Consider the following 288,358-nt stretch of genomic DNA (forward strand, 5'->3'; position numbering starts at 1 on the left):
GTACCTGAACCTCCTGGTCTGTGACCTCCTGGTCTGTGACCTCCTGGTCTGTTATGTACAGCAGACTCTACTGCTCATTAATATGTCGAGACTAACAAGGGACGCCTCCCAAGCCACCCCACGATATCACTCTCGCTGGTGTACCTCTTTCTACTGGCCTATGGTTCCCACTTCCGTAATAAAAGAGAAATCTTATATATACACACACTCTTACATTCGAACACTCTTATTTCTGTACAGAATTCCTTTCATTCAGTAATAGTCTAACCCAGAAGAATTGCAACAGAGAAAGTCTTTTTTTCTTTTAACTTTAAACTTTTGGATTTGAGATAGATTTGTGTTATTTTCGCGTTACTTCCTTATCGCCTATTAAAACAATACTATCGTGCGGTTTGTATTATGTGGGCGTATCCGTACGCTCCGTTGCGTGATATACGCTCCGTGCATCGACCCTTGCGTTGCGTACGCCCTGCCCTTGTAAGGACACATGTACGCAGACCAAGTACGTCGACAGTAACACACTACACGTTTATCATTGTGAATGATCTTTAACAGTAATCATTCACTGAACACCACCCAAATCTCCCTTGTATTTCTAGGCGAGACTGTGTGCGTGCCTTTTACAATTATTCCCTTAAATATTACTTTTTATCTTTTAACTATTAATAACAACAAATGTCTCAGCACGTTATCACTAGTGTGTGGCAATCAGGAGAATGAGGTACGGACAAATAATGCTAAACACGAAATACAGGTGTGTGTGCTTATGCGTACGTACGCAAAACAGAAACGAAACACTTTTTAAAAGACAATAACGTACTGTTCCTACCTTCCGGTTCCGGATTCCTTCAGCACTCCTTACTAAGCGAAGCAGACGCTTATCTGGTCAGCACTACGTGGAATATTCTGCTGAAATTACCTAGTGCAGATATGTGAAGAGCGGACGAGTCCCCAATTGATAAAGCCTATAATTTATCCTATTTAAAACACTCTAAAAGGTCAATGAACACAGTACGCAATTGGCGTATGGAATACCGTAAGAGTACGCACGTAGCGTAACAAACGCTTAGCCGTGGACGAGATGCACGAGCGGCACGTTCGCTCACGGCTTAAAGCGTAAAGGCAAGCATGCTATAGGCTGCCGATTAACGTAACGATACGCTATCAGCGTAGCGGACGCTCGAGACCACGAGGAGATCACAAGCAGCGCTGACGCTCACAGAGTTAAACCTTTGTAACAATATCATAAACAATGTACTTATATTGTAAACCTTTGTGCAGTGATAAAGTGTAAATGCAACACAGTGTAACTTTGTTAGTTTAAAAGCTGTATGAGTGACTCTTACGCTCTGAGAACCCTTTAGCAATATAATAAACACTCAAATACCGGTCTAAGGTTCTAACACCTTTTAAGGGAGAGAATGAACGTTCAATCGTAAAAGAATACACAATACAAGTTATACACTACCAAACTAACATAAAATACCTAACCGAGTTACTACACGTTAAAATACAACAAAGACACAATTACATTTAAGGGGGAAGGAGAGAGAGAATGGCTTATAACATTAACAAGAGACAAAATGGTTGCAGAGAACTTACGCACAAGGGGAAACAATCGCATGCGCCTTTCTGGATATCCAGCTCCCGATTATCAGTGATGAGAACCGTTGAGAAGAGTAGAGAGAGCTGGCCCAGATCGGCTTGTCTTTTTATACACTACACACAATACAGTACAATGGTCCCTACATTCTTATTGTTCATTGGACACAGGAATTTGTCTCCGCATTATAACAAAAGGTCATAGGTTGGTTCATACAGGTGGGCTGTGACTATTCCAAACTGCTCAGGTGGGAGGGAAACTGGGTTTCCCGCCGCATGGGTAATAAAGTGCAAATATAGTAAATGTCCATAAACTTCTTATGTCCATAACTATACGCACGAGCGAGTAATCCGCTTCAAACCAACACCGGAATATTGCTAATTATATTCTCTTCCGATGGATACTAAACACCACTGTGTAACCCCTGTCTGACCCTTCGTATCAAACATAGAGGAATCTCTTTGTCCCCGAACATGCTACATTAACTAAACTTTCAGATTCTATCAAAGGGACCATAATCTACAAAATACATTATATGACTAAAATATGTAACGATCGAGTCGCCCGCTAGACGCACACAAACTCTACCGTAAATGTGCATACCGTGCACCTGCGAGTGCACGCGACTGCGAGTATACGCACGCACGGGAGGGCTCATGCACGTGCAGCGGGCACACGCATGAGGTGCATATATGGCAATGTGCAGCGTGATATTTTTCTGACTTTGACAATAGTTTGGAGTAGGCCATCTTTCAGTCGTGTATCATGGAGCAAAGTCTCATTAAATTTCCATGTCCAAGGTTTTACAAAGATAGTAGGGAGACAAACGGAAGCAAATATAGGAGCATGATCCGACCAAGTAATCTGGCCTATCTGACTATCAGTGAAAAACGGCAATTTTTTATGATCCACTAAAAAAAAGTAAAGGCGAGAGTAAGAAGCATAAGGGGTAGAGTAAAAGGTGTAATCTTTGACTAATTGACTATCATGTAGAAGTTGATGTACCCTACAATGGTCCCTAGAGGAATGGTGCAAAGGCCTAGTAGAAGAGTCAAGTGCGGGGTCTAGGGTCCAATTAAAGTCTCCCCCTAGTATTCAACAACCCTCTCTCAAAGGTTCTAAGAGTCGCATAACCTTAGTCATGAATTTCCTTTGATGTTGATTGGGTGAGTAAACATTAACCAGGGTATATACCCGGTCAAAAATCTTACATTTTAAAACTTGGCATCTTCCAGCTACTAAAACATGATGAGAAGCATCCGAAATAACTAGGGGTGAGAGAGGAGTATAGCCACACCCAATGACTTACCGAAAGGGTTATCACTACAAAATCGGTGAGGGAAGTTACGGTTTCTAAGGGGAGGGGCAGCATCTTGTTTGAAATGTGTCTCCTGCACAAAAGCCACGTCAACCTTTTCTGAGTAAAGTTCTCTCAAAGGAGTAGAACGTTTTTCAGGGATATTTAAGCCTTTGACGATATCAGAACATAGGCCCTCATTCCGAGTTGTTCGCTCGCTGGCTGCTTTTAGCAGCATTGCAAACGCTAGGCCGCCGTCCTCTGGGAGTGTATCTTAGCTTAGCAGAATGGCAAACGAAAGAGTAGCAGAATTGCTACTAAATATTTTCTTGCAGTTTCTGAGTAGCTCCAGACCTACTCCTAGATTGCGATCAGCTCGGTCCGTTTAGTTCCTAGTTTGACGTCACAAACGCCCTGCGTTCGGCCAGCCACTCCCCTGTTTCCCCAGCCACGCCTGCGTTTTTCCCTGACACGCCTGCGTTTTTTTAGCACACTCCCGGAAAACGCTCAGTTACCACCCAGAAACGCCCCTTTCCTGTCAATCACTCACCGATCAGCAGTGCGACTGAAAAGCGCCGCAAAGACAACAGCAAAACTGCTAAGTTTTTAGTTAAACAACTAAGCGCATGCGCGCTGCGTACCATGCGCATGCGCATTTAGCAACAAATCGCAGCATAGCGAAAATCGGCAACGAGCGAACAACTCGGAATGACCACCATAGTTTCAATGTCCTCACTTTCAAAGAGGCCATGGTAATTTTGGGAGAGAATGCGGAAGATGTGCAGGAGAGCCCATTTGGAGATACATCAAGAGACAGAGAATCAACCTCACGAAGAGGCCACAACAAACAATCAAGCGTGAGAGGGGAAATGGGAAAATAGGGAAGGGAGAAAAATACAGATGAGTAGAAAGAATCGAAAAAAGTAGAATTCAAGAAAGCATACAAAAAACAACAATAATCAGAATAAATGGAAGAAACAAATGTCCGCTATTGGATAGCATAGGCAAAGCTTGTTCACCCATGAACCAATAAAAAAAAAGGCGGACCGACTCAACTGGGGCGGGGCATCTGCGGCCGCCACCCAGGGCCCCTTAATCTGTATTAGTAACAAATCAATACCATAACAGTAGCAAAATCCTGCAAATAAAGAATAGAACAAAACGTTCTGCTAAGGGTAAGCACATAAACAGTGGACGGTATGTGGATCATAGCCGTGTCTGCAGAAAAACAGTATCGCGATTAAGAAACAGTATAAAGTAAAAACAACATAGCAAAATCTAATCGCCTAGAACATAAAGAACACTTGCAGAATAAAGTCCAGAAGACACTTGGGTTAACAGCCTAGGCCGCAGTCCTAGCAATTAAGTCCCGTAACAAACAGTAAAAAGAAATCTAGAAACTCCATATGAGAAAGAGACGGCTATCAGGTACCGGAGGACTCTGGACGAGAGTGTAATGAGGCTTGGCTTTTCTTGTGAGGATGCACAGGCGTCCAAGGCGTACGCGTTGGAGGAGGCGTGGGAGGATCCAATCTAGCATATAGTTCTGTCCATTCTGGAAGCGATGGCGTGTCAATGGAGAGAGCAGAACAAAAGCGATCCAAGTCATCTGGAGATTGTAAACTAAGATTACGACCCTCATGAGACTTCCAATGAGTTTTGTCATTAATTCATAAATTAACCCAAACATGCTTTGTTCCTGGGTTTCCTTGCCAGTTGCAGAGTTGGGGCTGCAGCACAGTCCAAAATTCAAATAGGAAAGCCACACCAACTGCCAGAGAGTCCCAGCCACCAATGTTTGGCAGTGTTTGGGCTGGCAGTGTTTGGGGTGGCACCCCTATTTGGATTTTGGACTGCAGCCCAACCTCTGCAACTCCCACTGATAAGGATGTCCATGAGCAGAGCACCTAATGGAATGGGTCATGTTGAGGCTATCAGTGCTGGTTTAAACCCTGTGGAGGCCCTTAAGCAGTTGAAAACTCGGCACTCCCCTCGCAAATTACTTCCTAATTCATTTTTCATTTTACCAACCAACAGTCTATGATCTGGAAACTGTAATGTGAATCAGATGTCTATGGTTTATGTTCTTTAAGTTTTTAATGGGTACATTTCATAATACAGTATTTTCTCTATTGAGTCTTTACTGTAAAGTTTTTGTTTCTTTGAGTTGATTCATTTTTTTTTCTTTTGAAAACAATTTAAGAAAGCTTAATTGTGCTTTCAGAGTCAAATCAATATTATTTTGAGCTGTTGTCACAGGCACCCAAAAAGGTGTGGGGCACATATGCCGGTGCCTACTCTGCCTATTTGGCAAATCGGCACTAGAGGGTATGCATTCCTGGTGCTCCGATCTACAAACGGGCTAGTTACTCTCACTCTTCTCATATTGCTAAAAGATTTTCATTTACCGCCTGTTGCTATGGATAGAGGTTCTTGGCCCAGCTGAGGCTCTGACTCCAGGAACCTTTGTGGTGCTGTGAGCTGGTGAGAGATTTTCTTTCCTCAATAATAAATCAGAATTTTTGGATGAAATGTAAAATATATTTCATAAAAGAGAACTCCAATATCTGTATTGCATTTATGTTGCATATCTTGTATAGCCACAGGCTTTCACTGACTTAGCACTGATAGCAATGTGGTAAGGATTATGAATAAAGAAACTGAAAACATTAATGGGAGAAGTGACTGATGGTCATTGAACAGTGAGAATAGAAAGGGCGAATATGAGATTAAATGGAGTCTTGCTGGTGTAAACATACTTTTACATGAATAACACAGCAGTTATGGCTGTAAGTTGGGTACGCTCATTTTCTGCTATTTATGTTATGTACCGTGGGGTGGTCCCATAAAAGAATATTATTACCGCTTAAGGATTGGTGTTGTAGAGTAAAGATACCTTTATGGGAGGAATCCGCTCGATTTTGGAGTGAGTACAGTACGCCACATAAATTACACATTTGAAAGTAACAGGTGACAGAAGTACCAAATAGGACCTATCACCCCTACTAAAAAAGAAAAGAACTTGAGTCATACAATATTACACTAGTGCCCTCATTCCGAGTTGATCGCACGTAGCAACTTTTTGCTGCTCATGCGATCAACTTGACCCCGCCTATGGGGGAGTGTATTTTAGCATAGCAGGGCTGCGATCGCTTGTGCAGCCCTGCTATGCTAAAAAAGTTTCCTGCAATACAAGACCAGGGTAAGAGTTACTTACCCTGTGCGACGGATCCAGCGACGAAGGTCCCGGGATTGACGTCAGACATCCGCCCTCCAAACGCCTGGATCCCACCTGCGTTCACCTAACCACGCCTTGAAAATGGTCAGTTGCCACCCCGGAATGCCTCCCGCCTGTCAGTCTTCATGCGATTGCCGCTGCAATCACTTTCTGAGCTGGCATTGCGGGCGCAGCGCAGCCGCAGTCCCGACCGGTTCACACCGCAGCGAAGAACCGCTGCATGCGAACGGGTCGGAATGACCCCCTATATACGTTTCCTTCTACACTTTGTTTCTATTACATATACTTTGAGGATACCATCACGTGGGACTCTTTACCAATTAATTGGAGAAGAAAAAACAACCTGTTTGGTACCAAGTTACATCTTATGTACAAGTAAAAATCCACGCAGAGACTAATAGTAATAATTGTATTGACCCATGGTGACTTTATATGTTTTATTTAGTGAGCGCTACTACTGATTGTGCCCAAAGTTATCTTTTGAAAACATTAATGACTCCATACCTTTGCAATGGGTATTTATGGAAAAAGATCAGGCCTTTGCAAAGTACAGTATGTGCCATTGTGCAACGGCATATGCTGCACTATATAAGAAACTGTTAATAATACCTCTTTCGCACTGCCAATGCTGGATCCCACCTGGGAATTGGAAGTGGGTCCTTCTGTTAGGGTCTCCTGCCCTGTGCTGCCACGTCGTCATGGCAACCGGGAGACAAGTGCTAGCGGAGTAACCTGAGCGCAGCTGATACTCCGGTTCGGGTCTTTTGCTGTGCAGTGGTTATAGGCTCTGTGCACGGCAGGGGATCCGGTGCTGGTTTTTGTGCTCACAGTCTGTGAGGTCTGAGTGGGGCGTGGACAGCACCTGCTTTATAAGGCCTCTTCTCAGGGTAAGCAGATGCTGCTGAATCTTTGTTGGTTAGTCAGTTCATGAAAGTTAGCCAGTACTGTGTAGCTTTGTATTTGTTTGTTGCTTACTGCAAATAGACCTGGGGATTTGGTATTACACTCTGCCAATCCAGACCTAGCAGTAAGACTGGAGTCAGTCGTTTAGCTTGCTGGGGTTCTGTTACTACTCTGAACTTAGCAAGTTTGTGGCTGTATTCTAAGACTTGCCTGTCTAATCCTGTCTCACTGTGCTAGGTGTCAGGGGTCAGTTTAGTGGCAGTAAGCTGAACCTGTGCACTGCAAGTGAGAATTAGGATTGTGGAGACTCTCCTTGTGTCTATCATTCCATCTCTGACCAAGGAGTTTACTGCCACACCCGTTGGTAACCCTTTAGGGTTTTGCTGTTGCCCTTAGCAACAGCATTTCGGGTTCTCTACGTATTAAAACACAACATCTTGCTTTTCCCATCTGAGCAGTTCTAATACAAGGGAGATACCCAGTTCCTTAGCCTCTGGGCTTCTCTGTTCACTTTGTGTGTATTTTGTTACCCTATCACCTTCTGTGTACGTTATGTCATATTCCCCAGTCTGTCTGTAAGTCCATTTGTTTTGCATTACAGTTCAAACACCAGTACATTCCTGCAGGCACTGGAGTGCATAACAGTCCTGACACCAGTACTTTCCTGCAGGCACTGGTGTGCATAACACCTTCCCGGGTGGGATCCGTCATTGGCAGCTGCTGCAGGCTTTCCCGACCCGGCAATAAGCCGGGCGGGTTGCCATAGCAGCAGGGGGGGGGCGGAGGCTGCGCTGGAAGATGAGCTCATCTCCGTGCCGCCTTTCCCTATCTAGTAAACACATCGACCCGGGAGCCCGTTTACGCAGCCACTGACCCGGTATTCAACCCGGGTATAACACTGCTTTATACCAGGGTGGAATTGCCGGGTCAGGTGACCCGCAATTTCGCCAATGCCCCTTTCACACCGCACGCCGACGCGGGTTATTTGTGCGGTGTGAAAGGGGTATAAATAAATAAATTGTGCAGAGCTTACTGCAGCATAGCCCTCTCACAACAAGTCATATTACATAATAAATAACACGTGAAAGTTCCACAGAGTTAACTACAGTATTAACACTGGTAAACTGTAAATATAATCATATTGGTTATTCTTGCATGGCAGCATTGTGAGGTGCATCTGCCCGCAGCAAGCCCTACACCAGCACAACATCAGGCTTCCACCTTTGTGGAGGCCCAATTTCAACAGTGGATATTTCACAAAAGAAGGGGACTCCAGGCAAGGGATCCTCAATGTATAAGTAAAGGAAGTGGACAATGTATTTACTTTTATTTCAGTGACAAAGAGGAAATGTAATTTAGAGAGGAATATCAACTTAGCAGAAGCTACTATATGCACTTTTCTTTCAGTGTACCAGGGCCGGATTATAGATAGCATCAGAAACACAGTAGAAGACTGTTCCTCCGTTTATCTCATGTGCAAGGCAGTCAGATTCCTGTGTTACCTTGCTGTAATTAAGGGGGAGATGTATCAAACCTTCTAAAGAGGGCAGACAGAGATAATGACCATAGCCAAGGGCGTAGCTACCATAGGTGCAGACAGTGCAGCTGCTATGGGGCCCAGAGCTGAGAGGGGCCCACCTTCCCTGTCAAAGTACATGTATTATATACATTTTGTTGCCTTTGGGTAGTACGTAGGGGTCCTTACAAACTTTTTCCTTGTGGCCTGCAATATATATAGGTATGCCCCTGGACCTGCTCATTGTAGTGTGGGATAAAATGAACTGGAGGGCATTATAATGTTATATAATATGAACCGGGGCATTGTAATGAGGCACAATCTGAACAGGGAGCACTATATATAATAATGTGAATTGGGGATACTGTGCGGCATAATGTGTACTGGCAGCTCTGAAATGGGACATTGGGTGAACTTAAGCATTACTGCGATTCATGAAACTAGGGCACTACTATGGGGCATAACATTAAATAAGGTACTACAATGGTTCAGAAAATGAACTAGGGCACTATTATAGGGCATAAAATTAACAACTGCTGCAGAGAAGTGTCTCTCTAGAAGCATAAGGGACAGGGGCCCCTTCAAAATGTTGCTATGGGGCCCACAAATTTCTGGCTATGCCCCTGACCATAGCAACCAATACTAGCTATCACTTTATAGAATTAGTGCGGGTTAATGCGTAGGGGGACTTGTTGGACAAAAGCAGACAAGTAGAGAGGAATGTGATTTCCAGGATAATGAGCAGAGGATCATGTTGGGCACAGGCTGGTGAGAAGGTTGGCATGAATGTACAGTATACAGTTATAAAATAATGAGACATGACTATAAACTGAAAGTAAGATAGTTTTCAAGTTTTATTACAGAATTCTTGGTATTTTTTTATTTAAATGATGTAGTTGCATTATTGTAATTAATTAGAAATATTGAATAATAGATGTGAGAGAGCATGCCTTGTTTTCCTGTTTCTCGGAGAGAGCGGAGCTGGGAGAATGCCATGATAACAAGTGACTGTTGCCCAGTGTGCTCTGACAAGGCCAGGCAGCAGTAACTGCAAGACGTCAGTGCAGTGTGTTCCAGACCCATGTGGCCACTGGTTTCATTGTGACAATGCAGTACTAGGGACAGGGACCACAAGCAGTGTACTATAAATCAAAGATATATTTTACATTCTTTTTCTATAACCAGCACGTGGCATGTGTTCTGTTTCCCAGAGGGCTGTATAAAACTGACGTTACTTACATTATGCTCAACTATATTGCATAGATAATGTAGTTAAAGCAAAGAAAACTAAACTTTTTCTGAATTGATATCTTTTTGCACTTTTTAGTCAACTTGTCCAAGTCTGTACAGACAATATGTAGCCATGGTTACATCTGTTCATGCAAAAATCATTGAATTTAAACAGCCACGCTGTTTGGGATCCTGTCTGGAGACAAGTAGTAATATGGCAGCTTCTTGTTCTTGTTTCGGTTCTGGATGAAACTGCTGATCTCTTCAAGGTTCTTCCTGAACTTTGCCATCGCTTCCTTTACTGATTTTTCGACAAAATGCTCATCAGGGTAAAGTCCTAGAAATAACTACATATACAACATGCTGTGAGAATAAAGCAGGCTCAGCACCGGCATCTACACATTGGGTATCACATCATGAGTAGAATCATCCATGGAAAATTGATGTTTGGAGAGATCATTCTTCCCTTTCCCAAGATGATTCCCACCAGTGTTATGCAGGCGCCTCATGTATTGACTTTGGTAGGTAATTTGCTATATTGTTAACCAATGACCTAAAATAAATACTTGAGAGGAGACCATCTGGTCAGCGAAGACTGCACTGTTATGTGTCTACCAGGAATCTCTCTACCATCCAAGACTCTATGGAACCTCGGGGCAGATGTATTAAGCCTGGAGTGATAGAGCGATGATAAGTGCAAGGTGATAACTTACCAGCCAATCAGCTCCAGTATGTAAATTGTCAATTATGAGCTGATTGGCTGGTGCGTTTTCCCGTCTAACCCACTGAACGACTGGCTTTGTGACAGTGGACCTTCCATGTTTTTCGCTAAACTGGCCACAGATACAACCATTTCATTACTTGAGTTGAAAAGTAAGACTGTGAATAGGTTTAATTACAGCAGGATTGGTATTTTTTTTAGCTTTAAATGCTTAGAACTGTTGCCGTATCACTATTGTAAAGTATTTGAAATATTTAAAAAGTGTTTGAGGATGCATTTAGTACTGTAAGTTATCTTGTTTTGTTACTCTGGGGGCAGGACATGATGTTGAGCTGTGACTTACTGCACCTCAAGCCCTGGCTAGTGCAAACTACTGAGCCCACCTGTCACATGAAATCCGCCACCCCTTCAGAGTGACAGAGAAGGGCAGTTTTATACCCTGTGCCAGCCCCACTCTCGAACATGTAACATCATCACATCGAGGGGGCCAGGAAGTTGGCCCCAGGATGTGCAGTACTATCCGGAACGTCCTCAGGGTGCTTCTGCCGGATGTACAGGCTGCAGGGTGCATGCCTGCAACTCTGCAGCATCACTACAGGCTGCAGGCAAGGGCAGATTTAGGGTTGAGGGGCTCCTAGGCACAACAGTAACAGCTGCCTCCCTCCTTGCCTTATTTTTATTATTTTTATTTATTAGTTATAAGCCCTCATTTGATGATAGCCAATTAAGTAGAATAATTAAAAACCCAATAACTATGCTTACAGGGGCAGTATGTGCATATTCTATCCATCTACACTACATTCCAGATGGCATATGGTACAGTACAGCGGAAATATTTAGCAGTTACTGGTACATTTTGGGTTGACAATACCAACACAAGCATCCAAATGCCACTCCCAAACAAGTGCCGCCCCTAGGCATGTGCCTCACGTGCCTAATGGAAAATTCACCACTGGATGCAGGATGCCATTACAGGCACCTAGCAAGCCAAGAGCAGATGATGTGGGATAGTGAAGGTGCCGCCCCCCAGGGCCCTGCACTTTGGCTGACGAGACCGCTTTGCTTGCACACCACTAGTTACATCCCTGCCCCATTATTGTGCACCATGTGCTGTTTATGGGGAGATGTGCGCAGATCAGGTGCATTGGGTACTTCAAGGGCTAAAATTGAAAGCACACAGTAATCCAAAGCTGTAAGGTATCTTTTTGATAAATATAGGTAAAAGATATGATACAATAACTGAGCTTACAATATAATACACTATAGACACAGCTACAGTAACTTGGACAGCTGAATCCTGGAAGTCTCCTTCAGTGGATCTTCTTTAGGGTAATGCCTAGTCATTATGCTACTGCAGATGGCAAGGATTTTTTTTTTTTTTTTTTTACAAACTACCATAAGCATTTGTACATATGGAGAATGCTCTTTAAAGGACACATACAATAGATATGAGCATTGTTAGTTTGAAAGATAATTGCCAGTAATTAGTGTTTGCATCTATTAAATGAACTACCTACAGTACATTTTGTTCCCCGCAAAAAGTACAGCCTGTGACAGGTGACGCAGTGTGCCTCATCTAAGGCTCACCATTGGTTTGAGCAAAAATAAGATTTTACTTACCGGTAAATCTATTTATCGTAGTCCGTAGAGAATGCTGGGGACTCCGTAAGGACCATGGGGAGAGATGGGCTCCGCAGGAGACATGGGCACTTTAAGAAAGAATTTAGTTCCTGGGGGGCACTGGCTCCTCCCTCTCTACCCCTCCTCAAGACCTCAGTTAGAGAACTGTGCCCAAGGAGATGGACAGTACGAGGAAAGGATTTTTGTTAATCCAAGGGCAAGATTCATACCAGCCACACCAATCACACCGTATAACTTGTGATAACAATCCAGTAAACAGTATGACAATAACATAGCATCAGTTCACGCCCGATGCAACAATAACGTAACCCTCATTGAAGCAATAACTATATACAAGTATTGCAGAAGAAGTCCGCACTTGGGACGGGCGCCCAGCATCCTCTACGGACTACGAGAAATAGATTTACCGGTAAGTAAAATCTTATTTTCTCTAACGTCCTAGAGGATGCTGGGGACTCCGTAAGGACAATGGGGATTATACCAAAGCTCCCAAACGGGCGGGAGAGTGCGGATGACTCTGCAGCACCGATTGAGCAAACATGAGGTCCCCCTTAGCCAGGGTATCAAACTTATAGAATTTTGCAAAGGTGTTTGTACCCGACCAAGTAGCAGCTCGACACAGCTGTAGTGCCCGAGACCCCTCAGGCAGCCGCCCAAGAAGAGCCCACTTTCCTAGTGGAATGGGCCTTGACCGATTTAGGTAACGGCAATCCTGCCGTAGAATGCGCCTGCTGAATCGTGTTACAGATCCAGCGAGCAAGAGTCTGCTTGTTGGCTGCATACAGAACAAACAGTGCTTCTGTTTTTCGGACTCTAGCCGTCCTGGCTACATACATTTTCAAAGCCCTGACCACATCAAGGGACTCGGAATCCTCTAAATCCCGTGTAGCCACAGGCACCACAATAGGTTGGTTCATATGAAAGGATGAAACCACTTTTGGCAGGAACTGAGGACGCGTCCGCAATTCCGCTCTATCCATATGGAAAACCAGATAGGGGCTTTCATGTGATAAAGCCGCTATTTCCGACACTCGCCTAGCCGAAGCCAGGGCTAATAACATGACCACCTTCCAAGTGAGATATTTCAACTCCACCGTTTTCAGTGGTTCAAACCAGTGTGACTTTAGGAAGCCCAAGACCACTTTAAGGTCCCAAGGCGCCACCGGAGGCACAAACGAAGGCTGAATATGCAGTACTCCCTTAACAAAAGTCTGAACTTCTGGGAGAGAAGCCAATTCTTTTTGAAAGAAAATGGATAGGGCTGAAATCTGGACCTTAATGGAGCCTAATTTAAGGCCCAAATCCACTCCAGTTTGTAGGAAGTGAAGGAAACGGCCCAGATGGAATTCTTCCGTAGGAGCATTCCTGGCCTCACACCAAGAAACATATCTTCGCCATATACGGTGATAATGTTTTGCTGTTACTTCCTTCCTAGCCTTTATCAGCGTTGGGATAACCTCCACCAGAATACCTTTTTCCGCTAGGATCCGGCGTCCAACCGCCATGCCGTCAAACGCAGCCGTGGTAAGTCTTGGAACAGACAGGGACCCTGTTGCAACAGGTCCTGCCTTAGAGGAAGAGGCCACGGATCTTCCGTGAGCATTTCCTGCAGATCTGGATACCTGGTCCGTCGTGGCCAATCTGGAACAATGAGGATTGTTCTCACTCCTTTTCTTCTTACTATTCTCAACACCTTTGGTATGAGAGGAAGAGGAGGAAATACATAGACGGACCGGAACACCCACGGTGTCACGAGGGCGTCTACCGCTACTGCTTGAGGGTCTCTTGACCTGGCGCAATACCTCTGCAGCTTTTTGTTGAGGCGGGACGCCATCATGTCTATCTGTGGCAGTTCCTACCGACTCACAATCTGTGCGAAGACTTCTGGATGAAGTCCCCACTCTCCCGGGTGTAGGTCGTGTCTGCTGAGGAAGTCTGCTTCCCAGTTGTCCACTCCCGGAATGAACACTGCTGACAGTGCACTTACATGATTCTCCGCCCAGCGAAGAATCCTGGTGGCTTCCGCCATTGCCGCTCTGCTCCTTGTGCCGCCTTGGCGGTTCACATGAGCCACTGCGGTGATGTTGTCTGACTGGATCAGAACTGGTTGGTCGCGAAGTAAGGCCTCCGCTTGACGTAGGGCATTGTATATGGCCCTTAGTTCCAGGATGTTGATGTGTAGACAAGTCTCTTGACTTGACCAAAGACCCTGGAAATTTATTCTCTGTGTGACTGCTCCCCAACCTCGGAGGCTTGCGTCCGTGGTCACCAGGATCCAATCCTGAATGCCGAATCTGCAGCCCTTGAGAAGGTGAGCACTCTGCAGCCACCACAGGAGTGACACCCTGGCCCTGGGGGACAGGGTGATCAACCGATGCATCTGTAGATGTGATCTGGACCACTTGTCCAACAGATCCCATTGGAAAGTCCTCGCATGGAACCTGCCAAAGGGAATGGCCTCGTATGAGGCCACCATCTTTCCCAGGACTCGAGTGCAATGATGCACGGACACCTGTCTTGATTTCAAAAGGTTCCTGACCAGAGTCATAAGTTCCTGGGCTTTTTCTATCGGTAGATAAACCCTTTCTTGGTCGTGTCCAGAATCATGCCCAAGAAGGGCAGACGAGTCGTAGGAACCAACTGCGACTTTGGGATATTGAGAATCCAGCCGTGTTGTTGTAACACTTTCAGTGAAAGAGATACGCTGTTCAGCAACTGCTCTCTTGATCTCGCTTTTATGAGGAGATCGTCCAAGTACGGGATAATTGTGACACCCTGCTTGCGCAGGAGCACCATCATTTCCGCCATTACCTTGGTGAAAATCCTCGGAGCCGTTGAGAGACCAAACGGCAACGTCTGAAATTGGTAATGACAGTCCTGTACCGCAAATCTAAGGTACGCCTGATGAGGTGGATAGATGGGGACATGAAGGTACGCATCCTTTATGTCCAGTGACACCATAAAATCCCCCCCTTCCAGGCTGACGATGACCGCTCTTAGCGATTCCATCTTGAACTTGAACCTCTTCAAGTATAGGTTCAGAGATTTTAAATTCAATATGGGTCTGACCGAACCGTCCGGTTTCGGAACCACAAACATGGTCGAATAATACCCCCTTACCTATTGAAGGAGGGGAACCTCGACCACCACCTGCTGAAGATACAATTTTTGTATTGCATTTAATACTATCTCCCTCTCTAGGGGGGAAGACGGTAGGGCCGATTTGAAAAACCGGCGAGGAGGCACCTCTTCGAATTCCAGCTTGTAACCCTGAGACACAATTTCTATTGCCCAGGGATCCACCTGGGAGTGAACCCACATGTGGCTGAAATTCCGAAGACGCGCCCCCACTGGCCCCGACTCCGCCAGTGGAGCCCCACCGTCATGCGGTGGATTTTGCAGAGGCCGGGGAGGACTTCTGTTCCTGGGAACTAGCTGTATTGTGCAGCTTCTTTCCTCTGCCCCTCCCTCTGGCAAGAAAGGACGCACCTCGGACTTTCTTGTTTCTTTGTGAACGAAAGGACTGCGGGGGTCATTCTGAGTTGTTCGCTCGTTTATATTTTTCTCGCAACGGAGCGATTAGTCGCTAATGCGCATGCGCAATGTCCGCAGTGCGACTGCGCCAAGTAAATTTGCTATGCAGTTAGGTATTTTACTCACGGCATTACAAGGTTTTTTCTTCGTTCTGGTGATCGTAATGTGATTGACAGGAAGTGGGTGTTTCTGGGCGGAAACTGGCCGTTTTATGGGTGTGTGCGAAAAAACGCTACCGTTTCTGGGAAAAATGCGGGAGTGGCTGGAGAAATGGAGGAGTGTCTGGCTGAACGCTGGGAGTGTTTGTGACGTCAAACCAGGAACGAAACTGACTGAATTGATCGCAGTTGTCGAGTAAGTGTGGAGCTACTCAGAAACTGCTAAGAAGTGTCTATTCGCAATTTTGCTAATCTTTCGTTCGCAATTTTGATAAGCTAAGATTCACTCCCAGTAGGCGGCGGCTTAGCGTGTGCAAAGCTGCTAAAAGCAGCTTGCGAGCGAACAACTCGGAATGAGGGCCTGCATTTGATAATGCGGTGCTCTCTTAGGCTGTGAGGGAACATAAGGCAAAAAATTTGCCTTTCCAGCCGTAGCTGTGGAGACCAGCTCCGATAGACCTTCACCGAACAATTCCTCACCCCTGTAAGGTAAAACCTCCATATGCCGTTTTGAGTCGGCATCACCTGTCCATTGCCGAGTCCACAGGACCCTTCTGGCAAAAATCGACATAGCGTTTATTCTAGAACCCAGCAGACTAATGTCTCTTTGAGCATCTCTCATATAAAGGACAGCGTCTTTAATATGCCCCAGGGTCAATAAAACAGTATCCCTATCTAGGGTATCAAACTCCTCTGATAAGGTATCAGTCCATGCCGCTACTGCACTACAGACCCAGGCCGACGCAATTGCCGGTCTGAGCAAGGTACCTGAATGTGTATAAATGGACTTCAGGGTACCCTCCTGTTTGCGATCAGCAGCATCCTTGAGGGTAGCCGTATCCTGGGACGGCAGGGCTACCTTTTTGGATAAGCGAGTTAAAGCTTTGTCCACCCTAGGGGAGGATTCCCATCGTAACCTGTCCGTTGGCGGGAAAGGATACGCCATAAGAATCCGTTTGGAAATCTGCAGTTTTTTTTTTCTGGAGATTCCCAAGCTTTTTCACATAACTCATTCAGTTCGTGTGAGGGGGGAAAAGTTACCTCAGGTTTCTTTCCCTTATACATATAAACCCTTGTGTCAGGGACAGGGGTTTCCTCTGCGATGTGCAAAACCTCCTTAATTGCTATAATCATATATCGGAGTGATTTAGCCAACTTTCGCTGTAACTTTGCATCATCGTAATCGACACTGGAGTCAGAATCCATGTCGGTATCTGAGTCAACAATTTGGGATAGTGGGCGCTTATGAGACCCCGACGGTCCCTGCGACATAGGATCAGGCACGGGTTGAGACCCTGACTGTCCCAATGCATCAGCCTTGTCTAATCTTTTATGCAAAGAATTAACATTATCATTTAAAACCTTCCACATATCCATACAATCAGGTGTCGGCGCCAGCGGCGGAGACACCACATTCATTTGCTCCTGCTCCTCTCCCACATAGCCTTCCACATCAGACATGTCGACACAAGCGTACCGACACACCACACACACAGGGAATGTCCTTTCTGAAGACAGTTCCCCCATGTGGCCCTTTGGAGAGACAGAGTGAGAGTATGCCAGCACACACCCCAGCGCTATATAACCCAGGAATAACACAGTAACTTAATGTTAACCCAGTAGCTGCTGTTTATATACTTTTTTGCGCCTAATTATGTGCCCCCCCCCCCCCCCCCCTCTCTTTTCAACCCTCTTCTACCGTGTATCAGCAGGGGAGAGCCTGGGGAGCTTCCTCTCAGCGTGCTGTGGAGAAAAAATGGCGCTTGTGAGTGCTGAGGGAGAAGCCCCGCCCCCTCGGCGGCGGGCTTCTGTCCCACTTAAATTTTATTTGTTTGGCGGGGGCTCCTACATATATACAGTGCCCAGCTGTATATATGTGTTTACTTGCCAGAATGAGGTCCCAAATGCTGCCCAGGGCGCCCCCCCACTGCGCCCTGCACCCTAACAGTGACCGGAGTATGTGTAGGTGTGTGGAGCAATGGCGCACAGCTGCAGTGCTGTGCGTTACCTCCAGTGAAGATCACGAAGTCTTCTGCCGCCTGTGAAGTCTTCTTGCTTCTCATACTCACTCGGCTTCAGTCTTCCGGCTCTGCGAGGGGGACGGCGGCGCGGCTCTGGGACGGACGGCGAGGGTGAGATCCTGCATACCGATCCCTCTGGAGCTAATGGTGTCCAGTAGCCTAAGAAGCAGGACCTAGCTTCAGAGAGTAGGGCTGCTTCTCTCCCCTCAGTCCCACGATGCAGGGAGTCTGTTGCCAGCAGAGCTCCCTGAAAATAAAAAACCTAACAAAAAACTTTCTATCAGCAAACTCAAGAGAGCTCACTGAAAAGCACCCAGCTCCTCTGGGCACAGAATCAAACTGAGGTCTGGAGGAGGGGCATAGAGGGAGGAGCAAGTGCACACCAGGAACTAAATTCTTTCTTAAAGTGCCCATGTCTCCTGCGGAGCCCGTCTCTCCCCATGGTCCTTACGGAGTCCCCAGCATCCTCTAGGACGTTAGAGAAATATGCTCCAATATGAATCAACATAGGAGTTTATCATAGAATAACATGCATTTAAACTCTTACAACCCTGTTTAAGAAAACTTTACAAATCACTCATTATGGTATCTATAATTAATAGACAATAGACATTTGTATAGTTCCAAAATGGAGCTTATTGGAAGTTGCAAGTAGAGTAGATGTGCTGTATTTTTGATTATAAAATGTATTTGACCTCCTCCACTACATGCTGACACATAATATGTCATGATAAAGCAGGGTTTCTCAAAGCTCGGTCCTCAGTGAGCACAAACAGTCCTGGTTTAAAGTACAGTATAGTCACGCTTGTGCACAGACGGTATAATCAAATTGTCTGAGGTACAGATGTGTCCTATTACCATTCTGTTGCGCACCCTCCCATTACCAACATAGGAGGTCATTCCGAGTTGATCGCTCGCTAGCTACTTTTAGCAGCTGAGCAAATGCATAGTCGCCGCCCACGGGGGAGTGTATTTTCGCTTTGTAAGTGTGCGAACACATGTGCAGCCGAGCGGGACGAAAACATTTATTGCAGTTTCTGAGTAGCTCTGAACTTACTTAGCCCTTGCGATCACTTCAGTCTTTTTGGTCCTGGAATTGACGTGAGACACCCGCCCTACAATCGACTGGACATGCCTGCGTTTTTTCAAACACTCCCTGAAAACGGTCCGTTGACACCCATAAACACCCTCTTCCTGTCAATCTCCTTGCGATCGGCTGTGCGAATGGATTCTTTGTTAAATCCATTGCCCAGCAACGATTCGCTTTGTACCCGTATGACGCGCCTGCGCATTGTGGTGCATACGCATGCGCAGTGGTAACCTGTTCCCTGCTCTGCAAAAAATGGCAGTGAGCGATCAACTCGGAATGACCCCCATAGTCTAATGTGCTGGGGAAGCTGTAGCAAAGTGATGACATGTTAATAAATGTGGGTACTGGAAGCTTGTGCTCCTGCTACCTGTACATGGGTAGCCAGCACAGGGTTAATAAACGTAGGTAGTACATAAAGGGAGCTGGTACAGGGTTAACAAACATGGGTAGCGAGAGCTTGTGCTCCCACTTTCCGTACATGCTGTAAAGGGAGCCGCACAGGGTGCATAAAGGTGGGTAGCGGGAGCACCGTATATACTGGGGAGCCGACACGGGATTAATAAACGTGTGTAGAGGTCGCAGAAGCTTGTGTAGCAGGGAGGCAGCGGCAGCAGAGTGTGCGTATGGGTGCTTTCACTATCAATAGCAGGCTATGGAAAACAAAGCTGTGAGAGGCTGTGTTATGCACACAACAACACCAAGGTGTGCAGCCTCCCGCAGCAAGGATGTTAGACACATCTGTGCTTAAGCAGGGATATACTTAAAACTAGGACAGTCAGTGCTCCCTATGGACCGAGTCTGGGAACCCCTGTGTTAAAGGACTGTAGCAAATGAACAAATAACTTTTCTTTGATCTTCAGCTGAAAGACCTGCCTGGGCATTGCATGAAATAGCATTTATATTCCATGACAGTTTGACTTGTTTGACTCTATGGGATACATTTTCATCCAGATATGCTATGATCACAAAACCACAAAATCAACAGGATGATTGTGATCAGGGGTGTATCTTCCTATTGGCCAGGATGGCACTTGCCAGGGGCGCCAGTCGAGGAGGGGCGCCATCCAGAGGTGCCACCCGCGGGCAGTAGGTACTCTAGATTCACTTTTAGAGGCAGCAGCTATCCCCCCACCCCCATGTAGTTCCTCACCAGCATGGATGCCCAGTAACGATCACAGCATGCAGCAGCGGCTGCTGGGGGTTGTAGTTTACAGTATGTAGAGTTTCTTGTCTGTATTGTGGTGTGATGCTGGACTCCGGTGCCAATTACAGTGGCTGTTGCTGCATTCTTTGATCATTAATGGGGGTGGGGGGATAGCTGCCGCCTCTAAAAGTGAATCTACCGAAAAGTGCTGCCTTTAATAGTAAAATCAACATGGGGAATATGTGTGTCTGGCACTGTGGGGGCATGCGTGTATCTGGCACTGAGTGGGCATGCGTGTATCTGGCACTGTGGGGGCATACATGTATTTGGCACTGTGGGGGCATACATGTATCTGGCACTATGGGGGCATACGAGTGTCTGGTACTGGGGGAGCATACTGTATGTGTATCTGGCACAGTGGGGGCATATGTGTATTTGGCACTATACTCGGAGGCATTATGTGTATCTGGCACTGCACTACTGGGGTCATTATGTGTAACTGGCACTATACTGGGGGACATTATGTGCATCTGACACTATACACGGGACATTATGTGTAAGTAGAACTACTGTGGGTATTGTGTGTAAGGCTGCTAAATGTGTGTAGGGGGTGTGATTATATAGTTATAGTTTGATATCATAATATAAAATTGTGAGGCCATGCCTATTTTCCCAGGCGCATGCACACCTTCCCATATATATGTGCACTACTGTGTGACATAATGTGTATAAGGGGTAGTACTCAGTGGCGTATCTACAATGGGTGCAGTGTGTGCGATATACACGGACCCCTGAGTCCAGGGGGGCTCATACCGCACACACTGCACCCATTTCTCCTGTACTTACCTTTCCAGAGTCCATCGCTGACTGTGTGTGGGCCCCCTCCTCTCCTGTAGCCGTCACCACTGCTGCTGGCGAACTGAGCACTAGAGACTCTGGCACAGTGCCAGAGTCTACAGCGCTCAGAGCACTAGCAGCAGCGATGACGGCTACGAGAGAGGAGGGGGCCCAAACATGGAGTCTGCACACAGGTCCCACCCTCTTGAGAGATGCCCCTGGTACTACTGTGTAGCATAACGTGAATAATGTACTGTACATTACTGTGCTGTGTAATGTGAGTAAGGCACACTATTGTGGTGTAATTTGAATTGGGGTACTATTGAGTGTCCACGCCCTTTTTTTTGGCACACGTGCCTTTCCTATTTCAAATATGGGGGAGGGTGGGCGCACCAGTCCTTTACTTTGCCAGGGGCGCTCGGACCCCTAAATACACCCCTGATTGTGATGGCTTGGATTTTTCCCATCCGGGGAAAGCAGAGAACCCTCCATGGATATTGTACCTATCTCCTTCTAAACATAGATACATGCACAAATTGCAATTATGTTATGATTACTTACTTCATTATCTTGGAACTGACTCAACGCCCACACAGCTCCAAGATGCCAACATGATCGACCTCTATCCGGTAAGCTTTCAATAATATATTGTATTGTAACTACCCCCTTCTCGGTGGGTGGGGGACAGCGCATAGTGGGAGGAGAATTGGGGATCCAAGAACACCAATCATACTGTAGAGAATAACATCAATATATTAGTTATATGAAGTCACTATCCTGCAGTATGTTATATATAGCCATCACATTATTCTTCGCTTTACAACCACCCAAGATTGCATGTGCTAAAGCAGAAGATTCTATGATTAAACATAATGTGGTTGAAGTCATTTGCAGTCACTGAATTTTTATAGACTTTGTTAACACAGGCTATACCCCTCTCACATGACCCATTACAGAATTACTCCAGCCCCCTATCATTCGGATAGCTAAAATTTAGATTTTTATTTAAAAAAAACCCTAATATTAACTATTTCATTTATATATGTATATTATATATTTTTATATATTTATATATAGGCTGCAGAATGGTACCACATTCTAAGAAAATGTTTAGAAAATGTTGACATAACCAATGATCTATCTTTGCTGTAGCTGTTTTTCACCTATCCTTTTAATCTATTGTTTTCATCTGGATGAAATCATTATTTTATCTAGGGATTCAAGTAGAGACTATGTCCACCTTTGTAGATCTTTGTTCAGGTTAAAATATTCCACCTTTCTTATGTAAAATTCTTGAGTTATGGAACAAAGTTCAGGACTTGTAAATTGATAGGTGAATAAGACAGATATGTCTAACTGGTTTAATGTTACAAGTTGCAGAGTAAACTCTGAAAGTGACAATAGTGCGTCAGAAAAAGAATCAATATTGTATTGTGACCTTTTTTTTCTCTCATCACAAATCAAGTTATAATTCAATATTTGTCAGCTGGAACACAGTGATATCATGATATACTGTAACTGTATAAAAAGGTATTTTTGGAAACCTTTAAGCTTATAAGTTTAATTAACAAGAACCTTGCATAGCAGCCTGATCTCACTTGCGGGCCTATTTGTCAAATAATATTTGCGGGATATTCCCTGAAAACGGTCGTTCCCAAGGGATACCAGCATATATTAAGTATCCTCCGAATGTACCATGGAGGGACTGCAGCAGATATCTCTGACATCGACTGCAGTTCCTCCATTTCCAACAGCAGACACAACCGCGAGCATGTAGACAAGACCCAGGAAAGGGTTCGGTATGTGTGACCGGCGGACGTGATGCCGGCGGTCACATTACCAATGCCAGTATCGCGATCTTCAAAATTCGGACAGGGGCAAGATAAGCATGCTATCTCCTCTCCTCTACCCCCTAACGCTCGCTTCCCGCAGCCTAAACCTACAACCCCCGGGCCCGGCCCTAGCCTAAACCCACCCCGCCATTCTTACGGTTGGGATGCAGGCTGTCGGAATTCCGGCATCGGTCTCCTGACCCTGTCAAGATTCTGGCATCAGCATTCTGACAGACATCGGGATCCCGGTGTCGGTATTCTAATTGCTGGGATCCCGACAGCTGGTATCTTAACAGCATCCTCCAGGAAGCATTGTGGAATCTAAATAAAACTATAAGGTAATTAGTGATAACGTATCTATACTGTGTAAATCTGGCTGTGATACTAGCCAGTGCCTCCGCAGCCACTGACCTCACCGCACTTCACTGCCCGAATCTTACTAATCATATGATGACGCCAACGCAGCAAATAACTGAAATGTCCCTTTTTTTTGTTTTACAGTATTGTACATTATCAGGTTTGATCATTAGTAAAGAGCAGTGGCTTATTTAGATTGTTGTTTGCAATGGTGCGTGGGAGAGGAAATTCTCTATCACAAACAGGAAGTTACAGTAAGTGGAGAATATGTCATTTAGATTTATCATAGATAAACATGAAAACAATGGTTCTTAGTTGCTCTTTATGTGATATATTGACCTTACATTGTATTAATCATGCACCTACCTGACCAAAATTGACAGCAGCATGCTGCCCAGAAGCAGTGAAAATGACAAGGGTGAGATATTCCACTAAGTTTTCTTTGGTATTGATGGTTTTGGGAAATCCTGCAAACATGAACAGCAAAGGTCAGTTTCTTAGGTTGTCTTAAAGATATTGAACAGGACATTGCTTTATTAAAATCATTATAATACTTTTGATTATATAATGCTTTAAGAAGCTGCAATGATGTTTATGTATTTAATTATACTTTATCTGTCACTGCGTTGGTTCTGATGTAATGTTCCATTCAGTGGCAGTTCTAGGAGCAGGCTAGCAGGACAGCTGCCCGGGGAGTGCTGCTGCAATCACCCCGCGTAGCGTGGGCGGCGCTGGTGGAGCTCATGCTCCAGGAGACAGCCGCAGTCCCGACATTGCTGCACCCGACTGGTCATCTGGCAGGACCTGGATGGCAGGCACAGCAGTGTGGATTCGGACTGGAGCTGGGATGTCAGCGCACCTGCAGCTGCAGCCCAAGAGACAGCGCTGCAGTCATTAAAATCTGGCGTCGGACGCAAGCTAATCGGAGCTCATGGACCGGCAGTCAATCAACAGTATCTGCCGGTCTATGAGCTCTAATTGGATTGCTACTGGCTCCAGATTTGAATGACGGTAGCACTGTCTTTTGGGCTGCAGCTGCAGGTGCGCTGATGTCCCAGCTTCAGTCCAAAGCCACGCTGCTGATGGGACACAGTGGGAAGGAGAGAGGCTGCTGGAGGGACACATGGGGATGGTGAGATGCTTGGGGAATGGGGGTGCTAATGTATAAGGAGCATTACTGTGTAGAAAAATGTATAGGGGGTATTACTGTGTAGCAGTAGCGGATCTTGCCCCGGGCAAGCAGGACTTTTGCCCGGGGCGCCGCCTTCCGGAGGGCGCCGCACCAGGGCAAGATCCGCTGCTGCTGTACGCGTCTAGTTTCCCTTCGTGGAGAGGTCCTTTACTGTGCGCGATGACGTAATCGCGCACAGCACAGCAAAGGTCCTCTCCACGAAGGGAACTAGATGCTACGCGTCTAGTTCCCTTCGTGGAGAGGACCTTTGCTGTGCGGTGCGCGCTGATGTCATCGCGCACCGCACATCATTTCAGTCTGTATATCGGGTGTAAATGACCACGCCCCCTGTATGAAGCCACACACCCTATTGCCGCCCGGGGCGCACAGAGCGCCAGAATCGGCCCTGCTGTGTAGCATAATGTATAAGGGGCATTACTGTGTAGCATAATGTATAAAAGGGGATCTATGTGTATAAAAGGGGCTCTACCTGCCGTAATGTGTATAGGGGGCTCTACCTGCCGTAAATTGTATAAAAGGGGCTCTACCAGGCTTAATGTGTATAAGGGGCTCTACCTGGTGTAACATTTATAAAATAGGCTCTACCTGGTGTAATGTGTGTAAGAGGCTCTAACATGGCATAATGTGTATAATGGACACTACTGGGTGGTGTAATGTTACAGACGTACACTATTGTGCGGTGTAATGTGAATTGGTACTATTCTGTGGTCACGCCTCTCCCCCATGATGCCACACCCCTATATATTTGTATATTTTGCACACTGTCACTATTATGAATTTGGGGGGGCACCAAAAGAAGCTTTCGTCCTGGGCACCACAAAGTCTAGAACCGGCCTGGTCTCCAATACATGATCGCAACAGTAACACCTGTAGGCTGCAGAATGGTAACACGACAAAAGAATGTTTACACACATTGGCATAACTTTTTTATGATCTATTGCTGCCGTGCCTGTTTTGTGACCTATGCTTTCAGTGTATTGTTTTATTCAGGATAAAAAAGTTATTCCAACCTATGGATTCTGTTACAGATTAAGTCCACCTCTAACTTTTTTAGGGGTTAATATATTTGACTGAGACAGTAATTCAAAGTTTTATCCATACAAATACTCCAAGACAGATTTAGAATAAATTCTGTTGTTCCTTAAGGACCCAGGTTGAACTGTTAAAATGCAATATATACACAGTGTTACAAAGCTTTGTGTTCAGCATTCACAATATTTGCATATTTTACTAGAGTAGCTTGCCTTACCAGAAGCTTCATTGTCCCGAAGTCCATACACAAAAACGTCTTTCACGAAGGCTTGGAGCTCACTATCTTTGCACACAGCCTCGTCACTTTCATAATAAATGTCCACAACATCTCCCACAAAGCTGTGTAAAAACAGTAAATAATTGTGTGTAATGAAGAATAGACACACATTATACCTTGATATAATACAGTAATATACTGTTCCTATATGCATAGTTTCCTTGCTAATTTCATTATTACAGTCAGAAATCTTTACACTGAGATGTCTATTTTCCTTTATACATTACAACCATAGGTGTGCGCAGGGGGGGGTGCCTGGTGCGCACAGTCACCCCCTAATGTCTGGCACCCCGATCTCACATGCCTGATGCAGAGATCGCCGATCAGGCTGATTACTGTCCCCTCTGCGCTGCACCCTGTCAGGACTGCATTACTGACTAGACGCCTGGTTTAAATCAAGGATGCCACCGCCCACCCGTCACACCCGCCACATGCCCACCTCTCTCCTTCTATGCTATGCCAACTCCAGACACTGATGAGGATCAGCAGGCAGCCAGCGTTCCTCTTAGGAAGACAAATTCAATACTGGCAGGCGGCCGGCAGCAGCATTGACACGTCACTCGTTTTTCCAGCAGCAGCAGTACTAGTCTGCGACTGTCAGTGTCAGTGAGTGGCTGACTTGTAGTAAGCTGCTGCAGCTTGCAGGGGAAAGAGAGGGGCAGCCAGACCAGGCTGAGGAGGAGCAGTGCAATTGCAGCGAGTGCCATCATGGTTGTTTGTTTGGTGCACACCACAACATCTGACAATGTATCTGCTTTATTAGGATTGGCACAAGGGTGGATATTTTATATTGCGTTGACATCAATAGATGGTGCTAGACACGCCTAAAAGGCGGTGCTAGACACACCCCTCCAACAGTGCACCCCCTAATAAAATGTGCTGCGCACGCCTATGATTACAACAGATTATCAATAGGATGATTACTAGATATTTTGGCAGTGCCGAAACTAGGATTCTTGTCACCCGGGGTAAGACAGTAATATGGCGGTCGCCCCCCTACCCCCCCCAGCAAACCCAGATCTATTTACTCTGGGACATTTTACATATATAGATGCACTCGCTATAGTTATGCCCCCTATAGATGCTTTCCCTATATATATGCTCCCAATAGATGCACTCTTTAAAGGTACTCTGCAAAGATGTACTTCTTCTAGATTTACTCACGGTGTGTATTATTATTATTATTATTATTATTATCCTTTATTTATATGGCGCCACAAGGGTTCGCAGCGCCCAATTACAGAGTACATAAACAAATAATCAACCAGGAAAACAGCAACTTACAGTTGACTACAATATAGGACAAGTACAGGGTAAATAAACATAGCTACATCAGCAGATGACACTGGAATAAGTATCAGGTGGCAGAAGACTGCTGGATTTGGTGCAGCTGAAGATTATTAAAGTAAGAAAAGGGTAATCACATGAGGGAAGAGGGCCCTGCTCGTGAGAGCTTACATTCTAAAGGGGAGGGGTAGACAGACAGGGGTGAGACAGATGGGGTACATAGAGAGCGTGGAACAGAGGTTTAGGATGAGATTTGGCTGGGTTTGGTGAAGAAGTGGGTCTTGAGAGCCCGTTTGAAGTTTTGTAGAGAGGTGGAGAGTCTGAGGGAGAGAGGTAGGGAATTCCAGAGAAGTGGTGCAGCACGTGAAAAATCTTGGAGGTAGGAGTGGGAGGAAGTAATCCGTAGGCAGGAGAGTCGGCGAGCATTAGCAGAGCGAAGAGGACGGGTGGGAGTGTAAAGCGAGATAAGATCAGAGATGTAGATGGGAGAGGAGTGGGTGAGGGCTTTGTAAGCAAGTGTGAGAAGCTTGAAATGGATTCTGAAAGGGAAGGGGAGCCAGTGAAGGTCTAGTAAGAGAGGAGAGGTGGACGTAGTGCGTTTGGTGAGGAAAATGAGCCGGGCAGCAGCATTGAGGATAGATTGGAGTGGAGAGAGGTATTTGTCAGGAATGCCAGTCAGGAGGAGATTACAGTAGTCCAGTCTGGAGATGACCAGTGAGTGTATAAGAGTCTTAGTAGCATCCTGGGTCAGAAAGGGTCTGATCCTGGAAATATTTTTTAGATGAAAACGGCAGGTTTGTGAGAGGTGCTGAATGTGTGGTTTGAAGAAGAGGGAGAAGTCAAGGATTACTCCAAGACAGCGCACTTGGGGGGTAGAGGAGATAGTAGTGCCATCAATAGATAATGAGATTGTAGGAGGTGAGGTTATGCGGGAGGGAGGGAAGATGATCAGCTCGGTCTTAGACATGTTAAGTTTAAGAAAGCGCTGGGACATCCAGGAAGAGATAGCAGAGAGACAGTTGGAGATACGAGTGAGGAGAGTAGGGGAGAGGTCTGGAGAGGAAAGATAGATTTGAGTGTCATCAGCATAGAGATGATATTGGAAACCAAAAGAACTAATGAGCTTACCTAGTGAGGACGTATAGAGAGAGAAGAGAAGAGGACCAAGGACAGAACCTTGGGGTACCCCTACAGTTAGTGGAAGTGAGGGGGAGGTGGAGTCATGAGAGGAGACAGAGAATGAATGGTCAGAAAGGTAGGACGACAACCAAGAGAGGGCAGTGTCACGCAGACCAATGGAGTGAAGGATTTGCAGTAGGAGAGGATGGTCCACAGTGTCAAAAGCAGCAGAGAGATCAAGTAGAATAAGTAGAGAGTAGTGTCCCTTAGATTTAGCAGCATGGAGGTCATTGCATACTTTTGTAAGGGCAGTTTCAGTGGAGTGGAGAGGACGGAAGCCAGATTGGAATGGGTCAAGCAGTGAGTTTGAGGAAAGAAAGGAAGTAAGGCGGTTGTAGACAATACGCTCAAGGAGTTTGGAGGCAAAAGGGAGGAGAGAGATGGGTCGGTAGTTGGAGAGAGTGTTTGGATCAAGGGTAGGTTTTTTAAGAATAGGAGAGATGAGTGCGTGCTTGAAGGCAGAGGGGACAGTGCCTGATGAGAGGGAGAGATTGAGAAGGTGGGAAAGATGGGAACAAGCAGAAGAAGAGAGGTAGCGGAGGAGGCGGGAGGGGATAGGGTCAAGTGGGGAGGTGGTGAGGGGACAGGAACGAATGAGGGCCATGACTTCCTCTCCAGATGCATGGGAGAAAGATGACAGAGTTGGTGCGAGGGATAGGGAGGGTTGGTAAGGGATGGGAGAAGGCTGGTTACTGATGGTCTGGTGTGATGTGATGTCCTGACGTATGGAGTCAATTTTGGATGTGAAGTAAGTGGCAAAGTCAAGAGCAGAGAGTGAGGAAGGGAGACGAGGTGGAGGTGGGCAGAGGAGTGAGTTGAGAGTGGCAAAGAGGCGCCGGGGGTTGGAAGACTGGGAGGAGATGAGGTTCTTGAAGTATGACTGTTTAGCAAGAGAAAGGGCAGCGCTGAAGGATGAGAGCATAAGTTTGAAATGGAGGAAATCTGCCTTAGAGCGTGATTTCCTCCAGTGTCGCTCAGCAGTACGTGAGCATTTTTGCAGATATCTGGTGCATTTGGTGTGCCAGGGTTGTGGTGTTAATTTGCGAGGGTGAATAGTGGTTGGTGGAGCAACAGAGTCAAGAGCAGAAGTAAGGGAAGCATTGTATGTGGAAGTGGCTTGTTCAGGGCATGAGAGAGAGAGAAGTGAGTCAAACAGGGAGGAAAGGAATGTGGTGTCAATAGCTTTAATGTTACGCTTAGTGATGGTAGCCTTAGGAGGTAGAGATGTGGAAGTCGAGAGAGATAGGTTAAAGGAGAGCAGGTGGTGGTCAGAGAGGGGAAATGGGGAGTTGGAAAAATCAGAGATATCACAGCGGTGAGTGAAGACCAGATCCAGTGAGCTCCCATTCACATGGGAGGGTGAGGAGGTCCACTGGGAGAGACCAAGTGAGGAGGTGAGGTTAAGGAGTTTAGAGGCAGGGGATTGTGTGGGGATGTCAATAGGGATGTCGAAATCGCCTAGGATAATGGTGGGAATGTCAGAAGAGAGGAAGTGAGGAAGCCAGGAAGCAAAGTTGTCGATGAATTTGGAAGCAGTGCCAGGGGGGCGGTAAATGACAGCTACTCTAAGATGGACTGGTTGGAAGAGGCGTATGGTGTGGACCTCAAATGTAGAGAATATAAGGGATGGTTCTGGTGGTATGAGTTGGTAGAAGTAACTAGAAGGTAAAAGGACCCCGACACCACCCCCATGGCGACCCCCAGGTCGGGGTGTGTGTGTGAATGTGAGGCCCCCAGCAGAGAGAGCAGCAGCAGAAGTAGTGTCAGAGGGCGTAATCCAAGTTTCAGTAATGGCTAGTAGGTGTAGGGATTTGGAAATGAAAAGGTCATGAGTGGGGACCAGTTTGTTACAAACAGATCTGGCATTCCAGAGTGCACAGGATAGAGGGTATAAGTCTGTGGGAGAGATGTGAATGAGATTATCCGGGTTGCTGTAGCGATGAGGTGGGATTAACTTTGAGGGCAGGGATGATGAGAGAGTAGTGATGGTACGGGTGTCTGGGCTAGGAGGGGAAACTGCAGGAGGTGGGCAGGGAGGGAGGTCAGTGTGATGTGGATGGGGGTGTGGGGAGGTGACTCGGAAGGGAGAGAGGGAGCAGGGCTGAGTTGTGGGGTAGCAGGACCATGGGGCAGAGGTGAATGAAAGTGGGGTAACAGGAAAGGTGGGGGAAGGAAACAGAGGGATGGAGGGGAGACAGAGGAGGAGGTGTAGGAGACTAGGGGGTAAGGATAAAGATACATTATTAGGTAGACACTGAGTGATGTGGGGACTGGAGTATAGGAAAGCCTTGACATAGTGGCCCTCATTCCGAGTTGATCGGTCGCAAGGCGAATTTAGCAGAGTTACACACGCTAAGCCGCCGCCTACTGGGAGTGAATCTTAGCTTCTTAAAATTGCGACCGATGTATTCGCAATATTGCGATTACTAACTACTTAGCAGTTTCAGAGTAGCTCCAGACTTACTCTGCCTGTGCGATCAGTTCAGTGCTTGTCGTTCCTGGTTGACGTCACAAACACACCCAGCGTTCGCCCAGGCACTCCCACCGTTTCCCCGGCCACTCCTGCGTTTTTTCCGGAAACGGTAGCGTTTTCAGCCACACGCCCCTGAAACGCCGTGTTTCCGCCCAGTAACACCCATTTCCTGTCAATCACATTACGATCGCCGGAGCGAAGAAAAAGCCGTGAGTAAAAATACTTTCTTCATAGTAAAGTTACTTGGCGCAGTCGCAGTGCGAACATTGCGCATGCGTACTAAGCGGATTTTCACTGCGATGCGATGAAAAAGAACGAGCGAACAACTCGGAATGAGGGCCTGTGTTAAGTAGGTGAATAGGTTGAGGGAAAGTGGAAGTAGGAGAGGAGACTGTAAGGGAATCCGAGCAGAAGAATTGCAGAAATGCAGGTGACAAAAGCAGTGTAGGCTCACGCGGTGTAGATTTCGTATGAAATGAGTCAAAAGTGTAGATAAAGTGGGTGCAGAAATGTATTTGGAGTGTAAGAAATGAAAGGATTGTGAGAGGTTTAAGAAGCAATGGTAATTATGTTAGATTTTTTAAGTGTTTGCAGGTAAAATTGCATTGGTGCAGCTGTGCATAAAAAACAAAATTACAATAATACAGATACAAGCATTTGTAGGTGAAATGGTTGGTTTTTGAATTGTCCAAGTAGGGTTGTTCCGTGCTATTTCATCAGATGCAACAATCAGGAGGTGAGTGATCTGAGGAGTAAGTGACTCACATTTGTTTTTAGTTCTTCAGTTTTGTTTTTTGTTTTTTTTGATTGTTGTGCTTCTGTTTTCCTTCTTTTTCACTTCGATTGAACGCTGAATGAACGCTGCTGTTATCTGTCAATTTTATCACGCTTTGATAAAATGCACGCTTCGATAGAAAATGCACAGCCAAACGGCTTTGCACAGCCTACACCATTGGACTTAAGTAGAAGACTATTACAAGTGAAACCAATAATTGAAATCTGCAACCACACCCCACCCCCTCAAATGCCAGCCAATAAATTACCTTAAAAACAACAACCAGGCATTCCACAAAGATAAAACTGGGTCTATATCATTCAAAACTTTAAAAAGTACTTCAAAATCACATACTATGCAATAATGTTTCAATTTGCATTACCCAGCAGAATTAGCTTTGCATATATAGATATAGCGCAGCAGAATATGATGGTAGTTGTAGTCAATTGTAATTACCCAGCAGAATTATATTATATATATATATATTTTTTTTTTCTTTCTTTCTTTCTATAAATGCAATCCCTATGGATGGGCTCACTATAGATACTCCCACACACTTTAGTGGCTGTGATCTCCCATGCACAGAGATGGGCGCACTGGGGTCGGTGTGTGAGGGCATTGGGCTGCTGCTCTGATGATCCTCAGAGGAGCAGGGTGTGTGGTCAGTGCTGGAACTCAGCTGCTGCTGCCTCGATGTCTGTGTCTCTGTGTACACTCACAGCTAATGTCCAGATTGGATGAGAGCCATGGGGGGCCGGGCCATGCACAGCCCAGTACAGAAGTCCCAGGCCGCTGAATGGCTGGGACACTGCAAAACTTTCCCAAGGTTTCCCCAGCCTGGGAGAGACTGTGTGACAACACCCACAAAGGCTTCAGCAGCGACGCTGGGAGCGAGGCACATGGAGATAGCTGCTGTATGTATGCCGATGACTGGGAGAGGAGAAGTTGTGGCAGTGTTGGGGGTGGGGAGGGGGACAGCTTGCATCCCCTCAAATCCGGCGCCCGGGTGTGTGCCCTCTTAGCCCCCCCCCCCCTCAGTTATGGCCATGATATTGGTAAATATGGACAGATGTTGACTTGTGTCGACCTTTGGGTTCTGTAATCTGAACCCAAATTGCTCACCAATGTAACCAGATTGGACATAATGTGGGCAAATTGGACAAGAACTGTATAACTAATGTGTCGGACTAATGTGCATCATTAAATATTCTGCGTAAAGCTCCATGTAATATGATGGTACTATATAAATAAATTTCTCTAACATCCTAAGTGGATGCTGGGGACTCCGTAAGGACCATGGGGAATAGCGGCTCCGCAGGAGACTGGGCACATCTAAAGAAAGCTTTAGGACTATCTGGTGTGCACTGGCTCCTCCCCATATGACCCTCCTCCAAGCCTCAGTTAGATCTTTGTGCCCGAACGAGAAGGGTGCACACTAGGGGCTCTCCTGAGCTTCTTAGTGAAAGTTTTAGTTTAGGTTTTTTTATTTTCAGTGAGACCTGCTGGCAACAGGCTCACTGCATCGAGGGACTAAGGGGAGAAGAAGCAAACTCACCTGCGTGCAGAGTGGATTGGGCTTCTTAGGCTACTGGACATTAGCTCCAGAGGGACGATCACAGGCCCAGCCTGGATGGGTCCCAGAGCCGCGCCGCCGGCCCCCTTACAGAGCCAGAAGGCAGAAGAGGTCCGGAAAATCGGCGGCAGAAGACGTCCTGTCTTCAACAAGGTAGCGCACAGCACTGCAGCTGTGCGCCATTGCTCTCAGCACACTTCACACTCCGGTCACTGAGGGTGCAGGGCGCTGGGGGGGGGCGCCCTGAGACGCAATAAAAAACACCTTGGATGGCAAAAAAATGCATCACATATAGCTCCTGGGCTATATGGATGCATTTAACCCCTGCCAGAATACATAGAAAAACGGGAGATAAGGCCGCCGATAAGGGGGCGGAGCCTATCTCCTCAGCACACTGGCGCCATTTTCCCTCACAGCTCCGTTGGAGGGAAGCTCCCTGTCTCTCCCCTGCAGTCACTACACTACAGAAAGGGTTAAAAAAGAGAGGGGGGGCACTAATTACGCGCAGTATTAAAGATACAGCAGCTATAAGGGGAAAAACACTTATATAAGGTTATCCCTGTATATATATAGCGCTCTGGTGTGTGCTGGCAAACTCTCCCTCTGTCTCCCCAAAGGGCTAGTGGGGTCCTGTCCTCTATCAGAGCATTCCCTGTGTGTCTGCTGTATGTCGGTACGTTTGTGTCGACATGTATGAGGAGAAAAATGATGTGGAGACGGAGCAGATTGCCTGTAATAGTGATGTCACCCCCTAGGGGGTCGACACCTGAGTGGATGAACTGTTGGAAGGAATTACGTGACAGTGTCAGCTCTGTATAAAAGACAGTGGTTGACATGAGACAGCCGGCTACTCAGCTTGGGCCTGTCCAGACGTCTCATAGGCCGTCAGGGGCTCTAAAGCGCCCGTTACCTCAGATGGCAGATATAGACGCCGACACGGATACTGACTCCAGTGTCGACGGTGAAGAGACAAATGTGACTTCCAGTAGGGCCACACGTTACATGATTGAGGCAATGAAAAATGTTTTACACATTTCTGATAATACGAGTACCACCAAAAAGGGGTATTATGTTCGGTGAGGAAAAACTACCTGTAGTTTTCCTGAATCTGAGAAATTAAATGAGGTGTGTGATGATGCGTGGTTTCCCCCCGATAACAACTGATAATTTCTAAAATGTTATTGGCATTATATCCTTTCCCGCCAGAGGTTAGGGTGCGTTGGGAAACACCCCCTAGGGTGGATAAAGCGCTCACACGCTTGTAAGGGCTCTACCCTCTCCTGAGATGGCCGCCCTTAAGGATCCTGCTGATAGAAAGCAGGAGGGTATCCTAAAATGTATTTACACACATACTGGTGTTATACTGCGACCAGCAATCGCCTCAGCCTGGATGTGCAGTGCTGGGTTGGCGTGGTCGGATTCCCTGACTAAAAATATTGATACCCTAGATAGGGACAGTATATTTTTGCCTATAGAGCATTTAAAAGATGCATTTCTATATATGCGTGATGCACAGCGGAATATTTGCCGACTGGCATCAAGTCTAAGTGCGTTGTCCATTTCTACCAGTAGAAGGTTATGGACACGTCAGTGGTCAGGTGATGCGTATTCCAAACGGCATTTGGAAGTATTGCCTTATTAAAGGGAGGAGTTATTTGGGGTCGGTCTTTCAGACCTGGTGGCCACGGCAACAGCTGGAAAATCCACGTTTGTACCCCAGGTCGCCTCTCAACATGAGAAGACGCCGTATTATCAGGCGCAGTCTTTTCGTGGACAAGCGGGCAAAAGGTTCCTCATTTCTGCCCCGTGACAGAGGGAGAGGAAAAAGGCTGCAGAAATCAGCCAGTTCCCAGGAACAGAAACCCTCTCCCGCCTCTGCCAAGCCCTCAGTATGACGCTGGGGCTTTACAAGCAGAATCAGGCACGGTGGGGGGCCCGTCTCAATGAATTTCAGCGCGCAGTGGGCTCACTCGCAAGTAGACCCCTGGATCCTTCAGGTGATATCTCAGGGGTACAAATTAGAATTCGAGACGTCTCCCCCTCGCCGTTTCCTAAAGTCGGCTTTACCGATGTCTCCTTCTGACAGGGAGACAGTTTTGGAAGCCATTCACAAGCTGTATTCCCAGCAGGTGATAATCAAGGTACCCCTCCTGCAACAGGGAACGGGGTATTATTCCACACTGTTGTGGTACCGAAGCCGGACGGCTCGGTGAGACCGATTCTAAATCTAAAATCTTTGAACACTTACATACAGAGGTTCAAATTCAAGATTGAGTCACTCAGAGCAGTGATTGCGAACCTGGAAGAAGGGGACTACATGATGTCCCGGGACATCAAGGAAGCTTACCATCATGTCAAAATTTACCCTTCTCATCAAGGGTACCTCAGGTTTATGGTACAGAACTGTCACTATCAGTTCAGATGCTGCCGTATGGATGGTCCACGGCACCCCGGGTCTTTACCAAGGTAATGGTCGAAATGATGATATTCCTTCGAAGGAAGGGAATTTTAGTTATCCCTTACTTGGACGATTCCCTGATAAGGGTAAGATCCAGGGAACAGTTGGAGGTCGGTGTAGCACTATCTCAGGTAGTGTTGCGGCAGCACGATTGGATTCTCAATGTTCCAAAATCGCAGCTGGTTCCGACGACTTGTCTTCTGTTCCTAGGGATGATCCTGGACACAGTCCAGAAAAAGGTGTTTCTCCCGGAGGAGAAAGCCAGGGAGTTATCTGAGCTAGTCAGGAACCTTCTAAAACCGAGCCAAGTCTCAGTGCATCAATGCACAAGGGTTCTGGGTAAAATGGTGGCTTCCTACGAAGCAATCCCATTCGGCAGATTCCACGCAAGAACTTTCCAGTGGGACCTGCTGGACAAATGGTCCGGGTCGCATCTTCAGATGCATCAGCGGATAACCCTGTCACCAAGGACAAGGGTGTCCCTCCTGTGGTGGTTGCAGAGTGCTCATCTTTTAGAGGGCCGCAGATTCGGCATTCAGGACTGGGTCCTGGTGACCACGGATGCCAGCCTGCGAGGCTGGGGAGCAGTCACACAGGGAAGGAATATCCAGGGCTTATGGTCAAGCCTGGAGACATCACTTCACATAAATATCCTGAAGCTAAGGGCCATTTACAATGCTCTAAGCTTAGCAAGACCTCTGCTTCAAGGTCAGCCGGTGTTGATCCAGTCGGACAACATCACGGCAGTCACCCACGTAAACAGACAGGGTGGCACAAGAAGCAGGAGGGCAATGGCAGAAGCTGCAAGGATTCTTCGCTGGGCGAAAAATCATGTGATAGCACTGTCAGCAGTATTCATTCCGGGAGTGGACAACTGGGAAGCAGACTTCCTCAGCACGACCTCCACCCGGGAGAGTGGGGACTTCACCCAGAAGTCTTCCACATGATTATAAACCGTTGGGAAAAACTCGACAGGTATTGCGCCAGGTCAAGGGACCCTCAGGCAATAGCTGTAGACGCTCTGGTAACACCGTGGGTGTACCAGTCAGTGTATGTGTTCCCTCCTCTGCCTCTCATACCCAAGGTACTGAGATTGATAAGATGGAGAGGAGTAAGCACTATATTCGTGGCTCCGGATTGGCCAAGAAGGACTTGGTAACCGGAACTTCAAGAGATGCTCACGGAGGATCCGTGGCCTCTACCTCTAAGAAGGGACCTGCTCCAGCAAGGACCCTGTCTGTTCCAAGACTTACCGCGGCTGCGTTTGACGGCATGGCGGTTGAACGCCGGATCCTGAAGGAAAAAAGGCATTCCGGATGAAGTCATCCCTATCCTGATCAAAGCCAGGAAGGATGTAACCGCAAAACATTATCACCGCATTTGGCGAAAATATGTTGCGTGGTGCGAGGCCAGTAAGGCCCGACGGAGGAAATTCAACTGGGTCGATTCCTACATTTCCTGCAAACAGGAGTGTCTATGGGCCTGAAATTGGGGTCCATTAAGGTTCAAATTTCGGCCCTGTCAATTTTCTTCCAAAAAGAACTAGCTTCAGTCCCTGAAGTTCAGACGTTTGTAAAAGGGGTACTGCATATACAGCCTCCTTTTGTGCCTCCAGTGGCACTTTGGGATCTCAATGTAGTTTTTTGGGTTCCAAAAGTCACATTGGTTTGAACCACTTAAATCTGTGGAGTTAAAATATCTCACATGGAAAGTGGTCATGCTGTTGGCCCTGGCCTGGGCCAGGCGCGTGTCAGAATTGGCGGCTTTATCCTGTAAAAGCCCTTATCTGATTTTCCATTCGGACAGGGCGGAATTGAGGACTCGTCCTCAGTTTCTCCCTAAGGTGGTTTCAGCATTTCACCTGAACCAACCTATTGTGGTGCCTGCGGCTACTAGGGACTTGGAGGACTCCAAGTTGCTAGACGTTGTCAGGGCCCTGAAAATATATGTTTCCAGGACGGCTGGAGTCAGGAAAACTGACTCGCTTTTTATCCTGTATGCACCCAACAAGCTGGGTGCTCCTGCTTCTAAGCAGACTATTGCTCGTTGGATTTGTAGTACAATTCAGCTTGCACATTCTGTGGCAGGCCTGCCACAGCCAAAAATCTGTAAATGCCCACTCCACAAGGAAGGTGGGCTCATCTTGGGCGGCTGCCCGAGGGGTCTCGGCTTTACAACTTTGCCGAGCAGCTACTTGGTCAGGAGCAAATACGTTTGTAAAATTCTACAAAATTGATACCCTGGCTGAGGAGGACCTGGAGTTCTCTCATTTGGTGCTGCAGAGTCATCCGCACTCTCCCGCCCGTTTGGGAGCTTTGGTATAATCCCCATGGTCCTTACGGAGTCCCCAGCATCCACTTAGGACGTTAGAGAAAATAAGAATTTACTTACCGATAATTCTATTTCTCGTAGTCCGTAGTGGATGCTGGGCGCCCATCCCAAGTGCGGATTGTCTGCAATACTGGTACATAGTTATTGTTACCAAAAAATCGGGTTATTGCTGTAGTGAGCCATCTTTTCTAGAGGCTCCTCTGTTATCATGCTGTTAACTGGGTTCAGATCACAAGTTGTACGGTGTGATTGGTGTGGCTGGTATGAGTCTTACCCGGGATTCAAGATCCTTCCTTATTGTGTACGCTCGTCCGGGCACATTATCCTAACTGAGGCTTGGAGGAGGGTCATAGGGGGAGGAGCCAGTGCACACCAGATAGTCCTAAAGCTTTCTTTAGATGTGCCCAGTCTCCTGCGGAGCCGCTATTCCCCATGGTCCTTACGGAGTCCCCAGCATCCACTACGGACTACGAGAAATAGAATTATCGGTAAGTAAATTCTTATTATTATCATATTAAGAAGAAGAAGAAGAAATGTGTCTAGACAGCATTAGCATGAGATTGTATTGTTGACTATAGCAGATACAAACCAAATAATAAAATAAGTAAAATGAATGGATACTGTCATTTCCATGGGAAATTATCATCTAAAAATGTATGTATGTATGTGTATATATATATATATATATATATACACATACACACACACACACACACACACACGCACACACACACACAATATTTATATTTGTCACTTTTTCTCGTTTCCCTCTGTTCCCCTCTTTTTCTTCTCTTTTTTTTCTCTCTTCAATTTTTCCGTTTTTTCTCTCTTCAATTTTTCCTCTTTTTTCTTTACTTTCCTCAAGCTTTCTTCTTAGTCGGTTCCTACCTCCGTTTCATATATGGTACCAAGGGCATCCTTCCTTACACAAAGACTAGCATGTACATGATTTCATATAACTCTCGAGGACTCACACCCTTGGCTTCAGTATTTAGGGCGACAACGCTAGCCCACAAAAATCAAGTAAACATCTTTATATGATCTAGGAATTTCTCAGTCATTAGGACACTGAGTACCCTATAGCAATATGGCATTTAAAATGGGGTCACTTTTAGATGTATTTATGACCACCTGTTTTCATTGGGCCAATAATACGTTTATAAATATAGCGAACCCACTCTTCTTTATTTACACATACTCACGCATGATTATTCGACACTGCACCCAACGACAATCTGACCATCAATACACATCATCACTTTCACATAACCACGTCAAACCATCAACACCATTTACAGCCTATTAATAGTCTTTTCTCACACGTATAGTCACATTACAGTGTGGGTTCTGTTTTCTTTCTTAGCATTAACCCTGCGGGCACCCGTTCGGCGCCGGGTGTTCCCATGGCAACCCAACCACCGGGGGGGGGGGGGGGGGAGTGACATCACCTGCCGGGGACACAAGGGAGCTTTCCCAGAAGTCCTACGGAGCGGACACCGCGGGCGAAATGTCTTCACACTGGCGGGCTTCTCATCTATATAGGTAAGCTCTCATTCATTCACTTTTGTTCACACCACGCCTTGACAAAGGAGCTTCGCGGCTCCGAAACGTTGGAATCCATCCTGTATTTGTAGTGATATTATGATTTAATACACCCGTTTGAGTCACCAAGACCCAGGAGTGCCGCTGTTTTCTTTGCTCAGAGTATATATATATATATATATATATCCTATATAATAGGCCAGATCTGTGACTTTGTGCCTGTGTGTATAATGCATCTCTCATTGGGTTAGTGGCAGGTATATCACACCCAGTCCGCAGCTGTTGGGCGAGAAACGCCCTCCCACACAGGTTACATCCAATGGGAGGCTCTGCCCTTTGCCTGCTGTGTTTTCACAGGATTAGCAATGGGACTGATGGAGCTGCAGCTCCAGCCCCACACCCCAAAATAGGCCCACTGCATCTGCAGCAACATACCCTCCAACAATTTACACATAACAATTTATACAAATTAGAAAAGGGGGCGTGGCCACGGGTACACCCGCGTGGCCACGCCCCATTTCCTATACTTTCAATGGAAGCTTGGAGAGTCAAAAATCGTTTCAGACCATAAAAAAAAGGTACTGTACCTGCCAAAAAGGTCCAGCTGGAGGGTATGACACTGCATCTGCAGCAAGTCTCTGTGCTGCAGATAGGGGGAAAAAATCCTTTTACTGCAGCGTCCTATGTCCTCCTGCCAGTCTGCCTGCCCCCTCCGGCATCAACAATCCCCACTCCTTAGCGGTAGCGCATGTGGAACAAAAGCTGCTGCGGCCACCGGCATAGATGTGTATGATGTGATGCTCTCTGAGCCCCGGAGCCTCCTCTGCGCCCAGATCCCCAGAGGCCCTGACTCCGCAACACAGCACCTTGGCTACCAGCCTGGAAGCCCCGAGATGGCTAATGTAACGGATAGAGTGGGTGATATCGCGGAGGGTAATGTCTGGACGCTGAATCAATGTAAAAGGTGACAGTGCTGTGCAGTGCAGTGGGTGTGCAGTCTGGGCCTAGTGCTAGGGTGTTCGGCGCCCCCCTGCAAACTATAAATTTGCACCCTTGCATACTTTACAAAGGCACAGCGCACATAATACCCCCTGTAGTAGAGACACTTACACATGTAACGCCCCCTGTGCCAGTGACGCTTACACATGTAACGCCCCCCCTGTACCAGTGACCATACACAAGTAACACCCCCTGAAGCAGTGACGCTTACACATGTAACGCCCCCTGTACCAGTGACACTTACACAGGTAACGCCCCCTGTACCAGTGATGCTTACACACGTAACGCCCCCTGTACCAGTGACGCTTACACACTTAACACCCCCCTGTACCAGTGACGCTTACACATGTAACGCCCCCTGTACCAGTGATGCTTACACACGTAACGCCCCCTGTACCAGTGATGCTTACACATGTAATGCCCCCTGTACCAGTGACGCTTACACACGTAACGCTCCCCTGTACCAGTGACGCTTACACATGTAACGCCCCCTGTACCAGTGCCGCTTACACACGTAATGCCCCCTGTCCCAGTGCTGCTTAGACACGTAATGCCCCCTGTACCAGTGCCACTTACACACGTAATGCCCCCTGTAGCAATGCCGCTTACACACGTAATGCCCCCTGTACCAGTGCTGCTTACACACGTAATGCCCCCTGTACCAGTGCCGCCGCTTACACACGTAACGCCTACTGTACCAGTGATGCTTACACACATTATGCCGCAGTCACACATACACACACAACAGACACGCATATATATATATATATACACACACACACACACACACACACACACACACACACTGTACACGCATACACAGTCACACATATATACAATATACACAGACACTGTATACACACACACACACACACACACACACACACACACACACACACACACTCTTTCCAGACACTTAACCTAATGAAGTCTGGCTGGCTGAAGCTGTAGCAGCTCATCCTCCTGCTGCAGCATGGTCCCGTCTAGCATCTCCCCTTATTCCCATCTAGCTCCACCCCCTTTGGCTCCCGTCCGGCCACTGAATGTCACACAGGGGAACGGGGGGAGAGAGGAGGCTTTGTGCTGCCGGCGCCGAGGGGGAGAGAAGGTTTTGTGCTGCCGGCGTCGCTGCATGTGTGACAGCAGCCGGCAGCAGCAGCAGGGATAGCAGCAGCAGCTCAGCACAGGGATGCAGAGAAGGGAGAACGCCTCTCCTTCCTGGTGCCTCCCTGCACTGCATCCCTTTGCTGAGCGGCTAGCGCTGGTCCTGTGTGCAGTGTCACTGACACTGCACAGCACTCTCACCTTTTACATTGATTCAGCAAGTCACTCAGTTCTGCCAGCCAGTCAATATTGTTAGCATCAGTGTCCCAATGCGCCGCATTACAGGGAAGTAGACGCACTAAATAAACTACAGCTCCCAGCAGCCCTTAGCGCCGAAGCATTACGGCCCTTAGGGCTGCTGGGAGCTGTAGTTTATTGAGTGCATCTTCTTCCCTGTAATGCGGCGCGTTGGGACACCGGCGCTAACAATAGTGACTGGCTGCTGTGCGAGTCTCCTGGAGAGCCGCTGCCAAAGGGAGTAACATAGTAACATAGTATCTAAGGTTGAAAAAAGACAATTGTCCATCGGGTTCAACCTATTTGTGGTCTCCTATGCACGATTATTTTGTATAAAATTTTGACTGAAGTTGCTGACTGCCGTTCCGATTAACCCCTCTTTTTTATAATAACCATAGTGCGTGACTATGCCCCGTGACCCTGGATATCCTTATCCATTAGGAATTTATCTAACCCATTCTTAAAGGTGTTGACTGAGTTGGCTATTACAACTCCCTCAGGCAGGGAATTCCAAACAATCGGTCACAGACTACTTCCTCGCTTAAATAAGTACCTATCAGTGGGATATTCTCATTATTGAGATTATATGTTAGTCCCTGAATTGGGTCCTCTCTAGTAAATACTGTTGAAAAAAACTCATTTAGTGTGTCTGCTATGTCATTATCATTTTTGCTTAAGACTCCCAACTTGTCTTTTAAAGGGCCTATACTCTCCTTCTTTAATCTCTTGCTACAGGTTGAGTCTCCCTTATCCAAAATGCTTGGGACCAGAGGTATTTTGGATATGGGATTTTTACGTATTTTGGAATAATTGCATACCATAATGAGATATCATGGTGATGGGACCTAAATCTAAGCACAGAATGCATTTATGTTTCATATACACCTTGGCCCTCATTCCGAGTTGTTCGCTCGCAAGGCGAATGTAGCAGAGTTACACACGCTAAGCCGCCGCCTACTGGGAGTGAATCTTAGCTTCTTAAAATTGCGACCGACGTACGCGCAATATTGCGATTACAAACGAGTTAGCAGTTTCAGAGTAGCTCCAGACTTACTCTGCCTGTGCGATCATTTCAGTGCTTGTCGTTCCTGGTTGACGTCACAAACACACCCAGCGTTCGCCCAGGCACTCCCACCGTTTCCCCGGCCACTCCTGCGTTTTTTCCGGAAACGGTAGCGTTTTCAGCCACACGCCCCTGAAACGCCGTGTTTCCGCCCAGTAACACCCATTTCCTGTCAATCACATTACGATCGCCGGAGCGAAGAAAAAGCCGTGAGTAAAAATACTTTCTTCATAGTAAAGTTACTTGGCGCAGTCGCAGTGCGAACATTGCGCATGCGTACTAAGCGGATTTTCACTGCGATGCGATGAAAAATACCGAGCGAACAACTCGGAATGAGGGCCCTTATACACACAGCCTGAAGGTAATTTTAGCCAATATTTTTTATAACTTTGTGCATTAAACAAAGTGTGTCTACATTCACACAATTCATTTATGTTTCATATACACCTTATACACACAATATAACAGCGCCAGAGTGGAATACAACTTGTGTATATAGACCTTATACACACAGCCTGAAGAACATTTAATACAATATTTTTAATAACTTTGTGTATTAAACAAAGTTTGTGTACATTGAGCCATCAAAAAACAAAGGTTTCACTATCTCACTCTCACGCAAAAAAGTCCGTATTTCGGAATATTTGGATATGGGATACTCAACCTGTATTAATGTAGTTAAAGAATTTTTTGGGATTCGCTTTGCTTTCCTTTGCTACTAGTTTTTCAGTTTCTACTTTAGCCGCTCTTATTTCCTTTTTGCAAATTTTGTTACATTCCTTATAGTGCTGAAATGACTCTGCTTCCCCGTCAGATTTGTATTTTTTAAATGCTCGCCTTTTCTTGCCCATAAGTTCCTTAATCTTTTTGTTAAGCCACATCGGTTTATGATTTTTATTCCTTTTTTTGCTGCTCGTAGGAATAAATTTGAGTGTATTTTTAGCTAGCAGGAATTTTAGTACCTCCCATTTCTCCGTAGTATTTTTTCCTAAAAACAAACCTTCCCATTCAATATCCCTAAAAAATACCCTCATCTTATCAAAATTTGCTTTGCTAAAGTTTAGAGTCCTAGTTGAGCCAGTATAGGGCTGTTTATGGAAACTGATATTGAATGTGACCATATTGTGGTCGCTGTTTCCTATGGGTTCCCCTACTATAATACCTGATACCAAATCCCCATTGTTTGTTAATACCAGGTCTAAGATTGCATTGTACCTAGTTGGTTCCTCAATTAGTTGAACGAAGTAGTTATCATTAAGTGTGTTTAAAAACATATTGGCCCTCATTCCGAGTCGTTCGCTCGTTCTTTTTTTTCGCATCGCAGTGAAAATCAGCTTAGAGCGCATGCGCAATGTTCGCACTGCGACTGCGCTAAGTAATTCTGCTATGAAGAAAGGATTTTTACTCACGGCTTTTTGTTCGCACCGGCGAACGTAGTGTGATTGACAGGAAATGGGTGTTACTGGGCGGAAACACGGCGTTTTATGGGCGTGTGGCTGAAAACGCTACCGTTTCCGGAAAAAACGCAGGAGTGGCCGGAGAAACGGGGGAGTGTCTGGGCGAACGCTGGGAGTGTTTGTGACGTCAAACCAGGAACGACAAGCACTGAACTGATCGCACAGGCAGAGTAAGTCTGGAGCTACTCTAAGGCCCTCATTCCGAGTTGATCGGTCGCAAGGCGAATTTAGCAGAGTTACACACGCTTAGTCTACGCCTACTGGGAGTGTATCTTAGCATCTTAAAAGTGCGAACGAAGTTTACGCAATATTGCGAACAAAAAAAACAGCAGTTTTAGAGTAGCTCCAGACTTACTCTGCCTGTGCGATCAGTTCAGTGCTTGTCGTTTCTGGTTTGACGTCACAAACACTCCCAGCGTTCGCCCAGACACTCCCCCGTTTCTCCGGCCACTCCTGCGTTTTTTCCGGAAACGGTAGCGTTTTCAGCCACACGCCCATAAAACGCCGTGTTTCCGCCCAGTAACACCCATTTCCTGTCAATCACACTACGTTCGCCGGTGCGAACAAAAAGCTGTGAGTAAAAATCCTTTCTTCATAGCAGAATTACTTAGCGCAGTCGCAGTGCGAACATTGCGCATGCGCTCTAAGCTGATTTTCACTGCGATGCTAAAAAAAAGAACGAGCGAACGACTCGGAATGAGGGCATAAAACTGCTGTTTTTTTTGTTCGCAATATTGCGTAAACTTCGTTCGCACTTTTAAGATGCTAAGATACACTCCCAGTAGGCGTAGACTAAGCGTGTGTAAATCTGCTAAATTCGCCTTGCGACCGATCAACTCGGAATGAGGGCCATTGCCCCTAGCAGTATCACATGAATCGTTTTTCCAATTTATCTCTGGATAGTTAAAATCTCCCATCACTACTATGTCTCCTACTCCTGCTGCTCTTTCAATTTGCTTTAGTAACAATTCCTCATCAGATACGTTGATACCAGGTGGCCTATAGCATACACCCAATACTAACTTTTTTATTCCTTTTCCCCCGCATGCAATTTCTACCCATAATGTCTCGACAGTGTCTACAGTCCCCTCCTGAATATCTTCCCGTATATGAGGTTTTAAAAACGGCTTTACGTAAAGACACACCCCTCCACCCTTTTTATTTAGTCTGTCTCTCCTAAACACTGTATAGCCCTCTAGATTGTCTGTCCAATCATGAGATTCGTCCCACCAAGTTTCAGTAATGCCTATAATATCATACTGTTTGCTTGCTGCAAGTATTTCTAGTTCACCCTTTTTACCAGTAATGCTTCTGGCATTTACATATATACAACTAAGATAAGTATTTTCCCTTGCGTTAGGGACATCTTTCACCTTATGTAGCAATGATGACCTGTAATCGTCATTGGTTAGTGCTTTGGTAAAATCTCTTTTAGTACCCATGTTAGTTACCTTACCGCCTGCTCTTACCCTCCCCCCAACTTCTCCCCCATTTCATTTACTACCACCATCCCCACTATTCTCACTGCATGACCCGTAGTTTCTAGCTAAACCCTCCCCCCAGGCTCCTAGTTTAAAATCTCCTCCAACCTTCTAACCATCCTTCCCCCCAGCACCGCTGCCCCCTCCTCAGACAGGTGCAATCCATCACGACAAAAGAGATGGCGCCTGACTGAGAAGTCCGCCCAGTGTTCCAGGAACACAAACCCCTCTTTCCTGCACCAATCCCTAAGCCACACATTTACCTCCCTAATCTCCCTCTGCCTCCCTGGACTAGCGCGTGGCACGGGTAATAATTCAGAGAATATTACCTTAGATGTCCTTGCCTTCAGTTTCTTTCCTAAGTCCCTATAGTCTTTCTTAAGGACATCCCACCTTCCGCTAACATTGTCATTGGTGCCAACGTGCACCAAGACCGCCGGGTCTTTCCCAGCCCCTCCCAACAAACTATCTACCCGGTCCGCGATGTGCCGTACCCGAGCACCCGGGAGACAACAGACTGTACGGCGATCACGGTCCCGGTAGCAGATTGCCCTATCTGCCTTCCTGATGATAGAATCCCCTACCACCACCATCTGACTAGGTACCTCTCTATCTTTTATCCCAACCGCGCCAGAGGGACCGCTCCTCTGGATGCTAGAGGGAGCAGTCTCCTCCAGCATCGTCATTTCTTCACTATCATCCTCTGATTCCTCGTCCAGTCGGGCAAATTTGTTCGGGTTTGATAGTTCGGAGATGTCGAGCCTCCCCCTCTTTTTCTTCCTTCTAACTGTGACCCAGCTGGCTACCTGATCATCATCCTCTTCTACCAGTGACCCCTCCCTCAACTCCTCCACCGTTCTGTCTAAACTTCGCTCGAGATTGTGAATCTCCCTCAGTCGGGTAACAGTTTGCTCTAGATCAGTTACCTGGGCTTCCAGGGCAACCGTTCGCACACACCTCGTGCAGATGTAATCACACTGGGCCGGTAGCTCCAGGTGTGCATACATCTTGCACGACATGCACTGAGTGAGGTCCCCAATCACAGCCCCTTCCATATTGTTTGTAAGGTCTAACTCCCTGTTACTCTCACAGAAAAAGCAGCAAAAATAAAAAGTCGAAGACAAACAATCTCACTTATACAATAATTAACCTGGCTTATACTTATCTATCTTTGTGCGGTTCTTGGTCCTTCACTTTTATGCAGCCGTAGTACTCTCTCCTGCGGCACCTATACTCCACTTAGCAGTTGTTCCAGCTCACTGCACCTCCTTTTCACTCAGCTTCCAGCTCCTGCTTTTTCTGTTACCAACTCACACTTACAAATCCAAGCAGCACTTTAAAATACAAGCCCTTACAAAGAGCCCTTACAAAGGAGGACAGCAACTTAGCTGCTGACAGGAGGATAAGCATTACCTGCACCTCCCCCACTCACAGTACCTCCGGGCCCCATCCGCGGCACCCTCACACACCCCCTCCAGCAACCGCGGTAGCTCCGGACCCCCTCCCCCACCCGCAGCAACCCCGCACCCGCCCCTCCCCCGTCTGGTGCACCCCCGCAACTGCTCCTCCCCCACCGCAGTGGCACCACCGCACCAGCCCCTCCCCCATCTGCGGCACCACCGCAACCACCCCTCCCCCTCCCGCGGCACCCCCAGATCACATCCACGTCTTCCCCGCACCCGCCACTCCCCCAACCAAAGCACCTACTAGGTGATTCATCAGGCTCTGCGTGCGCTGTTCACCCCATTGCAAGGAGCTTCGACCCCTTAACCATTGCATGCCCTTTGTCCGTGCAATATTTAACCACTCACACAATTATGATTGGAGGTAATACTCCCATATAATAAAAATATTGCATGCCACAAGGGTGTGCAAGGGTTAAGGGGGCGTAGCCCCTTACAACGGTTTGAAGAGTGCCCGTAGGGCGTGATGAATCACCTAGTATATATATATATATATATATATATATATATGTGTATCACACTGGACCGGCACTCTCCCTTAAGACCCGGGAGTGCCGCTGTTTTCTTTGCTCAGTATATATATATATATATATATATATATATGTGTGTGTGTATACAGTAGCGGATCTTGCCACGGGCAAGCAGGACTTTTGCTCATGGCGCCGCCTTCCGGAGGGCCCCGGCACCATCCGGAGGGCGCTGCACCATGGCAAGATCCGCCACTGTGCCCCCCGCTGGTCCCCCTCTGTGAAGGGAACCAGATGCTACGCGTCTAGTTCCCCCCGTGGAGAGGACCTTTGCTGTGCGGTGCGCGATGACGTCATCGCGCACCGCACAGCATTGTGGCACAGACGCTAGGGGTCATAATTGACCTCTAGTGTCTATGCATCCGAGGAGAGGAGCGGCGCCGGCGGAGGTCTGCAGCGGTCTGGAATCAGGAGCGGGGATGTAAGTATACTTTTTTATTCTTCTTTCAGCGGCGCTACAAATGGGGGCGTAACTGACCACGCCCCTGTGTTAAGCCACGCCCCTAACATTAATTTTTTATTTATTTTTTGCCCGGGGCGCCACAAGGGCAAGAACCGGCTCTGTGTGTATATGTGTATCACACTGGACCGACACTCTCCCTTAATCAGATCATCTGCTCCAGTGCCCAGTTTCTTGCAAAACTACAACTCATTCTGAATTAGGCCCAATATACAGATGTAGCCCCATTTATTTTACTGGATATTGCTTGCCGCGTGAGTACGCATTGTGGCAGCGATTTCCTGTAGCCTGCTGCTAGTATTCAGAGTGTGCGTACGCACTATGCTTTTTCTATGGTAGTGGGGCGAAAACATGTGCCATCAGATAGGTAGCGGGGCCACAAGTAGTGTTAAAGCTGAGCGTGGGCACATCTGTACCACATTATACCATAACTGCAATCTTCTACAATCTACACAAGTAAAAGCGTGGCATATACATACCCAGCAAATGACTGGCAACCTCCTACCAAGTAAAGGATTGCTATTCTCTTATCCAGGCCCTCATCAACAGACATACAGTATATGGTCACATGACCAATTCAAGTTGTCCATCAGAGCTCAAGCACGCCCCCCCTCCACACTGTGAGGCATGCCTCCATTGGCCCACATTCTTTGCAATGTTAGTGTAGCCCCGCCCCACTCTACAGACCGTGTCTAACTACGAGAGGTGAGGCTGAGCTGTTGCTGCCATGTCTCTCATCAATCCCAGGAAATCCAGGGAGCTCTGTAAATGTGGCAAGTTTAACTATAAAAATGATTACAATAATACAAAACAGATGCTTATAAGTTTTACAAATATCTTCTTTATAATACTCTAATAAATTTTATAATCACAACTCTGAAGTATGACGAGGAGTATGACAGGAGAGTCTCTGTCTCCCTACTTCTAGTCATTTCTTGCATAGAAAACCCCATTTGATTTTTTGTTTTGTTGCATGGATTACCCCAACGTCCAACCACCTGTTGGATAAACACTTTCAAAAGAGGGGGTGTGACCAAAGAGGCTGGACAACCATTAGACAGTGCATGGGCTGGATCCCTTGATTCTATATACAGTAAATACTGCTAGTGCAGGCACGATAATGTACTGGATAAATAACAGGAATACACTGTGGAAAATATACCACAGTCCTGTGAAGTGTAAGGTAACAGGTAGTGATGAGCGGGTTCGGTTCCTCGGAAACCGAACCTCCCCGAACTTCACCCATTTTACACGGGTCCGAGGCATACTCGGATTCTCCCGTATGGCTCGGTTAACCCGAGCGCGCCCGAACGTCATCATCCCGCTGTCGGATTCTCGCGAGATTCGGATTCTATATAAGCAGCCGCGCGTCGCCGCCATTTTCACTCGAGCATTGGAAATGTTAGGGAGAGGACGTGGCTGGCGTCCTCTCCGTTTATTCATTGTTGATGCAAATAATATTTTATTTGTGCTTGCTTATATCTTAATTGTGGGGAGGACTGGGGAGCAGCTGTATAATATAGGAGGAGTACAGTGCAGAGTTTTGCTGATCAGTGACCACCAGTTTTATCCGTTCTCTGCCTCAAAAAAACACTCCATATCTGTGCTCAGTGTGCTGCATATATCTGTGCTCACACTGCTTAATTGTGGGGACTGGGGAGCAGCTGTATTATATAGGAGGAGTACAGTGCAGAGTTTTGCTGACCAGTGACCACCAGTATACGTTAACTTGTCTGCCTGAAAAACACTCCATATCTGTGCTGCATTGAAGTATATAGTAGGAGTACAGTGCATAATTTTGCTGACCACCAGTATATAATATATAGGAGTACGGTACAGAAGGCCACTGCTGTACCTACCTCTGTGTCATCAAGTATACTATCCATCCATACCTGTGGTGCATTTCAGTTTTGCACAGTTTGCTGACCACCAGTATATAATATATAGCATTACGGTACAGTAGGCCACTGCTCTACCTACCTCTGTGTCGTCAAGTATACTATCCATCCATACCTGTGGTGCATTTCAGTTTTGCACAGTTTGCTGACCACCAGTATATAATATATAGCAGTACGGTACAGTAGGCCACTGCTCTACCTACCTCTGTGTCGTCAAGTATACTATCCATCCATACCTGTGGTGCATTTCAGTTTTGCACAGTTTGCTGACCACCAGTATATAATATATAGCATTATGGTACAGTAGGCCACTGCTGTACCTACCTCTGTGTCGTCAAGTATACTATCCATCCATACCTGTGGTGCATTTCAGTTTTGCACAGTTTGCTGACCACCAGTATATAATATATAGCATTACGGTACAGTAGGCCACTGCTGTACCTACCTCTGTGTCGTCAAGTATACTATCCATCCATACCTGTGGTGCATTTCAGTTTTGCACAGTTTGCTGACCACCAGTATATAATATATAGCATTACGGTACAGTAGGCCACTGCTGTACCTACCTCTGTGTCGTCAAGTATACTATCCATCCATACCTGTGGTGCATTTCAGTTTTGCACAGTTTGCTGACCACCAGTATATAATATATAGCATTAGGGTACAGTAGGCCACTGCTCTACCTACCTCTGTGTCGTCAAGTATACTATCCATCCATACCTGTGGTGCATTTCAGTTTTGCACAGTTTGCTGACCACCAGTATATAATATATAACATTACGGTACAGTAGGCCACGGCTGTACCTACCTCTGTGTCGTCAAGTATACTATCCATCCATACCTGTGGTGCATTTCAGTTTTGCACAGTTTGCTGACCACCAGTATATAATATTTAGCATTACGGTACAGTAGGCCACTGCTGTACCTACCTCTGTGTCGTCAAGTATACTATCCATCCATACCTGTGGTGCATTTCAGTTGTGCGCAGTATATATAGTAGTAGGCCATTGCTATTGATACTGGCATATAATTCCACACATTAAAAAATGGAGAAAAAAATGTGGAGGTTAAAATAGGGAAAGATCAAGATCCACTTCCACCTCGTGCTGAAGCTGCTGCCACTAGTCATGGCCGAGACGATGAAATGCCATCAACGTCGTCTGCCAAGGCCGATGCCCAATGTCATAGTAGAGAGCATGTAAAATCCAAAAAACAAAAGTTCAGTAAAATGACCCAAAAATCAAAATTGAAAGCGTCTGATGAGAAGCGTAAACTTGCCAATATTCCATTTACGACACGGAGTGGCAAGGAACGGCTGAGGCCCTGGCCTATGTTCATGGCTAGTGGTTCAGATTCACATGAGGATGGAAGCACTCATCCTCTCGCTAGAAAAATGAAAAGACTTAAGCTGGCAAAAGCACAGCAAAGAACTGTGCGTTCTTCTAAATCACAAATCCCCAAGGAGAGTCCAGTTGTGTCGGTTGCGATGCCTGATCTTCCCAACACTGGACGGGAAGAGCTTGCGCCTTCCACCATTTGCACGCCCCCTGCAAATGCTGGAAGGAGCACCCGCAGTCCAGTTCCTGGTAGTCAGATTGAAGATGTCACTGTTGAAGTACACCAGGATGAGGATATGGGTGTTGCTGGCGCTGGGGAGGAAATTGACAAGGAGGATTCTGATGGTGAGGTGGTTTGTTTAAGTCAGGCACCCGAGGAGACACCTGTTGTCCGTGGGACGAATATGGCCATTGACATGCCTGGTCAAAATACAAAAAAAATCAGCTCTTCGGTGTGGAATTATTTCAACACAAATGCGGACAACAGGTGTCAAGCCGTGTGTTGCCTTTGTCAAGCTGTAATAAGTAGGGGTAAGGAATGTTTACCACCTAGGAACATCCTCCCTTATACGTCACCTGCAGCGCATTCATCATAAGTTAGTGACAAGTTCAAAAACTTTGGATGACAGCGGAAGCAGTCCACTGACCACTAAATCCCTTCCTCTTGTAACCAAGCTCCTGCAAACCACACCACCAACTCCCTCAGTGTCAATTTCCACCTTACACAGGAAAGCCAATAGTCCTGCAGGCCATGTCACTGGCAAGTCTGACGAGTCCTCTCCTGCCTGGGATTCCTCCGATGCATCCTTGAGTGTAACGCCTACTGCTGCTGGCGCTGCTGTTGTTGCTGCTGGGAGTCGATCGTCATCCCAGAGGGGAAGTCGGAAGACCACTTGTACTACTTCCAGTAAGCAATTGACTTTCCAACAGTCCTTTGCGAGGAAGATGAAATATCACAGCAGTCATCCTGCTGCAAAGCGGATAACTCAGGTCTTGTCAGCCTGGGTGGTGAGAAACGTGGTTCCGGTATCCATCGTTAATTCAGAGGCAACTAGAGACTTGATTGAGGTACTGTGTCCCCGGTACCAAATACCATCTAGGTTCCATTTCTCTAGGCAGGCGATACCGAAAATGTACACAGACATCAGAAAAGGAGTCACCAGTGTCCTAAAAAATGCAGTTGTACCCAATGTCCACTTAACCATGGACATGTGGACAAGTGGAGCAGGGCAGACTCAGGACTATATGACTGTGACAGCCCACTGGGTAGATGTATTGCCTCCCGCAGCAAGAACAGCAGCGGCGGCACCAGTAGCAGCATCTCGCAAACGCCAACTCGTTCCTAGGCAGGCTACGCTTTGTATCACCGCTTTCCATAAGAGGCACACAGCTGACAACCTCTTACGGAAACTGAGGAACATCATCGCAGAATGGCTTACCCCAATTGGACTCTCCTGGGGATTTGTGACATCGGACAACGCCACCAATATTGTGCGTGCATTACTCTGGGCAAATTCCAGCATGTCCCATGTTTTGCACATACATTGAATTTGGTGGTGCAGAATTATTTAAAAAACGACAGGGGCGTGCAAGAGATGCTGTCGGTGGCCCGAAGAATTGCCTGCCACTTTCGGCATTCAGCCACCGCGTGCCGAAGACTGGAGAACCACCAAACATTCCTGAACCTGCCCTGCCATCATCTGAAGCAAGAGGTGGTAATGAGGTGGAATTCAACCCTCTATATGCTTCAGAGGATGGAGGAGCAGCAAAAGGCCATTCAAGCCTATAAATCTGCCCACGATATAGGCAAAGGAGGGGGAATGCACCTGACTCAAGCGCAGTGGAGAATGATTTCAACGTTGTGCAAGGTTCTGCAACCCTTTGAACTTGCCACACGTTAAGTCAGTTCAGACACTGCCAGCCTGAGTCAGGTCATTCCCCTCGTCAGGCTTTTGCAGAAGAAGCTGGAGACATTGAAGGAGGAGCTAAAACAGAGCGATTCCGCTAGGCATGTGGGACTTGTGGATGGAGCCCTTAATTCGCTTAACCAGGATTCACGGGTGGTCAATCTGTTGAAATCAGAACACTACATTTTGGCCACCGTGCTCGATCCTAGATTTAAAACCTACGTTGTATCTCTCTTTCCGGCAGACACAAGTCTGCACAGGTTCAAAGACCTGCTGGTGAGAAAATTGTCAAGTCAAGCGGAACGTGACCCGTCAACAGCTCCTCCTTCACATTCTCCCGCAACTGGGGGTGCGAGGAAAAGGCTAAGAATTCCGAGCCCACCCGCTGGCGGTGATGCAGGGCAGTCTGAAGCGAGTGCTGACATCTGGTCCGGACTGAAGGACCTGGCAACGATTACTGACATGTCGTCTACTGTCACTGCATATGATTCTGTCACCATTGAAAGAATGGTGGAGGATTATATGAGTGACCGCATCCAAGTAGGCATGTCAGACAGTCCGTACGTATACTGGCAGGAAAAAGAGGCAATTTGGAGGCCCTTGCACAAACTGGCTTTATTCTACCTAAGTTGCCCTCCCTCCAGTGTGTACTCCGAAAGAGTGTTTAGTGCAGCCGCTCACCTTGTCAGCAATCGGCGTACGAGGTTACTTCCAGAAAATGTGGAGAAGATGATGTTCATCAAAATGAATTATAATCAATTCCTCCGTGGAGACATTCACCAGCAATTGCCTCCAGAAAGTACACAGGGACCTGAGATGGTGGATTCCAGTGGGGACGAATTAATAATCTGTGAGGAGGGGGATGTACACAGTGAAAGGGGTGAGGAATCGGAGAATGAGGATGAGGTGGACATCTTGCCTCTGTAGAGCCAGTTTGTGCAAGGAGAGATTGATTGCTTCTTTTTTGGTGGGGGCCCAAACCAACCAGTCATTTCAGTCACAGTCGTGTGGCAGACCCTGTCGCTGAAATGATGGGTTCGTTAAAGTGTGCATGTCCTGTTTATACAACAGAAGTGTTGGTGGGAGGGCCCAAGGACAATTCCATCTTGCACCTCTTTTTTCTTTCATTTTCTTTGCATCATGTGCTGTTTGGGGACTATTTTTTTGAAGTGCCATCCTGCCTGACACTGCAGTGCCACTCCTAGATGGGCCAGGTGTTTGTGTCGGCCACTTGGGTCGCTTAGCTTAGTCACACAGCGACCTTGGTGCGCCTCTTTTTTTCTTTGCATCATGTGCTGTTTGGGGACTATTTTTTTGAAGTGCCATCCTGTCTGACACTGCAGTGCCACTCCTAGATGGGCCAGGTGTTTGTGTCGGCCACTTGGGTCGCTTAAGCTTAGTCACACAGCTACCTCATTGCGCCTCTTTTTTTCTTTGCATCATGTGCTGTTTGGGGACTATTTTTTTGAAGTGCCATCCTGCCTGACACTGCAGTGCCACTCCTAGATGGGCCAGGTGTTTGTGTCGGCCACTTGGGTCGCTTAGCTTACTCACACAGCAACCTTGGTGCGCCTCTTTTTTTCTTTGCATCATGTGCTTTTTGGGGACTATTTTTTTGAAGTGCCATCCTGTCTGACACTGCAGTGCCACTCCTAGATGGGCCAGGTGTTTGTGTCGGCCACTTGTGTCGCTTAGCTTAGTCACACAGCGACCTTGGTGCGCCTCTTTTTTCTTTGCATCATGTGCTGTTTGGGGACTATTTTTTTGAAGTGCCATCCTGTCTGACACTGCAGTGCCACTCCTAGATGGGCCAGGTGTTTGTGTCGGCCACTTGGGTCGCTTAGCTTAGTTACACAGCTACCTCATTGCGCCTCTTTTTTTCTTTGCATCATGTGCTGTTTGGGGACAATTTTTTTGAAGTGCCATCCTGCCTGACACTGCAGTGCCACTCCTAGATGGGCCAGGTGTTTGTGTCGGCCACTTGTGTCGCTTAGCTTAGCCATCCAGCGACCTCGGTGCAAATTTTAGGACTAAAAATAATATTGTGAGGTGTTCAGAATAGACTGAAAATGAGTGGAAATTATGGTTATTGAGGTTAATAATACTATGGGATCAAAATTACCCCCAAATTCTATGATTTAAGCTGTTTTTGAGGGTTTTTTGTAAAAAAAAAACACCCGAATCCAAAACACACCCGAATCCGATAAAAAATTTTCAGGGAAGTTTTTGCCAAAATGCGTCCGAATCCAAAACACGGCCGCTGAACCGAATCCAAAACCAAAACACAAAACCCGAAAAATTTCCGGTGCACATCACTAGTAACAGGTATATAATGTATAAGTAAGTGACGTGCGGTGAGGTCAATTCCTGGGGAGGCACTGGCCAAAATGTAAAGCGTCCTGTGCTGTCAGTGTAGACAAGTCACCACCTCTGAGAAGCAGCCAACCTCACTTACTCCCCTCCTCAGAAGTAGCATTCTAATTTCCATCTTCTGGCTCTTCTCTAAGTTCTCCCTACACCCAGCACCGCTACTCTGCTCTTTGTTCACATCCTCCACAGGAGTCAGCAGCAGCCAGCAGCAGACCTCAAGCACTCCAGACTTCCCTCCTCAACAGCAGCCTTCTAACTTCCACCTCCTGGGCTTGCTTCTTCTCCCCGCACCCAGTGGCACCACTACTCACCCATCAATCCTATCCCAGACTGAAGAAAGTAGGGTCCAGGGCCAGGGCAAGTGCGTCATCTTCAGATTCATTTGGCGTCCTCCTTGTGGCTTGCTGGGCGCCAGGACCATGACACCAGTATTCTCATCATCAAAGTGGCTGGCCTGGCTGGGGCTTCATGCTAGTTGCCTCAGTCGCTGTGGTGGTGCATTGTCCCTCATCGGTGCTGACTCTGTCTGCCTCCTCCGGGTCCCGGACTGACAGCTGGACCATCACTGAGCCCAGCACGTTAGCTACTGGGATTCCCTGCACTGCACACGTCATATGTGTGCAGGGAACCAATCCGTATCATGCCTAGCCCCTCACGCAGATTGCTAGAGGTGGAGCTGCTGGGCTGATTGTGCAAGCCTGCCCAGGAGAGGGCTTGCAAGCTGACTGACAGTTATGGCAACCAATCATGTAGGGTCAGACAGCAGTGTGTCATGCCCCCTCTGGATCCTTCCCTGCATCCGATGTCAAAGCCCTGTCATTGAGGCAGTGTTAGAGGTGCCTCATCCTCTCGTTTTCTCCAATGGGCTTTTCCTGCCCGTGCCCGTGGCTCCGTCCCCCGCTTCGTACAGTTTATAGTTGTCAATGGGAGGCAGCGCTCTCTCTTGCCTCCCAGCTAGGTATGGCTAAGTTTTTTACTAAAACACAAAGAGTAGAATAATACAAAGCAGTTAGTTATAACACATAATTTGTGTTTTATATATATATATATATATATATATATATATATACTTTGTATTATTCTAATCATGATATCAGAATACTGACTGTACATCCCTGGTACAAGTAGTGCACAGAATAGGAGGAGGGCCATCAAGTAGAAGGGCCCACCGGGAGTTTCCCTGGGACACTGTGGGCCAGTCCGAAACTGGGTACCTGTACCACATGTAGCTGGCAGTTGCAGCGGAATATATTTGCAGTTTATCATGTGGCTGGCAGTTGGAGGAATCTTCCTGCAATATTTGGTTCACAATAGTGGTAAATATCTGTGGTGTGTACTAGTGATGAGCGCCTGAAATTTTTCGGGTTTTGTGTTTTGGTTTTGGGTTCGGTTCCGCGGCCGTGTTTTGGGTTCGACCGCGTTTTGGCAAAACCTCACCGAATTTTTTTTGTCGGATTCGGGTGTGTTTTGGATTCGGGTGTTTTTTTCAAAAAACCCTAAAAAACAGCTTAAATCATAGAATTTGGGGGTCATTTTGATCCCATATTATTATTAACCTCAAAAACCATAATTTCCACTCATTTTCAGTCTATTCTGAATACCTCACACCTCACAATATTATTTTTAGTCCTAAAATTTGCACCGAGGTCGCTGGATGACTAAGCTAAGCGACCCTAGTGGCCGACACAAACACCTGGCCCATCTAGGAGTGGCACTGCAGTGTCACGCAGGATGTCCCTTCCAAAAAACCCTCCCCAAACAGCACATGACGTAAAGAAAAAAAGAGGCGCAATGAGGTAGCTGTGTGAGTAAGATTAGCGACCCTAGTGGCCGACACAAACACCGGGCCCATTTAGGAGTGGCACTGCAGTGTCACGCAGGATGTCCCTTCCAAAAAACCCTCCCCAAACAGCACATGACGCAAAGAAAAAAAGAGGCGCAATGAGGTAGCTGTGTGAGTAAGATTAGCGACCCTAGTGGCCGACACAAACACCGGGCCCATCTAGGAGTGGCACTGCAGTGTCACGCAGGATGGCCCTTCCAAAAAACACTCCCCAAACAGCACATGACGCAAAGAAAAAAAGAGGCGCAATGAGGTAGCTGACTGTGTTAGTAAGATAAGCGACCCTAGTGGCCGACACAAACACCGGGCCCATTTAGGAGTGGCACTGCAGTGTCACGCAGGATGTCCCTTCCAAAAAACCCTCCCCAAACAGCACATGACGCAAAGAAAAAAAGAGGCGCAATGAGGTAGCTGTGTGAGTAAGATTAGCGACCGTAGTGGCCGACACAAACACCGGGCCCATTTAGGAGTGGCACTGCAGTGTCACGCAGGATGTCCCTTCCAAAAAACCCTCCCCAAACAGCACATGACGCAAAGAAAAAAAGAGGCGCAATGAGGTAGCTGTGTGAGTAAGATTAGCGACCCTAGTGGCCGACACAAACACCGGGCCCATCTAGGAGTGGCACTGCAGTGTCACGTAGGATGTCCCTTCCAAAAAACCCTCCCCAAACAGCACATGACGCAAAGAAAAAAAGAGGCGCAATGAGGTAGCTGTGTGAGTAAGATTAGCGACCGTAGTGGCCGACACAAACACCGGGCCCATTTAGGAGTGGCACTGCAGTGTCACGCAGGATGTCCCTTCCAAAAAACCCTCCCCAAACAGCACATGACGCAAAGAAAAAAAGAGGCGCAATGAGGTAGCTGTGTGAGTAAGATTAGCGACCCTAGTGGCCGACACAAACACCGGGCCCATCTAGGAGTGGCACTGCAGTGTCACGCAGGATGTCCCTTCCAAAAAACCCTCCCCAAACAGCACATGACGCAAAGAAAAAAAGAGGCGCAATGAGGTAGCTGTGTGAGTAAGATTAGCGACCCTAGTGGCCGACACAAACACCGGGCCCATCTAGGAGTGGCACTGCAGTGTCACGCAGGATGGCCCTTCCAAAAAACCCTCCCCAAACAGCACATGACGCAAAGAAAAAGAAAAGAAAAAAGAGGTGCAAGATGGAATTGTCCTTGGGCCCTCCCACCCACCCTTATGTTGTATAAACAAAACAGGACATGCACACTTTAACCAACCCATCATTTCAGTGACAGGGTCTGCCACACGACTGTGACTGATATGACGGGTTGGTTTGGACCCCCCCAAAAAAAGAAGCAATTAATCTCTCCTTGCACAAACTGGCTCTACAGAGGCAAGATGTCCACCTCATCATCATCCTCCGATATATCACCGTGTACATCCCCCTCCTCACAGATTATCAATTCGTCCCCACTGGAATCCACCATCTCAGCTCCCTGTGTACTTTGTGGAGGCAATTGCTGCTGGTCAATGTCTCCGCGGAGGAATTGATTATAATTCATTTTAATGAACATCATCTTCTCCACATTTTCTGGATGTAACCTCGTACGCCGATTGCTGACAAGGTGAGCGGCGGCACTAAACACTCTTTCGGAGTACACACTTGTGGGAGGGCAACTTAGGTAGAATAAAGCCAGTTTGTGCAAGGGCCTCCAAATTGCCTCTTTTTCCTGCCAGTATAAGTATGGACTGTGTGACGTGCCTACTTGGATGCGGTCACTCATATAATCCTCCACCATTCTTTCAATGGTGAGAGAATCATATGCAGTGACAGTAGACGACATGTCCGTAATCATTGTCAGGTCCTTCAGTCCGGACCAGATGTCAGCATCAGCAGTCGCTCCAGACTGCCCTGCATCACCGCCAGCGGGTGGGCTCGGAATTCTGAGCCTTTTCCTCGCACCCCCAGTTGCGGGAGAATGTGAAGGAGGAGATGTTGACAGGTCGCGTTCCGCTTGACTTGACAATTTTCTCACCAGCAGGTCTTTCAACCCCAGCAGACTTGTGTCTGCCGGAAAGAGAGATCCAAGGTAGGCTTTAAATCTAGGATCGAGCATGGTGGCCAAAATGTAGTGCTCTGATTTCAACAGATTGACCACCCGTGAATCCTTGTTAAGCGAATTAAGGGCTCCATCCACAAGTCCCACATGCCTAGCGGAATCGCTCCGTGTTAGCTCCTCCTTCAATGTCTCCAGCTTCTTCTGCAAAAGCCTGATGAGGGGAATGACCTGACTCAGGCTGGCAGTGTCTGAACTGACTTCACGTGTGGCAAGTTCAAAGGGCAGCAGAACCTTGCACAACGTTGAAATCATTCTCCACTGCGCTTGAGACAGGTGCATTCCACCTCCTATATCGTGCTCAATTGTATAGGCTTGAATGGCCTTTTGCTGCTCCTCCAACCTCTGAAGCATATAGAGGGTTGAATTCCACCTCGTTACCACTTCTTGCTTCAGATGATGGCAGGGCAGGTTCAGTAGTTTTTGGTGGTGCTCCAGTCTTCTGTACGTGGTGCCTGTACGCCGAAAGTGTCCCGCAATTCTTCTGGCCACCGACAGCATCTCTTGCACGCCCCTGTCGTTTTTTAAATAATTCTGCACCACCAAATTCAAGGTATGTGCAAAACATGGGACGTGCTGGAATTTGCCCATATTTAATGCACACACAATATTGCTGGCGTTGTCCGATGCCACAAATCCACAGGAGAGTCCAATTGGGGTAAGCCATTCCGCGATGATCTTCCTCAGTTGCCGTAAGAGGTTTTCAGCTCTGTGCGTATTCTGGAAAGCGGTGATACAAAGCGTAGCCTGCCTAGGAAAGAGTTGGCGTTTGCGAGATGCTGCTACTGGTGCCGCCGCTGCTGTTCTTGCGGCGGGAGTCCATACATCTACCCAGTGGGCTGTCACAGTCATATAGTCCTGACCCTGCCCTGCTCCACTTGTCCACATGTCCGTGGTTAAGTGGACATTGGGTACAGCTGCATTTTTTAGGACACTGGTGACTCTTTTTCTGAGGTCTGTGTACATTTTCGGTATCGCCTGCCTAGAGAAATGGAACCTAGATGGTATTTGGTACCGGGGACACAGTACCTCCAACAAGTCTCTAGTTGGCTCTGCAGTAATGATGGATACCGGAACCACGTTTCTCACCACCCAGGATGCCAAGGCCTCAGTTATCCGCTTTGCAGTAGGATGACTGCTGTGATATTTCATCTTCCTCGCAAAGGACTGTTGGACAGTCAATTGCTTGGTGGAAGTAGTAAAAGTGGTCTTACGACTTCCCCTCTGGGATGACGATCGACTCCCAGCAGCAACAACAGCAGCGCCAGCAGCAGTAGGCGTTACACGCAAGGATGCATTGGAGGAATCCCAGGCAGGAGAGGAATCATCAGAATTGCCAGTGACATGGCCTGCAGGACTATTGGCATTCCTGGGGAAGGAGGAAATTGACACTGAGGGAGTTGGTGGGGTGGTTTGCGTGAGCTTGGTTACAAGAGGAAGGGATTTACTGGTCAGTGGACTGCTTCCGCTGTCACCCAAAGTTTTTGAACTTGTCACTGACTTATTATGAATGCGCTGCAGGTGACGTATAAGGGAGGATGTTCCGAGGTGGTTAACGTCCTTACCCCTACTTATTACAGCTTGACAAAGGGAACACACGGCTTGACACCTGTTGTCCGCATTTCTGTTGAAATACCTCCACACCGAAGAGCTGATTTTTTTGGTATTTTCACCAGGCATGTCAACGGCCATATTCCTCCCACGGACAACAGGTGTCTCCCCGGGTGCCTGACTTAAACAAACCACCTCACCATCAGAATCCTCCTGGTCAATTTCCTCCCCAGCGCCAGCAACACCCATATCCTCCTCATCCTGGTGTACTTCAACACTGACATCTTCAATCTGACTATCAGGAACTGGACTGCGGGTGCTCCTTCCAGCACTTGCAGGGGGCGTGCAAATGGTGGAAGGCGCATGCTCTTCACGTCCAGTGTTGGGAAGGTCAGGCATCGCAACCGACACAATTGGACTCTCCTTGTGGATTTGGGATTTCGAAGAACGCACAGTTCTTTGCGGTGCTACTGCTTTTGCCAGCTTGAGTCTTTTCATTTTTCTAGCGAGAGGCTGAGTGCCTCCATCCTCATGTGAAGCTGAACCACTAGCCATGAACATAGGCCAGGGCCTCAGCCGTTCCTTGCCACTCCGTGTGGTAAATGGCATATTGGCAAGTTTACGCTTCTCCTCCGACAATTTTATTTTAGGTTTTGGAGTCCTTTTTTTACTGATATTTGGTGTTTTGGATTTGACATGCTCTGTACTATGACATTGGGCATCGGCCTTGGCAGACGACGTTGCTGGCATTTCATCGTCTCGGCCATGACTAGTGGCAGCAGCTTCAGCACGAGGTGGAAGTGGATCTTGATCTTTCCCTAATTTTGGAACCTCAACATTTTTGTGCTCCATATTTTAATAGGCACAACTAAAAGGCACCTCAGGTAAACAATGGAGATGGATGGATACTAGTATACAATTATGGACGGACTGCCGAGTGCTGACACAGAGGTAGCTACAGCCGTGGACTACCGTACTGTACTGTGTCTGCTGCTAATATAGACTGGTTGATAAAGAGATGTAGTAGTATGTATGTATAAAGAAGAAAGAAAAAAAAACCACGGGTAGGTGGTATACAATTATGGACGGACTGCCGAGTGCTGACACAGAGGTAGCTACAGCCGTGAACTACCGTACTGTACTGTGTCTGCTGCTAATATAGACTGGTTGATAAAGAGATGTAGTAGTATGTATGTATAAAGAAGAAAGAAAAAAAAACCTCGGGTAGGTGGTATACAATTATGGACGGACTGCCGAGTGCCGACACAGAGGTAGCTACAGCCGTGGACTACCGTACTGTACTGTGTCTGCTGCTAATATAGACTGGTTGATAAAGAGATGTAGTAGTATGTATGTATAAAGAAGAAAGAAAAAAAAACCTCGGGTAGGTGGTATACAATTATGGACGGACTGCCGAGTGCCGACACAGAGGTAGCTACAGCCGTGAACTACCGTACTGTACTGTGTCTGCTGCTAATATAGACTGGTTGATAAAGAGATGTAGTAGTATGTATGTATAAAGAAGAAAGAAAAAAAAACCACGGGTAGGTGGTATACAATTATGGATGGACTGCCGAGTGCCGACACAGAGGTAGCTACAGCCGTGGACTACCGTACTGTACTGTGTCTGCTGCTAATATAGACTGGTTGATAAAGAGATGTAGTAGTATGTATGTATAAAGAAGAAAGAAAAAAAAACCACGGGTAGGTGGTACACAATTATGGACGGACTGCCGAGTGCCGACACAGAGGTAGCTACAGCCGTGAACTACCGTACTGTACTGTGTCTGCTGCTAATATAGACTGGTTGATAAAGAGATGTAGTAGTATGTATGTATAAAGAAGAAAGAAAAAAAAACCACGGGTAGGTGGTATACAATTATGGACGGACTGCCGAGTGCCGACACAGAGGTAGCTACAGCCGTGAACTACCGTACTGTACTGTGTCTGCTGCTAATATAGACTGGTTGATAAAGAGATGTAGTAGTATGTATGTATAAAGAAGAAAGAAAAAAAAACCACGGGTAGGTGGTATACAATTATGGACGGACTGCCGAGTGCCGACACAGAGGTAGCTACAGCCGTGGACTACCGTACTGTACTGTGTCTGCTGCTAATATAGACTGGTTGATAAAGAGATGTAGTAGTATGTATGTATAAAGAAGAAAGAAAAAAAAACCTCGGGTAGGTGGTATACAATTATGGACGGACTGCCGAGTGCCGACACAGAGGTAGCTACAGCCGTGAACTACCGTACTGTACTGTGTCTGCTGCTAATATAGACTGGTTGATAAAGAGATGTAGTAGTATGTATGTATAAAGAAGAAAGAAAAAAAACCCACGGGTAGGTGGTATACAATTATGGACGGACTGCCGAGTGCCGACACAGAGGTAGCTACAGCCGTGGACTACCGTACTGTACTGTGTCTGCTGCTAATATAGACTGGTTGATAAAGAGATGTAGTAGTATGTATGTATAAAGAAGAAAGAAAAAAAAACCTCGGGTAGGTGGTATACAATTATGGACGGACTGCCGAGTGCCGACACAGAGGTAGCTACAGCCGTGAACTACCGTACTGTACTGTGTCTGCTGCTAATATAGACTGGTTGATAAAGAGATGTAGTAGTATGTATGTATAAAGAAGAAAGAAAAAAAAAACCACGGGTAGGTGGTATACAATTATGGACGGACTGCCGAGTGCCGACACAGAGGTAGCTACAGCCGTGGACTACCGTACTGTACTGTGTCTGCTGCTAATATAGACTGGTTGATAAAGAGATGTAGTAGTATGTATGTATAAAGAAGAAAGAAAAAAAAACCACGGGTAGGTGGTATACAATTATGGATGGACTGCCGAGTGCCGACACAGAGGTAGCTACAGCCGTGAACTACCGTACTGTGTCTGCTGCGACTGGATGATAAATAATGATATAAAAAATATATATATATCACTACTGCAGCCGGACAGGTATATATTATATAATGACGGACCTGCTGGACACTGTCTGTCAGCAGAATGAGTTTTTTATAGAATAAAAAAAAAAACACCACACAAGTGAAGTCACACGACGAGTGTTTAACTTTTTCAGGCAATCACAATATAGTATACTACTAACTATACTGGTGGTCAGTGTGGTCAGGTCACTGGTCAGTCACACTGGCAGTGGCACTCCTGCAGCAAAAGTGTGCACTGTTTAATTTTAATATAATATGTACTCCTGGCTCCTGCTATAACCTATAACTGGCACTGCAGTGCTCCCCAGTCTCCCCCACAATTATAAGCTGTGTGAGCTGAGCACAGTCAGATATATATACATAGATGATGCAGCACACTGGGCTGAGCAGTGCACACAGATATGGTATGTGACTGAGTCACTGTGTGTATCGTTTTTTTCAGGCAGAGAACGGATATATTAAATAAAACTGCACTGTCTGGTGGTCACTGTGGTCAGTCACTAGTAAACTCTGCACTCTCTACACTTCTACAGTACTCCTAAGCTCCAGTAAATCAGGTCAATCTCTCTCTCTCTCTCTCTCTTCTAATCTAAATGGAGAGGACGCCAGCCACGTCCTCTCCCTATCAATCTCAATGCACGTGTGAAAATGGCGGCGACGCGCGGCTCCTTATATAGAATCCGAGTCTCGCGAGAATCCGACAGCGTCATGATGACGTTCGGGCGCGCTCGGGTTAACCGAGCAAGGCGGGAGGATCCGAGTCTGCTCGGACCCGTGAAAAAAACCATGAAGTTCGGGCGGGTTCGGATTCAGAGAAACCGAACCCGCTCATCTCTAGTGTGTACAGCAGTTTGTATAGGAGTATGTCAGCAAAAAGTACTTTGTACAGGGTTATATCTCTGCAGTATGCATCGCAGTAAGATGAGCATGGCTACATCTGTACGTCTCTGCTGTATGCAGTTTGTATAAGGTTATGTCTCTACACTATGTAGTTTGTATAGAGGCATATCTGTGTAGTACTGTATGTAGTTTGTATAGGTGTATTTTTCAGCAGTATGTAGTTTGTATATCAGTATTTCCCTGCAACATTGTCTTGTAGAGGGGTATATACTGTATCTGAAATACCATGTAGTTTGGGGATTCATTCAAAATACTGGCAGTTGGGATCCCAACAGTCAGAAGACCAATAGCTGGATCCTGATATGAGTATAAGCAATGGGGTTGAGGTTAGGATGAGGCACTAGGGTTCAGGGATAAGGGTAAAGGTAAGGGATAGGCAGTGGGGTTAGGGGAGGTTAGGATTAGCTTGGGGGGGGGGGCATTTAGGGTTAGGCTGCTAGAGGGGAGGGTTAGGGTTAGGCTGAGGGAGGGGGAAGTAAGGGTTAGGCGGGGGGGAGGGGCATTTAGGGTTAGACTGCTAGAGGGGAGGGCTAGAGTTAGGCTGAAGGAGGGGGAGGTTAGGGTTAGGCTGCAAGAGGGGGAGGTTAGGGTTAAGGGTAGGGTAAAAATACATACCAGGATGTGTCAGGATTCTGTCAATCCCAACTGACGGGATCTCGTACCCAACCCATACTTTGTATACGGGTATATTTCTGCAGTATGTAGTTTGTATAGCACTACTGTATCTCTCTGCAATATGTGGTTTGTATAAGGCTATATCTCTGCAATATTTAGTTTGTATAGGGGCATATTCTTAAGAATGTAGTTTGTATTTGAGTATTTCTGGGGCCTAATCCCCAATAGGCTGATAATAAGGCTGCAGCCTGGCATGCTGGGTCCTGGGGGTGCACAGCGCCGCCACAAAAGATTAATTAGGTCTCTTTTTTTACCTCTAAGTGGCGATGGTGGTGATCATTTCTGCCATCGCCACTCATCTGCCCTAAGCTGTCATCAGGTTTCAAGGGGCCGGGCCCCATTTGTCACTAACACCCAGGCTAAGATATGCAGGCAGCTAACAGCAAATCCGATGCTGTTAGCTGCCCTAGTGCGGTACTAACTCTCAGCTTGGTCTCGTGAGATTACCACATCTCACAAGATCAGGCTAGGCACACAGGGGTAAATTTGCTAAGATGGGAGCTCTATTTAAGATGGGATGTTACCCATAGCAACCAATCAGATTCCAGGTATTATCTTCTAGAAGGTGCTAGATAAATGAGAAGTAGAATCTGATTGGTTGCTATGGTTAACATCCCATCTTAAATAGAACTCCCATCTTAGTAAATTTACCCCACAGACTGCACCTGCAGCTAACAGCATCACTTATGCTGCCGGCTGCCTGCTGCTTCTTTTACAACATTTAATTGCACATTTTTAATGAAAACAACTCAGTTTGACTTCTATGCAGTTTTGTAGCCTGGTAGCCCCTTTACAGTGCATCCGTAAAGTATTCACAGTGCTTAACTTTTTCCACATTTTGTTAAGTTTGTTAAGACTGGAATAAATTAATTTTTCCCTCAAAATTCTACACACAATACCCCATAATGACACTGTGAAAAAAGTGTTTTTGAGATTTTTGCAAATTTATTAAAAATAAAAAACTAAGTAATCACATGTATATAAGTATTCACAGCCTTTGCGCAATACTTTGTTGATCCACCTTTGGCAGCAATTACAGCCTCAAGTCTTTTTGAATATGATGCCACAAGATTGGCACACCTATCTTTGGGCAGTTTCGCCCATTCCTCTTTGCAGCATCTGTCAAGCTCCATCAGGTTGGATGGGAAGCGTCGGTGTACAGCCATTTTCAGATCTCGCCAGAGATGTTCAATCGGATTCAAGTCTGGGCTCTGGCTGGGCCACACAAGGACATTCATATAACATGTGCAGAGAGAGATAGATTTGGGTGGGGTGTGTTCAAATGGAAATCTAAATTGCAGTGTAAAAATAAAGCAGTGAGTATTTACCCAGCACAGAAACAATATAACCCACCCAAATCTAATACTCTCTCTGCACACAGCGCCGTAACTACGTGTGTGTCAAGGGGGCTTGGCACACAGCGCAGTTGCCCTGAGGGCGCAACTGCCAGCGGCATGTAATGAGTCAAATTGACTGCCGTAATGTGTAAAAAGGGGGACTGGCTGCCGTAATGTGTAAAAAGGGGTCCTGGCTGCCGCAATGTATAAAAAGGGGGTCTGGCTGCTGCAATGTGTAAAAGGGGTCCTGGCTGCCGCAATGTGTAAAATGGGGTCCTGGCTGCCGCAATGTGTAAAAAGGGTGCCTGGCTGCCGCAATGTGTAAAGAGGGGGCCTGGCTGCCGCAATGTGTAAAAAGGGATCCTGGCTGCCGCAATGTGTAAAAAGGGGCCCTGGCTGCCGCAATGTGTAAAAAGGGGTCCTGGCTGCCGCAATGTGTAAAAAGGGGTCCTGGCTGCCGCAATGTGTAAAATGGGGTCCTGGCTGCCGCAATGTGTAAAAAGGGGGCCTGGCTGCCGCAATGTGTAAAGAGGGGGCCTGGCTGCCGCAATGTGTAAAAAGGGGTCCTGGCTGCCGCAATGTGTAAAAAGTAGTGATGAGCGGATTCGGTTTTACTCGGTTTTACTCGGTTCTCAAAACCGAATCTTATTGGCTCACTGATGTCACGTGTTTTGGATAGCCAATAAGATTCGGTTTTGAGAACCGAGTAAAACCGAGTAAAACCGAATCCGCTCATCACTAGTAAAAAGGGGGACTGGCTGCCGTAATGTGTAAAAAGGGGGACGCTGTCTGCTGTAATGTATAAAAGGGGCTCTACCTGGTGTAGTGGCGCTACTGTGCAGCGTATTTTGAATAATGTAGACTACTGTGCACCGTAGTATGAATTGCTATTATTTTGTGGCCACGCCCCTTCCCCGTGAAGCCACACCCCTATAAATGTTACGCGCTCCTACGGCGCGCACTGCCCCTATCTTACATGGGGGGGGGGGGCGCCACTGTCGTTTCTTGCACACAGCGCTAAAATGCCTAGTTACGGCACTGTCTGCACATGTTATATCTGCCCCACCTGGCTGCTTTATTTTTACACTGCAATTTAGATTTCAGATTGAACACACCCCACCCAAATCTAACTCTCTCAGCACATGTTATATCTGCCCCCCCCCCCTGCAGTGTATATGCAACTGCTAACACATTTGAATTCGACCCTTAAAATAGGTACACACGGGTGGTCATTCCGAGTTGATCGCTCGTTATTTTTTTATCGCAATGGAGCGATTAGTCGCTAATGCGCATGCGCAATGTCCGCAGTGCGACTGCGCCAAGTAAATTTGCTATTAAGTTAGGTATTTTACTCACGGCATTACGAGGTTTTTTCTTCGTTCTGGTGATCGTAGTGTGATTGACAGGAAGTGGGTGTTTCTGGGCGGAAACTGGCCGTTTTATGGGTGTGTGCGAAAAAACGCTGCCGTTTCTGGGAAAAACGCGGGAGTGTCTGAAGAAACGGGGGAGTGTCTGGGTGAACGCTGGGTGTGTTTGTGACGTCAAACCAGGAACGAAACTGACTGAACTGATCGCACTGGCAGAGTAAGTCTCGAGCTACTCAGAAACTGCTAAGAAATTTCTATTCGCAATTATGCTAATCTTTCGTTCGCAAATCTACTATGCTAAGATTCACTCCCAGTAGGCGGCGGCTTAGCGTGTGCAATGCTGCTAAAAGCAGCTTGCGAGCGAACAACTCGGAATGAGGGCCTCTATACAATTATCTGACAGATAATCTGCCAGATCTAGCTGGTTGTAATGAAAATCTGGTAATGGATCAGAGCACATGACAATCGACCATTTGCTCCCAAACACTGGAAAACAAACAAAACCTGTCATTCAGACAAATTGGTTAAACGCAAATTTAACCAACTTGTATGAACAACTGTATTTGTCCATTTTCTAGTGTTTGGGAGCAAATGGTCGATTGTCATTTGCTCTCATCCATTACCAGATTTCCATTCCAACCAGCTAGATCAGGCAGATAATCTGCCAGATAATTGTATAGTGTGTACCTAGCTTAAGTCTCCCCACAGAGAATGTGTGTTAAGTAATATGTCAGCTTAATTGTTTTTAAACACTTTATTTACATGAAATAAAAGAGAAACGGTTGTGCTTCACGGTATCTGGCAGCTCCGCGGCGTAATTACCCACTGGCTTTGTCCCTCTCTGGCTTCTCATGACTGCAGCCAGAGACAGTGCTCACTGCAGAGGGATTTTTCGAATTCCCTGTATAAGGGTATATCTATGCTGTAGATACCTTGAAGTATATGTCTGCAATATGTCGTTGACTCATTTGCAATGGAGAGTACAGTATTGCTAGGTATAGGTAACTGTAGTGTGGCATAATAACAGCGAAGATGACTTGGTATATTTATGCAAAGGCCAGCACAATTTAGAGGGAACTGAAACTGTTATAATGGGTTATACAAGGGGTTGCGTGAATATATATCAGGGAAGGAGACATAGGATGCAACAGAAACAGGAAGAACTGCAATTTTTGCTTAAAATGAAGAAGTTGCATGTGTTCATTTGCTGTTGCTCTCTTAGTTCTTAAGGAGATAATTTTTGATCTTACTTTTGTATAAATTAAATCAGTCTGCCATTCATTTTAAAGGTAACGAAAGAAATATCACGGATATCTCCTGCTTACCTTTCACTTCTAATCTGGCCCGCTGTCCCCAAACATTAGAATGAATACCTAAATTCTTCAAGCTCCAAATATACAATTTTTTTGGAGCTTGACTCAACATTTCCAGAAGGCGTTTGTTCCCAGACCCAATTCAGATCACTCTTCCATTGCCTGGCTCCTTCCACCGTAAGTTGAGCATGTTTGAACCCATGGTCACACTTGTGCAGTAACACTTCGGAGGTCAGACTCAGCAGTGATACGTTTCACAACTACTAAAGTAGTGGAGAAAACATTTGCGGGGACAGATGATTTTTAGATAAGCTGTCTTTGCGCTGGAACAATGATGAATTGCTCTGGTACCAGGAAGCAAAGTGAAAACATAATTATCGGGGTCTGTCCGTCCCCTGATAATTACCATAATGAATATGTCCCTAAAAACCTTAAAACATTACTTATACCAGTGGTTTGTGCCTGAATAAACTTGTAAAGCTAACATCTGCAATCAGAGAAATCCTGTTTTCACTGTATTTGTAGTTCTGTAGTACAGTAAATACAATTTTAGAGCATTTTTTTAGAGCATCTAACTCCTGCAGACATAAATTCTAGATCCCCTATATTAAAATACAATGCACTGTGGAGCTAAACAATTATGGCCACATCATCTTTTATAGACTCTGCCTACAGTATTTTAAAAGACAATTTACACCCTTGCAGAGTTTCAATTTACATATTAGACCTGTAACGCTGGTGTCCTAAGCTGAGCTAGGAGAGGACATAAACCTCCAGAGAGATCCCTCTAAAGATTCCTCTTGTGCCTCTGTCCCCATCCCAACTATTCTCCCTCATTCTTCTTCCACCTGCTCCCACCAACCACAGCATTTTATGCAAATGGGAAAGATTTTTAAAGTCTATTACTTATTTTGTTTTATATTTAATCTATCTATCTATCTATCTATCTATCTATCTATCTATCTATCTATCTAAATAAAAAAACACACACACACACACACACACACACACACACACACACACACACACACACACACACACACACACACACACTTTCTTTAGTTATTTAGAACCACCACTATATAGTTATAAATTGTTGGCACATGGGTTGGTTTGATGGGCATGTAAGGGACATATGGGAGGTCTGATTGCATGTGAGGAGGTCTGAGGACCATGTGGGAAAGTTGGAGGGGCATCTGTTTCCCCTTATTAATTTATAATTTCTGTAGGCTACACAGTAAGGAACCCTTCATGTTAAGTATAGACAGTATGGCTCGTTAACACTACAGTGTACCAGTCTTATTACAGCTAATGCAGTACTATTGTTTTATTTAATTTTAAACCAACTCTGAAACTCTGTGAATAAACTAATCCAGTTCTGGAACTCTGTGAATGAGCTAACACATTCTTGAGCTATAAGTTGGTCTAGGGCTCTGAATGAGCTATTGTTTTCAAGAGCTATAGGATGGTATGACAATGTGAATAAGCATATGCTTTCAGGAGCTATAGGTTGGTCTAGCAATGTAAATGAGCTACTTTCATGAGACATAAGCCATGTGATTGAGTTAATGCTTTCATGAGCTATTCATTGGTCTAGCCCTCTGAAAACGCTAATGCTTTCATCAGCTGTAGGTTAGTCTAGCCCTGTGAATGAGCTAACACTTTCATGACCTCTAGGTTGGTCAATCCCTGTGATTGAGCTAATGCTTTCATGAGCTATAGGTATAGGTTGGTCTTTCTCTATGACTCAGCTAATACTTTTATTAGCTATAGGTTGGCCAGGTCCTGCCCGAATGAGCACAGGTTAGCTAATGAATCTGAGTTACAGGTTAGCTAATGAATCTGTTGGAAGCTAACTAGTATAGTGAATGCTGAAAGATCAGTGATTCTCTTTAGGTTCAAATTTGTTGTGATTTTAAAAGTAGTTGAGTCTGCAGCTACTTTTGTTTGCAAATATTCTAATGAAAATTGTCAAAAAATCATAAAAATGCTATAATACAATAATATGGTAAAAGCAGATACAGTTCTCTTACTTAAGTATTGCTTGCCAAACCTTCATTCCATCATCTCTGTAGAAATAATATGGAATATCTTCCTTGTTGTCCATGCCCCTCAACTTTATTGCCTCGGGAAAGCAAATAGACTTATAGGTAAAGTCCTTCATGGCTCTTATCAGCAGCTCAACATGTCCTCCTCCTCCTGTGGCATTGGCCTACAACATAATTTGCAATGAGATAAAATGCCTTTTAGGTTATATGGGATAAGCTCTATCTACAAAAATAAGATTAAATTGAGCACTGGGCCATGACATAATTCTGTTGAGGAAGGCCTCTAGGCAACTTGGTATATGTGACAAAAAGTTGTAGCTATGCCTACTTCAACACACACCTTTTGTCCTCTGCATACATTAATGAAGGGATCTTATGTCTTATTCCACAATCAACTATTAACGGTCCTTGCATAGAAGTTCCCTGAATGCTAATTCTTTTGTTAGTTTAGGTAAGTGCAGTCTTTATAAAGTTAGCCATATTCTGGTCCACCAACCACTCGGTATGACTGTTAGATGACAGTAGCTCTGTTAAATTCGCCTTCCACATGCATCTGCATGACTGTCCTCATATGAAAAATTCAGACTTTGAGCAGTCGGGCTGAATTTCCAGATCTTATAAAACTACATTAGAAAGGATGAATAATGATTACATACAAATCCGATACGGACATTGTCTGAGTGAGTCTACCATTCATCCCTTTACCAAATAAGACTCCCTTTTAATGTACACTGGGATTAATGATCTTTCTCCACCCATAAACACAGTGATATGCTTCCAATTAAGAAGTCTAAAGTAGACTAATCCAAATGTCAGTGTCTATGGACACTGTAAGTCGGTTCGGTATGGATGACCAGAGGACGGGATGCTGGCTGTCAATATCCCAACAGCGGCACTCCGTGCGCCAGAATGCCGGCGAGCGCTAAGAGTTTCCTTGCTGGCTTGCTGCGCTCACCACAGGATCTATTCCCACTTTATGGGTGTTGTGGACACCCACGAATGGGAATAGCCCTGGTGCTCCAGGATTCCAGCTGGCGGCATTGTCAGCTGTCGGAATTAAACGCCTCCCTGTAAGTAACTTAAACTGCCTTAGGACTTTGCCTTATCAGTCCTGTTGTCTTTTTCAGATTCCCCACCAATACACCCACCCAATATACAAAACATCTCTAGTAAAGGGAGGGTGTGCTACTGACGTCACATCAGATTCACTCATTATTAACAGGGTATATATGATAACCTAGAACAACTATAATAATATTGATTTTCATATAACTTCATAGTTGCTATATAAAATAGATAGGATCCCAAACCTTATCAAATAGTCCACATTCACAAATGAGCTGCTCTCGTGCCTTTGTGTTGATTGCTATGGTGAATCTCACATGTGGTATCAGAAGCTGAAATATAAAATAAATATTTTGTTAAAATCAAACATCATTGTCTTGTTATGCAATGATGATGCACAATCATTTTTATATTACTAAAAAGAGACATTTGGAAAAACAATGGTCCGAAGTCAGAGGTGGGTGGAGGAGAGACATTGGTAGCAAGTGCCCAATATTTCTCATACGTCCTAGAGGATGCTGGGGTCCACTTCAGTACCATGGGGTATAGACGGTTCCGCAGGAGCCATGGGCACTTTAAGACTTTTCAAGGGTGTGAACTGGCTCTTCCCTCTATGCCCCTCCTCCAGACCTCAGTTTAGAAAATGTGCCCAGGCAGACTGGAAGCACTCCAGGGGAGCTCTACTGAGTTTCTCTGAAAAGACTTATGTTAGGTTTTTTATTTTCAGGGAGAACTGCTGGCAACAGTCTCCCTGCTTCGTGGGACTTAGGGGGCAGAAGTAGGAACCAACTTCCTGAATAGTTTCATGGCTCTGCTTCTGGCTGACAGGACACCATTAGCTCCTGAAGGGAACTGAACGCTAGCTGCGGCTATGTGCTCACTCCCACAGCCCGCCGTCACCCCCCTTACAGAGCCAGAAGTCAGAAGACAGGTGAGTGTAAGAAGAAATCTTCAGACATCGTGATGGCTAAAAGGTACCGCGCAGCGGGCGGGAACGCTGCGCGCCATGCTACCCACACATACACAGGCATTGTAGGAGGCAGGGCGCGGGGGGAACGCCCTGGGCAGCATGAAACCTAATAAAACTGGCAAATAAAGGGGCATAAGATGCTGAGGCACAGTCCTACTGAGGAGAAACGCGCCGTTACGGGGGCGGGGCTTCCTCCTCAGTCAGCCAGCACACTGCTCAGCGCCATTTTCTCTCCTTCCAGGCTGCAGAGAAGAACACTGGTCCTCCACTATTGAACCAAGTATCAGGGTGCAAAACAGCGGGGGCACAGTGAGATTTGGTGCTATATATTGTGATAACCATTATAAAAGTGCTGTATGTCAGTGGGCATTTTGTGTTTCACAGACAATTTATTACTGGCGCTGGGTTGTGAACTGGCAAATCCTATCTGTGTCCTTCTGACAGATTTTACTGTGGGTCTGTCCCCTATAAGTCCCAGAGTGTCTGTGGTGCGGTTGTGCACGTGTGTGACATGTCTGAGGCAGGGAGCTCTTCCCCTGAGGGAGCCATTTTAGGGACACAGAGTTGTAATGTGGTGGCGCTGCCGGCACATCACGAGCCTGAATGGGTGAAAGAATTACGTGATAGTGTGAATCATATCAGTAAGAGATTAGATAAGTCTGAGTCTCATGCAGATGCAGAGAGCTGGAGAAAATCAGTGGAAGATGTGATTTTTCATAGTTCTGCCTTTTCTTCCGCAGGCGACCCCTCTGGGTCACATAAGAGACCATTTGCACAAATAGTACATACTGATACCGACACGGACTCTGATTCCTGTGTCAACGATAGTGATTCCAGGGGGATAGATCCTAAATTGGCAAAAAGCATTCAATATATGATTGTTGCTATAAAGGAAGTTTTGGAAGTTACGGAAGCCCCTCCTGTACCTCAGGAGAAGGCTTATTTTTATAAAGAAAGAAAAATTAATGTAACTTTCCCTCCTTCTCATGAGCTTAATACTCTATTTGAGGGAGTTTGGGTAAACCCTGAAAAGACATTTCAGATTCCCAAAAGGATTCAGGTTGCTTATCCTTTCCCGGCAGAGGACAGGAAAAGATGGGAGTCACCCCCTGTATTAGACAGTGCCCTGTAAGGGTTAACTAAAAAGGTGATTCTCCCTGCACCTGGGACAGCTTCACTGAAGGAGCCGGCAGACCGCAACTTGGAGACTACGTTAAAATCTATTTATGTGGCCAATGGTACATTGCTCATGCCCGCCATTGCTTGCGCGTGGGTGAGTAGGGCTATCGAAAAATGGTCAGATAACTTGTCATCGGAAATTGACTCGATAGATAGAGACGATATACTCCTAACGTTAGGTCATAGCAAAGACACTGCTGCATACATGCTAGAAGCCATGAAAGATATTGGACTCTTGGGTTCAAAAGCCGCTACCATGGCAGTATCAGCTCGGAGGGCGTTGTGTATTCGCCAGTGGAATGCTGATGCAGATTCCAAAAGAAATATGGAGGCTCTCCCGTATAAAGGTGAGGCCTTGTTTGGAGATGGGCTGGATGCGTTAGTCTGTGCGGCTACCGCAGGTAAGTTGACATTCTTGCCTTATGCTCCTGCACCGGCGAAAAAGACACAGCACTCTCACATGCAGTCTTTTCGGCCCAACAAATACAAAAAGGCCAAAGGTTCCCCCTTCTTTGCAGGAAGAGGAAGGGGAAGAGGAAAGAAATCCGCAGCGTCTCCAGGATCGCAGGAGCAGAAATCAACCCCTGCTTCTGCCAAATCTGCAGCATGACACTGGGGCTCCCTTGCAGGAGTCCGCTCGGGTGGGAGCATGTCTGAAAGTTTTCAGTAAGATCTGGCTTTAATCTGGCCTGGACCCATGGGTCTTACAAATAGTGTCACATGGATACAAACTGGAGTTTCAAGACGACCCCCATGTCGATTTTTCAAATCGACCTTGCCAGCTTCTCTTCCAGACAGAGAAGTAGTAACAGCTGCAATTCAAAAAATGTTGTCAGGATCAAGTCATTGTCCTGGTACCCTTGTCACAGCAAGGAGAAGGTTTTTATTCAAGCCTTTTCATAGTTCCAATCCCGGACGGCTCGGTCAGACCAATTTTAAACCTGAAAAATCTGAATCTCTACCTCAAAAGGTTCAAGTTCAAGATGCAATCCCTGAGGGTAGTGATTTCCAGTCTGGAGGAAGGGGAATTCATGGTGTCAGTAGACATAAAAGATGCTTACTTGCATGTTCCCATTTATCCTCCTCACCAAGCTTATCTGAGATTCGCAGTACAGGATTGCCATTACCAGTTTCAGACGTTGCTGTTCGGGCTCTCCGCGGCACCGAGGGTATTCACCAAGGTGATGGCAGAGATGATGGTCCTCCTTCAACAACAAGGAGTCAATATAATTCCTTACCTGGACGATCTCCTGATAAAAGCGAGATCCAGGGAACGGTTGGTGCAGAACATTGCACTCTCCCTGTCAGTACTCCAACAACACGGTTGGATCATGAATTTTCCGAAGTCACAATTGGAACCGACGACAAGATTGTCCTTTCTGGGGATGATACTGGACACGGAAGTACAGAGAGTATTTCTTCCAGTAGAAAAGGCTCTGGAAAGCCAGAGAATGGTCAAACAGATTTTGAAACCAACAAGAGTGTCAATACATCAATGCATTCGGTTGTTGGGGAAAATGGTGGTGGCCTACGAGGCCATACAGTTTGGCCGATTCCATGCCAGAGTATTTCAGTGGGACCTGTTGGACAAGTGGTCCGGATCCCACCTACACATGCACCGGAAGATAATCCTGTCCTCCAAAGCCAGGATTTTGCTCCTGTGGTGGCTACAGAGTTCTCACCTACTAGAGGGACGCAGGTTCGGGATTCAGGATTGGGTCCTAGTAACCACGGATGCAAGTCTCCGAGGCTGGGGAGCAGTCACACAGGGGGAAGGCTTCCAAGGAAAATGGTCAAGTCAGGAAACCTGCCTTCACATAAACGTTCTGGAATTGAGAGCCATTTACAACGGCCTTCTACAAGCGGTAACAATGTAACAGCAGTCGCGTACATAAACCGTCAAGGCGGAACGAAAAGCAAAGCGGCAATGGCAGAGGTGACAAAGATCCTCCTCTGGGCAGAAAGGCATGCAAGAGCTCTGTCACCAATTTTCATTCCGGGAGTGGACAACTGGGAAGCAGACTTCCTCAGCAGACACGATCTCCATCCAGGAGAATGGGGCCTCCACCAAGAAGTCTTCACAGAGGTGACAAGTCCTCAAGTAGACATGATGGCATCTTGTCTCAACACGAAGCTTCAGAGATATTGTTTCAGGTCGAGAGACCCTCAAGCAATAGCAGTGGATGCACTGGTGGCCCAGAGGGTGTTTTGATCGGTATATGTCTTCCCTCCACTTCCACTGATACCAAAAGTTCTCAAAATCATAAGAAGAACAAGGGTTCGAGCAATCCTCATTGTCCCAGACTGGCCAAGGAGGGCTTGATATCCAGATCTTCAGGAGTTGCTTATAGAAGATCCTTGGCCTCTTCCTCCTCGCGAGGACCTACGGCAGCAGGGGGCGTGTGTGTATCAAGACTTACCGCGGCTACGTTTGACGGCATGGCTGTTGAGCGCCGGATCCTAGCCCGAAAGGGTATTCCCAAAGAAGTCATCCCCACTCTTATTCAGGCCAGGAAAGGAGTAACGTCTAAACATTACCACCGTATTTGGAGAAAATATGTGTCTTGGTGTGAATCCAAGAAGGCTCCTACGGAGGAGTTTCAGTTGGGACGTTTTCTCTATTTTCTGCAGGCTGGTGTGGATGCGGGCCTAAGATTGGGTTCAATCAAGGTCCAGATTTCGGCCTGGTCAGTTTTCTTTCAACAACAATTGGCTGCCCTTCCAGAAGTTCAGACGTTCGTGAAAGGGGTGCTGCACATCCAGCCTCCATTTGTGCCTCTAGTGGTGTTGCAGTTCCTTCAATCGGATTGGTCTGAACCTCTAGAGGAGATAGAGTTGAAGTTTCTCACTTGGAAAGTGGTGATGCTTTTGGCCTTGGCATACGCAAAGCGGGTGTCTGAGTTGGGAACTCGCCAACAATTTCTTCCAAAGGTGGTTTCGTCTTCCCATATGAACCAACCTATTGTGGTGCCAGTGGCTACTGACACTTTCACTGAGTCAAAGTCTCTTGATGTGGTCAGAGCTTTGAAAATTTATGTCGCAAGAACAGCTCGGATAAGGAAAACAGAGGCTCTGTTTGTCCTGTATGCTCCCAACAAGATTGGGTATCCTGCTTCTAAGCAGACTATTGCGCGCTGGATCAGAGGGACGATTCAGCACGCTCCTTCCACGGCAGGATTGCCGATACCGAAGTCGGTAAATTCCCATTCTACTAGAAAGGTGGCCTCATCCTGGGCGGCTGCCCGGGGAGTCTCGGCATTACAACTTTGCCGAGCAGCTACTTGGTCAGGGTTAAACACATTTGCAAAGTTCTACAAGTTTGACACCTTGGCCGATGAGGACCTCAAGTTTGGTCAATCTGTGCTGCAGGGTCATCCGCACTCTCCCGCCCGTATTGGAGCTTTGGTATAACCCCATGGTACTGAAGTGGACCCCAGCATCCTCTAGGACGTTTGAGAAAATAGGATTTTAATACCTACCGGTAAATCCTTTTCTCCTATTCCATAGAGGAAGCTGGGCACCCGACCCAGTGCGTACTTTACCTGCAGTAGTTACTTTGTTGTAGTTACACAAGTGTTGTGTTACAATTATTTTCAGCATATTGCTGCAAATGGTTCATGCCTGTTGGCGTGTGTTATGTTGAATGCCATGTTGTGCGGCATGGTGAGGTGTGAGCTGGTATGAATCTCACTGTTAAATTAAAAGTAAATCCTTTCCTCGAAATGTCAGTCTCCCTGGGCACAGTTGCTATACTGAGGTCTGGAGGAGGGGCATAGAGGGAGGAGCCAGTTCACACCCTTGAAAAGTCTTAAAGTGCCCATGGCTCCTGCGGAACCGTCTATACCCCATGGTACTGAAGTGGACCCCAGCATCCTCTACGGACTAGGAGAAAAGTATTTACCGGTAGGTATTAAAATCCTATTTTTTCCTTTACATATGCATCTGAGACGCATTGCACATGCATCCCAGATGGATAACGCTGTCAGGCGCAGACCACAACTGCATGGAGATAATAAGCTGTTGTTATATGCTTTCCAAGGCAGCGACAGGGTGGGGTGGGGGTTGGGGTGTGTGGCTCCATTTGGCGGGTGTGCCGGTATCAGCGACTGCATCGGAAGATGCAGTGTCACTGTCATTGACAACCAAATACCGTTGGACATTCTGAGCTACCCACAGAGTTGCTCAGAAGTCAGATGGTGCGGCCAATGTCTGCTCAATGGTGCGCACTACGGTGGATTGGAGCTGCAGCATAAACAGCCCACCAGCTGAAGCATTAGCATAACTTCCTGCAGTGGGAAAGTCTAAGTCGCAGCTGTTTCTGTTCAGTGTCCACCACTGAATCATGCCCAATCAGCTCTGGAGTAGAAAGAGCAGATACTGCAGCAGTAACTGAAAGCCTCAGAGATCTTGGATCCCCCTTGCTAAGGAGAAAAGAGCAGCAACAAAGGTCTGAGCTAAATGTGTACTAGACTTTTGTAAATATGTACAATGAACAATACTAAAGTACAGTTATTGCGAAGGTAGGCGATTTAGTAAATTTTTCAAGAACAGTCCACTAGTTCATGAGTATCATAAACTACACAATAATTTGTAACTTATGTTTATTCTTCTAAACCTATCCTGTTTTGAATTTGCTGAGACATAAAAGCCACTGTTGTATAATCAGTATGAGAATGGGACTGGAAGTGAAGATGCAAATCACTATCACTCAGGCACAATGCTCTGAAGCTTGGCTGGAAACCACTTACAGTAAAAGCTGAGAGCAGGTGACACACGGATGTTTTTCATAAAGTGCCTGAAGCTATGGGGAAATCCTGCCCTAGTATTTTATGACAACTAATAGACTTTTTTGCGTGTTTATCTATTGGCTATATACAAGTAACAATTGTTCTGAGTAGCTTGTATACACTAAAAGTTATTATCTTTTGAATTTGTTTGCAAGCATGCAAAGTAAGGACAGTAACTGGTAAAGATTAACCCAGGGTAGAGTGGTGAGTGATATATGAGCAAATGTACTAAAGTACAGACAGAGTATCATTGTTGTTGGATATACTGGTGATGGTGGTGCATACTTGCCTACCTGACCCTCTCCATGAGGGAGAAAATGCTCTGTTCCTGGACTTTCCTGGTAATGTATGATTGCCATCACCTGTGGTGAGCTAGGTAATTGATAAGAAAGGTGTTTCATCACAGGTGATGGCAATCATACATTACCAGGAAAGTCCAGGAACAGAGCATTTTCTCCCTCATGGAGAGGGTCAGGTAGGCAAGTATGTGGTGGCGGCTATACCATATATTGTTCCTGAGATATAACCTAGAATGAAACTGTTCAGAAAAGTTGTTCAGGATCAAATAAAATGAAATTATGTTTGTGAAGTTAAAATGCTGTCTGAGAGTGGGGGTTATTCAAAGTTGGCCGCAGATTTTGCTGTTTCAGTAAAATCTACACTAAAATCACACGCTGGGGGCTACCCAGTCCTGCTCCTTCCTATGAGAAGGAGTATTGGGTTAAGAAGTGGGATACTCTTGGGTCCCTTCAAACTAGGATTGGCCATCGATCATCGATGGGTACAAACCATCAATGGTTTAATGCCAATATGAGATAGTTTTGCCCTGATGGCGGAGAACCAATGGTTCTCCACCATCAATGATACAGAGCCCCCAAGTGGTGTCCCACCCTCCACCTAGTTGGTACTGGGACAGGGAGCCTCCACCCCCGATGCACCCACAAAACCCCACCCCCAATTTCTGTTTGGCCCAAGGGCTAGTCAGTGAAATAGCAGGGATGACCATTGGTGGGTGAAACCATTGATGGTTCTCCATTACATAATTTGCTACCATTAATGGTCACTTGCAGTTTCACCAATGAACTGTGTGCCATCTTGCATTGCGCATGTGTGATCTGGAGCAATCTTGAGCATACTTGCCTACTCTCCCGGGAATTGCGGTAGTCTGCACCCCCAGAAGAGTGATCGGATCTCCCACATACCATCTATGCTAATTGTATGTGCAGATTTGCTACCATAACATATGGTGATGTGTAAAGCCAAACATAGAGTTTAATCGCCCACTCAAAATGTATAGTAATGCAACCCAGATGCTTTCTGTGCTCACTTGTTTTAGCCAAAGGAAATCAGCACTGGTAGAGTAACTTATTTATCTATGAATAGTTATTAATATAGTACACACATTCTGGTACCTTGAATATAGGATGCACAGCAGGGAGTTGCCGATACATAGCAATTGCAAAAACTTCTGATAGGAGATGTGTCCTTAGGAGATGGGTAATTGTTTGATGAATATGGAAATCTGAAGACCGGACCCATATTTTAGCTAATAGCCAGTCATCCTTCGAATCTGATGGCAAATATATTGGATTTTCAGGTCCAGGTTTTTGGTTGAGCTACAATGTATAAAATAACAGTTACATTCAGAGTGATTTAAATTACATCACATTACTAAATTTTTGGGGAGATGTATACACCTTCTGAAGAGGACACGTGGAGTTGTTACCCATAGCAACTAGTTGGATTCTAGCTATCATTTTACAGAATGTACTAGATCAGTGGTTCTCCAATGGTCCAGGTTTTAAGGATAACCATGCTTAGGCAGAGGTGTATTAACTAGTACCTCAGTTTGATTATACAATCTGTGCACAAGCAAGGATATCCCTAAAACCTGGACTGTTGGGGTGCCTTGATGACTGAGATTGGGAACCACTGTACCAGATAAATAAATGCTAACTAGAATATAATTGGCTGCTACAGGCAAAACCTCTATTATTCCTCTTTTTTTTTTAATCAAGTATTTTTATTGTTTTGCAAAAAAGAAAAACATTACAATAAACATTTTTAATACACTACTACAAAAACAAAAGTGTGCTTTGCAAGTTGCTCCAGAGAATAGTAATTACAATATATGGACACAGGACATAATCGCTTCCATTTATCAGAACAAATCAAAACATATATAGGAGAGTTAAAAAGGGATCATATTTCGTGCCAGAATGTATGGGGAGAAAGGGAAAAAAAAGGGGGGGGGGGAAGAGGAGCCGGACGGACGGCAGCAGGACCAGTACACCGCTACAATCAGCACATACGCTCACCATCTAAATTGAGGGATCAGTAGAGTATCGAGAGTTCTTCTAAAGAGCCCATATCCTATAAAATTTCAATAGGGAATTTCGTTTAGTATGCATAAAACGTTCATGGGAGAGAGTAGAATTCACGAGGGCAACCCACTCAGCAGATGACGGAGGGACATGAGCCATCCAGGTACGAGCTATACACACCCGGGCCAATGCTAGAACAATATTTACATAAAGGCAGGAGTGAAGTGGGAGGCAGTCCCTTAGATCAAGACCGAATATGCAAATACGTGGAGTCATCAACGGGATCCGAATACCAGTGTGATCTATAGATGTCGTGACATCCTCCCAGAAAGCATACACCCACGGGCATTGCCAAAGCAAGTGCCAGAACCCAGCAGCCGAAGCAGAGCATTTCGGACAGTTATCAGAGGCCGAGCCTCCAAATTGAAACACACGATGAGGAGTCCAATAGACCCTATGTAAAATATATAGCTGTATCTGCTGGAATCTAGCGCTCGCCGAGGCCGCACGCGGGGAATCCAGGATATGCTTCCAATCCTCATCATTAATTTCACCCAAATATTGAGTCCATCTATCTCTAAGGGTGGACATCCCATCTAGTCCAGAGAAGGAGAGGAGGGAGGAGTACGAAACCGAGACCCTTCCACGAGAAGGCAAAGTTCTAATTCATTTGTGAACAGGGGATTCAGAAAGTTGTGGAGTAGAGCCCCGCCACTGTGCCGTCAGTGCATGTCGGAGCTGTAAATAACGAAAGAAATATCGTCTAGGGATAATATATGTAGTGGACAGATACTCGAAACTATGTAGTACCCCATCCTGGTAAAGTTGCCCTACAGCAGACACCTCATACGAAGTCCAAATTGAACTACCCTCTAATTTAAAAAGTTCGGAAAAATTTGTGTTATACCAAAGTGGAGAGCAGGGGTCCACTGTGGGATCTCCCAGCAACGTCTCAGTCATCGACCAGACCCTACGACCTGCTGCAATAATGGGGGAAGGGAGGTTAATGAAGTATTTGCTAGTAAGAAAGAACTGCAACGGAGAAAATGAGAGGCCAGCCCTCTCCAAAAGAGCTACAGGTAAATTCCCATAATCTCCCGGAGTAACCCATTCACAAAGTTGTACTAGTTGGGCAGCCAGATAGTATAAGCGTATGTCTGGCAGGGCCAAGCCACCCTCGGCTCGGGGTATACTAAGCGTTTTATATGCAATATGTGCCCGTCTAGCACCCCAGATAAAGGAAGCAATATATCTGGAAATCAATAAAAATTGTGAGGCAGGGATATACACTGGTGAATACTGCAGTATATAAAGAAATTTAGGTTGAACAATCATTTTAATAATATTCACCCGACCAGTCACAGTTAGCGGGAGCTTCTGCCAAATACGCGTCTTCATACGCAGATTATCAATCTGGGGGGTCAGATTAAGGGCAACAAAGTCTTTAGGACAATGAGAAATTTGGATACCAAGGTATTTAAACTGGGTGCACCATTGTAGGGGAAAATCATAAGAGGATGGAGGTGATGTAGAGGGTCTCAGCAGAAACATCACCGATTTGCCCCAATTAATACAGATACCTGAAAAACAAACAAACTCCCGAACCAATTCTAGAATGGCAGGCAATGAGGGGAATATATCTTTTAAAAGTAAAATCATATCGTCCGCATATAACTCAACCTTTTCCTCCTGACCCGCAACCCTAAGCCCCGCTATATTCGTTGCGGCCCTAACTGCACAGGCCAAGGGTTCTATAGCAAGAGCAAAAAGCAGTGGGGAGAGAGGACACCCTTGTCGAGTTCCCCTCTCCAGCAGAAAAGATTCAGTAGTAAAACCATTAATCACGACTCTCGCCGCTGGACAGGAATACAAAAGTTTAACCCAGGACAAAAAATTTGGGCCAATCCCAAATCTGAAAAGGGACTCCAAGAGATAAATCCATTCTACGGAGTCAAAAGCCCGGGCAGCATCTGTCACGATCCGGGTACTGAGACACTATCTCCCTTCTGGTTGTACGCCCTCCGCGGCCTCCGCCGCCGTTCCTGTGTTTCCAGTATACGGACTTGCCAGTGTAACGTTTCATGCCTGCCGCGGCCTCCGCTGTCATCCACGAGTCTCAGCATACAATTGTTAGTCTGGTGTCTCCTGTCCTCTGCGGCCGGCGCCGCCATTACAGTTATGTTTCCACATGGTTTCCCAAACCAGTTTTCCCTCCAAGTTCTAACATGGGCGCAGCCATGTTGGATCCAATCACATGCTTCAGTTCCACCAATCCACTGCCTCTGGAAATCTGCATAATTGCCCAGCCAATGCCTGCCTTGCTGCAGGTATAAGTATCCTGTGCCTGGGTCAGGAAATCGTCAGTGCTTCCATTGTCATCAGTGATTCCAGCCTGCAAGCTTCACTACAGACTTTCTCCTGCAATTCCATTCTGCAGTTCAGCCTGACTTCCCTGGTGATAACACTCTGCAGTGTAACCCGACTCTTCAGTGTTTAACCCTCTACAGTCTCCTTTGATTCCTGTGTTTGAACTTTGGCTTTTCAGGAACCATCCTTCATTCCCCAGTTACCAGCGCACTCCAGCTTCATTTCCCATCTTCCAGCGAACCCCAGCTTAATTTATTGTTTGCAGGACTATTCTTCGGTCTCCTTGTGTATTACGTCACACCAACACTGACCCACTAGCGCCCCCGCCGGGGACAGACAAAATCAGAATCCTGACAGTTTGTCCAAGGCCCATGGACCCGGACGGTGGTCAGAGTGTGGGGTCAGGGTCACTCCAAAGTTTGGTGTCTACAGCCCAAGGAGGGGCGTCTGTGTCTACAGCCCAAGGAGGGGTATCCAATGTTCAAGCTCTAGTAGGGGCATATGAGTCTTCTCAAAAAGGAGTTTCTGATCTGTCAACCCCAGGAGGGGTGCTGGAGAAAACAACCCTGAGAGAGGTGTCTGATTCGTCAACCCCAGGAGGGGTCACCGAAATTTCAGCCCCAAGGGAAGTATCCAGAGCCAAGTTCCCAGATGGAAATTTTTGTGCTACAGATGCAGTTATGAACTCCTGTTTGCCGTCTTCAGAGAGCACCATCCTGTTGGCATCCAGCATGGACCAGATCCAGGATGGTCTAACTGAACACTCGGATACCACTCATTCCGGTTCTAACCGGATTCTGACTCCATCAGTTCCAGCTGATTCAACTGTCTCCGGACCCAATCCGGTCCCATCCGTCTGTCCGGATCAGCCTCCTTCGGTTCCAGCCGATTCCAGTAAGCCTCCTTCGGTTCCAGCCGATTCCAGTAAGCCTCCTTCGGTTCCAGCCGATTCCAGTAAGCCTCCTTCGGTTCCTGCCGATTCCAGTAAGCCTCCTTCGGTTCCTGCCGATTCCAGTAAGCCTCCTTCGGTTCCTGCCGATTCCAGTAAGCCTCCTTCGGTTCCTGCCGATTCCAGTAAGCCTCCTTCGGTTCCTGCCGATTCCAGTAAGCCTCCTTCGGATCCTGACGATTCCAGTAAGCCTCCTTCGGATCCTGACGATTCCAGTAAGCCTCCTTCGGATCCTGACGATTCCAGTAAGCCTCCTTCGGATCCTGACGATTCCAGTAAGCCTCCTTCGGTTCCTGACGATTCCAGTAAGCCTCCTTCGGTTCCTGACGATTCCAGTAAGCCTCCTTCGGTTCCTGACGATTCCAGTAAGCCTCCTTCGGTTCCTGACGATTCCAGTAAGCCTCCTTCGGTTCCTGACGATTCCAGTAAGCCTCCTTCGGTTCCTGACGATTCCAGTAAGCCTCCTTCGGTTCCTGACGATTCCAGTAAGCCTCCTTCGGTTCCTGACGATTCCAGTAAGCCTCCTTCGGTTCCTGACGATTCCAGTAAGCCTCCTTCGGTTCCAGCCGATTCCAGTAAGCCTCCTTCGGTTCCAGCCGATTCCAGTAAGCCTCCTTCGGTTCCAGCCGATTCCAGTAAGCCTCCTTCGGTTCCAGCCGATTCCAGTAAGCCTCCTTCGGTTCCAGCCGATTCCAGTAAGACTCCTTCGGTTCCAGCCGATTCCAGTAAGACTCCTTCGGTTCCAGCCGATTCCAGTAAGACTCCACTGATTCCTGCCAGCCTGAGTGGCTCCAATGATGGGCTACCTCCTTCGGTTCCAGCCGATTCCAGCATCCTCTGATCAAATCTGGTCCTATCCGTCAGTCCGAGGACTCCTTCGGTTCCTACCGATTCCAGTTCCTCCGAACCCGGTGTGGTTCTCACCAGTGTGTCAAGTAAGCACTGACCACATGGATCCAGCCGGAGATCAGGCCCAAGCGAATGGGCTGATACAAGAACTGGCAATCCGCCTTGAACGCCAGGAGGCGGCTCAAGGTCATGTTGTTCGCTGTCTCCAGGACCTCTCCTCCCGGCTGGATGAAATTCAAGCGGCCCTCCGTGGATTAGGGGCGTCCAGTGTGTCGACTCCAGCGCTTCCGGTGGTGTCCCCACCCACCATACCTGTTCCTGCTCCCTATCTTCACTTGCCGACTCCTGCTAAATATGATGGATCCCCTAAAGCCTGCAGGGGTTTCCTAAACCAGTGCGAGATCCAATTTGAATTGCAACCCAGCAGTTTCCCTACTGACCGCATTAAGGTGGCATACCTTATATCTCTACTCACTGGTGCCGCTCTAGACTGGGCCTCACCTATATGGGAAAGGTCTGATGCTCTGTTGTCATCCTATGCTAACTTCGTGGCAACGTTCAGACGAATTTTCGATGAGCCAGGTCGAGTGACATCAGCTTCTTCAGAGATCCTTCGACTGCGTCAGGGGACGCGAACTGTCGGTCAGTATTTGGTGCAATTCCAGACCTTGGCATCTGAAGTCTCCTGGAATGATGACGCTCTTTATGCAGCCTTCTGGGGAGGGCTATCCGAGCATATCAAAGATGAGCTTGCTGCTAGAGACTTACCTTTAACGTTAAACGAGCTAATTTCCCTCTGCACTAAGGTCGATTTACGGTTCCGTGAAAGGGCTGTTGAACGAGGAAGATCCACATTTCCCAAGATTCCTACTGTTTCCATTCCTCGTCTGCCATCTCCGTCTAGGGAGGAACCTATGCAGATAGGTCGCTCTCGTTTATCTCAGGCAGAGCGTAGTAGACGTCTTGCTGAGCGTCTCTGTTTGTATTGTGCTGAATCTTCTCACGTTATCAAGTCCTGTCCCAAGCGTCCGGTACAACCTCAAGTCCTAGCCCACCAAGGAGAAGACCAGCGAGGAGTGACTAATTTCTCTCCATTTCCAAGTAACTGCAATCTCTCCATTTCTCTGCAGGTGGCTCAGCGTACTAAGAATCTCACTGCCTTATTGGATTCTGGAGCAGCCGGAAACTTTATTACAGAGAGGTTCGTTAAGCAGTGGTCTCTACCCACTGAGAGACTGTCATCACCGATATATCTAACTGCCGTGGACGGCAGTAGGATTCCTGATGCGGTGATTACCTCCAAGACTCTACCTATCCGTCTGAAGGTAGGGGACCAGCATACAGAGTTGATTTCTTTCCAGGTTATCCCCAGGGCCACCCATCCTGTGGTCCTAGGCCTCCCATGCTACGTCTGTATAATCCTCAAGTTGATTGGAAGTCGACCCGTATTCTGGCATGGGGTCCTTCCTGCTCAGAGACCTGTCTCCAAAAAGAGCTTCCAGTTCGTATATCCTCCTACAAGTCTTCTGATGTCCCGTCTCCTCCGTGCCAAGACTCCAAACTACAGTTTTGTCCAGGGTCACCGAATCACAAGGCTGATGCCCTTTCCCGCTCCCGGGAGCAAGAAAATGAGTCTACTGTCAAGCATTATATTGTTGATCCAGTGGCGTTCTCCGCAGTGAGGATGGACTCTATGCCCCCGCCAGGGAAAAATTTTGTGAAGCCGGCTTTCAGGAGGAAGCTCTTGCATCGGGCACATTCCTCTCGCTTTGCCGGACACGCGGGCATACGCAAGACCTCAAAATTCGTTTCCAGGTCAAATTGGTGGCCGACCCTAAAGAAGGACATTGCTGAATTTGTGGCCTCCTGCCCAAAATGTGCCCAGCACAAAGTATCCCGCCAGTCACCCACTAGGCAACTGGTTTCCTTGTCTGTTCCTCATCGTCCGTGGGCTCATCCCTTGATGGATTCTGTCATGGATTCCCCACTTCCAAGTTGGTACAAGTCTTCATCCAGAAGTTCCATTCCAGATGGCCAGGTAAACTTAAGAAGTGTCCTGGGGCCACTCCTAAAAGGAGGGGTACTGTCACGATCCGGGTACTGAGACACTATCTCCCTTCTGGTTGTACGCCCTCCGCGGCCTCCGCCGCCGTTCCTGTGTTTCCAGTATACGGACTTACCAGTGTAATGTTTCATGCCTGCCACGGCCTCCGCTGTCATCCACGAGTCTCAGCATACAATTGTCAGTCTGGTGTCTCCTGTCCTCTGCGGCCGGCGCCGCCATTACAGTTATGTTACCACATGGTTTCCCAAACCAGTTTTCCCTCCAAGTTCTAACATGGGCGCAGCCACGTTGGATCCAATCACATGCTTCAGTTCCACCAATCCACTGCCTCTGGAAATCTGCATAATTGCCCAGCCAATGCCTGCCTTGCTGCAGGTATAAGTATCCTGTGCCTGGGTCAGGAAATCGTCAGTGCTTCCATTGTCATCAGTGATTCCAGCCTGCAAGCTTCACTACAGACTTTCTCCTGCAATTCCATTCTGCAGTTCAGCCTGACTTCCCTGGTGATAACACTCTGCAGTGTAACCCGACTCTTCAGTGTTTAACCCTCTACAGTCTCCTTTGATTCCTGTGTTTGAACTTTGGCTTTTCAGCAACCATCCTTCATTCCCCAGTTACCAGCGCACTCCAGCTTCATTTCCCATCTTCCAGCGAACCCCAGCTTCATTTATTGTTTACAGGACTTTCCTCCATATTCCAGGTTACTGGTCTTTACCAATTGTGCACCTAATTATCACGTGTGACTTTCTATTATTCTTTTGCACGTTATTTGACTTTTTATTTAATAAAAGCACTTAAGGAATTCCCAGTTGTCGTGGTCACGCCCTCGGGCATTCTTTGCTGCTGTCAATACGCATGTCCAGGAGTCACATAGCTCCTCCTAAATTTAAGTACCCGTCAGCCCCTACAACTGAGGCTCTCAGTCACGGTCTTCAGCCCTCAGTTGTGACAGCATCGAGGGAAACCACTATCGCACCATCCAAATCATCCCCCGCCAACTGCATATACGTAAATAGTCATCTGAGATTGACAGTGGTAGACCTGCCTGGCATAAAGCCAGTCTGATCACAATGAACCAGCTCCAAGACCACAGTGTTAAGCCGGGGCGCTAGAAGTTTGGCTAGAATTTTTATGTCAGTTGACAGCAGGGAGATAGGACGGTACGAGTCTAAAAGGAGAGGGTCTTTACTTGGTTTTGGAATTAGCACCACCAGTGCCTCCGCCATAGATGGGGGAAGAGTGCCATCTTGCAAAAGCAACAGGAGTTTGGGGGCAAAAAAATCCAAATGAGTTTTGTACAGTTCAATAGGGAGACCATCCACCCCCAGGGCCTTGTTACAGGGAAAGGACCTAATAGCATTTTTAACTTCCTCCAGCGTAATGGGTGCATCCAGATATTGGCGCGACTCGAGACTCAGAGAAGGAACATCTATCTTATCAAAATAATCAGACAATGTTGAGTACGAATATCGCACCCTAGATCTGTAAACCTCCGAAAAATGAGTAAAAACTAAAAGCTATAGAAGGGGTGTCAGTGTAGACAACACCCGACACTCCCGTGATACTATGCACAGTGGCGGAGAGCATCTCCTGCCTTGCCAAGTAGGCCAGAAACTTTCCAGAGCGATCTCCTCCCTGAATATAAAAATCGTGAGCGCGGAAAAGTAAACTCCTTTTAGATTTATCAAGGAGTAGGTCCGTCAACTGCTTATGGACAATCAACCATTCCACCCGATCCGCGGCGAGGCCACTACGCAAATAGATCTGTTCAAGCTCCGCACTTCTCCTCTCCAACTACTCCTCCGATCTTCTACTAGAAATCTTCAGCTGGGCAACTCTAGATATTAACGAACCACGCAGAAAAGCCTTATAAGTATCCCATACCAACAAGGCATTATCACAGACAGGGTTATTAGCAAAAAACTCCTCCCAAAGCACAATTAGTTCAGAGGCTGCACCCATCTGGGTCAGCCAAAAAGGATTAAACTTCCAGAATGATGCCCCCTTGGGTATATCAAAACATATAGACAACAATATAGGGGAATGATCGGAAATCCCACGTGATAAATATCTCACTGAAGATACACAGGGAAGTAGGGAACGTGTAAGCAGTGCCATATCAATACGGGAAAATACTCCATACGAGCCAGAGAAGCAGGAAAAACAACTAAAAGCGGGGTTGCGCAAGCGCCAGACATCCACAAGTCCAAACTCAGAAATCAAACGGGCAAAAGCAGTGGGTCTGGGAGCCACATGCTGGGCAGCAGGCCTCCACCTATCAACAGTCTCATCCAAAACAGCGTTAAAATCACTGATACATATAACTGGGGCGTGAGGAAATTTCTGCATAAAAGCACAGGCCTTTACCAAAATTCCAGAGTTATAGGGAGGAGGAATATATATTGCCAGTAACACGAATGCGGAGCCATGTATTGTGCCGGCTAAAAACACATAGCACCCTAGTGGGTCAATTTGGACTTAAGTACAAACAAAGTTCAAGTTTTTAGGAATCAACAGTGAAACACCCCTAGAATTAGAATGGAAAGTGGAGTGAAACACCCTCTCCACCCAAGATTTCTTAAGGGAAAGAACTCTACTACCAATAAGATGCGTCTCCATAAAACACACCAAGCCAGGATTATGAGACTTAATATACTTTAAAACTAGGGAACGCTTAACCTTATCATTAAGGCCTCTAACGTTCCATGAGAAAACGTTAACCATAGTGATACATAACATTCAGTAAGCCAGCGGTATCCCAGCACGGCACCAGCCACCCCCCACGTAGGAGCAAAATAATTATAATTCAGCACTTTCAGAGCAACATAGCACAAAAAAAACACATATAAAAAGAAACACAGAGCAATGATAAGAAAAATAACAAAACCCAACCACCTCCTCCCCGCATACCAACCCAAACATAGGTACACCTATCCCAAAACATTATATTGACTCTAGAAGAGAATCAAAAGAAATTAAAATGAACTATCTGTGGGGCAGCTAAACTCCATAACCTTTAGGACATGAAGTCCCCAGCCTAACATCAGAAAAAATATGCCAATACTAAATATTCACTGGCCCTGACAAAAGGCTTTCCTATTAAAAAAAAAAAAAAAAAAAAAAGGCAACATTCAAATGACAAAATATAAATGCTAGGAAAAAGCAATATGAACAGGAGACACACACATATATATATATATATATATATATATATATATATATATATATGTCTCTCAGGGCGGAGCAGCACGATGTTGAGGCTGCAGATCAATCCAGGCAGATGCTTCTCTCGGAGTATCCGACACCACCCGAAGTCGCGCAGGATACAGCATAGAATATTGAAGCTGAAGAGCATGAAGCCGCTGCTTAACCTGTGTAAATTGCGAGCGGGATTTCTGGACCTCAGCTGAAAAGTCCTGAAACACAGCCACCCTCTGACCGCCATGCTCCAGCGGGCCTTTAATCCTAGCGAGCCGTAAACTAGTATCCCTGTCCTTGTAATGAAGAATCTTAGCAATAAAGGTCCTGGGTTGTGCGCCCGGTGGGAGGGGACGGGTAGGAACCCGATGGGCCCTCTCAACAGCTAACTGCGGGGTGAACAAGTCTTTGCCGAATGTGGATAATAACCAGGATTCCAGAAATTGTTCCGGCTGAGACCCCTCCGCCTTTTCAGGAAGGCCCACGAAGCGAACGTTATTTCGTCTGAGGCGTCCCTCAATATCCGTCAATTTAAGCTTGCATGCAGACATCTCTGTTTCCAGAGAACTGAGACGGGCAGGGATAGGGGTGCAGGAGTCTTCCAACGAAGAAATTAGGTTCTCAGTCTCCCCAACTCTGTCCCTGAGTTTCTGCATATCTTGACATACAAGTGAGATATCGATATGCACTTCCGCCACTCTATCCGCGAGCCGTTTCTCAGAATCTGTAATGGCTTGCAAAAGTTGAGACATGGTAACCTCAGCAACCTCCGCCATGTTGGGGAGGAGGGGGAGGAAGTGGCAGACGATGGCGAGGAGGACACAGAGGGAGCCGGTGTCCGATCCACATGAGCAAATTGTGCTAAGCGGGCCGCAGCAGAGGCACGCCGGTTGCGGACCAACATGTTTACAAATCAGGACCAAATAAGCGAGGATTATGTTATAAATCTCTGGACAAGTAGACAAGAAAGGCACAATTGTGGCAGTGCCTCGTGGGTAAACTGTGTTAAGCCGTAGCAGCGAGGTATACAGCACAGGAGTACAGAGGAGGGGGGAGGGGGGGGAGATGAGGAAGAATGATCACCAGCACCCACCACCCCACAGCACTCAGGCACCTCCACTATTTTCCCAGGGGACAGTGCAGTGATACTGTGGCTTTTCCCCCACCACAAGGACTCTCATGTACACAATATTGCTCTCCCAGGCAGTGCAGGGTTAAGCTTCCAGCCTCCAGTCAGGGCCAACAGCCCAAGCAGCAGGAGAGAGACGCTACCAGCAGGAGAGGTGTGAGCAGGAGCAGAGCCGCGCCTACCGCCAGCCACAAGATGGCGCCCGGAGATTACTATGGACAGCACAGCCGGTGATATAGCACTCAGGGGGCCAGCTCTCAGGACACACACAGAGGCGGGTCCCTCCGGCCGGTGCACGGGCAGCTTCAGATCCAGCCCAGGACAGTCAGGAGCGGGTGGCAGAGCTCCGTACGCGCGCCCCGCCAACCGCAAGATGGCACCCGGCGGCTCCCCGCAGCCAGCACAGCCGCGGCAAGCCGTCCAGCAGGGAGAGGGGTCAGGTCACAGAACCGATGAAGCGGCGGGGTCCTCGTGCTGTCCCCACACCAGCTGTGGGGCAAGTCAGTCAGTCCAGGCGGCAGAAGAAGGGCACAGGTCCCGGGCAGCACTGTCCAAGATGGCGCCGGCCGCATGCAGGTCGGGACCAGCACGGCGCTTTCAAATGCCCACAGCAGGGAAACAGGGCACAGGATCACACCAGAATGAAGCCCAAAACGGTCAGCAGTTCAAACAGCCGTACAGGGCCAATTAGGTAATTCCACAGGGGCAGCAGGATACATTCAGGATAATTTAGGCTGGGGAGCTAGAAGAACACGTCCTACTCCATATCCAGTTAGGCCACACCCCCTCTATTATTCCTCTTTAGAAGGTTTGATAAATCCCCCCTCCCCCCTTTAGCTCATGATGAGTAACTAAGGAGGCAACTACTGCCTGTGTTCTTCCCACCATGCTGGGCTCAGGTGCTGTATCTAGACTGAGGCATGTGTCAGAGGGCAAAAAAAATAATTTTAAAAACACTATTGTCTTCATGGAAAAATCTAATTGTATTTTATAGTGTTCATTACATTAACACAAATATCTATGGGATGCATAAAGGGTGAAATGGGAGATATTTTATTTGCCACTACAGGCAGCAAAATCACCAATCATGCCCATGACAGGAGAATAGGAAGAGCATATCCTATATGGTACAAAAATGGCTTTTGAGTTTGGTTTCATGGGCTAGAGCACTGGCTGAAGGGTGAAATCATTGGGGGTAATTCCAAGTTGATCGCAGCAGGAACATTTTTAGCAGTTGGGCAAAACCATGTGCACTGCAGGGGGGACAGATATAACATTTGCAGAAAGAGTTAGATTTGGGTGGGTTATTTTGTTTCTGTGCAGGGTAAATACTTGGCTGCTTTATGTTTACACTGCAATTTAGATTGCAGATTGAACTCACCCAACCCAAATCTATCTCTCTCTCTCTGCACGTTATATCTGCCTCCCCTGCAGTGCACATGGGCCCTCATTCCGAGTTGATCGGTCGGTATTTTTCATCGCATCGCAATGAAAATCCGCTTAGTACGCATGCGCAATATTCGCACTGCGACTGCGCCAAGTAATTTAACAATGAAGATAGTATTTTTACTCACGGCTTTTTCATCGCTCCGGCGATCGTAATGTGATTGACAGGAAATGGGTGTTACTGGGCGGAAACACGGCGTTTTATGGGCGTGTGGATGAAAACGCTACCGTTTCCGGAAAAAACGCAGGAGTGGCTGGAGAAACGGGGGAGTGTCTGAGCGAACGCTGGGTGTGTTTGTGACGTCAAACCAGGAACGACAAGCACTGAACTGATCGCACAGGCAGAGTAAGGTTGAAGTTACTCAGAAACTGCAAAGTAGTTTGTAATCGCAATATTGCGAATACATCGGTCGCAATTTTAAGAAGCTAAGATACACTCCCAGTAGGCGTAGGCTTAGCGTGTGTAACTCTGCTAAATTCGCCTTGCGACCGATCAACTCGGAATGAGGGCCATGGTTTTGCCCAATTGCTAACAAAATTGCTGCTGTGATCAACTTGGAATTACCCCCCATTGTGTCAAATCAGCTGGTGAGAGATCAAAGTAAATGTTACAGCCTTAGCCATCAGCATAGGGCTCCTACTTTGTTTACTTAAATGGTTATATACTGTATTTCCATTTGTTTTGGTAAAAGAAAGTTATGGTCTTCACGCTACATTGCTAACAAATGTTATTATGTGAACTAGATGTTTTTATGGAAACTAAGGGCTTAATTCATATCTGATCGCTGGGCTGCATTTCTTGCTGTCCTGTGATCAAATAGTCGCTGCCTACAGGGGGAGTGTAAATTCGCCGTGCAAGTTTGCGATCGCATGTGTAGCTGAGATGGGAAAATCCACTTTGTGCAGTCTGTGCACAACCCGGGACTTACTCCTACAGTGCGATCACAACAGGCTGATCGGTGCTGGAGCTGACGTCAGACACCCTCCCTGAAAACGCTTGGACACGCCTGCATTTTTCCGGACACTCCCTGTAAACTCTCAGTTGCCACCCACAAACGGCTTCCTCCTGGCGATCACCTTTGCGAACGCACGTGCGATCGGATTTTACGTACCATTCTGTCGCTGACCGGCGATGCCCGTTGTTGTTGTCTGTCGCACGTGCGCATTGTGATACATACTCATGCGCAGTTAGGATCTGATCGCCCGCTGTGAGAAAACGCACAGCAGCAATCAGATCTGAATGACCCCCTAAGTTGGTCACATGCACCTTAATGGCTTGCATTTTTAAGTGACAGTAACATCGTATTACTGTGTTTGGGGCACAATAGATGTACTATATTACCTGAAAATGTATAGAATTACCTTCAGTTTAACTAGAAAGCATGCAAAGTTTTTGTTTTAAAAAAAAAAAAGGCTTTTTACACAATTATGTTTATTTGAATAATCATCTGCGAACAGCTGATTTAGGGGGTAATTCCAAGTTGATCGCAGCAGGAAATTTTTTAGCAGTTGGGCAAAACCATGTGCACTGCAGGGGAGGCAGATATAACATTTGCAGAGAGAGTTAGATTTGGGTGGGTTATTTTGTTTCTGTGCAGGATAAATACTGGCTGCTTTATTTTTACACTGCAATTTAGATTGCAGATTGAACTCACCCCACCCAAATCTAACTCTTTCTGCACATGTTATATCTGCCTCCACTGCAGTGCACATGGTTTTGCCCAACTGCTAACAAAGTTCCTGCTGCGATCAACTCAGAATTAGGCCCTTAACCAGGATAGCCTTTTTATTCGGCACTATGATCATATGCGTGTAGTAGTGTAATAGACTGGATTAGACCCCATGGTGTCATTAATAAGATACCGGTTTCTTTCTCTACCGTCCATTTATAAAAATAAAAAAAACAACCCACATAAAACAAGTTTTATAAAAACAAGTTCCAATCATCAATGGTCCTCAGTGCTCACTGGGCTCTGGGTGTGTGACTAGACTTTCTAATGGAGAACTGGCTCTGCTGTGGGCAACTGTTAGTGCAGGCATGTCCAAACTGCGGCCCTCCAGCTGTTGAGAAACTACACATCCCAGCTAGCCCTGACACAGCTTTAGCATTCTCTGACAGCAAAACTGTGTGAGGGCATGCTGGGATATGTAGTTTCACAACAGCTGGAAGGCCGCAGTTTGGATATGCCTGTGTTAGTACTTTGAAAATAACAGTATTTAGCATTCAGCATTAATCTTTCATATGTGTAATGGATGAGTCGGCAACCCAGGATCTACAAGCTATTAGTATGCATAGGTTCTGTATTGCATTGAGTACACATGTCCACAAACAGCTATTGGTTTGCGAAATTCTATTGAGTGCCCAACTTGTGCATTTTTCATGTTAGACTCCTTCTGTTGACTTATTTACATAGTTTTGTCAGTGTGTAAGGTGGGTCATGTATCACTTTCCCTGGATAACAGTAACTGGTACCTGAGTGTATATGTAGCTACAATTACCGATACTCCTCTAAACTGAGTAACCGTCAGCATAAAAAATATACATTAAAAAAAGCATATTCGTTTTTCTCATCATGGCCCAAACTATGGGGTCTATTTACTAAGCCTTTGAGAGAGATATGGTGGATGGAGATAAAGTACCAGCCAATCAGCTCCTAACTGCCGTGTTACAGGCTGTGTTTGAAAAATCTTTAAAGTGCAATAAGGAGTATACAGGTGCGCGGCCAACATCAGCAGGTAGGAGGAAGGTCAGTTCCTCAAGATTAAACAGTAAAAGAGAAAGGATGTGTACCTGCGCTGGCTGTATGTATTAAATTAATACATTAAATAAAGACAATAATAATGATAAATAGTAAGAATAACAATAATAATGAAAATGGATGGTTTGTTCTATATAAAAAAGTAACAATTTAATCATAACATATCACATGAAACAATTATTAAAAAATAGGAAATTCCTCTTGCCACTAGGTGGTAGTAAAAACTTGGATTAGCTTATCTGGACAATAATGAGTAAATGTTATGGTCTCCAATATTAGAATTGTCCATTCCTATAGGCTAGGACAGCCTCCCTCTGCGCATTCACTGTACTTAATATGTATTTACCAGATCCCCTCGTTGGTAAGCATCAGCCTTGGAACAAGTCCTTTATATAGCTGTAGGGGTGAATCCAGGTGGAGATAAGATCCAGTGGTGGGAGATGCGTCCAAATTGTGCCAAGGAGGACACGGCTTTTGCAGGCCGCTGTGGAGCACGGAGTCCAGAAAAAGCAAATATACACAGGTCCAATGAAAGAAAGCTCAACGCGTTTCACTGGTAAGATCCAGCTTCCTCAGGAGCATAAAAACCATAGGCATGGGGTGCTTTATTTATACCCTTACTAATAAATCCATTGGTATCACCTGTTAAGGTCATGATTATTTAATAGAAACAAACCATCCAAAATAATATAAAAAGCAATCAGATCAGATTCTATATTGAATATACATTCATTTATTACGATACAATCAAAAAACGAGTAAAAATAACCCATTAAAACATAAAAAAGACAATACAAAGATGTCGATCACGTGACACATCTCGTCATGTGATCGGCAAGGAGGCAATCCCAATTGGTCACTGGAGGTCACATGATTAAGAGCATGTGATTGTATGTACAGATTCCCTTCCCCCAAGGTATATTCTCCTCTCAGTGGAGACCTGGGTGATCCTGTCATCTATCCGTAAAGTGTCTGGAGGCGCCCACGTGACGCGCGTCAGCGTGCCATGCGACACGCGTCAACGCGTCACACGATGCGTGTCATCGCGTCACGTGACGCGCGTCATCGTGCCACGTGACGCGCGTCATCGCGTCACGTGAGCGCGACCAGCAGATGAATCCCCTTCATATTGCGGACCCGGAAATACAGAGGGTCTTTTTATACAGTAGTTCCCTCATCCCATGTCCCCCTCTCTTAGCGGCCTCTTTAGCGTGCGGTTGTCATGGAAACCCGCTCTATTGACAGGTCCCCAAGCCCCATATTGTTTGCAATCGGCTTATTTGTGTGTATAGTTCCAATCAATCTTGGTGAGGAATTAATAGGTACAACACCAAATCGATAACATTTGTTTAAAAGTAAAAAATCTACAACCTACTGAAAATAATAATAATAGCAATAATGAAAATAATAATAATAATAATACCAATATTGAAAATATACATAAAATAAAATAAAACACATTAAAAATATATAAAAAATAATAAATAATTAAAAAAAAACAGGAAAAAATGGTATACAGGACATAATGTATCTATATAGAGTTAAATATTTTACTGTTGTAAAAGGATTATATATAGAAACGAGATCTATTGTCTCTTTATGATCTTATTAGTAGTTGGTCACAAACCTTATTTATATCTAAAGTATATTACCTTTTGATGTGCATCTGATGAATTATGTTGGGCTAATATTGAGGGGATCTATACCCATAAGGGTGCTTATATTAGTAAAATAATACATATCTATATATGACCGATGTTAATATTGATCTAGGTCTTAATCGTATGGTAATCTCAATTTAAATAATATATTATCGATGTTGTCCTTCGTGCCATTAACAGACATAAAAGGTCATATGTATAGATATATATATATATAATTTGAATTTTAAACAAATTTAAGAAGGTCATAATTTTGAAGTAGACAGAAGAGGTTCCACATATTCCTAAATGACTGAGTTTAGTTCAATAGCCTCGTTTAGACCATCTGGATGTAAGGAATTATACTTGAGCATCCAGAAAACTTCCCTACGGCAAAGTCGATTGAATCTGTCGCCCCCTCTGTCTGTTGGAGTGACATGCTCCAAACAGACAATGGAAAGACAGGCAGGGTTACCTTCATGTTTCATTAGATAGTGTCGTGATACACTATGTGTCACCAGTTTACGTATTATGTTGCGGCGATGCTCCATAAAGCGTGTATGTATCGCTCTCGTGGTCCTGCCTACATAATTTAGGCCACAGCCACATGTTAGTACATATATCACGAATCTTGAATCGCAATTCATGAAAGATTTCAACATAAATTTATCAGAGGAACCGGGTATAGAGACATGTATAGTCTGTTCTAAATATGGACAGACAAGACCTACTCCGCCCGTCTCAAAATAAAGTTGCTAATAAGGACACTAAAGAAAGAGATTTGGCGTTTATATGTAAATTTAACAGATGCGCCAACGAAATAAAAACCATTGTGAATCGGAACTATAGAATACTAAAACAGGATAATATTTTGGGTAGTATTCTACCGAACAAACCACAGTTCGTTTATAAGAAGAATAGGGCCCTAAAAACCATATTGGCACCTAGTCATTTCAGATCAATTTTCACGAATGGACGAGGAGAAGGCTCAGATTGGCTAACCACCAAACCCGTAGGCTTTCATAGATGTGGTAAGAACAAATGCACTATGTGTCACCATATGGACCGCAAGACTATACATGTCTCTATACCCGGTTCCTCTGATAAATTTATGTTGAAATCTTTCATGAATTGCGATTCAAGATTCGTGATATATGTACTAACATGTGGCTGTGGCCTAAATTATGTAGGCAGGACCACGAGAGCGATACATACACGCTTTATGGAGCATCGCCGCAACATAATACGTAAACTGGTGACACATAGTGTATCACGACACTATCTAATGAAACATGAAGGTAACCCTGCCTGTCTTTCCATTGTCTGTTTGGAGCATGTCACTCCAACAGACAGAGGGGGCGACAGATTCAATCGACTTTGCCGTAGGGAAGTTTTCTGGATGCTCAAGTATAATTCCTTACATCCAGATGGTCTAAACGAGGCTATTGAACTAAACTCAGTCATTTAGGAATATGTGGAACCTCTTCTGTCTACTTCAAAATTATGACCTTCTTAAATTTGTTTAAAATTCAAATTATATATATATATATCTATACATATGACCTTTTATGTCTGTTAATGGCACGAAGGACAACATCGATAATATATTATTTAAATTGAGATTACCATACGATTAAGACCTAGATCAATATTAACATCGGTCATATATAGATATGTATTATTTTACTAATATAAGCACCCTTATGGGTATAGATCCCCTCAATATTAGCCCAACATAATTCATCAGATGCACATCAAAAGGTAATATACTTTAGATATAAATAAGGTTTGTGACCAACTACTAATAAGATCATAAAGAGACAATAGATCTCGTTTCTATATATAATCCTTTTACAACAGTAAAATATTTAACTCTATATAGATACATTATGTCCTGTATACCATTTTTTCCTGTTTTTTTTTAATTATTTATTATTTTTTATATATTTTTAATGTGTTTTATTTTATTTTATGTATATTTTCAATATTGGTATTATTATTATTATTATTTTCATTATTGCTATTATTATTATTTTCAGTAGGTTGTAGATTTTTTACTTTTAAACAAATGTTATCGATTTGGTGTTGTACCTATTAATTCCTCACCAAGATTGATTGGAACTATACACACAAATAAGCCGATTGCAAACAATATGGGGCTTGGGGACCTGTCAATAGAGCGGGTTTCCATGACAACCGCACGCTAAAGAGGCCGCTAAGAGAGGGGGACATGGGATGAGGGAACTACTGTATAAAAAGACCCTCTGTATTTCCGGGTCCGCAATATGAAGGGGATTCATCTGCTGGTCGCGCTCACGTGACGCGATGACGCGCGTCACGTGGCACGATGACGCGCGTCACGTGACGCGATGACACGCGTCGTGTGACGCGTTGACGCGTGTCGCATGGCACGCTGACGCGCGTCACGTGGGCGCCTCCAGACACTTTACGGATAGATGACAGGATCACCCAGGTCTCCACTGAGAGGAGAATATACCTTGGGGGAAGGGAATCTGTACATACAATCACATGCTCTTAATCATGTGACCTCCAGTGACCAATTGGGATTGCCTCCTTGCCGATCACATGACGAGATGTGTCACGTGATCGACATCTTTGTATTGTCTTTTTTATGTTTTAATGGGTTATTTTTACTCGTTTTTTGATTGTATCGTAATAAATGAATGTATATTCAATATAGAATCTGATCTGATTGCTTTTTATATTATTTTGGATGGTTTGTTTCTATTAAATAATCATGACCTTAACAGGTGATACCAATGGATTTATTAGTAAGGGTATAAATAAAGCACCCCATGCCTATGGTTTTTATGCTCCTGAGGAAGCTGGATCTTACCAGTGAAACGCGTTGAGCTTTCTTTCATTGGACCTGTGTATATTTGCTTTTTCTGGACTCCGTGCTCCACAGCGGCCTGCAAAAGCCGTGTCCTCCTTGGCACAATTTGGACGCATCTCCCACCACTGGATCTTATCTCCACCTGGATTCACCCCTACAGCTATATAAAGGACTTGTTCCAAGGCTGATGCTTACCAACGAGGGGATCTGGTAAATACATATTAAGTACAGTGAATGCGCAGAGGGAGGCTGTCCTAGCCTATAGGAATGGACAATTCTAATATTGGAGACCATAACATTTACTCATTATTGTCCAGATAAGCTAATCCAAGTTTTTACTACCACCTAGTGGCAAGAGGAATTTCCTATTTTTTAATAATTGTTTCATGTGATATGTTATGATTAAATTGTTACTTTTTTATATAGAACAAACCATCCATTTTCATTATTATTGTTATTCTTACTATTTATCATTATTATTGTCTTTATTTAATGTATTAATTTAATACATACAGCCAGCGCAGGTACACATCCTTTCTCTTTTAGTGTTTGAAAAATCACTTAAGCTGGTTGCTTGGTACTTTATCTCCATACACTTTATCTCTCTCCAAGGATTAGTAAATAGACCCCTGCATCCTGTACTGTAATACCACAACCAGCTTTTAGATATTCAATTTTTGGCATTTCAGTCTGTACCTGCACACTCTAAGTAACTGGATATTTTTTATTTTATAATTAACAGTGGAATTATACAGATGTTAAATTGCACAATATTAACAGAATACCTGGATAGCAATCGGGACAATCTTGTTCTCAAGGTTCTTGTACAACAAACAGATGGGTGCAGCAAGGTATTGGATGGTACACGGATCTGTTTTGTTTGCAGACACACCATCAAGAAGTTTGAAATCAACAATGAAGATATTACCTAGCTGCAAAAAAAGGAATAAAAATCAAACACAGTACTGTTGGACAGCTTGACAAAGGTCCAGATAGACCGAAGTGTTGCAGGAAAAAAGGCATTATATAAGCCATTAAAAGTCTTCTGAATATTGGAACTGCTTTAGTGAGTGCCCTATCCAGGGTCATCTTAAAAGCATTGTAGGACCTGGGCAAAGCAATGCACACACCAATTCACGGGTATAAATAAAAAACAAAAACATAACTAACCCGTCCTGCGGTCCCGATCTATCACTACACATGCTTCCATACAGTAAATGGCTGTCAGCACTCTGATTGGTGGATAGCTCCAACCATCAACCAATCAGCATTCACTGTCTGGCTGCAGACTGGGAGGCAGGTAGATAATGCTGCCTGGCCACTCTGACTGTGTGTAATTCAGAACCAGAGCAGCAAGGCACCTGACCTCTCAAGAAGCTCTGGAGGAACCAGACCAGTAGCAAATACCCCACAGCTCAGCCCACTCCTGTCGTGTGACTCTGAGCAGCTGTCCAGTGTGCCCATATGCTAAGAAGGCCCTGTCCTATCTCTCACTCTCTATACCCAATTTGTAATTAGCTACATTATTGTCACACCTCATAGTATATAAATGTAATATTATTCTACACCTACCTCCAATTCCTTCTCAAGTGTAAGATTCCGCTCAAGGCTGCATTCCACCATGTTGTGTGTTACTGGGAAGTTTTCTGGTATTTTTTGGCATTTTCTGATCAAAACTGGGTTGCAGCCATTAAGAAACTGGTATCCAAACATGAAGTCTTCTTGCCAATGCTGCATTACATATTCTACATAAGACACGGGATGCACATGTTTACATTGAACTTGAACACATTTGATGATTGTTACTATGCTTTCTTTTCTATGTATAGATGTAGCCACACTCATCCAGGCTGCAGCATGGCTGCATGGGCACACGCCTAGGCGCGTGTGTGCCTTAGTACACCGTGCTGCATCTTACTACACCGCCCATGTATTCCTATAGGCACGCACACGTCCTAGTTGGGGACACACTTTCCCCGCGTGGCTTGCTGCTTGTACGGCAAGCTGCAGGCTAAATGAGCGTGGCTACATCTGTAAATGTAATTTACCACTCATGGTGTTTGAGCACTGCGCAGCATTTTGGGGCCCATTTATCAGAGTACGATAAATGATTCTCCAGCCAATCAGTTCCTAACTGTTTTGTGTTTGAAAAATGACAGTTGGGAGCTGATTGGCTTGAGCACCATTCATAATACACAATGAGTTTTAAATGGCTAAAACTCTTTGATAAATGGGCCTCTTTATCTCTCCATTCTATCTGTCTCCAAGGCTTGATACATCATCCCCATAATGTGATTGGTGCAGCAGTAACAATCCTAAATAGGTAAAAATTATATTACTTGAAACAAAGAGATGTTTTAGAACAATTTCCTGCGCACTCTAGGAGCTGCAACTTGTGGTCATGCACACACCAATTACTTAACAACATGCAAAAATAGTATTTTGGGAACAATCACCAGTAGCGCTCACTAAGTAGGATAAGTAATTTCCCCATGGGTGGTAAGAACCACTGACCATCTCCAGGTAGACTTTCTCATACACATGGAATAAGCTTCATACCAATGATTCTTCGTCAATCTGCTAGTCTTAGAAGAGTGTCCCATGTGGCAATATCCTCAAGTTGGGTACTCCCATTTTTTGTGTACCATGGGGTGGTCCCATAGAAGATATTCACACCTAGGAATCTATCTGTAGTGTTGAGTAAAAGATACCTTTATGGGAGGAATCCGCTGTACGTTGTAAATACGGTACGCAATCCAATTGACACAGTTAAAATAACGGGTGACGGAAGTACCAGATAGAATCCACTACCTTTTGACTGAGGGATAAAGAAACCCCAATGAGACAATATTACACTATGAGTATATATTAGTGATGAGCGGGTTCGGTTCCTCGGAATCCGAACCCGCCCGAACTTCAGGTTTTTTTACACGGGGCCGAGCGACTCGGATCTTCCCGCCTTGCTCGGTTAACCCGAGCGCGCCCGAACGTCATCATCCCACTGTCGGATTCTCGCGAGGCTCGGATTCTATCGCGAGACTCGGATTCTATATAAGGAGCCGCGCGTCGCCGCCATTTTCACACGTGCATTGAGATTGATAGGGAGAGGACGTGGCTGGCGTCCTCTCCGTTTAGACTAGAGTACTAGAGAGAGACACAAATTTTGGGGAGCATATTATTAGGAGGAGTACTACTTGCTGCTGATAGTGTGACCAGTGACCACCAGTTTAATTAATCCGTTCTCTGCCTGAAAAAAAACGATACACAGTGTGACACAGTCACATACCATATCTGTGCTCAGTCCAGTGTGCTGCATCATATGTAATACTGTATATCATTATCTGACTGTGCTGAGTGCTCACTGCTCACACAGCTTAATTGTGGGGGAGACTGGGGAGCAGTTATAGCAGGAGTACATATTTTAAGTACAGTGCACACTTTTGCTGCCAGAGTGCCACTGCCAGTGTGACTGACCAGTGACCACTGACCACCAGTATTGTGATTGTCTGCTGACCACCAGTATATTGTGATTGTCTGCCTGAAAAAGTTAAACACTCGTGTGGTGTTTTTATAAATGCATTCTGCAGACAGTGTCCAGCAGGTCCGTCATTACATAATATATACCTGTCCGGCTGCAGTACTAGTGTGATATATATATATATTTAAATTTTATCTCATTATCATCCAGTCTATATTAGCAGCAGACACAGTACGGTAGTCCACGGCTGTAGCTACCTCTGTGTCGGCAGTCGCTCGTCCATCCATAATTGTATACCACCTACCCGTGGTTTTTTTTTCTTTTCTATCTTCTTGATACTAGTAGCTTACTTTAGGAGTCTGCAGTGCTGACAGACAGTGTCCAGCAGGTCCGTCATTACATAATATATACCTGTCCGGCTGCAGTACTAGTGTGATATATATATATATATATATTTTAATTTTATCTCATTATCATCCAGTCTATATTAGCAGCAGACACAGTACGGTAGTCCACGGCTGTAGCTGCCTCTGTGTCGGCAGTCGCTCGTCCATCCATAATTGTATACCACCTACCCGTGGTTTTTTTTTTCTATCTTCTTGATACTAGTAGCTTACTTTAGGAGTCTGCAGTGCTGAGTCTGACAGACAGTGTCCAGCAGGTCCGTCATTACATAATATATACCTGTCCGGCTGCAGTACTAGTGTGATATATATATATATATTTTAATTTTATCGCATTATCATCCAGTCTATTAGCAGCAGACACAGTACGGTAGTCCACGGCTGTAGCTACCTCTGTGTCGGCAGTCGCTCGTCCATCCATAATTGTATACCACCTACCCGTGTTTTTTTTTTTTCTATCTTCTTGATACTAGTAGCTTACTTTAGGAGTCTGCAGTGCTGAGTCTGACAGACAGTGTCCAGCAGGTCCGTCATTACATAATATATACCTGTCCGGCTGCAGTACTAGTGTGATATATATATATATATTTTAATTTTATCTCATTATCATCCAGTCTATATTAGCAGCAGACACAGCACGGTAGTCCACGGCTGTAGCTACCTCTGTGTCGGCAGTCGCTCGTCATCCATAAGTATACTAGTATCCATCCATCTCCATTGTTTACCTGAGGTGCCTTTTAGTTGTGCCTATTAAAATATGGAGAACAAAAATGTTGAGGTTCCAAAAATAGGGAAAGATCAAGATCGACTTCCACCTCGTGCTGAAGCTGCTGCCACTAGTCATGGCCGAGACGATGAAATGCCATCAACGTCGTCTGCCAAGGCCGATGCCCAATGTCATAGTACAGAGCATGTAAAATCCAAAACACCAAATATCAGTAAAAAAAGGACTCAAAAATCTAAAATAAAATTGTCGGAGGAGAAGCGTAAACTTGCCAATATGCCATTTACCACACGGAGTGGCAAGGAACGGCTGAGGCCCTGGCCTATGTTCATGGCTAGTGGTTCAGCTTCACATGAGGATGGAAGCACTCAGCCTCTCGCTAGAAAAATGAAAAGACTCAAGCTGGCAAAAGCACAGCAAAGAACTGTGCGTTCTTCGAAATCCCAAATCCACAAGGAGAGTCCAATTGTGTCGGTTGCGATGCCTGACCTTCCCAACACTGGACGTGAAGAGCATGCGCCTTCCACCATTTGCACGCCCCCTGCAAGTGCTGGAAGGAGCACCCGCAGTCCAGTTCCTGATAGTCAGATTGAAGATGTCAGTGTTGAAGTACACCAGGATGAGGAGGATATGGGTGTTGCTGGCGCTGGGGAGGAAATTGACAAGGAGGATTCTGATGGTGAGGTGGTTTGTTTAAGTCAGGCACCCGGGGAGACACCTGTTGTCCGTGGGAGGAATATGGCCATTGACATGCTTGGTGAAAATACCAAAAAAATCAGCTCTTCGGTGTGGAAGTATTTCAACAGAAATGCGGACAACATTTGTCAAGCCGTGTGTTGCCTTTGTCAAGCTGTAATAAGTAGGGGTAAGGACGTTAACCACCTCGGAACATCCTCCCTTATACGTCACCTGCAGCGCATTCATAATAAGTCAGTGACAAGTTCAAAAACTTTGGGCGACAGCGGAAGCAGTCCACTGACCAGTAAATCCCTTCCTCTTGTAACCAAGCTCAAGCAAACCACCCCACCAACTCCCTCAGTGTTAATTTCCTCCTTCCCCAGGAATGCCAATAGTCCTGCAGGCCATGTCACTGGCAATTCCGACGAGTCCTCTCCTGCCTGGGATTCCTCCGATGCATCCTTGAGTGTAACGCCTACTACTGCTGGCGCTGCTGTTGTTGCTGCTGGGAGTCGATGGTCATCCCAGAGGGGAAGTCGTAAGACCACTTTTACTACTTCCACCAAGCAATTGACTGTCCAACAGTCCTTTGCGAGGAAGATGAAATATCACAGCAGTCATCCTGCTGCAAAGCGGATAACTGAGGCCTTGGCATCCTGGGTGGTGAGAAACGTGGTTCCGGTATCCATCATTACTGCAGAGCCAACTAGAGACTTGTTGGAGGTACTGTGTCCCCGGTACCAAATACCATCTAGGTTCCATTTCTCTAGGCAGGCGATACCGAAAATGTACACAGACCTCAGAAAAAGAGTCACCGGTGTCCTAAAAAATGCAGCTGTACCCAATGTCCACTTAACCACGGACATGTGGAGCAGGGCAGGGTCAGGACTATATGACTGTGACAGCCCACTGGGTAGATGTATGGACTCCCGCCGCAAGAACAGCAGCGGCGGCACCAGTAGCAGCATCTCGCAAACGCCAACTCTTTCCTAGGCAGGCTACGCTTTGTATCACCGGTTTCCAGAATACGCACACAGCTGAAAACCTCTTACGGCAACTGAGGAAGATCATCGCGGAATGGCTTACCCCAATTGGACTCTCCTGTGGATTTGTGGCATCGGACAACGCCAGCAATATTGTGTGTGCATTAAATATGGGCAAATTCCAGCACGTCCCATGTTTTGCACATACCTTGAATTTGGTGGTGCAGAATTATTTAAAAAAACGAGAGGGGCGTGCAAGAGATGCTGTCGGTGGCCAGAAGAATTGCGGGACACTTTCGGCGTACAGGCACCACTTACAGAAGACTGGAGCACCACCAAAAACGCCTGAACCTGCCCTGCCATCATCTGAAGCAAAAAGTGGTAACGAGGTGGAATTCAACCCTCTATATGCTTCAGAGGTTGGAGGAGCAGCAAAAGGCCATTCAAGCCTATACAACTGAGCACGATATAGGAGGTGGAATGCACCTGTCTCAAGCGCAGTGGAGAATGATTTCAACGTTGTGCAAGGTTCTGCTGCCCTTTGAACTTGCCACACGTGAAGTCAGTTCAGACACTGCCAGCCTGAGTCAGGTCATTCCCCTCATCAGGCTTTTGCAGAAGAAGCTGGAGACATTGAAGGAGGAGCTAACACAGAGCGATTCCGCTAGGCATGTGGGACTTGTGGATGGAGCCCTTAATTCGCTTAACAAGGATTCACGGGTGGTCAATCTGTTGAAATCAGAGCACTACATTTTGGCCACCGTGCTCGATCCTAGATTTAAAACCTACCTTGGATCTCTCTTTCCGGCAGACACAAGTCTGCAGGGGTTCAAAGAACTGCTGGTGAGAAAATTGTCAAGTCAAGCGGAACGCGACCTGTCAACATCTCCTCCTTCACATTCTCCCGCAACTGGGGGTGCGAGGAAAAGGCTCAGAATTCCGAGCCCACCCGCTGGCGGTGATGCAGGGCAGTCTGGAGCGACTGCTGATGCTGACATCTGGTCCGGACTGAAGGACCTCACAACGATTACGGACATGTCGTCTACTGTCACTGCATATGATTCTCTCCCCATTGAAAGAATGGTGGAGGATTATATGAGTGACCGCATCCAAGTAGGCACGTCAGACAGTCCGTACTTATACTGGCAGGAAAAAGAGGCAATTTGGAGGCCCTTGCACAAACTGGCTTTATTCTACCTAAGTTGCCCTCCCACAAGTGTGTACTCCGAAAGAGTGTTTAGTGCCGCCGCTCACCTTGTCAGCAATCGGCGTACGAGGTTACTTCCAGAAAATGTGGAGAAGATGATGTTCATTAAAATGAATTATAATCAATTCCTCCGTGGAGACATTGACCAGCAGCAATTGCCTCCACAAAGTACACAGGGAGCTGAGATGGTGGATTCCAGTGGGGACGAATTGATAATCTGTGAGGAGCGGGATGTACACGGTGATATATCGGAGGATGATGATGAGGTGGACATCTTGCCTCTGTAGAGCCAGTTTGTGCAAGGAGAGATTAATTGCTTCTTTTTTGGTGGGGGTCCAAACCAACCCGTCATTTCAGTCACAGTCGTGTGGCAGACCCTGTCACTGAAATGATGGGTTGGTTAAAGTGTGCATGTCCTGTTTATACAACATAAGGGTGGGTGGGAGGGCCCAAGGACAATTCCATCTTGCACCTCTTTTTTCTTTCATTTTTCTTTGCGTCATGTGCTGTTTGGGGAGTGTTTTTTGGAAGGGCCATCCTGCGTGACACTGCAGTGCCACTCCTAGATGGGCCAGGTGTTTGTGTCGGCCACTAGGGTCGCTTAGCTTACTCACACAGCTACCTCATTGCGCCTCTTTTTTTCTTTGCGTCATGTGCTGTTTGGGGAGTGTTTTTTGGAAGGGCCATCCTGCGTGACACTGCAGTGCCACTCCTAGATGGGCCAGGTGTTTGTGTCGGCCACTAGGGTCGCTTAGCTTAGTCATCCAGCGACCTCGGTGCAAATTTTAGGACTAAAAATAATATTGTGAGGTGTGAGGTGTTCAGAATAGACTGAAAATGAGTGGAAATTATGGTTTTTGAGGTTAATAATACTTTGGGATCAAAATGACCCCCAAATTCTATGATTTAAGCTGTTTTTTAGGGTTTTTTGAAAAAAAACACCCGAATCCAAAACACACCGGAATCCGACAAAAAAAATTCGGTGAGGTTTTGCCAAAACGCGGTCGAACCCAAAACACGGCCGCGGTACCGAACCCAAAACCAAAACACAAAACCCGAAAAAATTTCAAGTGCACATCTCTAGTATATATGTCTTTTTTGTTTATTCTTCTTGTACATACCTTGAGGATATTGCCACGTGGGTCACACTTCTAAGACTAGCAGATTGATGACGAATCATTGGTACAAAGCTTATTCCACGTGTATGAGAAAGTCTACCTGGAGACAGACAGTGGTTCTTACTTCTTACCACCCATGATGACATTATTTTTCCTACATAGTGAGTGTTACTGGTGAAATATTTTTTTTCCATAGTGTGAAATGTTTTTTGTATAACACCCTCAACCCAAATTGTTTTGTCCAAAAACACATTCTCTATTTTGGTAGACAAAAATTATACTCACAAAAAATGATGGCAACATAATTCAATTTTATTTTGTATACATGTGGTTTTGTTACTAACACTAACAATAGAAGTGTGATATGCTGGAAACAATTATAAAGGGTTGGGTACAATATCCCGGTGCTTACCATCCCGACGGCATAATCGGCACCGGAACAGCCGAATCACAATTAATTTTGGTAAGTATTCTAACCCCAACCCACCCCTCCCGTAGCTTGGTCCTAACCATACCCTTCAGCAACCTAACCCTAACCGTCCCCTTCCGCAGTCTAACTCTAATCCTCCCCTAATGCATATCCTTAACAATAAACCTAACCCTAATACTCACGGTCGGGATTCATTTGCAAATTGAGCATCAGAATTCCATAGGCGGGATTGAATTTGCGACCATCAGGATTGTGAGTGCTAGAATCCTGACTACTTCCCATTCTATATACTGTATGTCATAAGTGTTGGTGAAACTGTATTTAAAACTTATAAAAACCTTTCCACTGGCATGGAACACACCTGATATTGTATTACTAATTCTGACAAAGATCCTTTCAAAATCAGCAAAGTCACTCCACGAGGACTGGAACATATGCATAAAACTGTTGACAAAGAGGTTTTCCATCCTATAAGATATGAGAATAGACATAAAACCAGTGTTATGTTTGGCGCACACCTGAAAGGCATTTTATTTTATTATACGAGTGAGAAGTTCATTTTTTTTCCTATTCAGTATTTGGATGCTACAGACATATAATAAATACAATTGTTCTACATGCTCATACAGGTCAGAGTAGATGTGTTCATTGGCAGTGTATGTAACATCCGTTTAGTTTGCATTTAGTTACAGGATGTTAAGCAATTCACTAAGGACAGCGGTTGGGAGAAACATAAGAATTAGCACATTTTGCATGAGTGGAATCTTCTGAGTACTGAATCTTGTGTAAGATCTGAATACAGGTTGAGTATCCCTTATCCAAAATGCTTGGGACTAGAGGGATTTTGGATATCGGATTTTTCCGTATTTTGGAATAATTGCATACCATAATGAGATATCATGGCGATGGGACCTAAATCTAAGCACAGAATGCATTTATGTTACATATACACCTTATACACACAGCCTGAAGGCAATTTTAGCCAATATTTTTTATAATTTTGTGCATTAAACAAAGTGTGTCTACATTCACACAATTCATTTATGTTTCATATACAACTTATACACACAGCCTGAAGGTCATTTAATATAATATTTTTAATAACTTTGTGTATTAAACAAAGTTTGTGTACATTGAGCCGTCAAAAAACAAAGGTTTCACTATCTCACTCTCACTCAAAAAAGTCCGTATTTCGGAATATTTGGATATAGGATACTCAACCTGTACTAGATATTCTGAAACCTAGGACCTGTTTAGCAAATGTCCTCCCGTCACCCTGAAAACCATGTGGAAACACTCGTTTCCGTATGACTTGTGTATGTCTACCGTTCCAAAAGGCTGAATCAATGCCAATGGCAGCATGATTTTACACCCTGTGCTGGCCACTGGATCCAGGAAGAGTAGTGGTGCCTTAAGTGCCCCCACGATGCTCGGGTGACTCTGCGGCGGCTATATACAGTTGGCTGCAGCGTGCCATTCCTGGCATATTTCAAGACAAATGCAGGTGCCACTGTGTTTCAACTGCTTTGGCCCTGTGCCCTAGGCAATAGCACTGCTCCTACTCCCCTAGTTACAGTCCTGGGCTGAATGTAGGAGATATCACTAATATTGCAGTCTGCAATGTTTTAAAGGGCTGCCTTTAAGTTCCCTGAGAACGGGATCCCGGTGGTTGATATACCGAAGCCGGGATCCCAAAGGACACCACAAGCCCGGTGTCTAGATACCGACTCTGCTGGGAATACCGGTGTCAAAATACCCACAGACGGAATCCCGAGCATCCTTCCAGCAGGACACCCTGGCATCCTGTGGTGTGGGGGAGGTTAGGTTTAGGCATGAAAAGGGGGTTAGGATTAGGGTGCAGGGTTGGGAAGGTTAGGGTTAGGTACCGGGGAGGGTTATGTTTAGGCACTTAGAAATGGTGGGGGTTATGCTTAGGTACCAAGCGGGGAGGGTTAGGGTTAGTCACCGCCGGGGAGGGCTAGGTTTAGGCAGCGACAAAGGAGGGTTAGGGGAGGGGACAGGGGAGGGTTAGGGTACTTTACAGGGGGCTGACAGGATTTTAATGGATGGGATGCCGCTGTCGGAATTCTGACAGCCGGCATCCCATCCATCAGGAAATCATACTGAACCTGTTTTAAAATATGGCTGTGGTCTTCTCTAATTTATCAAGCTTGTAAAGCAATGTAGCAATTGCTCACTGGCAGTAACATAGTAACATAGTATCTAAAGTTGAAAAAAGACAATTTGTCCATCAAGTTCAACCTATTTGTGGTCTCCTATGCAGATTTATTTTAGGACTAATTGATGCTGATGTCAGCCGTTGTGTTTTAATAACTATAATGCGTGACTACGCACCATAACCCTGGATATCCTTATCCATTAGGAATTTATCTAACCCATTCTTAAAGGTGTTGACTGAGTCCGTCGTTACTACTCTCTCAGGCAGGGAATTCCAAACACGTATTGTCCTTACTGTGAAAAAAACTTTTTGGCGCATTGTGCGGAATCTGTGTAATGCTGCTGGTGAGGGCTAGGAAACCACTGCTTAGCACGATTTTTTTACTGTGGCTCCATGAGTACCTCCATATTGAGAGATAAAATTGTGGTGTGCAGCATTATGGAATGTTATTTGTCTGGGCTGTAATGGGACTATTAATAAATAAACCCTTAGTTGTGTTTATATAGGCCCTCATTCCGAGTTGTTCGCTCGGAGTTTTTCATCGCATCGCAGTGAGAATTCTCTTAGTGCGCATGCGCAATGTTCGCACTGCGACTGCGCCAAGTAACTTTACTATGAAGAAAGTAAGTTTACTCACGGCATTTTCATCGCTCCGACGTTCGCATTGTGATTGACAGGAAATGGGTGTTACTGGGCGGATGCACGGCGTTTTAGGGGCGTGTGGCAGGAAACGCTACCGTTTCCGGAAAAAACGCAGGAGTGCCCGGAGAAACGGTGGGAGTGCCTGGGCGAACGCTGGGTGTGTTTATGACGTCAGCCAGGAACGAAAAGCACTGAACTGATCGCACAGGCAGAGTAAGTCTGAAGCTACTCAGAAACTGCTATCTCGTTTGTAATCGCAATATTGCGCCTACGTCGGTCGCAATTTTAAGAAGCTAAGATTCACTCCCAGTAGGCGGCGGCTTAGCGTGTGTAACTCTGCTACATTCGCCTTGCGAGCGATCAACTCGGAATGAGGGCCATAATCCATACAATAGCTAAACTACTTTTCTATAAATGTAATTTCCCCCATTTATGTCATGTAGAGATCTGCTTGCTAGGATATTGTATTCCACAGACACTATATAACAAAGTGTTTGTAAATAGTTTATAAATAGCTGGAATTCATATTATGATTGGAAATTGACTAGGGTGGTGTTTTCAGGGTGATATATTGGTTTACATCACTGTCACAGTGTAGGAGATTTTTGTGGTAGATGGCAGTGATACTACACTATGGGGGTCATTCCGAGATGTTCGCTCGTTGCCGATTTTCGCAACGGAGCGATTAAGGCAAAAATGCGCATGCACATGGTACGCAGTGCGCATGCGCTGAGTAATTTGGCACAAAACTTAGTAGAATTACTCACGTCTGAACGAAGAATTTTCATCGTTGAAGTGATCGGAGTGTGATTGACAGGAAGTGGGTGTTTCTGGGCGGCAACTGACCGGTTTCTGGGAGTGGCGTGCCAGGATAAAACACAGGAGTGTCTGGAGAAACGGGGGAGTGGCTGGCCGTGCGCAGGGCGTGTATATGACATCAAACCAGGAACGAAACGGGCTGAGCTGATTGCAGTGTAGGAGTAAGTCTCGAGCTACTCAGAAAGTGCTAAGAATAATTTTTTCGCAATTCTGCTAATCTTTCATTCGCAATTCTGCTAAGCGAAGATACACTCCCAGAGGGCGGCGGCCTAGCGTGTGCAATGCTGCTAAAAGCAGCTAACGAGCGAACAACTCGGAATGAGGGCCTCTGTGATTAATTTGTGAAACTTGTGGTGAGGGAGTGATAATGAGACAAAGGGTTATACCTGTACCAGGGAAGATGTGTAATGTCCTTGTACAGTATTGTCATTTGTATCATAATCATCTCAATGTACAGCACTGAGCAATATGTCAGGTACAGGGCCGGATTAAGCCTTGGGGGAGTTGGGGCACTTAAGACATGGAGGCCCTGGGGAAGGAGAGTGTATATCAGTGTGTACATACATTGCATCATGACCCATTCCAGGAGGGACAAAATGCTCTCTACATGGACTTCCCTCTTAATATATGATGGGTGTCACTGTTTACCCCGCGGTCACCCCCTAAGGTTAGAGGAGAGGAAGTTTCATACCCAGCGAATAAAGGGTTTCTTTACAGTAGGGGCATATGGATATGGAATACTGCCAGAGAAGGTTGTGATGTCAGACCTAATTGATATGTTTAAGAAAGGTTTAGACAAATGTTTAGCGGAAAAAGGTATCCAGGGTTATAATCATTAAATATAATGTACAGCAGTGGGCCCAGAGTAAAATAGGACTGCCATTTTGGGTCACTGGGGATTCTGGTTTGAAACAGATTGGTAGTTACTTACAAATATAAACTGAACACCATAGGAGATCCAATATAGGTTGAACTTGATGGACTGATGTATTTTTTCAACCTCATCAACTATGTTACTATGTATGTTACTTGTGTTGAACTATTTAATTGATAAGAAAGGTACAGTATTTCAACAGGGGTTATAGCAATCATAAATTGGGAGGGAAGTCCAGCAGGTAAAGAGCATTTCGTCTCTCCTGGAATGGGTCATGTTGGGAGGTATGGATTGTTTATTTTAAATTTAAACCAATGGTATATATTAAATTTAAATTAATTGTTTAATAATGCCTGGGTACTGTTTATAGCTCTACCTAATTGAGAGACAACTACTTTATCAAGTTTTCTTGTAGTGGAACAAAGACAACTTAAACAACCTTTAAAATAAAAATAGAAAAATAAAATCAATAACTTATCTTGCAAAAATGCAATAGCAGCAGCCTCTGTACTACTTACACCATGGACAGGACTCAGGAGGACTCTCTGTGTGTCTCTCTCACTAGACCCAAATACTCTCATTAGATTACAGATTACACAGGACCCAGACACCCAGGTGGGGAGGAGAAGCAGGAATCCCTTGGTCACTTACAGCTCTCTCCCCCTCCTATCAATCCTCTGGTTGGGAAGCTGCATTGGTAACTCATGACACCTGAAACTTATGTCTCTCCTGCACTGTATACATTTATTTTCCCATTCTGGCTGCCTGGTTCTGCTGCTGCACAAGAGGGAGAGCAACTGGTCAGTGTGCTCTGGCCGAGGGGGGGGGGGGGCAGGTTACAATATGCCCTGTGCCCCCACCTTAATCTGGCTATGGTTAGATAAAATAATGCTAAAATAGTGGCATTTCTATCTTCTACAAATGTAATAATCTACATTAATAAAAGAAAAATACTTGTGGCTTTTCTAAAATTTGGTTGAGCATAAATACTATGCTGTAACAGCAGCACAGAATGTCACTTATGGAACTGCAGAACTGTGGGCATGCAATGTTATGTCTTTATTGATTTTTGTTATAAATAGAAATCCTACAATAGGTTTCATTGTGTGGAAGGAAGCACTTTTCACTATGTTATCAGCATGCAAAATAAGAGGAAGTTCAGTTGCTTTTATTATTCAAACTCTGATCATGAGAGACTTTTTTGCATTGATTACACAATAAAAGTGCATCTGCCACCTAATAAAAGGTACAAGATTTTTAGGTTACAAAAGTCCATGGTTTGCAACTAAAGACCCATATAGACGGCCCGATGCGGGAGAGATGTGTGCTGAGCGAACCGCTCAGCACACATCTCTCCCGGCACTCAGCACAGCGCGATCTGTGCTGAGCGTGCGGGGGGAGATGGGGGGGGGGACCGCTCATTTCACCCAGCAGGTGAAATGAGCGACCCGCTAGATTGGCCTAAGCCAATCTAAGCAATCTAGTCAGATTGCTTAGATTATCGTTCCGTGTGTACCCCCCTTTATTCTCACAGACAGTCTAGTTCAGGGCTGGCCAAACCAGTCCTCGAGATCTACCAACAGTTCACATTTTCCAGACCACCTAGCTGGTGCACAGGTGTAGTCATTACTAATTAAGATGTGCTGCATTCATTCCTAACTGACAATTCTACAGATCTGCAGGAGGCCTGGAAAACATGAACTGTTGGTAGATCTCGAGGACCGGTTTGGCCAGCCCTGGTCTAGTTCATGTTGTGATTGTGCAACATATTATTTTTAATGGGAGAAACATAAATTTACTATTAATTCTACTGAAATTTCCTTCCTGGGACTCAGTTCTTTGTCCAGCAGCTCAGGCACAAATCTGTGGCTATATGACAGACATCGCAGCTTCTGATTAGGCCTCCTGGTTACAAGTTCTACTTCAGCCATATTAAATTGAAAAACTAAGATGTACACCACTTTAGGTAGTAATTAAATTCAGCATTCATTTGAAATAAAATAACTCTTTCTACTTACGCTTTTGTGTAGTTCAAAATAAAATCAACCCCTTTTTCACTGTCAAACTGTATGTCATGAGGCAAATCACTGTGGCAATGGGCGTCGATACTCAGTGGGAAGCCAGGATGCCACTCCTTCCATCTGTGGAAGATGAGGTTACAGATAACTATAATAGATCTACCATTAGCACAATGTGTTTTGGTAGTTGTTGTATTGAGGCAGTACATTCACTAAAATGCTAGATTGTGTGAATAGGTTTTAGAAAAATAAATACATGTAATTATCTTTAAGTCTTCTAAATACTATGTTGAATTGTAAAACTTTCATCAATGGAACACAAGTTATGCGACTATCCCATCAAGATTTAGTCTAACTCTTTGATATTCAGCTTGACTTTATAGCATGGATGTACTATCAGGGTCAATGAAAGGAGGGAATTTGGTGTAACAATGCCCAGGTCTTTCTGCGGGTGTTATGAGTGCCTACTGTGACCTTGAGCTTACAGAAACCACTTGCTAAGTGCTTTGCCTATAACAGTCCCCTTTCCCAGAACTACTGTCAGGAATCGGCGTTCAGCAGCATCTCACTTACCAGCGTGCTGGTGTGCAGGCCTCCGGAGGTCACAGCCCCAGTCGCGACTGCGTGAATGCACTGTCCGCGAGCATGATGTCCATTGTCGCTATGTACCCCATAACTTCATCCAGAGTGTACCCCGCTGTGTGCCGGCGTCTGTACAGCATGGGCGCCGCCATGACACCTGCACTCAGCTGACCTGAACATCCAATCCTGCAGTGTGTCTGCACACATGATCCCGGTAACCAATCACTGCGGAGCAAGGGGTATAAATTAGGTCCGTGGCTCGGTCTCATCGCCTCTGACAACGAGTCACATTCAGTGAACAGTTCACCTGACAAAGTTACAGACCTAACAGTTTGTCCGAGGCCCATGGACAAGGACGGTGGTCAGAGTGTGGGGTCAGGGGCACTCCAAAGTTTAGTGTCACGACTTGATGGTCAAGAGGCTGCACAACAGCAGATTATACAGTTTCTTCAAGGGATGTCTTCCCAACTGGACTCTCTACAACAGTCCTTTTCAAATCCTGTCCTTCCAGCTCCATCTTCAGCTTCAGTTCCAGATTCCATTTCTACATATCCCAGTCCTCCAGTTGCTCCTGTTCCAGCATCCCGTATTCATCTTCCTACACCAAGTAAATTCGATGGTAACCCTAAAATGTGTAATGGATTCCTGAACTAATGTGTAGTCCACTTTGAATTGCTGCCGCAAAATTTTCCAACAACCAAAGCAAAGGTTGCATACATTGTGTCCCTTCTGTCTGGCTCTGCCTTGAATTGGATCTCCCCCCCCACTATGGGAACGAGTGGATACTCTTCTGAACAACTATACAGATTTTGTTGCTGCATTCCGACGCATCTTTGATGAACCTGGGCGTACAACATCTACTCCCTCAGATATCCTTCAGATTCGCCAGGGAACACGTACTGTGGGAGAGTATGTTATCCAGTTCCAGACATTGGCATCAAAAGTAAAGTGGAATAACCAGGCGTTGGTTGCTGTCTGTCCGACCGTATAAAAGATGAATTAGTTACCCGAGATCTCCAGAGCAACTGGAAGCTTTAATTTTTCTATGTGTAAAGTTGGACTTGCGTTTACGCGAACGAACCAGTGAACGCTCTCTAAGTGACCTTCGCAAGTATCAAGTTATGCCTCAAGTACAGTCCTTACCCATTACTTATGATGAGCCTATGCAGGTGAATAGGTCCCGCTTAACGCCTGAGGAGCGGTCAATGAGGTTACGGGAAAGACTGTGTCTATATTGTGCGGCTGCTGGTCATCTGATCGGTTCCTGTCCTCCTCATTCGGGAAATGCCAGGTCCTAACTTGTAAAGGAGGAGTCAGGTTAGGAACTTTAATCAAAGCTCCTTCTTCCCAAGATCTCACCCTGCCTGTTACCTTGGAAACACAGAGTGGTCTTCAGTCTTTATCCGCCTTAGTGGATTGCGGTGCTGCTGGGAACTTTATCACGCAGGCTGCAGTGGACAGAATCCATCTTCCTGTTTCAAAACTGTCTCATCCAGTCTACCTCACTGCCGTGGATGGAAGTCATATAGCTGAAGGTTCCATCATTCAGCGAACCAAGCCAGTGGTCCTAGGAGTGGGCTTTCTTCATTCAGAGCTCATTGAATTCTTGGTCATCCCGAAAGCCACCTATGAGATCATACTGGGTATGCCCTGGCTTCAATTGCACAATCCACAATTTGACTGGTCCACACTACAGCTTACAGCATGGAGTCCTTCCTGTGTCCACTCATGTTTGGCTCAAGTGTATCCAGTGAGATCTTCAGGGTTAAAGCTTCAGACTGGTCTTCCAGAAGCCTACCAAGACTTTGCTGACGTCTTCAGTGAAAAGGCAGCTGATGTTCTGCCTACCCATCGAGAGTGGGATTGCCCCATTGATCTAGTTCCGGGGAGTAAGCCACCCAGAGTGCGCACTTACCCTCTCTCCGTTCCTGAGACTCAAGCTATGAGTGAGTATATAAAGGAGAATCTACAAAAAGGGTTCATCCATCCATATTTGTCTCCAGCCGGTGCGGGGTTTTTCCTTTGTCAAGAAGAAAGATGGCGGATTACGCCCCTGCATCGATTATCGGGGTTTAAATGACATCACTATTAAAAACAGCTATCCATTGCCACTCATTACAGAACTGTTTGACAGAGTCAGAGGCGCTTGCATCTTTACTAAGTTAGATCTCCGTGGGGCTTACAATCTCTTCAGGATCCGAAGTGGCGACGAGTGGAAAACCGCCTTCAACACCCGCGATAGCCACTATGAATATCTAGTGATGCCCTTCGGTTTAAGCAATGCCCCAGCGGTATTCCAGAACTTTGTCAATGAAGTGTTTAGAGATCTTCTGTACAAATGTATGGTAGTCTACCTCAATGACATCTTGATATTCTCTCGTGACTTAGCTTCCCATCGCCAACAAGTGAAAGAGGCTCTACGATGTCTTCGACAGAATCATCTTTATGGTAAACTAAGTGCACATTTGAAGCTTCATGGCTTCATGTCCCAAGTGTGCTCAGCACAAAGTTCCTCGTCAGACCCCTGTGGGTCAACTATTGCCAAACTCTATCCCAAGTCGTCCCTGGTCTCATCTGTCTGTGGATTTTATTTCGGACCTTCCTCCTTCTAAAGGGTATGATACCATCTGGGTAGTGGTCGACAGATTTTCGAAAATAACCAATTTTGTTCCACTCATGGGGTTGCCTTCTGCTCCAAAACTTGCACAATTATTCCTCCGTGAAATCTTCAGATTACATGGACTTCCAACTGAAATAATATCTGATCGAGGAGTACAGTTTGTGGCAAGATTCTGGAGGGCTCTGTACTCTGCGCTGCAAGTCAAACTTAAGTTCTCTACAGCCTATCATCCTCAAACGAATGGTCAGACAGAGAGGGTAAACCAAGAGCTTGAGACCTTTTTAAGACTCTATATTTCTTCCTCACAGGATGACTGGGTAGATTTATTGCCTTGGGCAGAATTTGCTCATAACTTCCGCTACCATACGTCCACAAATACTACTCCTTTCTTTGCAGTTTATGGTCAACATCCCAGAGTTCCGGATTTTCAAGATCTGCACATCATAGATGTACCCGCAACTTCTTCAGTCCGTCAACAGTTCTCTCAGATTTGGAAAAATATTACTTTCTTGAGAGATAAATGATCTCGTCAGTATAAAGTGTTTGCTGATCGAAAAAGGCGAGCAGTTCCCAGTTTAAAGCCGGGTGATAAAGTCTGGCTGTCTACCCAAAACCTCCGTCTCAGAGTCCCCTCAATGAAGTACGCTCCACGATTCATTGGTCCATTTCCAGTAGAGCGTGTCATCAATACAGTGGCTTATAAGTTGAAATTGCCTTCCTATTTGAAAGTTCCCAACTTATTTCATATTTCTCTCCTTAGTCCATTGATTCTTAACCGTTTCCAGAAAGTTCTTCCAGCGGCTCCAAAAGTTCAGACTCATCGGGGTGTGGAATACGAGGTTGAGAAGATCCTGGATTCTCGTTGTCGGTATGGTCGTCTACAATATCTGATTGACTGGTCCGGATATAGTCCTGAGGAGAGGAGTTGGATCAATGCCACTGATGTTCACGCTCCACGGTTAGTTCAAGCCTTCCACAGACTCTTTCCTTTCAAGCCTCGGGGGTGTTTGGTGCCGACCCATAAAGGAGGGGGTACTGTCAGGAATCGGCGTTCAGCAGCATCTCACTTACCAGCGCGCTGGTGTGCAGGCCTCCGGAGGTCACGGCCCCAGCCGCGGCTGCATGAATGCACTGTCCGCGAGCATGATGTCCATTGTCGCTATGTACCCCTGAACCTCATCCAGAGTGTACCCCGCTGTGAGCCGGAGTCTGTACAGCATGGGCGCTGCCATGACACCTGCGCTCAGCTGACCTGAACATCCAATCCTGCAGTGTGTCTGCACACATGATCTCGGTAACCAATCACTGCGGAGCAAGGGGTATAAATTCAGGTCCGTAGCTCAGTCTCATCGCCTCCGACAAAACGAGTCACATTCAGTGAACAGTTCTCCTGGTTCCTGTGTTCCTGTTTCCAGTGTCTTCCTTGCTTCTATTCCTTCATTGATCTCCACTGTCAAGTCATCCAGCTTGTTACGAACTCCTACCACAGTCAGCCACCATACAACTTGCAGTAAGAAACTTTCTCCAGGTGTTTCTCCATTCACTCAACCTGTGCATTTAATTACCAGCATTCAGCATTGTGCAATTGCATTCAGCACTTAATATACCAACTTGCTGTGTTAGAACTGTCTCCTGCTCGGACCTTGCTTGGCCTAGTGAACGTGTGCTTCTATACAGACTGTGTGCTTATCATTACTGTTTTCTCAACCATCCACCGGAGTGTCATCCATATTTGTGTCATCAGTTTCATCTGCTTCTTCTGTTTATCATTCCCATTATTATTAACTCTCAAGTCAACCATCATTGTCATTTGTTATCAGTGACCTTTAAAACTTATTTCATCGGAATCATTTACTGCCATTCATTCTTGTCATCAACTGCATTTGTTTTCCATCCATATATCATTTCTGCTGTTACCGACTTCCAAGTCAATTACCATTTTGTTTTTCTCATTGACTCTCAACCATCAGTTTATCATTGTGTTACAGTTGCTGTAATACCCCTGTGTGCTAATAAACATCAGGCGCACATGCGCAGGACTTTTCTTCAGCCTCCTCGTTTCCTCTACCACACCAACACTGACCCACTAGTGACCACTCCGGGGACAGACAAAGTTACAGACCTGACAACTACAACTGGTACTCGGTGACCACCAGGACTTCAACCTTTCGTAGTATAAGCTTTAGAGCACAGACACATACGTTTCAAGGTAACAGAGACTACCAAAACTTTATACAGAACACAGCATGACAGAACTTCAGTATAGCACAGGCAATCTTTACTAAAGAGTATGCTTGCCAAATTTCCAAATTTGCACTAATACATGTTTTTTGGGACAAGTCTCTCAGATAAGTCTTTTCCACAATAGAGAATTGATAAGTAACAGATTGTTTTTACATGCATAGGTAAAGTGATTGTATGGAAATATTGCATAGTTCTATTAAACAGCACAAGTTTATTCCCTAAAAAGTTTTCCAGGACAATTTTCTTTTCCACAATAGAGAATTGATAAGAACCAACAGGGTTTCTACATGCATAAGTAAATGCCTGGTAGAGAAATACTGCACAATAAATGTTTTACTAGACTATTCTCTCAAATAACAAATCTGTTCCACAACAGAGGATTGATAAAAGTAATAGGTTTTTTGCCTGCATAAGTAAATGCCTGGTAAAGAAATACTGCACAGTTCTTTCCAATAGCACAAGTAAATTCCACAATACAGACTTGAATTGATAAAACAAAGTAAGAGAAATTCTGCACAGTACTTCTAATAGCATAAGTATATTCTACAAAGAGATATGAATTAATAAGTAGTAACAGGTTTTTGCATGCATAAGTAAATGCCTTGTAGAGAAATGCTGCACATTTCTTTCCAATAGCACAACTATATTTCACAGTAGAAATTTGATAACAGCTAATGGATTTCCTGAACAGCACAAGTCATTTTCCACCAGCAAGCTATTGAGAAGATCTTGAGAATACTCCAGATTAATTTCGCAATAATGAAATGCCACAGTTTTTTTTATTTCAATAGTGACAAATCATTAGCACTGTGGCAAGATACTTAGCAGATCTTTCACAGAGTCTAGGTTAAGGGGGGTACACACGGAGAGATCCGTTCTTAAAATCTAAGCAATCTGATTAGAGTGCTTAGAGTTTAAGCACGGATCTCTCGTGTGTATGCCCCCCAGCGATAGCGATGCACGGCCCCGCGCGTTGCTATCGCTGGTGCTAGATTGGCACAATCGAGCACATCGCTCATTTCACCTGCTGGGAGAAAGAAGCGCCTCCCCCCCGTCACCCCCACCCCTCGCTTAGCACACATCGCGCTGTGCTGAGCGAGGGGTGGGGAGAGATGTCTGTAAGGTCCTTTAGTTTCACAGAGAAATACAATGTGGAATGCCTTCTCCCGCATGGTGAGGCTCTCCGATAGCATCCCTAAAAATTCACCTCTTCAGGCAAGCCTATCAAATTTCTGAACTGCCCATAGAACCTTCAGAAGCATTCATATCTAATTACATCCCATCAGGACAGCATTTGCAATCTGGTGGAACCGCAACGGAATATGCTGCGCCATATAAGAAACTGTTAATAAATAAATAAACCGCTATGCTATAGTGCATATCCTTGTGTATCCTTCCTATTTCCTTATTTGTAAGCTTGTGAGCAGGGCCTTCCTACACTATATCTGTCTGTTATTACCCAGTTTGTGTTATATAAGTATACAGTATATAAGAAACGCTAAGTAAAGAAATAATAAAATAAATAAATAATGCTGAGGTACGTGAATGTTGCATTGCTTTAATGTGGAAGGAAGGACGTTGTATCAGTGCATTGCACTTGTTATACAGGAAGTGCCTCCACAGCCATTATTCAGCACATGATGCAGTGAGTAAAGCATATCTCCCAACTGTCCCAATTCCAACGGAACAGCCCCGCTACTCGGACACCGTCCTGCTGTCCCACCCACAGGCTGCAGAGTCTTGGGGTGGGGGGGTGGGGGTTGGGATGTGGCAGGTCGGGAGAGCCTGTGACCACTGAATATATGCCATCTAAACAGTGCGGGGAGGTGATCAGGGGGCTGCCCAACTGCTGAGGGAGAGCTGGGCATGACCTCAAAATGACTAAAATGGTGGTCATGCGACGAGGCCCGCCCACTCCTCCCATGGCCCCATCCTTCTCCAGAGGCCCGCCCCCTTTTTGGGTGTGGGTGCACTCTGGCGTGCCAGGTCACGCATTGGAGGCTACAAGAGCTGGGAGGTATGAGTAAACACAGACTTCAGTAGCTTTTCAGAATCCTGTGGTGATTGTACACAGACTACTTTACATGGTGGCAGAAGTCTGGCTGTGATCTCTGACACATAGATTAGTTGGTTTTTGAGAACACCAATCACACATTGTTAACAAGTAAATTAACCATTTTGATTCATACTTCAAAATCTCTATTGATGTGATTAAGCAGGCTGAGGACTGCCTAAGCATGAAGCCACATAAGCGCCCTGGTTTTTTGTGACTAATGGGTTAAAGACAGGGCAGTGCTAGCTTAGTGATGTCATTTTGGGTCAGGTGCTTTTGTCTGCCTATTACGGAGATTGTAGGAGGAGTGTTTAATACAGTACTTATAGGCAGGTCCTGGGGGCCATCTTTCTCTTTGCCATTTGGAAGCCTCTCCCACCCACCCTGCAATTTTATTTAATTTTCACTTTGTTTTCTGGTGCACTATTTTGACTTCTAGTTCCTTATTAGTTGGTTTTGACAGCCAGATTGGCAGAAAGTCGCTACCAGCCAGCGGTCAAAAGCTTGCACAAGTGGTCATTGTGGGGCACCCCCTTTTGGTAAGACGGCGAGTGTGTTCTCCCCCTGCGGGTGGACTATGGACGTTCCTGTGCGGTTTCGTCCATTGCGCTGCTAGAGTAAAGGGTGGTGAGTCCTGCACAATGCGGATTATGCTTTAGGAGGCGGTGGTAAGTCCCCTTCTAGATTATTTGGTATTATTCTAGTTGACTGGTGCTGGCGAGTTGATAGCACCTTTTCTTTGCCATCCTCCAATACATAGTTAAACTTAGGTCATCAAACAATAAATACCTGTTGACCTTTTAAATCTAGCAGTTGGTGTCCGTGTCGTTATTTCTTAGTGCTAAGCTAGTTTAAGTATATATATATATATATATATATATATATATATATATATTTTTTTTTTTTAAGTGTGTTACAATAAAGTCATGGGTGACTTATAGAAAATAACAAATGATGCTGCTGTGGAACTCTGGGAACAAAATATACATACACAAAATCTCACAAAGATGTGTTATTCACTTGACTAGTGCAGAAAATATCACTGCTTCATACAGTAGATATAATAGGCAAATAAATTATTTTTTAATGTCTAGTACTTTTGATTTAGAAAAGGCTGAAAACAAAAAAAATGGCCTAGATTCTTCAATTCAAAAAATATTACATTTTATTAATAACGTTTTAAGAATTACAGGTTGAGTCTCCCTTATCCAAAATGCTTGGGACCAGAGGTATTTTGGATATGGGATTTTTCCGTATTTTGGAATAATTGCATACTATAATGAGATATCATGGTGATGGGACCTAAATCTAAGCACAGAATGCATTTATGTTACATATACACCTTATACACACAGCCTGAAGGTCATTTTAGCCAATATTTTTTATAACTTTGTGCATTAAACAAAGTGTGTCTACATTCACACAATTCATTTATGTTTCATATACACCTTATACACACAGCCTGAAGGTCATTTAATACAATATTTTTAATAACTTTGTGTATTAAACAAAGTTTGTGTACATTGAGCCATCAAAAAACAAAGGTTTCACTATCCCACTCTCACTCAAAAAAGTCCGTATTTCGGAATATTCCGTATTTCGGAATATTTGGATATGGGATACTCAACCTGTATAATTAAGGGCCTAATTCAGACCTGATCGAAGCAGCAAATTTGTTCTCTAATGGGTAAAACCATGTGCACTGCTGGTGCGGCAGATGTAACATGTGCAGAGAGAGTTAGATTTGGGTGGGGTGTGTTCAAACTGAACTCTAAATTGCAGTGTAAACATAAGGCAGACAGTATTTACCCTGCACAGAAACAATATAACCCACCCAAATCTAACTCTCACTGCACATCTTATATCTGCCCCACCTGCACTGCACATGGTTTTGCCCATTAGAGAACAAATTTGCTGCTGCGATCAACTCTGAATTAAGCCCTATAGCTGTTATGTTAGGCCTATCATTTAGAATACCTGTACTGTTTTTGTCTGTCCTCCAATTCCTTCCTTCTGTGTTGCTTGTGAATTTGTGTTACATCCTGTGTGGCCAACTTTGCTGTTTAATTAGTAAAATAGAAAAAACACAGTTATATTGTCTAGTTTCACAATTCAATGTTAGTTTATGAACTCATCTGTCAGGGTAGGAGCATACATGCAGTTCCCTTGTCATTTTACTATCACCGTCATCATCATCCTCACCTCCCTGTACCACCGTCATTCTTCACTGTTTTACTTCCCCTTTATCGTTCATATAACTCATACTTTTAGTAATAGTAGTTTATCGCTCATATAATTACTTTTTTTTTAACTGAGAAATCTTTTATACCCCTTTCAGACCGCTATTGACGAGTTGCACCCGGGAGCCGTACACGGGTGCTTCCCTGGTGCAACCCGCCTGAGCCCCATTCACACCACTGTCCCCAGCCTGGCATATTGCCGGCTTGGTGACATCAGCTGTGATGCGTGTGGGGGTGGAGCTTGAAGATCAGATGATCTCCAAGCGCCTCCCGTCCAGTGTAAAAGGGAAATTGGTCACATCGACCCGGCAATCGGTTCACACCGCACAGCAACATGGGCATGAAGCCGTATTCAACCCTGGTCGCTACCAGGGTTGAAATACCGTGTCGCTTGACCTGGGATATTTACCCTGGGCCCTTTCAGACCGCACAGCAACCTAGGTTACTGTGCGCTCATGTGCAAGCTGGCGGTCTGAAAGGGGTATTATTGCTTTCAATACTACAAAAAATAAAGAAACAGAGCAGAAACAGAATATGATCTTATTACAGCAGCTCAACTGAAGAACAGAAATGCATTATAGCAATATTCAGATAAGAATGAAAATGAGCTAAAGAGACATTGAAAAAAAAACAAGAAAAAAACACATTACACCACACAGTATGAGCCGAAATTTACATTATGTCACATGGTATGAGCGAAAGTTGACATTATGCCACACAGTATGAGCAATATATATATATATATATATATATATATACATACATTATGGAGAGAGAGAGAGAGGCATAGAGAGGGCGGGGGCACAAGGAGAGAGCCATGAAGAGTGAGAGGGGCATTGGGACAGGGGGCATGAGGAGAGAGGGGCATGGAGAGAGTGAGAGGCATGGAGAGGGGTGGTATGAAGGGTGAGAGGGCATGGAGAGAGTGAGAGGCATGGGGGTATAGAGAGAGGGGCATGGAGAGGGCGGGGGCACAAGGAGAGAGAGCCATGAAGAGCGAGAGGGGCATTGGGACGGGGGCATGAGGTGAGAGGGGCATGGAGAGAGTGAGAGGCATGGAGAGGGGTGGTATGAAGGGTGAGAGGGCATGGAGAGAGTGAGAGGCATGGGGGTATAGAGAGAGGGGCATGGGAGGAAGGGAATGGGAGAGCAGTTAACCTGGAGGTTGGGAGGAGGCTCCGCGGTCCCTCCAGTCAGGCACGGTGGGATGTGTAGTGGCTCCGACGGGGTCACCGCAGCCGGGAAAGAGATGCAGGAGGAGGGAGATAAGCAGAGACGCGGCGGCAGCTGATGCAGTACTCTGTAAGAGAGAAGCCCGCTGCCCAGACTGCCTGAGGTTCTCAAGCTGTGCATCCTAGGAAGTCATCGAGCATATTGGTAATGCACTACTGGCAGCGAGGAATAGCGCAGGACTGAGCAGCAGGCTCTGCGGGGATCGTTGTGCTGCACTGCCCTAATGTGCAGGCATGTGGGGGGTGCTGGACATTAGGGGGTGCTTGTGCGCACCAGGCACCCCCCTGCGCACGCCTATGAGAGCAGTGCTTCTGCAAACATTCAGGCAAGGTGCCTAGCCAGATATGTTGCATTTTATATATATATATATATATATATACAGTGAAACGGATACTTGAAATAAGTACTCAGCAGGCACGTTTTACGGTAAATCAGAGTGTCTTTACTGGCAGCTGACCCTGCATGGCATACACAGGCGTAGGCATTGTCACACAGGTACATAACTGAAAATAAGGATTCAAACGTAAATAGTCCTAGCACTCCCTGTGCTTAGCAGTCAGTCCACTGCAGTGGATTGATCCACACTTGCCATGCTCTCCTGGCATGGCCAATGTCCAATGTCCACAGTCCCTGGCACTACAATCTGTACCCTACTCACTGGCCTCTAACAGGCATCAGCGTCTTGTGCATTGGGTGAATAGGACTTTTAAACACCTCTTCTGCTTCTGACTTACTGCTGTCTCGGGTGAGCTAGAAAACCCAGACTTCTGTTTTCCACTCACAGCTGTGCAATCCAGAAAGACCAGCGTTATAAATCTCCACTGCAGGTGCAGAATGTGTACGTCTTGTTTTCTTCTCTCTTGGAGGGAACTGATCCTACCAGAATGTGAACAAATCAGGTGAGAGACCACTCCCCTCACCACAGCACACACACACCTGTATATATAAAACATGCGCTGAAAGCTGGCATTCACAATTGCCTTCTAATCACCTTTCTCTCCCAATTCCAAGCTCCTATCGGAGGATGGCACACACATAGATGCACTAGTTCAGCACTCCAGACAACTTATAATAAACAACTCTTAGTACCGGGACTAAGTAGTTTATTATAAGTTGTTTGGAGTGCCGCCCTAGTGCATGTGTATATATATATATATATATATATATATATATATATATATATATATACACAGCAGAAGGGAGAGCACTCCCGGTGAAATAAATGATAGTCCCGGTGCCCGCGGTAGGAGTTTTCGGCCGAAAATCCAATATACATGGCCACGCATCGGTATGCTATTAGGCAGGCCATTTCCACCAAACAGAGTGACCAACCTGTGGCCCGTCACTTTATGCAGGTGGGGCACAGCTTGGCAACATTACGATACATGATCATTGATCATGTACCGATCAATTTGAGGAGGGGTGATCGTGCATCCAAATTGCTGAAATGTGAAGCGCGATGGATTCACTGCTTACAAACTTTATCACCCAGAGGCTTGAATGAGTATTCTGGTGTCTCTGCATGTATTTAAACGTTACAATTGTTATTTGTTGTGGTGCTTTCTGTATCTTCTGTAGTTTACATAAATACTACTGTATGTTTCTAAATGTAACATATTATGTTCTATATTCTGTTCTTGCATTTACCCCCTGCCGATGTTCTTTTTTACTGTTTGTTTTTAATGGTTTATTTTGGCTTGTGGTCTTAGCAACGGACGGGTGGTGATGACGTCATTTATTGGTGCCGTCCCCCTGTTTCCGGAGGCAGCCCTCGCCATGTGGGTGCTAGGGGATATAAGGTTAGTTGTTTGTTTGTATGTTTTATTGTGCCTGATGACGATATATTAAAATATCGAAACGTTGCAGCAGATCTGCTGTATTTGCCTTGGTTATTGACCGTGTGCTGCGGACTACCTGTGTATGTGTGTGTATATATATATATATGTATATATATATATATATATATATATATATAGACATATATACATACATACATCATAGTGTGCCACGCATTTTAAACAACATCATGCCTGTGATCCTGCTAGTTTAAAATTCTTTGGTCTGGAACATGTGGCCATGGATAAGAGAAGAGGTGATAGACTAAGGTTATAATTCAGATCTGATCGCTGCTGTGCGTTTTCGATCAAATCTGAACTGCGCATGTGTATGCACCGCTATGTGCTGGCACGTCGCACAACAGCGACAGGCATCGGCGCCTAGCGATGGGATGGTGCAAAAAATCCGAACGCACGGGCGTTTGCAAGGAGATTGACAAGAAGAAGCCGTTTGTGGGTGGCAACCGACTGTTTTCCAGGAGTGTCTGGAAAAATGCAGGCGGGCTCAGGCGTTTTCAGGGAGGGTGGCTGACATCAGTTCCGGCCCCCGATCAGCAGTATCACATCGCAGCAGCGATGTCAACAAACAAAACAGGCCCTGTATGCACATCAGCCCACCGAGATTCTTCCTGTGAACCCTATGGCCAATCCACCCCTGTCTGTATTGTTCAATAGACAACATGGGCGGAATTCAACTCTTATTGATGCAGGCAGCCACTAGATGGCTCCCACGGAGATATCCAGATATAGCTCCGTTCAGGCGCGATCGTCTGCCGGCATCTACATTTCAGCTCGCACCCGCCAAAGGTGGTGAGCTGAAATGTGTGAAAAGTGATCTGTTTGGGCGCCAAAACTGAATTTTTCCCAATAGCACCTATTAGTTTACTTGGGTTTAGCAACTTTACACGGCTAAACCCGACACTAATGGGCACGATCAACATGATAGGTGGCTTCAAATGATAACATTTGAATCCCCCCCTCCATGTCTAATGAATTACCAGCCTGTATGTTGTTAGAAAGTATTAGTAATAAAAAATATTATGTATTTTGCTTCTTATGCATGTGTATTATGTAAGCATATCATGTTGATAAAACAAGTTTCATAGGAAGTAAGGTTCCTGTTTGCAAGCCACTGACTTCCCCTTTGTATGATTGGAAGTTCTGTACTGGCACACTATTGCATAACTCCCTCTAAGATCATTGAAATCTCTGATACATTTTTGTGAATTAGCTCACTATTTTTGACTTTTTGTTTACATTCAGCCTCCTTTTTTTATCAGCACAAAAAAGAAAAAAATGTGCATGCTCTAAACACTAAGAACACTGGTAATCAGAGCACTTATAATAAACTCTGCATGTCAACATGGAGTAAAATTGAGGTTTTTAGCATCATTTTTGGCCTAAAAATATGGGCCCACCTACCTTTACCAGGTGACCTCATCAGATGGGTCCCTAACATTCCTAGGGGTCAAGTCCAGAGCACAGGACCCCCAGGCCAGCACAACCCAACTGCTCCAAGCCATCACACTAGTGGAAAATAGTAATTTAAATGTTAAAAGGTGGTACATTAATAAGAAGAGGTAATAGTATTACATTGGTGAGAAGTAGAGATGAGCGGGTTCGGTTCTCCGAGATCCAAAGCCCCCCGAACTTCACCTATTTTACACGGTTCCGAGGCAGCCTCAGATCTTCCCGCCTTGCTCGGTTAACCCGGAACTTGGAGGGGGTGGTTCGGTCTTCCAGCAAGGTATATCTGGCTTGGGTCCCTTGTGCACCTCATATCTTAGCTATTGATACCTTTGAAAAAGCTGCTAGTTGAATGCAGCGAAACGCGTCAGGTGCACAAGGGACCCAAGCCAGATATACCTTGCTGGAAGACCGAACCACCCCCTCCAAGTTCCGGATCATCATACGTATTTTGAGGACTCCAATAGCAGACTGAACCGATTATTTTCATACACCGCACTGCATGAGGAGCTCACTATCCAAACTTCAGGAGCATCACATCCTCTAGCGGCAATTTGCTACTATATGGGACACTGCTTACCTCTCAAATACCTACATATACCGGACTCGGACCAACCTGGGGGAATACTTTGGAACGGACTTTCCACCTACCAACTTCTTCCATTGCTGGCTAATTGGGTAACCCTTTTTCATACCCTAACTGTATGTTTTTATTAAGCCATATTGATGTTGCATGTATTTTATGATATACTTATCACATTATTTTAGCGATAATATTTTTTATTATTAAATTGTACTATTAATAGACGAATTATCATTGTTGTCACATTACATTAATCTAGCGCAGCCTTCCATTGCTGTATCTTGCAGCTCTGTGTCAAGTATACTATACCTGTGCTGCATTATTGTGAGCAGTATATAGTAGGACAGTGCAGCATTTTGGTGACCAGCAGTATACATAAATAGTACAGTACAGTAGGCCATTGCTATTGATATATTACTGGCATATAATTCCACACATTAAAAAATGGAGAACAAAAATGTGGAGGGTAAAATAGAGAAAGATCAAGATCCACTTCCACCTCGTGCTGAAACTGCTGCCACTAGTCATGGCCGAGACGATGAAATGCCATCAACGTCGTCTGCCAAGGCGATGCCCAATGTCACAGTAGAGAGCATGTAAAATCCAAAAAACAAAAGTTCAGTAAAATGACCCAAAAATCAAAATTAAAAGCGTCTGAGGAGAAGCGTAAACTTGCCAATATGCCATTTACGACACGGAGTGGAAAGGAACGGCTGAGGCCCTGGCCTATGTTCATGGCTAGTGGTTCAGCTTCACATGAGGATGGAAGCACTCATCCTCCCGCTAGAAAAATGAAAAGACTTAAGCTGGCAAAAGCACAGCAAAGAACTGTGCGTTTTTCTAAATCACAAATCCCCAAGGAGAGTCCAATTGTGTCGGTTGCGATGCCTGACCTTCCCAACACTGGATGGGAAGAGGTGGCGCCTTCCACCATTTGCATGCCCCCTGCAAGTGCTGGAAGGAGCACCCACAGTCCAGTTCCTGATAGTCAAATTGAAGATGTCACTGTTGAAGTACACCAGGATGAGGATATGGGTGTTGCTGGCGCTGAGGAGGAAATTGACAAGGAGGATTCTGATGGTGAGGTGGTTTGTTTAAGCCAGGCACCCGGGGAGACACCTGTTGTCCGTGGGATGAATATGGCCATTGACATGCCTGGTCAAATTACAAAAAACAATCACCTCTTCGGTGTGGAATTATTTTAACAGAAATGCGGACAACAGGTGTGAAGCCGTGTGTTGCCTTTGTCCAGCTGTAATAAGTAGGGGTAAGGACGTTAACCACCTAGGAACATCCTCCCTTATACGTCACCTGGAGCGCATTCATCAGAAGTCATTGACAAGTTAAAAAACTTTGGGTGACAGTGGAAGCAGTCCACTGACAACTAAATCCCTTCCTCTTGTACCCAAGCTCCTGCAAACTACACCACCAACTCCCTCAGTGTCAATTTCCTTCTTAGACAGGAACGCCAATAGTCCTGCAGGCCATGTCACTGGCAAGTCTGACGAGTCCTCTCCTAACTGGGATTCCTCCGATGGATCCTTGAGTGCTGCTGGTGCTGCTGTTGTTGCTGCTGGGAGTCGATTTTCGGCAGTGTTACAATGTAGCGCCTATGCGCTCCATTGTAACCAATGGTGGGAACTTTCTGCCCTGCGGTTGACCTAAAGTGACGTCACCGCTGAGCAGAAAGTTCCCACCATTGGTTACAATGGAGCGCATAGGCGCTGCATTGTAACACTGCCGTGTGCCGCCTGTCAGTCAGTACAGGAGCACACAGCCGATCAGGAGAGTGCTACAACGTGGCGCTCCCTGATTGGCTGAGGAAACCCACTTAGACAGAAATCAGAGTGGGTTTCTGGCATTCGGGGAAAGGAGTCCCATGTGAAAACATGGGGCCCCTTTCAGTTCGTGGCTCGGGTATCCGTTTTGTTATTTTATTCAAGTACGTGGATTGCAAATGGTTGCCCCGAGGACCCTGGGACCCTGGATCTGGTGAGTAGAATTTATTCAACAGGTACCCCTTGGATTCTACTGGAGAAGAGGACCGACCTGCGTGTGAACATAAGGTAAGTATGTATGTATGTTTGTGTGCATGTATGTAATAAATCTTTACTTTCACGGTGTGTGTGTCTTGTCTTTTTTTGGGTATTTTTTTAGTAATAGTACTACAGGTACCAGCGGGCCCGTTTTTCCGCCGCATGCTGGTACTTGTGGTTCTCCAAGTACCAGCATGCGGGGGAGGCTTGCTGGGCCTTGTAGTACTGCTACTAAAAACAATATCTTGTCATTTTCACAAAAGGCTATCAGCCCCCCATCCGCAGCCAATTGGATGGGGGGGACAGCCTCGGGCTTCACCCCTGGCCCTTGGGTGGCTGGGGGGGGGACCCCTTGATTGAAGGGCTCCCCACTCCCCCAGGGTACCCCGGCCAGGGGTGACTAGTTGGATTTTTGATGCCACGGCCGCAAGGCACTGTATAAAAGTGACCCCCGGCTGTGGCATTATCTGTCCAGCTAGTGGAGCCCGGTGCTGGTTTTAAAAATACGGGGTACCCCTACTCTTTTTGTCCCCCGTATTTTTGGAACCAGGACCAGGCGCAGAGCCCGATGCTGGTTGCTTAAATATGGGGGAACCCCTGTCAATTTTTTCCCCATATTTCTGCAACCAGGATCGGCTCAAAGAGCCCGAGGCTGGTTATGCTTAGGAGGGGGGACCCCATGCAATTTTTATTTTTATTTTACATTGTTTAATTTAAAAAAAAAAAAAAAAATGAACCTTAGCACGGATCACACAGATCCGGCCGAGATTCATTTTTAAAAAGTCGGCAGTGTTTTGCTAATCACTGCCGTAAAAAAAAAAAAAAACCACGAATGACATCGACATCGGAACAAAAGAAAAACCCGAATACGACAGCTTAGTAAATCCGTCGTAACAAATTCAAAAAGTTGCAGTTTTACACTTTCGATGTCATTCGTGATTATTCTCCCACCAAATCGGGAGAATTACGAATGTTAGTAAATATACCCCACTGTCTGCCGTAATGTGTTAAAAGGGGACGCTGTCTGCCGTAATGTGTAAAAAGGGAAACGCTGTCTGCCGTAATGTGTAAAAAGGGGACGCTGTCTGCCATAATGTGTAAAAAGGGGGACGCTGTCTGCCGGAATGTGTGTTTAAAAAGGGGGACGCTGTCTGCCATAATGTGTGAAAAGGAGGAAGCTGTCTGCCATAATGTGTAACAAGGGGGACGCTGTCTGCCGTAATGTGTAAAAAGGGGACGCTGTCTGCCATAATGTGTAAAAAGGGTGACGCTGTCTGCCGGAATGTGTGTGTAAAAAGGGGGACGCTGTCTGCCGTAATGTATAAAAAGGGGGAAGCGGTCTGCCATAATGTGTAACAAGGGGGACGCTGTCTGCCGTAATGTGTAACAAGGGGGACGCTGTCTGCCGTAATGTGTAAAAAGGGGAATGCTGTCTGCCGTAATGTGTAAAAAGGGGGATGCTGTCTGCCGTAATGTGTAAAAAGGGGGATGCTGTCTGCCGTAATGTGTAAAAAGGGGCTGTCGCACAAAGTTGCATCCAGGCATTGCACCTGGACGCACCTGTGAGGTTTGTGGGTCCATCTGGAAATGGTGGAAAGAATGAAAAACAAGTCTGACCTATTCTCACTTTGGGACCTCTTCTTTAGCTGTTAACATTCGGTTGAACTCGATATTGAGAGTTGGGTACATCATGATGTGTTTGCATTGGTGCAGGTGTGCGCAGAAATCTGCTTATCAAGTGCAATTGGAAAGTGCAGTATACATCCAGTTACTAGTATGGTGATAGGGCCTCTGCCACCTCAAGGGATCAGAGCATTTGTGTAAATACTAGTGCTCAGTTTTGTCGGAAATTACCTTTATTATCTCAGCAATTCATTTTATTGTATAAGTAACACTGTGTAATGTGACTGATGGACACTATATTGTGCATTGTAATGTGAATTTGTACTAATCTGTGGCCACGCCCCTTCTCCATTAAGCCACGCCCCTAAATTTTTGCTGCTCGCCTTAGGCGCACATCTATCCCTTTTACGTGTGTGAGGAAGGGCACAAATTAATTTTTTGCAGGAGGGCGCCGAACACCTTAGCACTGGCCCTGCACAAACTGGCTTCATTTTACCTAAGTTGCCCCCCCTCCAGTGTGTACTCCAAAAGAGTCCAATTGGTAAATAGATCAAAATTTGTTATAATAATAAAACCACATCACATCACTTGAACCATTATAAACCAGTAGACTTATGTCCATGACCACTCCCAATTTAAACGTATTTATAGATGTCCAAAGATTCTTACATGGACAAAGATGTAAATAAATGTCCCGGACCAATGAATGGCTCCCTGTATTGAAGAATAAATGTGGATGTATACCTTATTAAGAGTACTGGCCTTTTAGATATAGTGGAGATATGTGCCGAAGTAGAGCTTGACACTCTGCTGGATATGATTTAATGATCCTCATCATCCATGTAGTGCAGTCACAGCCCCCGTGATTGGTACATAAAATATCTCACCGCTAGCATTTTTGTGCCTCCCGTCCTTTGAACTCCAAACGGTGCACTTGTAGCTGTGGAATGCAGGGAGACGCTGCCAGACCCTATAGCACAAGGGCTGAGGCAGCGATGTTGAAGACGGTGAATCCTGGACTGGGGCAGCGCAGCCGCAAGCAGCACGGGCGGTCTGCAGATGATTTGTCCCTGACTGGGACAGAGCGGCTGGCAACAAAAAAGGTGATCTGCAAGGAGGTGGATCCCAAAGCTGGGATGAAGCAGCTGTCCGCGGCACAGGTAATCCCCACAGTGGCAATGCCGGTATTGAAAGCTGGTAACAAGGTGGGTGAAGTGGCTATCACCTTTACGCATTTCTCCGACGTAGCTGGCTGTCTGTTTCCTCAGAAGGTAATCCTGATACTGTTCCGTATAATTCTATGTAATGTGCATTGTATGTAAATTTCTGTACTATTGAACCATTGATACAATGAAAACCACACGTTTTAATTAAAATTCTGTTATACACCTGCATGGGGTTGACCTGCAGGATGAGGGAGCACCTGCTGATAATTAACATATGGGCTTAATCAGCACCGATTGGTGGATAATGCCTTTAAATACCTGGGACTCCCTAGTATCAGGATTACCTTCTGAGGAAACCGACAGCCAGCTACGTCGGAGAAACGCGTAAAGGTTGTTAGTACACCTGACCTGTACTCAGACGTCCCGGTGGTCTAGTGGGATCCCTGCTCGGAGACAGTGTCCACGCCAGAGCCGCGACCCGTCTTCCTAGGTCACGGACGGAACGTGAGTCATGCCTGGGGAACCCTCTTACCTCCTCCCCGTAGCAGCCACGCGAAGCAGGAGAGCATCTGCGACCATGTGCCTAATCCGGAGCGTCTCCACTGCAAGTACCTGAGACGCCGCTTGGGAGGTGATGGAGCTGCAGCGCTGTAGTGTCACCCTGACATACAGCACTGACAACCCAGAGAAGAAATCTTCTTAGAAGCTTTTTCAGGGCTGCCCAGTGCAGCCCTCCTGTTAGGTGACCTGCTGCTGCAGGCACCAACTCGAAACTGAGCTTCAGTGCCTGGAGGCGGGGTTTATAGAGGATGCCCCAATGCATAATGGGACAGCCTAAAGCGTTAGCCTGTTGGTACCTCTGGATCAAGATCCACTCTACACCCCAATGTTTTCCTGTGGAAACCAATGCATCATGCTGCTGAAATTCCGATATTTAAAATGTCAACAGGTCAAAAAGACGACACGAGTTCTGCATTTTTTTTTTGGTGTGAATGTCTACATAGGTCGACATGGACACTGTATAAGTTTACCGCGTCCCCTCGCTTGGCTCGTTGCGCTCACCATGCTTTGGGCGCGGTGCCTCGCTGTGCTTGGCACACTATTATATTCCCCCTCCAGGTCCACTGGGATGGTAAAGTATGAATAAATTGGTTTCAATGTAAAAATCATGAAAAACTCATGCCGACTTTTTGACCAGTCAACAATTTAAATGTTGATATATTGACCGTGTGTGTATTTTAAATGTCGGGATTTTGACCTTGTCGGGATTTTGACTATCGGTCACTTGTTGTCGGGATTTTGACAGTCGGGATTTTGATTGTAGGTAAATTGACCGCATCCCTATGTATCAGCCCAGATCACTTGCAAAGCAATTTTTTTTAAATCAATAAACTGTCCTGTTAGCAGCGCATTGCTAATTGTCTTATAGTAAATGCAAAATATTAACTTTATCTATGTATATAAATGCTTAAGCCCTCACTTACTCACTGACTGACTGACTGACTGACAGACTCATCACTAACTCTCTTACTTCCCAATATGTTAGGAAGCTGAAATGTAACATAGGTATTCTTCAGGTGGGAAATAGGAAAACTACGTAATTAGAATTTTTAATAAACCTTCCCTAAGGGGAAGAAAAGGGGGTTGACATAATGACATCATTACCTATGTATGGCTTGCGTTGCGTGAACGATAACGCCCAAATGGACAATCGGATCAAAATTTGGATTGCACCTCCAGTCTGTAGAATTTTATATACTACAAAAAGGATTCTGTCACTTTTTACCATATCTGCAACGGGTGCTCCTCGGGTAACGCCAAGTAACATGGATTAATATTTACTTACATTAAGACGTCATTTACCAAATTTTTAACACTCATTTATATTTTGAACCATGAAAATCAGAATCTCCTGTGCGAAGAACGGGTAGAACAGTTAGTCATAAACATATGTTTACTCTGCACTCCAGTAGGGCGAGCGCAATGAAACCCCTTACTGTACATATAATACATAATCACATGCTGTGCAACCCATAAAACAGTCTCTACTTTGTATGTCTCTCCTAGTGGATCTCTAGGGTCATCTTAACATATAGGCACACTGAGCAGATGCCCAGGGCCCCATGATTCTAGGGGCCCTTGAGTAGGGGCTGGTTGGGCCAGAAGGCATAAACCTCCCAGGCTGGTGCCTCGGGATCTTCTTGGGAGGCAGGCAGAGATTGTTGCTTGGCTGCTCTGATTGTGAATTTCACCCTATCAGAGCGGCCAGGCTGTATTCTCTACCTGCCTCCAGCCTGCAGCCAGACAGTGAATGGCTGTCAGCTTGCTGATTGGTGGATGGTTGGAGCTATCCAGCATTCAGAGTGCTGACAGCCATTCACTGTGTGGAAGCATATGGAGATATGGTGCCGGACCGCAGGAGGGGTAAGTTATGAATTTAAGATAGCCCTGATCTCACCCGCAGCTCATTAGTTCCCAGGACCAGTAACCCTCCCTGGCTGAGCCAGGACAGTCATGTGTCTGGTGTTTTGGGAAATGCAAGACTACAGCAAGCCTGCGTCTCAATGTGTGCTATGAGTTGTAGTTCATCACGGATGGAGAGGGCACCTGCACCTATTTGGGGGCAACGAGGGAGGTGGGGGAGTGAGTACCAGTTACCCAGGCTAGTTGGAGTAGTCCAGCAGCGGCCCGGTTCAGTGATCATACCACCTGTAACACTTATCCTTGATGTCCACTACCACTGCGAGCAGAAGCAGTGTCCTCTCTCTCACTGCCTGATGTAACACTGTGGCTGCACTGCTATACAGATACACAGATAAATGTTACAGCTGAGCTCCTGGTGTTGCTCCTTCCCCTCTGGAGCTGCCCCAGTGCCAAGCATGCAGCCCTGTGCATACTAATTTAGAAAACAAAAAAAGTTGGGAAGGGATCTGGCTATTCCTCCCAGATTTTGCCACACCCACTCCCAGTATCCGGGCCCGTCTCAGGTCTCGATGGCCTGAGCGCCCCCTCCAGTGCAAGCAGACAAAAACAGGTTTGAATTTCTCATACATTTTTGCACTTTTTAACAAATTTCTGGAGGACTGAAAATACTGATAATAAAGTTAAACCTGTTTGACTACAACATGGGAGACTCTGTTAAAGGAAGTCCTGTGATTAGTTCTTTATTATATAAAAATGCTACGTGACAGAACTCAACTGCTTTAGAGTTTTAATACCAACCTGTTCCTTCACGAAGAACAATTTCTTTATCAGTGTTGATCCACCTGTAACAAGGGAACTCCAAATAATCTCCTCCTGGGGTCTTTACTGTGATGTGTCGACAATACCAGTCATCTTTATACCAATATTTATGCTTTTCAATTTTAATCAGTTGGATTTCTCCAAGATCTTCTGATACTGTAACATCATAGGAATCAATCTAAAGACAATAAAGCATAATAGGTTAATACTGAATGTTCAAAATCAGTTTGGTTCGTTAAGAGTTCATGTATGAGTAAGTTCCCATTATTGTCATCTTTTCTATAGTATTCTGCCTCAGTGTAAAATACTGATAACAACTGAAATGAGGACTGTATACTGTAAACAGAAGAGAAGATTGTGTATTGGGATAAGACATTAAGCGCTGTAAGGGGGGTACTCACGGAGCGATATTCTAAGCAATCTGACTAGATTGCTTAGAATTTAAGCAGGATCGCTCCGTGTGTACCCCATACAGCGATAGCGATGCGCAGCCCCGCACATCGCTATCGCTGCTGCTAGATAGGCCTGCCGTGCAGGCCAATCTAGCGGGTCGCTCACTTCACCCGCTGGGTGAAATGAGCGGGCCCCCGTCTCCCCCCGCACGCTCAGCACAGAGCGAACCGCTCAGCACACATCTCTCCCCGAATCGGCCCGTGGGTACTGGGCTGTAGATGTCACTGGTATCCTGAACAATCATGTAATCACTATGGCATTCCAGGTCTACCAGGACATTTTTGTAATTTTGTTTCACAGACCAATAGTCTAGTACTTAAGATATAACCTGCCAAAGACAACTAGTGGAGAAGATGCCCATGGCAAACAGTAAGATTCATTTACTAGAATGTACTAGATCAGGCATGTCCAAACTGCGGCCCTCCAGCTGTTGAGGCACTACACATCCCAACATGCTCTAGCATTCTCTGACAGCAAAACTGTGTCAGGGCATGCTGGGATATGTAGTTTCACAACAGCTGGAGGGCCGCAGTTTGGACATGCCTGTACTAGATAATTGTTAGCTAGCATCCAATTGGCTGCAATGGGCAATGTCTCCACTTTCTTTGGAAGGTTTGATACATTAATTTTCCCTTTCAGTTGTTCCCACTTGTAGAAGACATTCATATCTTGTGCAGTCTACAGTAGCACACACATCAGTGGTGCACACACACAGCTCAGTCACCCTCATCACCATGCAGGTAAACCCTCATCCCCACCATATTTGCTAAGATACATAACAACACAATATGCACAATTCATGTTAATCAGTTATCATCATCATCGTCATCATCATCATCATCATAATTATTATTATCGTATAATATAGTTTCCATGTTCATCATCATCATCATCATCATTCTACCCGCTTTCTTACTCACTCTAAATTTCATCACACCCACTATATAGCATAGTAATATCCACACGTGACACCCCGTAGTCATGAGGTAACATTTTCCTTTGTCTGGGAGCTGCACTGCTGCAGGAGACTAGAGACCCTACAATCCTCTGGCATACAAAGTACTGACCGTTAGAGCGAGGACAGATGCCAGGACAGATGAGTGGCAGTAAAGGCCCCATACATCAGGTGGCCATTTCCCTGATTCCACAATCAAACTACAGCCACCAATCAGAAATACAGATCAGCGGCTATGGATGATCTATCAGGAAATGGGGGAAATACAAAATGTTAAACAATCCAAGGTTTGCAAATCAGAACGTGTTTGAGTCGGGATCAGGGAATCAAGAATTTCAACATCTTGAATGTCTATGATTCCCCAACTCAGCATCAGGGTATCAGAGAATTGCGATAATCAATCACAGATGTATGGGGACCTTTATTGTCAGCAGGACGAGAAGGTCTCTGATTCTGAGGTGGCAGTTGTCTGACATGGCAGTGAGAATCCAGAGGAGCTAGAGAACCATTGGGAGGACGGACACCATCTTGTTTAGAGGGGGATGAAGAAGCAGCTCCAGAGGGAGGGTGACATCTTGAGAACAGCATCAAAGAATAAACAGATTTCAGGCAGAGAGATCCTGAGAAACAGTTGTTGCAATCTCAGAGAGATCCCAAGTGAGAGAAAGAGGCGGATAGACAAGTTGCAGAGAAGTGATGAGCTGCAGAAGATTATCCTGCTGATGCTGTATTCAGAGGTGATACTGCAGTGCAGCACCCAGTGACAGGGTACCCCCCACCCCCCATTCTCAGTCACAGGAAATGGAGGGTGAGTGCTGTACACTGTTACTTAATATTAACAATCTAAATTATACTTGCAAGAATGAAGATGGTATTGAGTAAGAGTGATGATGATGATGATGATGATCAGCTCTTAGAGGGATGAGGAATGATGAGGAGGAATGAGGAGGGGCTCTGCTGTGGCATAATGTGTATAAGGGGCTCTACTGTGTGGTGTAAAGTGTATAAGGGATACTACTGTGTGGTGTAATGTAAATTGCTACTATTCTGCAGCAACTCCCTTCCCCATGAAATCACACCCTTTTATTTTGGAACAGGGCATGACAATGTCTAGTTATAGCTCTTGCTGTCACTGTGACACGCTGCTTTGGTGACAACATTCCACTTGCTACATTACATGTGTCCATGCTCCATATAGTCGCCTACATTTCAGAGACAGTTAATATTGACTCCACCTTGCACGTGTATTGCAGACAACGTTGCAACTATTCTTGTTAGTGTGCAGGACTTTAAAAATGGGTACACATTGGCAGATAGTGCATATCGGCTGTTCAGGAGAACGGATGATATATTGCAAGCCCGTCGGTGGGTGTGTGCCCCGATACATTTGTGAACAACGTTGTTTGCACATATATCACGTTGGCTGTGCAACACGTCAGATGACCGATATATATCTACAGATATATTGGCGTATCTGGCTGTGCGTACTTTGCTGCAGGTTTCCGCCAGTGACTGACATCTCAACTGGGAGGGCACATTTATATGCCCGTCCAGTTGTGATGTCAGGCACGATACAGTTGGTAAGTGTGTATGCACTATGCCCTTACCAATCTTTAGGTGTGTGTACCCCAGTGACATGCGGTGGTATGAGGCAGAGCCTTTCCTGTCATACTAACAATTGAGCCAAAGTTTTGACTGTTTAAAGTATATGAAAAATACAAAGAATATGTTTGAAATATCTTCTTTGTATTATTCTAATAATTTTTATAGCCAGAACTGTGCAGTAAAAAGTCTATGACAGGTGAGGCAGTGCACATCTCTCATCAAAACTCACCAAATTTCCAGGAGTTTATACTGCTGCACCTGTGTATAATGCCCAGATGTACCCTTTGTCTCATATATTGCATGTAAATCTGGTTCTGGTGCCTCCTGAGCCATTTAGCTCACCACACGTCACTGGTGTATCCAGCTTAAGCGTTTCTCTCTTACGCTAGCCAATATTTACCGTGCCCACAACAAGGGCTTTAATGCTTTAAACTACAGGGACTATTTCTTGCATAATTGTTAAATTTACTATTTTTGAGCAGGAATTCATTCTCATGTAAATGACATAGTGTAGCATATAACTTTAATCATTTATACTGCGATTGAACTAGACCTTACACCAGATCGCAGAATAAACTGTGTTATTATTTTTCATCATATCTGTGTCCTTATCTCTGTTAACCTGGAGTAAGATCTTGCCTCTCTGCTCGGGGTGGGGTAAGCTGCAGCCATGGTAAAAAAAAATCACCAGCAAAATAGTCGCTGTGCATGCGCAGTAGGGATTTAGTCTCCAGGACATGGCGGGCGCCATGTTTCCGAAGACATGAGCATGCACAGTAGATTCTGGCATAGTGCCACAGTCTACTGTGCTGTGAAGAGGAAGGTGCCCACCTGAAGTCTGCACATGGGTTTCCTCTGCTTTGGAGAGAGAGAAAGCAGAGGAGTTGCTCAAAGCAACCAATCAACTTCTAACTTTCATTTCTAAATGACATTTAGAACTGTATTGGTTGCTTTGGGCAACTGCTCCGCTTCATCTATCTCCAATGATTGATACATCTCCCCCTTGACACTGTGGGGGAAATGTATCAAACCTTCTAAAGAGTTCAGAAATGAAGAAGTTGCCCATAGCATCCAATCCGATTCTACCTAGCATTTACAAAAATTAATTCTATAAAATGATATGCAAACATTGGTTGCTATGGGCAACTTTTCCATCTGTCGTCTTCTCCACTCTTTAGAATACTTGATACATTTTTCCTTTAATATGTTAGTGTCAAATAGTATACAATTTCTTACAGGCTAAAGAGCTTGTGGAGGAAAAAGATTTCTGTGATTTCCACAAGTTGGCGCAAAGGAAAATGCAGCCAGGTGGGAACCTATGACTCGGGAATGGATATAACCCCTTAATCCAACAGAATGAACATACACAAAAACAACAATTGAGTCAAAGGCTTCCTTCGGCGCATGGGAAAAATTGAGGAATGATTGAAACTTTCCTCAACCATGTAGTATAACGTATTAATAAGTCATACATCAAACCCCTGTGTGAGTGTGGGTGTGTTATAAAGACCAGATAAAGATACCTTGATGAGATTCCATCCATTGCTTCACGTGTGAGTTGGGGTACGCCCATGAGATTTTTACCCTCGTTCAACACAAAGATACCTTTATACGAGTTATACATCTAATCTCTGTGTGAGTGAGGGGTACGCCTGCCTCATTTACAATCTGGTGAAGGAATCACAATTACTATAACAATATATAATTGCACAGTTTATAGTGTATGGTATAGAAAATTCTATACATTGGATATTTTCTTGTCGTTTTCCGCATGTAAATGATGTCATCACGTATGGAGGACACACCTGCATAAACTATCGTTAGAAGACACCTTAAAGAAACCTTGATAGGAGTCCAGATTCCCATTATCGTGTGAGTTGGGGTACGCCATCTGAGACCCTCTTTTTGACATTAGAAAATTAAAGATACCTTGATGAGTTTAACCCACCTCATTGCAGCGTGAGTGGGGGTACGCTTATTAATACGTTATACTACATGGTTGAGGAAAGTTTCAATCATTCCTCAATTTTTCCCATGCGCCGAAGGAAGCCTTTGACTCAATTGTTGTTTTTGTGTAAAGAGCTTGTGGAACCTACTGGGAGCTTTGCATTAGGTTTATAACCTGAAACTCGATTAAAATTACCATAATGCTATTTCGTATATGAAACAATTTGAAGCTTTATACCTGTGCTAGGCAACAAATTGCCCTTAAACAAGAGTATATGGAACCCTCTTTAGCAGCATTGGCCCTCATTCCGAGTTGATCGGTCGCAAGGCGAATTTAGCAGAGTTACACACGCTAAGCCTACGCCTACTGGGAGTGTATCTTAGCTTCTTAAAATTGCGACCGATGTATTCGCAATATTGCGATTACAAACTACTTTGCAGTTTCTGAGTAACTTCAACCTTACTCTGCCTGTGCGATCAGTTCAGTGCTTGTCGTTCCTGGTTTGACGTCACAAACACACCCAGCGTTCGCCCAGACACTCCCCCGTTTCTCCAGCCACTCCGGCGTTTTTTTCCGGAAACGGTAGCGTTTTCATCCACACGCCCATAAAACGCCGTGTTTCCGCCCAGTAACACCCATTTCCTGTCAATCACATTACGATCGCCGGAGCGATGAAAAAGCCGTGAGTAAAAATACTATCTTCATTGTTAAATTACTTGGCGCAGTCGCAGTGCGAATATTGCGCATGCGTACTAAGCGGATTTTCATTGCGATGCGATGAAAAATACCGAGCGAACGACTCGGAATGAGGGCCCTTGTTCCTACTTTTGTCCCCTCATCTTACTGCTCATGAATACGGAGAGTTAGGGTGAAATACAATTAAGGATGAGAAATTTTAAAACTTTGAGGATTCAGACTTTTTCCAACAGCCGCAGGGTTTTGCCATTCAGTTAGAGGAGAGAAAATGAGATGCAATGATCTCTATAGTAATCACTGCATCTTTTTTCACGCACTCCCAGAGCAAGTTTATTTTTCCTAAAATCGTTATTTTTAGGAAAGATCACCGGGACTTGCTGTAGCACCCTTGTGGCACCCCCCAGGGCTAATTAAGCCATTGAAAGTTTCCAATTAGCTTAATTAGCCAGTAATCCCTCACCTTCCGAAGCAGTGTCTTCTCCTCCAGAACTACATCTCCCAGTAGCAGCCTCACCAATGTAGGGAGGGGAGACCACCAGGAGCTGCAGAGACAGGGCGTTACGGCAGTGGAGGATTTACCACAAGGCAACCAAAGTGGCTGCTTAGGGATCTGTTGGTCCCAGGAGGTTCACCAACAAGGCTTTACAAAGATCATTTCCGGGGGAACACAAACTTCACTAAAATTGTCAGAGCGCTGGGCTGGCTGAATACTCCCAGCAGGCTGTCAGTGATTAGACAGCTGTTGGGTGCTGGCTCCAGCGCATGCCTGTGTCTCCAGCTCTGCAGTACTTTGCATGTGACCAGTCATGACACACGTGTCTATGATGAGAGATGCTTAGAGAGAGGAGCCGGGATGTGCACAGAAAAACAACATGAGGTCTTCCAGTATACTTTATTACATTATTTTTTTCCATGTTATATAACATCCACCTACTTCTAATTCCAATCAGGTGGAAGTGGGGGATGGGGTGGGGTGGGGGTGGGGGCGGTGGACAGTGTTATTTTAAGCACAGTGTCTAACAGCCGCCTAATGCAATCATGGTTGGGGGGGAGGCACACACTGGTGATGTATCAATATGCTATAATACTCTATTTTAAGTAGAGATGAGCGCCTGAAATTTTTCGGGTTTTGTGTTTTGGTTTTGGGTTCGGTTCCGCGGCCGTGTTTTGGGTTCGAACGCGTTTTGGCAAAACCTCACCGAATTTTTTTTGTCGGATTCGGGTGTGTTTTGGATTCGGGTGTTTTTTTCAAAAAACACTAAAAAACAGCTTAAATCATAGAATTTGGGGGTCATTTTGATCCCAAAGTATTATTAACCTCAAAAACCATAATTTACACTCATTTTCAGTCTATTCTGAATACCTCACACCTCACAATATTATTTTTAGTCCTAAAATTTGCACCGAGGTCGCTGTGTGAGTAAGATAAGCGACCCTAGTGGCCGACACAAACACCGGGCCCATCTAGGAGTGGCACTGCAGTGTCACGCAGGATGTCCCTTCCAAAAAACCCTCCCCAAACAGCACATGACGCAAAGAAAAAAAGAGGCGCAATGAGGTAGCTGTGTGAGTAAGATTAGCGACCCTAGTGGCCGACACAAACACCGGGCCCATCTAGGAGTGGCACTGCAGTGTCACGCAGGATGGCCCTTCCAAAAAACCCTCCCCAAACAGCACATGACGCAAAGAAAAAAAGAGGCGCAATGAGGTAGCTGTGTGAGTAAGATTAGCGACCCTAGTGGCCGACACAAACACCGGGCCCATCTAGGAGTGGCACTGCAGTGTCACGCAGGATGTCCCTTCCAAAAAACCCTCCCCAAACAGCACATGACGCAAAGAAAAAAAGAGGCGCAATGAGGTAGCTGTGTGAGTAAGATTAGCGACCCTAGTGGCCGACACAAACACCGGGCCCATCTAGGAGTGGCACTGCAGTGTCACGCAGGATGTCCCTTCCAAAAAACCCTCCCCAAACAGCACATGACGCAAAGAAAAAAAGAGGCGCAATGAGGTAGCTGACTGTGTGAGTAAGATTAGCGACCCTAGTGGCCGACACAAACACCGGGCCCATTTAGGAGTGGCACTGCAGTGTCACGCAGGATGTCCCTTCCAAAAAACCCTCCCCAATCAGCACATGATGCAAAGAAAAAGAAAAGAAAAAAGAGGTGCAAGATGGAATTGTCCTTGGGCCCTCCCACCCACCCTTATGTTGTATAAACAAAACAGGACATGCACACTTTAACCAACCCATCATTTCAGTGACAGGGTCTGCCACACGACTGTGACTGATATGACGGGTTGGTTTGGACCCCCCCAAAAAAGAAGCAATTAATCTCTCCTTGCACAAACTGGCTCTACAGAGGCAAGATGTCCACCTCATCATCACCCTCCAATATATCACCGTGTACATCCCCCTCCTCACAGATTATCAATTCGTCCCCACTGGAATCCACCATCTCAGCTCCCTGTGTACTTTGTGGAGGCAATTGCTGCTGGTCAATGTCTCCGCGGAGGAATTGATTATAATTCATTTTAATGAACATCATCTTCTCCACATTTTCTGGATGTAACCTCGTACGCCGATTGCTGACAAGGTGAGCGGCGGCACTAAACACTCTTTCGGAGTACACACTTGTGGGAGGGCAACTTAGGTAGAATAAAGCCAGTTTGTGCAAGGGCCTCCAAATTGCCTCTTTTTCCTGCCAGTATAAGTACGGACTGTGTGACGTGCCTACTTGGATGCGGTCACTCATATAATCCTCCACCATTCTATCAATGTTGAGAGAATCATATGCAGTGACAGTAGACGACATGTCCGTAATCGTTGTCAGGTCCTTCAGTCCAGACCAGATGTCAGCATCAGCAGTCGCTCCAGACTGCCCTGCATCACCGCCAGCGGGTGGGCTCGGAATTCTGAGCCTTTTCCTCGCACCCCCAGTTGCGGGAGAATGTGAAGGAGGAGATGTTGACAGGTCGCGTTCCGCTTGACTTGACAATTTTGTCACCAGCAGGTCTTTCAACCCCAGCAGACTTGTGTCTGCCGGAAAGAGAGATCCAAGGTAGGCTTTAAATCTAGGATCGAGCACGGTGGCCAAAATGTAGTGCTCTGATTTCAACAGATTGACCACCCGTGAATCCTTGTTAAGCGAATTAAGGGCTCCATCCACAAGTCCCACATGCCTAGCGGAATCGCTCCGTGTTAGCTCCTCCTTCAATGTCTCCAGCTTCTTCTGCAAAAGCCTGATGAGGGGAATGACCTGACTCAGGCTGGCAGTGTCTGAACTGACTTCACGTGTGGCAAGTTCAAAGGGCATCAGAACCTTGCACAACGTTGAAATCATTCTCCACTGCGCTTGAGACAGGTGCATTCCACCTACTATATCGTGCTCAATTGTATAGGCTTGAATGGCCTTTTGCTGCTCCTCCAACCTCTGAAGCATATAGAGGGTTGAATTCCACCTCGTTACCACTTCTTGCTTCAGATGATGGCAGGGCAGGTTCAGTAGTTTTTGGTGGTGCTCCAGTCTTCTGTACGTGGTGCCTGTACGCCGAAAGTGTCCCGCAATTCTTCTGGCCACCGACAGCATCTCTTGCACGCCCCTGTCGTTTTTAAAAAAATTCTGCACCACCAAATTCAAGGTATGTGCAAAACATGGGACGTGCTGGAATTTGCCCATATTTAATGCACACACAATATTGCTGGCGTTGTCCGATGCCACAAATCCACAGGAGAGTCCAATTGGGGTAAGCCATTCCGCGATGATCTTCCTCAGTTGCCGTAAGAGGTTTTCAGCTGTGTGCGTATTCTGGAAAGCGGTGATACAAAGCGTAGCCTGCCTAGGAAAGAGTTGGCGTTTGCGAGATGCTGCTACTGGTGCCGCCGCTGCTGTTCTTGCGGCGGGAGTCCATACATCTACCCAGTGGGCTGTCACAGTCATATAGTCCTGACCCTGCCCTGCTCCACTTGTCCACATGTCCGTGGTTAAGTGGACATTGGGTACAACTGCATTTTTTAGGACACTGGTGAGTCTTTTTCTGACGTCCGTGTACATTCTCGGTATCGCCTGCCTAGAGAAGTGGAACCTAGATGGTATTTGGTAACGGGGGCACACTGCCTCAATAAATTGTCTAGTTCCCTGTGAACTAACGGCGGATACCGGACGCACGTCTAACACCAACATAGTTGTCAAGGCCTCAGTTATCCGCTTTGCAGTAGGATGACTGCTGTGATATTTCATCTTCCTCGCAAAGGACTGTTGAACAGTCAATTGCTTACTGGAAGTAGTACAAGTGGGCTTACGACTTCCCCTCTGGGATGACCATCGACTCCCAGCGGCAACAACAGCAGCGCCAGCAGCAGTAGGCGTTACACGCAAGGATGCATCGGAGGAATCCCAGGCAGGAGAGGACTCGTCAGAATTGCCAGTGACATGGCCTGCAGGACTATTGGCATTCCTGGGGAAGGAGGAAATTGACACTGAGGGAGTTGGTGGGGTGGTTTGCGTGAGCTTGGTTACAAGAGGAAGGGATTTACTGGTCAGTGGACTGCTTCCGCTGTCACCCAAAGTTTTTGAACTTGTCACTGACTTATTATGAATGCGCTGCAGGTGACGTATAAGGGAGGATGTTCCGAGGTGGTTAACGTCCTTACCCCTACTTATTACAGCTTGACAAAGGGAACACACGGCTTGACACCTGTTGTCCGCATTTCTGTTGAAATACCTCCACACCGAAGAGCTGATTTTTTTGGTATTTTCACCTGGCATGTCAACGGCCATATTCCTCCCACGGACAACAGGTGTCTCCCCGGGTGCCTGACTTAAACAAACCACCTCACCATCAGAATCCTCCTTGTCAATTTCCTCCCCAGCGCCAGCAACACCCATATCCTCCTCATCCTGGTGTACTTCAACACTGACATCTTCAATCTGACTATCAGGAACTGGACTGCGGGTGCTCCTTCCAGCACTTGCAGGGGGCGTGCAAATGGTGGAAGGCGCATGCTCTTCACGTCCAGTGTTGGGAAGGTCAGGCATCGCAACCGACACAATTGGACTCTCCTTGTGGATTTGGGATTTCGAAGAATGCACAGTTCTTTGCTGTGCTGCTTTTGCCAGCTTGAGTCTTTTCATTTTTCTAGCGAGAGGCTGAGTGCTTCCATCCTCATGTGAAGCTGAACCACTAGCCATGAACATAGGCCAGGGCCTCAGCCGTTCCTTGCCACTCCGTGTCGTAAATGGCATATTGGCAAGTTTACGCTTCTCCTCCGACAATTTTATTTTAGGTTTTGGAGTCCTTTTTTTTCTGATATTTGGTGTTTTGGATTTGACATGCTCTGTACTATGACATTGGGCATCGGCCTTGGCAGACGACGTTGCTGGCATTTCATCGTCTCGGCCATGACTAGTGGCAGCAGCTTCAGCACGAGGTGGAAGTGGATCTTGATCTTTCCCTAATTTTGGAACCTCAACATTTTTGTTCTCCATATTTTAATAGGCACAACTAAAAGGCACCTCAGGTAAACAATGGAGATGGATACTAGTATACAATTATGGACTGCCTGCCGAGTGCAGACACAGAGGTAGCCACAGCCGTGAACTACCGTACTGTACTGTGTCTGCTGCTAATATAGACTGGTTGATAAAGAGATAGTATACTCGTAACTAGTATGTATGTATAAAGAAAGAAAAAAAAACCACGGTTAGGTGGTATATACAATTATGGACGGGCTGCCGAGTGCCGACACAGAGGTAGCCACAGCCGTGAACTACCGCACTGTACTGTGTCTGCTGCTAATATATAGACTGGTTGATAAAGAGATAGTATACTCGTAACTAGTATGTATGTATAAAGAAAGAAAAAAAAACCACGGTTAGGTGGTATATACAATTATGGACGGGCTGCCGAGTGCCGACACAGAGGTAGCCACAGCCGTGAACTACCGCACTGTACTGTGTCTGCTGCTAATATAGACTGGTTGATAAAGAGATAGTATACTCGTAACTAGTATGTATGTATAAAGAAAGAAAAAAAAAACACGGTTAGGTGGTATATACAATTATGGACGGGCTGCCGAGTGCCGACACAGAGGTAGCCACAGCCGTGAACTACCGCACTGTACTGTGTCTGCTGCTAATATATAGACTGGTTGATAAAGAGATAGTATACTCGTAACTAGTATGTATGTATGTATAAAGAAAGAAAAAAAAAACACGGTTAGGTGGTATATACAATTATGGACGGGCTGCCGAGTGCCGACACAGAGGTAGCCACAGCCGTGAACTACCGCACTGTACTGTGTCTGCTGCTAATATATAGACTGGTTGATAAAGAGATAGTATACTCGTAACTAGTATGTATGTATAAAGAAAGAAAAAAAAACCACGGTTAGGTGGTATATACAATTATGGACGGGCTGCCGAGTGCCGACACAGAGGTAGCCACAGCCGTGAACTACCGCACTGTACTGTGTCTGCTTCTAATATAGACTGGTTGATAAAGAGATAGTATACTCGTAACTAGTATGTATGTATAAAGAAAGAAAAAAAAACCACGGTTAGGTGGTATATACAATTATGGACGGGCTGCCGAGTGCCGACACAGAGGTAGCCACAGCCGTGAACTACCGCACTGTACTGTGTCTGCTGCTAATATAGACTGGTTGATAAAGAGATAGTATACTCGTAACTAGTATGACTATAAAGAAAGAAAAAAAAACCACGGTTAGGTGGTATATACAATTATGGACGGGCTGCCGAGTGCCGACACAGAGGTAGCCACAGCCGTGAACTACCGCACTGTACTGTGTCTGCTGCTAATATATAGACTGGTTGATAAAGAGATAGTATACTCGTAACTAGTATGTATGTATAAAGAAAGAAAAAAAAACCACGGTTAGGTGGTATATACAATTATGGACGGGCTGCCGAGTGCCGACACAGAGGTAGCCACAGCCGTGAACTACCGCACTGTACTGTGTCTGCTGCTAATATAGACTGGTTGATAAAGAGATAGTATACTCGTAACTAGTATGTATGTATAAAGAAAGAAAAAAAAACCACGGTTAGGTGGTATATACAATTATGGACGGGCTGCCGAGTGCCGACACAGAGGTAGCCACAGCCGTGAACTACCGCACTGTACTGTGTCTGCTGCTAATATATAGACTGGTTGATAAAGAGATAGTATACTCGTAACTAGTATGTATGTATAAAGAAAGAAAAAAAAACCACGGTTAGGTGGTATATACAATTATGGACGGGCTGCCGAGTGCCGACACAGAGGTAGCCACAGCCGTGAACTACCGCACTGTACTGTGTCTGCTGCTAATATATAGACTGGTTGATAAAGAGATAGTATACTCGTAACTAGTATGTATGTATAAAGAAAGAAAAAAAAAACCACGGTTAGGTGGTATATACAATTATGGACGGGCTGCCGAGTGCCGACACAGAGGTAGCCACAGCCGTGAACTACCGCACTGTACTGTGTCTGCTGCTAATATAGACTGGTTGATAAAGAGATAGTATACTCGTAACTAGTATGTATGTATAAAGAAAGAAAAAAAAACCACGGTTAGGTGGTATATACAATTATGGACGGGCTGCCGAGTGCCGACACAGAGGTAGCCACAGCCGTGAACTACCGCACTGTACTGTGTCTGCTGCTAATATAGACTGGTTGATAAAGAGATAGTATACTCGTAACTAGTATGACTATAAAGAAAGAAAAAAAAACCACGGTTAGGTGGTATATACAATTATGGACGGGCTGCCGAGTGCCGACACAGAGGTAGCCACAGCCGTGAACTACCGCACTGTACTGTGTCTGCTGCTAATATAGACTGGTTGATAAAGAGATAGTATACTACTAATATTATATATACTGGTGGTCAGGTCACTGGTCACTAGTCACACTGGCAGTGGCACTCCTGCAGCAAAAGTGTGCACTGTTTAATTTTAATATAATATTATGTACTCCTGGCTCCTGCTATAACCTATAACTGGCACTGCAGTGCTCCCCAGTCTCCCCCACAATTATAAGCTGTGTGAGCTGAGCACAGTCAGATATATATATATACATTGATGCAGCACACTGGGCTGAGCAGTGCACACAGATATGGTATGTGACTGAGTCACTGTGTGTATCGTTTTTTTCAGGCAGAGAACGGATATATTAAATAAAACAAACAACTGCACTGTCTGGTGGTCACTGTGGTCGTCAGTCACTAAACTCTGCACTCTCTTCTACAGTATCACAGCCTCAGGTCAATCTCTCTCTCTCTCTCTCAACCCTAATCTAAATGGAGAGGACGCCAGCCACGTCCTCTCCCTATCAATCTCAATGCACGTGTGAAAATGGCGGCGACGCGCGGCTCCTTATATAGAATCCGAGTCTCGCGATAGAATCCGAGCCTCGCGAGAATCCGACAGCGTCATGATGACGTTCGGGCGCGCTCGGGTTAACCGAGCAAGGCGGGAAGATCCGAGTCGCTCGGATCCGTGTAAAAAAAGCTGAAGTTCGGGCGGGTTCGGATTCCGAGGAACCGAACCCGCTCATCTCTAATTTTAAGTACTACATTTATGGGAAATGTCTGCTACCAGGGCCGTAACTAGGTGTGGGCGGATGGTACTTAGCACACAGCGCAATTGTGCTGTGGGCACACCATCGGCAACCACTCCGATTGGCTGAGTGCTGCCGCTGGATACTATAATATATAATAGCAGCATTGCGCCCAGCTCCTTCTCTGCTGGATGCAACCCTGCTGACAGGTAGCGGCGCTCCTCCCTCCTCCCCCAGCAGCAGCGCAGTACACAGCGGGTGGGACGCACTTCCGGCTCCTCCTAGCAGGGAGCCGCTTGGAGGATTCTACAGTTCTAACTAGCGGGCCGCAGCAGCTCCATACCATGTCACATGCAGTGAGGCATCCCCTGCTGCTGCCATTGCTGCCCGAACTCAGAGGAAGAGCACCGCAGATGGGTGAGTGCTCTGATCTGGATGTGTCTGCTGGAGCTGTGACCATCCCGAGGTGTGAGAGAGTGTGCTGAGCTCACCCGCTGTTATGCACACCAGTGCCTGCAGGAAAGTACTGGTGTCAGGACTGTTATGCACTCCAGTGCCTGCAGGAATGTACTGGTGTTTGAACTGTTATGCAAAACAAATGGACTTACAGACAGACTGGGGAATATGACATAACGTACACAGAAGGTGATAGGTTAACAAAATACACACAAAGTGAACAGAGAAGCCCAGAGGCTAAGGAACTGGGTATCTCCCTTGTATTAGAACTGCTCAGATGGGAAAAGCAAGATGTTGTGTTTTAATACGTAGAGAAACCGAAATGCTGTTGCTAAGGGCAACAGCAAAACCCTAAAGGGTTACCAACGGGTGTGGCAGTAAACTCCTTGGTCAGAGATGGAATGATAGACACAAGGAGAGTCTCCACAATCCTAATTCTCACTTGCAGTGCACAGGTTCAGCTTACTGCCACTAAACTGACCCCTGACACCTAGCACAGTGAGACAGGATTAGACAGGCAAGTCTTAGAATACAGCCGCAAACTTGCTAAGTTCACAGAGTAGTAACAGAACCCCAGCAAGCTAAACGACTGACTCCAGTCTTACTGCTAGGTCTGGATTGGCAGAGTGTAATACCAAATCCCCAGGCCTATTTGCTGTAAGCAACAAACAAATACAAAGCTACACAGTACTGGCTAACTTTCAGAAACTGACTAACCAACAAAGATTCAGCAGCATCTGCTTACCCTGAGAAGAGGCCTTATAAAGCAGGTGCTGTCCACGCCCCACTCAGACCTCACAGACTGTGAGCACAAAAACCAGCACCGGATCCCCTGCCATGCACAGAGCCTATAACCACTGCACAGCAAAAGACCCGAACCGGAGTATCAGCTGCGCTCAGGTCACTCCGCTAGCACTTGTCTCCCGGTTGCCATGACGACGTGGCAGCACAGGGCAGGAGACCCTAACAGTACCCCCCCTCTGATGAGGGGTCAAAGAACCCCTACCACCGGGTTTATCGGGGAACTGCGAGAAGAAAGAGCGTATCAGTCTGGGGGCATGAAGATCACAACTGCGCACCCACGACCGCTCCTCCGGGCCATACCCCTTCCAGTGCACCAAAAATGACAGCCGACCCCGAACCACCTTGGAGTCAAGAATCCTTTCAACAACAAACTCCCTCTGGCCACGCATCAGAAGAGGGGAAGGTCTTCCACTGGAAGAAGGATTACTAATCGCCCGTTTTAAAAGGGAACAATGAAAGGTTTTATTGATACCCAAAGAACGGGGCAGATCTAACTGAAATGCCACCGGATTGATAACCCTGGTGATCTTATAAGGGCCGATGAACCGGGGGCCTAACTTATGAGATGGCTGTCTCAACTTCAAATTCTTGGTAGACAACCAGACGAAGTCTCCTAATTTGAAGCTGCAGGGTCTTTTCCGCTTATCAAAAACCCTTTTGGTCACTAATGACACAGACACAAGGGCTTTCTTCACTTTCCGCCAAATACCTCTAAGGACCGAAACCACAGAGGAACCACCAGGCGTGGAGTCCAGGGGGTCAAAAGAATTGGCCTTAGGATGATGCCCATACACACAAAGGAATGGAGAGATCCCTGTAGCAGAGTGAGCCGCGTTGTTATAGGCAAACTCCGCCATGGACAGATGAGCAACCCAGTCAGTCTGACACTTGGAGACATAACACCTGAGGAACTGCTCCAAGGACTGGTTCACCCTTTCAGTCTGCCCATTAGACTGCGGATGGTAGCCCGACGACAAGCTGACAGAAATCTGGAGATCGGAACAAAATGCCCTCCAGAATTTGGCCACAAACTGGGATCCGCGGTCAGAGACCACATCAAGTGGCAACCCGTGGAGATGCACAACATGCAGCATAAATAATTCAGACAGGCGTCTGGCCGATGGCAGCCCAACCAGTGGAACGAAGTGCGCCATCTTCGAAAACCTGTCAACGACAACCCAGATGGCTGTCATCCCCGAGGATTTGGGCAAGTCCACCACAAAATCCATTGAAATGTGGGTCCATGGCTTAGATGGGATAGAGAGTGGATGTAATGGGCCAACCGGAACCCCTCTAGGAGTCTTATTTCGGGCACAGATGTCACATGCCCGAACCCACTGATCCACATCCTTAGCCACCGAGGGCCACCACACCGCCCTAGATAGCAACTCCCGAGTTCTGGCAATACCCGGGTGACCTGCAGACTTCTTGGCATGGAATTCCAGGAACACTCGCTGTCTTAACCTAGGAGGCACAAACAAAAGACCTACCGGAAGGTCTGGAGGAGCCTGCTCCTGTGCTCTAAGGACTAATGATAAGAGGTCCTGGGTAATGCCCACTTTAATACATGATGGGGAAACAATGGGCAACGGCTCCTCGGTGGTCTCCTGGATTGGAGCAAAACTCAGCGAGAGCGCATCAGCCTTGATGTTTTTTGACCCAGGGCGATATGTTATCAAAAATTAAAGCGAGCAAAAAACAAAGCCCATCGTGCCTGCCTGGCATTGAGACGCTTCGCTGACTCTAAATATGCCAGATTCTTATGGTCAGTGAGAATTGAGACCACAAACTTAGCCCCCTCAAGCCAGTGTCTCCACTCCTCGAGTGCATCCTTAATAGCCAACAATTCCCGGTTACCCACGTCATAATTCATCTCGGCAGGCGAAAATTTACGGGAAAAGAAAGCACAGGGATGAAGGCGATTATCAGACACTCCCATCTGAGAAAGCACTGCCCCAATACCCATCTCAGAGGCATTCACCTCCACCACAAAAGGACGCTCTGGATCTGGGTGTCGCAGCACCTTGGCCGAAACAAATGCCCTTTTGAGACGGGCAAAAGCCGCTTTAGCCTCACAAGACCAGTGAGCAACATCCGCCCCTTTCTTAGTGAGTGCCACCAAGGGCGCCACTATAGACGAAAATCCAGCGATAAATCGTCTATAAAAATTCGCAAAGCCCAGGAAACGCTGAAGCGCCTTCAAACTAGTGGGCTGCACCCAATCCAGGACTGCCTGTACCTTGGAACCCTCCATTTGGAAACCTTCTGGGGAGATAATATATCCTAGAAATGCGATTTGCTGAACTTCAAATTCGCACTTCTCCAGCTTCGCCCCAAGCCGGTGGTCTCTGAGTTTCTGGAGGACTAAGCGTACATGCTTCCGATGTTCCTCCAGGGAATGGGAGAAGATTAGGATGTCATCTAAGTATACAACTAAGAATCTATCCAAATATTCCCTGAGCACATCATTCATGAAATCCTGGAAGACTGCCGGGGCATTACAGAGCCCAAAAGGCATCACCAAATATTCATAATGCCCTGAGTGGGTATTAAAGGCAGTCTTCCATTCATCCCCCTCTCTTATTCGGATTAGATTGTACGCACCGCGTAGGTCAATCTTAGAAAAAATGGTGGCAGTACGAAGCTGGTCAAACAAAACCGAAATGAGAGGCAGTGGGTATGAGTTTTTAATCGTGATACGGTTCAATTCCCTGAAGTCGATGCAGGGTCGCAACGAACCGTCCTTTTTACCCACGAAGAAGAACCCCGACCCAACTGGAGACTGTGAAGGTCTGATAAATCCCTTAGCCAAGTTCTCCTGAATGTACTCTGCCATAGCCTGAGTCTCAGGACGTGACAGGGAGTACAACCTGCTCTTGGGAAGCTTAGCATTTGGCAACAAATCAATGGCACAGTCATAGGGGCGATGGGGAGGTAGTACCTCTGCAACTTTTTTGGAGAACACGTCCTCAAAATCTGCATAACACCCTGGCAATCCTGGCAAACTTAGCTGCGAGAGCCTGATTGGAAGGCTCAAGCAACTCCTGAAACAATCAGTACCCCAACTAAGAATCTCCCCAGAGACCCAGTCAAATTGAGGATTGTGGGCCCTTAACCAGGGTAACCCCAACACCAATGGGGCAAAAGTACAGACAGTCACATAAAAGGACAATTTTTCAGAGTGTGTGGCTCCAATAAACAAAGAAATCTGGCTAGTGCAAGAGGTAATTTTACCTTGGGATAATGGTTCCCCGTTTAACCCACAAATCTCAATTTCCGATGCCAGGGGTACTAAGGGAACAGAGTGTTTCAGGGCGAATTGGCGGTCCATAAAAACCCCGTCGGCCCCACTGTCCACAAAGGCCTCAGTCTTGACAGTTTGACCGAGGATCTTCAAGGTCACCGGAATGATAAAAGTCTTCTTGGGAAATTCTGACTTCTGGCCTGACAGGATATTTCCCATCACCCTCAGGACCTGAAGTTTTCCGGCTTTTCTGGGCATGATACTACCACATGACCTTTATTCCCACAGTACAAACACAACCCCTGCTGTCTCCTCCGCGTCTTCTCACGCGAGGAGAGGCGGGTAGCCCCAATCTGCATAGGCTCCTCTGAAAATTCCTCAGAGTCTGAGGTTCCCTTGGGAAGGAAGGAAATCTCAGTCTCCCTTTCAAGCCTACGCTCTCTCAGCCGTCTATCCACCCGGATGGATAACTGCATGAGCTGATCCAAGCTATCAGGCAAGGGATATTGTACCAGTTGGTCCTTTATCTGGTTAGAAAGACCTCTTCGGTACTGGTGTCTCAGGGCTGGGTCATTCCACTGGGTATCATGGGCCAACCTCCGAAACTCCGTACAGTAAACCTCAACTGGCCTTCGCCCTTGCTTAAGGATCGAAATCTGAGCCTCGGCTGAGGCCGTCTTGTCAGGGTCATCATACAACATGCCCAGTGCCGTAAAAGCATCAACACTTTTAAGCGACGGACAGTCAGGCTGCAACCCATATGCCCAGACCTGTGGGTCTCCTTGTAGCAAGGAAATCACTATGCCCACCCGCTGAATCTCCGACCCAGAAGACTGAGGCCTAAGCCGGAAGTATAGCTTGCAGCTCTCCTTGAAACAAAAGAACTGCGAGCGATCTCCAGAAAAACGATCCGGGAGATTTACTTTCGGCTCCTTAACCCCTGCAGGTGCTGCTGCTGCGGGAGCTCCGCCAGCAGCCTGGGAGGTGTGCATTTTAATGGACAAATCATTAAATTGTCGAGTCAGGACCTGCACCTGATCGACCACCTGTTGCAACGTATTTTGAGGGGTATGCTCCATATTCCCACAAAATTTCAACAGGAGTATTAGGCTGCTGAATATGTTATGCACACCAGTGCCTGCAGGAAAGTACTGGTGTCAGGACTGTTATGCACTCCAGTGCCTGCAGGAATGTACTGGTGTTTGAACTGTTATGCAAAACAAATGGACTTACAGACAGACTGGGGAATATGACATAACGTACACAGAAGGTGATAGGTTAACAAAATACACACAAAGTGAACAGAGAAGCCCAGAGGCTAAGGAACTGGGTATCTCCCTTGTATTAGAACTGCTCAGATGGGAAAAGCAAGATGTTGTGTTTTAATACGTAGAGAACCCGAAATGCTGTTGCTAAGGGCAACAGCAAAACCCTAAAGGGTTACCAACGGGTGTGGCAGTAAACTCCTTGGTCAGAGATGGAATGATAGACACAAGGAGAGTCTCCACAATCCTAATTCTCACTTGCAGTGCACAGGTTCAGCTTACTGCCACTAAACTGACCCCTGACACCTAGCACAGTGAGACAGGATTAGACAGGCAAGTCTTAGAATACAGCCGCAAACTTGCTAAGTTCACAGAGTAGTAACAGAACCCCAGCAAGCTAAACGACTGACTCCAGTCTTACTGCTAGGTCTTGTCAAAGTCAGAAAAATATCTCTATACACGTTGCCATATTTGCACCGCACACTGGTCCGCGCTGCGCATGCGTACGCTCTCCCGTGAAGGCGCATACCCGCAATAGCGTGCACCCGCGGGCGCACGGTATGCGTATTTACGGTAGAGTTTATGTAGTCGTAGCGTGCGACTCATTCGTTACACATTTTCATAATTAATGTAGTTTATAGATCATGATCCCTTTAATGGTTCCTGAAAGTTTGGTTAATATAGAACATCCCTGAACGGAGGAATCCCTCTTTGTATTGTACGAAGGGTCTAACAGGAATCATATAGCAGTGTTTGGTACCCATCGGAAGAGTATTTAATTAACAATATTCCGGTGTTGGTTTGGAGCGTATTAATCGCTCGTGCGGATAGTTATGGACATAAGAAGTTTATGTCCATTTCTATTATTTACTCATACTCAGGTATGCGGCGGGAAACCCAGTTTCCCACCCACCTGAGCTGTTGGAAATCGTCACAGCCCACCTGTATGAATCAACCTATGACCTTTTGTTATGATGCGAAGCCGAATTCCTGTGTCCAATGGGCGACAAGATTGTAGGGACCATTGGATTGCATTGTGTGTGGGGCATAAATAGGCAGGCCGACCACATCCAGCTCTCACTCTTCAACGGTTCTCATTGCTGAAAATCGGGTGCTGGATGTCCAGGCGCATGCGATCGTTTCCCCTTGTGCGTAAGTTTTCTCTCCGTAATCATTGTCTTACTGTGAGCCAATTTCTCTCATCTCTCTCCATTTCTCTCTCTCCCTTCTCTTTTCTCTCACATCTCCCCTAGACTAGTATTGTATTGTATTAGATAGTATTGTATTTTGGTTAGGAAGTCTCTGTTATATTGTAGTGTATCATTTGTACTGTTATTCTTTTTACAAGTATATTAGATATAATACAGTTAATAGGCTTTGGACCCTAAACCAGTATCTGTGTATTTTCTATAGTTTTAAGTGTTCACTTGAGCGTCGGTGACGCTCAAGCAGCTTTGTAGTTAGTTAGGTTACACAAGGTTGCACATACACCCTGTATTCACATTAAGGTATTCTGTGTATTTCATTGATAAAAGGTTTAGACATAAAGGTATAGCGTTGTGAGCGTCTGCGCCGCTGGTGATCTCCTCGTGGTCTCGAGCGTACGCTACGCCATAGCGAATCATTACTCTAGACGTAACCAATAATGTGCTGTCCTGTGATCACTGGGCCGTGAGCGAACGTGACGCTTGAGCGTCTCGCCTACGGCTGAGCGATCGTTACGCAACTAGCGTACCCTTACGGTACTTCTTAAGTAAACAGCGTACAGTGTTCGTAGACTTCATTAAAGGTTGTTTATACGACAAAAGAATTTAGAATTGTCAATTGGGGACTCGTCCTGTCCTTCTCATATCTGCACTAGGTAGATCAGCAGACATTATCCTCCAGCAAAGGGTGGGAGGTTGTCTCGCAGTGCTGACGGGATAAGCGTCTGCTTCACTTAGATAAAGAGTGCTGAAGGAATCCGGGAACCGGAAGTAAGAACAAAACGCTTGTGTCTTTTAAAACTGTTTATTTTTCTTCTGTCTTGCGTATACACGCACGCATACATATATATCTACATTTCTTTTTCAATTTCGTATATCACTATTCCTGTTTGCCAATTTTTATAGTTGATAGAAAGTGCAAGAAGAGATTTGCTGTTATTTCATAGTAGAGGTAATAGTTAAAGTATAGACCAACACGGCTTGTCTGGGAGATAAGGCAGCCAGTGTGGTGTGCGGTAGATAATCAGGGATCATCTACATTGATAAAAGTAGAAATTGTGTTACGGTGGATCTTTGTTTTGCGTACACGTGTCTCTAACAAAGACTAGCGTACGCAATCCAAAGGCAGACGCACGCAGCGTACATTACGCAACGTAGCGTCCGGTTACGCCCACGTAGCTCAAGTCACGAAAAAGTTGGATTTTAGCGCAAAGCGATAATTAACGCAAAGGCGATAAATAACGCGACGCGGTAAATAACGCAAATCTATTTTTGAAAAAAAAAAAAATCTGAAATTTAGTTTAACAGATCCTGCTCCTAATTGGTAACACAGCTGGGCTGAAGAAAATTTCTGCGCAGAAATAGATATAGAAACAAAGTGTACATGTGTTGAGTGAGTGTGTTTTTTATCACATAAGTTTATATAACTTAGAGGTTGAACCAAAAGGAAAGTCGGGTACTCGTCAAGGAACATACGTGTAAGTGACATATACGGTGGCTAGGGAGGCATCCCTGGTTAAATAATATTTGAGCATTAGAGTATAGCGGACCATAAGGTAAACAGACCAGGAGGTCATAAGGTAACAGACCAGGAGGTCATAAGGTAACAGACCAGGAGCTCATAAGGTAACAGACCAGGAGGTCATAAGGTAACAGGTAAAATAGACAAAGAGGTCCGCTATAAAGGTACAAGAGGCACAACGCCTGGGGTGTTGGTGCAGAACCCATATAGGCCATACAAGCTCATGCTGAAGGAATTCGCAGCCGAAATTTTCGATTCCATTGATCTTTCAGTACATGACAAGTAGTGCTTATGTACTGAACGATTGTACCGCACGTAATTGTGTGCAGTAGTTAGTAATCTGACCTAATACCATTAGAGTAAAGTGGTCACAAACGCTATTTGTACATTCTGACGTGATTTGTGTAATTTTTTATTTTTGGAAGGGAAGTTCGCTGGTCACTCAGGAACTATCTAACAACCCCACCTTTACTGGAAAGAGTAAGTGTCCTGCGGGTAACCCTCATATGTTCCAGTAAACCGAAGGTTCCATAGGGGCCCTGTATCGAGTACGCCAGCACCATATCGGTGTGATCAGGTCGTATTGGTCGAGGTGGGCGAGTGAGTGGGGTACTCGGTAAACCGCCACCGCCGGCCTATTGTGAATAATTTGGTTTGCTGTAAGGGTTCGCTGAAGACCGTGATATAAAGATCACAGGAGTAGTAAGCAACACCTGCAGATTATGGGGGCCAATTGTTCAGGTAGGGGGCGATCAACCTCGGTTCGGGTTGATTCAGAGAACCGACCAGTAGGGTCGGCAAGGTACATCATGTGTGAAAAATACGGAAGTCACACAGAGGTTTTATGTGATGAATGGGAGAGAATGACTGTACAAGACAGGGACAAATTCCCAAGAATAGGTAGCTTCAGCACAGAAGTGTTACAAAATTTAAGGAGGAGGATATGTCTCATAAAATCAACAAAGAGACGAATTCATCATCATGATTATTTACAGTTATGGCACCAGGAAGGTGAGATACAGAGAGGTTTGGCTCTGGCGGCGGGGGCTGGTCCTAACAGAAAATTGATTGCAACAGCCACGCCACCACCATATATAGCAGGAGAGAAGTTGATTGCGGAGAGAAACGCACTGGGTTGTAAAACACAAACACTTAGTAACCCTGTAAATGTTAATGATGTTAACCAAGTAACTCATGCAATTATTAACCCGTGCAAGTTGTACCCTGTTTTGAACTTTCCCCAGGAGTGTGATCAAGAAGACGATTCGGCAACAATTTCAGCTCTCTCTCTCGCAGCCACTATAGCAGAGACCACAGTAGGCACAGCAACACCCACGAGATTAGCGAAGGCCCCTAGCGGAGGGATAGGTGAGGTCGTGTCAACGGGTAAGTACGGCACCATGCATTACACTGAAACAATTTCACCACAAGCTGTAGAATCTACACAGAATGAAGTTGTTAGAGTTAATCCAGTTAAGGTGATAGTAGTTCCCAATGGGAAAACGGATGCATCAGGAGCCACACCCGTTAGGAACATTGCCATGTATTGCCCGTTTACTAGAATGGAATTGAGGACTATCGTGTCTGAATTCCCAGACCCCAGAAAAGATTTGGTGGCAAGCCAAAAATACATCAGGGATCTAGGAAACACTTTAGAGCCCAATAATAAGGATTGGCAGATAGTGCTAAGAGCTTGCTTACCTTCCAATGTCGACTCAGTTCAATTCTTGGCTGATTGTGGACTAGACAAAGATATACCACTTACCGATGTATACGACAAGGATAATGTAAAAAGGATAAATTTGCAGCTAAAAGAGTATTTCCCAGCCGTTGTTAAATGGAATAAAATATTTTCCATTAAGCAAAAGGAGTCCGAAACGGCAACAGAATATTTTCACCGGGCACTATTAGAAATGGCAAAATACACTGGTATAGAAGACATTAGGACCAACCCAAACCATCAAGAAGTTGCAGTATCTGTACTGATGGATGGTTTAAAGGAAACATTAAAGGCTAGGGTACAGACTACGCAACCATGTTGGCGAGGTCTGTCAGTGTCCACCTTGAGAGAGGCTGCTATTGATCACGACAGAAACATCACCAGGATACTGTGCACATATCGTACAAACTGATACGTGCATTAAACAGATGGAAGAATTAGGGTCAGGAGAGTTCACCTGGAAGGTGTGTAACATGGTAATGTCCTTCTCCGTCCCATATGTTCTCCCCGATGATGCATATTTCATATGCGGGAGAAAGGCGTACAAGTGGCTTGCCCCAAACTCTGAAGGATTGTGTTATATTGGAAAAGTATTGCCTGAAGTGATGACTGTAACACATGACAAAATGAAGGACATACACCGTGGTGCCCAAGCTCCTTATACTCACACTCATTACGAGCACCGAGTTAAAAGACAACTGTCAGAAAGGTTAGAGCATCCGGCCTCTGATCTTATCCATGAATCCACCGGGATTCAGGTTCTGGTAGCGTTAGATTTCACTCGCACCGCTCGAGGAGTGATGAATTATAGATACATTTCCGCACTCGCCAATTTGTTAGATAATATCACTGAAATGTATGATGACACGTTTAGATACACTGGAAGAGAACTTCAAGCCTACAAAACAGAACTAGTTCAGCATAGAATGGTTCTTAATTATCTTACAGCAGTAACAGGCAGATATTGTGTTACATTGGCAACACAGTACGGCATAAAGTGTTGCACGTATATCACAAATAGCACCGAGGATCCGGTAGAGGTCATAGACCAAAAGATGGACGACATTCTCCAATTGAAGTGGGAATTTCGTCGAAAACACAATCTCACCCTTGCTGCTGTAGGTAATGAGCTGACTGGTTGGGTGTCATGGTTGAACCCGCGAAATTGGTTCTCCGGTTTAGGAGACTGGGGTCAAGGAGTCATAATGGATGTTGGAAAGTTTCTACTATGTATCTTGGGTGTTGTTATATCCATTGGATTGATATTTAGATGCGGGCAGGCTTTAATGAGGTGCAAACAAAGTACAAAAGTGATGAGCTTGAGGAGTGAGGAAACCGTAATTAACCTGGATTTGATTTATGACCCAATGATAGAAACCAGGATGTGATGAAAATGCGATTATACGGTCCGTTTCTTTCACCTGTTTTTCTGCTTTTCTCCAAGATAACAAGACCCCTTTTGGACGAGGAAGTTGATGAGACACTATACAGACAACAGACAAGCACCAAAGATGAAGTTTTGACCACTTGAGAAATGGACACTTGATGAACTTTGCCATGGATCCCCAGTTTCCCTAGTATTTTTAAACTCACGCTAGCCCAACATTTTTTGTAAATCTGATGGCACTGACAAAGCTTGTTGCTCATGCCTAAGGAGCAAAACAGCGCAAAGAAGACGACTTTCAACTGATACCGAACAAAACTTCGACGACGGATGTACATTTACCTGACATAGAATATCATTGCATTTTCCATAAGTGTTCTTCATCTTCATCTCTACAACCCTCAGGTAATAACACACATAGTATAGGGAATACAGGCACAGATATCAACAATCACATATTCCCCCATTCATGTATCATCAACTAAAATGTGCTCCCCATTTTGTTCAAAAATCCGAAAAGAGCTCGGTAAAGTTTGACAGCCCATCCACAGACCTGTACCGCAGGATAAGAAGGAATTCAAATGTATACTTCGCAATACCTCGAAGCTTGATTTACAACACGTACGGCACGATGATACATGACCCCCCCAAACATGGACTCATACACACATGCTTCTGCTATCTCACTAGGTCATACCCTCTTCACACCTACTCCTCTCTCCTCCCCTACCCAACCATGGAAATGAATTAACCCCTGACATATATTTTTCTCCTTTTGAAATGTTTTAGAAGGTGGCAGTTATTATTGACTGCCAAAGGGTGGACTGTCAAAGTCAGAAAAATATCTCTATACACGTTGCCATATTTGCACCGCACACTGGTCCGCGCTGCGCATGCGTACGCTCTCCCGTGAAGGCGCATACCCGCAATAGCGTGCACCCGCGGGCGCACGGTATGCGTATTTACGGTAGAGTTTATGTAGTCGTAGCGTGCGACTCATTCGTTACACATTTTCATAATTAATGTAGTTTATAGATCATGATCCCTTTAATGGTTCCTGAAAGTTTGGTTAATATAGAACATCCCTGAACGGAGGAATCCCTCTTTGTATTGTACGAAGGGTCTAACAGGAATCATATAGCAGTGTTTGGTACCCATCGGAAGAGTATTTAATTAACAATATTCCGGTGTTGGTTTGGAGCGTATTAATCGCTCGTGCGGATAGTTATGGACATAAGAAGTTTATGTCCATTTCTATTATTTACTCATACTCAGGTATGCGGCGGGAAACCCAGTTTCCCACCCACCTGAGCTGTTGGAAATCGTCACAGCCCACCTGTATGAATCAACCTATGACCTTTTGTTATGATGCGAAGCCGAATTCCTGTGTCCAATGGGCGACAAGATTGTAGGGACCATTGGATTGCATTGTGTGTGGGGCATAAATAGGCAGGCCGACCACATCCAGCTCTCACTCTTCAACGGTTCTCATTGCTGAAAATCGGGTGCTGGATGTCCAGGCGCATGCGATCGTTTCCCCTTGTGCGTAAGTTTTCTCTCCGTAATCATTGTCTTACTGTGAGCCAATTTCTCTCATCTCTCTCCATTTCTCTCTCTCCCTTCTCTTTTCTCTCACATCTCCCCTAGACTAGTATTGTATTGTATTAGATAGTATTGTATTTTGGTTAGGAAGTCTCTGTTATATTGTAGTGTATCATTTGTACTGTTATTCTTTTTACAAGTATATTAGATATAATACAGTTAATAGGCTTTGGACCCTAAACCAGTATCTGTGTATTTTCTATAGTTTTAAGTGTTCACTTGAGCGTCGGTGACGCTCAAGCAGCTTTGTAGTTAGTTAGGTTACACAAGGTTGCACATACACCCTGTATTCACATTAAGGTATTCTGTGTATTTCATTGATAAAAGGTTTAGACATAAAGGTATAGCGTTGTGAGCGTCTGCGCCGCTGGTGATCTCCTCGTGGTCTCGAGCGTACGCTACGCCATAGCGAATCATTACTCTAGACGTAACCAATAACGTGCTGTCCTGTGATCACTGGGCCGTGAGCGAACGTGACGCTTGAGCGTCTCGCCTACGGCTGAGCGATCGTTACGCAACTAGCGTACCCTTACGGTACTTCTTAAGTAAACAGCGTACAGTGTTCGTAGACTTCATTAAAGGTTGTTTATACGACAAAAGAATTTAGAATTGTCAATTGGGGACTCGTCCTGTCCTTCTCATATCTGCACTAGGTAGATCAGCAGACATTATCCTCCAGCAAAGGGTGGGAGGTTGTCTCGCAGTGCTGACGGGATAAGCGTCTGCTTCACTTAGATAAAGAGTGCTGAAGGAATCCGGGAACCGGAAGTAAGAACAAAACGCTTGTGTCTTTTAAAACTGTTTATTTTTCTTCTGTCTTGCGTATACACGCACGCATACATATATATCTACATTTCTTTTTCAATTTCGTATATCACTATTCCTGTTTGCCAATTTTTATAGTTGATAGAAAGTGCAAGAAGAGATTTGCTGTTATTTCATAGTAGAGGTAATAGTTAAAGTATAGACCAACACGGCTTGTCTGGGAGATAAGGCAGCCAGTGTGGTGTGCGGTAGATAATCAGGGATCATCTACATTGATAAAAGTAGAAATTGTGTTACGGTGGATCTTTGTTTTGCGTACACGTGTCTCTAACAAAGACTAGCGTACGCAATCCAAAGGCAGACGCACGCAGCGTACATTACGCAACGTAGCGTCCGGTTACGCCCACGTAGCTCAAGTCACGAAAAAGTTGGATTTTAGCGCAAAGCGATAATTAACGCAAAGGCGATAAATAACGCGACGCGGTAAATAACGCAAATCTATTTTTGAAAAAAAAAAAATAAAATCTGAAATTTAGTTTAACAGATCCTGCTCAAATTGGTAACACAGCTGGGCTGAAGAAAATTTCTGCGCAGAAATAGATATAGAAACAAAGTGTACATGTGTTGAGTGAGTGTGTTTTTTATCACATAAGTTTATATAACTTAGAGGTTGAACCAAAAGGAAAGTCGGGTACTCGTCAAGGAACATACGTGTAAGTGACATATACGGTGGCTAGGGAGGCATCCCTGGTTAAATAATATTTGAGCATTAGAGTATAGCGGACCATAAGGTAAACAGACCAGGAGGTCATAAGGTAACAGACCAGGAGGTCATAAGGTAACAGACCAGGAGCTCATAAGGTAACAGACCAGGAGGTCATAAGGTAACAGGTAAAATAGACAAAGAGGTCCGCTATAAAGGTACAAGAGGCACAACGCCTGGGGTGTTGGTGCAGAACCCATATAGGCCATACAAGCTCATGCTGAAGGAATTCGCAGCCGAAATTTTCGATTCCATTGATCTTTCAGTACATGACAAGTAGTGCTTATGTACTGAACGATTGTACCGCACGTAATTGTGTGCAGTAGTTAGTAATCTGACCTAATACCATTAGAGTAAAGTGGTCACAAACGCTATTTGTACATTCTGACGTGATTTGTGTAATTTTTTATTTTTGGAAGGGAAGTTCGCTGGTCACTCAGGAACTATCTAACAACCCCACCTTTACTGGAAAGAGTAAGTGTCCTGCGGGTAACCCTCATATGTTCCAGTAAACCGAAGGTTCCATAGGGGCCCTGTATCGAGTACGCCAGCACCATATCGGTGTGATCAGGTCGTATTGGTCGAGGTGGGCGAGTGAGTGGGGTACTCGGTAAACCGCCACCGCCGGCCTATTGTGAATAATTTGGTTTGCTGTAAGGGTTCGCTGAAGACCGTGATATAAAGATCACAGGAGTAGTAAGCAACACCTGCAGATTATGGGGGCCAATTGTTCAGGTAGGGGGCGATCAACCTCGGTTCGGGTTGATTCAGAGAACCGACCAGTAGGGTCGGCAAGGTACATCATGTGTGAAAAATACGGAAGTCACACAGAGGTTTTATGTGATGAATGGGAGAGAATGACTGTACAAGACAGGGACAAATTCCCAAGAATAGGTAGCTTCAGCACAGAAGTGTTACAAAATTTAAGGAGGAGGATATGTCTCATAAAATCAACAAAGAGACGAATTCATCATCATGATTATTTACAGTTATGGCACCAGGAAGGTGAGATACAGAGAGGTTTGGCTCTGGCGGCGGGGGCTGGTCCTAACAGAAAATTGATTGCAACAGCCCCGCCACCACCATATATAGCAGGAGAGAAGTTGATTGCGGAGAGAAACGCACTGGGTTGTAAAACACAAACACTTAGTAACCCTGTAAATGTTAATGATGTTAACCAAGTAACTCATGCAATTATTAACCCGTGCAAGTTGTACCCTGTTTTGAACTTTCCCCAGGAGTGTGATCAAGAAGACGATTCGGCAACAATTTCAGCTCTCTCTCTCGCAGCCACTATAGCAGAGACCACAGTAGGCACAGCAACACCCACGAGATTAGCGAAGGCCCCTAGCGGAGGGATAGGTGAGGTCGTGTCAACGGGTAAGTACGGCACCATGCATTACACTGAAACAATTTCACCACAAGCTGTAGAATCTACACAGAATGAAGTTGTTAGAGTTAATCCAGTTAAGGTGATAGTAGTTCCCAATGGGAAAACGGATGCATCAGGAGCCACACCCGTTAGGAACATTGCCATGTATTGCCCGTTTACTAGAATGGAATTGAGGACTATCGTGTCTGAATTCCCAGACCCCAGAAAAGATTTGGTGGCAAGCCAAAAATACATCAGGGATCTAGGAAACACTTTAGAGCCCAATAATAAGGATTGGCAGATAGTGCTAAGAGCTTGCTTACCTTCCAATGTCGACTCAGTTCAATTCTTGGCTGATTGTGGACTAGACAAAGATATACCACTTACCGATGTATACGACAAGGATAATGTAAAAAGGATAAATTTGCAGCTAAAAGAGTATTTCCCAGCCGTTGTTAAATGGAATAAAATATTTTCCATTAAGCAAAAGGAGTCCGAAACGGCAACAGAATATTTTCACCGGGCACTATTAGAAATGGCAAAATACACTGGTATAGAAGACATTAGGACCAACCCAAACCATCAAGAAGTTGCAGTATCTGTACTGATGGATGGTTTAAAGGAAACATTAAAGGCTAGGGTACAGACTACGCAACCATGTTGGCGAGGTCTGTCAGTGTCCACCTTGAGAGAGGCTGCTATTGATCACGACAGAAACATCACCAGGATACTGTGCACATATCGTACAAACTGATACGTGCATTAAACAGATGGAAGAATTAGGGTCAGGAGAGTTCACCTGGAAGGTGTGTAACATGGTAATGTCCTTCTCCGTCCCATATGTTCTCCCCGATGATGCATATTTCATATGCGGGAGAAAGGCGTACAAGTGGCTTGCCCCAAACTCTGAAGGATTGTGTTATATTGGAAAAGTATTGCCTGAAGTGATGACTGTAACACATGACAAAATGAAGGACATACACCGTGGTGCCCAAGCTCCTTATACTCACACTCATTACGAGCACCGAGTTAAAAGACAACTGTCAGAAAGGTTAGAGCATCCGGCCTCTGATCTTATCCATGAATCCACCGGGATTCAGGTTCTGGTAGCGTTAGATTTCACTCGCACCGCTCGAGGAGTGATGAATTATAGATACATTTCCGCACTCGCCAATTTGTTAGATAATATCACTGAAATGTATGATGACACGTTTAGATACACTGGAAGAGAACTTCAAGCCTACAAAACAGAACTAGTTCAGCATAGAATGGTTCTTAATTATCTTACAGCAGTAACAGGCGGATATTGTGTTACATTGGCAACACAGTACGGCATAAAGTGTTGCACGTATATCACAAATAGCACCGAGGATCCGGTAGAGGTCATAGACCAAAAGATGGACGACATTCTCCAATTGAAGTGGGAATTTCGTCGAAAACGCAATCTCACCCTTGCTGCTGTAGGTAATGAGCTGACTGGTTGGGTGTCATGGTTGAACCCGCGAAATTGGTTCTCCGGTTTAGGAGACTGGGGTCAAGGAGTCATAATGGATGTTGGAAAGTTTCTACTATGTATCTTGGGTGTTGTTATATCCATTGGATTGATATTTAGATGCGGGCAGGCTTTAATGAGGTGCAAACAAAGTACAAAAGTGATGAGCTTGAGGAGTGAGGAAACCGTAATTAACCTGGATTTGATTTATGACCCAATGATAGAAACCAGGATGTGATGAAAATGCGATTATACGGTCCGTTTCTTTCACCTGTTTTTCTGCTTTTCTCCAAGATAACAAGACCCCTTTTGGACGAGGAAGTTGATGAGACACTATACAGACAACAGACAAGCACCAAAGATGAAGTTTTGACCACTTGAGAAATGGACACTTGATGAACTTTGCCATGGATCCCCAGTTTCCCTAGTATTTTTAAACTCACGCTAGCCCAACATTTTTTGTAAATCTGATGGCACTGACAAAGCTTGTTGCTCATGCCTAAGGAGCAAAACAGCGCAAAGAAGACGACTTTCAACTGATACCGAACAAAACTTCGACGACGGATGTACATTTACCTGACATAGAATATCATTGCATTTTCCATAAGTGTTCTTCATCTTCATCTCTACAACCCTCAGGTAATAACACACATAGTATAGGGAATACAGGCACAGATATCAACAATCACATATTCCCCCATTCATGTATCATCAACTAAAATGTGCTCCCCATTTTGTTCAAAAATCCGAAAAGAGCTCGGTAAAGTTTGACAGCCCATCCACAGACCTGTACCGCAGGATAAGAAGGAATTCAAATGTATACTTCGCAATACCTCGAAGCTTGATTTACAACACGTACGGCACGATGATACATGACCCCCCCAAACATGGACTCATACACACATGCTTCTGCTATCTCACTAGGTCATACCCTCTTCACACCTACTCCTCTCTCCTCCCCTACCCAACCATGGAAATGAATTAACCCCTGACATATATTTTTCTCCTTTTGAAATGTTTTAGAAGGTGGCAGTTATTATTGACTGCCAAAGGGTGGACTGTCAAAGTCAGAAAAATATCTCTATACACGTTGCCATATTTGCACCGCACACTGGTCCGCGCTGCGCATGCGTACGCTCTCCCGTGAAGGCGCATACCCGCAATAGCGTGCACCCGCGGGCGCACGGTATGCGTATTTACGGTAGAGTTTATGTAGTCGTAGCGTGCGACTCATTCGTTACACATTTTCATAATTAATGTAGTTTATAGATCATGATCCCTTTAATGGTTCCTGAAAGTTTGGTTAATATAGAACATCCCTGAACGGAGGAATCCCTCTTTGTATTGTACGAAGGGTCTAACAGGAATCATATAGCAGTGTTTGGTACCCATCGGAAGAGTATTTAATTAACAATATTCCGGTGTTGGTTTGGAGCGTATTAATCGCTCGTGCGGATAGTTATGGACATAAGAAGTTTATGTCCATTTCTATTATTTACTCATACTCAGGTATGCGGCGGGAAACCCAGTTTCCCACCCACCTGAGCTGTTGGAAATCGTCACAGCCCACCTGTATGAATCAACCTATGACCTTTTGTTATGATGCGAAGCCGAATTCCTGTGTCCAATGGGCGACAAGATTGTAGGGACCATTGGATTGCATTGTGTGTGGGGCATAAATAGGCAGGCCGACCACATCCAGCTCTCACTCTTCAACGGTTCTCATTGCTGAAAATCGGGTGCTGGATGTCCAGGCGCATGCGATCGTTTACCCTTGTGCGTAAGTTTTCTCTCCGTAATCATTGTCTTACTGTGAGCCAATTTCTCTCATCTCTCTCCATTTCTCTCTCTCCCTTCTCTTTTCTCTCACATCTCCCCTAGACTAGTATTGTATTGTATTAGATAGTATTGTATTTTGGTTAGGAAGTCTCTGTTATATTGTAGTGTATCATTTGTACTGTTATTCTTTTTACAAGTATATTAGATATAATACAGTTAATAGGCTTTGGACCCTAAACCAGTATCTGTGTATTTTCTATAGTTTTAAGTGTTCACTTGAGCGTCGGTGACGCTCAAGCAGCTTTGTAGTTAGTTAGGTTACACAAGGTTGCACATACACCCTGTATTCACATTAAGGTATTCTGTGTATTTCATTGATAAAAGGTTTAGACATAAAGGTATAGCGTTGTGAGCGTCTGCGCCGCTGGTGATCTCCTCGTGGTCTCGAGCGTACGCTACGCCATAGCGAATCATTACTCTAGACGTAACCAATAACGTGCTGTCCTGTGATCACTGGGCCGTGAGCGAACGTGACGCTTGAGCGTCTCGCCTACGGCTGAGCGATCGTTACGCAACTAGCGTACCCTTACGGTACTTCTTAAGTAAACAGCGTACAGTGTTCGTAGACTTCATTAAGGGTTGTTTATACGACAAAAGAATTTAGAATTGTCAGTCTGGATTGGCAGAGTGTAATACCAAATCCCCAGGCCTATTTGCAGTAAGCAACAAACAAATACAAAGCTACACAGTACTGGCTAACTTTCAGAAACTGACTAACCAACAAAGATTCAGCAGCATCTGCTTACCCTGAGAAGAGGCCTTATAAAGCAGGTGCTGTCCACGCCCCACTCAGACCTCACAGACTGTGAGCACAAAAACCAGCACCGGATCCCCTGCCATGCACAGAGCCTATAACCACTGCACAGCAAAAGACCCGAACCGGAGTATCAGCTGCGCTCAGGTCACTCCGCTAGCACTTGTCTCCCGGTTGCCATGACGACGTGGCAGCACAGGGCAGGAGACCCTAACACCCGCAAAGCAGTGTTGCACACAATGCTGTGATTAGGAAGCAAGGAGACACCAGAAAGACCAGGTGAAAGCTGACCACTATTCCCATACTGGCTACTTGTTCCTATAATTTCCAGGTCTGGCATTCCCCGAGTGGGGACCACAAGAAATCCTGCAGCAAAACAGTCCGTATTGTGATGAGGAGAGCAGAGGTAGGGTGGAGCAGGCTCTGTACTGTAAGGGAATACAAAAATCTGTATAGCATTGTAATAGATGTTTTTATTTGTCAGTGTTATCCATGCAAACAGCTCTGCCTTCCGTAATGTGTAAAAGGGTGCTCTGTCTGCTGTACTGTGTAAAAGGGGACTCTACCTGCCGTACTGTGTAAAAGGGGACTCTACCTGCCGTACTGGGTAAAAGGGAGCTCTGTCTGCAGTAATGTGTAAAAGGGGACTCTACCTGCCATAATGTGTAAAATAGGGGCTCTACCTGGTGTAATATGTGTGACAGGGGCTCTACCTGTTGTAAAGTGTGACAGGGGCTCTACCTGGCGTAATTTGTAAAAGGGGACTCTGCCTGCCATACTGTGTAAAAGGGGCTCTACTTAGTGTAATGTGCGTAGGTGGCGCTACTGTGTGACATAATTTGAATAATGGTGAATACTGTGCAGCGTAATATGAACTGGAATTATTTTGTGGTCACGCCCCTTCTCCATGAAGCCACACCCCTATTTTATTGTTGCGTGCCTACGCAGCACAATAGCCCTATTTAAAATGGATGGGGGGGGGGCCCCGATGCTGTTTCTTACACACAGCATTTAAATGTCTAGTTACGGCACTGTCTGCTACGATCAGACGGGCACTGGTATATAATCAATGCTGTCACACTGACTGAGGGGTGTAATAATGGGTATTATAAAGGATGGAGGTCCTGCTTGGCTGCTACAATCAGTAAGCGGGGAGAGGCAATCATATATAATGCAAGATGTAATAATAAGTATTATAAGGTATGGGTGCCTGGCCTGCATTATATAACAGTGCCCCCAACACACACATACACTGATTGTAGCATGTCATCCTATTAGCAGGTCCTCCATCCCTTATAATATCCTTTATTGACTGTACGGACTGCATATCCAGAGCCGTAACTAGGTGCGGGCGGATGGTGCTTAGCACACAGCGCACTTGTGCTGTGGGCGCACCATCCGCATACACCCCGATTGGCGCTGCCTGCTACATTTTATAACAACAGTGTTGCGCCCAGCTCCCTCTCTGTCGGACGCATCGCTGCTGATAAACAATAGCTGGCAGCACTTAGCAGCAGTGTCGGTCTCCCCTATCCATCTGGGCATCTGTACGTTGCGCCGGCTCCTGTTGTCTCTAGCCCTGCTACTGATGAACCGCTGCCTCCCCCGTCACCCCTGTCACCGGCGCAGCAGCTGAGAAGGAGTCCACCTCCCTGCCTGCTGCAGTGTGGTATGTGCGTGGTCAGGACCCCAGTAGCTCCTGACACTCACCATTCAGACAAGCAGCGCTGACAGCCCGCCAGCACCTGACAGTTACCCACAGCTTGGAGGAGAGAGACAGTCAGAGCTCCTCCAGAGTCCAGTCAGCTCATCTGTTACTGGCACCCAGGCAGCAGAGCCGCAGCGCCGCAGCGCCGTGGTCCTATAGACAGTGATAAGGTTAGTTTCTTGTTTACCCAGCCGCTGCACTCACTGCCCACCCCCTCTCCCACACAGGCTGCTGTCTTGTTCCCTCACCCTCACTGCTCCAGCACATTCACCCCACCCGCAGCCCCCCTCACCCCCGCACAGGCAGCTCTCTTGTTCCCTCGCCCTCACTGCTCCAGCACATCCCCCCCGCACAGGCTGCTCTCTTATTCCCTCACTGCTCCAGCACTGCCCCCCTCCCACATGAGAGCCCCCCTTGGCACCCCTCCCCCGCACAGGCTCCTCTCCCACAGCTCCAGCACACCCCCTCCCTACCCGTGGACCCCCAGCACCCCCTCCCCCACACAGGCTGCTCTGGTGTTCCCTTACTGCTCCAGCACATCCCCACCCACCCGCAGTCCCACTCCCCTGCACAGGCTCCTCTCTCACTGCACCAGCACTACCCCTACCCACCAGCGGGCCCCCCTCCCCCGCACATGCTCCTTTCTTGTTCCCTCACTGCTCCAGCACATCCCACCAGCGGCCCTCCCTCCCAGCACAGGCTCCTCTCTTGTTCCTTCACTACTCTAGCACCACCTCCATCTCCATCCACTGCTCCAGCCACCCCCATGCATGCCACCCTCCCCCGCACAGGATCTTCTCTCTGTTATTCCCTCACTTCTCCAGCACCGGCCACACCCCGCAGTCCTCCCTGTTCCATCATTGATCCAGCACCCCACACCCAATCCGCATGCCCACCCCTCTCCCACACAGGCTACTTTCTCCTCTGTTTACTCACTGCTCCAACCCCCACCATCTACGGCACCCCCAATCTTACCATCTCCACATAGGTACTTCTCGCAAGTCCTCTGTTCCCTCACTGCACTCTCTCCCTGACACGCTCTATCTCCCTGTCACCCAATGTCTCCCTATCATCCTCTCCCTGTCACCCAGTGTCTCCCTGTCACCCACTATCTTCCGGTCACCCTCATCATGCCAACCACTATCTCTGTCACCCTCTCCCTGTCACCAACTATCACCCTGTCACTCCTGCCTCCCCAGTTACCCACTATCTCCCTGACACCCGCTATCTCCCTGTAACCCTTCCCAGTCACCCACTATCTGTGGGGTTGGGGGGGTTATTGCCTTGGGCAGTGGTTCCCAAACTGTGTGCCTAGGCACCCTGGGGTGCCTCGGGACCCTTGCAGGGGTGCCTTGGATTAGTGGTCCAGGACCAATTCAAATTATTTGATTAATGTAATAGGCAAAACCAGTGCTGGTGGCTGTCAATCATAGAACACAAGCATATCCTGTCCCTCACCACATAACTGACCCTAAGGATGACATATAAACACAATTTACTTCATTTAATATTTCTTTCTTAATCTCTCAATAAGAAAATTTGGCCTAGGGGTGCCGTGAAAAAAATTCTGATACTCTAGGGCGCCATGATTCAAAAATGTTTGAGAAACACTGGCCTAGGGCATCAAAATAGTCAGGGCTGGCTTTGGTTCTGCCCTGCTCCACCTCCCTCCTCCTCCACTAGTGCAACAGCCCAGTGTCCTTCCAGCATATGGGCTGGTCTGAGGATGCGCCTCCTGTTGGTAAGAAGCCACCCAGGGGATGCCGCCCTCAGCCTCCCGCAGAAAGAGGAAGCTTTGCCACTGCTGCCGGGTGAGTGCACTGCCTCCCACCATTACATAGGAACCTGTGGCTCTCACCCATGTGCTCAAGCTAGGCTGCTGCTGCCGTTTGTCTCTATCCCTTTCCCACCTCTCTCTCCCCCTCCCACTCCTCTCTCTCTCTCTGTCTTCTTCCTACCACACTCTCTTTGTCTCTCTACCTAACACCTTTCTCTCTCTCTCCCTCCCCCCTCTATCTCTCTCATGACTCTACCTGCCGTACTGTGTAAAAGGGGACTGGCACAGCTTCCAAATTCATCGACAACTTTGCTTCCTGGCTTCCTCACTTCCTCTCTTCTGACATTCCCTCCATTATCCTAGGCGATTTCAACATCCCTGTTGACATCCCCACACAATCCCCTGCCTCCAAACTCCGTAACCTCACCTCTTCACTTGGTCTCTCCCAGTGGACCTCCTCACCCTCCCATGTGAATGGGAGCTCACTGGATCTGGTCTTCACTCACCGCTGTGATATGTCTGATTTTTCCAACTCCCCATTTCCCCTCTCTGACCACCACCTGCTCTACTTTAACCTATCTCTCTCGACTTCCCCATCTCTACCTCCTAAGGCTACCATCACTAAGCGTAACATTGAAGCTATTGACACCACATTCCTTTCCTCCCTGTTTGACTCACTACTCTCTCCTATTCTCTCTCTCTCATGCCCTGAACAAACCACTTCCAAATACAATGCATCCCTTACTTCTGCTCTTGACTCTGTTGCTCCACCAATCACTATTCACCCTCACAAATTAACACCTCAACCCTGGCACACCAAATGCACCAGATATCTGCAAAAATGCTCACATACTGCAGAGCGACACTGGAGGAAATCACGCTCTAAGGCAGACTTCCTCCATTTGAAACTTATGCTCTCATCCTTCAGTGCTGCCCTTTCTCTTGCTAAACAGTCATACTTCAAGAACCTCATCTCCTCCCAGTCTTCCAACCCCCGGCGCCTCTTTGCCACTCTCAATTCACTCCTCTGCCCACCTCCACCTCGTCTCCCTTCCTCACTCTCTGCTCTTGACTTTGCCACTTACTTCACATCCAAAATTGACTCCATACGTCAGGACATCACATCACACCAGATCATCAGTAACCAGCATTCTCCCATCCCTTACCAACCCTCTCCATCTCTCGCACCTACTCTGACATCTTTCTCCCATGCATCTGGAGAGGAAGTCATGGCCCTCATTCGTTCCTGTCCCCTCACCACCTCCCCACTTGACCCTATCCCCTCCCGCCTCCTCCGCTACCTCTCTCCTTCTGCTTGCTCCCATCTTTCCCACCTTCTCAATCTCTCCCTCTCATCAGGCACTATCCCCTCTGCCTTCAAGCATGCACTCATCTCTCCTATTCTTAAAAAACCTTGCTACCCTTGATACAAACACTCTCTCCAACTACCGACCCATCTCTCTCCTCCCTTTTGCTTCCAACCTCCTTGAGAGCGTATTGTCTACAACCGCCTTACTTCCTTTCTTTCCTAACACTCACTACTTGACCCATTCCAGTCTGGCTTCCGTCCTCTCCACTCCACTGAAACTGCCCTTACAAAAGTATGCAATGACCGACATGCTGCTAAATCTAAGGGACACTACTCTCTACTTATTCTACTTGATCTCTCTGCTGCTTTTGACACTGTGGACCATCCTCTCCTACTGCAAATCCTTCACTCCATTGGTCTGCGTGACACTGCCCTCTCTTGGCTGTCTTCCTACCTTTCTGACTGTTCATTCTCTGTCTCCTCTAATGACTCCACCTCCCCCTCACTTCCACTAATTGTAGGGGTACCCAAGTTTCTGTCCTTGGTCCTCTTCTCTTCTCTCTCTATACGTCCTCACTAGGTAAAGCTCATTAGTTCTTTTGGTTTCCAATATCATTTCTATGCTGATGACACCCAAATCTATCTTTCCTCTCCAGACCTCTCCCCTGCTCTCCTCTCTCATATCTCCAACTGTCTCTCTGCTACCTCGTCCTGGATGTCCCAGCACTTTCTTAAACTTAACATGTCTAAGACTGAGCTGATCATCTACCCTCCCTCCCGCATAACCTCACCTCCTACAATCTCATTATCTATGGCACTACTATCTCCTCTAGCCCCCAAGTGCGCTGTCTTGGAGTAATCCTTGACTCCTCCCTCTCCTTCAAACCACACATTCAGCACCTGCCGTTTTCATCTAAAAAATATTTCCAGGATCTGACCCTTTCTGACCCAGGATGCTACTAAGACTCTTATCCACTCACTGGTCATCTCCAGACTGGACTACTGTAATCTCCTCCTGACAAATACCTCTCTCCACTCCAATCTATCCTCAATGCCGCTGCCCGGCTCATCTTCCTCACCAAACGCACTATGTCCACCTTTCCTCTCTTACTAGACCTTCACTGGCTCCCCTTCCCTTTCATAATCCATTTCAAGCTTCTCACACTCGCTTACAAAGCCCTCACCCACTCCTCTCCCATCTACATCTCTGACCTTATCTCCCTTTACACTCCCACCCATCCTCTTCGCTCTGCTAATGCACGCTGACTCTCCTGCCTACGGATTACTTCCTCCCACTCCTACCACCAAGATTTTTCATGTGCTGCACCACTTCTCTGGAATTCCCTACCTCTCCCCTCAGACTCTCCACCTCTCTACAAAACTTCAAACAGGCTCTCAAGACCCACTTCTTCACCAAACCCAGCCAAATCTCATCCTAACCCTCTGTTCCACGCTCTCTATGTACCCCATCTGTGTCACCCCTGTCTGTCTACCCCTCCCCTTTAGAATGTAAGCTCTCACGAGCAGGGCCCTCTTCCCTCATGTGCTTATCCTTTCTTACTTTAATAATCTTCAACTGCACCAAATCCAGCAGTCTTCTGCCACCTTATACTTATTCCAGTGTCATCTGCTGATGTAACTATGTTTATTTTAACCTGTACTTGTCCTATACTGTCATCAACTGTAAGTTGCTGTTTTCCTATTTGATTATTTGTTTATGTACTCTGTAATTGGGTGCTGCGGAACCCTTGTGGCGCCATATAAATAAAGGATAATAATAATACCTGCTCTACTGTATGAAAGGGTTCTCTATCTGCCGTATTGTGTAAAAGGGGACTACGTGCCGTAATGTGTAAAAGGGGACGCTACCTGCCGTAATTGATTAAAGGGCTAGAGGGACTGGAGTAAGAGGAAAGGCTTGCTATGTTGAAACTGTATACACTAGATAAGAAGCGTCTAAGAAGAGACATTATCAATATCTTCAAATATATAAAGGGAAATTACAAAGAGTTATCAGAGGAATTGTTTATTAAAAGAACTCTGTATAAGACGCGAGGTCACTCGCTGAGGCTTGAGGAGAGAAAATTCCATACGCTGCGTAGGAAAGGGTTCTTCACTGTTAGGGCAATCATAGGCGTGCGCACGGGGGGTGCCTGGTGCGCACAGGCACCCCCTAATGTCCGGCACCCCCCTCGCCTGTTGCAGCACAGCGATCAATAGTCATCCTGTGCTCCGACCCGCCTCCGCAGCAGCGCTCTGTACTATTGGCTGCCAGCCGCACTGGGTACATGGATGCTTCTTCCTGGCTCCGCCACGCGATGTAACATTAAGATGTCACTCCGCGTCCACACTCCTTTCCTCCCCGCCTGCACTCGGTCTCTTCTCTCACCGGCGCTCCAATCCTCAAGTGCCGCGGCCACCACGCCAGCACCACAGCATTCCTCTAATGAGGACTCAGAGCTGGAGGACACACATTTAGCAGAAGAAAACAGAGAGCGAAGGACAGAGAGAGTTCACTGAGGTCTCGGAGTGTGTGTCACAATGGCAGAAAGTCTGTGTGTGAAATGCTCAGTCCTGCAGCCTGCTCCTGCAGGGAAAAGAGAGGGGGCCAGCCCAGCAAAGCCATGGGGACTAAAACAACATGTACTGTATAAATGTGGTGAAGTTACAATTAAAAAAAACTAACTAAATAAAACAAACCTCTGTGGGTGCACTCTGGGAAAAAAAATAAAGAAGAAAAGGGTTAGATAAATATATTAGCCAGAGAGCCAAACACTCCAGTAGTTTCCTGAGTGCACCTATAGATCTCATTCTTTCCTTTTTTCTAACTTATTGTATTTAGCCTGGCCAGCCAGAGGGAATAACAGCCTCATACTGTGTGGGGTAATGTGAATGTGGCTCATACTTTGTGGTAATGTGAAGTCGGCTCATACTATGTGGCGCAATGTGAATTTCGGCTCATACTATGTGCTATAATGTGAATTTCGCCTCATACTATGTGGGGTAATGTGAATTTCGGCTCATACTTTGCGGCATAATGTGATATTGGCTCATACTATGTGGTATAATGTGAATATTGGCTCATACTCTGTAGTATAATGTGAATTTCGGCTCAGACCATGTGATATAATGTAAATTTCGTTTCATACAGTGTGGTATGTGTATTTTGGCTCATACTGTGTGGCGTAATGTGAATTTCGGTTCATACTGTGTGGCATAATGTGAATAAGAGGCACTACTGTTAGTAGCTGGTGAGCATGGTTATATGTGAGACAAATGCTGGTATCCCGCATAGTTGAGGTCAGATGGTATAGAAAGAGGCAAATGTAACTCTGATGGCACATGTGTAAATTTTAAACTTTACTTATGTTATATTAAAACTTAAATGTTGGGCCCCCTAAATCTCCTGTACTTTTCAGAGTAGCCCACTCAAAATCAGGGTGTAGGTGCTGGGGGGTGCAAGTGGTGGGGTCTGTGAGGTGGGGAGGGGAATGTATATTCACTAGGCCCCCACTCTATAGTGCCGCTACAGGGTCAGGGTTAGGTTCGGAAAGTGTAAGCAGCGGTTGGATGCAGTGGCAGCTAGGACTCAGGGTTATGCCATAGCGGCCAGTGGTCGCACCAATATGTTTAATTTTATTTTGCTGGTGTGTATTATATCTACTTTATTATTAGGAACTAGAAAGAAATTAGATTAAGCCATGTGATTTTACTGAGAATGTAAAATAGTGCTAGACATGTCCCTGGGCGGTGCTGGACACGCCCAAAAGGCGGTACCAGACATAGCCCTCCGGCAGTGCACCCCCTAATAAAATTAGCTGTGCACGCCTATGAGGGCAATAAGGATCTGGAATTCCCTGCCAGTGAAGGTGGTAATGGCGGACACTATATATGCATTTAAAAACGGATTGGATAAATTCCTGACTGAAAAAGATATCCAAGGTTATAACATTTAAAATATTGACATTTTTAATCTGGGAGGAACATGATTTTCAGTTGTTAACTAAATATAAATCATTATTTCAATTGGGACATTATAATGAACCCAACTTAAGACAGATTACAGGTTGAACCCGATGGGCATTTTGCCTCTTTTTAACCTCATTAACTATGTAACTATATAATGTGTAAATGGGGACTCTACCTGCTGTAATGTGTAAAAGGGGGCTCAACTGGGCGTAATGTGTAAAATTGGTCTCTACCTTGCGTAATGTGTGATAGGGGCTCTACTTGGAGTAATGTGTAAAATTGGGCTCTACCTGGCGTAACGTGTGACAGGGGCTCTACCTGGCGTAATGTGTAAAAGGGGCCCTACTGTACTTGGTGTAATGTGTGTAATTGGCACTACTGTGCGGCGTAATTTGAATAATGGAAACTACTGTGCACAGTGTGCAGTGTAATATTAATTTGTATTATTTTGTGGCCACGCCCCCTCCCCATAAAGCCATGGCCCTATAATTTTAGCGTGCGCCTATGGCCAACACTGGCCCTATTTTTAATAAAAAGGGGGTGCCAATGCTGTTTCTTGCACACAGCGCTAAAATGTCTAGTTATGGCACTGTGCATATCAGTGCCTTTAGTGTGACTCCAGTCTATGAGGTCTGACAATAAAGTTAGCGAACTTTCTACCGTGCAGTAATGGATTTACTACTAGGCAACCAAAGCAGCCGCTGGGGCCTGGTCGGTCCCAGGGGGCTTGTCAACAGATCATGGAGTCAGGAGGCCATTTCTGATTTCTGACAAAAATGTCCAAGTGCTGGGATGGTGGAATACTCCCAGCAGGCTGTCAGTGACTGGACAGCTGCCAGGTGCCAGTTGCCTGCACCTGCCTGTGCTCAGTGCCTACAGTGTGATTTTAAGGGCAGCACAGATGGAGTAATTAGCATTAGTAATTAGCATTACTAATTTTTAGTCATTAGTCATTAGCATTACTGCCTAACAGCACTCAGGACATGGGTTCAATTCCCACCATGGCCCTAACTGTGTGGAGTTTGTATGTTCTCCCCGTACTTGCGTGGGTTTCCTCCTGGTACTCCAGTTTTTTTCCCCAGAATCCAAAAATATACTGATACAAAATTAACCCTAGCATGAATGTGTACACGTGGTAAGCTCCACAGGGGAAGGGACTGATGTGAATGATGTAGTGGTAATAAATAATAATAAATACACTGGTAAAACTACCATCCGCCTGCTATAATTGGACAAGGGCGTAATGGGGAGCATACACTGACAAGGGGGTGGTATAGTGAGCGGGGATCTGTCTGCTACAATTGGTGGGGCGGGTGTATACTGAGGATTGTTTGAGGAAGGGGGGGCCTCAAATCGGTGTCTTGATCAGGACCCCATGAGGTCTAAATTCACCTCTGGTCTAAGGCAATTGGTACACACTGCGGCCCGCCGGTGGGACAGCGGGACAGTCCACAAAAAATGGGACTGTCCCGCGAAATTCGGGACAGTTGGGAGGTATGGGTCAGTGCAATAAAATGTGCAGCAGAGAGTCACTTTTGAGACACTGTCCTTCATATACAGTATATACTGTATTTTCCACTACTGCAATGTAGAAAGCAGTAGAATACATTTATAGATAGCGATCTAGAGATACAGAGGAATGCTATACTTTGTTAATTACAGTATTTCAAAATGAAGAACCTGTAAAACATATGTAGATTGCACTGTGCTTAATGGTCAGATATTAATATTTGGGAAAAGGTGATCCTTCTGTATTAAGAAAGTCATTGTTTTTTTGTTTAGTTTATATATATTCTTTCTGTAAATATAACCTTACAAAATTTGCTCAACTCAAGTTTGTGATACTGATATTTCATCAAAAGCTTATCTGTGGTTTTCAGCTCCTATTTCTTAACATTCCACAGTCACCCATGGATAGTGGTCCTGATTCAGATGTGGTTGGAGTTGTTATCACTGCTGCTGCCTTGGAACCCAGTAAGCAAGAACATTTATTTGTTTACAAACATACAGTTGATGTTTCAAATGTAACAGTTTTATTTGTAAAAATTGTAAAAAATAATACATAGTCATAATGGTGTCTAACCCTAATACCCTCCCACCACTGCAGCCTCACCCTAACACCCCATCCTGCATCCTAACACTAACTACCCCCTTCAGCCTCACCCTAACCCTCTGGCAGTGCCTAACTCTAACTTCCAGGGTGCCAAAACTGTTGACATTTCACGCGGTGACAGTTCAGATGTCAACACTGTGAACCTGTCAACAGATTAAGAATATTGACCTGGTGCCCGTCGACAATTTGAACCATGTTGACATTGTGGTGTTGAAATTATGAATGCCAGCATGGTTACTATCCACCTTCTGAGCAGATAACAGGGATTACCTATATGTTTATAAAAGTGAATGAGACCTTTTTGGCAAGTCACATTTTTGACTAATCACTCTTCACAGTTAAAGTCTATTCTCTGCTAAGAAGCTGACAGCTTATCAGATCATGTTAGGTGTAATCACTCACAAACATTTCTGTTTCTACCCGCTGTCTCTGATGAAAATGATAAAGCAGAATGTTTTTCCAGTGTCATAGCAAACTAGCTCAAGATAGATTTTAGTGATACCAAAAAACCACAGGCGCCTTTATTCCACAGAAGAAATTTGCTGCTTTCCCAGGGGTAATTGGTATAAAAGCCCCTCAAATAAAAAACGGAACAAGAAAAACAATGGGAGAGCGCTAATTTAATCTGTAATAGATTTTATTATTCAATGATTAAATTTTAAAACTAAAGATCATGATACCGGCCAGTATCAATAAAATTGACTTATATGTTAATAAAACAAATATACATTACACCATTAATATAAACAGTGACCTGCACACGGCTGAGTTATAGACGTGCACTGATTCTCTATAGGAAAGTCCTTAGATAGATACTTGCTGCTTTGGCTACAAGTTTACTGTTCAGTCCACATATCCAATGTAGCAATAAGCACATGCACCTGATGATTCTTTCCTTTGATGTTAACAAATGCCCGTTACTTTAATAATGCAATTTTGTTAGTTTTGACTGCAATATTCGTTTGATAGCAAACAGTCATGCATGGCCATGCAAAGATTATATCTGTGTTGCGTCCCAAGATGTTACTGACAAATAATTTGTCTGAACCTACTTTTTATGGATCGACCAGTAAACCTCTTTCACCGCAGTTAGATGAAAAACCTCCCGGCTGCAGCTCTAATATTCAGCCATATCTGGAGTCCGTATGTCACCTTTCTGCTGCGATGCTCCTCCCGGCTGCTTGCTCACTGTCCGCTTTCTCAGAGGTAGCGGTCACTTCATCACCTTGCACCCCTTCTTAGCACAGGGGTGTCTTGATAACCAGCTGGCTGCTAACTCTGCTATCCCGTATGTGTGGGAGACAAAACATACGCGTTTCTCCGCCTCTTTCAACCTCGGCGGCTTCCTCAGTGTGTTTGAAGGAACACCGAGGAAGCCGCCGAGGTTGAAAGAGGCGGAGAAACGCATCTGTTTTGTCTCCCACACATACGGGATAGCAGAGTTACCAGCCGGCTGGTTATCAAGACACCCCTGTGCTAAGAAGGGGTGCAAGGTGATGAAGTGACCGCTACCTCTGAGAAAGCTGACAGTGAGCAAGCAGCCGGGAGGAGCATCGCAGCAGAAAGGTGACATACGGACTCCAGATATGGCTGAATATTAGAGCTGCAGCCGGGAGGTTTTTCATCTAACTGCGGTGAAAGAGGTTTACTGGTCGATCCATAAAAAGTAGGTTCAGACAAATTATTTGTCAGTAACATCTTGGGATGCAACACAGATATAATCTTTGCATGGCCATGCATGACTGTTTGCTATCAAACGAATATTGCAGTCAAAACTAACAAAATTGCATTATTAAAGTAACGGGCATTTGTTAACAGCAAAGGAAAGAATCATCAGGTGCATGTGCTTATTGCTACATTGGATATGTGGACTGAACAGTAAACTTGTAGCCAAAGCAGCAAGTATCTATCTAAGGACTTTCCTATAGAGAATCAGTGCACGTCTATAACTCAGCCGTGTGCAGGTCACTGTTTATATTAATGGTGTAATGTATATTTGTTTTATTAACATATAAGTCAATTTTATTGATACTGGCCGGTATCATGATCTTTAGTTTTAAAATTTAATCATTGAATAATAAAATCTATTACAGATTAAATTAGCGCTCTCCCATTGTTTTTCTTGTTAGATTTTAGTGATACTGGATATGTACTGTAGTTAAAATACTGTGATGGTCATTCAGACCCACCCACTAATGCGGCCCGCAGCGCAGTTTACTAATGGGGGCAAACTGCACATGCACAGCGTCCACATCGCGGCTGTGTGACCCCACACATTGCGGTTGCATCCCCGATGGATGCGACTGCAATGTAATTGACAGCGGCAGGCACTCGCGGGGTGGCGATGTGGCATTGGGGGGCAGGGTGGGCCGAACGGGGGTGTCACACACAACCGCTCTGATTAAGAAAGCCTCCCAACTGACAGAGCCTCCCAACTGACCCCCCCCTTCACCGCGGGACACTGTGGCCCACAGGTGGGACAGCGGGACAGTTCCCCAAAAAACAGGACTGTCCCGTGAAAATCGGGACAGTTGGGAGGTATGCATTTCTGTTACCTCTTGTCTCCATTGCAACAGCACCATTTGCGTACACTCTCTGCATGTGCTGAAGGCGTTTTTAGAGATTTTCTCATGCGCACCGTAATTGCTCAACTCTGTGGGATGAATCGACCATGGAAAGAATCCAGGTGGGACGATGAGCATGTGGGGCCTGTTTGTTGACATGTGAGCGGTGGTGCTGCTGCAATGGTTACACGGTATATGTCTGGTGCTGCCCATGTGAGGCCAATTCTACAAATTTTCCATTTTTCAAAGTGTTTGACTTTGAAAGAAAGTGCAATCGAATATGCTTGCTGTGGGGGCCAATGTGTATGTGTGTTTTTCCTGTGGGGAGCCAATGTGTTGTATGTTCTTCTTGTGCAATGTAAGCATGATTGTAGCATCTGCAGACAATGAAAGTGGGCATCTCTATCCTTGCATATTTGGATGCACAGATGTACACAAGGGAAGGGCATTGTAGCATCATTAGCATAAAGTCATAGACGCAACGGCTGCGAAAGACATAAGGTAGGCCACAACTGCACCCAACTCATGATCAGACTCAGTGAGGAGGAATCCCACCTCCTCAACAAACTCCATCTGAACAACAGACCCCGCCTGCATTAGGGCTGCTTCCATAAATTTCCCATGCTGGTTTTCAATTCCAATCCGCCCCTAACACTGATATAGCATGCAATTCTGAATTAGGTTGCTATGTTTCATTGGTCTGGGCAGGATCACGCTGTCTGTAACACACATACTCCACAGCTAGAGCTGCCCACTTTTGGGCCAGTTCATGATGGCTGAGGAAGCTCCAGCAGCACAAAACCAGCTGCCATTTAATGTGAAACCTCTCTGTAAGCCCTATAACCACTTTGCCCTGACACACTCCTTATGTTCACATTGGTAATTACCATCAAGTCAAAACAGAGACTTTGAAGCTTCGTTTTGTTTTAGTTATTTTACTCATCATTCATTGTTATATATCTCCTCAATGTCAGGCTGCAATGGAGTGCCAATTGACTTGTTCTACATTGCTTAGTTATTACCAATAATCAGATCATCCTGACATAATGCAGATCTACAGTGCACTGTGGTGATAACCTGAGCTGGTTCCAAGAACATCACTGAATTAGTAAGCGGTCTGAATGGTATCGGTGAAAGCCATGTAGCGGCCATGTTTTCAAGGCATACTAAAACAGGTAACTTACTGTAACGTGCAAAATGTGAACTTTATGGGGGTCATTCCGACCCAATCGGTCGCTGCAGTTTCTCGCAGCACAGCGATCGGGTTGGAACTGCGCATGCACCGGCGCATGCCAGCCGTCATTGCCTAGCGATCTCCTCTGAGGCAGAGGCGGTTGATGGGCGGGAGGGGGCTGGACGGCGGCGTGAAGCCGCCATTTAGAGGGCGCGTTCCGGCCAACGCAGGCGTGGCCAGACCGTTGGGGGGGCGGGCCGCCGCAGCTGCGTGACATCACACACAGCCGCTGCGGGCCGGGGAGCGACGAGTAGCTCCCGGCCAGCACGCTAAAGCTGCGCTGGTCGGAAGCTACTCTTGAAGTGCAAAGGCATCGCCGCTGTGCGATGCCTTTGCACTTCTGCGGGGGGGGGCGCACTGACATGCGGGGCAGACTAGCCCTGTGCTGGGCGTCCCCCGCATGTCAGTGTGAATGATCGTAGTTGTGCTAAATTTAGCAAAACTATGATGAACTCGGAATGACCCCCTGTATCCTGTATAGCTAAGAAAAAGTGAATCAGTGTGGTCTGTAGGTGATTAACTGTTATCATGTAACTGATAAATCAAAAATAGTGTTTATGGGCACGGTGAGATTCTCCTGAAGAGCAAACTGGCAAAGAGTTAAAGCTGTCATATCATCAGCTAATATACTTTAACGTACAAACATGTGGTAACTCTTTATCATAGAGTATTAACAATTATTAACTTACATCTGTGGTCGGATGTGTTGGGGTGTGTTGCACCCAGTCACCCCCTCCTCCTTGCATTCACTTGTGGATAACAAATAGAATAGGAAGCTTCCACAAGACACTGCTACAGGTATATCAAATAACTTTAGAGGTTTTTTTACATTTTGTACATGGAAGAATGAGTCTGTTACATCTAAGGAAGGGAATAACTTGTATCTTTTCCTCACACTGGGGGAGATTTATTAAAGCTTGGAGAGATACAAACTGCAGATAGATAAAGTAACCAATCAGCTCTTCTTATTATTACATTTTATTTATAGGGTGCCACAAGTGTTTTGCAGCGCCATACATACGGAAAACATTAGAACAGGGTACACAGAACTTAACATTACAGTAACAGCAAAACTAAAGCAGAGTACAGGTAACAATTAGCAACACAGTTCTCAGTACACACTACAGAAGATATGTAAGGAAGCAAAGGAGTAGTCGTCATACTACTGGGGTCAGGCAGCCACTGGAAGAAATGAACAGTAACGAGCGAGAGGAGATGTGGGTATAGACATTCGCTACATAGGAGAGAGCTGTAATTGAAGTGTGAGAGAAGAGGATTGTGAGAACAGGAAGGAAGAGGGCCCTGCTCCAAGGCGCTCACAATTTATGGGGAGGGGGGAGACAGACAGATGACATGAGGTGCGAGCAAGTGAAAGGCAGCCTGATGGTAGGAAGTAAGTGAGGCATAGATGGCCAAGGCATGAGGCAGAGGGTTGGGAAAGTGGCCTCGAAATTCAGTTATCAGAAGGGTACGCTTTACTGAACAGGTGGGTCTTCAGTGCCCGTTTGAAGCTTTGCAAGGTCAGGGAGAGTCTAATAGAGCGAGGGAGCTCGTTGCAGTGAAGGGGAGCAGCATGGGTAAAATCTTGGATTCGCGCATAGGATGCAGTGACCAGGGTAGAGGAGAGGGGACGGTCATTGGCCGACCGGAGTGGACGGGAGGGAGTGTGTAGGGAGATGAGGTTAGAGATGTAGGGAGCAGTGGAATTAGAGATGGCCTTGTACGTGAGGGTGAGCAGTTTGATAGAGCATTCTGTAGGGGAATGGGAGCCAGTGCAGGTTTTGTTGAAGAGGAGTGGCAGATCTAGAGTGAAAATGCTGAAAATCAAAAATTAGAAAATAAAAAATTAGGCAGTGTGACTAAAAGAGCAATCCATATAAAGTTGTACATGATACGGTAGTTCACAATCAATAGACAATGGATTGCCTCGATCTCCTTGTAATTCCAACGGTAAGGGTCCGTACGTAGATAAAGTCACGTGCATGATGGATATCTCAAAAGTATGGGACTTTCCCTCTAGTAGTGTGCTATAGAGTGGTGCATTCTCCATGGGTGTTGTCCTCGAAATGAGGGGGTGTTTTGTCAGCAAAACTGGCATGTCCAGATAAAGGTCCTCGGGAGCCCAAGCTGCTCTCACCAATGTTTTGCCTTGTGGTTTCTTCAAAGGCAGTAGAGGATGAGCTCACTCATTGGTGAGAGAAGTTTGGGCTCACGAGGACCTTTATCTGGACACCCCAGTTTTGACGGCAAAATATCCCCTTATTTTTAGGACAATAACACCTGTGTAGCGTGCACCAGCCAATAGCACACCACTAGAAGGTAAGTCCAATACTTTTGAGATACCCATTATTCACATGTTACTTTATCGACGTATGGACCCTTACCATTGGAAGTTCAAGGAGGTTGAGGCACTACGTTATCTATTGACTGTGAACTACAGTATCTAATTGTGTACAACTTTATATGGATTGCACTTTTAGTTACACTGCCTAATTTTTTATTTTTTTATTTTCAAATTTTTGATTTTCATCAACTATAGAGCGATCATAATTTTATATATATATATATTTTCTCTTGCTTTTGCTCTTCCGCTTTTCTTTCCTTTACTCCTTCTCTTTCATTTGTCCTGTCTCTCATCTTTTGTGTCTATATGTTGTTTCATCTCCCACTTTTAAAATTGTATAATAATGTTTCCCTATATTTTATACTAAAATATATTTGTAATCTCTGTTTCTTCTGAATGCATTTATACTGTCGTACTGAAGCTTTGCGCTGGAATATACAACACCATCCCATATGTAAAGTAACATTGGTTAGTGCTTTAGCTCTCTCCAAGCTTTGATAATTCTACCCCACTATCTTTGGTGTTCCTATACTTGGGTGTATGTGGCTGTTGAACTGTATAGGGGGTACTCACGGAGCGATCGCTGCTTAAAAGCTAGGCAATCTGACCAGATTGCTTAGATTTTAAGCCTGATCGCTCCGTGTGTACCCCCTACAGAAATAACGATGCGCAGCCCCGCGCATCGCTGTCGCCGGTGCTAGACTGGCCTGCCGTGCAGGCCAATCTAGCGGGTCACTCACTTCACCCGCTGGGTGAAATGAGCGGCCCCCCCCGTCTCCCCCCGCACGCTCAGTACACATCGCGCTGTGCTGAGCGGCAGGAGAGATGTGTGCTGAGCAGTTCGCTCAGCACACATCTCTCCCGCATCGGCCAGTGAGTACTGGCCTTATGCCTTATTTGTTATCAGGATATTAGTGAGCTTTCAGGTTTGCTTTGGTGAATGCCATACAGTATTTAAGCTATATTTTCAAGGCACCTTTTGGCCTGAGACAAATGAAAACTAGAAACAATAAAATCAATAATACAATAATTATTTCTGTTGTTGTGTAGTATAACTTTAACTGATATTATATCTTTTAGTATGTGTGGATTGGTAGGGTATGCGTTACTGCCACTGGGGATCCCGGCGGTCAGCATACCAACCGCAGGATCCCAGCAGTGGAATGCCGAGATGGGGGGGAGTGCAACAAGCCCCTTGTGGGCTCCCTGCACTCACCATGCTGCGGGCTATTCCCACTCTACCGTGTCGTGGATACCCACAAATAGGAATTGTCCCTGCTAGTCGGCTAGCCATCTAATAATGTCCATTTCTCTTACAGTAGATACATTTCATCTTCAAGCAAAGCAAACTTGGATATTTCGGTCTGGTGTGGATCATTAGATCGACAGTGTCTAGGTCGACAATGTTTAGGTCGACCACTATAGGTCGACAGTCACTAGGTTGACAGGGTTGGAAGGTCTAAATGTGCTAGGTCGACATGAGTTTTTTTGTTTTTTTTGGTGTTGTTTTCTTCATAGAGTGACCGGGAACCCCAATTAGTGCACTGTGTTCCCTTGCTTCGGGCAAGGTGCCTCGCTCCGCTACCACTTCGCTTGGCACAGATTATCGTTCCAATCGTAGTCCACGTGGATCGTTAAGTATGAAAAAGTTCAATTTTTTTTAAAAAGCTCATGTCGACCTTTTGACCTGTCGACCTAGCACATGTCGACCTAGAAACCCTGTCGACCTTCCACCCTGTCGATCTAGTGACTGTCGACCTATAGTTGTCGACCTAAACATTGTCGACCTAGACAGTGTCGATCTCCAGACCGGATCCCATTTCGGTCAAGAGTCAAATTTGGGACACATTATTACATTAAATTCAAAAGTTATGAAACAAATCCTTTCTTGTGTGTCTTAATAATGTTTTCCTGTGTGTCAAAATATCTTGTTTTCTAGATTGTTTCCTTCCTTTCTGGACTGTAGATTCTCAATAACACTTTTTGGTCTCTTATACCCTTTTTTACACTATCCAAATAACCCAGGTAATTGACGGGTCGCCCCAGGTCTCCCCTCAGTGTAAAAGGGTTCCTGAGCAAAAACCCGGGTAGCAAGCAGGGTTGAACCCGTGTAACATGGCAGTGTAAATGGGTAACCCAGGTCGTTTAACCCGTGTCCTGTCGACAGCATAGGGAGATTGAATTTCCCGCTGCATGGAGATGATGTAATCTCCAAGCGCCAGCAGAAGAGTTCCACTGCACATGAGTGCAGTGTGAGTGTCAAAGGGGTCTGTCCCAGGTCGGACCTGGTTTGGAATCGTGTTCAGGCTTGGACTGGCCCACAGGGGTACAGGGGAAACCACCGGTGGGCCTACTGCCTGGGGGCCTACCTCCTGCTCAAAGGATCAGGTACCAGACTGTGCACTTGAATTATACATTATACATATGTTACCTTATACTGGACTATGGAGTATTTTCTACAGTGCATTGCTGTTATGAATCTGTTATTAATCTGGTACATTATCATGCATGCAGCAGCTGAATTTACTGTATATATCTATGAAGGGGCCCAGACGTTGCACTCTCTAATCATTGGGCAAACCAATGAGGTGGCAGACCACACCCCCTCTGCAGACTGGCCACACCACTAACACATGCCCCTACCACTGCATTCCCCTAGTGGGCCCTACATGCCCCAGTCCGACACTGATCGTGTTCCAAATCCTGGGTCAGACCCAGGTCTTTTGTGTAAAAGGGGTATAACTTGCCAATGACCATCTTTCCAAAGATGTATGTGCATTAGATCAATCAGTAATTACTTAATTCAATTAAACAGACTTTCCTAAATACTCCCACATGCCTCCTTGAATATTTTTTACAATTGTTTTATATCCTGAAACAAATGCGCGGTTTATCCAAACCTCTTCATATTACTGGATGGAGGCTTCACCTTACTGGATGGAGGTTATGAACAGATCGGTACATTATGGACCCTATTCAGTAAGGATTGCAAATTCTGCTTTTTAGATGAGCGGGTTCGGTTTTACTCGGTTTTACTCGGATTTACTCGGTTCTCAAAACGGCATCTTATTGGCTCACGGATGTCACGTGTTTTGGATAGCCAATAGAAAAAATCCGGATAAAACCGAACTGGCGTTAATTCTGGCGTTAAATCCGAACCCGCTCATCTCTACTTTTTATATCATCACTATGTTGATAATACTCAACCTTTCTTCCCCTGAACTCTCCTGTGCTCTCCTCACTCGTATTTTCAGCTGTCTCTCTGCTATCTCTTCTTGGATGTCCCAGCACTTTCTTAAACTTAACATGTAGGCAGGGCCATCTTTTCGTATGGGCTCAATGGGCTCTTGCCCAAGGGCCCCAGGAGTTTAAGGGCCCTAGGCTGATAGCTGAGGATCTCCTCTTTCCAGGGGTACCAGATTTTTGAAAATCGGCCCTGGGGGAACCGGAGATATCCGACTTGAAAGCAGTGGTCCCCATCCAAGCCTGTTAATTGCTATTGCCAGACAAATATCTCAGGTTCTGTCTGACTTAGAGTTTTTTGGGGGTATAATCTAAAAGCTGAGACTCTCCCCTTTTGGTAGACACTGGCAGCTTGTCTCTACTATGCCCAGAACCAGAGATATCAGTCTTCAAGCAGCTGGTCCCTGCTCCAGCTCCACACGCCTAATATGCAGTTTTATATTTTCGTTGGTGAATTGCTCTGGCTCCTCAACTCTGATTCCTAAGTCCCCAGTACCTCCTGAAAGGTGTTCCCAGGACCTCCTGAAAGGTGGGACTCTCTAGTTTTTTTTGTCCCATTCAAAGCTAAGAAATATATTTTCAGGAACTTGAGATATCTGCAGTCAAGCAAGCTGCCCTCCCACTGGAAAATGATAAATATTAAGCCCACTCCATTATCCACCCCTCCCCTGCATATTAAACACCCCCTACCACCATGGAAGTCATGTACCAATGCCCCTTCTACAGCTTAGCCCCATCTGTGCCGTACAGGAGTAATTAACAGAAATGACTGCTCCATGTCCTACATTCTGAGTGGAAGATAGAACACTCCCTACCACCCGCGGGACATCAAAGCTGCTGCTGATAGCACCCCCCACCCCTACCGCTGGGGGATGAGTAAGGGGCCCAGTGCATTGCTGTGCCCAGGGGCCTACACTACTGTTAAGACGGCCCTGCATGTAGGTGCATGTACTAAGCAGTGATAAAAGTGGAGAAGGGAGCCAGTGGAGAAGTTACCCATGGCAACCAATCAGCATTGACGTAACATTTCTAATTTGCATACTATACAATTGTACGAAGCAGCTGATTGGTTGCCATGGTAAATTTCTCCACTGGCTCACTTCTCCACTTTTATCACTGCTTAGTACATGCACCCCGTACAGACTGAGCTGATCAGCCTCTGTTTCTGCCACCATGATGAATATTTCAGTGTCCTATTCCTTGATGCAGCAATGTTTATATACCATGTATTTGTCCTACATTGTCTTGTATTGTAAGTTGTTGATTTCTTGTTTTGCTCATTTGTTTATGTACTTTGGGGGTAATTCCAAGTTGATCGCAGCAGGATCTTTGTTAGCAATTGGGCAAAACCATGTGCACTGCAGGGGAGGCAGATATAACATGTGCAGAGAGAGTTAGATTTGGGTGGGTTATTTTGTTTCTGTGCAGGGTAAATACTGGCTGCTTTATTTTTACACTGCAATTTAGATTGCAGATTGAACACACCACACCCAAATCTAACTCTCTCTGCACATGTTATATCTGCCTCCCCTGCAGTGCACATGGTTTTGCCCAACTGCTAAAAAAATTCCTGCTGCGATCAACTTGGAATTACCCCCTTTGTTAGGCGCTGCAAAAACCTTGTGGCACCATATAAATAAATAATAATAATAATAATTTGTCAGCACACACTCTTTTCGAATATTCCGGCACCTCATAAAATGCAGCAGTAAGGATTGCTAATTGTTTTAGTTCTGGAAGCAGCACAATTTTTGCTAGAGATTGAAAGAAGCAATAATTTAAAAGGCAAAAAAAGAAGCCCAACTACTGTATGGGGTCTATTTACTAAGCCTTGCATGGAGATAAAGTCAACAGAGATAAAGTACCAGCCAATCCGCTCCTAACATTTCAGAGGCTGGGTTTGAAAGATGGCAGTTAGGAGGAGCTGGTTGGCTGGTACTTTAACTCCAGCGACTTTATTTCCATCCAAGACTTAGTAAGTAGACCCCTAAATACTAAAAGATTTCACTAGTGCAATAGTTTCCAGACAAGTTTTCACTGTTTGTATTTGGCTACACAAATGAAAGCTTTGCTAAGATTAATGCATACATTTTGCATACTAAGTGAATCAAACAATAATATACTCCTTAACATCCCTGCAAACATCCTCGACATTTGCTACGCTTGGATACTGCAGCAGCTGTCTACATTATCACAATAGCATTAATACTATTAGATCAATTAGATCTCCTAGGAACTAACATATAATCTTATATGAAATCCAGACATTAGAAAAGTAACTTAGCACATAGGGCAGGTCCATCAAACACTCATTTCTCTTACGTCCTAGAGGATGCTGGGGTCCACATTAGTACCATGGAGTATAGACGGGTCCACCAGGAGCCATTGGCACTTTAAGAGTTTGAGAGTGTGGGCTGGCTCCTCCCTCTATGACCCTCCTACCAGACTCGGTTTAGAAAATGTACCCGGAGGAGCCAGTCACAGCTAGGGGAGCTCTCAAGAGTTTCTCTAGTAAAGTTTATTTAGAGTTTGTTATTTTACAGGGACACTATTGGCAACAGCCTCCCTGCTTCGTGGGATTAAGAGGGGGCAGGGCCGGCGCCACCACTAGGCAGCTTTAGGCAGCTGCCTATGGGCGCCGGCCACTAGAGGGCGGTGCTGCACGCTGCCAGTGAAAGAATAATTCCTTACCCTAAGCTGAGTTTCACGGCTCAGCAGGGATGCTGCACCGCCCTCCCGCATGTTACCCACGCCCCCACGATTGGATCTCCCTCTCTCCCCCTCATGTTGGGAGCTGCAGATTGACCTTAATGGGGGGGGCTTGATGGGAGCTGGCACGGAAAGCAGCTTTGGTCTGCTGGGGAGTTTGACGGTCTGGGGTGACTGGGAGCTCAGAGGAGAGGCTGGAGCAGGAGAAGGAGTGGCCGTTCCCAAGGTCAGTGTACAGTACATGGCTCTAACTCAGCAGCTTCATAGGCTGGCATTGTGTATAGGCTGCTACTGCCCTGTGTGCTGTGGTGTGTTGGTTGGCTGGCACTGATCTGTTTGTATGGGGGGGGGGGGGGCTGACTGGCACTGACCCCTATGTGTCTGTGTAAGTTGGCACTGATGTGTGTGTGTGTGTGTGTGTGTGTGTGTGTGTAGGCTGCTACTCCTCCCCTGTGTGTGTGTAGGCTGGCACACTCCCCCATGTGTGTGTAGGCTGGAACTCCCCCCCCCCCCCCCCCGTGTGTGTAGGCTGGCACTCCCCCGAGTGTGTGTGTGCGTAGGCTGGCACTCTGTGTGTGTGTGTGTGTGTGTAGGCTGGCACTCCATGTGTGTGTGTTTGTGTGTGTGTGTGTGTGTGTGTAGGCTGGCACTCCGTGTGTGTGTGTGTGTAGGCTGGCACTCCATGTTTGTGTGTGTGTGTGTAGGCTGGCACTCCGTGTGTGTGTGTGTGTAGGCTGGCACTCCGTGTGTGTGTGTAGGCTGGCACTCCATGTTTGTGTGTGTAGGCTGGCACTCCGTGTGTGTGTGTGTGTGTGTGTGTAGGCTGGCACTCCCCCGTGTATGTGTGTGTGTGTGTGTGTGTAGGCTGGCCCTCTTCTGTGTGTTTGTGTGTGTGTGTGTGTAGGCTGTAACTCCCCCCCCCGTGTGTGTGTAGGCTGGCACTCCCGTGTGTGTGTGTGTGTGTGTAGGCTGTAACTCCCCCCCCCCCCCCCCGTGTGTGTGTGTAGGCTGGCACTCCCCCGTGTGAGTGTGTGTGTGTGTGTGTAGGCTGTAACTCCCCCCCCCCCCCCCCCCCGGTGTGTGTGTAGGCTGGCACTCCCGTGTGTGTGTGTGTAGGCTGGCACTCCGTGTGTATGTGTGTGTAGGCTGACACTCCCCCATGTGTGTGTGTGTAGGCTGACGTGTGTGTAGGTTGGCACTGACGTGTGTGTGTGTGTGTGTGTGTATATAAGATGGCACTCCCCTGTGTGTGTGTGTATGCTGCCACTGACCTGTGTGTGTAGCCTGGCACTCCCCCACGTGTGTGTGTGTGTGTGTGTGTGTGTGTGTGTGTGTGTGTGTAGGCTGGCACTGACCTATGTGTGTAGGCTGGCACTCTCCTGTGTGTATGTGTGTGTGTGTGTGTGTGTAGCCTGGCACTCCCCCACGTGTGTGTGTAGGCTGGCACTGACCTATGTGTGTAGGCTGCCACTCTCCCATGTGAGTGTGTGTGTGTAGGCTGGCACTGACCTGTGTGTAGGCTGGCACTTCGCCGTGTGTGTGTGTGTGTGTGTGTGTAGGCTGGCACTGACCTGTGTGTGTAGGCTGGCACTTCGCCGTGTGTGTGTGTGTGTGTAGGCTGGCACTGACCTGTGTGTGTAGGCTGGCACTCCCCCATGTGTGTGTGTGTGTAGGCTGACACTGACCTATGTGTGTAGGCTGGCACTTCGCCGTGTGTGTGTGTGTGTGTGTGTGTGTGTGTGTGTAGGCTGGCACTGACCTGTGTGTGTAGGCTGGCACTTCGCCGTGTGTGTGTGTGTAGGCTGGCACTGACCTGTGTGTGTAGGCTGGCACTCCCCCATGTGTGTGTGTGTGTGTGTAGGCTGACACTGACCTATGTGTGTAGGCTGGCACTCCCCCGTGTGTGTGTGTGTGTGTGTGTGTGTGTGTGTGTGTGTGTGTGTAGGCTGCCACTGACCTGTGTGTGTAGGCTGGCATTCTCCTGTGTGTGTGTGTGTGTGTGTAGCCTGGCACTCCCCCACGTGTGTGTGTAGGCTGGCACTGACCTATGTGTGTAGGCTGGCACTCTCGTGTGAGTGTGTGTGTGTGTGTGTGTGTGTGTTTGTGTGTGTAACCTGGCACTCCCCCACATGTGTGTGTAGGCTGGCACTGACCTATGTGTGTAGGCTGACACTGACCTATGTGTGTAGGCTGGCACTCCCCCATGTGTGTATGTATGTGTGTGTGTGTGTGTGTGTGTGTGTGTGTGTGTGTGTGTGTGTTTGTGTGTGTAGGCTGACACTGACCTATGTGTGTGGGCTGGCACTCCCGTGTGTGTGTGTGTGTGTGTGTGTGTGTGTGTGTGTGTGTGTGTGTGTGTAAGGTGGCACTGACTCCTGTGTGCTCGAACAGTGGAAGTTATATAAACACAAGAGGGCTCATGTTGAGAGGAGTCAATCAGTGTCAATGATCACATAAATTGGCGATATTTGGCGACTGCCCATACACAATCCCTCTCTGGCAGTAATTTAGATGTAAATGTATCATCTGGAAATAGAATTTTACAACAGATAAGAACCACTTGGCCCATCTAGTCTGCCCTGATACTGCTCCCCTCCATGTATTACTTTCTAAACATAGCACAAAGACATGCAGGCAATGTATGAATGGTCAGTAGCACTGACCTCTTCCGACACCTGTAGCTATCGAATTCTACAGCTGCAGGTGTCTATGCCCACACACCACAGCAGGGACAGAGCTGTCCCTGGCTGTGGCAGCTGCCGGCTCCGGGCTATATTGGAGATCTCGTGAGAGTAGCGAGATCCCGCGCATGTGCACTGGAGCCGGCCGGACAGGGAGACACAGCACATCAGCACTGAGCTGATGCGCTGTGTGCTCAGCCGGGGATCGCCGGAGGGGAAAATTTAATTCCCCCGCTTCGGCAGACAAGATATTCATACATCTGGTCAATGTAGCTTCCTGCTTCGCCTCGCTAATGAGATTGGCCATTATGTCTGTCATGTATATAAGGGAATGTAATAATGTGGGGCATATGTGTCATGGTGCGTTCACACTGGCCGATATATAGCTGGTCTGTCGGCTAGTGTGTACGAGCGATATCTCCGTGAACGTTGTCGTTCACAGACATATCGCGTCGGCCCTGCAGCACAGCCGACGGACAATATATCTAGTGATATATTGGCGCATCGCTGTGTGTGCAGGCAGTCAGACAACCGCCCATAGACATGCTGCAACAGCTGGAGGTGATTGACCGCTGAACTGGGCGGGTGTATGTAAATGCCCGCCCAGTTTGTGACATCAGTGCCAACGGATCAGGCAGTGTGTATGCTCAACACACTGCCCGGTCCATCCGCAGATATACCTGCAGATCAATTGATCTACAGATATATCTACCAGTGTGCGTACCCAGCATTAGTGCCATTATGTCTGTCATGTATTAGGGCATTTAATAATGTGGGGCAATATGTCTGTCATTATGTGTAAACAGGCCCAGCGACGGGGGGACAAAGGGGGCACTTGTAACAGGCTCTGAGATTCTGAGGGGCCCTGGACCCTCATGAATCTCAGGAGTCCAGTTCTTGTGCCCCCTTGCCTGTGCTGCACTTAATCGATTCATGTTGGTCACTGTGCTGCGTGCTGGCTGCACACAGCAGGCGGAGCTCGAACTGCTAGCTGCACCAGGGGGAGGGCTGAGCCCCTTTCCTGTCCTCGGCAGCCCCTACGAGCTACGAAATGCTGGTATCCCAATGGGGGTTAAAGAGGGGATGCCCTCTCTGCCTGGAAACAACTACAAGAGCCTGTTGGACAGGGTGTCTCCACTGACGCACATGGCAGTTGGAGCCGTGGTAGGGATCCTGGAGCTGTCAGATCCTGGAACAAGGTCGTAGCTACCATAGGTGCAGGGAGTGCAGCTGCTATGGGGCCCAGAGCTAAGAGGGGCCACCTTCCCTGTCACAGGTACATGTGTTATATACAGGGTGTAGCTATCATAGGTGCAGGCAGTGCAGCTGCTATGGGGCCCAGAGCTGAGAGGGGCCACCTTCCCTGTCACAGTTACATGTGTTATATACAGGGTGTAGCTACCATAGGTGCAGGGAGTGCAGCTGCTATGGGGCCCAGAGCTGAGAGGGGCCACCTTCCCTGTCACAGGTACATGTGTTATATACAGGGTGTAGCTACCATATGTGCAGGGAGTGCAGCTGATATGGGGCCCAGAGCTGAGAGGGGCCACCTTCCCTGTCACAGTTACATGTGTTATATACAGGGTGTAGCTACCATAGGTGCAGGGAGTGCAGCTGCTATGGGTCCCAGAGCTGAGAGGGGCCACCTTCCCTGTCACAGGTACATGTGTTATATACAGGGTGTAGCTACCATAGGTGCAGGGAGTGCAGCTGCTATGGGGCCCAGAGCTGAGAGGGGCACCTTCCCTGTCACAGTTACATGTGTTATATACAGGGTGTAGCTACTGTACCATAGGTGCAGGGAGTGCTGCTGCTATGGGGCCAGAGCTGAGAGGGGCCACCTTCCCTGTCACAGTTACATGTGTTATATACAGGGTGTAGCTACCATAGGTGCAGGGAGTGCTGCTGCTATGGGGCCAGAGCTGAGAGGGGCCACCTTCCCTGTCACAGCTATATGTGTTATATACAGGGTGTAGCTACCATAGGTGCAGGGAGTGCAGCTGCTATGGGGCCCAGAGCTGAGAGGGGCCACCTTCCCTGTCACAGTTACATGTGTTATATACAGGGTGTAGCTACCATAGGGGCAGGGAGTGCAGCTGCTATGGGGCCCAGAGCTGAGAGGGGCCATCTTCCCTGTCACAGGGAGCTTTGGTATAATCCCCATGGTCCTTACGGAGTTCCCAGCATCCACTAGGACGTCAGAGAAAATAAGATTTTACTCACCGGTAAATCTATTTCTCGTAGTCCGTAGTGGATGCTGGGCGCCCATCCCAAGTGCGGATTGTCTGCAATACTTGTATATAGTTATTGCCTAACTAAAGGGTTATTGTTGAGCCATCTGTTGAGAGGCTCAGTTATATTTCATACTGTTAACTGGGTATAGTATCACGAGTTATACGGCTGGTATGAGTCTTACCCGGGATTCAAAATCCTTCCTTATTGTGTCAGCTCTTCCGGACACAGTATCCTAACTGAGGTCTGGAGGAGGGTCATAGTGGGAGGAGCCAGTGCACACCAGGTAGTCCTAAAGCTTTCTTTAGTTGTGCCCAGTCTCTTGCGGAGCCACTATTCCCCATTGTCCTTACGGAGTTCCCAGCATCCACTACGGACTACGAGAAATAGATTTACCGGTGAGTAAAATCTTATTTTTTTTTTTGCAATCGTATAATAATATTTCTGTATGGATTGTAGCCTGTAGCTATCTATTGCTGATATATATAGTGGATAATACAGTTACCTGCTTACTGTATTAGTAGTGAGTGAGCAGATATGGGGCATGGATAAAGGCAGAGCACTAGTATACAGATTGCACATCTGAGGGGAATGCTAATATCTTAATAACACGTGGCGCAGCCACATATCCCGAGTAAAACAATCAATGCTTACGATCTTTCAACCAATTAGACAGTGAAGTCTGCACTAATGTATTCTTTCTTTATAAAGATATTGTTCTGAAAAAATTTAAACAAGCAGACACAGTGCAGACTGTTGGGATAAAGAATCATAGATGATTTATTGGTTCTATTCACATAAATAGTATTAAACACTGCATATCATCCTCAAATAGCATGTACATAGTCCAGATCCAAATGTACTTCTCAATGCACGGCGGCGATGCTTTTGCATTCGCTGAGTAGCTACCTGCCTGCGCACCCTAGGTGATATCATTCAGTTGCTGTGGCCCGCCCCCGCAACAGTTCGGATACGCCTGCGTTGTCTGGACCGCACCCCAACAACGGCATTCTACTGTGTGTATTATATGTAAGCGGCACTACTACTGTGTGTATTATATGTAAGCGGCACTACTACTGTGTGTATTATATGTAAGCGGCACTACTACTGTGTGTATTATATGTAAGCGGCACTACTACTGTGTGTATTATATGTAAGCGGCACTACTACTGTGTGTATTATATGTAAGCGGCACTACTACTGTGTGTATTATATGTAAGCGGCACTACTACTGTGTGTATTATATGTAAGCGGCACTACTACTGTGTGTATTATATGTAAGCGGCACTACTACTGTGTGTATTATATGTAAGCGGCACTACTACTGTGTGTATTATATGTAAGCGGCACTACTACTGTGTGTATTATATGTAAGCGGCACTACTACTGTGTGTATTATATGTAAGCGGCACTACTACTGTGTGTATTATATGTAAGCGGCACTACTACTGTGTGTATTATATGTAAGCGGCACTACTACTGTGTGTATTATATGTAAGCGGCACTACTACTGTGTGTATTATATGTAAGCGGCACTACTACTGTGTGTATTATATGTAAGCGGCACTACTACTGTGTGTATTATATGTAAGCGGCACTACTACTGTGTGTATTATATGTAAGCGGCACTACTACTGTGTGTATTATATGTAAGCGGCACTACTACTGTGTGTATTATATGTAAGCGGCACTACTACTGTGTGTATTATATGTAAGCGGCACTACTACTGTGTGTATTATGTGTAAGCGGCACTACTACTGTGTGTATTATATGTAAGCGGCACTACTACTGTGTGTATTATATGTAAGCGGCACTACTACTGTGTGTATTATATGTAAGCGGCACTACTACTGTGGGCATTGTGTGTAAGTGCAGGGTTGGTTCTACCATTAGGCAACTGCTTAGGGTGCCAGTATCTGAGTGGGCTGCCCTGAGCCTGCTTAAATCACAAATTTAAGGATAACTCCGTGAGATGCATCCCTGTAAAACTTAATTTAGACGGTAGCTGTTGAACTTCTAAGATGCTGCCTACATACTTTCATCTGACGGGCTGAAAAATGTGTACTGGTTTGTGGTTTTGGTCGGGGGGGGGGGGGGGGGGGGTTGGGGGGGCGGTTAAAAGCAGGCTGAAGTTTTGCCTAGGGTGTCGAGAAACCTTGCACCGGCCCTGAGAGGGGGAGCAATGTCCGCCCTGCGGGGTCTGAGCCACTATCTCCGCTGACAGGACACTGAGCTCCTGAGGGGATAAATTGTTCCCAGCCAAAGGGGATCGCTCACCCCAGCAGCATGCCGCCACCCCGTTACAGAGCTGAAGAATCGGTGGCGAGTGAGTCACCGACCCCCCCAACTGCACTCCGGAGGCTCAGCGGTACATAGTGCGGTGCTGTGAGGGGCGCCCTGAGCCAGCGCCTACACCCTACAGTGTTCACACAGCCTGTTAGAGTCCCGGGATCTCAGACAGCATAAATCCTTTGGCCAGTATAATCCTATGAAGAGCGGGAAGACAGTGCCATTTTTGGGGCGGAGCTCTTCCTCAGAGCGGACCCAGCAGCGTTCAGCGCCATTTTCCTGACTGCACAGCGCTGAACAGGAAGAGCAAGTCCCTCCACAGCAACTCCAGCTATCTCTCATGGTACCAGGGGGTTGTAGAAGGTGGGGGGGGGGGGGGGGGGGGGGGGGGGTGGAGGCTGCAAAACGATTATGTAACCTATTAAGGTGCACAGTCAGCGCTGATAGGGGGTCTCCCTTTATATTGAAAGCGCTGTGTGTGGGTTGGCTCTAATCTCTGTGTCTCTCTTGCCATTCTTGGGGGTGAAACTCTGTCTGTCCTCCCCTGTGTGTGTGTGTGGAGTGTCTATGGCCTCCATTAAGCAATGTCCAGGGACTTTGTGTCATATGCTGCAGAGGATATGTCCTCTCAGGATGATTCCATTCCATGTAACTGGTTTAGCACAGATACCAGCAAGGGAGCCTGAGTGTTTATCCTTTATCAAATCTATGATTTCTCAGATTTCATATAGGGTTGCACAGAATGAGTCTGCAACTCAGGCTTTACATAGCTCTATGGCAGTCTGGCCCAGTTCTGTTACCTCAGGGCCCCCTGCTGTATATTCTCCTAAACGTGCTCTTGCGCAGATCATGCAGGATGATACGGATACCGATTCTGACACTGCAGACGGTGAAGGGAATGTGTGGTGGGGAACAGCATCTCTTGCTAAAGGGGTGCAGTTGATGATAGAGGCTATTAGAGATGTGTTGAATATTACTGATACAACACCTGAGCAGGTTGAGGAGGCTTACTTCACTGAAAATAAGAAAGCCTCACTAACCTTCCCTGCGTCAAAGGAATTAAATGCTATATTTGAAAGGGCTTGAGAAAACCCGGATAAAAAATTCCAGATACCTAAAAGAGTTCTGGTGGCATTTCCTTTCCCGGTAGAGGATAGGAAAAAATGGGAAAGCCCACCTATTGTTGACGCGTCAGTATCCAGACTCTCAAAAAGGTGGTTTTACTTGTTCCAGGATCTACCGCCTTGAAGGAGCCGGCTGATCGTAAAATTGATAATACGCTCAAATCCATGTACACGGCTTCTGGGGCAATACTACGTCCCACTATTGCCAGTGCTTGGGTTGCCAAAGCTATAGTAAAGTGGTCAGGCACGTTACTTGAAGACTTGGATACTATGGACAGATGTGATGTTGATTTGTTTTACGTAACATTCAGGATTCGGCAGGATTTCTAATAGAATCCATGAAAGACCTGGGTTCCATGGCTGCGGGAATTTCTTCCATGTCTGTATCAGCTCGTCGAGGACTGTGTTTACGCCAGTGGTCTGCTGACGCGGAATCCGGGAGAAGTGTGGAGACCATACCCTATACAGGTCAGGTTCTCTTTGGGGAAGCGTTAGGTACGTGGATCTCCGAGGCTACGGCTGGTAAGTCACCTTTTCTTCCCTCAGCTACACCTGCTCCGAAGAAACCCCTTTCTTCAGCTACATCACAGCTCTTTCGGTCTACCAAGCCCAGAAAGGCCAAACCGTCCAACACCTTCTTTCGGGGAGGTCGGCCCAAGTCCAAGAAACCTGCGTGTGCAGGTTCCCAGGAACAGAAACCTGCTTCAGGTACACCAAAGTCCTCCGCATGACGGTGGACTGCACGCCCCGGAGGTGGGGCCAGTGGGAGCGAGACTCAGGCATTTCAGTCACGTCTGGGTGTCATCCAGCCTGGACCCCTGGGTGTAAGATATTGTTTCTCAGGGGTACAGGCTGGAATTTCAAAATCTTCCTCCTCACCAATTTTTCAAGAGGCCGTCCAGAAGTTGGTGGAGGCACAGGTCATTGTGCCAGTACCACCTCATATGCAAAACAAAGGTTACTATTCGAACCTTCTTGTGGTACCGAAACCGGATGGTTCGGTCAGGCCCATTCTGAACTTAAAATCACTAAACCCCTTTCTGAGGAGGTTCAAGTTCAAAAATGGAGTCTCTATGGGCAGTGATATCAGGTCTGGAGGAGGAGGAATTCCTGGTATCCCTGGATATCAAGGATGCGTACCTTCACATTCCGATTTGGCTGCCCCATCAAGCTTATCTCCGATTCACACTGTTGGACTGTCATTTTCAGTTCCAGGCCCTGCCATTCGGCCTCTCCACAGCACTGAGGGTGTTCACCAAGGTGATGGCGGAAATTATGATTCTCTTCCGCGACAGAGGGTGAACATAATTCCATATCTGGACGATTTGCTGATAAAAGCATCGTCCAAGGAGAAGCTGTTACGGTCCTCAAGACCCCGCTTCTCAGGGAACATGGCTGGATCCTGAAGTCACATCTGGAACCAATCAGGAGGTTGTCCTTTCTGGGAATGATCCTCGACACGGAAGTGCAGAGGGTGTTTTTTCCAGAGGAAAAAGCGTTGGTGATACAAACAATGGTCCAGGATGTCCTGAAGCCAACCTGGGTGTCGGTTCATCAGTGCATTCACCTTCTGGGAAAGATGGTGGCCTCTTATGAGGCCCTGCAGTACGGGAGCTTCATGCTCAGTCTTTCCAACTGGATCTCCTGGACAAGTGGTCAGGATCCCATCCACACATGCACCAGAGAATACATCTGTCTCCAATGGCCAGGATTTCACTCCTCTGGTGGCTGCAACTGCCTCAACTTCTGGAGGGCCGCAGGTTCGGGAATCAGGACTGGATTCTTCTAACCACAGATGCAAGTCTCTGGGGCTGGGGCACAGTCACTCAAGGGGAAACCTTCCAAGGAAGGTGGTCAAGTCTGGAAGCCTGCCTGCCGATAAACATTCTGGAACTAAGAGCCATCTACAACGGTCTTCTTCAAGCGGCACATCTTCGGGGAAATCGGGCCGTTAAAGTACAGTCGGACAATGTGACAACGGTGGCTTACATAAACCGACAGGGTGGAACGAAGAGCAGAGCTGCAATGTCAGCGGTAACAAGAATCATCCTCTGGACAGAAAAACACGCGTTGGCGCTGTCAGCAATCTTCATTCCGGGAGAAGACGACTGGGAAGCGGACTTCCTCAGCAGACATGATATCCATCCAGGGGAGTGGGGTCTCCATCAGGAGGTGTTCAAGGAGATAACAGATCTTTGGGTCTTACCCCAGATCGACATGATGGCCTCTCGTCTCAACAAGAAGCTTCTGCGGTTTTGTTCCATAGTCGAGGGACCCGCGAGCAGTGGCGGTGGATGTCCTAGTGACTCCGTGGGTGTTCCAGTCGGTGTACGTGTTTCCTCCACTTCCACTCATCCCAAGAGTTCTAAAGTTCATAAGGAGAACAAGGATTCAGCGATCCTCATTGATCTAGACTGGCCAAGAAGGGCTTGGTACGCGGATCTTCTGGATCTACTGCGAGAAGAGCCGAGGCCTCTTCCTTTTTCGGGAGGGCCTGCTGCAGCAGGGGCCGTTTGCCTATCAAAACTTACCGTGGCTACTTTTGACGGCATGGAGGTTGAACGCCTGATATTAGCTCAGAAGTGCATTCCGAACAAGGTTATTCCTACCCTGATACAGGCTAGGAAAGGAGTAACGTCTAAACATTGCCATCGTTTTTGGAAAAAATATGTATCTTGGTGTGAGTCCAAGAAGTTTCCTATGGTGGAGTTTCAACTGGGACGGTTTCTCCTCTTCCTGCAAGCAGGTGTGGACATGGGCCTCAAGTTGGGATCTGTAAAGGTCCAGATTTCGTCCCTATCCATTTTCTTCCAGAAACAGTTGGCTGCCCTCCCTGAGGTTCAGACTTTTTTGAAGGTAGTTCTGCACATCCAACCTCCCTTTGTACCACCTACGGTGCCCTGGGATCTTTACGTGGTGAGTCAGTTCCTCCAGTCGGACTGGTTTGAGCCTCTACAGGAGGTAGAGCTCAAGTTTCTCATGTGGAAGGCTGTCACTTTGTTGGGCTTAGCTTCTGCTAGACGTGTGTCAGATTTGGGGGCTTCGTCATGTAAAAGCCCATACTTGATCTTCCATGAAGATAGAGCTGAGCTCCGGACACGTCAACAGTTCCTTCCAAAGGTTGTGTCGGCATTTCATATCAACCAACCTATTGTGGTGCCAGTGGCTACTGACTCCTCAGTTTCATCAAAGTCCTTGGATGTTGTAAGGGCTCTTAAAATCCATGTGAAGAGGACTGCTCGTCACAGAAAATTGGACTCTTTGTTTGTCCTGTATGATCCCAAGAAACTTGGATGTCCTGCTTCTAAGTAGACTATGTCTCTCTGGATCAGGTTCACTATCCAGCATGCGTATTCTACGGCAGGATTGCCGTGTCCTACGTCTGTTAAGGCCCACTCTACTCATAAGGTGGGTTCTTCCTCTATGGCTGGACAGGGTGTCTCGGCTTTACAGCTTTGCCGAGCGGGTACTTGGTCTGGGTCGAACACTTTTGCAAAGTTCTACAAGTTCGAGACTTTGGCCTCTGATGATCTGAAGTTCAGTCAATCAGTTCTGCTGGAGCCTCCACGCTCTCCCTCCCGTTCTGAGAGCTTTGGTACATCCCCATGGTACTAATGTGGACCCCAGCATCCTCTAGGACGTAAGAGAAAATAGGATTTTGGTTACCTACCGGTAAACCCTTTTCTCGTAGTCCGTAGAGGATGCTGGGCGCCCGCCCAGCGCTTCGTCTTCCTGCTAGCGTTATTTGGTTTAGTACAACTTTGTTTTAGTTGAGTACTGCATTGTTACTTGGTAAGTAATGTTTCAGCAGTTGCTGAGTTTTCAAGCTAAGTTAGCTTGATGTGCCTTGTATGTGTGAGCTGGTATGAATCTTGCCACTATCTGTGTTAAATCCTTCTCTCAAAAATGTCCATCTCCTCGGGCACAGTTTCTAGACTGAGTCTGGTAGGAGGGGCATAGAGGGAAGAGCCAGCCCACACTCTCAAACTCTTAAAGTGCCAATGGCTCCTGGTGGACCCGTCTATACCCCATGGTACTAATGTGGACCCCAGCATCCTCTACGGATTACGAGAAAAGGATTTACTGGTAGGTAACCAAAATCATATTTTCACTAGAAATTAATCATTTTCTCAAATAAAATAATCAACTTTTTAAGTAATAAAAAATTGGTCTGTTCATCACTCACCCCAGCTTGATAAAACCACATCCGCTATTATATGTGACACTCACACCTCTATCATGAAAGTCACGTTCTCATATAAGAATGTGTGAATATCACATTATGAAGGTCACACCAACATTGTCTAAATATTACCAACCCCTGATATTTCTCCTCCCAGCCCTATTGGATAGTATTCTTACTTACACATTAAGGATTTGTGTGAACAGATGCATTGTGTCCATGTTCAGTTACTGGGAAAATAAAAAATTAAAATGTAGACTTTTGCTGTGCTTAGACCCCAGAGCCGGCCCTAACCAATATGATGCCCTAGGCAATATTTTGGCTGGTGCCCCCTAGCACCACCGCTAGTTCCGCCTCTGACCTTGCACCTCTTTCCCAGCACCATCACCCCTCATCCATAGCAGTCCTTATTTTGGTATTTATACCCCCTATATTTTAAATAGGAACAGTTCGCACATTTGGTGTACAGCCCAAAAAGTGGTGTGTTTTTGCTGGCAAGGGGCATGGCCACACAATAGTAACCCCAATTCCAATTACGCCACACACTACTGCAACTTTATTCACATTTGATCATGTGATAGTGTCCATAATTCATATTACATCCCACAGTAGTATCACTTTTCCTTATAAACGTTACTCCTCACAGTAGAGCCCCTTATTCACATTACATCACACTGAATTGCTCCTTATTCACATTACACCACACCCTATTGCTCTTTATTCACATTAGATGACACAGTAGTGCCCTTTCTATATGCAGCGCCACATATTAGAGCACCTTATACACATAATGCCGCACAGTAATGCCCCTTACACATATGAGACACATTATTAATGTCCTTATAAACATAATGCGCCTTACACATTATGACAACCTTTATTAATGCCCTTTTACACATAATGTCCCTTACACATATGCTTCACAATATTAATGCCCTTATACACATAATGACACACATAGTGCCCCTACACATTTGCTGCACATTATTACTGCCCCTATACACATAATGACACACATACAGTAGTACCCTGTTACACATATGCCGCACATTATTAATGCCCTTATACACATAATGACACACATAGTGCCCCTTACATATATGTTGCACATTATTAATGCATTTTTACATGACACACATAATGCTCCTTACAAATATTCCGAACACTACTGCGCAACCAACCCACTCACATGCACACAGCACTCACACTGCCACTAACACAGCACTCACACTGCCACTAACACCTCTGCCTCTGCTTGGATACAGATGTGTCCTCATAAATCTTCCCTCAATGCTAACGTCGGGAACTTTTTATGAAAATGCATCTTATTTGCATTGCTATGTGGCTAGGATGCACAAGCAGTTTCTGCTGATTAAAATGATATGCAGCATGCCTATGTACTGTGTGAGACTGTGGCTGTATCTGCATATGAAATGCTACACACAGAATACAGGCATGCCGCATATTATTTTAATCAGCAGAAGCTGCTGATGCCCCTAGACATATCAAATGCCCTAGGCAACTGCCTAGTTTGCCTATGCCTATGGCCGGCTCTGTTAGACCCTATAATAGTGCGAGACATTGCAGCTCTGACTTCTTTGTGCCTTCAGATAAACAGGAGTTTTTGTCTCTGTCCAACCATAGGTAGATGTCTAAGCTCCACTATAGCAGGGTAATATGGGACATACAGTATACAGTTTTTTGTATGAGAGAAGCCTACAGTATAAAGATTTAAATCAGTCAGAGTCATGAAAACCACTTCAAATTATTGTCTCTGAGCCTAAAGCTGGCCATACACTTACGCGACTTCTTGGAGGGAAGAAGTTGCATACGATCACCCCTGAACCGCCGGCAGCTTCCCGGCATCAGGATCGCATATGATACATCGTATGCAGTCCTTTTGCATACAATGTATCGTATGCGACCACAGCCAAGGCTGCATGTACGATATATCTATAGTGCAGTACTTCCGATTTAGGGGTTCTGATACGATGCTCACGGGACCGCACATTGGATCGGATTGGAGGTAAAACACATGCGATTTTCTTCCGATTTATTGGCCCAGAAACGCCGTAATCGTATAAAATCAGGCAAAATCGCACTAGTGTATGGGCGCTGTAAGTTTTATTATATTTTTAAATAACAGCTTTGTTGAAGTTTTTACAATAAACAACAGATGGGTGGGGGTGGGGAGTTAAAGTAGCTCTGGAATGCCTTATGTGCACTGGCATATCTATAATGCACGGGCCCCTGAGCCCCACCGCACACGCAGCATATATTTTTTGTATACTTACCGCTCCAACATTAGCAGCGCTGTGGAATCACCATGAAAATGGCTCAGCGGACATTTTCACGGTGTTCTGCGAATGCGCAGTAGAGAAATCCTTGTGAAAATGTCCTCCGTGCCATTTTCCCAGTGATTTTCGATGCATAGTGGAGTCTGTGCCCTCAAGTGCTCAGACTCTTCAGCGCTGTGTGCAGAGAGGAGGGGGCCCGAACAGAGGAGGCAGCACGCAGGCCTCCTCCCCTCTTAAAGTGCCCCTGACTATGTGAATGACAAATTTGGAAAAGCTAGTTTGCATTGGCCAAGGTAAAACACCAAAACAGCAAAAGGATATATTTTCTGAAGTGGCGCTGGAATGGCCTGGTAATCTTTTACTCTATATAGTAGTGTGGTCTACACAATTGTAAATAGGTGGTGATATACAGTACAGTACCAGCTATCTAATAGGGAGGAAGGAAGTAAATCTCCCTATAGCAAAGAGATAGAAAAATATAGACAGTGCTTGTATACAGAAACACATATTTGACCTTAAAACATAGAAAGAAATTCTGATTAGTATGTAACCAAATGATTGAAATACAGTATTTTAACTATGGGGGATAAACCATTAGATCCGATAAGTTTTCGTCAGGAGAAAATGGCCGGATGACTGATGGTCATTATTGCGGCATCCAATTAGGGTCCATTTTCATCGGCCAAAAACAGACCCGTTATCGGGCAAAAACATATGGGATCAGGGACAAAGTACCCTAGCCCATGTGTTATCGTTGCTCCGGCAGCTGCTTATCACGGATTATGCTTCAGGTTCCATGGAGGGGGGAAGGGACAGGACCTGCCGCATTGGGGCTAATAGAATACCCCCATAGTATAACTATCTACAAATATATCATTGTTGTATTTTATTGATGTATTTTTGTGCTTATTAACATGTAATATTTTAAATGTGAGTTTATAATTTTTTGTACTTAGTGTCTACCTTGCATTCCCATAGGAGGAATCCAGTCAGCATTCCGGCATTCGGGATGCCGGTAGTCGGAATACTGACACTGGAATCCTGTCAGAAGACTGTTTGCCAGGATCCCGACATCAATCACAATGCTGGCGCTGGATTCCTGTCAGCATTCTGATCGTAATTATTCTGGGGAGGGTTAGGGTTAGGCTGCGAGGGGTGAGGGTGGGGTTTAGGCATTAGAGGAAGGGTTAGGGTTAGGCTGCGAGGGGTGGGGGTGGGATTTAGGTTTAGGCATTAGAGGAAGGGTTAGGGTTAGGCTGCGAGGGTGGGGGTGGGGTTTAGGTTTAGGCATTAGAGGAAGGGTTAGGGTTAGGCTGCGAGGGGTGGGATTTAGGTTTAGGCATTAGAGGAAGGGTTAGGGTTAGGCTGCGAGGGGTGAGGGTGGGATTTAGGTTTAGGCATTAGAGGAAGGGTTAGGGTTAGGCTGCGAGGGGTGGGGGTGGGATTTAGGTTTAGGCATTAGAGGAAGGGTTAGGGTTAGGCTGCGAGGGGTGGGGGTGGGATTTAGGTTTAGGCATTAGAGGAAGGGTTAGGGTTAGGCTGCGAGGGGTGGGGGTGGGATTTAGGTTTAGGCATTAGAGGAAGGGTTAGGGTTAGGCTGCGAGGGGTGGGGGTGGGATTTAGGTTTAGGCATTAGAGGAAGGGTTAGGGTTAGGCTGCGAGGGGTGGGGGTGGGGTTTAGGTTTAGGCATTAGAGGAAGGGTTAGGATTAGGCTGCGAGGGGTGGGATTTAGGTTTAGGCATTAGAGGAAGGGTTAGGGTTAGGCTGCGAGGGGTGAGGGTGGGATTTAGGTTTAGGCATTAGAGGAAGGGTTAGGGTTAGGCTGCGAGGGGTGGGGGTGGGATTTAGGTTTGGGCATTAGAGAAAGGGTTAGGGTTAGGCTGCGAGGGGTGGGGGTGGGATTTAGGTTTAGGCATTAGAGGAAGGGTTAGGGTTAGGCTGCGAGGGGTGGGATTTAGGTTTAGGCATTAGAAGAAGGGTTAGGGTTAGGCTGCGAGGGGTGGGGGCGGGATTTAGGTTTAGGCATTAGAGGAAGGGTTAGGGTTAGGCTGCGAGGGGTGGGGGCGGGATTTAGGTTTAGGCATTAGAGGAAGGCTTAGGGTTAGGCTGCGAGGGGTGGGGGTGGGGTTTAGATTTAGGCATTAGAGGAAGGGTTAGGGTTAGGCTGCGAGGGGTGGGGGTGAGATTTAGGTTTAGGCATTAGATGAAGGCTTAGGGTTAGGCTGCGAGGGGTGGGGGTGGGGTTTAGATTTAGGCATTAGAGGAAGGGTTAGGGTTAGGCTGCGAGGGGTGGGGGTGAGATTTAGGTTTAGGCATTAGAGGAAGGGTTTGGGTTAGGCTGCGAGGGGTGGGGTGGGGTTTAGATTTAGGCATTAGAGGAAGGGTTAGGGTTAGGCTGCGAGGGGTGGGGGTGAGATTTAGGTTTAGGCATTAGAGGAAGGGTTGGGGTTAGGCTGCGAGGGGTGGGGTGGGGTTTAGATTTAGGCATTAGAGGAAGGGTTAGGGTTAGGCTGCAAGGGGTGGGGGTGAGATTTAGGTTTAGGCATTAGAGGAAGGGTTAGGGTTAGGCTGCGAGGGGTGGGGGTGAGATTTAGGTTTAGGCATTAGAAGAAGGTACAGAAAAAGAGAAGCACTACCGTAAACAGTATGTAAATAAGTGTCAAGATGTATGGATAGAAACCAACAATAAAGAATTAATTAAGTGGAAAAGATCCTTTATATTAAAGAGTAACGCTGTTGGCGGTGCACCCCAGAGGAAAATATAACAATTTAATCACAAAAAAGGGTATCCCAAGGAAAGGGGCTTGGGATAAAGAAGTTTACCTCTTTGTGGGGGCACTCATTTAAAATATTTCAGATTTATTGCTTAAAATTTAACTTTTAATAAAACATTTAAGATTGTGTATAGATAATCGCAAATCACCCTTAAGAAAGAACTGTATAATACAACATATGGTGAGAAAAAATGTATTCATCAATAATCTAGTGAGAATATTCCTATAATGTTATATTACCTAGGGTGAAAATATCAAAAAAATCAAAACATACCCGGTATATAATCATTGATCGTATGTGGTTGTGTCCCGTGAACTCCTGTAAGGAAAATGTTAACCTAGAAGGAGAAAGAGGGGTAACACATACCCAGAAGGCGCATAGATTGCAGTTCTCCTGGTTTAAACAGTTCCTATCGCAATTTATAATATAATTATGCGTTTAGTCATAGCAACTGTAATAATTCTATCACCACATATCTCAATTGCTAAAGAAGGGAAATCTGAATAATTTAAATAAACAATTCAGAGATAACAGATACTCACCTTCAAGATCAGTCGGTTATACCAACAATTTGATGGACGCCCCATAATTTCTACTCTCAAATAATTGGAACCGCATAGTTAGTCAAAAGGTGATACTAATTACTTCAATAGCAGAACTATGTATAAAAAATATAAGACAACCATAAATTGCAACAACAAGGTACCCTAGATCACAAGCAGTCGTTGCTGAATTGGTTCACACTATAGCGTTATAGGATCTAGGTCAATTTGAAGTGCAACTAATAAGTGGAAGAGATCCTAGGTAGTGAATATGACCTAATTTATGGATATTACAGTTCTGAGAAAAAATTGACAATCAAAACAATTTGATACAGAGTAAAGGCCCCGTTCCGTTACTCCTGGTAACATCTGCTGCCTTCCCATGTGCGCATTAAAGCACAGTGAATGGGAGGTGAGAGTATTAACCTGGACGGTACCGGGTAGAAGAAAGAAAGGGTGTTTCTGCTTTCGTGTGCTCTCGTGCTCTGGAGCCCTGATGACAATTGAATCATTGCAGGGCTACGGGCACAGTCGCGACACGATGAGAGAACACTGAAATACCTTAAAAATTCTCAATGTGGTTCCAATGTGTAGTAGATCTGTGTATCGAACTGGTATTGTATACCGGGCAGCGTCTCTGTATATACCGGGTGTCTGGCTCTGACTACCACACGTTAATAGGGCAAACGCCCTGTATAAGAGTCTTGATGAGGTAAAGTTAATACTAGTGCTGCAGCAGTCAGCGTCTCCCCATGTGCACTTGCATCTACTGGAGCAGCATATATGCTGGGGCTCCAGCGGGCAGTATGTCCCCGCGTATCGGGTCTCCGGCTTTTGCTCTGCTTAATTCTTTATAGTGGGTAGTCGATAGTCTAGTGTAGATATATAGTATTCCCCGCAAAAACTTGATTCAATTTAAACAGAGCAGTGTCCATGCTGTGGCTGCAGCAGTCTCCCACGTATCGGGTCTCCGTGTGTCTATAACCAATGCCCGTTAATTACGTCTGGTGACGAAGTAGCTGGTATATAAATAAATAAATAATCAAACAGAGCAGTGTCTGCGCTGCGGCTGCAGCGAGTAGCGTCTCCCACGTAACGGGTCTCCGTATAGTTATAACAGGTAGCCGGTAATTACATGGAGTGACGAGGTTGCTAGGCTGCAAAGAGATGGAAAGAACAATGTCTTTGCTGCAGCTGCAGCAGGCAACGTCTCCCTCGTATCGGGTTTTCGTGTGTCTGTAGTAGATAGCCAGTAGTTATGTCTAGTGACAAAATAGCTTTATCTGAACGTACGTTTCACCCTCCTAGGGGCTTGATCACCAAATGCCTGCTTGGTGTAAAGGTACGTTCGCTTTTAAACCTGGGCCAACCAATCCTGCATGAGATTTGTGATGATTGACATGTCAAAAGACCAATGGGGAATGGTAGCTGAGCCAGGTGTAATAAACAGGTTTTAATAGCACTGATAGTCACCAGGTGAATAACAATTAAGCAATTACTTACAATCCTAATTGATTGCCTGATAAGGATATCCTGGTGCTACACTGGTGCAGAAAACCCCCAGAAGTGAGCATAAATAAATTAGAGCTAATTTAATTCATGGAAAGAACAGAGACTATATTCCAAAAATAAATAAAAATAAAAATAAATAAGAAGCACATAAATAAGTTTGAATATATATATATATATATATATATATAAAGTATATATATAAAAAGGAGACCTTCTACTTTCAGTATGATGATTAAATACGTACAGAAGGATATTATAGATATAAATGTCGCCGAAATAAGATTAGCAAATTATATAGTGTTAGTCATAGGTAGATTTACAATGTAAGGAGATTGTTAAGAGTAAGTGGTATAGAAGCATGAATTCAACAAATGTACTCAAAGGGAGAATGAGGAAAGGGAAAGGAAAAATAATTAATATACAAATTAATTTAAATGGTGTAAAATCAGTGTGCTTTAAGTTCTATAATCGAAATGATGGATATCCTAGTTGGGAACCAAGGTATTATCAATGGTAGCATATAAATTCCCATAGGGCTACTGAGTGGTGTTATAAAGGGAATAAGTGAGAGTGTCACTTATAACCATTTGATCTAAGGGGAAAAAAACTATCATGCTGGTACTAATAAGATAAAGGAGGAAAGATTCAAGGAGTTAAGAAAGCAGTGTAATTGATATTTTCATTTAGCCTTTTAGGTGAAATAGTGCCAAGTTTAAAAATACATTGGCTTTCTCTCCTAAGGAGTTCTTTCTGTATATCACCACCCCTTATCCCTAGACGGACCTGTTCCAATCCAAAGACTCGTAGGCATTCCGCAGAGTCCTGGTGCACCATAGAGAAATGTCTAGCCACAGTTGAGAGTGGCTTGAATGCTTTCCGGTCCCGGTCAGCATTTCTGATCGTACCTATGTGTTCCAGGATGCGTTGCTTAAGCATCCTGGAGGTCATGCCCACATAGTAGATCTTGCATGTACATGTGATGCAGTAAATTACGTTCTTGGTCCTGCAATTGAAGAAGTCTGTGATGGGGTGCTCCACTCCATATTTATCCTTTATCATTATTTGTTGTTGAATATGTTTGCAGGCCTTGCAAGTACCACAAGGAAAACTACCACGTGCAGATGGTTTTCTTGGGGGTCTGTCCTCAAAGTGGCTCTTCACCAGTTTGTCCTTCAAACTCGGTGAGCGCCTCCAACTCATGGAGACTTTGTCCTTGAGAGTTTTCCCTAGATCGTCATCTAGAATGAGTATCCCCCAGTGGCTCTGGATGATATTCTTAATTTCTCGCCACTCGGCACAGAAATTGCCCACAAATCTAAAATCCGTATCACTCTGTTTCGTCTTCTTATCCCTAAAAATGAGCGTATCTCTATCAGTTTGTTCAACTTCTCTCCTTGCTTTTTTTATCTGTCTGTGGCTATATCCTCTATTCCTAAGTCTTGAAGTGAGTTCCTCACCTTGGTTATGGAAGACCTTATCATCAGAGCAGTTCCTCTTTAGTCTGAGGAACTCCCCTTTTGGAATGTTGTTCACAGTGGGTGGAAAGTGGGAACTAGACCGATGTAATACCGAGTTTGTGGATGTAGGTTTGCGAAAAAGCTCTGTCGCTAGATGACCATCTTCTGTGCGGTATATGGATAGATCCAGAAAGGAGACTCTGTCCATACTTGCCACATAGGTGAATCTGAGATTCAGGTTGTTGGTATGTAATACCAGAATGAATTCTTCAAAAGATTCCACATTTCCATCCCAAATGAGGAGGATGTCATCTATATAGCACAGCCACATTAAGATATGTGTGGTATGATGATCATTTTTTTCATGGAAAACAAACTCACGTTCCCACCACCCCATAAAGAGGTTTGCGTACGTGGGGGCACAGGCCGCCCCCATCGCAGTTCCCCTTGTTTGCAAGAAAAATCTATTGCTGAAGGTAAAATAATTATTGTAAAGTACAAAACGGAGAAGATCAAGTAAAAATTGATGGAAGTCACTAGTCCCTTCTATGTCAAGGAAATATTTGACAGCTGTAATACCGTTCTCATGATCTATCAATGTGTAAAGAGACTCCACATCCATGCTAATCAGCAACTGAGTGTCTTCTAATTTAATGTCATGGATCTTTTTTAACACATCGGTAGTGTCCTGAATATAGGAAGGTAAGGTGACCACATGGTGCCTAAGGTGTATGTCAATAAAGACACTCGCTTGCTCTAGGAGGCCACCAATTCCGGAGACAATAGGTCTACCTGGTGGTTGGGTGAGATGTTTGTGTGTTTTCGGCAACAGATAAAAGGTCGGTACTCTAGGATTTGTCACTTGAAGGTATTCATATTCAGATTTTGTGATAGCACCCCCTTTGAGTGCTCTCTCTAACAATCTGGTATATACAATCTGAAAATTGTTAGTGGGATTAAAGATCATTCTCTTATAACAGGTTCTGTCATGCAACTGTCTCATTGCTTCCTTCACATAAAGCTCCTTACTCCAAATAACAATATTGCCACCCTTGTCGGATGGCTTGATCTCCACGTCATCCCAGGATTCAATATCTGTAATGGCCTGCCTCTCCCTGTAACTAAGATTGTGGTAAACAGAACCTTTATGTCTCCGATGTAATTTGTCGAGATCTTGGGATACCAGACGCATAAAAACCCTTACTTCTGTACAAATGTTTTCCTGTGGGAAGAAAGTACTTCTTTTTCTACACATGGGTCTGTAGGAGCCATGACCAGCTGATGGTAAGTTATCATCTTGTAGTTCCTCCAATATGGTAAGGGCCATGAGGTCCTCCTCTGATGTTAGGTCTGGCGTAAGTCCGACGTTTGTCTCTGGGCTTAATACCTGGTCGGTGTCGATGTTCTGTTGTACCTGTAAGGGGGAGAGGTTGGACCTGTTCTTGTTGGCAAAAAATTTATTCAAAAGGAGTTTCCTACCAAAGAGGTTGAGATCTTTCTCCCACTGGAATAGATCAAATTTCCTAGAGGGTGCGAACGTTAAGCCTTTTGAAAGGACATTATTGTGGTCTTCTGTGAGATAATGTTGTGATAAATTAATAATCCGCAAACTGTTTTGGTTGTCTAGTAGTTCCGTCGATTGCGAATGGGGTAATGGGATGGGGGTGGAGAATCCCATCTTTGCTCGCCTTTTCTTCTTCCTCCCGCCCCTCCTCTGCTTCCTCTTGGACGTCCTCTTCTTGGTCTGCGAGTCTCTAAAAAAGAGGAAGAATGATGGGGAACTATAGTGCCAACCGTTTCGATTCTATGATCGGAATAGTTATCTCTCAAGTCCTCGTCAGTCCCTGATGAGTCAATCTCCGATGATGACGGATAGTCCTGTGTGTATTGTGGTCTATCTCTTCTTGCGGGTCTATTCCATTTGAAGATCTTACCAGATGCGAAATCTTGTTTATCGCGCAAGAATTTGGATTTCTTGCGGTCAGTAATCGCCTGCTCATATTCCACCAGGGCTTTTTTATCCTGTTCAAATCTAGTTTGAAATGATATTTCTTTCTCAAAAATTTCTAATTTCTTACCAATGTTATCAATCTCTTTGCTAACTTCCTCCAGCACTAAATTATTGTGTTTAATCAGAATCAAAATGAGATCATTTCAGCATTTCAATAAGCATGTCTCCCACTCCTTTTTCAGATTGTCAGTAACCAGGGGATAGGTAGGGAAGATCTTAGGTCTTAGGCCTCGGAACTATCTTATGTTTAACATAGCTCTCGAGGCTGATCAAATCCCAGTTTACTCTAGTCTGTTTTTGTCTTAAAAATTTGAGTTTATGAATATCGTCTTCCCAACCTGTGGGTGTGACTGTTGAAGTTGTGGGATCCGAAAAGATCCCTTCTAAGTCCTCTGTTCTCCTTCTATTAATTAGTTCAATACGTAAATTAAAGCTGGACATAGCTTATAAAAAGTAATGATATTATGAATTAATAGTAACGATAAGCAGGCAATGACTTAAGGGAAATTGAGAATAGGCCCATTTACGTATGAAGGCAGAAGTATCGGTGTGCTAGGACAGAAGCTGAGAAAACTCAGTATAAATACGATACAGAAAAAGAGAAGTCGTCCTGCACTACCGTAAACAGTATGTAAATAAGTGTCAAGATGTATGGATAGAAACCAACAATAAAGAATGAATTAAGTGGAAAAGATCCTTTACATTAAAGAGTAACGCTGTTGCTATGACTAAACGCATAATTATATTATAAATTGCGATAGGAACTGTTTAAACCAGGAGAACTGCAATCTATGCGCCTTCTGGGTATGTGTTACCCCTCTTTCTCCTTCTAGGTTAACATTTTCCTTACAGGAGTTCACGGGACACAACCACATACGATCAATGATTATATACCGGGTATGTTTTGATTTTTTTGATATTTTCACCCTAGGTAATATAACATTATAGGAATATTCTCACTAGATTATTGATGAATACATTTTTTCTCACCATATGTTGTATTATACAGTTCTTTCTTAAGGGTGATTTGCGATTATCTATACACAATCTTAAATGTTTTATTAAAAGTTAAATTTTAAGCAATAAATATGAAATATTTCAAATGAGTGCCCCCACAAAGAGGTAAACTTCTTTATCCCAAGCCCCTTTCATTGGGATACCCTTTTTTGGCATTAGAAGAAGGGTTAGAGTTAGGCTGCGAGGGGTGGGGGCAGGATTTAGGTTTAGGCATTAGAGGAAGGGTTAGGGTTAGGCTGCGAGGGGTGGGGGTGAGATTTAGGTTTAGGCATTAGAGGAAGGCTTAGGGTTAGGCTGCGAGGGGTGAGGGTGGGGTTTAGATTTAGGCATTAGAGGAAGGGTTAGGGTTAGGCTGCGAGGGGTGGGGGTGAGATTTAGGTTTAGGCATTAGAGGAAGGGTTAGGGTTAGGCTGCGAGGGGTGGGGTTTAGATTTAGGCATTAGAGGAAGGGTTAGGGTTAGGCTGTGAGGGGTGGGGGTGAGATTTAGGTTTAGGCATTAGAGGAAGGGTTAGGGTTAGGCTGCGAGGGGTGGGGTTTAGATTTAGGCATTAGAGGAAGGGTTAGGGTTAGGCTGTGAGGGGTGGGGGTGGGGTTTAGATTTAGGCATTAGAGGAAGGGTTAGGGTTAGGCTGCGAGGGGTGGGGGTGAGATTTAGGTTTAGGCATTAGAGGAAGGGTTAGGGTTAGGCTGCGAGGGGTGGGGGTGAGATTTAGGTTTAGGCATTAGAGGAAGGGTTAGGGTTAGGCTGCGAGGGGTGGGGGTGAGATTTAGGTTTAGGCATTAGAGGAAGGGTTAGGGTTAGGCTGCGAGGGGTGGGATTTAGGTTTAGGCATTAGAGGAAGGGTTAGGCTGCGAGGGGTGGGGGTGGGATTTAGGTTTAGGCATTAGAGGAAGGGTTAGGGTTAGGCTATGAGGGGTGGGGGCGGGATTTAGGTTTAGGCATTAGAGGAAGGGTTAGGATTAGGCTGCGAGGGGTGGGGTTTAGATTTAGGTTTAGGCATTAGAGGAAGGGTTAGGGTTAGGCTGCGAGGGGTGGGGGCGGGATTTAGGTTTAGGCATTAGAGGAAGGGTTAGGGTTAGGCTGCGAGGGGTGAGGGTGGGATATAGGTTTAGGCATTAGAGGAAGGGTTAGGCTGCGAGGGGTGGGGGTGAGATTTAGGTTTAGGCATTAGAGGAAGGGTTAGGGTTAGGCTGCAAGGGGTGGGATTTAGGTTTAGGCATTAGAGGAAGGGTTAGGGTTAGGCTGCGAGGGGTGGGGGTGGGATTTAGGTTTAGGCATTAGAGGAAGGGTTAGGGTTAGGCTGCGAGGGGTGGGGGTGGGATTTAGGTTTAGGCATTAGAGGAAGGGTTAGGGTTAAGCTGCGAGGGGTGGGATTTAGGTTTAGGCATTAGAGGAAGGGTTAGGCTGCGAGGGGTGGGGGCAGGATTTAGGTTTAGGCATTAGAGGAAGGGTTAGGGTTAGGCTGCGAGGGGTGGGATTTAGGTTTAGGCATTAGAGGAAGGGTTAGGGTTAGGCTGCGAGGGGTGGGGGTGGGATTTAGGTTTAGGCATTAGAGGAAGGGTTAGGGTTAGGCTATGAGGGCTGGGGGTGGGATTTAGGTTTAGGCATTAGAGGAAGGGTTAGGGTTAGGCTGCAAGGGGTGGGGGTGGGATTTAAGTTTAGGCATTAGAGGAAGGGTTAGGGTTAGGCTGCGACGGGTGGGATTTAGGTTTAGGCATTAGAGGAAGGGTTAGGGTTAGGCTGCGAGGGGTGGGGGTGGGGTTTAGATTTAGGCATTAGAGGAAGGGTTAGGGTTAGGCTGCGAGGGGTGGGGGTGGGTTTTAGGTTTAGGCATTAGAGGAAGGGTTAGGGTTAGGCTGCGAGGGGTGGGATTTAGGTTTAGGCATTAGAGGAAGGGTTAGGGTTAGGCTGCGAGGGGTGGGGGTGGGATTTAGGTTTTAGGCATTAGAGGAAGGCTTAGGGTTAGGCTGCGAGGGGTGGGGGTGGGATTTAGGTTTAGGCATTAGAGGAAGGGTTAGGGTTAGGCTGCGAGGGGTGGGGGTGGGGTTTAGGTTTAGGCATTAGAGGAAGGGTTAGGGTTAGGCTGCGAGGGGTGGTGGTGGGATTTAGGTTTAGGCATTAGAGGAAGGGTTAGGGTTAGGCTGCGAGGGGTCGGGTTTAGGTTTAGGCATTAGAGGAAGGGTTAGGGTTAGGCTGCGAGGGGTGGGATTTAGGTTTAGGCATTAGAGGATGGGTTAGGGTTAGGCTGCGAGGGGTTGGGGTGGGGTTTGGGTTTAGGCACTAGAGGAAGGGTTGTGGGCCCTACACACTGGCCGATCCACCGCCGAGCTGCCCGACGGCGGATACGGCTGACGAGCGTCACGGCGGCGGGGGTGCAGTGAGGGGGGAGTGAAGTTTCTTCACTCCCCCCCGTCACGCGGCTCCATAGAAGTGCAGGCAAATATGGACGAGATCGTCCATATTGGCCTGCATGCACAGTCGACGTGGGACCAGCGATGAACGAGCACGGAGCCGCGTATCGTTCATCGCTGGAGCCTCCACACTGAAAGATATGAACGAGTTCTCGTTCATTTATGAACGAGATCGTTCATATCTTTCAAACAAATCGGCATGTGTGTAGGGCCTATTAAGGTTAGGCTGTGGGGGGGTGGGTATGTGAGATGTATCAAAGCTTTGGAGAGAGATACAGTGTCAATCCATCAGCTTCTGTCGTTTTCAAATACAGCCTGTAAAATGACATAGAGAAGGTGGTGGATTAGTACTTTTTCCCTCTCCACTTTATGTCTCTCCAAGCTTTGATAAATATCCCCCTTTATCTCTCTCCACTTTATCTCTTGCTTGATACATCTCCCAATACAGTATGGCCCTCATTCCGAGTTGTTCGCTCGGTAATTTTCTTTGCATCGCAGCGATTTTCCGCTAATTGCGCATGCGCAATGTTCGCACTGCGACTGCGCCAAGTAAATTTGCTAAGAAGTTTGGTATTTTACTCACGGCATTACGAGGTTTTTTCTTCGTTCTGGTGATCGAAGTGTGATTGACAGGAAGTGGGTGTTTCTGGGCGGAAACTGGCCGTTTTATGGGTGTGTGTGAAAAAACGCTACCGTTTCTGGGAAAAACGCGCTAGTGGCTGGAGAAACGGAGGAGTGTCTGGGCGAACGCTGGGTTTGTTTGTGACGTCAAACCAAGAACGAAACTGACAGAACTGATCGCAGTGGCAGAGTAAGTATCGAGCTACTCAGAAACGGCAAATAAATTTCTATTCGCAATTTAGAGAATCTTTCGTTCGCAATTTTTCTGAGCTAAGATTCACTCCCAGTAGGCGGCGGCTTAGCGTGTGCAATGCTGCTAAAAGCAGCTTGCGAGCGAACAACTCGGAATGAGGGCCTATGTGCGTGGCAAAGGGGTTTGATTAATAGGCTCCATAGACACAGAGTGTGAAGAAGATGCTGAAATAAAACAAAAAGAATTTTGATAACTAAAGAAAACCATTATCTCATTTGGAAATAATCCTTGGTATGATAAGCAAAGATGTTCCAGAACATATAAAGAGTGTGGTACAGTTAGACACCGCTATCTACAAACAGTATTTAACAACCACATCTAAAAAACATGTCTTATTTGTATGAAAGTATCTTTCTAAAGTTTCATATAATTTAACTCTTTTTTTTGCATGGTAATTGTAAGGCTTCCAAGCATTTGAATACCTGATTATTTTTAATTTGAGAAGTACTGTAACTAATTGTATTATTTTTTTCTGCAGGGCATATAGCCTTCTCCCTTTCTGTGCTATAGTAATACTCTGAACCTTGCCCTAATTGCCCACACTCCTACTGCATAACACCCCACCCTTTTGACCAGAGGCGTTTCTAGAGAGGAGGGGACCCGTGTGCAGACTACGTGTGTGGGCCCCCTCCTCTCCTGTAGCCGTCACTGCTGCTGTTAGCGCTCTCAGCACTGAGACTCTGGCATAGTACCAGAGTCTACAGCACATTTGCAGGACTCTGGAAAAATGGCCACCGCGCCATTTTTTCAGAGTCCTGCACATGCGCTGTAGACTCTGGCACTGTGCCAGAGTCTCTAGTGCTCAGTGCGCTAGCAGCATAGCAGCGGCGGTGACGGCTACAGGAGAGGAGGGGGCCCACACACAGTCACTGATGGACGCCGGAAAGGTGAGTATAGAAGAAATGGGTGCAGTGTGGGCCCCCTCTGGATCCAGCGGCCCGTGTACACTGCACCATTATAGATACGCCAGTGCTTTTGACAAACTAATTTGTTTGGTTAATGTTGATGTCTACTCAACTCAGGAGCTGTCTGGCAGATTTTATCAGGCAGTGTAGTCCAACCAATTAACCACTGTGTGCCATCACCAGAGGATGGATGATCAAGCTAAGGATGACATGTACCTACAGTAGCATTAGACTGCCTCCAATCCCAATACCTCTCCTAGGGGCTTTGTATTGTACAGCTACAACACATTTCACACACAATGGGACTGCAGTACATAGCTACTGTATAAAACAGTTAGGGTTGCTGTATAACAGGGCCGGCTCCAGGCCTACTAGCACCCTGTGCGAGAAAATGTAAAAGCGCCCCCTCCCATACTCTAGGCGCGCGCTCCTGGAAAAGTGGGTGTGGCCTCTGAAAAAGTGGGCGGGGCCTCAACTTCATATTATCACACTATAAATAAATAAATATATTTTCACACCCCCTCTACGCACACAATTAGCAGCATTACACATAACAGCTACAGTAGTGTTCCTTACACACAATGTCTCCAGTATAGTGCCAGCTACACATAATGTCTACAGTAGTGCAGTGCCAGATAGACATGACATGCCCCGCAGCAGTGCCAGCTACACATGACATGCCCCCAGCAGTGCCAGCTACACATGACATGCCCCGCAGCAGTGCCAGCTACACATGACATGCCCCCAGCAGTGCCAGCTACACGACATGCCCCCCAGCAGTGCCAGATAGACATGATATACCCCCCAGCAGTGCCAGATAGACAGGACATGCCCTGCTGCAGTGCCAGCTACACATGATATGCCCCCCAGCAGTGCCAGCTACACATGATAGTGTTGACTCTAGGATTTTTTTAGGGCAGGGGTGCTGATCACGGGGAGGGCACATTTTGCATTTGGGAGGGCACATATTTAAGTTAGAAGGGCAAAATTATGTACATACTGTAATGCTTGTTGCTCCGTTCAAAACCATGGACCTTGCGCGCCGAAGGCGCGCATCAAAAATTTAGGGGCGTTGCTTCGTGGGGAAGGGGCGCGGCCACATAATAGTGGCAATTCGCATTACACCACACAGTAGTGCAGCTAATACACATTGCACCAGGTAGATCCTCCTATACACACTGCGACAGGTAGAGCACGTTAAGACACTTTGTGCCAGGCAGAGCACGTTAGACACTTTGCGGCAGGCAGAGCACGTTAGACACTTTGCGGCAGGTATTGCACTGAGAGATGGGAACACTACATGATATGCCCCCCAGCCGTGCCAGCTAGACACGACATGCCCCCCAGCCATGCCAGATGCACATGACATGCCCCCCAGCAGTGCCAAATGCACATGACATGCCCCCCCAGCAGTGCGAGAAACATAATTGCCCCCACAGTGCCAGATACATAAATGCCCCCAGCAGTGCGAGAAACATAATTGCCCCCACAGTGCCAGATACATAAATGCCCCCCACAGTGCCAGATACATAAATGCCCCCCACAGTGCCAGATATATATAAATGCCCCCCACAGTACCAGATACATAAATGCCCCCCACAGTGCCAGATACATAAATGCCCCCCACAGTGCCAGATACATAAATGCCCCCCACAGTGCCAGATATATAAATGCCCCCCACAGTGCCAGATACATAAATTCCCCCCACAGTGCCAGATACATAAATGCCCCCTACAGTGCCAGATACATAAATGCCCCCCACAGTGCCAGATACATAAATGCCCCCCACAGTGCCAGATATGCCCCCACAGTCCCAGATAGATAAATGACCCCACAGTGCCAGATACATTAATGCCCCCTCAGTGCCAGATAAATGCCCCCACAGTGCCAGATACATTAATGCCCCCTCACAGTGCCAGATAAATGCCGCCACAGTGCCAGATACATCAATGCCCTCTCCCCAGTGCCAGATATGCCCCCACAGACCCAGATAGATACATGACCCCACAGTGCCAGAAATGCCCCCACAGTGCCAGATACATGAATGCCCCCTCACAGTGCACAGATAAATGCCCCCACAGTGCCAGATAAATGCCCCCCCACAGTGCCAGATACATTAATGCCCCCCCACAGTGCCAGATAAATGAATGCCCCCCACAGTGCCAGATAAATGCCCCCCACAGTGCCAGATAAATGTCCCCCACAGTGCCAGATACATTAATGCCCCCCCCAGTGCCAGATATGCCCCCACAGTCCCAGATAGATACATGACCCCACAGTGCCAGAAATGCCCCCACAGCGCCAGATACATTAATGCCCCCTCACAGTGCCAGATAAATGAATGCCCCCCACAGTGCCAGATAAATGAATGCCCCCCACAGTGCCAGATTAATGCCCCCCACAGTGCCAGATAAATGCCCCCCACAGTGGCACATATGCCCCCAGTACCTGCTGTGCCGAGGGAGGGGGAGTGCTGCTGTGCGCGCCACTGCAACCGCTGTCTGTGCTGTCTGCCGCTGTCTGTGCGCGCTGTGTGGCGCCGGTGTCTGACATCAGACGCCGGCGCCGCATAGCGCACACAGCGGCGGCGCACACAGCGGGAGGACAGCAGGGGAGATCAGGGCCGGCTCCAGGCTCCGACATGACGGCGCCAGCGCGCGGCGCCCTTTAAGGGTGGCGCCCTGCGCGGCCGCTCGAGTCGAACATGCCTCGAGCCGGCCCTGCTGTATAAAGTCACCCTAGATTTATGGCATGTATTCAGAATTCACCCATGGTTTGTGGGTCTGCATTGGATATTGGTCACTAGATTGTACTCTGAGAGGCACATGAGCTGTTTGTATATCCGTAGAAGAGGCCCATGCTAGTGTGTATTGTGTAGCAGATAAGTAAGAAGTTCAGTGGATGGTATATTGTACCTTTATGTAGTGCACATCTTAGGATGTTCTCTTTTGAATATAGGTCCGATCAGGGGTGTCAGAACATTTATAAGTTGGGAGGGGGGCAAGTTAGAGTCTCATTTTGGCCCCCATGGGGGCGGAGTCACTGGGATGAGGAGGCGGAACTATGGGGACGAAATGGAGGCGGCACCACGGTAGGGAGAGAGAGGGAGAGTGTCAAGGATAGAAAGAGGGAGAGAGAGATGTGTCAGGGAGAGAGAGGGAGACAGTGTCAGGGAGAGAGCGAGAGGGAGAGTATCAGGTAGAGAGACAGTGTCAGAGAGAGAGAGGAGCAAGAGGACAAAGAGTGTTAGGAAGAGAGAGGATCAAGAGGAGAGAGAGAGCTTTGCTGGTGCCACCTAGCAGACAACCCTGTCCCTCCTCCCAGCATGCAGCGCACGGCCAGCTGAGACCAGCCAGAGAAGGGCACACGATGTCACACACACAGGGGCAAGGGACGCACAGTTCACCACACATGGGTGGCACAGAATGTTATACACACAGGGGTAGGGGGACACACACACAAAGGCAGTGGGCATAGGGGGCCACACAAAAGGGTGAGGGGGGTAGAGGGTGCCACACACACATAAAGCAGGGAGTACTGGGGGCACACACAGGGGGTTGGGGGGGAAGGAGGGCACAAGGTGTGACAGACATGGGAAAACGGGGCCACGCACCAAGTTGAGAGGAGGGGGTGGAGGGTGCCACACACACACGCAAGCCAGGGGGTACAGGGGGCCACACACACACACACACACACACACACACACACACACACACACACACACACACACACACACACACACACATATGTGGCCACACACCAGGTTGAAGGGGGGGGGGTAGAGTGTGTCACATACAGTACACATAAGGCAGGGGGTACAGGGGAAGGGGGGTCCACTGTAGTGTGACATGGTACAAATGGATTGGCGGCACCTGAAGGCAGTCCAGGGCAATGGCTGCCGCATCCCTGCATCCACGACATTCGCACCACTGTCTGCAATTGAAGCTGGAGGGAGCGCTGTCAGTACACCCCTCATATCATAGCTGAGCCGGCCCTACGCTTGGAAGGTCTGCCCCTAGGCATAACAAATGCCCTAGCAAGGGCCGGCTCTGTTTATCCCTGTACCGCACAGAGGTTGTGATGTGTGGTCTTTCAACTGACCGCACATCGCTCCTCCTGTACATCAGCCGGCGCCTCTCATGTTTGGGGGTGGGGGCAGCTGCCCCCTTGCCCCTCCTAATTCTGACGCCTCTGGGTCTGATGCTGCCGAGGTTGTTCCATAATAGTTCTTAACAGTGCTTGTGGTTTGACAATGCACATTTTTATGTTGTAGTGTGTTGAAGCCTTGTCCTCCTGTTTTTGCCCCCAGGGCAAAAGTTCTACTCCTAGTGTCCTCTTATGTCTGGTAATATAATTACTGCAAGGTTTCCATAGCCTGGTGAAGTTGCATCACTGCTGTATGGATATATTGAGGCATGAACAGTGGAATCACCAGGGTCGGGCCTGGGCAATGTAGGGGGAATGGCCAAATTATGGAGGTGTGGCCACAGCCCCTACTAAAACATTATGAACAAAAATAGCATGTGTGGCAGGGGCAGATTCAGGGTGGGGAGATCAGGGCGATCTCTCCCCATGCAAGCAACAGGAGCAGGTTCCCCAGGAATAAGACTGTGAGTACAAAAATGCTAAAAATAGCAGTAAACAATACATATACATTACAGTAAGTGGCTGGAGGGTGCAGATATCAAGAACCCAAATTGGTTGGAGCATCTGTGATGCACATTTAGGGAGTGATTTAATAGTTTGTGTTTTTGCGTCCAATCTCCCATCTAAAGTGACCCAGACTGACCGTATTTAGCTGCGTAAAATGGCTAAGCCGACCGAAGTGCTCGGTGCAATGCAAAAAATGCCATTTGGGCACCCAAAGGAGTAATTTTTGCACATTTCTTTTCACCAGCACTGGGGCTGTGAGAAGAATGTCGGCGCCACAATTGAATTGCTGCCGGTGGCCGCCCTCTAGTGGATGGCATGGCACCCATTCTTTCATAAACACACTGGCGTTTCTATCATGGGTGCAATGTGTGCGGTGCACACGGGCCCCCTGGGTCCAGGGGGGCCCCCACACCGCACACATTGCACCCATATTTTCGTACTCACCTGTCCGAAGTCCACCGCTGGGCGCTGCAGCAGCAGCCGTCGTGGCCAAAGAACACATCAAAAATGGCCGCCGCGCATGCGCAGTTCAATTTTTGTTTCCAAAATATGGCGGGCGCATGCGCAGTAGACTCCGGCATATTGCCGGAGCCTACGGCGCCGCGAGAGGAGGGGGCCCACCCGGAATGTGCACACGGGCCCCCTCCTCTCTTAAGACGCCCCTGCATAAACACTACAGTAATAAACATATGGGCATCCTTCCTCTTCCCAAACAGAGTAGCAAACAGCATTTATTTGTGTAAAACGAGAATTCGGCAGGGACGTGCAGTCATAATAAGTCAGTGGAGGCAGTCATAATAAGTAAAATAATACAAAGAAGATAATTATAACACATATTCTGTGTCATAAATATCTACTTTGCAATTATTATTTTTTTGCAATTCAACCTGGATAGGTGGCAGCGAGATCTCTGCCTCCCATTATTAATTGTAAACTGGCTGAAGATGGGGGTGGGTCAAGCCTTTGGCTGTAAAGGCCCATTGAAAAAAATGGGGTAAGAGGCAATTTCAATGCTGCCTCATTGACGGGGCTGTATCTTCAGTCCACATGAACGCACGCCCCTGTCGGTTATTGGACAGTGGATCCAGCGCTGCTTCTAAGGAAATGGCCAGACAGCTGATAAACCTGTTAATTCAGGCCCCACTACTGTGATTAATGCGGAAACACCCTAGCACACTGCAGCAGCCAAAGCAATGCAAAGATTCCCGGCATATTTGACTTTCCTCGGCGACAACCATTGGCGTTTCTGTGATGCACACGGGCTCCTGGGTCCAGAGGGGGTGGCCACATCACACACTCCACTCATGTGTTAATACTTACCTCTCCGGAGTCCCACATCAAAAATTACCACCAAAATGGCTGCCACGCATGCGCAGTAGTAATTAGTCTCTGGAACATGCCAGGTGCCATATTTCCTGGAGACCTGCACATGTGCTGGTGACTCCGGTGCAATGCTGGAGCCTACTGCGCCGTGCAGAGGAGGGGGCCCACCCAAAGCATGCACAGGGCCCCACTCCTCTGTTAAAATTCCCCTGGCATCAGGTGATTAACAGACAGCATTTGCCATGTGCATGACCCCTGTCTGGAGGAACCTGATACCATCCCGGGAGACAGACAGTAGTGCTATATACACCAAAGGTCAGCAGCCAACAGCCAGGAACCAACAATTACATACTGTAGGAGACACAGGGTAAGTAACAGTCAGCTCTGTAACTTTGCTAAGACACAGGATATATTGGCCTAGTGCTTACTGCACTATATATTGTGTTCTTACAGTAAATCTGTGCTTCATCGTCCATCAAAAAGGCCTCCTGACAGTCATGTGATAGACGGTGAAATCCTGACACCACTCAGAAGACTGGAGCCAAAACACTGACAGCCAAAATCCAGAAGGTAAGTATCGAGGTTCAGGTTAGGGCCCGAACATGGGGGTTAGGGTTAGACACTGGGGGGGGGGGGGGTTAGCCCTAGCTGCCACCCCCCGATGGATAGCCCTGGCTGCCAACCCCAGAGGATTAGGGTAGGGGTAGGTAAAAATACTTACTCCCTCTGAGGTCGGGATCTTCAGTATTGGGATGCCGCTGTCGGTCATGTCGCTACTGGGGTGTCTTACCGAACCCGACTGTATGGCTGTGTCATTGTGCAGTAATGTTTGAGCCATTATAAAGCACTGGATTATATGCCTGAATGAAATCCTGCTTATATTAACTGTTTTACAGCTCTGCATACTCAGACTCAACTCCTGGATTCTTTCCGTTCTAATGTGTGGCAACGTGTGAGCCTTGTGTTATACTGTGGTTTTATTCACACAAACAAAACTGTAACCACCCCCTTACACCCCAGCCACTGACCTCACCGTACGTCCCTGGTATTCAGTACAATGTTATCTTGTATTTAAATCACAGTTTCAGAACTTTAGATTCATTTACATTAATGGGTGTGACTTTAGATAAATTTGACCAATCAGACTGGCCCACAGCCATCACCATCATCAGCTGGCAACTTACACCATGATTTTAGTAGCCGGAGTCCAGTCCCTCCAAACAAGGGTATATATGTTTTTTGTGCCGACCGTCTTGGTTGCAATTCACGTCAACAATCTCACAGCACACCTTTATTTTACTTTGGATAGGCCTACATGCCCCCTTCCCCCCAACCCAGAACCTTTGTGAGGAGTTGCAAGTGCAAGTTGCCTGAAAAACAGACGCATGTCACAAAAAGATGCCCATGCAGGGCCAGTGCTAGGGTGTTCGGCGCCCCCATAGTTATATAGTGGTAGTAACTAGGAGTGGGAAGGTGACATCTGTGATCAGCAAGTTGCTACATGGTGCAGCCAGCGCAACAGCCACTTTGTTCTCTTACTGCATCATTGTCATGTCCCCTATGTGAGCTGCGTACTGGGGGTAGGCTCAGATGTGCTTTTGGTACCATAGCAACCACACTCCCTGTACCCACGGTAGCTACTCCCTTGGATACAGGCAGAGCCGGATTAAGGGAGGTGCCCAGGGGGTCAGTACCCCGGGCCCCCTGTTTTAAGGGGCCCCCCGGGTGGAGCTCTGCTGCCGGGGCAGAAGGGATCTACGCTGCCGGGGGAGGAGTGCAGCTGTGCATGCGGCTTCCTCCCCCATTCTCTCGGGCAGCACGGTCAGGGACTCAAGTAAAGAGTCAAGCAATCTGCAGCCTCTGCCGCCAGCAGCATCTCTCCTGGCAGCAGTGTAAGCGGGAGATTGCTGAACTCAGTCCCTGACCATGCTGCCCGAGATGAGAGGAAGCCGCATGCACAGCCGCACTCCTTCCCCAGCAGTGTGGATCCCTCCTGCCCCGGCAGCCTGCAGCGCGTGCAGCCGGGGGAGGGGGTTGCTGGTGGTCGGCAGGGGGGGCCCTCCTGTCTTGGGTACCCTGGGCCCCATGAGGGATTAATCCGGCCCTGGATACAGGTATGTGGACTGGCTATAGCTCATGCAAAAACTGAACACAGCTACTGCAGTACTAATCTTGGCCATTGTGTGGCACTGTAGATCCCTACCATTCTACTCTTACTGGCTTGCTTTACTAAAGTCATCACTGCTCGGCTTCATTTTGTCATTGGTGGTCATTCCGAGTTGTTCGCTCGTTGCCATTTTTCGCAACGGAGCGATTAGGTAGAAAATGCGTATGCGCATGGTACGCAGCACGCATGCGCTTAGTTATTTAACACAAAACTTAGTAGATTTACACAAACTTGAGCAACGTTTTTTCAACGCTCGAGTGATCGTAGTGTGACTGACAGGAAGTGGGTGTTTCTGGGCGGCAACATGGCGTTTTCAGGGAGTGTGCTAAAAAACGCAGGCGTCCCAGGTAATAACGCAGGAGTGGCTGGAGAAACGGGGGAGTGGCTGGCCGAATGCAGGGCGTGTTTGTGACGTCAAACCAGGAACTAAACGGACCGAGGTGATCGCAATCTAGGAGTAGGTCTGGAGCTACTCAGAAACTGCAAGGAATTATTTAGTAGCAGTTCTGCTAACCTTTCGTTCGCAATTCTGCTAAGCTAAGATACACTCCCAGAGGGCGGCGGCCTAGCGTTTGCAATGCTGCTAAAAGCAGCGAGCGAACAACTCGGAATGAGGGCCATAGATTGATGTTTCACTAAACATTCCTTGACAAATGCTCTATAGAATAGTGAAAACTACATCAAAATCCACCCAGTGGTTTTTGAGATTAGCCCGAACAGACAGACAGATGCCTATCAGGGACTTTTTTTTACTGCTTATTAAAAACAATTTGTTACTGCTTATTATAAACAATTATCCTCGGAAAATCACTTTGCCCTATTAAAGAGATGCTTAATAACACATATATCTATTATGTTTTTCTATTATGTATTCAATTTTGGCCATATGTTCTTTTACATGTAATATGATACAGTAAGAAGACAGTGTAATTCATTTTTATAATTATAAATTCTCCCATATAGCTGTTATCATGATCTATTTGCTTTTTGTACTCTTAAAGCAGTCCCTAAAATAAATGCTTTTGATGAAGAACAAGACAATGCTAATATATATATATATATATATATATATATATATATACCAGCTGTGTTGGAGGATCAGCCGACCCCAACAGAGGGCACTCACCAGTCCATATAGATTTTAAAAGCTTTATTGATACATTACAGTCACCAGTAGTGTGTCGACGTTTCGGCCCCTATGGCTTTTCTCAAGACAGTCAGAAAGGACATCCAAACAGCATGCCAGTTACACACATACTGACACTGCCTACCGGGTCCCCTTATATAGCACATCATATTCCAATCAATAATGCAATTAACCCAAATAGGTCACATGCTGTGTAATTAAGACCCATACTCTGCATATAGTATAACATCAAAACTCACAAAACATCATAGAGACCATAATCCATATTGCCGTGGGTAGACATAGTCAGCACAGATCAGCAATTCAAAACAGCTGAGGACGCTGAGCCGCGCGCCCGGAACTACCAGAAGCGTGTCATACGCGTCACTCGTTGTCATAGCTACAGTGATCGAGTCATTTGTGTCATCAGTAACCAAGGCAGCGCAACGCACATCTATCCACGCCATGGACACTGATCACGTGCCCACCGCTCATGGGAACACACCATATGTGTCACCCGTTACCAAGGTAACCCCAACACACTGTGGAGCGCAAACCCGGAAGCGCCGAACTACCAACGTGCGTTCCACCAGTGCTCCTAGCCGCGCGCCACAGTGCTGGGCTCCAACCAGCCTAGAGCCAGCAATATATCACAATCCACTATAGAGGTTAATTAGTAACACAAAGACCTTATAGACCCATAAACTCAACTCTATTTATATACTGAACCTACCGATGCGGTATAGCAACATATTAATCAGACATAAGATATAAACTTTATGTCAGCGGCAGAGTAATAAGCATAGGTGGTCTTTAGTTAACACTATAGGCACGGATCATCTATACAAATTAATCCAATATTACATTTACACCACATCGGTGATTACGGCAATATCATACTTCATCAATTAAATATTAGAATAAGAAATGCAGGAGCAGGAATATAGCAGTACTTATGAGCTGTAAATGTAAACAATATATTAGAGGTAGTCTGCCAAATATCGTACACATCGTACCAATTATCATATCAATCCTATACTCCCTCAGCGAAATCCCACCAATCGGATATAGGGATTGAATATAGGACACATCAATATAATTATATAACAGACAACCAAAAATATGATGCTATAGAAAAGGACCTGGCAAAAGCAATACACCCATTAGTACCCCCAACATAAAATCTCCATATATGGTGATCAATATCACCCAAACAGAGAATAGCAACATTAAAAAAACACACGATATACCAATACCAATAACCCTGTGCCTCTGGAAAAAGGGTCACAAATTGACCCATAACAAATGCTATCTAATGAATGAATATACTAAGTGGGTTATGTTCATTAAGACCGCGCGGGGTGATAGTGTCCAACCTATGGATCCACCTCGCCTCACACTTCTTCAGGGTCAAAACACGATCTCCACCCCGCAGGGGTTCAGGAATGTGGTCAATGACCATACAACGTAATGAAGCTACTTGATGATTTGCAAGGAGGAAATGTTTGGCGACTGGTTTGTCGGTCACACCTGATTCAATGGCCTGTCGGATGGAATATCTATGGTTTGCCATCCTGTCCCTGATCATCATCAAGTAGCTTCATAGTGTATTGTAGTGTATTGCTTTTGCCGGGTCCTTTTCTATAGCATCATATTTTTAATATGGATTATGGTCTCTATGATGTTTTGTGAGTTTTGATGTTATACTATATGCAGAGTATGGGTCTTAATTACACAGCATGTGACCTATTTGGGTTGATTGCATTATTGATTGGAATATGATGTGCTATATAAGGGGACCCGGTAGGCAGTGTCAGTATGTGTGTAACTGGCATGCTGTTTGGATGTCCTTTCTGACTGTCTTGAGAAAGGCCCTAGGGGCCGAAACGTCGACACACTACTGGTGACTGTAATGTATCAATAAAGCTTTTAAAATCTATATGGACTGGTGAGTGCCCTCTGTTGGGGTCGGCTGATCCTCCAACACACCTGGTATATGTGAAACCTCTTGGGGTTATCATGAGGAGCACCCCACGCTGATGGCTTATGGGACGTGAGTGCGGACATCTCTATGGAACTATCTATATATATATATATATATATATATAATATATATATATATATATATATATATATACACACACACACAGTATGAGCCCCAATACAATAGTACTTACAAGCATATTAATACGAAGTTCCGTGACCATATTATTTGGTGTACAGCATTATACTATGTTCTCATTGTTTCATGCTTCTCCTGTAGTTTATGAAATGATGAGAGACTAACTAAACAATGCTTCCATTTATATACCATTCACCATTCACTGGCTACCACATTGTTGAATAGTCCATATTGGTAAAACTCCTGAAGAGCACAGATTATTGTAGGGTACTGAGTTGTCATTATTTTATAGCCATACAAATATTGCAACAATTTTGTGCATCATTTACAGTAATTCACATATGAAAACTACACACTCTCTTACTTTTTATGCATAGCATGTGTAAGTACACTTTGTTTATGTATACTGCCTGGTATATTTAAGTTTCATTTTACAGCAGTTAAAGTTCTTAAAGTTTAAAGCAGAAACAAACTTACCGCCCCTCTTTCAAAATCATTGTAGAATGGTTTGTCAAGCAAGTGCTTTTCAGTGCAGCCTTTAGTTCCAACAAGAGTAATATAGATATAATCATCTGTGCCAGCAAACCACTGACTGCCTGTAGTCACCGTGATAGTATAGGAAGGCATCTTGTTACTGTCACAATAGTAACTGTACAACTTACTACAGACACTGTTCTATGGTATGCAGTGAGAATGCTTTTAATATGACCCACTAGCTGATGAGCCCTCCCCCTAATCTTCTCTCTATTTGCAACTGCAGTCTGAGGTTTGAGAGTTCCCCTTTTCGATTAAGAAACACATTGAAAGACATTGGAAAAACTATTTCTCCTATGTCACTGTCAATTAAAGCAGCAGAAGTTGTAGGTTTGGTAGGTCACCAAACCTACAACAATATAGACAAACAGAAAAAGGAAGAATCTCATTTGTGCTCCAAAATGTTCCAAACTCTTAACCAGTGCCGTAACTAGGTGTGTGCCGTTGGTGCCTTGCCACATCGCAAATGTGGGTAAGTCGCACCATCTGGCAGCACACCTTCCCGTACGGCCATTCAGTCAGTAGTGACAGTCCCGGGCCGGTGCCGCCACTTGTCTCCCGCCTCTGCATGGGAGTGGGAGCATGGCTGTAGCCGGCATTTAGCAGCACACAGCTGCCCCATGTGATGCTGCCGCCATCCCTGAGCTCTGCCGCCATCGCGCCTGAGTCCCACTGTGAGTGTAGGAGAATGGGAGCTGTGCCGCAGCTGTCATGGGACAGCAGTGAACCCGCCACTCCGTCCCTGAGTCCCGCTGGCTGTTCCCTGCTGGCGGGGAGCAGAGTGCTGGCGCAGGTTGCTCCCGGATCCGCACTCATGCTTCTTGTGTGAAGTAGCATCGCCGCAGCATGTTTCCTGGAACCCAGGAAAGGCTCTTCACCTGGATGCTGCCTACCACCTCCAGGTGACTGACATAGACACCACAGACACACGCTCTCTCTCTCTCTCTCTCGTGCAAAACAGGGGGGGGAATGCCTTCCTAATGTGTAAAGAAAGGTGGACTCTGCTGTGTGATGTGTAAAAAAAAAAAGGTGGACTCTGCTGCTTAATGTGTAAAAAGGGGACTCTGCTTGCTTAATGTGTAAAAAGGGGGACTCTGCTACTGTAATGTGTAAAAAAGGGGGACTCTGCCTGCCTAATGTGTAAAAAGGGGGAATTTGCCTGCTAATGTGTAAAAAAGGGGGACTCTGCTGCTGTAATGTGTAAAGTGTGTAAAAAAGGGGGACTCTGCTGCCATAATGTGTGAAAAGGGGGACTGTTGTCGTAATGTGTAAAAGGGGACTACACCTGCCGTACTGTGTAAAAGGGAGCTCTGCCTAATGTAATATATAAAAGGGAGATCTATGACCACGCCCCTTCCCCATGAAGCAGCACCCCTATATTTTTGGCACGCGCATTGATCCTGTTTTGTATATGGGGGGGCGATGCTGTTTCTTGCACACAGCGCTAAAATGTCTAGTTACGGCACTGCCCTACCGATCCTCAGTGTGATGTTTTCACAACGATGGACTGTCCAGTGGTAATATATATAAAGAAACAAAAAATCACAGGATAGTATGATACTGTATAAATATTCAATTGATTGAATGATTTCCTCTCCCACATTCTCCCGGAATCTCTGTGGTATGGATCGCTTCCTACTGGACCTCACTGCTTGATTCCTCATGCCTGCGAGTTGGTGCTGCTGCTGGGACACTGCACAAATCATGCTTACAACACTGCTGTCAACTTGATAAAAACAACACAGAGCGTCAAAACGCGTAGAATACAATGTTATTATATCGGTCAAATAACCTATTCCGTATACCTGCACCCACTGTGTATGTATTGCTACCCGGGTCACTTCTTCCAGTGACTGCATGTTCAGCATCACTATGGTATGGTTGTTTTGTCCCATATTTTAAATAAATAGTTTTGGATTCTTACATGGTCCATCTCTGGTTTTATACAGGTTGAGTATCCCGTATCCAAAATGCTTGGGACCAAAAGTATTTTGGATATTGTATTATTCCGTATTTTGGAATAATTGCATACCATAATGAGATATCATGGCTATGGGACCCAAGTCTAAGCACAGAATGCATTTATGTTTCATGTACACCTTATACACACAGCCTGAAGGTCATTTTAGCCAATATTTTTAATAACTTTGTGCATTAAACAAAGTGTGTGTACATTCACACAATCCATTTATGTTTCATATACACCTAATACACACAGCCTGAAGGTCATTTAATACAATATTTTTTATAACTTTGGGGTATATTTACTAAGCTCCCGATTTTGACCGATTTGGTGTTTTTTCATCAAAGTGTCATCTCGGGAATTTACTGAACACAACTCTTGGCAGTGATGAGGGCATTCGTATTTTTTTGCGACCCAACTTCACAAATACGAATGAATACACCATCGGTCAAACAGGGCTGTTTAGGTATAGAACTCGGTAATTTACTATTCATTTGGATATGTAATCTCTACCGTGAAAGTGCATTTGCGGCCGTGAAAAAAAGTGAATCGTAAAAAAACACGGAAAAAAATAGACCTGCTTTTGAGAAGCGTGTTTACACGTGTTTCAAATTCATCATTAATCACACCTGCATTTTTGGCCCTTTAAAAGGGGCCCAAGCACATTTGACTAATCTCTCACTCTGAAATGGCTGCTGCCGTGTGTAGTACTGAATTTTTGTTTGCTGTGGGATTCCTGAGACTGCTCCCTCCAGGTTGTACAGGTGCCGCGGAGGCTGCACAGGCCTCGTTTGTTTAGGGGGTGTTTAAACTTAAACGCATTGGCCGATGACCAGGTCATACAGATCTTCCGGCTAAATAGAAACAACATTTTCCGTCTGTATGACCTTGTCAAACTGGACCTAGACCCTGAGACAGCACGCTCTCGCTCTGTCTCAGGCCTGCACAAACTCCTGGCTGTTTTGCACTTTATGGCTACTGGCAGCTTTCAGGCTGTGACTGGTGATGTAATTGGAATCTCACAGCCCACCTTTTCTAAATACTTAAATCAGGTGAGGTAAACCATACATACTCCTCTATGTCTAAGTTTATATTCTGTAATGTAATATTACACAGTCTTGTATTTCTTACAGGTCATGACACTCACCTTATATTTTGTAATGTACACTCAGGTTTTGGATGCTTTGGATCCACACATAGATGCCTCTATCTGCTTCCCTACCCAGGAGTTGCAGTGGCATGCAGTCAGGGTAGCTTTCTATGAGCTTTCTGGCATGCCCAATGTGCTGGGTGCCATAGATTGCACACACATTGAGCTGAGACCACCTAGGGGCAGGCAATATATTTATACCAATAGACATCTGGCCCACTCCACTAATGTCCAGGTGGTTTGTGATGCAACTCATAAAATTATGAGTGGTGTTGTGGGTTTCCCTGGTGGCTGCCATGACTCCTTCATCCTCAGTCAGTCATCCCTCTGTGATAAATTTGAGGCCGGACAAATGCCCTATGGATGGCTGCTGGGTATGTACTAAGTTTTCTGTGTGTATGTGTGTTAAGCTCAACATGGTCAATATGTTTACAGTTTGTTGTCTAAAGCATATTTCCTAATGTTGCCTATATATGTATTTCAGGTGATGGGGATATGGCTGCTTCTCTTGGCTTCTGACTCCATTGTCCCAACCTAATTCCCCTGCTGAACACAATTACAATAATGCACATAAGTCCACGCGGAATGTGATAGAAAGATGTTTTGGTGTGCTGAAATCTAGGTTTCGGTGTCTGGATAAGTCTGCAGGGCTTTTGTTGTATAGTCCCTCAAAGGTGACTAGAATTGTGTTCTGCTGCTGTTTTCTTCATAACATGTGTTTGCAGCAACATCTGCAACATGTTGAGGAGGAGGAGGATGATGATGTTGGTGATGAAGAAAACAGTCAGCAAGTAGTGGAGTTAGAAACATCTGGTGACAGTGTGAGTACAGATGTAGGAAGTCAGGTAAGGCAAGAACTGATCCTGCGACATTTTGGCGGTAAGTTTTTTTTTTCAGTGTGTTTTCTATATAAACAAATATGGCACACAAATGTCATTACAATATAAATGTAGCTCTTGCTCACTACAAATATAGTTATTTGATTGTAGTGTATGTACTATATATGTGTTTATGTCTATCTGTTGTGTAGCAGTTAGCTTTAAAAATTCATATCTATATTTTTATTGGGTGTGTTGTTTTTTTTAATGAAAAACACATTTTTTATCTTGTGATGTGAATAGTTCCCTAAATGATAATTTGGAGTTAAGTATGCCGTAACAAACTATCACTTTTTTTTGTTTTTGGTTGTGTTTGTGTTGTGTTTCATTGTAAGGTGTGTTTAAATTTTTGTATGCTATTGACCCTTACATAATGACCATTGAGTAATGTCTGGCATTTTGCTTACCCCACATTGGCTAACAGCAATCATAAACAATATTTTGTACTGAATTATGTATGTGATGCGGTAATGCTTCATGTTAGGCATGTTGTTTAAAGTTAGTAAATACAATTATCGTGTTACACTGACAGTCAATAACAAATTAAACATTGCACATATAGCGTTTTAGAAATTTATTACCTTAAATAATTTGTTTGGGTGTCCCACAATTCAATATTGTTGTAATATGCTGGGGAATAGTGTCTATACAGCTGCAGGGTTGGTCATTTCTTAGGGGGGTGTTTGCTGGCTACAGATGTTTGGGATGGCACATTGGAGCGTGTTCTGCTCGATCTTCGAACTGGGAGGTAACTTGGGTCTGGCTAGGTGTGGTTGTCCCTGAGCTGGATCCTTGTTGCTGTGATGCCAGCAAATTAAGGTTTTGGCTCAGGTTGTTCAGGCTTGCTGTAAGTTGTGTTGTTGCGGCTGTGTTGTTGGCGATGATTCGGGACAGGCTTTCAGTGATTAGCTGATTGTTTTGTATGATTTGAATGAGGGCTTGTTGATGGCGGTGTTGCTTATCCATTATGCGCTGAAAACTTTCTATATGTTGGCTGTTGTCGGCTCTCATCTGCTCCATAGTATTGGCCACTCTGACAAGTTGCACATTCAGTCTGCTTGTGTTTCTACTGAGTCTAGGTAGATGATGGGCCAGACTGGCCAAATATTGGCTGTGTGTATGCAGACAGGCATGGTTTTGTGCCTGTTGTTAGGTCCAACTGTCCCAAAATGTTTGGTCAATTTGTGGCTGGGGTGGTGTTGGGCTCAATTGGGGGTTGGGGATGTTTGAATTGGTGGAGTTATGTCAGCCAGCATGGTTGGTTGGTTATTATCAATTGCTTGCAGGTGGAGTGTGAATGTTTGCTGCAAGTCTGTTTCCTGCTGGGGTTCCTGGGGCATGATGTCTGCATCTGTATGGGGTTGAAGTCAACAACAATTGAGGAAGTGTTGGTCTTCTGGTTGGTGTTAGGCGCCGGGGTCCGCTCGTCGGTGCGGCCCGGCGCCTAGCAACCAGGGACGCCGTGCGCGTACAGCCGCCGGCTCCCTGGCAACGCTAGACGCCGGGCGCACGGAGCCGCTCTGACCTTAGCAACGGGGACGCCACGTTCAGCCGCGTTCCCCGTTGCTGGGTCTGTCCTGATTACCTCATGGTGTGCTGGCCGTGCAGCATGCAAGCTGCACGGCATTTCAGTTGATTACCCTGTCTGGATTTTGATTGGAGGGTTCCTGAATAAAGGCACCCTCAGGACTCCTTACAGACGCCGGTGATAGCTTCCTGTTTGCCTGTGTCTGCTACAGAGAGTTTCCAGTCCTGCTCAATCCGGTTGTTCCTGTCCTCAGAGATCCTGTACTCGGAAGTTTGTCATCTGTTCCTGGAGTCTGACCGAGCACCTTTAACATCTTGTGGTGTTCGTGAGTCGCGGCTCAGCCGTGTGTTGCGGCTTGTCCGCTTACTGTTTATTATTTAGTTTACTTGTGTTCTGGAGCTTTTGCGGAGGATTCCGCTCCCACAGATCCACTCTGGTATCCAGCGGTGCTGGATAGGAGTAACGGATCAGGGGATCTTTGGTTGTCCTTTTCCCTGGCGGCTAGTCCGCACATACCTTTGGTTTAAGTTAGTTAGCTTGTAACCCCTGGCCTGGTTGCTTAGTCAGAGGGCCCCTTGTTATCACCCTGTCTCGGACTTCCCCTTGTCTCCCTTTAAGACCTGCGGGGGCATCGGGGTTGGGCAGACATAATCCACCCTTCGAACGCGGCTGCCATGGGCTCAAGCAACCATAGTCTCGCAGGGGATTTCTGATAACACGGGCGAGACAACGGAGTTAGGGTGCCAGGGGTTACTAGGCTCTCCTGCTCCCACAACCAGCTTATTTTCCCTGTACTCAGACCTCTGCCATAAGATCTCCTCCGGTCTGGAGTACAGGAATCATAACATTATCACCGGCCCGACAAAAGAAAAAATTTTAATTAACAGGAGTTAATTTTTTCACTTATTCAGTTGGGAGATTTTGTCGGCCTCATGAATCCCGCCGGTATTGGGCCAAATCCTGGCCAGCTTCTAGTTAGTCAGATTCAAGAACTTACTCAGATGGTTCAGGATCTGTCCCTCCGGGTGAGGTCACAGGAAGATCTGTTACGGACTTCCCCGAGGGTCATCCCTGAACCAAAAATGCATCTGCCTGACCGTTTTTCTGGGGATAGAAAACAGTTTTTTAATTTTAAAGAGTCTTGTAAACTTTATTTTCGTTTAAGACCAGTCTCCTCAGGTACGGAGGCTCATCGGGTTGGAATTATTATTTCTCTGCTTCAGGGGGATCCTCAGACCTGGGCTTTTGGTTTAAAGACAGACGATCCGGCCTTATCGTCTGTAGACGCCTTTTTAAAATCTTTAGGGCTATTGTATGACGACCCTGATAGAGAGGCGTCCGCTGAGAGTCAGTTGCGTGCTCTTAGACAGGGTAGGAATCCCGCAGAGAATTATTGTACGGAGTTTCGCCGTTGGTCGAACGACTGTGGATGGAATGACCCAGCTCTGCGCAGTCAGTTTCGCCTCGGCTTATCTGAATCTATAAAAGACAGTCTCCTTCAGTATCCCACTCCTGAGACTCTCGATAAACTCATGGAGCTCTCTATTAAGATAGATCGTCGGCTCAGAGAGCGGAGGGCTGAAAAAGGGGCATCTGTCGGGTCTACTCCTTGTGTGCTTTCCATTCCTGTAGACATGGAGGAGCCTATGCAGATAGGTCTCTCCAAACTGTCTCCTGAAGAAAGAACCAGGAGGCAAAATTCTGGTCTTTGTTTATACTGTGGAGGTAAGGGACATTTTGCCCGTAGTTGTCCGAACAAATCGGGAAACTTCCTGACCAAGTGAATTGTGAGGGGGTTCACTTTGGTCTGCAGCTCATCTCCTCAAATAACTCACTGTTAGTTCCTGCTAAAGTTTCCTTTGGCAGCCTCTGTTCCTCGGTCTCTGCTTTTGTGGACAGCGGAGCTGCAGGGAACTTTATGGATTTAACATGGGCCAAGGCCTTAGGTATTCCTCAGTTAACCTTGGGTAGGTGTGTCACCATGCATGGTTTAGATGGGAGTCCCTTGTCCAATGGGGTTATTTCTCTAGGTACACCTCCTGTTTTACTCTCGGTGGGAGCCCTGCATTCTGAAAAGATTGAGTTTTTCCTTACTCATTGTCCAGCAGTTCCTGTGGTTCTGGGTCACCCTTGGCTGGCCTTTCATAATCCCATCATTGATTGGCAGTCGGGGGAGATCTTACAATGGGGTACCATCTGTAATAAAGAATGTATTACGCTTCCTATCCGAGTAGCTGCCGCCGTTCCTGCACCCATTCCTGAGGAATATCAGGATTTTGTTGACGTGTTTTCCAAGGGCAATGCGGATATTCTGCCTCCCCATAGGCCTTACGATTGTGCCATTGAGCTAATTCCTGGTGCCACGTTGCCTAAAGGAAGGTTATATGCATTGTCTGGTCCTGAAACTGTGGCCATGAATGAGTATGTGAAAGAAAGCCTTGGGAAAGGTTTTATCAGGCCATCTAAATCCCCTTTAAGTGCAGGTTTCTTCTTCGTAGAGAAGAAGGATGGTTCACTCAGACCCTGCATTGACTTTAGAGCTTTGAATAAAATCTCAGTAAAGAATACTTACCCTCTGCCGCTGATCTCTGTCCTCTTTGATCAGCTACGTTCGGCTGTGATTTTTTCTAAGATTGACCTTAGAGGAGCATATAACCTCATCAGAATCAAGTCAGGGGATGAGTGGAAAACGGCATTCAGTACTCAATCAGGCCACTATGAGTATCTGGTTATGCCATTCGGCCTGTCAAACGCTCCGGCAGTTTTCCAGGATCTCATTAATGATGTGCTCCGTGAATTTCTTGGAAGATTCGTTGTAGTCTACTTAGACGATATTTTGATATATTCTGACTCTGTAGAACAACATGTTACCCAGGTGCGTCAGGTGCTAAAGAAATTACGTGAAAATCACCTATATGCCAAACTGGAGAAGTGTGAATTTCATGTCACGGAGGTATCCTTTTTAGGGTACATTATTTCCCCTCGGGGATTCCGTATGGAACCAAAGAAGCTCCAAGCCATCCTTAGTTGGGCGCAACCCACCAACTTAAAAGCAATTCAGCGCTTTTTATGGGTTTGCGAACTACTATAGAAGATTTATTCACTCTTTCTCTGACCTAGTTGCTCCCATTGTGGCACTTACTAAGAAGGGAGCAGATCCTACCAATTGGTCATGTGAAGCTGAGTTATCTTTTCAGGCCTTGAAACAAGCCTTTGTCTCAGCCCCTGTCCTTAGACATCCCAACCCAGAATTGCCTTTCATTGTTGAGGTTGATGCCTCGGAGGTTGGAGTTGGGGCTATCCTTTCTCAGAAGGATACAGATTCCCTTGAATTACATCCTTGTGCCTTTATGTCCAGGAAATTCTCATCTGCAGAATCCAACTACGATGTTGGTAACCGGGAATTGCTGGCTATTAAATGGGCTTTCGAGGAGTGGAGGCATTGGCTTGAAGGAGCGACCCATACCATTTCAGTTTTGACTGATCACAAAAATCTTCAATACATTGAATCTGCTAAATGACTGAATGCCCGGCAGGCTCGTTGGGCTTTATTTTTTACTCGTTTCAAATTCATTATCACCTTCAGGCCAGGTTCCAAGAATACTAAGGCAGATGCCCTGTCACGCAGTTTTCTTCCAGTTCAAGACAATAGTCCTGTTACTCCCATACTTCCGTCTTCAGTCATTCGGGCAGGCCTCACACAGGATGTATTTACCCAGTTAAAGCTGCTTCAACATCAAGCTCCTGGAAATACTCCTGCTGGTCGTCTTTTTGTCCCTGAGTTTTTGAGAGCTACTGTTTTGGCGGAGTTTCATGATAGCAAGGTTGCCGGGCATCCGGGAATCGCTAAGACTTTGGAATTAGTCTCCCGCTCAGTATGGTGGCCTGGTCTTTCCAAAGACATTAAAGAGTTTGTTTTTTCTTGTCAGGTCTGTGCACAGCATAAAGTTCCCCGTTCTTTGCCTATAGGTCAACTTATGCCCTTGAATGTTCCCCTGAGGCCATGGTCGCATATCTCCATGGATTTTGTGGTGGACCTCCCTCTGTCAGCCGGATGCCGAGTCATATGGGTGGTAGTGGACCGTTTTAGCAAAATGGCCCATTTCATTGCTCTTCCCCGATTGCCATCTGCCCAGGGATTGGCAGTCTTGTTCCTCCGCCATGTTTTCAGACTCCATGGCTTACCCACTGATATTGTTTCTGATAGGGGTCCACAATTCATTGCACAATTTTGGAAGTCTTTTTGTGCTTCGTTAAAGATGAAATTATCTTTAACGTCCGGTTATCATCCCCAATCCAATGGGCAGACTGAGCGAGTTAACCAATCTCTAAAACAATATTTGCGTTTGTACTCGGCCAAACTCCAAAATGACTGGTCTGAGTTTCTTCCATTGGCGGAGTTTGCTTATAATAATGCCTGTCATTCCTCCACCAATGTGTCTCCATTTTTTGCAGTTTTTGGTTTTCACCCCAGAGCTAATTCATTTTTTCAACATTCCTCTGTCTCCTCTCTGGCCCTGACCTCTCATCTTAAACTTATTTGGAAAAAAGTGCACTTGGCTCTCAGAAAAGCAGCATTCCGGGAAAAAAGATTTTCTGACAGGCTCCGGCGGCCGTGCACTTTTAAAGTAGGAGACAGGGTGTGGTTGTCGACTCGCAACATTAAACTTCGACAAACCTCAGCCAGATTGGGTCCTAGATTTATTGGACCATTTCTCATTATCAAAAAAGTCAATCCAGTTGCTTTCCGGTTACGTTTACCAAAAACTTTACGGATCGGAAATACCTTCCATTGCTCATTACTGAAACCATATGTTTCGTCCAGTAGATTTCCTCATAAAATATCTCAGGGGAGATCACCAATAAATGTACAGGGTCAGCAGGAGTTCTTGGTGGAGAAGGTTCTCGATTCCAAGTTGTCCCGGGGTCGGCTTTATTTTTTGGTACATTGGAGAGGTTATGGGCCAGAGGAAAGGTCTTGGGTCCTGGATGAGGATCTTCATGCCCCGAGGCTCAAAAGGGCATTTTTTCGAGAATTTCCTCAGAAACCCGGCTTTAGGGGTTCCTTGACCCCTCCTCAAGGGGGGGGGTACTGTTAGGCGCCGGGGTCCGCTCGTCGGTGCGGCCCGGCGCCTAGCAACCAGGGACGCCGTGCGCGTACAGCCGCCGGCTCCCTGGCAACGCTAGACGCCGGGCGCACGGAGCCGCTCTGACCTTAGCAACGGGGACGCCACGTTCAGCCGCGTTCCCCGTTGCTGGGTCTGTCCTGATTACCTCATGGTGTGCTGGCCGTGCAGCATGCAAGCTGCACGGCATTTCAGTTGATTACCCTGTCTGGATTTTGATTGGAGGGTTCCTGAATAAAGGCACCCTCAGGACTCCTTACAGACGCCGGTGATAGCTTCCTGTTTGCCTGTGTCTGCTACAGAGAGTTTCCAGTCCTGCTCAATCCGGTTGTTCCTGTCCTCAGAGATCCTGTACTCGGAAGTTTGTCATCTGTTCCTGGAGTCTGACCGAGCACCTTTAACATCTTGTGGTGTTCGTGAGTCGCGGCTCAGCCGTGTGTTGCGGCTTGTCCGCTTACTGTTTATTATTTAGTTTACTTGTGTTCTGGAGCTTTTGCGGAGGATTCCGCTCCCACAGATCCACTCTGGTATCCAGCGGTGCTGGATAGGAGTAACGGATCAGGGGATCTTTGGTTGTCCTTTTCCCTGGCGGCTAGTCCGCACATACCTTTGGTTTAAGTTAGTTAGCTTGTAACCCCTGGCCTGGTTGCTTAGTCAGAGGGCCCCTTGTTATCACCCTGTCTCGGACTTCCCCTTGTCTCCCTTTAAGACCTGCGGGGGCATCGGGGTTGGGCAGACATAATCCGCCCTTCGAACGCGGCTGCCATGGGCTCAAGCAACCATAGTCTCGCAGGGGATTTCTGATAACACGGGCGAGACAACGGAGTTAGGGTGCCAGGGGTTACTAGGCTCTCCTGCTCCCACAACCAGCTTATTTTCCCTGTACTCAGACCTCTGCCATAAGATCTCCTCCGGTCTGGAGTACAGGAATCATAACAGTTGGTTACAGCTTTACGTAAACATGCATGACTTTTTAATATGCATGTTTAACATTAAAAAAAGTGTAGACACCAATAATAATTTACCTAAATGTTTTTTCACAATATGCTGGTTCTTAGATAACCGATTCATTCAAACAGTTACTATTGTAAATGTTGGACTTAGACCAAACTTACTGGGCAAACACAGAGAACTATAAAAAATTCAACTGCCACCAATGATATATTATGGAGTAAATTTTGTTTCGGATAACATACACAATACATTAAATGAGATTAGGAATACACTCATCCATTGTTAAAGGATGTCAGTCTTGGGCACTAAACATTTTTTTTATTTTTTAAAATTGAAACTAAAAAAACTACTGCTTGGCTCAAGTGTGCACACCTATTTAGCGCATATTGTAAAGTGGTGATATGAACCACTAAATTATGCAAACCATGTGCTTGCTGGTGTTGATTAGTACAAGGATGAGTGTGTTTTTTTGGTGATGTGTATTTTGTGTGCAAAAACACTGTGTAAGTATGTAATGTAATTATTTGTGCTTACTCACCAAACAGCTGAGGGGATTGTGGTGCCTCGAATTGCGGGCTGGACAAAATGGCTGCTGGTGGCTGAGACAACACAGTGGAGATGCGCCGTTGTGGTGGAGATGATGCGGGTGTCGTTGCCACATCAGGATGGCGTCTCTTGCTTGCCCTCTTCTGGCGACTGGCAGACCCCTGTGAAGAACGTCTTTGTGGAGTGTGGTGCGATGAGGAAGTTCCTATGGGTTAAAACAAACATTATTATTCTGTTTTTCTTTGTGTTCGCAGAATATGTGTCACAAAGTATATTTTACCTGTATCGCCAGCATCCACTGCTCTTGGCAGTGTGGTTTGTGTCCTGGCTGTGCTGGCTTTCTTTCGTACTGTTTAAATAGGAAGATTGTGTTTATGTACATTATAATCTGAGTACATTTTTGTAAAAAAAACATTTTGTGATATGGACATCTGAAGAACATTATGATAAAAGTAACTCACTTTTGTAATGCATTTCTGGGTGACTTCATTGTGTGTGTATAGTATAATTATGGATCAATTAAAACAACAAATCCATACACCAAGGTGTTTAGTTTACAATGTTAAACAACTCAAAATCCAACCATGGATGAATTTACACTAAGAATATTCTTCTCTAACAGAATACATTATTAATGGCAAAAATAACTAACAATACCAACAAATGCACAAACATCACATTGACAAGAATTAAGCTGCTCGAATAAAAACATCTTGCACACAAAGGCCTATAAACACCAACATACATTAGCCATAAAAAAAGTACCAAAATGGCTGATTACATTCATGAAAACACGTGACTCACACTTAATTAAAAGGCCAATAAAAATGTAACCATACGGGACAGATCCACAAATATACCAAACCAGAACAGGATAAATTGAGGACGCAAAATGGCCTGGTAAGCTCACAACTTCACAATACAAAGAAAAAAATACAGAACTTATTTTTTTTTAAAACACTGCAAATAAATAAATTCACACTTTAAATAATTTTTTTTTAAAAACATCGACAAGACATTTTATCCAACTAAGGTCAAAGAACATATGTAAACGCACAATAAATATAAAAAAAATAACTCACCATCCTGCCTAGGATGATCCAAATTCCGGACATTAGTCGCACCAACCACTTCTGGTGGAATAAGGGACTGCACAGGCTCCTCCCACTCCCGATACGACGCTCTAAAGGGCTGGCCACCCCCTGTTTGTCTGGCTGACTTAGCCTCCTTGGCCATCTTAGCCTTGACACGGCGCTTGATGTCGTAGAATCTCTTGCGACACGTGTCCTCGGTCCTCCTCACCACACCCTCACTGTTAACTGCCGCTACTACCTTCCCCCACAGAACATTTTTCCTGCGTGAAGGAACCTTGGCCGTATCATGGCCAAACAGCTGGCGATGATGGTGCATCAGCTCACGCACCAATGCAACATTCTCAGCATAGCTGAACTTCACATTGCGCCCCGTCTTTGTAGTGGTGCGTGGCTGTGGAGCAACAGCACCATCACTGTCATTCTCACTCGAGGCCGCAGCAGCAACCTCACCCTCCTCCACCTCACTAACCTCCTCCCTCTCACTCACCTCCTTTCTCTCACTCACCTCCTCCACCTCACTCACCTCCGCCACCTCACACTTCTGACTGCAACATATTACTGACAAACAACAAAGAACACTGAGAAATAATAAAACACAAAACACACTCCTCCACCAGGGGCGTATCTACCTATTGGCCAGGATGGCACTCGCCAGGGGAGCCAGCCGAGGTGGGGCGCTGTCCAGCTGTGCCACCCATGGCCATTAGGTAGATTAGAGTCAGGAACTATCCTCTTACCCCTGTGTAGTTACTCACCAACAGGGATGCCCAGTAACCATCACAGCATGTAGCAGTGGCAGCCACCGGCACCGCACCACACTGCAATCAAGGAACTCTACATGTGTGTATCTGACACTGAGGGGGTATGTGTGTATCTGGCTCTGTAGGGGCATATGTGTATTTCATACTGTGGGGGCATATATGTATCTGGCAGTGTGTGTATCTGATACTGTGGGGGCATATGTGTAACTGGTACTGTGGGGTCAGTGTGTGTATCGGACACTGTGGAGACAGTATGTATATCGGACACTGTGGGGACAGTATGTGTATCTGGCACTGTGGGGACAGTATGTGTATCTGGCACTGTGGGGACAGTATGTGTATCTGGCACTGTGGGGACAGTATGTGTATCTGGCACTGTGGGGACAGTATGTGTATCTGGCACTGTGGGGAAATATGTGTGTCTGAACTTGTGGGGGCATATGTGTGTCTGACACTGTGGGGGCATATGTGTGTCTGACACTATGGGGGCATATGTGCGTCTGGCAGTATATTGGGACAATAACTCAATGTGACACTATACTGGGACATTAAGTGTATCTAACACTGTACTGGGGACATTACGTGCATCTGGCACTGCACTACTGGGGTTATTATGTGTAATTGTCACTATACTAGGGGACATTATGTATATCTGACACTATACTGGGACATTAAGTGTATCTGACACTATACTGGGACATTAAGTGTATCTGATACTGGGACATTAAGTGTATCTAACACTATACTGGGGACATTATGTGCATCTGGCACTATACTGGCAAAATTACGTGCATCTGGCACTATACTGGGGGCATTATGTGCATCTGGCACTATACTGGAAAGTTATGTATATCTTACGCTATACTGGGGACATTATGTGCACTATACTGGCATAAGGAGCACTGCTGTGGGCATTGTGTGTAAGGCTGCCAAGTGTGTGTGTGTGTGTGTGTGTGTGTGTGTGTGTGTGTGTGTGTGTGATTATATATTTATAGTTTGATATCATAATATAAAATTGCAAGGCCACATCCACTTTCATAGAAGCGTGCCCATATATATGGGCACTACTGTGTGGCATAATGTGTATAAGGGGCACTACTGCATAACTTGAATAACGGACATTACTGTGCTGTGTAATGTGAGTAAGGAGCACTACTGTGTGGTGCCATTTGAATTGGGGTACTATTGAGTGACCATGCCTCTTTTTGGCATGCCAGTCTTTTACTTTGCCGGGGGCGCTCGGACCCCTAGATACACCCCTGTCCTCCACTACCACCACACACCACACACCAAACACACACACACACACACACACACACACACACACACACACACACACACAATGACAATAGACTGAAAAAAACACAAACACAATAAATGTAACAAACTTTAAATAAACTACACAAGTATGACAAGACTACTTACACACACAGTACAGCACTCAGCAATCGCAAAAATCCACCAAAAACTTCTAACAACTCTCCTATACCACAGACCACTTCCTCTCACCTCTCCACCAGCTAAACCCACGAGGTGCGGTCGGATTTTATAGTAATGAGCAAAGACACTCCTCCATCACAAACCCAACCAATCACAGATGAGTGACAAAAACGAAAGTCAGAAAAAAACGCGGCCGGGAACGGAAAAAATACTGACGATATAAAAAAAATATGAATTCGTAAAAACTACAAAAAACACGTCCGCAAAATACAAGTCGGCCGCATTCTAACTTGGAAAAAATACGAATGACATCGACATCGAAAAATACGAAAAATCAAAATACGACACCATAGTAAATGAGGCGTAACAAGGCCCTCATTCCGAGTTGATCGCTCGTTATTTTTCATCGCATCGCAGTGAAATTTCGCTTAGTGCGCATGCGCAATAGTCGCACTGCGACTGCGCCAAGTAACTTTGCTATGAAGATAGGATTTTTACTCACGGCATTTTCTTCGCTCCGGCGATCGTAGTGTGATTGACAGGAAATGGGTGTTACTGGGCGGAAACACGGCGTTTTAGGGGCGTGTGGATGAAAACGCTACCGTTTCCGGAAAAAACGCAGGAGTGGCCGGAGAAACGGGGGAGTGTCTGAGCGAACGCTGGGTGTGTTTCTGACGTCAATCCAGGAACGACAAGCACTGAACTGATCGCACAGGCAGAGTAAGTGTGGAGCTACTCTAAAACTGCTAAGTAGTTTGTGATCGCAATAATGCGAATACATCGGTCGCAATTTTAGGATGCTAAGATACACTCCCAGTAGGCGTAGGCTTAGCGTGTGTAACTCTGCTAAATTCGCCTTGCGACCGATCAACTCGGAATGAGGGCCCAAATTCAAAAAGTTGCAAATTCACACATTCGATGTCATTCATGATTCATCTCTCACCAAATCACTGTAATACGAATTTTAGTAAATATACCCCTTTGTGTATTAAACAAAGTTTGTGTACATTGAGCCATCAGAAAACAAAGGTTTCACTATTTCACTCTCACTCAAAATATTCCGTATTTCTGAATATTTGGATATGGGATACTCAACCTGTACTCATATGTAATGAGAGGCACCAGTTGGTAAGGACTCCATAAAGAACCAAAGAAACCTTTATGTGTTTCGCATCCATTGTTTACAAGTAAGCATTCATGTAAGCATCTATTCAAGTGTCACATCTATCACTACCTTGGGTGTTGACGTGAAAGAGGAAGGAAACCTGATACTGGATTGGGACTATTTCTACATCACCTCTTTTTTTTCTCAAACACCAACTGGGTGAAATTGAATATTTATACAGTATCATACTATCCTGTGATTTTTTATGTTTCTTTATATAAATTACCATTGGACATTCCATCATTGTGAAAACATCACACTGAGGATCGTGAAGAGTTTGGAACATTTTTGAGCGCAAGTGAGATTGTACCTTTTTCTTTTTGTCTACATTGAAAGACATAGTAATTAGCATTTCATGGCATCCTGAAAAAAAGTAATGACAATCTTACATTCGTGTGTGTTGGAAATGATGTGCATGCAGCTGTTGATACTTGATACTGCAGAGTTATATGAACACACACCAGCTGAGGACTCATACTATGAAGAGCCCAGTTACTTAACTATTGGTGCTGGTTGTTAGATAGCAGTTAAAGCCGTCACATGTACACTGGTGATTAAGTGGAGCTGGATCGGATTGGGGTTTCATACAGTTCACCAGCCAGAGAGTGTATGCTGCAAACGGGTAGCAGTGTATGGATGCTGGAACAGTTTATAGCAGGTATTAACTATTAACCAGGTTTCTTGTAGACGCTAACTAGGAGACTTCTGTCTCCCACCATATCACTTTACTCAGTAAAGCCAATGTGGTCCCTGCACATGCTCAGTAGAGATCTTGGTGGCCATCTTGGGATAGGGCATGAAGTCTCCCTGGAGGACAGGATAACTAGAGTTTGCACAGTACCACACTTCAACAGGGTGAGCCATTGGTGTAACTCCCGGAGGCAATGCAAGCTTCAGCCTCAGGGTGCCAGCTGTCAGGGGGGCACTGAGGAGGGAGTAAGTAGGAACAGTCCATACTGTGTAAATGCAGCCTATGCAAGTGACTGTGCGCCACAGGCAATGCGCAACCATTTAAAGATGCATTTACCCAAATTGTAGCACATTGATGAAGCTGCCCCCTCCTGGACTTCACCTGCCAGCACCAGGTATAGGTTAAAAGGGGGTTGGTGGGGTGCATGATGGGGTTGCTAAGGGGCGGTTCCTGGAGGCCATGCCTCCGGGTGGCCTGACAGAAGTTCCGCCACTGGTTTATGTTCACAGTGTTGCTGAACTTGTGGTCCTTCAGGTATGTTCTATTTATATAGAAGGCATGTTTTCTGATTTTCCCAACACAGTAGGAGATTTAATTGGAAGCGAGGTTTGGTGAAGTTAAAAAATCTCTATCTAAATCTAATTTTGGATTACCGCGGGTATGCACGCTCCCGATACCCGCGGTATCCAATTTAAAAAATGCAGGGTTTTCTGCGTGTTCAGTATAAAAAACAATAAGATATTCACCTCTCCAGGGGTCTCCGGTGGTCTCCGCAGTTCCCATGGTCTCCCCTCCATCTTCTTAATGGGGAGGTGGATGCTGGGAGTCACAGTGCTGCTGGGAGGCCCCCGGGCTACTGGGCAGACACAAGGGCTGCTGTGAGATGTAGTTCTCCCAGTGGCCGGCACTGGCAGGGTCACACACATACAGGGGCCCAGGGACCACACACACACACACACACGCACACACACACACACACACACACACACACACACACACACACACACAAACTAACACAGTCACAGACACTCATACACATTTATAAACACACACCTAACATACTCCTCCTGTAGAAGACCTGGGTTCAGACGCTGGATGAAAAGACACCGCTTCGGAAGGTGAGTAATTACTGACTAAGTAATCTAATTGGAAACTTCAAATTACTTCATTACAGTAGTCCACGGTTGTGGGGGGTGGGGATTGGCTTGAGTTGGTCAATGAAAATATGACCCCCCAGACTAAGAAAAAAAATTATTCACTGACTCCCGCTCCTCCTGCCTCCTCCAGTCCTGTCCTCTCCAAAAGAACAGCAACAGTACAGCTGAGCTGGACACACGTCACACGAGTTGACAACTGGTAGTAGTCATGGGGGCTCAGCTTCACTTCAAGTCCAGGCAGCTCAGGCACAGGCAGCAGCAGTCAGTCGACACAATGACACAGCAGCACAGTTCACTTCAAGTTAAGCAAATAGGCACTAATCTGGCAGCTTGGTTGGCTTGGCTCTTGCTGGCTAAAGGCTTGCTTGCTTTCTTGTAGCATTTGGGCTGGGTGGTGGTGGCACTGGCAGGCAGCAGCATCTGCAGGACTCAGTGGCACAGGACTCAGTGGCTGCACTCCCTCCTCCTCCCATCCCTCAGTCCTCAAAGCCCCCTGTACCCCTCAGAGTCTCGACTCCCAACTCTGGAAGCTACAATCTTGGGATTCAAATCCCGCTAAATTTAGGCCATAGTCCCGGGATCCCGCCGATCCTGATCCTCGGATCCTGATCTTGGGATTGGGCTCTACCCCGCAGTCTTGCTTTTTGGTAATGCAGATATTCCGTGACTTGAGTTCCTATGGGGTTTTATTTTATATTTCTCTGCATGGATTAGTTTGGATAATGAAGATTACAGGTTAAGTATATATGATTACCACTGCCCTTCAGAACAGATTAGGGGTAAAAACTAGAGATGAGCGGGTTCGGTTTCTTTGAATCCGAACCCGCACGAACTTCACTTTTTTTTTCACGGGTCCGAGCGACTCGGATCTTCCCGCCTTGCTCGGTTAACCCGAGCGCGCCCGAACGTCATCATGACGCTGTCGGATTCTCGCGAGACTCGGATTCTATATAAGGAGCCTCGCGTCGCCGCCATTTTCACACGTGCATTGAGATTGATAGGGAGAGGACGTGGCTGGCGTCCTCTCCATTAGAATAGATTAGAAGAGAGAGAGAGAGAGAGAGATTGTGCAGACAGAGTTTACCACAGTGACCAGTGCAGTTGTTGTTAAGTTAACTTTTATTTAATATATCCGTTCTCTGCTATATCCGTTCTCTGCCTGAAAAAAACGATACACAGCAGTCACACAGTGTGACTCAGTCTGTGTGCACTCAGCTCAGCCCAGTGTGCTGCACATCAATGTATAAAAGCTTATAATAATTGTGGGGGAGACTGGGGAGCACTGCAGGTTGTTATAGCAGGAGCCAGGAGTACATAATATTATATTAATTTAAAATTAAACAGTGCACACTTTTGCTGCAGGAGTGCCACTGCCAGTGTGACTAGTGGTGACCAGTGCCTGACCACCAGTATAGTAGTATATTGTTGTATACTATCTCTTTATCAACCAGTCTATATTAGCAGCAGACACAGTACAGTGCGGTAGTTCACGGCTGTGGCTACCTCTGTGTCGGCAGTCGGCACTCGGCAGGCAGTCCGTCCATCCATAATTGTATAATTATATACCACCTAACCGTGGTATTTTTTTTTCTTTCTTTATACCGTCGTCATAGTCATACTAGTTGTTACGAGTATACTACTATCTCTTTATCAACCAGTGTACAGTGCGGTAGTTCACGGCTGTGGCTACCTCTGTGTCGGCAGTCGGCAGGCAGTCCGTCCATCCATAATTGTATTATAATATATACCACCTAACCGTGGTTTTTTTTTCATTCTTTATACCGTCATAGTGTCATACTAGTTGTTACGAGTATACTACTATCTCTTTATCAACCAGTGTACAGTGCGGTAGTTCACGGCTGTGGCTACCTCTGTGTCGGCAGTCGGCAGGCAGTCCGTCCATCCATAATTGTATTATAATATATACCACCTAACCGTGGTTTTTTTTTCATTCTTTATACCGTCATAGTCAGTCATACTAGTTGTTACGAGTATACTACTATCTCTTTATCAACCAGTGTACAGTGCGGTAGTTCACGGCTGTGGCTACCTCTGTGTCGGCACTCGGCAGGCAGTCCGTCCATCCATAATTGTATTATAATATATACCACCTAACCGTGGTTTTTTTTTCATTCTTTATACCGTCATAGTGTCATACTAGTTGTTACGAGTATACTACTATCTCTTTATCAACCAGTGTACAGTGCGGTAGTTCACGGCTGTGGCTACCTCTGTGTCGGCAGTCGGCAGGCAGTCCGTCCATCCATAATTGTATTATAATATATACCACCTAACCGTGGTTTTTTTTTCATTCTTTATACCGTCATAGTGTCATACTAGTTGTTACGAGTATACTACTATCTCTTTATCAACCAGTGTACAGTGCGGTAGTTCACGGCTGTGGCTACCTCTGTGTCGGAACTCGGCAGGCAGTCCGTCCATCCATAATTGTATTATTATAATATATACCACCTAACCGTGGTTTTTTTTTCATTCTTTATACCGTCATAGTGTCATACTAGTTGTTACGAGTATACTACTATCTCTTTATCAACCAGTGTACAGTGCGGTAGTTCACGGCTGTGGCTACCTCTGTGTCGGCAGTCGGCAGGCAGTCCGTCCATCCATAATTGTATTATAATATATACCACCTAACCGTGGTTTTTTTTTCATTCTTTATACCGTCATAGTCAGTCATACTAGTTGTTACGAGTATACTACTATCTCTTTATCAACCAGTGTACAGTGCGGTAGTTCACGGCTGTGGCTACCTCTGTGTCGGCACTCGGCAGGCAGTCCGTCCATCCATAATTGTATTATAATATATACCACCTAACCGTGGTTTTTTTTTTCATTCTTTATACCGTCATAGTGTCATACTAGTTGTTACGAGTATACTACTATCTCTTTATCAACCAGTGTACAGTGCGGTAGTTCACGGCTGTGGCTACCTCTGTGTCGGCAGTCGGCAGGCAGTCCGTCCATCCATAATTGTATTATAATATATACCACCTAACCGTGGTTTTTTTTTCATTCTTTATACCGTCATAGTGTCATACTAGTTGTTACGAGTATACTACTATCTCTTTATCAACCAGTGTACAGTGCGGTAGTTCACGGCTGTGGCTACCTCTGTGTCGGAACTCGGCAGGCAGTCCGTCCATCCATAATTGTATTACAATATATACCACCTAACCGTGGTTTTTTTTTCATTCTTTATACCGTCATAGTCAGTCATACTAGTTGTTACGAGTATACTACTATCTCTTTATCAACCAGTGTACAGTGCGGTAGTTCACGGCTGTGGCTACCTCTGTGTCGGCACTCGGCAGGCAGTCCGTCCATCCATAATTGTATTATATACCACCTAACCGTGGTTTTTTTATACCACCTAACCATGGCAGTCCGTCCATAATTGTATACTAGTATCCAATCCATCCATCTCCATTGTTTACCTGAGGTGCCTTTTAGTTCTGCCTATAAAATATGGAGAACAAAAAAGTTGAGGTTCCAAAATTAGGGAAAGATCAAGATCCACTTCCACCTCGTGCTGAAGCTGCTGCCACTAGTCATGGCCGAGACGATGAAATGCCAGCAACGTCGTCTGCCAAGGCCGATGCCCAATGTCATAGTACAGAGCATGTCAAATCCAAAACACCAAATATCAGAAAAAAAAGGACTCCAAAACCTAAAATAAAATTGTCGGAGGAGAAGCGTAAACTTGCCAATATGCCATTTACCACACGGAGTGGCAAGGAACGGCTGAGGCCCTGGCCTATGTTCATGGCTAGTGGTTCAGCTTCACATGAGGATGGAAGCACTCAGCCTCTCGCTAGAAAACTGAAAAGACTCAAGCTGGCAAAAGCACCGCAAAGAACTGTGCGTTCTTTGAAATCCCAAATCCACAAGGAGAGTCCAATTGTGTCGTTTGCGATGCCTGACCTTCCCAACACTGGACGTGAAGAGCATGCGCCTTCCACTATTTGCATGCCCCCTGCAAGTGCTGGAAGGAGCACCCGCAGTCCAGTTCCTGATAGTCAGATTGAAGATGTCAGTGTTGAAGTACACCAGGATGAGGAGGATATGGGTGTTGCTGGCGCTGGGGAGGAAATTGACCAGGAGGATTCTGATGGTGAGGTGGTTTGTTTAAGTCAGGCACCCGGGGAGACACCTGTTGTCCGTGGGAGGAATATGGCCGTTGACATGCCAGGTGAAAATACCAAAAAAATCAGCTCTTCGGTGTGGAGGTATTTCACCAGAAATGCGGACAACAGGTGTCAAGCCGTGTGTTCCCTTTGTCAAGCTGTAATAAGTAGGGGTAAGGACGTTAACCACCTCGGAACATCCTCCCTTATACGTCACCTGCAGCGCATTCATAATAAGTCAGTGACAAGTTCAAAAACTTTGGGTGACAGCGGAAGCAGTCCACTGACCAGTAAATCCCTTCCTCTTGTAACCAAGCTCACGCAAACCACCCCACCAACTCCCTCAGTGTCAATTTCCTCCTTCCCCAGGAATGCCAATAGTCCTGCAGGCCATGTCACTGGCAAGTCTGACGAGTCCTCTCCTGCCTGGGATTCCTCCGATGCATCCTTGCGTGTAACGCCTACTGCTGCTGGCGCTGCTGTTGTTGCCGCTGGGAGTCGATGGTCATCCCAGAGGGGAAGTCGTAAGCCCACTTGTACTACTTCCAGTAAGCAATTGACTGTTCAACAGTCCTTTGCGAGGAAGATGAAATATCACAGCAGTCATCCTACTGCAAAGCGGATAACTGAGTCCTTGACAACTATGTTGGTGTTAGACGTGCGTCCGGTATCCGCCGTTAGTTCACAGGGAACTAGACAATTTATTGAGGCAGTGTGCCCCCGTTACCAAATACCATCTAGGTTCCACTTCTCTAGGCAGGCGATACCGAGAATGTACACGGACGTCAGAAAAAGACTCACCAGTGTCCTAAAAAATGCAGTTGTACCCAATGTCCACTTAACCACGGACATGTGGACAAGTGGAGCAGGGCAGGGTCAGGACTATATGACTGTGACAGCCCACTGGGTAGATGTATGGACTCCCGCCGCAAGAACAGCAGCGGCGGCACCAGTAGCAGCATCTCGCAAACGCCAACTCTTTCCTAGGCAGGCTACGCTTTGTATCACCGCTTTCCAGAATACGCACACAGCTGAAAACCTCTTACGGCAACTGAGGAAGATCATCGCGGAATGGCTTACCCCAATTGGACTCTCCTGTGGATTTGTGGCATCGGACAACGCCAGCAATATTGTGTGTGCATTAAATATGGGCAAATTCCAGCACGTCCCATGTTTTGCACATACCTTGAATTTGGTGGTGCAGAATTTTTTAAAAAACGACAGGGGCGTGCAAGAGATGCTGTCGGTGGCCAGAAAAATTGCGGGACACTTTCGGCGTACAGGCACCACGTACAGAAGACTGGAGCACCACCAAAAACTACTGAACCTGCCCTGCCATCATCTGAAGCAAGAAGTGGTAACGAGGTGGAATTCAACCCTCTATATGCTTCAGAGGTTGGAGGAGCAGCAAAAGGCCATTCAAGCCTATACAATTGAGCACGATATAGGAGATGGAATGCACCTGTCTCAAGTGCAGTGGAGAATGATTTCAACGTTGTGCAAGGTTCTGATGCCCTTTGAACTTGCCATACGTGAAGTCAGTTCAGACACTGCCAGCCTGAGTCAGGTCATTCCCCTCATCAGGCTTTTGCAGAAGAAGCTGGAGGCATTGAAGAAGGAGCTAACACGGAGCGATTCCGCTAGGCATGTGGGACTTGTGGATGCAGCCCTTAATTCGCTTAACAAGGATTCACGGGTGGTCAATCTGTTGAAATCAGAGCACTACATTTTGGCCACCGTGCTCGATCCTAGATTTAAAGCCTACCTTGGATCTCTCTTTCCGGCAGACACAGGTCTGCTGGGGTTGAAAGACCTGCTGGTGACAAAATTGTCAAGTCAAGCGGAACGCGACCTGTCAACATCTCCTCCTTCACATTCTCCCGCAACTGGGGGTGCGAGGAAAAGGCTCAGAATTCCGAGCCCACCCGCTGGCGGTGATGCAGGGCAGTCTGGAGCGACTGCTGATGCTGACATCTGGTCCGGACTGAAGGACCTGACAACGATTACGGACATGTCGTCTACTGTCACTGCATATGATTCTCTCAACATTGATAGAATGGTGGAGGATTATATGAGTGACCGCATCCAAGTAGGCACGTCACACAGTCCGTACTTATACTGGCAGGAAAAAGAGGCAATTTGGAGGCCCTTGCACAAACTGGCTTTATTCTACCTAAGTTGCCCTCCCACAAGTGTGTACTCCGAAAGAGTGTTTAGTGCCGCCGCTCACCTTGTCAGCAATCGGCGTACGAGGTTACATCCAGAAAATGTGGAGAAGATGATGTTCATTAAAATGAATTATAATCAATTCCTCCGCGGAGACATTGACCAGCAGCAATTGCCTCCACAAAGTACACAGGGAGCTGAGATGGTGGATTCCAGTGGGGACGAATTGATAATCTGTGAGGAGGGGGATGTACACGGTGATATATCGGAGGGTGAAGATGAGGTGGACATCTTGCCTCTGTAGAGCCAGTTTGTGCAAGGAGAGATTAATTGCTTCTTTTTTGGGGGGGGTCCAAACCAACCCGTCATATCAGTCACAGTCGTGTGGCAGACCCTGTCACTGAAATGATGGGTTGGTTAAAGTGTGCATGTCCTGTTTTGTTTATACAACATAAGGGTGGGTGGGAGGGCCCAAGGATAATTCCATCTTGCACCTCTTTTTTCTTAAGAACAAAGTTGTGGATCTGCACCAGCTTTACAATTAAGTGAACAAGCCTGTTCCACAGGTGAAACGTACGTCAGAACAAGGACGTCCAGACAGTGACGTCTCTGCGGCTTCGCCCTCTCCGGAACGGGCGGCCGCACGGTCTCAGACCTCGGAGCACGGTCAGCTTCGTTTAGCAGGTTACACCGATCGGCTGCCGGGACACTCACATCTCCGGAAGCGGTAACTGTATATGCTACATTTGTACTTCAGTAGCGCTACAGACTTTCAATTTGGTCTAATTACTCTAATGCCTGCTCCATATGTACTGTATATGCTACATCTGTACTTCAGTAGCGCTAAAGACCTTTAATTTGGGTCTAATTACTCTAAATGCCTGCTCCACATGTATATTTAGGAATGAACCTATTAATTTCTAATTAAGGAATAACATTGTAAGCACATGGAAAAATAAGACTTTCATTTATACCTTCTCATTTTTCTAATTTTTTCCATCTTTTTCAATTCTTTTTCATTATTATTTTTTCATTTTTTTCATTTTTTTCATTTTTTACGTATTTTTTCATAAGGATTTAAATTGTAAGTTGCCAATACCAACATTGCAATCATTATTCCCACATGGGGACAAAGGCAACATTTTTTGCTGTTCGCATTTAATGTTTGCCACTTTGTATTTATTTCAGCAAGCTTACAGGATGCAAAACTCACACAGGAGGTAGAAATTTTATTAACCGTGTCAGTATTAAAAAAGGACACTTATACCTTTATGTTGTGGGACTTGACAAATCCAGTACCCACGGTTACCACCAATTAGGAATTGCATGATCATTTGTAATTATCTCTAATTAGAGAAAAGAGAACGTTTGTCATCAAGTTTGTGCAACCCAATCAAAGTTCATTGCCTATTTACAGTGGACACTCTCAAAGTGGCAACCCCCAACCCTTCAGGTTTCAATTTATTTATTTATTTATTTATCCACAGTCATTAAGCAATTATCACACCAGTCCTATTGATTGGAACTCCTTAGTGGATTATTTAATTTTCAAAGTAACCCAACAAATACTTAAATTCCTGATACAATTGGCCCACGGCCATACTATCCTGAATGCGCCCGATCACGTCCGATCTTGGAAGCTAAGCAGGTTTGGCCTGGTCAGTACGTGGATGGGAGACCTCCAGGGAATACTAGGTGCTGTGGGCCTTTTTCCTATCAGGAAAATCCTATCTTATCCTCTCTTCTTGTTTTCTCAAAGCTTACTAGATATTCCGATTGGTCTGTGACCCATATATACTGTTTCTTTCAAATAATTATACCATAATTATATCTACATCTACATTTTCACCTGTTATATCTAGAACCATATTTGGTACAACGGCAATCTAGATAAAATCAATTGTTATACTATTATTCACTTTTTGTTCACCCAAGCGAATTTTAATAAGATAATCAATAAAAGCTAATTTTTAATCCTTTTTGAGGTAGGACTCTAAGGGGTCACCTCCTCAACCATATACTCCTTTCACATTCTTTTCTATATCCAATTAATGAGTGCTTCCACACAAGGTTATTTTGTCTTTCTCTTGTTTGTTGACCTCTTTTTTCTTTTCTTTTTCTTTGCATCATGTGCTGATTGGGGAGGGTTTTTTGGAAGGGACATCCTGCGTGACACTGCAGTGCCACTCCTAGATGGGCCCGGTGTTTGTGTCGGCCACTAGGGTCGCTAATCTTACTCACACAGCTACCTCATTGCGCCTCTTTTTTTCTTTGCGTCATGTGCTGTTTGGGGAGGGTTTTTTGGAAGGGACATCCTGCGTGACACTGCAGTGCCACTCCTAGATGTGCCCGGTGTTTGTGTCGGCCACTAGGGTCGCTAATCTTACTCACACAGTCAGCTACCTCATTGCGCCTCTTTTTTTCTTTGCGTCATGTGCTGTTTGGGGAGGGTTTTTTGGAAGGGCCATCCTGCGTGACACTGCAGTGCCACTCCTAGATGGGCCCGGTGTTTGTGTCGGCCACTAGGGTCGCTAATCTTACTCACACAGCTACCTCATTGCGCCTCTTTTTTTCTTTGCGTCATGTGCTGTTTGGGGAGGTTTTTTTGGAAGGGACATCCTGCGTGACACTGCAGTGCCACTCCTAGATGGGCCCGGTGTTTGTGTCGGCCACTAGGGTCGCTTATCTTACTCACACAGCGACCTCGGTGCAAATTTTAGGACTAAAAATAATATTGTGAGGTGTGAGGTATTCAGAATAGACTGAAAATGAGTGTAAATTATGGTTTTTGAGGTTAATAATACTTTGGGATCAAAATGACCCCCAAATTCTATGATTTAAGCTGTTTTTTAGTGTTTTTGGAAAAAAACACCTGAATCCAAAACACACCCGAATCCGACAAAAATAATTCGGTGAGGTTTTGCCAAAACGCGTTCGAACCCAAAACACGGCCGCGGAACCGAACCCAAAACCAAAACACAAAACCCGAAAAATTTCAGGCGCTCATCTCTAGTAAAAACAAATTACAATATATAAGCCCATAGTTTACTACTTTTTGTCTTTCCTCTGGATATCAAGGTAGGTCTCAGTGGGATGGATGTGGCTTTGTGAATTCTGCCATGTTATTCTGGTCTGGCTGCTGCAATGTAATTAAAAGGGCAGATGTGACAAGTAGTTATCTGCTGTCAAAATCTATATTTCTATGTTGATGACACTTTTTGCAACATTATGTCGCAGGGGAGGGGCTGCGATGGTGCAGGACATATTGCATTATCACACCTAGTGCCGCGTCAATGGAGAAGTGGGCCCATATATGAAGGTTCTGTACTCTCCCTGTACCTGGAATTTCTTGGAGAGTAGGAATGTCATGGTTGCACATATATTTTTTCAAATGATACATTAAAATGGGCACAACTAAACATTACTTTATTAACTAAATGCACCAGTATGTACCATTATTTATTTAATAATGAAACATGACCAACATTTGTAGTTCTCGCTACTTTGGCACTACATATTACAGTATGCATTTGCTCACCAGTGCATGCTGGCACTTGTAGAGCCACCACAGTGGACTCTGTGGGCCTAATTCAGACCTGATCGCTGTTGTGCGAAATTGCACAGCAGCCGATATGGAATTACTGTGCATGCGTATGCACCGCAATGTGCAGGCGCGAGCTCAAACAGCGTCAAAATCGTGCTAAAATTTTGCTCGCTAGGCGTACGCAAGGTGATTGACAAATTTGTAGAGGGCTGCGCTCAGATAGTCGCCGCCCATAGAGAGTGAAAACCCACCCCGTGCATGTGTGGGAATGCATGCGTATGCCGTGCGAAAACTTCGTCAGACAGCGGACATCTGCAAATCCGTTCATAACTCACTCACCATCTAATGATTTTTCCAGTGTGTGCAGATTGTGTGCAGCCCAGGACTTACTCCTACAGTGCGATGAGAACAGGATGACCGGGGCCAAAGCTGACGTCACACACCCTCCCTAAAAACGCTTGGGAACGCCTGTGTTTTCCCTGACACTCCCAGAAAATGGTTAGTTACCACCCACAAACGGCCAGTTCCTGTCAATCACCTTGCAAATGCCTGTGCGTTCAAAATTTTCGCGTCATCCTGTCGCTGTCCGGCAATGCCTGTTGTTCTTTGCCGACCGCGCATGTGCATTGCGGTACATATGCATGCGCAGTCTATTGCTGATCGCCCGCTGTGTGAAAATGCACTACAGTGATCAGGTCTGAATCTCCCCCCAAAGTCACAAATCTATTTAAAAAAAGTTTCGATATGAGAGGCCGCGCCTATTCCTCCCTACAACTGCCCCACCACCCTGTGTACAATATTAAATCTAAACATTTGTACGAACCGAGGGTGCACATAAAAAATGGGGTGTGACCTTGCTAAAATTGATGTGACCTTGCAGGAAAAGACTACCTTACACCCCAGTTTTGCACCCCGCACCCCGCAGATGTTGGCCACCACAGGAAAAAGGAGATTTATGGTAGACTTACCATTGTTAAATCTCTTTCTGTGAGGTACATTGGTTCCACAGGGAAACATCGGGGTGTAGAGATGGATCTTGATCCAGGCACCAACATGCTAAAGCTTTAGACTGTCCCAGAATGCATTTTGGGGCCTCCTCTATAACCCCGCCTCCAGGCATTGTGAGCTCAGTTTCGTTAACCAGTCCAATGCAGGAGCAGGTAAAAGAGAAGGTAGATGTTAGTCACATAGAACCACGTTCTCACGACAGGAGAAGGGACTAGTGGCTAATGCCATACAAACCCATAGAAGCTAGGTGCGTCAGGGCATGCGCCCTGTGGAACCAATGTACCTTGCAGAAAGAGATTTAACAAAGGTAAATCGACCATAAATCTCCTTTTCTGCAGCGGGGTACATTGGATACCATAGGGAAACATCGGGGATGTCCTAAAGCAGTTCCTAATGGGAGAAGGCGTGCCGTAGCGGGTATGAGAACCCAGCGCCCAAAGGTAGCATCCTGGTAGGCAGACGTATCAAAGGCATAGAACCTAATGAACGTGTTCACTGAAGACCACGTAGCCGCCTTACACAATTGTTTAGCGGACGCGCCACGGCAGGCCACCCAAGAAGGTCCAACAGATCGAGTAGAATGGGCTTTAATAGCAGCAGGAGCTGGAAGACCAGCCTGTGCATATGCCTGTGCAATCACCATTCTAATCCATCTGGCCAATGTTTGTTTGTTTGCAGGCCAGACACATGTAATGTCCTTAATTATTAGTCCCAAATAAGATCACTTGCTTCGCTTGGACTGTTCCTTCTTCTAAAAGTTCATTCCTCTTCAAGTTAATTTTCTTATGTGACGATGTAGTTCATAAAGAGAAAGAAATGGCGTATATAGTGTAGTATTTTAGGCTCAAAATTGAATTTATTCAATGAAAAAAAGGTTTCTGCCCTGAGGAAGAGTTGAGAACTCGAAACGCGTTGGCGGCATCCAGTGATCCTTTACCTGTACTTAGAACCAGAGGGGAACCTTGCCAGGTCCAGCGGTCAGCAGTTTGCGTGAAGGGAGGAGGGAGGAATTCCGGAACCTTCCGATTATACTTTCTTCATTGCTCCATGCTGGGAGCTTGACACGGTACGGTTCCAATTTTATCAGAGAGTGGAGTTATCATTTTAATTGGATAAAAATATATTTTATGCCTTTTTTTCATTGAATAAATTCAATTTTGAGCCTAAAATACTACACTATATACGCCATTTCTTTCTCTTTATGAACTACATCGTCACATAAGAAAATTAACTTGAAGAGGAATGAACTTTTAGAAGAAGGAACAGTCCAAGCGAAGCAAGTGATCTTATTTGGGACTAATAATTAAGGACATTACATGATCTCTAGAAAGTGGTAGCGCCTAAAGGTGTATTCAATATTTGTTGTTGTGTATTAGCCTTTCCGGTGATTGGGAGTCACCAGAATACACCTTGGGCTGCTTTATTCCCATTGAGCGCTATTTTCTATTCCACTCGTATATATCTCGTGCAGGCCAGACACGTTTGTGAAAACCAAAAAGTACAAAAAGGGTATCTGACCTCCTAATGGAGGCAGTCCTCTCTACATAAACACGGAGAGCCTGTACCACATCCAAAGACCGCTCTTTGGATGGCAAACCAGAAGAGATGTAGGCCGGAATCACAATCTCTTGGTTAAGGTGAAAAGATGACACCACCTTAGAAATAAGGTGTAATATCAGAAAGGGTGGATGACAGGACAGAGCACCTAAGTCTGACACCCTTCTAGCAGAGGCAATAGCCAGTAGGAACAGGACCTTGATCGTGAGCCATTTAAGGTCCACTGTCTCAAGAGCTTCAAATGGAGACTCTTGTAGGGCATTCAGAACAACAGACAGATCCCATGGAGCCACAGGAGGGACATAGGGAGGCTGAATCCGTAAAACACCCTGAGTGAAAGTATGAACGTCAGGAATAGAAGAAAGTTTTCTCTGAAACCAAACCGACAAGGAAGAGATATGAACCTTGAGGGAGGCCAGACAAAGGCCTAAGTCGAGGCCTTGTAGCAAAAAAGCCAGAAGTCTGTAAGTACTGAATTCGTAAGCATCGTAATTCTTAGTAGCACACCAGGTGAAGTAAGAATTCCAGACCCTTTAATAAATCCACACAGAAGCCGGTTTGCGGGCCTTCATCATAGTATGGATAACCACCTCGGAGAATCCTTTGGCCCTCAGGAGTGAAGCTTCAAGAGCCACGCCGTCAAAGCCACTCTGGCCAAGTCCGGGTAGACACAAGGGCCCTGAACGAGGAGGTCTGGGAGCTGAGGAAGTAGAAGAGGATGCTCTATCGACAGACCCTGTAGGTCTGAAAACCAATGCCGTCTGGGCCACGCTGGAGCGACTAGAAGTAGTTTTCCTCCTTCTTGTTTGAACTTCCACAGTACCCTGGGCAGGAGTGACACTGGAGGGAACACGTAAGACAGCCGAAAGTTCTATGGAATTTGCAGTGCATCCACGAACGCTGCTTGAGGATCCCTGGTTCTTGATCTGAAGACTGGAACTTTGTGATTGTGTTGAGATGCAATCAGGTCTACATCTGGTAGACCCCACTTGTCCACTAGGAGTTGAAAGACTTCTAGATGAAGACTTCACTCTCTGGCGTGCACATCCTGATGACTGAGGAAATCTGCTTCCCAGTTGAGGACTACCGGAATGAACACTGCCAATATTGCTGGCAGATGGCGTTCCGCCAACAAAGGATTGTTGACACTTCCATCATTGCCATGCGGCTTCGAGTGCCGCCTTGATGGTTTATGTGCGCCACCATGGTAGTGTTGTCTGACCGTACTTGAACAGGCCTGTTCTGTATCAGAGGCAGGGCGAGAGACAAAGCATTGAACACTGCCCGCAATTCCAGAATGTTTATCAGGAGGAGTGATTCCTCCTTGGTCCACCGACCCTGGAAAGAGTGTTGCTCCAACACCGCACCCCAACCCCTCAGACTGGCGTCTGTAGTCAGTATGACCCAGTTGGGGATCCAGAAGGGATGACCCCTGCTCAACTGCTGGTCCTGTAGCCACCAGGCCAGTGACAGACGAACCTCCGGAGTCAAATAGATCATGTGAGACCTGATTCGATGAGGCAGGCTGTCCCACTTGGAAAGGATTAAACTCTGCAGAGGGTGGGAATGATATTGAGCATACTCTACCATGTCGAAAGATGACACCATGAGGCGTAGTACTTGTATTGCCGAGTGTATATACACTCTTGGGCGAGAGAGGAAGTGCCTTATCCTGTCCTGAAGTTTCAGGACCTTCTCTGGAGACAGAAACAGCCGTTGACTGTGTGTGTCCAGCAGTGCCCAGAGGTGACAGAGGTACCGGCACTGTCACTCCTGTATCCGGGAGGGAACGCACAACCAGTTGTAGATCTTGCGCCTTCAATGGATCTGAAGGAATAACCATTGTGCAGAACTGGCGAACGGGACGGTTCTTGAAAGAGATTGCGTTCCCGTGAGCGACAACTTCTTGCGTCCATGCATCTGAAGTGGTCTTTAACCAAACCTGGGTGAATCGTAGTAGTTGGCTTCCTACCCAGGGGGAGACCCGCCCCATCATGCAGCATGCTTGTCTTGTTTATAAGCAGGCTGATGGGCAGCCCAGGATTGTTTTGCCTTGGGCTTAGTGGTTTTGGGAGCATGAGATTGTCTCGGGTATGCCTGACCCTTTGCTTTCCCTTGAGGCCGAAAGGAGTGAAAAGTGGAACCTTTTGCCTTCTGTGCAGAAGGATTAGTATTCGGGAGTAATGCAGTCTTAGCAGCCGCTAAGTCAGTCACATTCTTACTGAGATCTTCCCCAAATAGGATGTCTCCCTTAAAAGGGAGTACCTCCAAGGTCTTTCTGGAGTCCAGGTCCTCCTTCCACGACCTCAACCTCAGAATACGGTGAGTCAGGATGGACGTAGTCGATGCCTTGGCCGCCAACACACCTGCCTCAGAGGATGCCTCCTGAATGTAATAGGTGACGGTGGTAATATGAGACCGGTATTGTCTGGCAGTGTCAGATATATCCTGAGGAAGCTCTTCCTCTATTGCCTGAACCCATACTTCAATTCCTTTTGCAGCCCAGGAGGCTGCTATAGTGGGTCTATATACAGCACCTGTAAGGGAGTAAATGGTCTTCAGGCAACCTTCCACACGCTTATCTGTCAGTTCTTTCAGTGAGGTGACAGAGGTGACATGTAGGGTAGATGACACCACGAAACGGGTGACATGTGAATCCACCGGCTATGAATTTTCTCATTTGTTACACAACTCAGAAGGGAGAGGATAATGAGCCACCATCTTTTTAGATAGGGAGAATTTCTTTCCTGGCGAAGACCAGGGTTCTTGACGTATGTCAACTAAATGGTCAGAATGCGGTAATAATGTTTTCTCCGGTTGGGTCCACAGGTTATCCACAGGATAACATTGGGATACGCAAGAGCGTCAGCGGATTAGCACCAAATCGATCACGAGCTTTGTGGCCTCCCAGGATGCACCAGGCTCGTCCATATAATCCCGCCCACCGACTCAGTCAAATCAGTTTTTTGTTTGGTGCGGCAGGAGTCGGACCATGGTCACAGGGCTGCTGTGTTTGGCAGCCCTAAGAGCTTTTTTTCATTTATTTTTATAGTCTTACCTTTTTTTGAGTGAACTTTCCTAACAGTGTCTTACACGCATATTGGAAAGAGTCGCTCCAACAACTCTCTCCCGGGTCGCAACAACGCTTACCCACGGTACAAGTGCTGTCTCGACGGGTGTCTGTGTCGGATGTTGCTAGCAGGTCCAGCAGACGTAACCAGGCTGTGGCCGGAGCACAGGGAGAAGGTAAGGCATCGGTTCCGCTTAGAGGGGGAATACGGACACAGCCGCACTGATTTGGGAGGAGACTACCAAACAGTAGCTGGTGCGCCACCACCACAGGTGCTCTAGCGCTAGGCTTTAGTGATCAGAAGGCGCCAGGAATAGTTTGAGGCTGCGATCCCTAGGGTTGATGCCAGCAGTGGGGAGTCAGACGCTTTCCTGGTCGCCCCTTTCCCCAGTTCATGACCGAGCGTCTCTCACCATGAACTGATTGCCTCACTGCTGTCTCAGACGCTACCACGAAGGAACTCAGTCGCAGCATGGTGCTGCGTCTGTATACACTAAAGTTTGACCGCTAAGAGACTGGGTCACAGACAGAGTGTCTGCATGCACTAACGTTCACTGAGCGTCTGTGCCCAATAAAAATACTGGAGCGGCTGTGTACACTAGTAGCGTCTGGATCCACTCAGCGGTTTGCTAACGTATTGAGAAGTTCGGTAGACTTCTTAGAAAGCAGCCACTAACCCCTATTACACACTGTAACTGAAGCCGCTGCGGCCGCTGTAATAAATCCTTTACCTACGTACTCTGTCCCCAGTTAGCGTACACAGTCTCGTACTGTGCACGCACTTTGCGTACACACGCCGGAATAGCCATGCAGCTTACACTCAGTGCATACACACAGACCGACACGCTGAGAGCACGAGGCAGCTCTAGGTGTGGCAATTACACTATACAAACGCTCAACAGAAACTGAATGCGACACCAGTATTTGATTGTAAGTTGTGGTCCAAAGCAGCAACAAGTAATAATATATTTGAAAAAGGGGGTTACAATAAGTTACAATATAAATGGTACAACACAATACAATTCAATCACAGAGAGAGAGTCACACCCAATGATAAGTACGCTTTGTCGTTTGCTCCACCCGGATCCGGTCCCCAGTCGTCTGGCGAGACGACCTATGAGAATTTTAAAAAAGCAGAGAAAGAGTGACCGGCCCAGGTGCAAGGTTTATATACCCTTGCCAAAAATACAATACAATGGGGTTGTATGCTCTCCACCGATTGGTTGGAGGGATGGTCGTTTACAGTACAGGAGAGGTCATTGGTTGGTTTGAAGAGATGGGCGATGCCTTGATCCAGGGGTGTGTACAGCTGGTCAGCTCTGGATTCCCGCCGCATACCAAGTACATAATAAACACAAATATACCTTTAATCTGCCTTTGCGAATAACTATTCGCAACGACATGCAATCTTCTCCAAACCAACACCGGATTATTACTCATAATTATCCAAACACGTAGATACCATGCATGATGCTCTGATCAGTTACTGTCCCCTTGCATACTGTAAAGGTGTATAATTCCCTTGTTGTGCCTTGTAAATAAGTAAAAGTTGCATGAGGGGAAAGGGGAGACTATATGTAATGTGTGTACTAAGTTTGGGAAATATGTAATGTGTGACAGATATTTCCATGTTCATTAGGTTACTTTGTTATGTTATCTCCAGGCAACATGATCCTACACATGAAATGACCAACCATTCTCAAGATACACATATATATATATATATATATATATTTATAAGTGTTTCCCTACTATTATATCTATCTTTCAAAGGTTTTCTAGACTGCAGGCTGCCTGTAGTTAATAATTTGCAACCACAGGCTTGTGTGTATCTATTGGGATATTTGTCTCCCATTGTTCTGGCCCCCACCAAACGATGACTTGTTCGGTTTGTGTTTGTCTTTCTTCACAGACCAGGGGTCTGCTCAAACATTGGAGTGAACAAGACATTGGGGTATATTTACTAGGGTCCCGATTTTGACCGAGATGCCGTTTTTTCATCAAAGTGTCATCTCGGTAATTTACTAAACTCAAATCACGGCAGTGATGAGGGCATTCATATTTTTTGGGTAGTCCATGAAAATAATTACGAATGAATACACCATCGGTCAAAACGCGGCTGTTTAAGTATGAATCTCGGTCATTTACTAAGAAGTGCAAAGCAAAAAAAAATAAAACACTGCCGTGAAAAATTACAACTCGTAAAAAAGTGGTAAAAAAAAAACAGACCTGCTTTTTTAATCCGTGATTGTATAGGCATGCAGGGATCCATGAGATCCGTGCATGTATATCAGTGGGAAGGGGTGGGAAAGTGGTTATTTTCTAAAAAAAAATTGCGTGGGGTCCCCCCTCCTAAGCATAACCAGCCTCGGGCTCTTTGAGCCGATCCTGGTTGCAGAAATATGGGGAAAAAATTGACAGGGGTTCCCCCATATTTAAGCAACCAGCATCGGGCTCTGCGCCTGGTCCTGGTTCCAAAAATACGGGGGACAAAAAGAGTAGGGGTCCCCCGTATTTTTAAAACCAGCACCGGGCGCCACTAGCTGGACAGATAATGCCACAGCCGGGGGTCACTTTTATATAGTGCCCTGCGGCCGTGGCATCAAATATCCAACTAGTCACCCCTGGCCGGGGTACCCTGGGGGAGTAGGGACCCCTTCAATCAAGGGGTCCCCCCCCCAGCCTCCCAAGGGCCAGGGGTGAAGCCCAAGGCTGTCCCCCCCATCCAATTGGCTGCGGATGGGGGGCTGATAGCCTTTTGTGAAAATGAAAAGATATTGTTTTTAGTAGCAGTACTACAAGGCCCAGCAAGCCTCCCCCGCATGCTGGTACTTGGAGAGCCACAAGTACCAGCATGCGGCGGAAAAACGGGCCCGCTGGTACCTGTAGTACTACTACTAAAAAAATACCCAAAAAAAGACAAGACACACACACCTTGAAAGTAAAGATTTATTACATACATCCACACAAACATACAAACATACTTACCTATGGCCCCACGCAGGTCGGTCCTCTTCTCCAGTAGAACCCAAGGGGTACCTGTTGAATAAATTATACTCACCAGCTCCAGGGTCCCAGGCTCCTCGTAGCATCCATTTGTAATCCACGTACTTGAATAAAATAAAAAAAACGGACACCCGAGCCACGCACTGAAAGGGGACCCATGTTTGCACATGGGTCCCCTTTCCCCGACTGCCAGAAACCCACTCTGACTTCTGTCTAAGTGGGTTTCTTCAGCCAATCAGGGAGCGCCACGTTGTAGCACCCTCCTGATCGGCTGTGTGCTCCTGTACTGACTGACAGGCAGCACGCGGCAGTGTTACAATGTAGCGCCTATGCGCTCCATTGTAACCAATGGTGGGAACTTTCTGCCCTGCGGTTGACCGAAAGTGACCTCACCGCTGAGCAGAAAGTTCCCACCATTGGTTACAATGGAGAGCATAGGCGCTACATTGTAACACTGCCGTGTGCCGCCTGTCAGTCAGTACAGGAGCACACAGCCGATCAGGAGGGTGCTACAACGTGGCGCTCCCTGATTGGCTGAAGAAACCCACTTAGACAGAAGTCAGAGTGGGTTTCTGGCAGTCGGGGAAAGGGGACCCATGTGCAAACATGGGTCCCCTTTCAGTGCGTGGCTCGGGTGTCCGTTTTTTTATTTTATTCAAGTACCTGGATTACAAATGGATGCTACGAGGAGCCTGGGACCCTGGAGCTGGTGAGTATAATTTATTCAACAGGTACCCCTTGGATTCTACTGGAGAAGAGGACCGACCTGCGTGGGGCCATAGGTAAGTATGTTTGTATGTTTGTGTGGATGTATGTAATAAATCTTTACTTTCAAGGTGTGTGTGTCTTGTCTTTTTTGGGGTATTTTTTTAGTAGTAGTACTACAGGTACCAGCGGGCCCGTTTTTCTGCTGCATGCTGGTACTTGTGGTTCTCCAAGTACCAGCATGCGGGGGAGGCTTGCTGGGCCTTGTACTACTGCTACTAAAAACAATATCTTTTCATTTTCACAAAAGGCTATCAGCCCCCCATCCGCAGCTAATTGGATGGGGGGGGACAGCCTCGGGCTTCACCCCTGGCCCTTGGGTGGCTGGGGGGGGGATCCCTTGATTGAAGGGGTCCCCACTCCCCCAGGGTACCCCGGCCAGGGGTGACTAGTTGGATTTTTGATGCCACGGCCGCAGGGCACTATATAAAAGTGACCCCCGGCTGTGGCATTATCTGTCCAGCTAGTGGAGCCCGGTGCTGGTTTTAAAAATACGGGGGACCCCTACGCTTTTTGTCCCCCGTATTTTTGGAACCAGGACCAGGCGCAGAGCCCGATGCTGGTTGCTTAAATATGGGGGAACCCATGTCATTTTTTTCCCCATATTTCTGCAACCAGGATTGGCTCAAAGAGCCCGAGGCTGGTTATGCTTAGGAGGGGGGACCCCACGCAATTTTTTTTTAAGTTTTACAGTGTTTATTTAAAAAAAATGAACCCCAGCACGGATCACACAGATCCGGCCGAGATTCATTTTGAAAAAGTCGGCAGTGTTTTGCTAATCACTGCCGTAAAAAACAGAAAAAAAACACGAATGACATCGACATCGGAAAACCCGAAAAGGCAAAATACGGCAGCTTAGTAAATTAGTCGTAATCAATTCAAAAAGTTGCAATTTTACACTGTCGATGTCATTCGTGATTGAACTTTGACCTTTTTCCGAAAATTACGAATGTTAGTAAATATACCCCATTGTGTTGGAAGGATGTGCATGTTTGGTTAGATTAGTGTGTGTGTGAACAGTGACTCGACACAGGCTGGGCACTGTGGCATGTGTCTGTAATCATTTCCATTGCAAGTAAGAATCTTTCTGTAATTGCTCATACCACACCCGTACGCGCACTCCCGTGGGAGGCGATTGTACGCAATTTGCGAGTATGCAGCACGCACGCCAGAATAAGTACATGCATGGATGCCATCTGTGTGGTGTTTGCATGTGGTGTGTGTATTGCAATATTTTTCGACTTCAACAGTCCACCCTTTGGCAGTCAACAATAACTGCCACTAATATTAATAACAGAAAAAAATATTTACATGCTATACATTACAATGGGCGAGTATGTTCCTTGGAAGAGGGAGAAAAGGTCATAGGTGAGAAATGGATGGCCTAGTGTGATAGGAAAAGTGTATGTATGAGTAACTGCCTGAGGGGGATGGATCATCGTGCAACACTAGCTTCTAGGCTTTGCGAAGTATTCATTATATTCCTTCTCATCCCGTATTAAGGGTCTGTACATGGTCCAACAAACTCCACCGAGCTATATGATAAATTGGGAGCACATTTATCTGATGATACATCGTGGGGATCCATATGTGTGAGCAATTATGTGTCCCTATTCTCTAATGACTATGTGTGTTTCACTAACCTAACCCTACAGAGATGAACAGAAGACATGTAACGGTACATACAACACTAAAATGACATTTTTGGTGATTGATGAGTTGGGTTCCGGTTTGTGGATTTCCTTTTTCTGATGCTAGCCTTGGCGAAAGTGATACGCTGATCCTGGGGTCCTACCAACCCGTACTCTCCATCAGAACTCACTCCAGATCCTTGCTCGACGTCTCGGGGGCCCTCACAAAAACAAATTGTCCTGCACAAAAACAAAACCACCAGAAAAAGCCGGAATAAAGTCTCTTGGGATGGATCCATTTCGTTAGGGACACAAATAGGAAGATGAGGGGAAAAACAAAGAGAAAGTAGTGGGGAGGTGAAAAAAGAAAAACTGGTGCGACACCCTTCCTTGATCTTTGTTAACCGTCTATGGCTGCACCAACCGTCTTTGCTCTTTCTGCTCCCTACGCTCGGGTGCCGCTCAACAGTCTTGCCTTTTTAGTTCTCCCAGAATAGCTGCTCCAGCGATACAAGGTTCTCTTCACCTTTCTGCTTATCACGAGCTGTCTCCGGGTCTGCAACTTTCTTGCAATGGGACGAGTGGACCCAAGTCTCTCTTTCGCCGACCTTTAGTGCTATTGTACTGGTCATTAAAACTTGGTACGGTCCTTCCCACCTGTCAATGAGGCAACCAGAGCGTAGAAAATTTTGAATCATCACAAAGTCCCCAGGTTCAATGTCATTACAATTACTGTTTGGTGGGTCAGGAATCACCAGCTTTAGATTTATTTGTTGATTTCTGAGCTGCTGGCTCATCCTAACCAAATATTGCACAGTCACTTCATTATTAAATTTCAAATCATCCTGGGGGTCAATCATTACGTGAGGTTGTCGCCCAAAAAGAACTTCAAAAGGTGATAGGTTAAGTGGTGACCTGGGAGTGGTTCTGATGCTGTATAACACTAGTGGCAATGCCTCTGGCCACAACAATCCAGTTTCAACCATCACTTTGCTAAGCTTGTTCTTAATAGTGCTATTCATTCTCTCCACCTTTGCGCTCGCCTGTGGCCGGTACGGAGTATGTAGCTTGCTATTAATACCCATCAGTTTGCACATGACCTGAAAGACTTCACCTGTAAAATGGGTACCCCTATCACTTTCAATTATTCTAGGGATACCATATCTACCCACAAATTCCTGCACAATTTTCTTTGCAGTGAACGTAGCAGTATTTGTGGCAGCGGGGAATGCTTCTACCCAATTTGAAAAGACATCTGTTCACACTAGGACATATTTCAGATTCCTACAGGGTGGTAACTGTATGAAGTCTATTTGTATTACCTGGAAGGGTCCGTCCGTAGGAGGGATATGGGATGGCTCCGTCGGTGTTGTCTTCCCAACATTCTTTCTCATGCAGGTAATACAAGCCATTGCCCTCCTACCTGCATGAGATGAGAACCCTGGTGCACTCCAGTATGCCCTGACCAGTTTGCACATACCTTCCTTGCCCAAGTGGGTCAGGCCGTGAGCTGCTTCCGCTAGGGCTGGAAGATATGCCTTGGGGGGCCACTTGTTTACCGTGCCTATCTGTCCAGAGGCCCGAAGACTCTCTTCCATATCCCTTCGCCTTCCAGACGGACTTCTACTGCAGGGAACACAAATCTTGCATTTCAATGAGTTGTTGTGTGCTTATTGTGTTAAATGTCATCAGTGGTGTGATGTTGGTTAGTGTGGCTGAACTTGCTGCTGCCTTGGCAGCTTCGTCTGCCCGGCTGTTACCAAGTGACACTGGGTCTTGACTGTAAGTGTGGGCTTTGCACTTGATAACAGCCACTCTGTCGGGGTCTTGTATTGCTGATAGCAATCTTTTGATGTGGGTCGCATGCGCCACGGGTGTGCCAGCTGCTGTCATGAAATTTCTGAGGCGCCATAGGGCCCCGAAATCATGTACCACTCCAAACGCATATCTAGAATCCATGTATATATTAGCTGACTTACCCTTTGCCAACTCACATGCTCTGGTCAGTGCTACCAGCTCAGCGACTTGTGCTGAGTGTGGAGGGCCAAGGGGTTCGGCTTCTATGATTCTTTCGTCATCTACAATTGCGTATCCGGTGCACAGGTCTCCTGATTCTGTCTGTCTGTGGCAACTACCGTCAGTGTAAAAAGTGAAATCTATGTCATCTAAGGGGTTGTCACTGATGTCAGATCTTGCAGTGAAAGTTTGGTTGAGGTATTCCATACAGTCATGCGTGTCAGTGTCAACACTAAATCCCCCTATGTCATCATTGTTCTCACCTCCCACCCTTTGTGCATGACAAGGCACACCAGGCAAGTAAATTGCTGGATTTAGCGTGCTGCACCTTTTGATGGTGATGTTTACAGGGGCTATCAAGGATAGTTCCCACCTTGTAAATCTGGCTGATGAGACATGTCTGGTTTGGGCGGAGTTTAGCAAGGCTGACACTGCATGAGGCGTATGGATGGTCAAGTCATGCCCCAGCACTACATCCTCACTCTTACTTACCAACAAAGCGATGGCTGCAACACTTCGTAGGCAAGTGGGGAGAGACCTTGCTACAGTGTCCAGTTGTGCACTGTTATAGGCTACCGGTCTGCTGGCATCACCGTGTTTCTGGGTCAAGACTCCGTCCGCGCACCCAGAACTTTCAGTTCCGTACAATTCAAAGGGTTTCTCATAATCTGGCATTCCCAATGCTGGCGCTTGTGACAAGCACTCTTTTAGTCTCTCAAACGCCATCTCAGAGTCCTCAGTTTGGGAGACCCGGTCTGGCTTGTTTGACGAGACCATTTCTTGCAAAGGTAGTGCCAAAATAGAGTATCCTGGAATCCAGTTCCGACAGTACCCGCACATTCCTAGAAAAGTACGGATTTGTTGTTGGGTTTGCGGCAGAGTCATGTTGCGAATCGCTTCTATCCTATCAGCAGTGAGGTGTCGTTGTCCTTGTGTCAAGCAATGCCCCAAATACCTCACCCTTATACTGCACAACTGTAATTTATCCTTTGAAACCTTGTGTCCTGTCTGGGAGAGGTGAAGCAGCAGCTGCTTCGTATCTGCCAAGGACGTTTCAAATGAGTCAGAGCACAACAATAAGTCATCAACATACTGTATTAGCACTGAGCCATTTTCAGGTTGAAAGGATTGCAAATAGTCATGCAGTGCTTGGGAGAAGATACTTGGGCTGTCAATAAAGCCTTGGGGAAGACGAGCCAGGTGTACTGTACTCCCCTGTAAGAGAAGGCGAAAAGGTACTGACTGTCGGGGTGGAGAGGGACAGAAAAGAAGGCAGAACAGAGATCAATGACAGTGAAGTATGAAGATGTTGCAGGGATCTGCATCAAGATGACAGCTGGATTGGGCACTACGGGGAATTGACTCAACTATTTTGTTCACCCCTCTTAAATCCTGCACTAGCCGGTAACCCCTCCCCCCGCTCTTTTTGACAGGGAAAATTGGACTATTGGCTGTGCTGGACGTCCTGACTATGACAGGGAAAATTCCTAGTTCTACCTCTGGCTTCAGAGGGTATTGGGGGATTTTTGGAGCTATCCTGCCATCTTTTAATTGTACCATTATTGGGGCTACATTCGCCATCAATCCAGTGTCTTGTCCATCTTTGGTCCATAGGAAACCCGGTATTTGTGAGATCATTTCTTCTACCTGCGATGGACATGCGTCTAGGACAGTAGAGTGCAACATTAGCCGTTGTGGTGTGTCTAGCATATCTTGCACTTCCTGTGCGTGGTTTTCAGGGATATCTAAAAACACGCCTTCAGGTGTACAATATATGACACATCGCATTTTGCACAGTAGGTCTCTGCCTAGTAGATTTAGTCAGAGCCGACACAGCCAACAAAAATGAATGACTGGTTTGCAAGGGCCCAATCGTAATCTCTGCAGGTCTAGACAAAGGATACTGCTGCACTCTTCCCGTCACTCCCATAGCCGAAATGGTTTTGCCCGTGGTCAGTAAATTGGTTGGAGCTTTGAGTACAGATCTGGCCGCCCCTGTATCTACAAGAAATGGTTGTAGTGTTCCTGCTACTTTGACCAAGACCTCAGGTTCATTACCAGGGCCAGCGATCAGCTTCACAGGCTGCAGACTACAGGTGTGGCCTAACCTCTATTGGGGCCGTGGACCCACCCTTTGGGCGTTGGCGGCTATGATATGTGAGGGGCATAACGGTAAGTCTTCGGGGGCTCGCCAGTCCTCCCGTGGTGGGTACCTCCTTGTTTCCCCTCTATGCGGCTCGTACTCTCTCCTGTATGATCCCTGATCTCCTCTATGTGTATAATTACTTTGCTCGTGTTCTTGTCTAGGGGTCTGAGTTTTTGAGTGCTGTTACAATTGCTGGCATAATGCCCTTCCCTTTTACACAGATAACAAACTCTTGGCTTTTTCCATGTGTCAGGGGCCTGGGGTTTAGGTCGAGTTGGTGCTCCTTCCAGTGCTTGGATGCTCATCACCATCAACCGCTCCCCTTGTGCCGCCCTGGTTTTCTGGATATTACGGTCGTGCTCCAGTGCTGATTCCCTAAGTGCAGTCACCGTAATACCCCTCCAGTTTGGCAGAGAAGTTTGCACCCTGGTTTTCAGTGCCTCCTTCAATCCCTCCATTAATACAGAGACAGCTACTTCCCTGTGGTTGACATTGTCTCTAATATCCTCAACCCCAGTGAATTTAGCCATTTCCATCAAAGCTCTGTGGAAATATTCGGATGCCAGTTCATTCTCTTTCTGTCTTATGGAAAAAATCTTATTCCATCTAACTACGGCTGGGAAATACAAACCTAGTTGTATATTGATTTGCCTGACATTCTCCTGATTGTAAGCATCAGTGAGTGGCACTTCTGCATCTAGGTTGCAGTCTGTAATAAAGTTTGGGATGTCAATGTTAGAGGGGAGACTCGCTCGCAACACTGTCCGCCAATCTTTGTTTGTGGGTTCTTGGGAAAGTCCTAAATCTTTTATATATTTCTGGCATCCGACCAAATCCTTTTTGGGGTCAGGGAATTCTGCCATAATTGACCTCAGCTCCATACGGGACCAGGGACAGTACATTGCAATGTTCCTGATTGGGGTCACCCCCTGAGTGTCAGTTCTCCCATTAGGGACTGCAATCACCCTAACTGGATGCAACTCAACCACATCTTTTTTGTTTGTCTCTACAATACGGGGAGTCACTGTTTCTGCATAATGGACGGTACCGTACTTACCAGTCACCACAATCTCATCTGCCCCCTCACTGGCTAATGCGGCCACTGCCCTTGGTGGTTGGGCAATGCCCACCCTTGTGTAATGTATGGTGGCAGCCAGGGCAAGGGCTGAGATCATGCTAGGCTCATCCTCTACGTTGCTGTAATCTTGGGGAGAAGGTAAAACAGGGTATAAGGTACAAGCGTTAGTTTTAATACATTCGCTGCGCATTTCCCTGACCTCTACCTTTGTATCATTGGTGGTGACACTCTTCTCTCCATCAACATATGGTGGTGGTGGTGCTGTCGCATTCACGCTTCTGCCTGGTTTGGAACTTGCTGTGCGAGCAAGCTCCCTTTGCACATCCCCCTCTTGTTGCCACAAGTTTAAACAATCTGTATGCCTTACCCTTTGCTTTCTGGATTTGAGCAGGCATATTCTAATCCTTACATTTTGTAGTACCTCTGGATCAAAACTACCTATCCCAGGAAATGATGCTTTATCCCCCACAGTCATTCGTGTCCATTCACCACAAAAGGTCTCAGTGTGGGGACCATACTTCCCCCACATTACCAACCGAGCTGACCCCCTGGGTCTCAATTCTGGTGTCTGAACCCTGACTGAGGAACGTCCCTGTGTTGTGCACTTGGCTCCCATTGTGGACCCTTTTAACACGGGAAAACTTCCTAAAATGCTCCAAACACAGTAGTCTAACGGTGGAAGTCCTCAAAGTTCTTCCATTAACTTCTTCTGCTCTGAGTACCACGGATCCGCCCTATTTAGCAGACACGCGTAGCCAGTGCAGACCCTACTTCGGCCTATATCCCCTGGGCCTTTAGGAGTAGCTTACCGTACCCAGTGAATATCTGCCTTAAAGACCATTTTTTTTACACAAATCACGCTTGCATGTGCTTTACACAACGCGTATGATGACGAGATTTACGCACAAATATGCAAAAATTTGTATCACGTTGCGCCACGTATCGCTCACACAACCGCGCGGTCCAATCGTACCGCTTATAGACACTTGCTATCTATAATTTGTAGGATCACTGGAGTCTTCACACTGTGCTCCAAAACAGCATGAGTGTAATACCAAGAAAAAAAACCTTTAAAACAACAACTTCACAAAGCTTTATCACACTCCGTTGCACGTGTTCACCTAGACCGTGCTCACCAAGTTCACCGAGTTCACCAAGTTCACCAAGCGGGGTTCAATACATTCACACCTTTTTCAGCCCACACTAACACTCTATAGTTTTCTGATCAGAAAAATATCCTTTCCTGTATACTGATAGCTTTCCCCAGAAGTAACACACTTTATCAATGTTATTCTAATCTGCGTTTGAAACCGGATAGTTATGTGTTATTTGTAGATAAACATCTACTACTCCGCTGTAAATTGAACTATTGTGTGGTTTGTCCTTGGCGTTAGCGATCTTACGCAACTTGCGTAATTACGCAACCGCGCGTGCCTTTTCACGCTTGTGCACGCTCACGTACTTTGTCCGGGCCACGTGTACAAAAGTGCGCCCGCACTAAAACAAATCACATAGTATAAATGTGAGCGATATAAACTATTGTCGCTCACGAACACACCCCACAATTGCTCTGTTTAACCTAAAGGACTAGGCCAGAGCTGCGTTTTGTGTTCTTACAACTATATCATTAACACAGTTACTTCAAATGTATATAGCAACACAGATGTATCCGGTTTCACACAAACCTATAAATGACCGATATAACCTATGGCAACAATATGTGGGATGGATGCAAAGTATGGGTACGCTGTGTGCGCCTTTACGCAAGGTTACATGTGCAAAAGAAAAAAAAAGAAAAACCTTTTAAATGGCTTTTTTTTTCCCTTTGTCCTTGCGGTTCACGCCAGCATCCCTAACCAATGCAGTACAGGTGCGGTTCAGCAGCACAAGATAGCTCAACACAATATAATAATGCTAATCCACCCTTTGCAGCTGGCAAGCACCTGCAATGTTGTGCAAAAGCCGGGTATGAGACGAGCCGGACGATGCCCCCAACTGAGAAGTTCGGTAGACTTCTTAGAAAGCAGCCACTAACCCCTATTGCACACTGTAACTGAAACCGCTGTGGCCGCTGTAATAAATCCTTTACCTACGTACTTTGTCCCCAGTTAGCGTACACAGTCCCGTACTGTGCACGCACTTTGCGTACACACGCCGGAATAGCCGTGCAGCTTACACTCAGTGCATACACACAGACCGACACGCTGAGAGCACGAGGCAGCTCTAGGTGTGGCAATTACACTATACAAACGCTCAACAGAAACTGAATGCGACACCAGTATTTGATTGTAAGTTGTGGTCCAAAGCAGCAACAAGTAATAATACATTTGAAAAAGGGGGTTACAGTAAGTTACAAAATAAATGGTACAACACAATACAATTCAATCCAATCACAGAGAGAGAGTCACACCCAATGATACGTACGCTTTGTCGCTTGCACCACCCGGATCCGGTCCCCAGTCGTCTGGCGAGATGACCTATGAGTCTTTTAAAAAAGCAGAGAGAGAAAGTGACCGGCCCAGGTGCAAGGTTTATATACCCTTGCCCAAAATACAATACAATGGGGTTGTATGCTCTCCACCGATTGGTTGGAGGGATGGTCATTTACAGTATAGGAGAGGTCATTGGTCGGTTTGAAGAGATGGGCGATGCCTTGATCCAGGGGTGTGTACAGCTGGTCAGCTCTGGATTCCCGCCGCATACCAAGTACATAATAAACACAAATATACCTTTAATCTGCCTTTGCGAATAACTATTCGCAACGACATGCGATCTTCTCCAAACCAACACCGGATTATTACTCATAATTATCCGAACACGTAGATACCATGCATGATGCTCTGATCAGTTACTGTCCCCTCGCATACTGTAAAGGTGTATAATTCCCTTGTTGTGCCTTGTAAATAAGTAAAAGTTGCATGAGGGGAAAGGGGAGACTATGTGTAATGTGTGTACTAAGTTTGGGAAATATGTAATGTGTGACAGATATTTCCATGTTCATTAGGTTACTTTGTTATGTTATCTCCAGGCAACATGATCCTACACATGAAATGACCAACAATTCTCAAGATACACACAAATAAATATATATATATATATATATATATATATATGTGTGTGTGTCCCTGCTATTATATCTATCTTTCAAAGGTTTTCTAGACTGCAGGCTGCCTGTAGTTAATAATTTGCAACCGCAGGCTTGTGTGTATCTATTGGGATATTGTCTCCCATTGTTCTGGCCCCCACCAAACGATGACTTGTTCGGTTTGTGTTTGTCTTTCTTCGCAGACCAGGGGGTCTGTTCAAACATTGGAGTGAACAAGACATTGTGTTGGAAGGATGTGCATGTTTGGTTAGATTAGTGTGTGTGTGAACAGTGACTCCACACAGGCTGGGCACTGTGGCATGTGTCTGTAATCATTTCCATTGCAAGTAAGAATCTTTCTGTAATTGCTCATACCGCGCCCGTACGCGCACTCCCGTGGGAGGCGATTGTATGCAATTTGCGAGTATGCTGTACGCACGCCAGACTAAGTACATGCATGGATGCCATCTGTGTGGTGTTTGCATTGCAATATTTTTCGACTTCGACAGTATTGATCGATCCTGGAAGTGGGGTGAGTCTCCCTGTATCCCACTCTACAGAGTAAGGGTTATACAGCACTAAAATTCTATCTACTATGTTAGTATGAATAGTTAAGTTTAGTGCCTACTGCATATGAATTTTTGTACAATGGTGGTAATTCCAAGTTGATCGCAGCAGGGAATTTTTTAGCAGTTGGTCAAAACCATGTGTACTGCAGGGGGGACAGATATAACATGTGTAGAGAGTGTTAGATTTGGGTGTGGTGTGTTCAATCTGCAATCTAATTTGCAGTGTAAAATAAAGCAGCAAGTATTTACCCTGCACAGAAACAATATAACTCACCCAAATCTAACTCTCTCTGCACATGTTATATCTGCCTCCCCTGCAGTGCACATGGGGGGTCATTCCGAGTTGTTCGCTCGTTATTTTTTTCTCGCAACGGAGCGATTAGTCGCGAATGCGCATGCGCAATGTCCGCAGTGCGACTGCGCCAAGTAAAGTTGCTATGCAGTAAGGAATTTTACTCACGTCATTACGAGGTTTTTTCTTCGTTCTGGTGATCGTAATGTGATTGACAGGAAGTGGGTGTTTCTGGGCGGAAACTGGCCGTTTTATGGGAGTGTGTGAAAAAACGCTACCGTTTCTGGGAAAAACGCGGGAGTGGCTGCAGAAACGGAGGAGTGTCTGGGCGAACGCTGGGTGTGTTTGTGACGTCAAACCAGAAACGACAAGCACTGAACTGATCGCACTGGCAGAGTAAGTCTCGAGCTACTCAGAAACTGCACAGAGAAGTATTTTCGCAATATTGCGAATCTTTCGTTCGCAATTTTGATAAGCTAAGATTCACTCCCAGTAGGCGGCGACTGAGCGTGTGCAAAGCTGCTAAAAGCAGCTTGCGAGCGAACAACTCGGAATGACCCCCATGGTTTTGCCCAATTGCTAACAAAATTCCTGCTGCGATCAACTTGAAATGACCCCCTATGTTGTAGTTTTCTCCGCAATTGCGTCTGAATACATTAAGATAACTGTATAATACAGAAAACCGTAAATGTACGCCTACATACTTGAAATGTGTTTGGAGTTGATAATATGCTCATATGACTAATAATATCACGTGGCTGACTGCTAGTGTGATTGCTGACTTTATATATGTTTGTCAGTGTTTTTTTTTCTGAACCTCAATGCTGGTGCTTGGGTTGGGGATCAGATTGATATCACTTTTTATGCAATATAAAGTGTTTTCAGTCACAGATTGTGTAGTACTGTGGATGAGTTGATTATTTATCATGTCTAAGAGCGGCAAATGTGACGAGGTTACAGCAGTAACACCAACACTCAAAACATGTTTATCCTGCAAGGTGGGGTTAATAACTCAATCCTTGGGAAATAATGGATTGTGTGCAAATTGCTTTTCGTATCAGTAGACTACTAGGCAGATCCCTGTTCAACAACAAATAGATCCATCCTGGGCCATATTTGCACAGACTATCCAGTATAGCTGACAGGTTGGCCCCTGCAGCTCCTATCACAGGAATAGGTTACACGGTTAACCCTTACATGCAGCTCCCATCTTATGGTATAGACCCTACAGCTTCTACAAGTCAACAAGCTGATAAACCGAAGGTAAATATATCATCCATTTCGCAAGCTACACAGGAGGATACAACAGATGATGACTCCATATACTCTACTTCACCATATGAAGAACAAATAGAGAGCTTCAGCTCAGAAGATATAGCTGAGTTAATTGGAGCAATGAAGGCTATTCTGTCTCTCGAAGATTCAGTTGAGCCCGTAGTAAAAACTAAAGCACCTGTGTTTAAACGTCCCAGAACAGTGAGGGTAGAATTTCCAGGGTCAGGAAATTATGGAGGAACCTTGGGCTACGCCCAATAAGAAATATAAAATCCCAAGGAAATGGGATTCGCACTACCCTTTTCCAACTGGGGACTGTTTAAAAAGAGAAGTGCCTCCTAAAGTAGATACGCACTTCATTCGACTGGTGCAAAAATCCGTTCTACCTTTGCCTTCAACATCAAGATTAAATGATCTCACAGACAGGAGAGTGGATGGTTTTTTGAAAAACATTTTTTCCCTGTCAGGGGCAGTCATAAGGCCGACCATGGCCTCGGCCTGGATGACAAAAGCGGTAGTTGAAGGGGCTAAAGAATTAGAGAATGGGTTTTAGCACCTATTAGGGACAGAGGTGTAGCTAGGTGCCATGGTGCCCGGAGCAAAGGTATGTTTCGGCACCCCGTACCCTGTATTGGATTGTGGGCATGTTACATTTGAAAAGAAAAATATAAAAAAATCCTAAATTGGTGACAGGGTCGGTTCTAGACCTTGTGGATCTCAGGGCAAGAGTTTTCCCCATGTTTAAAATAGGGACAGTATGCACCTAAAGTGTGCAACAAAAATATAGGGGCCTGGCTTCATAGGAAATGGGTGTGGCCACAGAATAGTTTCAATTCAGATTGCACCTTACAGTATTGTCCATTATTCACATTACACCAAAATAGTGTCCGTTAGTCACTTTACGCCACACAGTAGAGCCCCTTATACATGTTACACAACACAGTAAAGCCCCTTATACATGTTATGCCACACAGTAAAGCCCCTTATACATGTTATGCCACAGTAGAGCCATTTATACACGTTACACCACAGTAGAGCTGCTTATACATGTTAATCTGCAGCTTTTAATGCAGAGAGAGGTGCTGCAGAAGCAGGGACAGAGAGAGGTGCTGCAGCAGCCGGGGCAGAAAGAGGTGCTGCAGCAGCTGGGGCAGAGAGTAGTGTAGAAGATCAGAAGTAACCCTGCTGCACAACTACACGCAGACATTGAGACATATAAAGAGGGCAGCAGAGCTCCGGCATGTGCTGGCTGTCAGTGTCTCCT

The 288,358-nt window shown here is 45.9% G+C and overlaps 1 protein-coding gene and 1 pseudogene across 1 annotated transcript; one reads left to right on the forward strand and one right to left on the reverse strand.

Moving 5' to 3' along the window:
- Positions 1–9,387: 9,387 nt before the first annotated feature.
- ALOX5 (arachidonate 5-lipoxygenase) lies at positions 9,388–237,438 on the reverse strand. The gene is made up of 14 exons (XM_063961506.1): positions 237,232–237,438; positions 139,656–139,854; positions 126,228–126,309; positions 116,752–116,874; positions 110,581–110,687; positions 102,770–102,942; positions 101,983–102,129; positions 81,027–81,230; positions 72,924–73,010; positions 71,599–71,777; positions 25,564–25,685; positions 23,489–23,589; positions 21,495–21,665; positions 9,388–10,134 (listed from the first exon to the last, which is right to left on the reverse strand). The coding sequence occupies exons 1-14, from the start codon at positions 237,379–237,381 to the stop codon at positions 9,955–9,957; spliced, it is 2,025 nt and encodes a 674-aa protein (XP_063817576.1). The 5' UTR covers positions 237,382–237,438; the 3' UTR covers positions 9,388–9,954.
- Positions 237,439–263,641: 26,203 nt separating this feature from the next.
- LOC134891392 (5S ribosomal RNA) lies at positions 263,642–263,759 on the forward strand (annotated as a pseudogene).
- Positions 263,760–288,358: the final 24,599 nt, after the last annotated feature.

The sequence above is a fragment of the Pseudophryne corroboree genome, chromosome 3 (assembly GCF_028390025.1).
Source record: "Pseudophryne corroboree isolate aPseCor3 chromosome 3, aPseCor3.hap2, whole genome shotgun sequence".
NCBI lineage: Eukaryota > Metazoa > Chordata > Amphibia > Anura > Myobatrachidae > Pseudophryne > Pseudophryne corroboree.

Bases quoted from the DNA above. Each gene is read 5' to 3' on its own strand.
- ALOX5 (XM_063961506.1), bottom strand. From the start codon at position 237,381: ATGCCTTCCTATACTATCACGGTGACTACAGGCAGTCAGTGGTTTGCT. The intron at 102,130-102,769 runs GTAGGTGTAGAA...CTTTTTTTGCAG, and splicing joins CACTTGAGAAGGAATTGGAG to CTAGGTAATATCTTCATTGT. The intron at 81,231-101,982 runs GTATTCTGTTAA...TATACATTGTAG, and splicing joins TTGTCCCGATTGCTATCCAG to CTCAACCAAAAACCTGGACC.